At 35.0% G+C, this 279,070-nt stretch overlaps 35 protein-coding genes and 5 long non-coding RNA genes across 131 annotated transcripts in view; 19 read left to right on the top strand and 21 right to left on the bottom strand.

Annotated features, from left to right (window-relative positions):
- Positions 1 to 4,668, top strand: part of LOC105662040 (uncharacterized) — a 10,262-nt gene extending 5,594 nt beyond the window's left edge. For 18 of the 21 annotated variants that reach the window (XR_013040739.1, XR_013040732.1, XR_013040742.1 and 15 more), the window contains 2 exons: positions 1 to 546; positions 1,119 to 4,668. The exon at positions 1 to 546 is cut by the window's left edge. This is a non-coding gene — a long non-coding RNA (uncharacterized LOC105662040). The remainder of the gene's footprint in view (positions 547 to 1,118) is intronic. The other 3 variants (XR_013040733.1, XR_013040734.1, XR_013040740.1) reach the window with 3 other exon arrangements.
- An 808-nt stretch (positions 4,669 to 5,476) lies between these two features.
- LOC105662039 (uncharacterized) lies at positions 5,477 to 12,918 on the bottom strand. Of its 14 annotated transcripts, none has more exons than XR_013040766.1 (7): positions 12,625 to 12,918; positions 12,248 to 12,561; positions 12,045 to 12,148; positions 9,905 to 11,985; positions 9,727 to 9,812; positions 6,810 to 9,641; positions 5,477 to 6,711 (listed from the first exon to the last, which is right to left on the bottom strand). It is a non-coding gene; the product is annotated as an uncharacterized LOC105662039 (long non-coding RNA). The 14 variants fall into 14 exon arrangements; XR_013040764.1 differs by having other exon boundaries at positions 6,810 to 9,663; XR_013040758.1 differs by having other exon boundaries at positions 6,810 to 11,732; positions 11,813 to 11,985.
- A 7,988-nt stretch (positions 12,919 to 20,906) lies between these two features.
- Positions 20,907 to 37,670, top strand: LOC100882877 (pancreatic triacylglycerol lipase). Of its 2 annotated transcripts, none has more exons than XM_076541340.1 (9): positions 20,907 to 21,053; positions 22,339 to 22,854; positions 24,621 to 25,017; positions 27,615 to 27,883; positions 28,464 to 28,734; positions 33,809 to 34,048; positions 35,465 to 35,698; positions 36,352 to 36,679; positions 37,461 to 37,670. In XM_076541340.1, the coding sequence occupies exons 3-9, from the start codon at positions 24,849 to 24,851 to the stop codon at positions 37,564 to 37,566; spliced, it is 1,617 nt and encodes a 538-aa protein (XP_076397455.1). In that variant the 5' UTR covers positions 20,907 to 21,053; positions 22,339 to 22,854; positions 24,621 to 24,848; the 3' UTR covers positions 37,567 to 37,670. The 2 variants fall into 2 exon arrangements, with proteins under 2 accessions (XP_076397455.1, XP_003701803.1); XM_003701755.3 differs by having other exon boundaries at positions 24,688 to 25,017.
- A 2,157-nt stretch (positions 37,671 to 39,827) lies between these two features.
- Positions 39,828 to 66,844, top strand: LOC100882768 (pancreatic triacylglycerol lipase). 4 transcript variants are annotated; one of them, XM_076541338.1, is made up of 11 exons: positions 39,828 to 40,603; positions 50,337 to 50,615; positions 58,849 to 59,019; positions 59,826 to 59,980; positions 60,684 to 60,803; positions 61,091 to 61,237; positions 62,341 to 62,569; positions 63,382 to 63,813; positions 63,969 to 64,095; positions 64,552 to 64,767; positions 65,102 to 66,844. In XM_076541338.1, exons 2-11 carry the CDS (start codon positions 50,537 to 50,539, stop codon positions 65,202 to 65,204), a joined length of 1,779 nt encoding a protein of 592 aa, XP_076397453.1. In that variant the 5' UTR covers positions 39,828 to 40,603; positions 50,337 to 50,536; the 3' UTR covers positions 65,205 to 66,844. The 4 variants fall into 4 exon arrangements, with proteins under 4 accessions (XP_076397453.1, XP_012137142.1, XP_012137141.1 ...); XM_012281752.2 differs by lacking the exon at positions 50,337 to 50,615 and having other exon boundaries at positions 39,843 to 40,603; XM_012281751.2 differs by lacking the exon at positions 50,337 to 50,615 and having other exon boundaries at positions 39,845 to 40,603; positions 58,865 to 59,019.
- On the bottom strand, positions 66,424 to 74,265 carry RhoGAP93B (MyTH4 and RhoGAP_KIAA1688 domain-containing protein RhoGAP93B). 2 transcript variants are annotated; one of them, XM_012281755.2, is made up of 11 exons: positions 74,055 to 74,265; positions 72,799 to 72,903; positions 72,334 to 72,472; positions 71,593 to 71,757; positions 70,998 to 71,523; positions 70,219 to 70,887; positions 69,753 to 70,145; positions 69,482 to 69,670; positions 68,512 to 69,371; positions 67,992 to 68,435; positions 66,424 to 67,547 (listed from the first exon to the last, which is right to left on the bottom strand). In XM_012281755.2, the coding sequence occupies exons 1-11, from the start codon at positions 74,066 to 74,068 to the stop codon at positions 67,353 to 67,355; spliced, it is 3,699 nt and encodes a 1,232-aa protein (XP_012137145.2). In that variant the 5' UTR covers positions 74,069 to 74,265; the 3' UTR covers positions 66,424 to 67,352. The 2 variants fall into 2 exon arrangements, with proteins under 2 accessions (XP_012137145.2, XP_012137147.2); XM_012281757.2 differs by lacking the exon at positions 74,055 to 74,265 and adding an exon at positions 73,867 to 73,992.
- A 1,038-nt stretch (positions 74,266 to 75,303) lies between these two features.
- Positions 75,304 to 77,234, top strand: LOC100881596 (RAS oncogene family member Rab18). Its single transcript, XM_012281761.2, has 5 exons — positions 75,304 to 75,455; positions 75,634 to 75,781; positions 75,861 to 75,978; positions 76,053 to 76,370; positions 76,433 to 77,234. The coding sequence occupies exons 2-5, from the start codon at positions 75,708 to 75,710 to the stop codon at positions 76,592 to 76,594; spliced, it is 672 nt and encodes a 223-aa protein (XP_012137151.1). The 5' UTR covers positions 75,304 to 75,455; positions 75,634 to 75,707; the 3' UTR covers positions 76,595 to 77,234.
- A 128-nt stretch (positions 77,235 to 77,362) lies between these two features.
- On the top strand, positions 77,363 to 79,865 carry LOC105662038 (uncharacterized). Of its 2 annotated transcripts, XM_012281764.2 has the most exons (7): positions 77,363 to 77,482; positions 77,567 to 77,847; positions 77,918 to 78,375; positions 78,451 to 78,656; positions 78,745 to 78,925; positions 79,041 to 79,260; positions 79,339 to 79,865. In XM_012281764.2, the coding sequence occupies exons 1-6, from the start codon at positions 77,409 to 77,411 to the stop codon at positions 79,251 to 79,253; spliced, it is 1,413 nt and encodes a 470-aa protein (XP_012137154.2). In that variant the 5' UTR covers positions 77,363 to 77,408; the 3' UTR covers positions 79,254 to 79,260; positions 79,339 to 79,865. The 2 variants fall into 2 exon arrangements, with proteins under 2 accessions (XP_012137154.2, XP_076397456.1); XM_076541341.1 differs by having other exon boundaries at positions 79,041 to 79,865.
- On the bottom strand, positions 79,286 to 83,209 carry LOC100881379 (protein RCC2 homolog). Of its 2 annotated transcripts, none has more exons than XM_003701740.3 (4): positions 82,798 to 83,209; positions 81,827 to 82,067; positions 80,776 to 81,623; positions 79,286 to 80,697 (listed from the first exon to the last, which is right to left on the bottom strand). In XM_003701740.3, exons 1-4 carry the CDS (start codon positions 82,996 to 82,998, stop codon positions 80,527 to 80,529), a joined length of 1,461 nt encoding a protein of 486 aa, XP_003701788.1. In that variant the 5' UTR covers positions 82,999 to 83,209; the 3' UTR covers positions 79,286 to 80,526. The 2 variants fall into 2 exon arrangements, with proteins under 2 accessions (XP_003701788.1, XP_012137138.1); XM_012281748.2 differs by lacking the exon at positions 82,798 to 83,209 and adding an exon at positions 82,665 to 82,791.
- A 374-nt stretch (positions 83,210 to 83,583) lies between these two features.
- On the top strand, positions 83,584 to 88,266 carry LOC100881267 (AN1-type zinc finger protein 2A). Of its 3 annotated transcripts, none has more exons than XM_012281749.2 (4): positions 83,584 to 83,692; positions 84,250 to 84,561; positions 84,640 to 85,010; positions 87,271 to 88,266. In XM_012281749.2, the coding sequence occupies exons 1-3, from the start codon at positions 83,643 to 83,645 to the stop codon at positions 84,971 to 84,973; spliced, it is 696 nt and encodes a 231-aa protein (XP_012137139.1). In that variant the 5' UTR covers positions 83,584 to 83,642; the 3' UTR covers positions 84,974 to 85,010; positions 87,271 to 88,266. The 3 variants fall into 3 exon arrangements, with proteins under 3 accessions (XP_012137139.1, XP_003701787.2, XP_012137140.1); XM_003701739.3 differs by lacking the exon at positions 87,271 to 88,266 and adding an exon at positions 86,403 to 86,790; XM_012281750.2 differs by lacking the exon at positions 87,271 to 88,266 and having other exon boundaries at positions 83,594 to 83,954; positions 84,640 to 86,790.
- On the bottom strand, positions 87,160 to 88,961 carry LOC100882659 (RNA transcription, translation and transport factor protein). The gene is made up of 4 exons (XM_003701753.3): positions 88,566 to 88,961; positions 87,877 to 88,098; positions 87,665 to 87,766; positions 87,160 to 87,597 (listed from the first exon to the last, which is right to left on the bottom strand). The coding sequence occupies exons 1-4, from the start codon at positions 88,624 to 88,626 to the stop codon at positions 87,233 to 87,235; spliced, it is 750 nt and encodes a 249-aa protein (XP_003701801.1). The 5' UTR covers positions 88,627 to 88,961; the 3' UTR covers positions 87,160 to 87,232.
- Positions 88,962 to 89,287: 326 nt separating this feature from the next.
- Positions 89,288 to 100,198, top strand: RanBPM (Ran-binding protein M). 2 transcript variants are annotated; one of them, XR_013041021.1, is made up of 8 exons: positions 89,288 to 89,591; positions 91,879 to 92,234; positions 92,900 to 93,087; positions 93,942 to 94,054; positions 94,201 to 94,632; positions 94,764 to 95,084; positions 95,324 to 95,507; positions 98,442 to 100,198. XR_013041021.1 is itself a non-coding variant. In XM_076541337.1 (7 exons), exons 1-7 carry the CDS (start codon positions 89,303 to 89,305, stop codon positions 95,455 to 95,457), a joined length of 1,833 nt encoding a protein of 610 aa, XP_076397452.1. In that variant the 5' UTR covers positions 89,288 to 89,302; the 3' UTR covers positions 95,458 to 95,792. The 2 variants fall into 2 exon arrangements, 1 of the variants encoding a protein (XP_076397452.1); XM_076541337.1 differs by lacking the exon at positions 98,442 to 100,198 and having other exon boundaries at positions 95,324 to 95,792.
- Positions 91,034 to 91,883, bottom strand: LOC105662037 (uncharacterized). The gene is made up of 2 exons (XR_013041022.1): positions 91,435 to 91,883; positions 91,034 to 91,337 (listed from the first exon to the last, which is right to left on the bottom strand). It is a non-coding gene; the product is annotated as an uncharacterized LOC105662037 (long non-coding RNA).
- Positions 100,199 to 101,992: 1,794 nt separating the features above from the next.
- On the top strand, positions 101,993 to 132,526 carry Galphao (G protein alpha o subunit). The gene is made up of 9 exons (XM_003701736.3): positions 101,993 to 102,629; positions 108,835 to 109,314; positions 115,712 to 115,754; positions 116,412 to 116,553; positions 119,441 to 119,601; positions 122,872 to 123,000; positions 124,519 to 124,648; positions 126,288 to 126,441; positions 127,913 to 132,526. Exons 2-9 carry the CDS (start codon positions 109,197 to 109,199, stop codon positions 128,098 to 128,100), a joined length of 1,065 nt encoding a protein of 354 aa, XP_003701784.1. The 5' UTR covers positions 101,993 to 102,629; positions 108,835 to 109,196; the 3' UTR covers positions 128,101 to 132,526.
- A 2,649-nt stretch (positions 132,527 to 135,175) lies between these two features.
- On the bottom strand, positions 135,176 to 139,183 carry LOC100880805 (ectonucleoside triphosphate diphosphohydrolase 5). Of its 4 annotated transcripts, none has more exons than XM_003707484.3 (7): positions 139,047 to 139,183; positions 137,669 to 137,799; positions 137,191 to 137,599; positions 136,935 to 137,108; positions 136,431 to 136,859; positions 136,177 to 136,353; positions 135,176 to 136,103 (listed from the first exon to the last, which is right to left on the bottom strand). In XM_003707484.3, exons 1-7 carry the CDS (start codon positions 139,065 to 139,067, stop codon positions 136,026 to 136,028), a joined length of 1,419 nt encoding a protein of 472 aa, XP_003707532.1. In that variant the 5' UTR covers positions 139,068 to 139,183; the 3' UTR covers positions 135,176 to 136,025. The 4 variants fall into 4 exon arrangements, with proteins under 4 accessions (XP_003707532.1, XP_012150461.1, XP_012150465.1 ...); XM_012295071.2 differs by lacking the exon at positions 139,047 to 139,183 and adding an exon at positions 138,745 to 138,789; XM_012295075.2 differs by lacking the exon at positions 139,047 to 139,183 and adding an exon at positions 138,202 to 138,433.
- LOC100879469 (mitochondrial 2-oxodicarboxylate carrier) lies at positions 139,061 to 142,407 on the top strand. Of its 5 annotated transcripts, none has more exons than XM_076541356.1 (7): positions 139,061 to 139,196; positions 140,664 to 140,913; positions 141,080 to 141,186; positions 141,249 to 141,305; positions 141,386 to 141,685; positions 141,758 to 141,903; positions 142,013 to 142,407. In XM_076541356.1, exons 2-7 carry the CDS (start codon positions 140,739 to 140,741, stop codon positions 142,131 to 142,133), a joined length of 906 nt encoding a protein of 301 aa, XP_076397471.1. In that variant the 5' UTR covers positions 139,061 to 139,196; positions 140,664 to 140,738; the 3' UTR covers positions 142,134 to 142,407. The 5 variants fall into 5 exon arrangements, with proteins under 5 accessions (XP_076397471.1, XP_012150459.1, XP_003707520.1 ...); XM_012295069.2 differs by lacking the exon at positions 139,061 to 139,196 and adding an exon at positions 139,202 to 139,341; XM_003707472.3 differs by lacking the exon at positions 139,061 to 139,196 and adding an exon at positions 139,276 to 139,414.
- A 30-nt stretch (positions 142,408 to 142,437) lies between these two features.
- Positions 142,438 to 143,620, bottom strand: LOC100879578 (Apoptosis and caspase activation inhibitor). Its single transcript, XM_012295066.2, has 5 exons — positions 143,568 to 143,620; positions 143,354 to 143,441; positions 142,955 to 143,237; positions 142,656 to 142,881; positions 142,438 to 142,587 (listed from the first exon to the last, which is right to left on the bottom strand). Exons 2-5 carry the CDS (start codon positions 143,377 to 143,379, stop codon positions 142,505 to 142,507), a joined length of 618 nt encoding a protein of 205 aa, XP_012150456.1. The 5' UTR covers positions 143,380 to 143,441; positions 143,568 to 143,620; the 3' UTR covers positions 142,438 to 142,504.
- A 311-nt stretch (positions 143,621 to 143,931) lies between these two features.
- Positions 143,932 to 146,577, bottom strand: LOC100879691 (cilia- and flagella-associated protein 157). Its single transcript, XM_012295065.2, has 8 exons — positions 146,461 to 146,577; positions 146,087 to 146,384; positions 145,626 to 145,897; positions 145,395 to 145,548; positions 144,994 to 145,282; positions 144,531 to 144,794; positions 144,310 to 144,435; positions 143,932 to 144,204 (listed from the first exon to the last, which is right to left on the bottom strand). The coding sequence occupies exons 2-8, from the start codon at positions 146,212 to 146,214 to the stop codon at positions 143,998 to 144,000; spliced, it is 1,440 nt and encodes a 479-aa protein (XP_012150455.2). The 5' UTR covers positions 146,215 to 146,384; positions 146,461 to 146,577; the 3' UTR covers positions 143,932 to 143,997.
- On the top strand, positions 146,578 to 147,827 carry Psf3 (DNA replication complex GINS protein PSF3). Its single transcript, XM_003707475.3, has 4 exons — positions 146,578 to 146,811; positions 146,932 to 147,076; positions 147,217 to 147,346; positions 147,449 to 147,827. Exons 1-4 carry the CDS (start codon positions 146,706 to 146,708, stop codon positions 147,674 to 147,676), a joined length of 609 nt encoding a protein of 202 aa, XP_003707523.2. The 5' UTR covers positions 146,578 to 146,705; the 3' UTR covers positions 147,677 to 147,827.
- Positions 147,828 to 147,840: 13 nt separating this feature from the next.
- On the bottom strand, positions 147,841 to 185,096 carry Hnf4 (Hepatocyte nuclear factor 4). 4 transcript variants are annotated; one of them, XM_012295059.2, is made up of 8 exons: positions 184,912 to 185,096; positions 182,777 to 183,074; positions 155,451 to 155,652; positions 154,480 to 154,574; positions 154,164 to 154,300; positions 153,284 to 153,554; positions 151,881 to 152,033; positions 147,841 to 151,604 (listed from the first exon to the last, which is right to left on the bottom strand). In XM_012295059.2, the coding sequence occupies exons 2-8, from the start codon at positions 182,838 to 182,840 to the stop codon at positions 151,096 to 151,098; spliced, it is 1,431 nt and encodes a 476-aa protein (XP_012150449.1). In that variant the 5' UTR covers positions 182,841 to 183,074; positions 184,912 to 185,096; the 3' UTR covers positions 147,841 to 151,095. The 4 variants fall into 4 exon arrangements, with proteins under 4 accessions (XP_012150449.1, XP_012150450.1, XP_012150451.1 ...); XM_012295060.2 differs by having other exon boundaries at positions 151,881 to 152,015; positions 184,912 to 185,095; XM_012295061.2 differs by lacking the exons at positions 182,777 to 183,074; positions 184,912 to 185,096 and adding an exon at positions 176,195 to 176,395.
- A 2,273-nt stretch (positions 185,097 to 187,369) lies between these two features.
- On the top strand, positions 187,370 to 197,000 carry LOC100880020 (E3 ubiquitin-protein ligase AMFR). 5 transcript variants are annotated; one of them, XM_076541349.1, is made up of 9 exons: positions 188,822 to 188,871; positions 190,112 to 190,177; positions 190,334 to 190,613; positions 191,588 to 191,845; positions 193,567 to 193,722; positions 193,919 to 194,241; positions 194,305 to 194,692; positions 194,817 to 195,067; positions 195,147 to 197,000. In XM_076541349.1, exons 1-9 carry the CDS (start codon positions 188,837 to 188,839, stop codon positions 195,316 to 195,318), a joined length of 1,929 nt encoding a protein of 642 aa, XP_076397464.1. In that variant the 5' UTR covers positions 188,822 to 188,836; the 3' UTR covers positions 195,319 to 197,000. The 5 variants fall into 5 exon arrangements, with proteins under 5 accessions (XP_003707525.2, XP_076397464.1, XP_012150468.2 ...); XM_012295078.2 differs by lacking the exon at positions 188,822 to 188,871 and adding an exon at positions 189,311 to 190,011; XM_012295077.2 differs by lacking the exon at positions 188,822 to 188,871 and adding an exon at positions 189,346 to 190,011 and having other exon boundaries at positions 190,112 to 190,211.
- A 60-nt stretch (positions 197,001 to 197,060) lies between these two features.
- Dad1 (dolichyl-diphosphooligosaccharide--protein glycosyltransferase subunit) lies at positions 197,061 to 197,750 on the bottom strand. The gene is made up of 2 exons (XM_003707485.3): positions 197,438 to 197,750; positions 197,061 to 197,247 (listed from the first exon to the last, which is right to left on the bottom strand). The coding sequence occupies exons 1-2, from the start codon at positions 197,640 to 197,642 to the stop codon at positions 197,117 to 197,119; spliced, it is 336 nt and encodes a 111-aa protein (XP_003707533.1). The 5' UTR covers positions 197,643 to 197,750; the 3' UTR covers positions 197,061 to 197,116.
- A 185-nt stretch (positions 197,751 to 197,935) lies between these two features.
- Positions 197,936 to 199,495, bottom strand: cbc (protein CLP1 homolog). Its single transcript, XM_003707486.3, has 3 exons — positions 199,361 to 199,495; positions 198,185 to 199,242; positions 197,936 to 198,111 (listed from the first exon to the last, which is right to left on the bottom strand). The coding sequence occupies exons 1-3, from the start codon at positions 199,457 to 199,459 to the stop codon at positions 198,000 to 198,002; spliced, it is 1,269 nt and encodes a 422-aa protein (XP_003707534.1). The 5' UTR covers positions 199,460 to 199,495; the 3' UTR covers positions 197,936 to 197,999.
- A 171-nt stretch (positions 199,496 to 199,666) lies between these two features.
- LOC105663777 (uncharacterized) lies at positions 199,667 to 201,220 on the top strand. The gene is made up of 4 exons (XM_012295083.2): positions 199,667 to 199,831; positions 199,897 to 200,288; positions 200,378 to 200,612; positions 200,671 to 201,220. Exons 1-4 carry the CDS (start codon positions 199,667 to 199,669, stop codon positions 200,782 to 200,784), a joined length of 906 nt encoding a protein of 301 aa, XP_012150473.2. The 3' UTR covers positions 200,785 to 201,220.
- A 105-nt stretch (positions 201,221 to 201,325) lies between these two features.
- Positions 201,326 to 205,529, bottom strand: Rab8 (RAS oncogene family member Rab8). 2 transcript variants are annotated; one of them, XR_013041023.1, is made up of 5 exons: positions 205,397 to 205,529; positions 204,512 to 204,572; positions 203,895 to 204,240; positions 203,522 to 203,711; positions 201,326 to 202,845 (listed from the first exon to the last, which is right to left on the bottom strand). XR_013041023.1 is itself a non-coding variant. In XM_003707456.3 (4 exons), exons 1-4 carry the CDS (start codon positions 205,518 to 205,520, stop codon positions 202,747 to 202,749), a joined length of 630 nt encoding a protein of 209 aa, XP_003707504.1. In that variant the 5' UTR covers positions 205,521 to 205,529; the 3' UTR covers positions 201,326 to 202,746. The 2 variants fall into 2 exon arrangements, 1 of the variants encoding a protein (XP_003707504.1); XM_003707456.3 differs by lacking the exon at positions 203,522 to 203,711.
- A 785-nt stretch (positions 205,530 to 206,314) lies between these two features.
- Positions 206,315 to 210,518, bottom strand: LOC105663778 (cilia- and flagella-associated protein 157). 3 transcript variants are annotated; one of them, XM_012295088.2, is made up of 8 exons: positions 210,205 to 210,518; positions 209,803 to 210,074; positions 209,557 to 209,710; positions 209,289 to 209,468; positions 208,831 to 209,203; positions 208,610 to 208,722; positions 208,432 to 208,540; positions 206,315 to 208,346 (listed from the first exon to the last, which is right to left on the bottom strand). In XM_012295088.2, the coding sequence occupies exons 1-8, from the start codon at positions 210,360 to 210,362 to the stop codon at positions 208,143 to 208,145; spliced, it is 1,563 nt and encodes a 520-aa protein (XP_012150478.1). In that variant the 5' UTR covers positions 210,363 to 210,518; the 3' UTR covers positions 206,315 to 208,142. The 3 variants fall into 3 exon arrangements, with proteins under 3 accessions (XP_012150478.1, XP_076397467.1, XP_076397468.1); XM_076541352.1 differs by having other exon boundaries at positions 208,183 to 208,346; positions 208,491 to 208,540; positions 210,205 to 210,424; XM_076541353.1 differs by lacking the exon at positions 208,432 to 208,540 and having other exon boundaries at positions 208,228 to 208,346; positions 210,205 to 210,424.
- On the top strand, positions 206,374 to 207,976 carry LOC100877593 (ribosome biogenesis protein NOP53). The gene is made up of 3 exons (XM_003707455.3): positions 206,374 to 207,123; positions 207,192 to 207,691; positions 207,774 to 207,976. The coding sequence occupies exons 1-3, from the start codon at positions 206,374 to 206,376 to the stop codon at positions 207,862 to 207,864; spliced, it is 1,341 nt and encodes a 446-aa protein (XP_003707503.2). The 3' UTR covers positions 207,865 to 207,976.
- A 70-nt stretch (positions 210,519 to 210,588) lies between the features above and the next one.
- On the top strand, positions 210,589 to 214,444 carry Hrd3 (HMG-coA reductase degradation 3). 3 transcript variants are annotated; one of them, XM_012295085.2, is made up of 8 exons: positions 210,589 to 210,749; positions 210,909 to 211,226; positions 211,644 to 212,130; positions 212,220 to 212,467; positions 212,559 to 213,038; positions 213,116 to 213,344; positions 213,434 to 213,840; positions 213,921 to 214,444. In XM_012295085.2, exons 3-8 carry the CDS (start codon positions 211,686 to 211,688, stop codon positions 214,344 to 214,346), a joined length of 2,235 nt encoding a protein of 744 aa, XP_012150475.1. In that variant the 5' UTR covers positions 210,589 to 210,749; positions 210,909 to 211,226; positions 211,644 to 211,685; the 3' UTR covers positions 214,347 to 214,444. The 3 variants fall into 3 exon arrangements, with proteins under 3 accessions (XP_012150475.1, XP_012150476.1, XP_076397463.1); XM_012295086.2 differs by having other exon boundaries at positions 210,589 to 210,738; XM_076541348.1 differs by lacking the exon at positions 210,589 to 210,749 and having other exon boundaries at positions 210,911 to 211,226; positions 211,545 to 212,130.
- Positions 214,445 to 215,385: 941 nt separating this feature from the next.
- LOC105663780 (uncharacterized) lies at positions 215,386 to 220,796 on the top strand. 18 transcript variants are annotated; one of them, XR_013040803.1, is made up of 7 exons: positions 215,386 to 216,075; positions 216,162 to 216,251; positions 216,314 to 216,473; positions 216,784 to 217,030; positions 217,139 to 217,178; positions 217,266 to 218,564; positions 218,658 to 220,796. XR_013040803.1 is itself a non-coding variant. In XM_076540783.1 (5 exons), the coding sequence occupies exons 4-5, from the start codon at positions 217,796 to 217,798 to the stop codon at positions 218,664 to 218,666; spliced, it is 204 nt and encodes a 67-aa protein (XP_076396898.1). In that variant the 5' UTR covers positions 215,386 to 216,075; positions 216,162 to 216,251; positions 216,314 to 216,473; positions 216,784 to 217,795; the 3' UTR covers positions 218,667 to 220,796. The 18 variants fall into 18 exon arrangements, 1 of the variants encoding a protein (XP_076396898.1); XR_001097180.2 differs by having other exon boundaries at positions 216,784 to 218,564; positions 218,658 to 218,762; positions 218,887 to 220,796; XR_013040791.1 differs by having other exon boundaries at positions 216,784 to 217,990; positions 218,108 to 218,564.
- Positions 220,797 to 221,083: 287 nt separating this feature from the next.
- Positions 221,084 to 225,955, bottom strand: TwdlT (TweedleT). The gene is made up of 4 exons (XM_076540782.1): positions 225,815 to 225,955; positions 225,443 to 225,744; positions 222,112 to 222,729; positions 221,084 to 221,817 (listed from the first exon to the last, which is right to left on the bottom strand). Exons 2-4 carry the CDS (start codon positions 225,551 to 225,553, stop codon positions 221,548 to 221,550), a joined length of 999 nt encoding a protein of 332 aa, XP_076396897.1. The 5' UTR covers positions 225,554 to 225,744; positions 225,815 to 225,955; the 3' UTR covers positions 221,084 to 221,547.
- Positions 225,956 to 229,645: 3,690 nt separating this feature from the next.
- Positions 229,646 to 231,493, bottom strand: LOC143265970 (uncharacterized). Its single transcript, XR_013040807.1, has 4 exons — positions 231,319 to 231,493; positions 230,977 to 231,139; positions 230,610 to 230,905; positions 229,646 to 230,514 (listed from the first exon to the last, which is right to left on the bottom strand). It is a non-coding gene; the product is annotated as an uncharacterized LOC143265970 (long non-coding RNA).
- Positions 231,494 to 232,012: 519 nt separating this feature from the next.
- Positions 232,013 to 235,103, top strand: TyrRS-m (Tyrosine--tRNA ligase, mitochondrial). The gene is made up of 3 exons (XM_003707479.3): positions 232,013 to 232,391; positions 232,501 to 233,396; positions 233,477 to 235,103. Exons 1-3 carry the CDS (start codon positions 232,264 to 232,266, stop codon positions 233,824 to 233,826), a joined length of 1,374 nt encoding a protein of 457 aa, XP_003707527.2. The 5' UTR covers positions 232,013 to 232,263; the 3' UTR covers positions 233,827 to 235,103.
- On the bottom strand, positions 233,911 to 234,819 carry LOC100878017 (60S ribosome subunit biogenesis protein NIP7 homolog). The gene is made up of 4 exons (XM_003707459.3): positions 234,677 to 234,819; positions 234,381 to 234,606; positions 234,166 to 234,306; positions 233,911 to 234,104 (listed from the first exon to the last, which is right to left on the bottom strand). The coding sequence occupies exons 1-4, from the start codon at positions 234,730 to 234,732 to the stop codon at positions 233,985 to 233,987; spliced, it is 543 nt and encodes a 180-aa protein (XP_003707507.1). The 5' UTR covers positions 234,733 to 234,819; the 3' UTR covers positions 233,911 to 233,984.
- A 788-nt stretch (positions 235,104 to 235,891) lies between the features above and the next one.
- LOC100878128 (elongation of very long chain fatty acids protein baldspot) lies at positions 235,892 to 249,228 on the top strand. Of its 2 annotated transcripts, none has more exons than XM_003707460.3 (3): positions 235,892 to 236,179; positions 246,276 to 246,670; positions 246,745 to 249,228. In XM_003707460.3, the coding sequence occupies exons 2-3, from the start codon at positions 246,345 to 246,347 to the stop codon at positions 247,289 to 247,291; spliced, it is 873 nt and encodes a 290-aa protein (XP_003707508.1). In that variant the 5' UTR covers positions 235,892 to 236,179; positions 246,276 to 246,344; the 3' UTR covers positions 247,292 to 249,228. The 2 variants fall into 2 exon arrangements, with proteins under 2 accessions (XP_003707508.1, XP_076397099.1); XM_076540984.1 differs by lacking the exon at positions 235,892 to 236,179 and adding an exon at positions 245,331 to 245,488.
- Positions 237,846 to 242,650, bottom strand: LOC105663781 (uncharacterized). Of its 6 annotated transcripts, none has more exons than XR_013040834.1 (4): positions 239,434 to 242,646; positions 239,263 to 239,365; positions 238,416 to 238,993; positions 237,846 to 238,296 (listed from the first exon to the last, which is right to left on the bottom strand). It is a non-coding gene; the product is annotated as an uncharacterized LOC105663781 (long non-coding RNA). The 6 variants fall into 6 exon arrangements; XR_013040833.1 differs by lacking the exon at positions 237,846 to 238,296 and having other exon boundaries at positions 238,412 to 238,993; positions 239,434 to 240,987; positions 241,709 to 242,650; XR_013040836.1 differs by lacking the exon at positions 237,846 to 238,296 and having other exon boundaries at positions 238,412 to 238,678; positions 238,756 to 238,993; positions 239,434 to 242,648.
- A 1,940-nt stretch (positions 249,229 to 251,168) lies between the features above and the next one.
- On the bottom strand, positions 251,169 to 252,320 carry LOC100878242 (transmembrane protein 242). The gene is made up of 3 exons (XM_003707461.3): positions 252,180 to 252,320; positions 251,919 to 252,080; positions 251,169 to 251,803 (listed from the first exon to the last, which is right to left on the bottom strand). The coding sequence occupies exons 2-3, from the start codon at positions 251,962 to 251,964 to the stop codon at positions 251,427 to 251,429; spliced, it is 423 nt and encodes a 140-aa protein (XP_003707509.1). The 5' UTR covers positions 251,965 to 252,080; positions 252,180 to 252,320; the 3' UTR covers positions 251,169 to 251,426.
- A 153-nt stretch (positions 252,321 to 252,473) lies between these two features.
- On the top strand, positions 252,474 to 255,990 carry Plap (phospholipase A2 activator protein). Its single transcript, XM_012295091.2, has 7 exons — positions 252,474 to 252,802; positions 252,918 to 253,145; positions 253,267 to 254,136; positions 254,208 to 254,538; positions 254,614 to 254,851; positions 254,924 to 255,339; positions 255,419 to 255,990. Exons 2-7 carry the CDS (start codon positions 252,970 to 252,972, stop codon positions 255,743 to 255,745), a joined length of 2,358 nt encoding a protein of 785 aa, XP_012150481.1. The 5' UTR covers positions 252,474 to 252,802; positions 252,918 to 252,969; the 3' UTR covers positions 255,746 to 255,990.
- Positions 255,991 to 256,096: 106 nt separating this feature from the next.
- On the bottom strand, positions 256,097 to 263,237 carry Mkp3 (Mitogen-activated protein kinase phosphatase 3). Its single transcript, XM_076540979.1, has 8 exons — positions 262,813 to 263,237; positions 262,529 to 262,650; positions 262,029 to 262,165; positions 261,689 to 261,933; positions 259,467 to 261,426; positions 258,926 to 259,111; positions 258,602 to 258,844; positions 256,097 to 258,527 (listed from the first exon to the last, which is right to left on the bottom strand). The coding sequence occupies exons 5-8, from the start codon at positions 259,858 to 259,860 to the stop codon at positions 258,151 to 258,153; spliced, it is 1,200 nt and encodes a 399-aa protein (XP_076397094.1). The 5' UTR covers positions 259,861 to 261,426; positions 261,689 to 261,933; positions 262,029 to 262,165; positions 262,529 to 262,650; positions 262,813 to 263,237; the 3' UTR covers positions 256,097 to 258,150.
- A 4,418-nt stretch (positions 263,238 to 267,655) lies between these two features.
- LOC100878578 (ATP-binding cassette sub-family G member 5) lies at positions 267,656 to 270,938 on the bottom strand. The gene is made up of 6 exons (XM_003707464.3): positions 270,820 to 270,938; positions 270,255 to 270,754; positions 269,854 to 270,136; positions 269,283 to 269,788; positions 268,726 to 269,192; positions 267,656 to 268,666 (listed from the first exon to the last, which is right to left on the bottom strand). Exons 1-6 carry the CDS (start codon positions 270,930 to 270,932, stop codon positions 268,070 to 268,072), a joined length of 2,466 nt encoding a protein of 821 aa, XP_003707512.1. The 5' UTR covers positions 270,933 to 270,938; the 3' UTR covers positions 267,656 to 268,069.
- Positions 270,939 to 270,943: 5 nt separating this feature from the next.
- On the top strand, positions 270,944 to 278,474 carry LOC100878690 (ATP-binding cassette sub-family G member 5). Of its 5 annotated transcripts, none has more exons than XM_076540973.1 (12): positions 270,944 to 271,434; positions 271,496 to 272,276; positions 272,360 to 273,019; positions 273,319 to 273,611; positions 273,694 to 273,863; positions 273,968 to 274,087; positions 275,981 to 276,089; positions 276,197 to 276,490; positions 276,557 to 277,132; positions 277,191 to 277,413; positions 277,475 to 277,689; positions 277,757 to 278,474. In XM_076540973.1, exons 8-12 carry the CDS (start codon positions 276,295 to 276,297, stop codon positions 278,422 to 278,424), a joined length of 1,878 nt encoding a protein of 625 aa, XP_076397088.1. In that variant the 5' UTR covers positions 270,944 to 271,434; positions 271,496 to 272,276; positions 272,360 to 273,019; positions 273,319 to 273,611; positions 273,694 to 273,863; positions 273,968 to 274,087; positions 275,981 to 276,089; positions 276,197 to 276,294; the 3' UTR covers positions 278,425 to 278,474. The 5 variants fall into 5 exon arrangements, with proteins under 5 accessions (XP_076397088.1, XP_076397091.1, XP_076397087.1 ...); XM_076540976.1 differs by having other exon boundaries at positions 276,231 to 276,490; XM_076540972.1 differs by lacking the exon at positions 273,968 to 274,087 and having other exon boundaries at positions 275,981 to 276,490.
- Positions 277,475 to 279,070, bottom strand: part of SCOT (Succinyl-CoA:3-ketoacid CoA transferase) — a 3,671-nt gene continuing 2,075 nt past the window's right edge. For all 3 annotated transcript variants that reach the window (XM_076540977.1, XM_076540978.1, XM_003707466.3), the window contains 2 exons: positions 278,948 to 279,070; positions 277,475 to 278,874 (listed from right to left, as the gene is read on the bottom strand). The exon at positions 278,948 to 279,070 is cut by the window's right edge and continues 89 nt beyond it. In XM_076540977.1, the coding sequence (XP_076397092.1) occupies positions 278,684 to 278,874; positions 278,948 to 279,070 (314 nt within the window). In that variant the 3' untranslated portion in view covers positions 277,475 to 278,683. The remainder of the gene's footprint in view (positions 278,875 to 278,947) is intronic.

The raw sequence follows: 279,070 nt of genomic DNA on the forward strand, positions 1-279,070 counted from the left end.
TACACTTTTTATTTAACAATTAAGATTTATTGTAAAAATTGACATTGATCAAAATTAATGTCAGTACAATATGATACAGTATTCTTCACTATCATACTTAAGGTTAGTTAGCTTAAATATATTTAAGCTTAGTTTATGAATATTGAACATAAAATATTCATATGCACTTATGAAGTGATTTGCCTTTTTAAGTTATTCTAACATAACATTTCAGTAAGATTAAAAATTTATTAAGCAAGTACAATCCTTAAACATTATTTATAATTATATCAGAATAGTACCAATTCTGTATTATGCGAAAATCCTCAGAAAATGCGCCAGAGGATCATATACATATTCACCTTGCAACAGTTGCTGAAATCCTATTCAAAATGCGTAGGTGTATCTCGTTGAAGAAAAACCATGAAGACAAACACATATTTCCTTGTGACATACTCGTTACATAAAAATTTCATAAAGAACTGAAGTTTTAATCCACTATGGCTTGAATAAAAACTTCACTAAATATAGGAGGCAGTTTGTGGTCCAACAAAGGAACTGGATTAGGTTAGATTAGTTTATTGTTGGATTAAGGTCTAACCCTAACTTGTCTAAGATTAATTTAGATTAGCCTAAAGTTAGGATAGTTTGTATTAGGATTAAGTTAGATTAGACTAGCCTTGATTAACTAGTGGACTAGCTAGTGAACTAGGCTAGGTTAGATTAGCTTATTATTGGATTAAGGTCTAACCCTAACTTGTCTAAGATTAATTTAGATTAGCCTAAAGTTAGGATAGTTTGTATTAGGATTAAGTTAGATTAGACTAGCCTTGATTAGCTAGTGGACTAGGTTAGGTTAGATTAGCTTACTGTTGGATTAAGGTCTAACCCTAACTTATCTAAGATTAATTTAGATTAGTCTAAAATTAGAATAGTCTGTACTAGGATTAGGTTAGGTTAGACTAGCCTTAATTAGCTAGAGGAGATAGCAGTACAGTTTTTTTTAACTATGTACTAATTCCAGTTAGACCACTTGTCCTAACAATGTTAAAACATACATCGTGTGTATAAATCGTACGATCTGAATCGTAGACCGTCCAAAGACCCATTCGGGTACCTAACCAATCTCCGTTTTACAGCACCATAATCAAAGGGCCAAGTAATCTGGATTGGTCATAGCCCCCGGCACTCGGCTAAAAACTCGTTTCGCCCACTCCCTCGAGACTACTCGGTTCGCATGGTGGGGACTCCCTCGACCCTTGATGGCCCTTTCGAGGGATCAGACAACTCTCGCGGTGGAATGTCGGCGGGGAAGAGAAGTTTCAAGGCCATCGAGCTCCATCCGTCTGCTGCGATCCTGCTGAAAATGCGTGGGCGCGGTCTCCCCGAGGGCTGGCCTCGGCCAACGAAGGTCGCACCCTTTTTCGACTGGCGTGTGCCTGGCCCTTTCGTCCAACCTCGTGCGACTATCTGCCCCCTACCAGCTGTACCGTTGCTCCTCTTCGACCGTTGTCCTCCGACCTCTCCACCTTTCTTCGCTGGGATCCTTCAGGAACGATCTGTTCCTGGATAGGGTCGCGCGCATGCGCATCGCACGATCACGTGGCTGGCGGCTTGCCTGTCTGCCGCTCAATTGGGTCAATGCCGACACGCTGCAACTATTTTAGCCGCTTCGGATGAGTAACACGTGCGCTGTCGCGGTAAACTGATACTTTCTGTGCGGACGAAAGTAATTGATATACCAAACACTGGTGAAATTTCACTGAATAACGTAGTTGGGTTAAGTCCTTTACTACAGCTGCAGCATTTAGAACTGGGACTTTTTGAGATAAGAAATGAGCTGCATAGAAATTTTTGAAACTTGAAAGCTGGTCGACAGATATCTTTATTTATTAGAACATCAATGTATGTATAAACAAATGTGATCCATCTTGGAATTTATACTAATACTACCATGTAAATAAATAAGCATAGAGGCAATAGGAACAGTGTGGAAGATATTACTGTACAGTGAAACTCCTTTCACTGCAAGTCCACAAGTCCCACACCTCATAACAAAACAATAGAATCGTCACAAATGATATTTCTAACATTTATACATAAAAGTCAGGGGTCAAATAAAATTTGATGACCAAACTCCGTACACAGGTTGCACTTTGATGACCACTGACTTAGGAAATATTCCTAATTATATTTCGTACTCTCGTGGCATTCGTACAAATATCAGTCGAACACATGTTCGACCCTCACGCATGCTCCCGTACCCTGCCTACCCTATCAATGCAAAGAGGGGTAGCTCGAAAAGGAACACCGTTGCGCAATCTGCCATGCGCGATTCATTATAAGGTTCTCCTCCTCTCGGGGGTTCGAACCCCGTGTTTACGCATGCCAGGGTGTCGATTTGCCAGCCTACCGAGGCCCGCCTGTAGGGTTGATTCGAAATTCTCTATGTAGCCAATAATCTGAGTGACTGGGGGAGTCTGATGGCATGTGCAATGCTAACTTGACATATATTTTGTCGTTAAACATGTATAGGGACAAAAATGTCTGGGGGTTCTGTTATGAGCTGAGGAGCTACTGTTGTGAGATGAGAAGCTGATGAGCTATTGTATTAGATTATAAGCTGCTGTTGTGAGCTGAGACTCTACTGTGATGAGATGAGAAGCTTATGAGCTACTGTGTCACATCAGAAGCTAGTGTTGTGAGATGAGAAGCTTATGAGCTACTGTAGCACATTATAAGATAGTGTTGTGAGATGAGAAGCTTATGAGCTACTGTATTACAGTATAAGATAGTGTTGTGAGCTGAGAAGCTTATGAGCTACTGTATTACATTATAAGCTAGTGTTGTGAGCTGAGAAGCTGATGAGCTACTGTGTCACATCATAAGCTACTGTGTCACATCAGAAGCTACTGTATCACATCATAGGCCACTGCAGCACATCATAAGTCACTGTATCACACCATAAGCCACTACATCACATCAGAAGCTACTGTATCACATCATAGGCCACTGCAGCACATCATAAGTCACCTTATCACATCATAAGCCACTACATCACATCAGAAGCTACTGTATCACATCATAGGCCACTGCAGCACATCATAAGTCACTGTATCACATCATAAGCCACTACATCACATCAGAAGCTACTGTATCACATCATAGGCCACTGCAGCACATCATAAGTCACTGTATCACATCATAAGCCACTACATCACATCAGAAGCTACTGTATCACATCATAGGCCACTGCATCACATCATGAGTCACCTTATCACATCATAAGCCACTACATCACATCATAAGTCACTGTACCACATCATAAACCACTATATCACATCCATAAGCTACTGTATGACTTCATAAGCCACTGCATCACACTATAAACCACTGCATCACATCATAAACCACTATATCACATCCATAAGCCGCTGTATGACTTCATAAGCCACTGTACCACATCATAAGCAACTGTATCACATCATAAGCTACCATTGCACCTACATACAAAATAACAACGAATATGCTACCACATTCAGATACTTATGCACAAGTGACATAAATGTTAAGTGGATGGAGCAAGTTCCATACGCAGCTGGGGAGGCATCACTTGGGACGGCACAGTGACGAGGGGGTACTCCCTTCGCGCCGCCTTTGACTGGGCGGTGGCTGAAGCTCTCTCTTCAACATATACCATACCGCAGGCAAATGCCGTCAAACATCTCCCTGTGGAAAGATATGCCCCGTCACAATGGACTCTATGGAGCGGGCTGTGATCAAAAGACCTCTGTTGGACCACCATGAATTGCCGCTTTGCTCCTTGACTGTGTGTGGGATCAATACTGAAGCAAAACATGAAATATCATGTGGGACTGTGGTAGGATCCCTAGAACTACTATTTAGTTGGTAGGGGATGAGACATAGAGTGAATGTGTAAGAAATTATTTATTCTGAATACCATTACATTGAAACTCTGGCCTTAAATACAGACACTTCATCTCACAGACTTCAGATTCATATTTCTTCTAAGCTCCAACTTTCTCCCAAACAAGAAATATTAAGTGTTGCAATGTAGAGAAGGTATACGTTCATTTGTAAAGCGTGAAACGAAAGTAGGAAGAGTATAAAGCATTCGATTATAGCACAGCAAGGTGCCCGTATCCCCAAGGCCAAGTTCATCGAATTCTTGCAAGTTCCTGTGTTCCTGTTCGAAGAGCGGGGGCGGCTCCCGCGGAGGGCAGGCCGTCAAACTCGCGGGGCGGAACCACGACATGAAGAGGCGGTGCGGAATCGCGACCTCGCGCTGAAGAGCGTCGGGATACAAATTGAAACGATCGTTGGCCCCGGGGATCGGATTCCAAACCGCCGTGCCTTGTTTTCGCGGTCGGAGATACCCTCGTGGAACAGGTTCAGCATCCGCCTAGAGGACACCCGTTGATGGGAAGGTTGCTTCAGGACGGAAACGCCCAGACGTTTGCTCCTTCGGTGCTGATGTAATACGCCCAGATGTGTACTGGGTGCACCACCCATCGTGGTACAATTTCATGGGGTTGAAATCACGGGTAAAAATTTGTGGAACACTAGTTAAGTTCAACACTGATACACTTTAACACTTTTAAGGTCGTTCACGAGCAAACTTTGACTGTAGATCATCTTCGGAATAAAATTTGTTTATTTCAGAACAAACTATGTTTGAGTTTTTATTCTGAAAATGATCCTCTTTGACGAGATATTTTTTCAAGTACACAGTTTCGTGTATTTTATTTTTGACTATTCTTGGTCATTCTTAATTGCTTAATTCTTTCATACTGTTCCTTTTGACCGAGTTAAAGATGTTAGGTTAACACGTTAATTCCTATTTGCTGAACTGAAAGTATTTTCTATTTGGCGAACTTAAATTTTAAGGGAGATATCCATGAATTCTTATAAAGACATTAAATTGAACACGGTGTTAACATAAAAGAAACGTTCGTCAGTTAAAAGATGATAGAACGTGATTAGAAAGTTTAACCGTGTATTTCCTTTCGTGCCATGAAACTTCAATTACTTCCTCAATCTTCGCTTAACACTGAACCTCTCATTTCCTCCATTTATGTAACGATCTCTTCAAATCGTACTCTCTAAATCACAGGCTCCCCCTCCTTTCGCATAATCCCATTATCGGTAAACTCAAGGTTTACAGCATCCACACGTTAAGTGCATACTTTCTCTACCGATACGTTTAAAAACGTTTCGATACTTTGTAAAAATTCATAACTTTTATTTTGCACGCGTATCTATTACACCGATTGAGGTTATAATAGGTCACGTGTTCTCTAAACACAAATGGCGAAATTATGGCGGGAAAATTCAAATTTTGAGTATTAGAGTTTCAAACATTTTTTATTCATTTGCAGAATTGTTTATTAAAATTTGACAAATATTAAGGCATACCATATATCTTAAAGTATAATAATATCTAGTTATATTTTTCGCAGTGGATGTGGAAATAAAATACAAGATCAAAAATTAATTTTATTAACATCTACAGACGTCAGAAATAAGACAACTCTAAAATCGATACATAAATCCTACATTAAGACTCGGCAAATGGTATGAAACCCTCCCCTATCCGAACCCCGATGACACAATCCATTAACCCTCCGAACCGCCTCCTGGCGGAGAATGAACCGCAATTCGTGCCACCCCTAGTTTGTCGCACCCCAATTCGTCCGTCCATCCTCCTCGCCGTTCATCCTGTCCTGATCCCCTTGTTTACTCTTGTATTGTCCAGAATTGTCTCGTTCGTTGTTACATCCTTAATCCCCTTTCACGCGCAAGAAGCTTGGATTTATGTTGCCCTAACACTTTTGTGTGTCATCCAATAATCGGTTGGGACTTTCATGACACCCTGATACCTGCACAATCTACCGAATCTGTGTAGGATGAAACGAGTTCAAATCCTCCGGAGGATGTTTGGCATGGAGGCTCTGGATTAATCTGATTACAATTGTGCACGTGTCGTGTAGGATCATATTCATGAGGGTATACATGAATATTAATTACACCGCAGGTGACAATGTTCAGGCAGCCATCAGGACGTAGGAGGTTTGCAGGCGGAAGGTGAAGACGGAACCCTTTCATTTGGGGCAGCATGGGGTTAGGCTAACCTCCATAGGACTGCTTGCATAGTCCACTGTCTTGATGGATGACACATCTTGAACAAATGTGAATGGCAGACTGTGTACCTTGATAGCTCAGGGTAGGACGTCATAAATGACATAACACAGCATGTATGCACTTATGTGAACCACTATGTCATTTTAAAACACTGTCTCACTGTGTAACACTGTCTCACTTTGCAACACTGTCTCATTTTTGTTTAAACATCTCTCAAATCTCTCAAATGCTAAATTTTTGGTATGAGAGAAGATGGTGATAGTTTGACGCTAATCAAGTCCAAGTAATCGAAATCCTGGAACGCTAAGCAGCTCCGCGAGTCGAGGGGGTTCCTCGCGAGGATGCTATCCTGTGAAAAAAGCGTGGGTGGAATCCCGACGAGACGAACCCTTTCTCTCCCACACCAGTAACCCGAATCCTCTCCACCCATTAATTCTCCACCCGTTTCCCTTCCTGTGGTCCGAAGTGGAAACGACAGTTTCCGAAGAACAGGACGAGTCACCAGAGCACCATAACGCCCCAAAGGGCTTTGTCCAACCGTTGAGCCTCCTGGTGTCGCATACCAGCCTGCTACGAATATGTGAATATATTTTATTCAACCCTTTCCCTCGGGCACCGGATTAAATTATTCCTGTCACGGGGTAGTCCGCCTACGAGTACATACGTACCAATCCAGGTCCACTTCCGACCTGTCCGATCACGCTTTCGAAAGCGCGTCCAACGAACCTTGAAGAGCGCCACACTGACGGAGAGGTGTGTATGTACACGGTGGGACACAGATGAATTTCGTACGACCACCGGCGTGCTTCTGGTAGCCTGGGAACGAGGGATCAAACCAATAGACTGCCGATAGCCCTTCCAATTATCGGGACGATCGGAACTCGACCCTTTAACTGGGCGCATTTGAATGGGACTCCGGGATGTAGGGCTCGGATGGCTGGCCGTTAGAACGACTTAGCTGGATGCTGAGACCTCCTTAGGCTTCATTCTCTCCTTGTGCTTCAGCCAGTTATGATGCCATCGATCTGATGCGTTAATGGACAGTTTTGACAGGCGATTGTGGACTTTGAGTTTCATACTGTTTATCAAGCTTGTATTAGGTGTATGTATGTAGACTATCAGACATTGTATGACTTATGGATAATTGCGTTGCAAGGATGGATTAATTTTTATGGCAGCCATGTTACTCTAACGTCACTCTATGACTCTGTGTGAAATGGTCTGACATTCTTTGTCAATTTTATCCTTTAAGATATTTGGTTATTTCAGATATTTTATATTTGGTTTTTCAGATATTTTATACATATGATACTTCAGATTTTTGCAACGTATGAGGGGTGTTTGTTTGCAAGAAGCATTTTTATACGTCTGCTTATTTGGTTTGAATCATACATTTCGGTGCTTTTGTCGGTTTCAAGCTGTCAGACTAATGGGCGTCTAGTGCGAAGGAGCTACCAGACTGAAAGGCTTGGAAATCGAAGGGTGAAAGCGAGAGTCGCTGCAAGTGCGCAGGTTCGAACAGATATTGATCGAACCTTAACGAAAGGGAAAAGTAAGCCTGACGGGTTTTGATAATTAGAACCGTAAATTTTTTTGTTATACAATGATGTATTAATAAGTACATTGCAAATATAGTTTAACTATATTTAACTATATGTTACGCTTAAACTAGCAAATGAGTAATTTGCTATTTCACTGCCATGTATTTTCTTGCTTTATAAAAAATCAGATTACCTTAGACATAACCTCACTATTGTCAAATGAATCTTAACCTCTCTGAATATGTTTAGCATGAATTTCAAAAATATACAAAATATGTATAAATGTATACAAACTCAGTTTGAATCTAAAAGAATACCTTATACTAAACTTTCATATGTAACATATGCACCTACTTAAGGTGTTAAAGTTCAATATGAAACGCTACAGTTCAATATTTTCTTCTCCGAGAAATAAACTGTGAGGGAATTAAACAGTCTCCCTGAACCTCCTAATTACACAAACGAGAATCCAGCCACTAATTTATACCAAGTGCAATACAACGAATACCAAAACCGCAGCTAAAATTCAATCATCCAGAAAAAATCAATTGACGTCCACCACTCCCGTTCGAAATGTTTTTGGGGTGAACGACCCCACGAATATTAGGACACCTCCTGAACCCTCATAGCATCCCTGTCACGATGTGTGACTCGAAGCACTTGAGCGACTAAAACCCCTTTCCTTCGATTCCAATCGTCCAGACGTTCTCATATGTGAAAGCAATGAAGGACGGGGGTTGTCTCGAACCACCGACACCCCATGAATCTTCTTTTCTTACCACGATTTCTTTCGGGGCTCGTAAAAGTCTTGGTCGCGTCGCCGTTTATCAGGAGCGACGCATCGGGGGACACGCACGTTTTTCTTGCGAACGATAGGAAAGTTCGGTTTTCCCGCCGGACTTATGTTACTCTGATAACACCGGAAGGTACCGATTGATTGGAAACCCCACGAACGGCCCACCTGCCGTTGACGGGCTGACCACGGACGTTCTATGACCTCCTGGTATCGAAAAAAGTTGGTCCAGTTTTTTTTTTCTCGATATTCGATGTGATATGACTGACTGCGTCCTTCAGAAATGGAATGGTTTGGGTACTCGAGAAATGCGAGAGTATGCTGGCTACAATCTGAAATAGTAACACAATGAAATTCATTAGACTTTGAAAAGTAGTCATTTTTAAAAAACATGAGAAGTTGGAGAAAGTCAAAAGAGAACTCTAGGACCTAGGAAGCCAGGACAATCAAAGTCCTAGAACCTGGGGTACGATTAGCCTAGGCCCTAGGGTAAGCACAAGTTCCACATTCACAGATATCGAGCACCACTTATTTTCTCTACTCGGAAATCTACGGATCCAAAAGCAAGAATAGGGTTTCAAAACACCGCTTACCCAATTGCAAAGATAACGTTGCCACACCAGTAGCTTCCCATTGCATAAGACCCTTCTATCTATAAAACTCCGGGTCAAGGGCATAAATCAATCAGCGATGATCGGTGACAGTTGAGTACCATTAAGTATCAGGATTTCATGAGCGAAGAGTAATTTGCAGAAGCCGGGTGCAAGGAGTGAATGATCGCGGTGGAGTTAACATTCCAAAGGAGTCGAGAAGTGGTCCAACTGAATTTTTACCTGAGCCGGCCATTTTGTGTACGTCGGGAACACCGGGTCGCTCTGTTCCGTGCGGACAGAACGACGATGCAAGAAGAATGCTTTGCATGGATACGCGGAGATGCGGTGTCTTGAACGACCCAAGAAAGCTGAGGACAATGGAGCAACTCCTCCATGTGACAGGGTAATATGAGACCGAGAAATCTGTTGTTCGGATCACGGCCAAGGAAAATCATAACCTACGACAATTTGCGGAGAACAAAAGAATCTTGGGGTGCTGGAACAGGGTAGCATGTCGGGGGTCGCTTGTCACGATCGATCCGTCACGTTCGACGCCTACCCTTCGGTATAGCCCTTGAGACAGGTTCATATTTTGCTGCGGGGAATCGATATAATATAAATATCTGATAGAATAAAAGGAAGAAATTTTTATAATTACGATCGAATAGCAGAAGTCGTAAAGGGTCTAGTTTGTTAGGTTGCAAGGTTCAGTCCTAAGAAATATTCCTGCATTCACAAGTTGATCTGCATGTAGAAGTTGAATTTTTTAGCTGAGCACCTGATACAACCCCACATTACAGTGTCTTGGTAACCCATTCTATCCTATGTGAAAATACCTTTTGAAGGAATACCTCGTACTTCATATCTCACATCCCTAAAGTGCTTCATGCTATCAAGTAGTTGATAATATCTCCAAAGCATCTTAACAAGTCCAAATAAACCCTTGGTAATAGATGAATCGATAAAACCAGCTATCGTATGTACCAAGTATGTCCAAACCATATCCTGAAACCACAAAAGCAGATCATAAATAATACATAACCGTCGTCCTTAATCGCACGAAAGCAAAAGAAAGGTTTATTTAGACAGACTGACGACGATACAAATGGATTCTAATTCCGTCGTTTCGCTCGAGTGACTCCGCATAAAAGGAATGCGGTGACAGGGAGCAGGAAGTTATAACGTTCGAGAATCTCGAGCTTTCGTGGTCTTCTCTTCCTCCCTCGATTTAATCCATTTCCCGACCACTTGTCTCCAAGAGGATTCGAGTTGAACGCACGGGTGTTTATGAATGCTCGATCGTTCCACGCATTCCGCGGAAATCGTAGGAGACAAAATGCGAAGAAACGAGAAAGGGTTGTGGGCGGCGACGGAACATTCATAGAAACTCTATCCAGCTTGTAGGACGATGAGGAGGTCAATCGGCATTTGCTTCCCCTTTACGACTGTGCGCTGTTAATTCTAGCTGGCTTTGTGGCTTCGGCTTGGGGGAGCCGTTCAATAGGATATCCACTTCCACCGTTTCAGAAAGACACCCTTTTACAATTCAGGATTGAAATGTATGATCAATATTTAATCTTGCGTCCTAGCTTAGGCTTGGTCTTAGACATACTTCTCTCTAGATGTACACACCGCTGTTCATAATCACCATAAAATCCAATAGGCACTCGTGCCAATCACAGACTTAGGCCAATCAATACACATCCCCTCGGACATTACAATAAACATTCATATCTCTCCACTATTAATATTTATACAGTTGTCTTTGTAACAATTTACAAGAGGAAGTAGCTTAAAATAATGTAACGATATCCGCCACAATGTTTCACGTTCCTCATCACCGAAAAAATAAGTGGATTATACAAATGAGGAGGGGTAAATCGACCGACATTCCGAGCACTTTTTTTCTGACAATTCGGAATATTGTAGCATCAGGGAAGCATGGAAGCATCGAGGTCCACCAGGACCTGCCTTTCCGGTGCTTTCAGCGTTAACAGGAAACGGGCCTCGCCATTCGTCGGAGGCACATAAAACCCTGTCGTAAAACGCGATTGCCTGGTGGGGAAGCAAGACAAATCGCTTGGATGTCAATGGTATTAGGGAACCATGTCCTGAAGGACTTTGTGCTTTGAAGGCAATCGTCACTGTAAAATTGTGTAACTTAAAAAAACAGTTTAAATAAAAAATAAAAGGTGAAGAGAAATGACGGAAATTATAGGTTATGTCATTACCTGTTTCATAGGCTGAGACATACAGTTCATGAAAATAATTTGTCATACATTTATAATCACAATTATAATCATATGATCATAAGCATACTATGTAGTTTGCATGACACATTTTAAGTTATATGACAAGAATTTTTCATAAAAATAATTTGTCATACATTTATAATCACAATTATAGTATGCATAATCTATCATCATATGACCATAAGCATACTATGTAGTTTGTACGACACATTTTAGATTATGTGAAAATATATAATTTGAACTAAAAGAATTTTTGCTTATCAATTTCCTTGACTCCCAGAGATCCTCAATTATCCCTGGCCACAAAGAAAGCCAGTCTGCGTTATGATCTTCTGTTATCCAAGAACGCTTAATCCTCCTCCATTTCACGGCCGCATTCCTCGCTTCGGCTCGTCATTCCCCAACATCGGGGCTGCGAACGTGAGAGGTCGCGGACCTCGTAAATTATGTTTGCTTGTCGTACGGACAGAGACGAGTAGACACGAACATTACCAGGGTACCATGATCGCGTATACGTGGACGGATCGTGTGTCGACTTTCTGGTCTCCTGAAGGTAACTGGCATTCACCAACATCGACGTTGTTGTTTCATACACCACTACTGTCCGCAGTGCGTACCTCGCATATTGGCTGGCGCGCAGGGGACGGCGCGTGCCGCATTCGATTCTGAAAGGATATTATGGTTAGGTCAGCTGAGTAAATGATATGTGAAATAACTTACTTACATTTTTAACTGGAGAGACTGAAGAGAAGTCTATACATATAGTCTTGTATGAATTGCACTGATTTTTTTATGTAGCTTTATGGACTGTAAACAGTGCTAGTAGTACTGCAATATAAAATAGATAAAATTAATAATATTAATTCTTAATACATAAAATTAATCCTCGCTGAATTTGTAGATAAAACTTTATGAATGTTTTTGTACCTCTCATAGTTAAAGACTTGTCACTTAACCTATCAAGTTTTGCATAATGGGTTGTCACAGTGGGTTGTCCCTTAACCTATCATTTTTGTACAGTGGGTTGTCACTTAACCTATCACCTTTGCACAGTTATGTTGAAAAACACTATCACTATTTAAACAATACTACACTTTCATATTCATCCACAAAACATTTATGGAAAGCACTGTAAGCAATGTGCTTACAGAATGTTTACAAAATGGCGTCCCCAAATACACTAATTGCATACACCATCACTAATGCGTCATCAGTAATACGCTACCGGTAAAACGCCATCACTAATACAGAATCAACAATTAAATACTTAGGACAATGAATCTGTATGTACAATATGTATATACCTGTAAGCATACTTTCGTCGCGAATCAAAACACCTGTTGTCCGGTACACGCACGTGACACCCGCTTGTCCGTGTCACGTCAGACAGGTTTTGTTTTTATAGTGCGAGCATACGCGCAATCAGGACAGCAGGAAACGGACACGGTCGTCGTCTCGAGGATGACAGACGAGCCCTTCCTGTGGCGAGTAAATTCAATTTGTCCCGGCTGAAGAAAGATAAATCGCGCAGATGTCAACGGTACTAGGACATCATGAATGCGCAGGAGGATACTGCACAGACTGCGGCTTAATTCACGGCGTACCACTGACACAATGAAGACACGTGACTTCCTGCTTCTGTCAGGATGCCATCTACCAGGCGATGTGGGTGATCCACTAGATTTGACGTACTTGGTAAAGCAAATTGTAAAGACTGCGTGTGATTTATTTTGGTGCAGCGTTTTGGAACTTTTAAATATATAATAATGTATAAATAATTGATAAATAATTTTCTAATCTTCTATTAACAAATCTTCATATGTGACTTATTTTGTTATAGCGTTTTGTAACTTCCAAATGTATAATAATATGTGTATAAATAATTAATAAATAATTTCCAAATCTTCTATTAATGAATTTAAACATTTACACATTTTTGAACCTGCAAATGCACAGATTCTTAAATTCCTATATTCTCAAATCCCTAAGTCCTCAAATTTTTAACTCCCAAATTTTTTAATTTCTAATTTCTTAAATCCTCAAATCTTTCAGTACTTAAATTCCTATATTCTCAAATCTCTAAATCCTCAAATTTTTAACTCTCAAATTTTTTAATTTATAATTTCTTAAATCCTCAAATCTTTCAGTACTTAAATTCCTATATTCTCAAATCTCTAAATCCTCAAATTTTTAACTCTCAAATTTTTTAATTTCTAATTTCTTAAATCCTCAAATATTCCAGTACTTAAATTCCTATATTCTCAAATCCCTAAATCATCAAATCTTCAACTCCCAAATTTAAAAATTTCTAATTTCCCAAATCCTCAAATTTTGAAATCCTTAAATTCCTAAATCTGCAAATCCCTAAATTCTCAAATTTCCAACTCTCAAATTTAAAAATTTCTAATTTCCCAAATCCTCAAATTTTAAAATCCTTAAATTCCTAAATCTGCAAATCCCTAAATTCTCAAATTTCCAACTCTCAAATTTAAAAATTTCTAATTTCCCAAATCCTCAAATTTTGAAATCCTTGAATTCCTAAATCTGCAAATCCCTAAATTCTCAAATTTCCAACTCTCAAATTTAAAAATATCTAATTTCCCAAATCCTCAAATTTTGAAATCCTTAAATTCCTAAATCTGCAAATCCCTAAATTCTCAAATTTCCAACTCTCAAATTTTTTAATTTTTAAGTTTATAAATTGCTAAAGTCCTGTATCCCTAAATTCCTGTCTCCCTAAATCCCTAAATCTCTAAATCCCTAAATCCCTAAATCCCTAAATTCCTAAATTCCCAAAATATTCCCAAAATTCCCCAAACCCCTTAATTCCCAACTTCTACACCCCCAAATCATCATTACATAAAAACAAACCAGTGCATACCAAACTGACCCTACCTGGGGATGCAATATCGATTACCAGAATATGATATGTTAATGCGACCAATCCCGACGAACAACACAAGCTTATAATTTCCTGGTCAAAGCTTCCGGAAGTCGATGGAAAAAAAATTCCTGGTGGGTTGAGGAACTCACCCCTGCACCCTCATAATTAGCCACGATTCAATTACCCCATTCAGCAGAAATAAACTGGAGTTTTCTCTCGTTGCCTCTTTTTCTCTTTCAACCCTGTACTTCACTGAACACCACAAAAATTCATCTCCTGTATTTCTTTTGATAAATCAATTTTCCTCACAACAGATTTCCATGCATTTGCCTATAAATTATAACTAAGGACAATTTTAAATGAAAAATTTTATTTATGTATATAAATTTACTTTTTTATAAATTGTGAAATTTTTATGAAATATATAGAAAATTTGTATGAATAAATTTTTTATAAAATTCTAGTTTGTTAATGATGAGAGTGCTGACATATGAGAGTGCCTTCATTTGATAATTTAACAAACTTGAAATGTACAATCATTTTTAAAATAATTAATATTAGTCAAATTTTAATTTGATTAAATAATCTAAATTTATATAATAAGTCACAAAATTACTTTGAATATTTATTGCAAAATTTAGTGATACATTTAATACATTAAGTCTATATTTTGAGATAATAATATGTGAATTGTATTTGAAGAATAAAAGCATTTCAATAAACCTTATATCTTTAGTTTTCAACTCCATCATTTCCACATACAGACTGCTTAACAAATATATTTATAATAATTTAAATCACAAAATAAATTGTAAATATTATTAAGAGCACATAAATTGTGTTTATGCTCCAAATACAGTGCACTGAATTAAACACAAACTTTGGCAACAGGAGTGCATGAAGAGACAGGGTAAACGTATCGAAAATTGTATAGGACGCCCTTGAAGAACAAGGTAGCCCTTTTATGGGAAGAACGAGAATTGTTGGTTCCTAAAGGGCATACGCCTACGCACTTTTACTAGGAAACCATAAGGAAAGGACTGGTTGTATCCCGTGGCGGCCCTTTGAGAATCCTCCAAAAGGACTCGACGCACAACCCCCTTTTCCCTGAGAAATGACTACTTCTGCAAACGTTTCATATTTTTTAGATTCATTCTTTAGCACCCTCAAGATTCTTAAAGAGAATACGTAAGAGATTATGGGTAAGAGGGATGGTAATCACTGCAATATGAAGTTTTTAATAAAATTATGTGGAGAGGGAATTGTTATTTTTGTAAAAATTTTAGGAAAAAGAAAGTTGGGAAAATTTTAGTTTTGAGTGGCATTTGAAAGAGATTTTAAGGGAAGGTTTAGTAAGTGACTTAATATAATATTTAATTTACTGTAACTTAAAATATTACTTAACATAACCTAAAAGCTGAAGAGTCAAATAAAAGATAGGTACAGAAATATTAGTAAATCAGTAAAAATGTATTAAGAGGTCAGTTATAAATTATGACAAATGCAGTCAAGATTTTAAGTTACAATTAATTCCATACAATTCAACTAACCTAAAAACATAAATAAAAAAATTGACTAACGTTGTAATATTCCCATAACCTTTTCCGTCAAGAATTAAAAATTGAAAGTTGTAGAATATAAAATTGTAAGTTGCAGTAACTAGACATTGAACTTGAAGTCGAATATTATTAAAAATATTTAAAAATGAGTATTATGGCCATCAATTTTTTGAATATCTTTATTCTTGTAAGGCAACGACCCACCAGAGGACATGTTCTCCTAATCAGTGTCACCAAGCAGCTTCCCTTTCGCGATCGAACGACAATTTTCATAAAGGGCGAATATTAAGTCCTGGTTTTTAATTATTTAACCCTCTGGGACGTTTCTCAAAGGGCCACGTTCACAGGATGTTAGAAAGCGAGGACAAGTGTTTTAGGGATTCGGTGCGTGGTCAGTCCCTACCAAAAGGGCCACGCAGCAATGGCGTTGCATAAAATATGGCGCTCGTGTTCTTTCTCTCAATCTATTTTAATTCGCGTTTGAAATTCGGTTTTAATAGAAATATCGACAGATGCAAATTTAAGCTTCTTTGTAATATAATTTAGCAGACGCTGACACAGAGTCGTAGGTCGAAACGTTTATCTCGTAATTTCACATCCGATAACGGTTGTATCTTCGAACTTCTGCTGACGCGGCAGTGTATTTTATAATCAGAAAAAGTTGATATGCTTCTAGGAATCTTTGACTCGTAGATCGTTCTTTTAGTCTTTACGGAGCTACTATTTAAATCTTGCAGTAATTTCAATGTTCTTGAGGAAGTTGTTTGCAACGAATTTTTAATATTCTGTGTTTTGAGGATTGTATCTTTTGTGGACCTCGTTTAGAACTTGTATGATGGTTTTAAGTGCACTGATTGTTATATGCAATTTTTATTTGTAGGTTAGGGAAGATTAGGTTAGGTTAACAAAATTTGTCAAGTAAGGTTGGTTAGGTCAGGTTATTTATTTGCGGGCTTCTGAAGTTTTGGTACTTAAAGTATTTTAATATTTTTCTATTTTAATATTTTTCTATTTGAATATTTGTCAATTTTAATGTTTGTCAATTTTAATGTTTGTCAATTTTAATGTTTGTCAATTTTAATGTTTGTCAATTTTAATGTTTATCAACTTTTATGTTTGTCAATTTTTATGTTTATCAATTTTAATGTTTGTCAATTTTAATATTTGCCAATTTTAATATTTCTCAATTTTAATGTTTGTCAATATTAATGTTTGTTAATTTTAATATTTCTCAATTTTAATATTTGTCTATTTTAATGTTTGTCAATTTTAATGTTTGTCAATATTAATATTTGTCAATTTTAATGTTCGTCAATATTAATGTTTGTCAATTTTAATATTTCTCAATTTTAATATTTGTCAATATTAATGTTTGTTAATTTTAATATTTCTCAATTTTAATATTTGTCTATTTTAATGTTTGTCAATTTTAATGTTTGTCAATATTAATGTTTGTCAATTTTAATGTTTGTCAATTTTAATTTTTGTCAATTTTAATATTTCTCAATTTTAATATTTGTCTATTTTAAAGTTTGTCAATATTAATGTTTGTCAATATTAATGTTTGTCAATATTAATATTTGTCAATTTTAATATTTGTCAATTTTAATATTTGTCAATTTTAATATTTGTCAATATTAATGTTTGTCAATTTTAATATTTGTCAATTTTAATATTTATCAATTTTAATATTTGCCAATTTTAATATTTATCAATTTTAATGTTTGTCAATATCAATGTTTGTCAATTTTAATGTTTGTCAATTTTAATATTTGTCAATTTTAATATATGTCAATTTTAATATATGTCAATTTTAATATATGTCAATTTTAATATTTGTCAATTTTAATGTTGGTCAATATTAATGTTTGTCAATATTAATGTTTGTCAATTTTGATGTTTGTTAATTTTAATATTTGTCAATTTTAATATATGTCAATTTTAATATATATCAATTTTAAAGTTTGTCAATATTAATGTTTGTCAATTTTTATATTTGTCAATTTTAATGTTGGTCAATATTAATGTTTGTCAATATTAATGTTTGTCAATTTTAATGTTTGTCAATTTTAATATTTGTCAATTTTAATATATGTCAATTTTAATATATGTCAATTTTAATATCAGTCAATTTTAATATTTGTCAATTTGAATATTCCTCTATCTGAATATTTACCTAACTGAACATTTGAATTCCAAATACTTGAACAAACATCTCCAACTTAAAAAAATAAAAAATATCCCAAATGCAAAATTTGACCCATTCAAAAAGTAGAATAATAAATTTAAAATAGCAGCCTATAATATATCTCAAAGCTTTCGATTCTGACTTTGTGGATGAAGGGTTAGGTTAGGTCCTCCTCCATTTTCATTGACGCAGAAGGGACACCCGCAGGATATACCCTACCACGAATACTCATGTAAATGAATGGGGATCCGATAGGGCAACGTAACAGGATAACAGGGGTTAAAAGGAGTGTTTCAAGGGTCTTGGAGGCCCCTTCGTCGCTGAATGGAGCGGAATCAGCTGTCCGCCATATTTCTATCAACCCATACACGCGCACCTCCTTCCATTCACCTCCAAAGGGTATTTCGTGTTCAAGGATCAATACTGCGTTGTTCTTTCAAATTGTAGATATTTTATTTTTTTAACATACATTTTTATTAAAATATAGGTTGTAATAAACATATTTTACTGAACATATTAAACAATCATACTTTTATTAACATTTTAAACAATATTTTATTTTAAAGAATTAGAGTGACATTTAAAAAATGAACAATGTAATAATAAATTATAGACATACTTAAATTATAGTCATCGAAAAATTGTTGCATAAGTTCATTTTTAATGGCACAGTTATTAGAAACGCAGAAGTACATTATTTAATTAAAAAACAATAATTATTACAAAAATTATTGTTCAAAGTGGAGAATAAAGTCATAACAATAATCATCCCCTTAAACACTACTTCTTAAACTTCATCCCTTATCAACTTAAACACACAATCACTTCAACTAGGAAACTATAATAATTTATTGTAACAATAACTATTATGTTCAATAAACTTCAGTGAACATATAATGTATCTTCATGTTCCACAATAATGTACCTCTTCATTCCTCATAAAATACTTTTCAATCTTCTCCACCAATCGGTACATAAACACATCTTTCATTAAACAAACAATAATTATTAACTAACAATATATTGCATAATTCAAGTACCCTCAATCTTCACAACCTCAAACTTCCTTCCTCAACTCCCAATTCCTCAAACTTCATCCCTGCAAATCCACCACCCACAACAACAATAAAACAACAAATAATTATTTATAAAAAACAAATAATCCATTACACAAAACACCTTCAACTCCCTAAGAATCACAGTCTTAAAAAAGAATTTTCTTATCCCTAAAAAAAAAAGTTTCCCCAAATTAACCCTCCACATCAACCTCAGGGTAGCAACGTCCATTTTGACACCCTGTAACAGATGTCATTCATACTTCTCAGAGTAATCACGATGCAACCCTCGTACGATTCGATGACCAGGCCGCCAGAAATATTCAAGAGGTCCACGAACGATGTTTAGGGTGATTTTGCAACATCCCCCGAGCAAACACGAGAGACATCTCAAGGGTGTCCAGCGTCAGGAACGTATAACGAAATAGGAGGCAATTTTCACGGGGGTTGAATGGCAATAGGGGATGTTGGGTGCTCTGGTTTCAACTTGCCGTGTTGAAAGGAACCCCTATTGCGCCGTCTATTGATCCAGGACGCCTTGTTTGGACCTGGAGTATCGATCGGTCGGCTTTCACTGCGCTGGGAGTTGAATGGAACTCTGCTGAGAACCTTTCAATGAATTTGTAAACTTGATGTTTCTATGAAAATTGACAAAATGGTTGTTTCGGTGACTTTTGGGGTGAGGGATGAAGGAGGGAATTTTTGGGGGAGTTTTTAATTGAGTTTGGGATAACGTAGTGTTTCACGCCCCCAAATTTCCACGCATCCAAAATCCCACGTCCCCAAATCCCCATGTCCTCAAATTCCCCACGTCCCCAAATTCCCACGCCCCCAAATTTCCACGCATCCAAAATCCCACGTCCCCAAATCCCCACGTCCCCAAATTCCCACGCCCCCAAATTCCCACGCCCCCAAATTTCCACGCATCCAAAATCCCACGTTCCCAAATTCCCCACGTCCCCAAATTCCCACGCCCCCAAATTTCCACGTCCCCAAATTCCCACGCCCCCAAATTTCCACGCACCCAAAACCCCACGTCCCCAAATCCCCACGTCCCCAAATTCCCACGTCCCCAAATTTCCACGCACCCAAAATCCCACGTCCCCAAATCCCCACGTCCTCAAATTCCCACGCCCCCAAATTCCCACGCCCCCAAATTCCCACGCCCCCAAATTCCCGCGCCCCCAAATTTCCACGCATCCAAAATCCCACGTCCCCAAATCCCCACGTCCTCAAATTCTCCACGTCCCCAAATTCCCATGCTCCCAAATTCCCACGCCCCCAAATTTCCACGCACCCAAAATCCCATGTCCCCAAATCCCTACGTCTCCAAATCCTTACGTCCCTAAATCCTCACGTCCCCATATCTCCACGTCCCTAAAACTCCACATCCATTTCATCTCACCTCCTATTACCCACACTACAATCTCATAATTCTGACCTCCTACAAACTCGATAAATTCCCAAATTCTCAAGTTCCCAAAAAAGAACTACAAAAACTCAAAAACCATCATCCACATATTTCTTAACAAGTCCCCACCTTGCTATTACAGCATTACAGTACAACAATCTGAAATGAACATCCTTCCCCAAAACACACAGACATTTTAAACACTTCCATTTACAATGGAAGTCGCACCATCAAACGTCTTCCACGAAACGACAAAAAGGTCCCATGGCGCGGTACGATTCAACTAACCGAACAAAATCGGTCAACGAACGGACAGTTAAGGGTAAAGAAAGAAAAGATCGTGCCTTTTCAGTCGAGTGTAGCCTCATTAGAGAGACTGATCCGGTTTTTCTTTCTTTTTGCCGAGAATTCTGTCCGTTTGGAGGCCAGCTCATCCCGTGAACCGACGAGACGGCCAGAGAAACGACTGGAGTGGGGCTGAACGCGCGATAAAAGCTGACAGAGCTGTCCACACAATTTCGAGTGATTAGTACTTCATGCTTGCTCGGTCAGTGGTTAACTCTCCAATATTTCCGATTAAATACTTCGAATTTCTTTTGTTCGGCGAAATAACCTTTCTTCGCTTTTCGCCATTTTGTAAGTGTTACGTTGTGGTTTTTCTTGCTTCTATGCGACGACATTCTTTTTAGTTTTATTTTTTTGTTTTATTCGGTTTTTTACTTTTTTGGTTAGTTTGTTTTATACTGTTTATATTTTAGTTTTACTTGTATTTATATTTTAACTTGTATTTTAGTTTTGCTTATATTTTAACTTGTATTTTAGTTTTGCTTATATTTATATTTAACTTGTATTTTAGTTTTGCTTATATTTATATTTTAACTTGTATTTTAGTTTTGCTTGTATTTATATTTTAACTTGTATTCTAGTTTTGCTTGTATTTATATTTTAACTTGTATTCTAGTTTTGCTTGTATTTATATTTTAACTTGTATTTTAGTTTTGCTTATATTTATATTTTAACTCGTATTTTAGTTTTGCTTATATTTATATTTTAACTTGTATTTTAGTTTTGCTTATACTTATATTTTAACTTGTATTTTAGTTTTGCTTATATTTATATTTTAACTTGTATTCTAGTTTTGCTGAATTTACCAGCGGGGAGTTATAGAATGTGTGAGATAGAAATATTTCCTGGGAAATTATGTGGAAAAATAATTTTATGAGAATTTTTATTTTCACACAAATTTTTATTTTTTAAAGCTTCATTTCTTTACTATTCAATTACTTTATAATTTTTTTGTTGCAATATTTTGTTTTGTGGTCACTGTGCAATCAGTATACATCTCTAACTTCTGTAACATTAAATTAATTTCATAATGTTTTTTGTCTTGTGGTCACTATACAATCAGTGTATACATCTTCTGACTAGTTTCATAATTAAATTGTTGCTAAAATTATTAAATGCAAATAGTCGACATCTGTAAAAATAATCTTCAATTTTAAATTTTTATTTTTCAGTTTGAAACTAAGGTATGTGTCTACAAGTTTATTTGAAGACTTTTGATAAGAAACTTCAAAGAATTTATTTGATTGCATGAAATACATACATGCAATTTTATGAGTCATTTAAAAATAAATATGTAACACGTGATTCAGCAGTAAACAATAAATCAGAGGTTCCATAAAACAGAACATTTTGTCAACGATCAAATTTTAAAAATATTTATATAATTCTTTACAAACATATTTTTTGTGAAAAATATTTGAAAGAAAAATTTGTATATGAAGTTTGAAAGATATTTACATAATTCTGAGAAACATACTTTTCATTAAAAATATTTTGAAGAATTTATATGTAAATAAGCGTCATAAAATATTTGTTACGAGTGAATTAAAAAGTGAACGTATAATTTATTTTGCAGGAAGACAGACAAAACAAAGTAATTACGTCGGTGAACCTCTGAGAGTTAAAGTTTGTGTAACAAGATCAAGGACACAGAAGGAGAGACAAATATGGCGTAAAGGAGAAGTAGGTTCGACAAGCTTTTTATTTTGCAACGGAAGATGGCCTTTCGTCGATGCAGTTCCATCGTGTTATCGTCATTTGCGTCAATTGACTTTTTCTAACATCTCCCCGTTGCTCGGGTAATCGATACGCTTGGATCGAAATCGAATCGGGTGATCATTCGACGAAGACATCGCTGGAGAAACTGCACATAGGACAGTGACACGCTTTGTTACAGTTTTAAGATATAAAATATAATTGTGAAGCAGTTGTGTTTGGGAGTTCATTTTAGAAAATTAAGTAACAGTTAATAGTTTATTAATTATTATCAGGGAACTGTTTATACATTGTTATAAATACAGTTTGTTTGTTTAAAAATGTGAATGATCAGTGAGGAAGATTTGAAAGTTGTGAACTTTTTAATGGCAAGTTGGTAAGCAAGTTATCAGTTTCTGTATAAGTTACTGTACAGTATATGTAATATTAATAGAAGGATATATAAGTATAATACAAGTTACTGTATGATAGAAGTTAGTGTATGATACAAGTTACTGTATGATACAGGTTACTGTATGATACAAGTTAGTGTATGATGCAAGTTACTGTATGATGCAAGTTACTGAATGATACAAGTTACTGTATAATACAAGTTACTGTATGATACAAGTTACTGTGTAATACAAGTTACTGTATGATACAAGGCACTATATGATACAAGTTACTGTATGATACAAGTTACTGTATAATACAAGTTACTGTATGACACAAGCTACTGTATGATACAAGGTACTATATAATACAAGTTACTGTGTAATACAAGTTACTGTATGATACAAGGTACTATATAATACAAGTTACTGTGTAATACAAGTTACTGTATGATACAAGTTACTGTATGACACAAGCTACTGTATGATACAAGTTACTGTGTAATACAAGTTACTGTATGATACAAGTTACTGTGTAATACAAGTTACTGTATGATACAAGGCACTATATGATACAAGTTACTGTATGATACAAGTTACTGTATAATACAAGTTACTGTATGACACAAGCTACTGTATGATACAAGGTACTATATAATACAAGTTACTGTGTAATACAAGTTACTGTATGATACAAGGTACTATATAATACAAGTTACTGTGTAATACAAGTTACTGTATGATACAAGTTACTGTATGACACAAGCTACTGTATGATACAAGTTACTGTGTAATACAAGTTACTGTATGATACAAGGTACTATATAATACAGGTTACTGTATGATACAAGTTACTGTATGATAGAAGTTAGGGTATGATACAAGTCACTATATGATACAAGTTACTATATGATACAAATTACTGTATGATACAAGGTACTGTCTAATACAAGTTACTGTATGATACAAGGTACTATATAATACAGTTTACTGTATAATACAAGTTACTATATGATACAAGTTACTATATGATACAAATTACTATATGATACAAGTTACTGTACAATATAAATTACTGTAGTTTGTCAGTTATACATAAGTGACTATAAATAATCAATTATTGAACTGAAAATTGTTTTCCAATAATATACTTTCTAAAACACACCACAATAATAATCATCAAGTTTAATAATTCAAGTTTAATAATTCAAGCTTAGTAATTCAAGTTTAGTAATTCAAGTTTAATAGTTCAAGTTTAATAATTCAAGTTGAATAATTCAAGTTTAATAGTTCAAGTTTAATAATTCAAGTTTAATAATTCAAGTTTAATAATTCAAGTTTAATAATTCAAGTTTAATAATTCAGGTTTAATGATTCAAGTTTAATAATTCAAGTTTAATGATTCAAGTTTAATAATTCAAGTTTAATAATTCAAGTTTAATGATTCAAGTTTAATAATTCAAGTTTAATGATTCAAGTTTAATAATTCAAGTTTAATGATTCAAGTTTAATAATTCAAGTTTAATAATTCAAGTTTAATAATTCAAGTTTAATAATTCAAGTTTAATAATTCAAGTTTAATAATTCAGGTTTAATGATTCAAGTTTAATAATTCAAGTTTAATGATTCAAGTTTAATAATTCAAGTTTAATAATTCAAGTTTAATGATTCAAGTTTAATAATTCAAGTTTAATAGTTCAAGTTTAACAATTCAAGTTCAATAATTCAAGTTTAATAATAAATTGTGATAACCCCATGAAAATAACTATAGCACATCATACATAATTTCAAAAATAACTTTAATATTTAATAACTAATAATTTCTACGTTTCGAAAAGATCATGAAGAAGAGGAAAATCAGTGTGAAAGAATTAACCAAAAATGTGTTAAAACTAAATTAAAAACGTTGTATACTAGTGTATATTTAAGTGCAGTGATTTAAGAACCATCGACAACTTGTTTATTGAATTGTGACTAAGGTGTTTATTCATCCCGCAAAATGTTTGTCAACGAGACAATGCTAATACTTGCGTACACCGCAAATATGATGGCGACGCTACCCGAGAAAGTTGGGTCTCAAGCTATTGATACCAATATTGAGAAACAAAACGTGACTACCACCACGTTGTCGCCGGAGGAGAAGGAAAATCAGTTCGATTTGCAAGATCGTAAGTAAAGTACAAATTTTTGTTATTCAATATTTTTAAAATTTACAGAAAAGCTTTTGGAGAAATTTTTTTGAAGTAATGGTTTAATAAAAAATTGTGGAAAGTAGGTAGTTAGGCAAAAGCAAGCTAGAAATGTTATGAAAATTGTGGAGAATAAATGTTGAGACAAAAACAAGCATAAACTGATTAAATAATAATTAAATGATTAAATAAAAATTAAATAATAATTTTCATATAATTATGAAAATTATAAAAAATAGATACTTAAGTAAAAACAAACAAGAAATGTAAAAAATGTGAAAAATTGAACAAATTTAAAATTGCAATCAAACAATTTAAGTTCGAAGCTTTCACTACCGAAGCTTCGAGAAAACAAAATGGCGGAGAGGAAAATTCATCCAATAGTAAATATGAAAGTGTAACAAAGACAAATAAATAAATAAATAAATAAATATAATAAAGGTGAGAATTCGACCAATAATAAATATGAAAATATAACAAAAATAAATAAATAAATAAATATAATAAATATGAAAAGTCGTCCAACCATAAATGTGAAAACATAATAAAGATAAATAAATAAATAAATAAGTAAATATAATAAATAAATAAGAAAATAAGTAAATAAATAAAAAAATTCGTCCACCAATAAATATGAAAATTCGTCCAATAATAAATATGGAAGTATAACAAAGATAAATAAATAAATAAATATAATAAAGGTGAAAATTCGTCCAATAATAAATGTAAAAATATAATAAACATAAATAAATAAATAGATGAATATAATAAAGACGAAAATTCGACAAACAATAAATATGAAAATATAATAAAGAAAAATAAATAAATATAATAAATATGAAAATATAATAAAAATAAATAAATATAATAAAGATGAAAATTGGTTGAATAATTGGAAAATTAGTTTGTTGAGTCTGCCCTCGAAAGAGTAATGAAAGATCGGGAAACGTCAACAACATATTTCTCGGGAATTATCTGTATTGTCGTTAATAAATTCCGGTCCAAGATTTCCCTGTATCTTTTGCGTCAATTGGCGTCCATTACGAGATACAGCCGAAGAAAATACTCGAAAGTGCATTCTTTAAGATGAAAGTTAAAATGAGAATCGCCGTTAAGAAATTATTGATACGTGTATCTTGTATAAGTTAGAAACAAAGACGTATCAATAGAAGGAAGATAAATATAGAACGTGCATTCAATTGTAGTCACGTGCATACAAGTATAACCGTGCTAATCGTTAATCCAATTCGAAGACGAAAACAGTAGCAAAGCATTCGAGGAACTGATAATACCCGTCGTGCACTGATAACATTACAAACGTCAGATAACCCCTAGACGCGGTTAAATGTTTAAATGTTTGATTCATTGCAAGTAAATCATGATAGTACTACGGTGTTTATTACAACTGTTATCGATTAGCGAGGTTTTATTTCTGGTTTAAGAATCATTTTTGTGGTTATGGGTTATAGGTGAAGAGGTACGAGAGATTGGGTTTAGAGAGGTTAGGTTAGATTTGGCGGGAAATGATGGGAAACATGGAGTTGGCGCGTGAGGCGCTCTCTACCTCCACAAAGTTCTATATTTTCAAATTTCCAAACTCTCGAAGTTCTGAACTCTCAAATTTCTAAACTCTCAAATTTCCAAACTCTCAAATTTCTAAAGTCTCTAATTTCCATACTCTCAAATTCCCAAACTCTCAAATTTCCAAACTCTCAAATTTCCAAGCTCTCAAATTTCCAAACTCTCAAATTTCCAAACTCTCAAATTTCCAAACTCTCAAATTTCCAAGCTCTCAAATTTCCAAACTCTCAAATTTCCAAACTCTCAAATTCCCAATCTCCCAAATTCCCAAACTCTCAAATTCCCAATCTCCCAAATTCCCAAACTCTCAAATTCCCAAATTCTCAAATTTCCAAACTCCCAAATTCCAAATCTCTCAAATTCCCAAACTCTCAAATTCCCAAATTCTCAAATTTCCAAACTCCCAAATTCCAAATCTCCCAAATTCCCAAACTCTCAAATTCCCAATCTCCCAAATTTCCAAACTCTCAAATTTCCAAACTCTCAAATTCCCAAACTCTCAAATTCCCAAACTCCCAAATTCCCAAACTCTCAAATTTCCAATCTCCCAAATTCCCAAACTCTCAAATTCCCAAACTCTCAAATTCCCAATCTCCCAAATTCCCATACTCTCAAATTCCCAATCTCCCAAATTCCCAAACTCTCAAATTTCCAATCTCCCAAATTCCCATACTCTCAAATTCCCAATCTCCCAAATTCCCAAACTCTCAAATTCCCATACTCTCAAATTCCCAATCTCCCAAATTCCCAAACTCTCAAATTCCCAATCTCCCAAATTCCCAAACTCTCAAATTCCCAATCTCCCAAATTCCCAAACTCTCAAATTTCCAAACTCTCAAATTCCAAATCTCCCAAATTCCCAATCTCCCAAATTTCCAATCTCCCAAATTCCCAATCTCCCAAATTCCAAATCTCCCAAATTCCCAAACTCCCAAATTCCCAAACTCTCAAATTCCCAAAATTTCTAAAATTTCCCAAATTGCCTGTTTGCATAGAATGGTACATGTGGCGATGTTTCGAACCGTACGGTTGCTTCTACATCGGTGCGCCATGGTCAGGAGAAAATAGACCCGTGTCCACGTTTCCGGCACGACCGGATTCCATAAATCCTCGATACGTGCTTTACACACGCGGTCACACGGAACCTCAAGAATTGAAGATCGATAAATACGAAACTATCCAGCAGTCGCCATTCCGGAAGAAGGCTAATCTGTATCTCATCATTCATGGCTTCCTTGACAATGGCGATAAAACTTGGGTGATGGTATGTATACTGACATTATTAATTACGATAACAAAATTATCTCAAGGTTTCTCAATTTTTCTGATTTTTGAGTCTTCAACAGATTTTATATTTTTTAAATTTTTTAATTTGTCTCAGAGTTTTAATAAAATTATTCAATGTGTCTCAGGGTTTTAATAAAGTTCTTCAATGTGTCTCAGGGTTTTAATAAAATTGTCCAATGTGTCTCAAACTTTTCCTAAGTTCTCCAATGTGTCTCAGAATTTCAATAAAATTCTCTAACGTGTCTCAGACTTTTAATAAAATTATCCAATATGTCTCAGACTTTTAATAAAGTTTTCCAATATGTCTCAAACTTTTCCCAAGTTCTCCAATGTGTCTCAGACTCTTCCTAAATTCTCCTATGTGTCTCAAGCTTCCTATGTCAGCTCCAATGTCCAACTCCCGAAATCCTCAAACCCCCAAACTCACAAGCCCTCAAATCTTGACTCTCCCAAACTCCCAAATCCACAAATGCACAAATCCCCAACACTCCAACATATCTCAAACTTCCTATATCATCTCCGAGTTCTAAACTTCTCAAAACAATTAATTTGTCCAGAGAACAATGAAAGAGCTGCTCTTACGAGAAGACTGCAACGTGGTGGTCGTAAATTGGATCGGTGGAGCAGGTCCACCGTACACGCAGGCTGTCGCCAACACCAGACTCGTTGGCGCCATGACAGCACGTTTAGCTTATCAATTAATAGAAGTCGGAAGAATTGATCCAGCAAAGATGCACTGTATAGGACACAGCCTTGGTGCCCACACCTGTGGATACGTTGGATACACGTTGAGGCAGAGATATGATTATAAGCTTGGGCGTATCACTGGTGAGTCAATTTACTCGGATTCGTGTGTTGATATGACTAGGTTCTTGTTAAGACATCTTTAAACACTCTTCGATCAATATTCAAGTTGCAGTACCTGGTTATTGAACTACTGTTTTTAGAAGTTTCATGATTTTTGTGAAATTAAAGCTGTTCAAATTGTATTGTTGATTTGGTCACATGGTCACATGGTTATTGAACTACTGTTTTTTAGAATTTTCATGATTTTTGTGAAATTAAGCTTGTTCAAATTGTATTGTTGATTTGGTTATATGATCATGTGTTCACGTGTTCATTTGGTCTCATGGTTAATTGTTCATTTGGTCAGGTGATCACATGTTCACTTGGTCACGTGGTCACCTATTCATTTGGTCACGTGATCACATGTTCATTTGGTCACATGGTCACATGTTCATTTGGTCACATGGACACCTGTTCATTTGGTCACACGATCACGTGGCCACATGGTCACGTAGTCACGTGGTCCCTTAATCACGTGGTCACATGATCATCTGTTCATTTAATCACATGGTCACATGGTCACCTGTTCATGTAGTCACATGGTCAAATGGTCACCTGTTCATTTAGTCACATGGTCAAATGGTCACCTGTTCATTTAGTCACATGGTCAAATGGTCATCTATTCATGTAGTCATATGGTCAAATGGTCACCTGTTCATTTAGTCACATGGTCACATGGTCACCTGTTCATTTAGTCACATGGTCACATGGTCATCTATTCATTTAGTCACATGGTCAAATAGTCACCTGTTCATTTAGTCACATGGTCAAATGGTCATCTATTCATGTAGTCATATGGTCAAATGGTCACCTGTTCATGTAGTCACATGGTCAAATGGTCACCTGTTCATTTAGTCACATGGTCAAATGGTCACCTGTTCATTTAGTCACATGGTCAAATGGTCATCTATTCATTTAGTCACATGGTCACATGGTCACCTGTTCATTTAGTCACATGGTCAAATGGTCACCTGTTCATGTAGTCACATGGTCAAATAGTCACCTGTTCATTTAGTCACATGGTCACATGGTCATCTATTCATGTAGTCACATAGTCAAATGGTCACCTGTTCATTTAGTCACATGCTCACATGGTCACCTGTTCATTTAGTCACATGGTCAAATGGTCATCTATTCATGTAGTCACATGGTCACGTGGTCACCTGTTCATTTAGTCACATGGTCAAATAGTTACCTGTTCATTTAGTCACATAGTCAAATGGTCATCTATTCATTTAGCCACATGGTCACATGATCACCTGTTCATTTAGTCACATGGTCACATAGTCACAGCTTCTGACATGCTTATATGCATCATAAGCTTTATATCTTCACTACCTTCCCAAATATCTATAATTCTCCTCAACTCAGATAATGTTGGAGAGTAAACTAGTCTTTCAAGTGGAAAGACATTTTCTCTAGCATTCTTTCATTCCGACGCTATCGATACTCGAACATAAACGCACCTCAATGGTTCATCACAAAATTTATTATCGACAGTAACAAATAAGTTGCTATATAAACATATTCAATAATAATTCTGAAGGACCTAAGACAATTTTCTATATACACTCATAGTCATAAAAATGAAATTGGTTCTAATTCGTTGACTGTGTAATTGCGCGGCTAGGTTTGAATCAAGTATCTGAACATATCAGTTGCATTCAGTTGCATAACTTCGTATATATTTTATAAATTAAGAAGTAGGTAAAAGAGTAAATGTTTGTTATAATATAACACGATAGAATAACGCAAAAATGCAAGTGGAGAAGAAGGGGAACGATAAGTAACGGTCCGTCGGAAGGCCGGCAGTCGGGTGTTCCCGGTCTGAAATTCGTGCGTCTTCGAGAACGCGCGAACATCCGTCCGGCCACTTTCGTCTCTTTCCGCTTATTGACGCGTTTCGTGGAACGATCAATCGAGTCAAATACAATCAGCCCCACCAACGGTCAAGAAACGAGCGGAGACGCACGAAGATAGCCGATCGAATCAGAAACGATCAGGGTAGCAGTTGACGAAGGAGAGGCTCGGCCGAAAAAGGTGTCGTTCGACCATTTTGTTCTGGGAGATAATGCGGAAGAGATTCGATTAACATCAGAACCCTAAGGAAATATATTAAAATTACTGGAACATGTAGTTTTCTGTGCAGATAATTATGAAATACAAATTATGATGAAATACAAATGATGCTATGAAAATAATAATGCAATATAAATGGAAATAAATGCAAGGCTTGAAGCTGTTGATACGAAGAATTATTTTTATGGGATGTCTTTAATAGTACCATTTTAGTGGATCTATGAAACTTGTCAAAATGGCGGACCTTAGAGTTCTTATTTTAAATTGCAACAATTCTTAAGACAGTTTTTTAAGAAATTTGTTAAAACACTTTCGTCAAGATGAATTATTGTATCTTGCAATTATTTTTATGGTACGTCTTCAACAAATACCATTTTATTTCCAAGACAGTCGATCTACGAAACCCATAAAAATGGCGGACCTTAGATTTCTTATTTTACTTTGCAATAATTTTTATGAAATTATTTAAGAAATTCGTCAAAAGACTTTTGTCAAGATGAATTATTGTATCTTGCAATTATTTTTATGGTGCATCTTTAACAATACCATTCTATGTTCAAAACAAAAATGAATCTACAAAACTCATAAAAATGGCGGACCTTAGATTTCTTATTTTACTTAGCAACAATTTTTAAAAAATTATTTAAGAAATTCGTCAAAAGATTTTCATCAAGATGAATCATTGTATCGACTCTAACTTATTTTTCTATTTTTCAATTTGAAAATCAAGTCAGAAAATGTAGTATTAATATTCGAATACTTGAAGCATCGGTTACGTAAGGACGAATTTATGGGAGTCGAAGATGAGAACCGTTTCCTATTTCCGATCAATTCTCCCCTGGTAAAGGGTTCGACTGACCCAGCCCACTGTCACGTAAGCTATCGATCCCATCGGGAATTACTAGGATAACAGAAATGGACGAAAGCTCTCCTGGTAACGAATAAGGAAAACGAGGGTGGGTTTGAACCCTTGTAGGTTTCGAATGGCTCCAGAAATAATTTATGATTGTATCACCAAAACTGATTTGTTAATAAATTTAAACAACTGATAGCACAATTGTCAATGACCGTAATGTCACTAGCTATAAGTATGACACTAGTTGTAATATCACTAGCTGTAAGTAATGTCACTATTTGTAATGTCACTAGTTATACGTAATGTCATTAGCTCTAAGTAATGTCACTAGCCTTAATATCAGCAGCTGTAATGTCACTAACTATAAGCACTGCAATTATCCATAATATCACTAGCTGTAAGTAATGTCACTAGCTATAAGCAATGTCATTAGCTATAAGTAATGTCACTAACCTTAATATCACCAGCTGTAATGTCACTAACTATAAGCACTGCCACTATCCATAATATCACTAGCTGTAAGTAATGTCACTAGCTATAAGCAATGTCATTAGCTCTAAGTAATGTCACTAGTCTTAATATCACCAGCTGTAATGTCACTAACTATAAGCACTGTCACTATCCATAATATCACTAGCTATAAGTAATGTCACTAGCTATAAGCAATGTCATTAGCTATAAGTAATGTCACTAGCCTTAATATCAGCAGCTGTAATGTCACTAACTATAAGCACTGCAATTATCCATAATATCACTAGCTATAAGTAATATCACTAGCTATAAGCAATGTCATTAGCTCTAAGTAATGTCACTAACCTTAATATCACCAGCTGTAATGTTACTAACTATAAGCACTGCCACTATCCATAATATCACTAGCTGTAAGTAATGTCACTAGTTATAAGCAATGTCATTAGCTCTAAGTAATGTCACTAGCCTTAATATCAGCAGCTGTAATGTCACTAACTATAAGCACTGCAATTATCCATAATATCACTAGCTATAAGTAATATCACTAGCTATAAGCAATGTCATTAGCTATAAGTAATGTCACTAGCCTTAATATCACCAGCTGTAATGTCACTAACTATAAGCACTGCAATTATCCATAATATCACTAGCTATAAGTAATATCACTAGCTATAAGCAATGTCATTAGCTATAAGTAATGTCACTAACCTTAATATCACCAGCTGTAATGTCACTAACTATAAGCACTGTCACTATCCATAATATCACTAGCTATAAGTAATGTCACTAGCCTTAATATCACGAGCTGTAATGTCACTAACTATAAGCACTGTCACTATCCATAATATCACTAGCTATAAGTAATGTCACTAGCCTTAATATCACGAGCTGTAATGTCACTAACTATAAGCACTGTCACTATCCATAATATCACTAGCTATAAGTAATGTCACTATTCACAATGTCAGTAGCTGTAATGTTACTAGCTATAAGTAATGTCACTAGCCGTAATATCATCACCCATAACGTCACAACCCATAATGTCACCACCCATAATGTCACAACCCACAATGTCACCTATCATAACGTCACCACCCGTAATGTCACCAGCTATAATGTCACTAGTCGTAATGTCACTAGCTCTAAGTAATGACACTAGCTGTAATGTCACTACCCATAATGTCACAACCCATAACGTCACCACCCATAACATCGCCACCCATAACGTCAGCACTCATAACGTCACCACCCATAATGTCGCCTACCATAACGTCACCACCCGTAATATCACCAGCTATAATGTCACTAGTCGTAATGTCACTAGCTCTAAGTAATGACACTAGCTGTAATGTCACTAGTCGTAATGTCACTAGCTCTAAGTAATGTCACTAGCTGTAATGTCACCACCCATAACGTCACCACCCATAATGTCACCTACCATAACGTCACCACCCGTAATATCACCAGCTATAATGTCGCCACCCATAACATCACCACCCATAACATCACCAACCATAATGTCACCAGCTACAAGTAACGTCTAACCTTCAGATACAAGGAAGAGTCATAAACCGTGTAGAGAGTAAAGATTGCAACAACAATTCAGCGAACCTTCTCACGTCTCGCATCGTTTCTCTTGTCTGTTAAAAGGCCTCGATCCTGCCGAGCCTCATTTCAGCAACACTTCCACCATGGTCCGACTCGATCCAACGGACGCAACGTTCGTCACGGCGATTCACACCGATTGCAATCCTTTTATCAGCGGTGGCCTCGGTATCACACAACCTGTCGCGCATATCGATTTCTATCCAAACGGCGGCCGCAATCAGCCCGGTTGCAACGAGGGTGTTCTCAATTCCATCACCTTGGAACGTGGGAGTTTCTTTCGTGGTAGGCTTTCATGTTGCGTAATGTATCGAACCCTTACGATTATATTGAGTCACGATTGGCGGATCGTGTGAAAACCTGTTTTATCGGGTTACGTGTGGCTGTACTTTCTGATTACTTTGTGCCTTGTATGTTGATTAGTCTGTGCAAGTAGATAGTAAGACCCACAGATAATTTGAAATTAGACTTGCGAGTAATATAAGTACAAAGTACAAAGTGCAGGTACCTAGTACAAATTTCTAAGTGGCCATATTATTAAATACACGAGTCGTTAAATTTTTAAAGTCTTAGAATTCTTACGATCTTTACAATTATCTAGGTATGTATTGTCTGAAGTTTACTTTGTGATTAGTGCTCAGGGAAAGTGGGTCGTAAGTCACGTTGCAGATAATTTGAAACTGGAGTTAGTTACATTTTTGAATTTCCGAATCCTCAAATCTTCAAATCTGTAAGTCATCAAATCATCAAACTCACAAATACTCAAATACCCCAAATTCTCTAAATTCCCAAATTTCCAAACTCACAAATCCTCAAATCCACAAATCCACAAGTTCTAAAATTTTTAAATCACCAAATCCCCAGACTCACAAATTCTCAAATCCCTAAATCCCTAAACCCACAAATCCTTAAATTCTCAAACTCACAAATTCTCAAATCTTCAAATCCCCTAACTCCCCAAATCCCCAAGTCGCCAAATATCCCAAATCCTCCAAATCCCTCAAATCCCCCAAATCACACAAATCTCCTAAATCCCCAAATCCTCCAAATCTCTCAAATCCCCTAAATCCTCCAAATCTCTCAAATCCCCTAAATCCTCCAAATCCTCCAAATCCCTCGAATCTCCAAGTCCTCAAATATCCCAAATCCTCCAAATCCCTCAAATCCCCCAAATCACACAAATCTCCCAAATCCCCAAATCCCCAAATCCTCAAATCCCCAAATCTCTCAAATCCTCCAAATCTCTCAAATCTCCTAAATCTCCCAAATTCCCTAAATCCTCGAAATCCCTCAAATCCCCAAGTCCTCATATATCCCAAATCCTCCAAATCCCTCAAATCCCCCAAATCACCCAAATCCCCAAATCCTCAAAATCTCTCAAATCCCCTAAATATCTCAAATCTCCTAAATCTCCCAAATTCCCTAAATCCTCCAAATCCCCAAATTCCCCAAATCCCTCAAATCTCCAAGTCCTCAAATATCCCAAATCCTCCAAATCCCTCAAATCCCCAAATCCCCAAATCCCCAAATCCTCCAAATCTCTCAAATTCCCTAAATATCTCAAATCTCCTAAATCTCCCAAATTCCCTAAATCCCCCAAATCCTCAAATCCTCAATAGCATCACAGCCCCTTAATTTTAAAAATCTCCAAAATCCCAAAATCTTGCTCCAGCATGAAATGACAAATATTTGCTGTTTCAGGAATCAAAAGGTTCCTCGGATGCAACCACATACGCAGCTACGAGTACTTCATAGAAAGTATCAACACGAATTGTCCTTTCCTGGCGGTTCCATGCTCCTCGTGGGATAAATTTGAGGAAGGAAGCTGTTTCGATTGCGTGAATCAGTATTGTCCCAGATTTGGATTGGACGCTCAGCCTGGGAACTATCATGCTTCCGTCTACTTGCTTACTGGATCATCCAAACCATTCTGCAGTAAGCATCTTTCTCTATTCATCTAAATTACTGAAGCAAAAATAAAAAGGTATAAAAATATAAACTGTCGTAAAAATTAAAAATATCAAGGTGATATGAAATTTATCAGGAAAACATGAAATTTATTTCAGTCAAGTTCAATTAAGTTCAATTAAGTTCAGTTAAGTATCTTAGTATGTAGATCTACAATTATTTTATTGTGGGAATCTACCAACTTCAGCCAAACTTTCTTAAATATTTAAATAATATGTTACATTGTAAATTTTAAGTTGAAATTACCAAGTCAATCTTTTATTGCTATTAATTGTTCATTCGAATCACGTTTTCTGCGCATGCTTGGAATCCTTCGATTCTCTCATACTGTCCGAAAGATTGTCATATACTTAAAAAGTTCACTCATCCCGGAAACCATAATTGTAATTTTACTACGCTGCGATATTGTGGACCTAGCAAAGAATACAGAGAACTATTTTTATTTTCCTCAGTTTTATACTTTTCATAAGTTCTGTAAGTTTTCTACACTTTATCTATCTACAGTTTATACATTTACCATAGAAAGCACCGTCTTCAAGGTGTAAAAAACATCTTAAAACTTCAGCTGAATTTTTCATCAGTCCTCTCCATAATTCCATTTCTCTCACCATTGTCTTCAGAGGGCCACTACAAGGTGACAATCAACATATCAAAGACAGACGAGAGCGTAAATCACGGTGGAGAGGTAGGCACCTTCGTGATCCGCATCTTCGGCGAAAAGGATAAGAAGTCCGAAAGAATCCATCTGAGTCCGCACTCGAAGTACTATGAACCCGGGAGCACCCACACGGTGGTACTAGCCGGTGACGTTGTTGGTAAACCAGAAGCTATCGAGATCTCCTGGGAGTACCAGGCTTCCGTTTTCAATCCCCTCACTTGGAGACTGCTGCACACTCCTCGGGTCTACATTGACTCGTTGACTATTTACAGTTTGGAGTCCTCTCATGGGTACGTTAGTCTTGTATGAGAGATTTGAGGCCTGGTGTCAGACAGGTATTACTGTTGAGACTTTCAGGTGTAAGCTTCATTGATAGTTATTGTGAGACAGAGACGGAGAGACGGGGAGATAGAGAGACAGAGAGATAGAGAGACAGAGAGACAGAGAGACAGAGAGGCAGAGAGACAGAGAGACAGAGAGATAGAGACAGAGAGACAGAGAGACACAGAGACAGAGAGACAGAGAGACAGAGAGACAAAGAGACAGAGAGACAGAGAGACAGAGAGACAGAGACAGAGAGACAGAGATACAGAGACAGAGAGACAGAGAGACAGAGAGACAGAGAGACAGAGAGATAGAGACAGAGAGACAGAGAGATAGAGACAGAGAGACAGAGAGACAGAGAGACAGAGAGACAGAGAGACAGAGAGATAGAGACAGAGAGACAGAGAGATAGAGACAGAGAGACAGAGAGACAGAGACACAGAGACAGAGACATAGACACAGAGACAGAGACACAGAGACAGAGACACAGAGACAGAGACACAGAGACAGAGACACAGAAACAGAGACAGAGAAACAGAAACACAGAGACACAGAGACAGAGACACAGAAACAGAGACAGAGAAACAGAAACACAGAGACACAGAGACAGAGACACAGGAGGCTAGTTACAATGCTGTCGAAACACTAGGAACCTTCCTCCTTTAGAACATGGCTAACACCCGAAAGCTTCAACAGCAATAATCTTGTAGTTTTTAATTACAACATATTTTGTTTATTTTATTATAGAATAACTGTGTGTCCTGACGCAACGAAAACGCTGATCGCCAACGAGCCAAAGATTTTGACCATGAAGAACTGTCGGAACGCTGAATCTAACCTGGTCTCTGCTTAAGTGACGACTTAACATTCTTCCTTGTTGAAAGCACCATCCACGACCAACGAAAAGTTACTGTTTTATGCTCTCAAATATTAATAAAGACCAAATTTTCTACTGTATGTTATTCACTTTACAAGAGCTCTTTTTAGAATTCTCCTAAAATCTTTATAAAATGTGGTCTTTGTAGAGCTGGAAGTCTCAGTGCCACTGTGAAATTTTTCTTAGGTATTTCTCTCAAGTCTCCCTTCAATTTTTCTAGTTTATATAGTATCTCCAATAAAGACTACATAGTGTATATAGAACGTGTATATAAAGTATATAGAGACTACATATAGACTACATACTGTAGAATATAGAGTATACATATAGAGACTACAAGAATTATGATTCGTAACACAACTTGCAGCTAAACTTCGAAAGCAGCAGTTAAATTGAAGTAGGACAAATATAAATGTTCAGGAAGGATTCACAAGGGTGTTCAAACGGTGATTTACGTTTGGTAACGAAAGCGGCCACCACGGTGAAAGAAGCGCGCGTGCATAATGACAGTGAAAGGAAATGGTCGCTTCGCGGCGTTATTATGCTCTAACAGAGACAGAAAGCGGAAAGCAACCGTTCCACACGGGAAGGTCGCGTTTTTCCGCCCGAGAAAATTACCGGCCTCTTCTAATTACACGCTGATATCCGAAAAGACGCTATTTCTCGTTCGATCGTTCAACACGAAACCATTTGGAATTCTTAATGGAACTTTCAGTACGAGGCCTTGACATTTATTCGCTTCTTAAGAAATCTAACGCTTCGAGAATTTTCTTAGAATCGAAACTGTTCTTGTTCGCAAAAATACAATTTAAAGATGTATGATGTTAGTGTATTATACTTTTACATAAAGGGGAACATGGGTATTTTAATTAATTGCAAAAATGGACCCAGAGGGCGCCACTAGCGCTTGCAGCAAATAAAAATGTAACCTCAAAAGTTTCTTTTATATATTCTTTGTTATCGAACAGATTTTTTTATTATGACTGACAGATTGTACAATTAAATTGTTGATAACAAATGAAGATGGACATTCAACTATCTTAAGTTAAACTTATTTTCAAATTATTTACTGTAAACATCTAATGCTTCCCTTAAGGTCAACAGAAAAGACCTTATTGACAAATAAACTTTTTCAATATTATTAAAAATAAATTACCTCCTTTCAATATTATTAAAAATAAAGTATTTCCTGACTACAGTAATCAAAAGCATTGAACCATAAACATTTACCAACAAATTAAATTGAGTGCATAATACATAAATGACGTCATAAGTGACAAAAAATTGCAGCGTCCCAAACTTCTATTTTCAGCTGTAATTCAAACCGTACTAAAGAGTAGATACAAGTTGAAAATCTTGCGTTTGAAGACGCCATTCAGCTCGTTCGAAAGTGACATTAATTAACGTGACACGCGGCCGCTTAACCCCTTACAGCAAAAAGAAAATGTAAGAAGAAAAGAATTTGCAGATGACATAACATCGTACGGATAATATTTCGGGGTTATTACGTGAACGGTGCGGGAGAAAGTTCGACTTTGTCCATATCTGGTTCAACTACGAAATTTTCTCGAATTATTCCTAAAAAATTGCGGATAATTTTGCGGAGATTGGCCAACATTTTCAGCAGTGTCTAAAAACAGGTATACGTTAATAAAGCTAGAAAAAGTTAAAAATTGAACACCGTTCTAAGGAGTTTTGCAACGAAGAGTGAATAAATTGGTCGTAAAACGGGAGCAAAAATCTCTTGGAGCAATTTCGATGGAATTTTGCTGCAACTCTTTCGGTTTTACGAGTGAAAAACTTTCGACGATTGTTCGCTTCCAAGAAAACTGTTGTTAGAGTGAAGCATGAGCTCCGTATCTACGCATTGTGCAAATTGAAAGAACACGTATTTATATCCTTTCTCTGACCATGTCTGGAATCACAAAGAGCGATGACGAATGTTTTGGTGCATTTTCAAGATGAAAGACTTTCCAATGGGTGTGTAGCACAGAAATGACAAATCGGGTGTGAAACAATTGTATTAAGGATGGAATATTGTATTTAAAACGACAACTCAGAAAAAGTTTGCTGTTGGCAGGGGCTGTTTCCAAAAATTTTTTAACAAATCATTTTTGCGAAAATCTGTTTGCACCAATGGATTTGTCGCTCGAAAACAAGCAATTTATGTTGGTCTACTTTTTCTGTACGACTAATAGTTTCTGAGATATTGTAGAGAACGTTGCTAAATATGGGAAAATAGCTTCAAGGGCAGCGGTGATCTTCCGTGTGCCTCAAAAGGAAAGAAAACAAGTCTAATATTTTTTAGAATCACTGAAGAATGCTATGAATAATGCAATTATAATTTATGAATTTACCATCCTAAATTATACCCACGGTATAAACTGTAACCCATTTATCTCCACGATAAACGGCAGTATACAGTTCTATTAGTAATCTTAATAGTCTATCTGCACGAGCTGGCAATAAAAGTAGAAGTATAAATATCAAGAACCGGTTATATCCGGACTACCACCGAGGACTTGGAACATCGAGAACTCTCTGCCAGGTTTTTAACCGAACTTCGCCAAAATCCAAAACAAGGGACATTTGCATAAAGGAAAAAACAGGAAAATTTTGCAAGAAAGTCAAAGGCAAACTCTCCGAGGCTTACGAAATTCCGACAAGGATATCGGAAAGGAAAATCGAGCAGGACCCCCACCCCCGCCAGGAAAGGAAAACAACACACCTGGTCAGGTGGTGGGCGAAAGATTTCGAGCGAAACGGAATGCGCTTCGTTCGAACGGTTCAGTCGAGTGTCGGCCTCTCACCGAGTCGCATCTGCTCCTCGATCCGCGTCCTCGATTAGTGTCCACAGGAAAACGGAAGCCGTGCCTAGTGAAGAACAGCTCCGGTGCCTGTGATGTGCGACTACCGTCGTTGACAGGATCAAGAGTGTCGCGTGCCTTGAGAATCATGAGAGATCGGTCGAGGGAGACATGAGGCAGTGACATGAACGACAGACTTCGAAAATGTGAGTACTGGAAACCACGTGTGCTTGGGCGATGGAGTCGCACTGCCACTGTCACGGACGAACCGTTGCGGGAGATCGAGACTGCGTCCTTGCGTTGCGAATTCAGATTTTTAGGTGGCGTCGTTGGGAATTCAGATTTTTGGGTAGTGTCGCGGGTGTGACATTGTAATTTTCGAAGATTAAAATGTTGTAAGGCACAAATTACTGAGTCTCAAATGACACAAGACCCAAAATCAATGAATTTCAAATTTAACGAGTGTCAACTTGTACAAGATATACATTCCAGAAGACCCAAATTATACAAGTCCCAAACTTCATACGAATTGAACTCCATAAGTCCCACATTTGATAAATCTACAAGTCTCAAACTTCATAAGAACCGAACTCCATAAGTCCCAAATTCCACAAGACACACAATCAATAAGTTTCAAGTTCAACAAGTCCCAACTTCTACAAGGTACACATTCCACAAGTTCTAAAGTCTACAAGTCCCAAACTTCATAAAAACCGAACTCCGTAAGTCCCAAATTCGATATGTCTACAAGTCCCAAACTTCATAAGAACCGAACACTATAAGTCCCAAATTCGATAAGTCTACAAGTCCCAAACTTCATAAGAACCGAACTCCATAAGTCCCAAATTCTACAAGTCCCAAATTCTATAAGTCCCAAAGTCAATAAGTCCCAAACACCATAAGTCCCAAATTGCATAAGTCTCAAATTCGACAAGTCCCATATTTCATAAGTCCCAAACTCTATAAGTCCCAAATTCCACAAATCCCAACTTCTACCTTCCCCCAAATTCCACAAATCCCAAACACCTCAAGTCCCAAATTCCACAAGTCCCAAATTCTATAAGTCCCAAACTCCATAAGTCCCAAATTGCATAAGTCCCAAATTCCACAAATCCCAACTTCTACCTTCCCCCAAATTCCACAAATCCCAAACACCTCAAATCCCAAATTCCACAAGTCCCAAATTCTATAAGTCCCAAATTCTATAAGTCCCAAACTCCATAAGTCCCAAATTGCATAAGTCCCAAACTCAATAAGTCTCAAATTCGACAAGTCCCATATTTTATAAGTCCCAAACTCCATAAGTCCCAAATTCCACAAATTCCAACTTCTACCTTCCCCCAAATTCCACAAGTCCCAAACACCTCAATTCCCAAATTCCACAATATCCAAACACCTCAAGTCCCAAATTCTGCATACTCAAAATTCTAGGGAACCCCAGAACATAACAATACTTAAAGAACCCTAGTATCCCAGGAATAATTTCTTCTTCTAATAACCCAGATCAATCTTCTCTCGGGATACGAAGACCCTAGAATACTGTATTTTAATAAAGTCCCTAAAAAACTCAAGTCCCTAAATAACCGTCTTCCTTTTTTAAACTTGCTCAACCCCCTGTTATATTGCATAATTCGATGCAAATAAAAACAATAATTGTATTGTTGAACTGTATCGAACAGCGAATCGATAAAAAGGCGTAGCACGATCTCGATCGCAATTTTCATTGAAACGTGATTCGAATTCGCGACACGTGCTCGACAAGCGCAGCTTGAAATGGCGCGCCGGTTTTTTTAAACGGTCCGTGCAGATTTTTCGACAAGGATTGACCAACAGGATATTTCGAAGCGAGACAACTTGTGCTGTAAAAGTAACGATGATTCATTTTTAAGGTCTTCGGATCTTTAAGGTTAGAAATTATATATTTCATAGGTTATGTTAGGTTTAGTTAGGTTAGGTTAATATTGAAAGAGAGATTAGTTGGCTGTTAGATGCAACTGTAGCAAAAATCATGGATTAAGGTTAGAAATTATATATGTAATAGGTTAGGTTAGATTAAGTTAGGTTAGGTTAATGTTGCAAGAGTGATTGGTTGACTCTATCGCAACCGTAAAAGAATGTAAAAATTATAAATTCAAGTTAGAAATTATAAATGTAACAGGTTAATAATTACACAAGAACCTTTTCCAATAATAAAATATTTTTTATCAAGTATACTAGTTGAAACTTTCAAATTGGTAGCTGAATAAGTTGCAAACAGGTTATGTTTGCATCATGCACCTAACTTTTACACACCGTTGCTTGCATTTTAATTCAAAGCGACAGTACAAATTATCGTTCCACTTTTATATATAAAATATTATAGACGTTAATTAAAATTCATGATTTAATGTGCATCGAGTTTGCATGCAATTAGTAACACTAACACGCCATGCTCTAAACGATTTTATCGCTGTATCGTTAGAGAAAAATTAGTTGCAAAAAAGCAGGGCAACTGTGTTACAGGGTAGCAGATAAATCTACGTATGTTAATTATACTTGATGCGGTTGCTGCATTCTATTAACATGGTTTCGATGAAACTATGTCGCAATCAGTATTTTCATCGTGTCATACTTGTTGGTACAATAGTGGAAATTTAATTTTGGATTCGTTTATTTTTTTTTTTTTTTAATTCGTGCACGGTTTGCATTTCAAAATTGTCAAGTTATTGTCAAATTGTCAAATTCCCCAATTCCACTTTCTTCAATTAACACATTTCCCAATTCCCACATTCCCCAATTCCACTTTCTTCAATTAACACATTTTCCAATTCCCACATTCCCCAATTCCACTTTCTTCAATTAACACATTTCCCAATTCCCACATTCCCCAATTCCACTTTCCCCAAATCCCACATTTCCCAATTCCACATTCCCCAATTCCCACATTTCCCAATTCCCACATTCTCCAATTCCCACATTCCCCAATTCCACATTCCCCAATTCCACTTTCCCCAATTCCCACCTTCCCCAATTTCACATTTCCCAATTCCCACATTCCCCAATTCCACAATCTCCAATTCCCACCTTCCCCAATTCCACTTTCCCCAATTCCCACATTCCCCAATTCCAACATTTCCCAATTTCCACCTTCCCCAATTTCACATTCCCCAATTCCCACATTCCCCAATTCCCACCTTCCCCTATTTCACATTCCCCAATTCCCACATTCCCCAATTCCACTTTCCCCCATTTCCACATTCCCCAATTCTCACATTCCCCAATTCCAACATTCCCCAATTCTCACCTTCCCTAATTCCCACATTCCCCAATTCCCACATTCCCCAATTCCCACCTTTCCCAATTCCAAAATTTCCACATTCCCCACATTCCCCAACGGATTTGGCAGTTTAGGGCTTGATGTGTTAGAAATTTAGAAAGTATTCTGATTATAACCTCGTCCAGTCGGCCATTTTGGAAAAAGAGATCTTCAAAATGGCGGACGGCAGTGTTCGACAAATCCTGCTGAAATCTTCACGTTTGAAAGTTCACATACCCCTAATTCCACATTCTTCAATTCCCATATTCCCCAATTCCCACATCACTGAACCAAAGAAAATATAACAAAACTAACAACTATTATAATAGAATTATGAAATCTCGTGTGTCATCAGTTCCCTAATATCCACAGTGTCCCTAGAATCCTCAGTCCATTACTCCCTACAATCCAGTCTCCCTAAAATTATTAATTTTAAGAATCCCGAATATCAACGTGGATCCCAAAGATGCTGCGTCCTCCACATCCGCACATCTCCCTTACGAATCCATTTTGTTTGTACCTTCAACAAGTAGTACGTAAGTTCGAGAGTAACCCGTTCGCAGAAAATGGACGTAGATTTTCCAAAGTATTCGCGATGAGAGAACTGACGAGTCGAAAGGCAGATACGAAGTTGCGGACTTTCTCCAGAGGCATGCCTCTATCCACGTAAGCGTGCACACAAGCTTCTGTGTCTACCAAACGATTCTAGACTCTTCGTCTGGCCATTCAAAATTCGCCGTATAATGTTTGCACAAGATCAATTGAGATTTCGAAGTCAGGTTTCGTAAATTGATGAAAGTTGCCGACGTTGGAGATCGATCTGTGCGAGTATTCCTCAAATCACCTCCATTTTGCTTCTAAATAAATTTCTAAATAAATTTCTAAATAAATTTTCTGCATATTTTGGATTTTTTAATTCTCCTTCAGCGGGGAAGTTTTATTGTATCGTGATATTTTAATGGAAATTTGCGGAACATTAATGGACAAGTTATGTTAGGTTATGTCATATCAAATGCCGATTTCAAAACGTGAAAGTCTAACATGATTTAATAATATAGATATCGGCGAATGGCGCTTACATTTTTGTTACAGGCAACAAGTTTACACGTAACCTTTTGTTTTTTATGAAGTTAGTTAATTCTTAAAATGGCCGGTTACGTGAAACAATGAGCGGTTCGTAAACATGTCTGACTCTATAAAATGTGTTTCTGTCTGTTTAAAAACAAAAACTCCTTTGAAACAAACAATGGCGCGAATTTTCAGCCGTAAACATCAGTGAATAGGTTACGAAACAACGTAATTGTTTATTCGAAGAAATCATGTGCTACGAAGCAAATTATTCCGTAAATTCAAAGTAAATTGTATTTTAATAAACACTTGTTTACCGTGATGTATCGCCATTCGTGAGAAAATGAGGAAAAAAGAATAACAGACTGAAGTTTTTTAACGATGTAATTAAAGAGAATTATGGATATTTTCTTACGTTTAATTATAATATGAACAAGTAGAAAGAAGTTATGTAGGTAATTCAATTATGAATTTTTCAATGAATGTGAAGAAATGAAAGAATGAAATAGTTGCAAGAAAGACTGTGTTTACCGATGTGTAACAAAAGAAATTTAACAAGTACGTTCGCGTAACTGGAATGCTCGTTGGAGAATAGACGGTGTATCGCCTTGTGGTGCGTTACGACACGTAAGGAAGAAACTTAGAGTTCATGCTTTGGGTTTTGAAGTTATAGGTAAACTTCAGATTTAGGAATTTTTAGATATTACATTTCTTAATTCCCACATTTCACAGTTCCTACATTCACCAATTTCATATTCCCCAATTCCCACATTCACCAATTTCACATTCCCCAATTCCCACATTCTTCAATTCCCACATTCCCCAATTCCCACATTTATTAATTTCACATTCCCCAATTCCACATTCCCCAATTCCCACATTTCCCAATTCCCACATTCCCCAATTCCACATTCCCCAATTCCACATTCCCCAATTCCACATTCCCCAATTCCCACATTCCCCGGTTCCCATATTTCCCAATTCCCACATTTCCCAATTCCCACATTCCCCAATTCCCACATTCCCCAATTCCCACATTCCCCAATTCCACATTCCCCAATTCCCACATTTCCCAATTCCCACATTCCCCAATTCCCACATTCCCACATTCCCACATTCCCACATTCCCCAATTCCCACATTCCCCAATTCCCACCTTCCCCAATTCCACATTCCCCAATTCCCACATTCTCCAAACTCCTTAACTCCCAAATTTCACAAGACCCAAATTCCACAAGTCCCAAACTCCCATCACCTAAAAGTCTCAAAAATTCCAAACCCGATCATCCGGTACACAGACCATTGTTCACATAAATGCAAGAGTACTGAATACAAGAGTGCCGAACCAACCAAAAGTTGAACCGTAATTACGCCAACGACCTCACATCAAATGGCCCGATTCGCAAGAGGTGGGGCAAGAGCACCGTCTGCCCCCAACTCGATTTGTACCAACGATCACGTACCGGAAAATTACATCGATCAAGGTTAATAAATGCGATTACCTAAATTCCTACTTCCTCGACTTAAAGCAATTGCAAACCGATTGCGACACCGATCGTTTCACGATTTCTATCGAACTAGGAAACAAGCACCGACTGTGACTCACGGAATTCAACACATTTCTTCGCGATTACGTGAATTGCATCTTTTCCAGTGCTCGCTCGAAAGAATAATGATTTTCGAATTACCGTTCACACTTCCGTGAACTAACGGATTTGAACATCAGGCGACTTTGGTGACGAGAAAATGGCCGACTGGCAAGCATTTTCTTGTTGATTATTTCCTGTATTTGCTAGTTTGTAAAGTGTAACTAATAAATTAATGTTAATAAATTAATCAATTTAATTTCAATAACGTTTAGTCTCATTTCAATCAGAAAAATATCACAAATATATTCATAAAAATTTTATAAAAAAATTACTCCACTGAAATTCATACTTCAATCAATACAGAAACTACACGATATAAGCGAAAGTTCAACCTCTATCCATAAAAAAAAAATAAAAATGTTATGCAAAAGTCCTGCATTAAAATCACTCCAGTGATGTTCATACTTCAATGTTCAACAACTACACGATATAAGCGAAAGGTCAAACCTCTACCCACAACAATAAAATAAAAAATAAAAATGTTATGCAAAAGTCCTACATTAAAGTCACTCCACCTATGTTCATACTTCAATGTTCAACAACTACACGATACAAGCGAAAGTTCAGACCAGACAAATTATCCTGCACACATCGAGACTTTATCGAATTCGACGTTTCCTCCGCGACTGATTACAAGCCACACATCATCCGTACATCTCAAGCATTTTCTTCTCTTCAGAATCGTTTGATTACTTTCTAGTTCAAAAGATCATCGAGATATCACGTTTGCATGCCGGTGCATAGGTCGAACCGTTGAAAAAATTTCATGCAAACTTGTTGCATCCATGATTTACGACTGATATGCACGTCGTGAAACTCTTTTCGCTTTCTTCTTTGTCTGCGATCCGAATCGGATTCTACGTAGAATTTGTTGATGTATGATATATCAATTATAATCTCTTCCTCGTTTTTCTTTTTAATGTTATTCAGGAACGTAATCTGTGCAGTCAATGGGATCGCTGTAATTATATGGCTGGGGACTAGAATGTATTTATTTTATATTTCCATTCTTTTATGATGCTAAATTATAAGTTTACAGAATTATAAGCTCGCAAGTTCCTAACTTTTTAACAAGTAACGTTTCGAAACTGTCAAATTTGCAGATTTGTGAATTTTCAAACGTGAAGATTTCAGCAGGATTTGACGAACACTGCTGTCCACCATTTTGAAGGTGTTGTTCTTCCAAAATGGCCGACTAGACAAGGTTATAATTAGGATACTTCCAAAATTTCTGACACATCAAACTCTAAACTGCCAAATCCGTTTGGGGAATGTGGGGAATGTGGGGAATGTGAGAATTGGAGAATGTGGGATTTGGGGATGTAGGAATTGGGGAGTGTGGGAATTGGGGAATATGGAATTGGGGAATGTGGGAATTGGGAAAGGTGGGAATTGGGGAATATGGGAAATGGAGGATGTGGGAATTGGGGAATGTTGGAATTGGGGGATGTGGGAATTGAGGAATGTGGGAATTGGAGAGGGTGGGAATTGGAGAATATGGGAAATGGGTGATGTGGGAATTGGAGGATGTGGAAATTGGGGAATGTTGGAATTGGGAAATGTGGTAGTTGGGGAATGTTGGAATTGGGGAATGTGGGAATTGGGGAAAGTGGAATTGGGGAATGTGGGAATTGGGGAATGTTGGAATTGGGGGATGTGGGAATTGGGGAATGTGGGAATTGGAGAGGGTGGGAATTGGAGAATATGGGAAATGGGGGATGTGGGAATTGGAGGATGTGGAAATTGGGGAATGTTGGAATTGGGAAATGTGGTAGTTGGGGAATGTTGGAATTGGGGAATGTGGGAATTGAGGAAAGTGGAATTGGGGAATGTGGGAATTGGGGAATGTTGGAATTGGGAAATGTGGTAGTTGGGGAATGTGGGAATTGAGGAAAGTGGAATTGGGGAATGTGGGAATTGGGGAATTATGGAATTGGGGAATGTGAAATTGGGTAATGTGGGATTTGGAGAATGTAGGAATTAGGGAGTGTGGGAATTGGGGAATATGGGAACTGGGAAATGTGGAAATTGGGAAATATGGGAATTGGGGAAAATGGAATTGGGGAGTGTGGAATTGGGGAGTGTGCGAATTGGGGAATGTGGAATTGAAGAATATGGAATTGGTGAACGTGGAATTGAAAAATGTAGGAATTCAAATCTTCTACCATGAAGATTTCATCAGAATCTTCCCAACACTACCGTCCACCATTTTCCATTTCCCCGTTTTCAAAATGGCGGCCCAAACAAGGTTACACTCAAGATCCTCACATCTGGGCCTTGCACAAGTTACTCGACCCTGACGATTGTCCCACAAATGTCAAAGCCATCAAAAGCAACCTTACTTTCCCCCTAAAAAATCACATTAAACACGACAAAACAGAAAACCATTATTACCTCCGTTTCACGTATATTTATTAAACTCATTCTGTCCGCGAGTGCGTGATCAAACTACCGACATTTTATCACGTTTCCGTCTGAGTGAGAACAGTCCGTCTCTTTAAGCGAAACGATTATTCGGTTTCCAAGTTCACGTAGCTGACATACTAATCACGGTGTACCGATATGTCTATTTAGAATGATCAAACGGAGAAAAAGGGTGAGAGAGAGGTAGACCGGAAACAAGGAGGGAGTCTAACCTCAACGCTGAACGAACTTTCTCAAGAATTTCACGTCCGCTTAATCAACGATCATTGTACGGTAGTTCTTTTATTTAGATTCATACTGGCCTTCCACTTCGTTAACTTTACGATAACATCGATACAAATGCTTTCTCATTTTCCGCTAATTTCGAAATATCGGAAATAAGTCGATCTGTTTGATCTGGCGGACTAATTACGTTCTAACTCAATTATGTAACTTGAAGTTTTCGAATCAACTCGATAATTACTGTAAACAGTGTTTAACTTTTTATTTATATAAACTAAACATATAATCTTTGAACTAAACATATAGTCTTTGAAAAGAAAATTCTTAAAAATGTGAAAGGTGTCTATACAGTACATTGGGTTAGGTTAGGTTAGGTCCTGTATCACTGATCAATTATTTTGAACATCTGAATATTCACATCGATGACTTACACGAATTAAAAACATCTATAATCGTCTTTGAAAAGAAAATTCTTAAAAATGTGAAAGGATGTCTATACAGTAAATTGAGTTAGGTTAGGTTAGGTCCTGCATCACTGATCAATTATTCTGAACATCTGAATATTCACATCGATTACTTACACGAATTAAAAACATTTATAATCATCTTTGAAAAGAAAATTCTTCAAAATGTGAAAGGATGTCTATACAGTACACTGGGTTAGGTTAGGTTAGGTCCTGTTTCACTGATCAATTGTTTTGAACATCTGAATATTCACATCGATTACTTACACGAATTAAAAACATCTATAATCGTCTTTGAAAAGAAAATTCTTACAAATGTGAAAGGACGTCTATGCACTACATTGAGTTAGGTTAGGTTAGGTCCTGTTTCACTGATCAATTATTTTGAACATCTGAATATTCACATCGATGACTTACACGAATTAAAAACATCTATAATCGTCTTTGAAAAGAAAATTCTTAAAAATGTGAAAGGATATCTATGAAGTACATTGGGTTAGGTTAGGTCCAGTTAACCTATTCCGCCATGATTTATTTTGGCGCCAAAAATGAGCTAACCTCCAACAAAAGATTAACGAGCAAATGAAACCTGAAACGAAGAGAAAGACGAGAAAATGAACCGTTTAGTCATTCCGGTGACCTAATCCACTAGTCTGACAGAAGGAGAAATGCTTTCGATTTTTATTTACCGCTAACGTAATCGCGGCTTTCTCTCTCTTTCTGTTTCTGTGCGTTACGCAATGCGAGTCGCCGCAGAAATTCGCGGAGCATGGAATAAATTGCACCCGACGACATCTTTCTTCTTGTTTTGTTCTCAGGCAGGAAGACGTAACGAGGAAAGTTATTCGCATGTTAACGAGTTAACTGCCAAGTTAATGAATTATTATAATTGCTTAACGGCAAAATTTAACGGCGATGTTGCTTTCGGAGGAACCCGAGATGAACGTCGAGAAAATATTTCGTGGAATCGATAAATGGTCGAACTTGGACTAAATAGCGGTTTGTTTACCTCGGCTGAATGAGACCGGGGAATCCATTGTCGAGTACAATGGTCACTTTCACTGGTTTCAAAACCGACAGGCGTCGATTCATGCACGGTACGTGAAATTACGTCCGCGGAGAATTTCAATGACTTTCCGTGCCTCAAATGTTATTCTCCCAACATTAAATATTATTTTATCAAGGTAAAGCAAATTTATCGTCTCAACAAGTATTTAATATTTGTCAGATAATTATAAAAATAACAAAACGATTAAAAATAACTAGCTTTGACTATCGTCCTTCGTTTTCCCGCCAAATTTCGTTGAGGTTAGGCACAGTAAAATTGACTTTCCATGCCTCAAATATTATTCTCCCAACATTAAACATTATTTTATTAAGATAAAACAAGTTCCTCATCTCAACAAATATTTAATATTTCACAGAGAATTATAAAAATAACAAAACGATTAAAAATAACTAGCTTTGACTATCGTCCTTTGTTTTCCCGCCAAATTTCGTTGAGGTTAGGTACAATAAAACTGACCAAGTACAAAAAGTAAAAGTGTTTAAATATTTATATGACTACAAAATAAAATCCAATTGTCGGGTGTTTTAATTGAGCCAGGATTATCGTGAAGATCAGAAGATCGAAACCGAATCTGCTTACCTGGTCATAGAAACTTACTTCCGGCGTTCGTGTTTCCGGCACAATTAGTCACGGCAGCAGCGTGAATGATTAGAATCAATTTACCGTGAATTTGCAACGTAAAAATAAACGGAGAGGGAAAACGTGGGGTGTGCAGAAAACAAACGTGGGCTTGCTATTAAGATACTTTTCTTGCACAAACAATGCACCTTGACTTTATATGTAGTTTACGAGCTATAACGAAGCGTCCATTTTGTTTTTGTTAGGCTTGACTATATGATATGTAGCATATTGGTTGTTTGTAGTCGTCATAGTTTTATAGCCACTATAGTTATTGTAGTTGTTATAGTTATTATGGTCTTATAGTCACTGTAGTCTTATAGTCATTGTGGTCTTATAGTCACTGTAGTCTTATAGTCACTGTAGTCTTATAGTCATTGTGGTCTTGTAGTCACTATAGTCTTATAGTCAGTATGGCCCTATAGTCGCTATAGTCTTATAGTCTTATAGCCACTGTAGTCTTATAGCCATCATGACATTGTAGTCACTATAGTCATATAGTTATTATAGTCTTATAGCCACTGTAGTCTTATAGCCATCATGACATTGTAGTCACTATAGTCATATAGTTATTATAGTCTTATAGCCATTATGGTCTTATAGCCACTATGGTTTTATAGCCACTATGGTCTTATAATAATAGTAGTCATATAATCATTATAATGCCATAGTTGCTATAGTCATTACAGTCTTGTTGTCACTATAGTCTTATAGTCAGTATTGCCCTATGGTCGCTATGGTCTTATAGTCTTACAGTCACTATAGTCTTATAGTCACTGTGGTCTTATAGCCATCATGACATTGTAGTCACTATAGTCATATAGTTATTATAGTCTTATAGTCACTATGGTCTTATAGTAATTGTAGTCATATAATCATTATAATCCCATAGTTGCTATAGTCAATTACAGTCATATAGTCAATATTGTTGTCATAGAAACTGTAGTCATATAGTCCTTATAGTCACTATGGTTCTGTAGCAATGATAATCCTATAGCAACTATAGCCATTCTGGTCATATAGTCACTATAGTTGCTATAACCAGTGTAGTCACACAGTCCCTATAATTACTATGGTGCTATAGCAATTTTAGTCCTGTAGCAACCATAACCACTATAGTCCTATAGTCTAGCCACCGTAGTTATTATTCATAGTCACTATAGTTGCTATATTTATAATTTATTTATAGTCACTATAGTTACTATGTTCCTATAACAATTATAGTCTTGTAGCAACTATAGCCACTATAGTCCTATAGTCTAGCCACCGTAGTTATTATTCATAGTCACTATAGTTGCTATATTTATAATTTATTTATAGTCACTATAGTTACTATGTTCCTATAACAATTATAGTCTTGTAGCAACTATAGCCACTATAGTCCTATAGTCTAGCCACCGTAGTTATTATTCATAGTCACTATAGTTACTATATTTATAATTTATTTATAGTCACTATAGTTACTATTGTCCTACAACAATTACAGTCCTACAGCAACTACCTATAGAACTCAAAAATGCATTTCTGCCCCTCGAATGTCCGAGAACGACGCTAAATAACGAGTAAACACAATAAATCGGCCTGTCCGCCCTACGTCATGTCTACTTTCGCCACGGGTATACACCGTTTAGACGACTTTCATCCCGGACCAAAGCATTCCCCGGGTGACGGAAACAAGAAAGAGGAAAGCCAAACCGAGGAAGCAAAGAAAGGAAGAAAAAAGGCAACGATTCGGAAGAGAAGAGAGAGGTGTGGTGTAGGAAGCGGTACAGCATTGCCGGAGGGAAGGACGTCGAATCTAGGTTACGATCGTGTTCCTCTCCTTGTGGCTCCGGCGATATGTAGGCATGTCAGTGGTGCTCACCCTCTTGCAATTTACTGTCACTTTTATTATGTATTTTGTTTCAAGTAAAACTACTTCAAATTAATTTTAGGTGATTCTAAAGAAGCCATAGGTCACATTTAACTAACATAATTTTAAACAGAAGTCAAACTCTTTTCAAGCTTCGACTCTAGCTAGACTTAAGAAAATTTAAGGGGCATACATGAATAGTTAGGTTAGGTCAAATTCTTTGTCTGTAACCTTACTTAACATAACGTAACTGATAAGCATGAATAGTAAGGTTAGGTCTAACTCTTCGTCTGTAACCTTACTTAACATAACGTAACTGATAAGCATGAATAGTAAGGTTAGGTCAAACGCTTCGTCTCTAAGCTTCCTTAACATAACCTAACTGACATACATGAATAGTTAGGTTAGGTCAAACTCTTCGTCTCTAAGCTTACTTAACATAACCTAACAGACATACATGAATAGTTAGGTTAGGTCAAACTCTTCGTCTCCAACCTTACTTAACATAACCTAACTGACAAGCATGAATAGTTAGGTTAAGTCAAACTCTTCGTCTCCAACCTTACTTAACCTAACTTGACTGACATACATGAATAGTTAGGTTAGGTCAAACTCTTCGTCTCCAACCTTACTTAACATAACCTAACTGACATACATGAATAGTTAGGTTAGGTCAAACTCTTCGTCTCTAACCTTACTTAACCTAACTCGACTGACATACATGAATAGTTAGGTTACGTCAAACTCTTCGTCTGTAACCTTACTTAACCTAACTTAATTGACACACATGAATAGTTAGGTTAGGTCAGACTCATCGTCTCTATCCTTACTTATCCTAACATAACTGACACACATGAACAATTAGCTTGAATGATGCATGTAAAGTAATCTTGTTAATGCAAGCAGTTAACAAGATGGCGCTAAATACAAAATGGCGTCCCTTGTAGTTTCGCGAAATATTTTGAAACCCTGTCGCCCAATGGGCATCACTGGACCACAGGATCGCAGCAATGCTGGCGCCGCTGTTACACTCTCGCTTTCGAAATAATAATTATTTAATACCCCAAGCCACGGTGAAATGCGAGCGACACGATACCGGTTCTCGCCCATCGCGGGCCATCGCGTCCCTTTTCTCGTTGATCCCGAAGACCTGCTTTCGCAGAACCACTCGGTAACGAAAGCATTTTCGAAAATGCGATCCTCGGTCAATGGGTATTGAAACTGGATTTTACGTAACGGCACCTCCAGTACTTCGATAAACAACCAACGTGTAATCTCTAGCGGTTTTTACCAGTTTACCAAATTATGCAACTCTGTCGATCACCTTTCAATCGAGATTTAAACCAGTGGGAAATTATCGAGACTGCTGATCACGAGGAGCATTGTTCGAGATCTAATGAAGCTTCTAGACAAGTTTGAATAGTTTGAAAATAAAATTAGATTCGCTTGATTTGAATTTCCCGCCAAGTTACATTACATAGCGGGAAGTTATCGGGACTGCTGAGCACAGGGCGCATTGTCCGAGATGTAATGAAAATTCTAGACACGTTTGAATAGTTTGAAAACAAAATTAGAGTTGCTTGATTTGAATTTCCCGCCAAGTTACATTACATAGCGGGAAGTTATCGGGACTGCTGAGCACAGGACACATTGTACGAGACCAAACGAAGATTCTAGACAATTTTGACATACAAAATAGTTTAAAAACAAAATTAGAGTTGCTTGATTTGAATTTCCCGCCAAGTTATATTACATAACGGGACGTTATCGAGACTGCTGAGCACAGGGCGCATTGTACGAGACCAAACGAAGATTCTAGACAAGTTTGACATACAAAATAACTTAAAAACAAAATTAGAGTTGCTTGATTTGAATTTCCCGCCAAGTTACATTACATAGCGGGACGTTATCGGGACTGCTGAGCGCAGGGCGCATTGTACGAGCCCAAACGAAGATTCTAGACAAGTTTAACATATAGAATAGTTTAAAATCTAAATTAAATTTGCTTGATTTGAATTTCCCGCCAATTTACATAACCTAGTTAAAGGGTCAGAATTTTCGAAAGATCAAAGGTGCCTACAGACCTGTGTCCTACTGTTTGATACAGCTTTAAGAAATGTCCAGTGATGACCAAGAAGAATATAGAACCTCAGATCCTACTGGAAACTAGAGAAAGCGCAGATGCCAAAGAGAAAATCTAACCCGTCATCTTCCACGTTATAAAAATTAATTAAATAAAGAAGTTTCGTATGATTAATGATTAGTAAAACCTAGAAAGAAGATTAGTAATGATCGGTTAAAAATGTACAGTTTGGAAAGTAGCGAATAGGTTAAGTAATAACACAGGTGACACGAGGGTTCACAACTTTTATCGCGGATGATTTCCAGCGATTTGATATGCAGCTGCCGGCGAGAAATGCAGAAGAACAGGTTATCGTGCAACATTCCATGCGAACACCGACCTTATTTATCGTCCGCTACCGTGATACAGGTTCCCAAGCAACCGTTACTTTTTTCCCCTGAAATTCCTCTTTGTTCCGCATTTTTCGACCCGCTTGCGACGCGTCATTCGCGCGAGGCTAATAATGAAACCTCTCACGAACCGATAGAAAGTAACGATCCATCGTTGTAAACAATAATTTCCTTGTAATTTTCTAATGATAGCGATTCGAAAGTGCGTTTTCACATTATCCGGCAGTTGTTCGATTAAACGTTTCGTTGGGGTAGCAGTGACATCGCTGGACGTGGGAAACATTTGCTACTTTCATATTTGAAGGCGAATCGAAGATACTAGTATCGAATAAAATGGCCTTGAATATATTCCGTGAATTAATAACACCTAACCAAGGCTAGGAACTGGTCGGCCATCACCCCTCCATGGAACTTGGATTCACTCGCTTTTTGCCAACATTTAGTTACAATTTGAGGTTCTTTCGAGTAACCAGGTCCTCTGGACTCAGTTAGGTTGGGTCTACCAGTTAGGTTAGGTCTGACAGTCAGATTCGGTATATCAGTTAGGTTAGGTTGTTTTTTCTGTGATACGTGCATTGTGGTTCAAATGTTCAATTTAATTCCATGAAACTTTATTTGCAGCTAGTTTATACTTCTACAGCCGAAGAGTGACACTTTGTCGGCACTTTTGATCTCTCGAAGATTGCGCGGGAAATTTAAATCGAGTGAATGTCATTTTATTTATTGGTCCTCTCTCTTTAGGATGTGGGTCTCCTTCAGTGTTGCATTCCTTTTTAAATGACTCTCATATTTATCTAATCTTTGTTTATACCGCGAACTACCTGTGATCAGTAAGTGTCTGCCTGATAATTTCCCGTTGGGTTACTGTGCATCATACTGGCAGTAAAAGATCCCTCTGACAGTGCGAAAGGTGATCGACAGCCGTCTTGTAATATATATGTAGTCACGACCAAACCTTAAAGCCCTTAAGCCCTCCAAAACTTTCTAAATCCCGTACCTCTAAATTCCCATATTCCTACATTCCCGTACTCCTAAATTTCCATACCTCTAAATTCCCGTACTCCTAAATTCCCATACCTCTAAATTCCCATACTCCTAAGTTCCCATACCTCTAAATTCCCATACTCCTAAATTCCCATACTCCTAAATTCCCATACTCCTAAATTCCCATACTCCTAAATCCCCATACCCCTAAATTCCCGTACTCCTAAATTCCCATACTCCTAAATCCCCATATCTCTAAATTCCCATACCTCTAATTTCCCATACTCCTAAATTCCCATACTCCTAAATTCCCATACCCCTAATTTCCCATACTCCTAAATTCCCATACCCCTAATTTCCCATACCTCTAAATTCCCATACTCCTAAATTCCTATACTCCTAAATTCCCATACTCCTAAGTTCCCATACCTCTAAATTCCCATACTCCTAAGTTCCCATACCTCTAAATTCCCATACTCCTAAATCCCCATATCTCTAAATTCCCATACCTCTAAATTCCCATACTCCTAAATTCCCATACCTCTAAATTCCCATACTCCTAAATTCCCGTACCCCTAAATTCCCATACTCCTAAATTCCCATACTCCTAAATTCCCATACCCCTAAATTCCCATATCTCTAAATTCCCGAACCCCTAAATTCCCATACCCCTAAGTTCCCATACCTCTAAATTCCTATACCCCTAAATTCCCGTACTCCTAAATTCCCATACCCCTAATTTCCCATACCCCTAAATTCCCATATCTCTAATTTCCCATACCCCTAAATTCCCATATCCCTAATTTCCCGTACCCCTAAATCCCCGTACCGCAAATTTTCCACGTCCCCAACTCGTAAACAGCGAATGCACAAAAACAAGTTTACATAACCGAATGTCAATTAATAGCAGGATGAGAAATGTCTGACACATGACGTCGCTTTCTACTTAAAAGTGCGATCACGCTCGTAATTATCAGCAATAATTGTTGCAGCGGAAAAAAGGGGACGAGAGAAAGAAGGCTTTCGTTTTTATTGCGATACCCTTTTGGTTTTGATAAACATTAACACCTCAATGTAAAAGAAAAAAAAAAAGAAACATTTTAACGGTGGATATTTACGAGTTGCATACTACGCTTTATTATTACTGTTACGTTAGTAGTGCACGGCGAAAACTTGACAACTCGAATTTCTCCGTTCGCTTTCTTTATCACGTGATGCTGGGTGATCTAATCACTCGACGTGACCACTTCGGGCAGTAACCAGAATACGGCGTTTATCCCTAGACTAAATTGTATTACTCACGAACATAAGGATAGAGAGATCCATTCAGAGATATTCGTTACTTTATTTTGCAAATTGTTAAATTAATTCAAGTGATAATTAGCAAGTGGCAAATATCTGCTAAGAAATCATTTATGTGAGGTCCTCATGTGATTAGATACTGAAAAGTTTTAGATGCTGCAAGAGTTGGCATAGCATTATTAGAAATATTATGGATAAAATTCTTTAATGAGGTGAACTAGCACTTGTTTGTTCACGGCCGTCTTGTTTATGTACGGCCATCTTGTTTATGTACGGCCATCTTGTTAATGCACGGCCATCTTGTTAATGCATCGCCATCTTGTTCATGTACGGCCATCTTGTTTATGTAGGACCATCTTGTTAATGCACGGCCATCTTGTTAATGCATCGCCATCTTGTTCATGTACGGCCATCTTGTTTATGTAGGACCATCTTGTTAATGCACGGCCATCTTATTAATGCATCGCCATCTTGTTAATGCATCGCCATCTTGTTCATGTACGACCATCTTGTTTATGTACTACCATCTTGTTCATTGATATTAGTATCAAATTCATGAAATCGAACATGAGGCTCAATAAAATTATGCAGAAATGACATTTTTACGAGTACAGCACTCACCAATAGACTTCACCACAGCTAGTCAAATATTATGAAACAGTTTAATATTATTAAACTCATGTTATTTAATAAAGTCGAATTTTTGAAGATGCAAGCTTGAGACAGATACTAATGTAAACAAGATGGCCGTCATCAAACAAAATGGCCGTCATCAAACAAGATGGCTGTCAACAAACAAGATGGCCGTCATCAAACAAGATGGCTGTCAACAAACTAGATGGCTGTCATCAAACAAGATGGCCGTCAACAAACAAGATGGCCGTCAATAAACAAGATGGCTGTAAACGAACAAGTGCAAGTTGTACACAAGTTACAATATAAAAGTTACAATATACAAGTTACATTATAAAATTCTTTACAAAACAAGTAGAGAATATTGTCTAGAAGATTTCATGCGTTATAATTTTTGCAGAAACGATTGATTTCAGGATGAGGTGGAAGAAGCAAGGAGTCACCGAGGGCGAAGGAGCATCGATCCTGCTACTCGTCGCATTGGCTCCTGTTATCTGCTCCGCTGGAATCCTGGACCCTTGGCAGTGGGCACGTAGCGATCGTATCGAGGTCAACATTCCTTGGTTGCCATGTAATTACACTCCCAGATCATTATCTTTACAATTGACTTTACACTTGCTGCTCCGTCATCCATGAAGATGCAATTTCTATCCGGGAACTGGCATTTATTACGATCGCCATTTTTCTTCTTCTTCTAATGTCTCCATTTAATCTAATTATTCAAATGAGTGTTGAATAGTGGTCATAAAAGAGATTTAGACTGTAACGTTGCTTATTTATTACTAGTTTGAGACCAATTTTAATAAACATGGTGTCTTTATTAATATTTGAGAGCATAAAAACTTCTCGTTGGTCGTGGATGGTTACACTAATATTTTATAGAAAAGAATTTGTAATTTTTTAAGATTCTATTGCTCCTCTTAAGGCATGACAGCAGTAAGAGTCATTATTCCAGATGCTCAAATATTAGTGAATGAGAGTTTGCTTTACTAGTACCAAAAGTGGCAATATAACGAGAGTCTATATCAGGGGTGGCCAACCTGCGGCTCTTTGAAGGATTATTTGTGGCTCTCGATAAATGTACCCAAGTTCCCTTTTCATTTTTGTGCTATTATATTTTAAAAAATTATTATCGTTCCATATGTGTTTCAAAATGTCGTTGAAATTACTGACGACAAATATGAAAGACTAAGTGCAACGTTGTAACAAATTTCATTTCCGTCCAAGTTAAGAATAATATGACTTATCGAAAACTGCGCCATCGAAAATTGCGGCTCGCGAAACATTTCAAACTTTGAAAAATGGCTTGGACTATCAAGGAACTTGGCCACCCCTGGTCTATATTAAACGTGTTGTAACAATGATTTTGATTATCAGTCGAAAACGAGACACGTTGCTACGACGAGCTAGGCTGTTTGAACATAACCAGGAGCTGGTACCACCTCATCCATAGGCCACTGAACGTCTTTCCTTTACCTCGAGAAGTCATCAATACAAGATTTATCTTGTACACGAAAGAGAACCCCACCGAAGTACGTATTCTCTAATACACTAAATAATAGTACACTATAATTATAATTCCACAATACGCAGGATACACTTTTCAATTCGAGTGAAAATGGTGAAAATTGCTTAAATTAACTTCGGTTAGAAACGTTGTTAGAAAATATTTGTTGGAAATAAATCATGCATTATTAATTTTAGTTTTATATAGAAACTGTAATTCAAGAAAACAGTTCTATAATTATTAATTATATTCTCTATATTAATAAAAACTAATTTCTATCATTTCTATATTAATATATAGAATTCTATAGCTTCTATAGTTTCTGTATTAAACTTTATATTGTAACTGTTTAAGCTATAATTAAACCATATAACTGTTTTTGAAATTAAAAAGCGTATTGTGGGGTCGATAAACTTTGTGATTCAGTCTAGTAGTTTATGAGCATGACAGTCGAGAATTTTAATCGATCGTAGTTGTTTCTTCCTGCCTCTCGATCCACGCGTCATAAATTCACGAAAATTGAATTGATTACATTAACTAGAGAGGACGTGTATGCAAAATTATTTCCTTGTACGTGATATCATTTTGAATATTTATGAAAGGACTCGTCTTAAATGCTAAAACTTCTGAAACCCTCAAAAGAGTTTGTAAAAACAATGTTGTGCTTTGGAATTATTTTATATCGTCTTATTAATTATTGCATAAAGAGAGTGGAATTTCTGTTTCAGGGTCAAGTGCTGACAGTCGCTAGAGACAAGTCCATTAAGCGATCGCACTTCAATGCAAAGAAGAAAACGAAATTTATCATACACGGTTTCATAGACACTCCGCTCAGCAATTGGGTCAAGGTAAAATTCTTCGAAAAAATTGCTTACCGATACACAATTTTTCACGACGTATTACCTTCAATAAATATTGCTTTAATTTCGAGCCACAAATCATTCTAAATTATTTTAAAAAATTAATTTTAATATCTTAGCATTTTGATGGTCGATAAAGTGAATAATTTGTTTGCGATGTAGTAAATAAGTTTAAGATGAACGTTGACGTAATAAGTGGCCATCAAAGCGTTAAGTACTTTACTATCTCTTTTTCATCTTGACCCAAGACATTTTTATTCAAATGTTCACCGTAGGAGATGAGGTACGAATTACTGAAACATGACGATTATAATGTCATCGTCGTCGACTGGGCCGGAGGTAGCCTGCCATTGTACACTCAGGCAACTGCCAATACGAGACTAGTGGGCCTTGAAATAGCTCATCTCATCAAACATTTAGAGGTAAAGCGAATTTCTGTGTTGAGGAGTTGTTTTACAAAATCCTAAAATAGATAATGAGCAGAGGCTTATGAAACTTGGTCATAAATTTTACTCCTGATATGCTTAAGTCTTTTAAATTTTGGGGAAAAGATAGAAAGAAATGTCCAGAAAGAAAATTGTAGCCAAGGGATGTAAATAATTAAAGATATCGTAGACTCTCGTTATATTGCCGCGGACGAAACCGTGTGAATAGACTTATAATATGTGGTCATAGACTGCGTCGAAGTGCTATGTCCATCTAACAGTAAAGAACTGAAAGTATCGTACACTCTCGTTATATTGCCGCGAACAAAACTTATGCATTCATATATCTGTATATGAATATGTGGTCATAGAATGCGTCAAAATGCAATGTCCATCTAACAGTAAAGAACTGAAAGTATCGTACACTCTCGTTATATTGCCGCGAACAAAATTTATGCGATCATATATCTGTATATGAATATGTGGTCATAGACTGCGTCGAAGTGCTATGTCCATCTAACAGTAAAGAACTGAAAGTATCGTACACTCTCGTTATATTGCCGCGAACAGGACTTATGCGATCATATATCTGTATACGAATATGTCGTCATAGAATGCGTCAAAATGCAATGTCCATCTGACAGTAAAGAACTGAAAGTATCGTACACTCTCGTTATATTGCCGCGAACAAAACCTATGTGGTCATATATCTGTATATGAATATGTGGTCATAGAATGCGTCAAAATGTAATGTCCATCTGACAGTAAAGAATTGAAAGTATCGTACACTCTCGTTATATTGCCGCGAACAAAACTTATGCATTCATATATCTGTATATGAATATGTGATCATAGAATGCGTCAAAATGCAATGTCCATCTAACAGTAAAGAATTGAAAGTATCGTGCACTCTCGTTATATTGCCGCGAACAAAACCTATGCGGTCATATATCTATATACAAATATGTAGTAACAGAATGCGTCAAAATGCAATGTTAACACTCAAAGATCAAAACTTGACCCTCAATATAAATGCAATATAACGAGAGTTTATTTAATAAGCATAAAAAGTCATAAATGTAGAATTGGTTGGAACGCAGACAAATTACGGGCTGGATCCGAACGACGTACATCTGATTGGCCACAGCCTGGGTGCCCACACAGCGGGATACGCAGGTGAAAAATTAGGTGGAAATATAGGTCGTATAACGGGGTTGGATCCCGCGGAACCTTATTTCCAAGGAATGCCTAGTCACCTAAGACTCGATTACACGGATGCTAAACTGGTCGATGTTATTCACACCGATGGCAAAAGCATCTTTCTTTTAGGTAAGGCATCACTGTGATACTAAATTTCAAACTTTAATATTCAACGAGTCTCTTTACTCCATTTTCCTTAACAAAATCATTATAAATGTTACTCATTATAATCATTATTAATGTTACTTGTTATAATCATTATAAATGTTACTCATTATAATCATTACCAATGTTACTTGTTATAATCATTACCAATGTTACTTGTTATAATCATTATAAATGTTACTCGTCATAATCATTATAAATGCTATTCGTCATAATCATTATAAATGTTACCCAGTTCATGTTTTAATCCTCTATAAATCTAATTATAAAGAAGGAAATCCATCATTCCAAGCCTTCAGAGAAACCTTCAGAAACACTAAAGATGAGTATTTCATATTTCCCCGTAACACCACAGAGTCGTGGACCTATACTCGTTAATACATTAATGTTCTTACAGTGCGATGGCACAGTGCTGTGGGACCGCAGGGCGGTACTTCCCACATCTGCCACCAGATGGACCATCCACCATACTTTCTCGCAAGTCCTCATCTAACAATCCGTCCACTCATAACCCTATCCTCGAATTTTAGAGTTTGACTGCTTTACATCGTTAAAGCAGATCCCATTCTTATCTCTGCCTCCTATCGCATGAGAATTAACTACCCTTCATCACTCTAGTTACCCAAAATAATGAATATCCCACATACGTAAACATCCCAAATATGCGAACATCCCAAACCGTGTTATCAAATGAAGTAACGTGTTAACAAAGTTTGCAAACCTTTCGTTTGCTTCCATAAACCTTTTTGTTGCAAACTAACTTATTACCCGATAAGGACTTCCAGGATACGGGATGAGTCAGCCGTGCGGTCACCTGGACTTCTACCCGAACAACGGCAAAGAGCAGCCAGGCTGCACGGATCTGAGCGAAACGACCCCGTCCTTACCGCTGACGCTTATAAAAGAGGGCTTGGAGGAGGCTTCACGAGTGCTGGTGGCCTGCAATCACGTGCGTGCCATAAAACTGTTCATCGAGAGCATCAACTCGAAGTGCCAATACGTGGCACACGAGTGCTCCAGCTACGCAAGCTTCCTGAAGGGCGAGTGCTTCTCCTGCAAGAGCAACAACAGCCTCAGCTGTGGTGTCATGGGCTACCATGCGGACACCAGCCCTGCTTTGGTCAGGCGACAGGCTATGGGTCAGGATGTTCTGTCGCTTCTGGGGTCTAAATTCTTCTTCTCTACTGGCAAGGACGACCCTTATTGCAGTGAGTAATAAATGTGGATGAGGCATCAACATTATGTCTATGTCTCATGGAGCGAGACTTCAATGAGATCATGTGATGTTTTAAGAATTTTGGACAATATTCATTTTAAGGTTTTTATTAAAAATTATTTATTTAAAGAGTATTATTAATTTTAGGGAGGCATTACAGAATTACCATCAACCTTGCACGCCCACCAACTGCAGAGAGCTGGGTGCAAGGCTTCATGAAGGTCACCCTGTACGCTGAGAATGGCATAATGAGGGACGTTGACCTTACTCCTAGGTAAATTTCATCCAGCAATTCTTAAACTGAGATTAAGCTAAAGAAACATAAGGAAAAATATCAAAATCCCACCCACAATATATTTATAAAGAAATGAGTTTATATCAGAAGTTACATATATCAAACCATCAGTCACACATATCAAAGTTACCTTCCAAAATTTTTTAAATTAAAATATCTTAATAATTAAGTTTTAAATTCTATTATACATTTACCTCACTATATCACACCAAGAATACAATTACATTAATAATTTACAAAAACATAAAATTATAATTCTGACATTTATTTTTGTTAAATCATTAAACGACTGAAGTTTAAAATGTTGCTTCATATTTGAAAGTGGCAGCATGTTCTTGTGCTGGAGAAAGAGTAAAACTTCTATTAACCCATATCGAAGGAATATGCAACTTTCGAAAAGATAAATTTTACTGCTTCTTTCACCCGCAACTGCAGTGGATACATGAAACTGGAACACGGTTCGACGGTGCGAATGGTAGTCGCACATCCTGCCGGGGCATTTGGTGAAATTGGAAAAATCAAACGAGTCGAACTTTCATGGGTTTACGATATGGACGTGCTACAACCGCGATCGTTGTGTTTCTTTTGGTGCAACGATCGCCTTTACGTGAACAGCGTCACTGTAGATGTTATGGAACTTCCTGGCAGAGGGTAAGTTAATTGATACACTTTATTGATTCCTATATTCATTTTCCTTATAAGATCTTCAAGTTAGAAAGTCAACTTAATACTTTTAAAAAGAATTAAAATTTAAAACATTAATTAGACATTAAACATTAAAGTTAAAGTTAACACTGTTTTATGTACAGAAATACATATTTTATTTGTTAACGTACCATTGATTCTCCAAAAAGTTACATACGTTTCAAATACAAAGTTTACAAAGTACTATATTACTTAATATTAGGTTTTATTTGATAGTTTACAAAATACGTAGAAAAGTATTCAGTCATTTATGAATATAATTACTTACCCTTGTGCACAGAAAAAGAGAAGCAGACTTCACTAGTAAACTTTGCTCAGCCAGCAGGCAGGAATACGCAGAAATTGCTAGTGGATCTACAGCAGCTTTCGTAGACAACTGCTGACATTTTCTTCAATATAATTGGAGCGTTACTGATTACGCTGTGATCAGCCTGAGGTTTGTGATAGTGTTCCTGTGAAAAATATGACAATTAAAATAGAACTTACTTTCTCATCATTAATAGTAACTTATAAGTAATGGAAGTCGTAATAAGTTTGTTGATACATTACATACATGTTCATAAACCATTTTTATAAAAAAAAAACACATTGTATTTTGGTAATAGTTTATTTAAAAAAAAAAAAGAAAAAACATTTATACAACATAAACGTTTGCTAATTTCAAAGAACAAAATGCACAAATTACAGGTAAAAAAAATCATAAACTGCAATACTTATCTTTTAAAAGCAAAATATCGATGGAATTGTTTTCACGTATCACAAAAAACTGTTTGTACAAAAATGATATAAAAAAAAAGTGTTTACAAAGAAATTTTTCTTACAAAAAGTCGCAAACAATCACTGCTTCGAAAGGAATATACACTTTTTTCCTGTAAAGTGCATTGAAAAATATTGTTAGTCAAGTTGCTTTGAAAATATGTAATGTATGAAATCAGTGCGTACTTGTAGCAGTATTAATGCGATTATTTTGTACATCTTGTATATATATATATATCTATAAAATTGGATAGTGTAACTAGTTAATGCTAGTGTTAGTACAAAGCAGGTATTTTTGCGAGTGATCATCGACGGTTTCTGGTAGAAATTGTTAACGCAAAAACTTTTGGTTCAATTGTGAACTGTGTGTATACTACGTCCATCTTTTATACAATATTTACATTACAATTACTAAGTCCACTGTGACATGATATAGCGAGAATCGTTTGTGATATTTTTTTTTCTCTTCTTTATAATTTAAATAATTACGTTTAACACATACTTTACTGGTAACTTTCGATTATTAGTAATTGTACAAACCGAGGATAAGTGGGCAACTATAAATGTTACGAACATATCTCGTACTGTGTACCGTTAATGTTTCTAACATTAGAAACAAGTTTTTATAAATATCTCCATGTAAAATATAAACTTGTTATGCCATACAAAGACAAACGTGTTGTGTGATTAACAATTGCTCGAATCAGTGATGGACAATTGTACCAGTAAGGTCATAGTCTACCATCACTGATTTATACCACTTTCGAAAATATGTAATCTCTAACATTTATCTCGAAGGTATGTTTTCAAAGGCTGCAGGAAAAGAAACACACTTGTACAGCTTGCTAATCTTTTGCAATGTTTACTCCTCGATAAACCTTATACACGTCAATTCGTCGCTTATACAAAAAGATGATCGCGGAGTGCAGCTATACACGGTAACACATGATCCTTTTTTTTATCTTACACGAGATTCAACAATGACCGAGTAAAAAAGCCGTCCGCGTTTAGTCAACGCGGTAACAAGGGTTGGTAAAATATATAATATGAATATATAGCGATGTACATAATATAATCTAATAATCTCTATCTTCATAACATATAATCTGCGTATAAATAATAAATAGAAAACGAGGAGTGAGACTGGTTGATTAGCTTTGTTAAAGACTTCAGCACTAAAGTTACCGTTACGAACATTCACTGGTCTATGGGGAACTTCGTGATAATAATAAAATATATATATATATAAAAGAAAGGTGAAAGATAATAGAGAACAGTGAAATAACTAACAATACAGTAATTCTTCTCACAGTGCAACGCGGACATGAACGAAAACTGGCGCCTCTTCTTTGCCTGCGGCGGCATCGAGTAAAAAAAGGAAGAGAGACATTTAAATGCTGCCAATGTTACAGTGTTTATGAAGCAATATAAAAATTGAATCTGTGTCTCACGGTTCCCAAGTCAATTTGGAGCAACCCAAATTATATTGTGATTCATTTTAATGGGAAAAACCTGACAAACATATAAAAAAGTTTACAGTAAAAAAAATTATATTGCTATTAAAAACTGGATCTGTTGGCACCAAAATAACCGCGCTGAGTATAATGTTTTTTGAACGGTTCGAGACTAACATAGGCGCAGGAAGAGACGTCTTTCACTGTGGGAAGGAAACTAGAGCTGCACTGTGAGAAGAATTACTGTACATGTGAATATACAGCTGATTCATTTGGCATAGTAGTCTAGAGCGTTCTTTCTTCTAGCGCGCAATAGAATGGTCAGTGAAGATCATCGACCCAAGCGGTTTCTAATGACTCGATAAGAGTACGAACGAAAGCCATTTCTTTTCGTGCATTATCCAAGATCACGCGGGGATCTTGCGAGGTACACCGTAATATATTTGGTGCCATCACCATTGCTAAATTGTTCGCGTCCATTTTAGTACGGGCGACCACTTCCGGTCTAGCAAATATCTGAAACAAATATTTTATACCCCTCAATAAACGTGATAAATGAAAATGTATACATTAAAATTCTAGATCATTTTTCTTTTTCAACTCAAGATAACCTATATCATTGAATAGAATCATTTACATGTTCCCGAGTTCTTAAATCTTTATATCCCTAGATTCCTAAATCTCAAGATCCCTAAACTCGCTGAATTCCTGAAGTCTGTAAATTCTGATGTCTTTAGTTGATTATTTGAAGCACAAAACTTTTGCAAAAGCTTTAATGTTAAATTTTTTGTAGTGCACAGCTTCTGGGAAGTCCCTTCAGAAATATGAATATACGAGTACCAACCTTGTATTTTTATAAAAGTTCGCCAAAAACTGTACAATACCAAATATTTTTTTTTTAGAAAAAAAAAAATGCATGGTTAAATTTATATGAACTTGTGAATAACAAAAAACATTTACCTGAAGAAAACGTATTAGATGACACAGAACTCGCCGATTTAAATCAGGCAGTCGATCTACAAGCGCGGCAACATTAACTGCAGAAGCTTCAACGTCGTCGTGCCTCATCGATACGCACTCCGTATAAAAGGAATCAGGTATTAACGGTTCATAAAGCTCTCGAACCCATAATTTCAATAAAGAAGCAGGTGCATGAGCGTCTTGTGAAGCTACCAAACTTGTACAATCCTCGAACCTATCTAAGTACGACTTTAAAGCACTAACTTCATCCGCGTCCGCGGATACCCTAAAAATACCCTCAGTCAGGATACCACCTCGCGCCAACACTTGACGGGTCAACGTAGTTTGTATCCATGGTAACTCTCGGTTAGGAAATCTGTCTCTTTGCAGAGCCATCACTTCGGGAAGCGTAGCTCCGAACATGGATGCTCGGAAAATTTGTATCTGTGAATAAAACAGACAGTGATGAAATGAAAGAAAGTAAAAGAATAATGTCACTCTAATAAAATGAAGAACGTACCCTTGCTTGATCGATATCTTCTATGGTAGCCTTGCGAGGTTGCCGTTTGCCATGAGCTCCAATTCGTTGTAAACGACGACAGGCTACAGTTGCATAATGACTAACTTGTACGTGAATCGGCCATTTGGCCACTTCGGAGAATTGAAAATTGGAATCACGATGCCTGTTCATGTAGCCTTCGAGGTAAGGCTCGAAAGTAGCACTGGGCGGCACGAAAGCCAAACATACAGCCATCAATTCCCAGCCTCTACGCAAACTTTCTTTCCTTGGATTCTCTGTAGTCTGTCTACAAATCTGAACATACAATTCATCCCGCAATGGAGGCTTTGAAAATGCAGTATTCACAATGTCCATAGCTACACTGTCTAAAGTCATTCCTACGTTAGCTTTCCGATCACCCATGTACACTTGCACCAACCTAAACAAATTACAGGCCTCCCGTTTCAGTAACTTTTCACCGTCTACTACCACTAGCATCGGCTGCGGTATCGGATCTTTAGACCAGCTAAGAATGTCTCGGACGCTGAACTTCTTCCGGAACAACAATCTCAGCCCCTTCGGCCTTCCGCAATTCAAGTTGAGATTGTCTTGTGCGTATTTCTCTATATCACCGCCACCCGCGCTATCGTCTCGTCTTGCTTCGTCAGTGTCGGTGTTATCAACGCCGGTACCAACACTAGGAACAGAACTTATAGTAGTGGGTGCTGGAAGTGGCGGTTGTCTCGCAGTTGTCACGCTCTCTCGTATTTCCGCTTGCGAAGCGATAATTGGTGGCGATGGCGGTCGTACTTGCGGCCTTGTCAGCGTGTCCGCGGTGTTGTAATATGTAGCTAATCCTGTGGTATCGTAGTTACCTAAATCTGCGATAACAACGTGAATGTTATATCAACGCGTGATAGTGCATACCCAGTTACGAGTAGTTATACAACTGCAGAATGAGTCGTTCAATTTTTTAGGTTATTCTGAATACCTGCGTAATGATCTTCAAGGTACTCTTGACTAGAAGAGTCACCTTGATTACTCGCTGCTTCATCGTCTGCAAACTGATCGTCCGAATCATCGTCGGCCCTACCACCAATTCCTTCGCCCCTCCCACCTTCCTCGTCTAAGGAATCGTCACCTTCCTCTACTAACAAAGGGTCTCCGAACTTGTAACAACCTGAAAATTTAGAAAAGGATCTCCTTAATATTACAGGGAGTCTTACAAACTTAGAAAGCCTTAAAAAATATTAGCAATATACCTGAGAGTTTTGCTTGTTGAATAATATAATGCTGAAGTGGCAACAAGTGATCAGGGTCAGATAACAGATTTCCATAAAACGGAGACGGAGGCGGACTCGGATTACCATTACTTCTCTTCTTTTTACTGTCATCCCCTTCCGTAAGTCCTTCCGTTTCCTCGCCTACGGCGCTATTACTACTACTGTTACTGCCATTGCTACTGCTAGTATTACTGCTAAGCCTTTGTCTAGGTTGCTCATGACTTTGACTTATCAGATAACGTTCGTGCATGGAATCATCATCCCTGTCCCTTCTTCTTGATTGCTGCTGTTGTTGATGAAGTTGCTGTAACTTCTGCTGTTGCTTTTGTTGCTGAACGAAACTGTAACTGCGAGCCAGTGGTTGTGACACACCTTAACAAGAAAGGTACAATGTAATTAAAAGCAGGGATTAATTATTTCTTTTAATAATTAAGAATTTACTTACAATCCAACGAATTATTGCACGCAGTATTTCTCCTGTATTCTTTCTCTCTATCACGTTCTCGTTCGCGTTCTCGTTCACGTTCGCGTTCACGTTCGCGTTCACGTTCTCGTTCTCGTTCGCGTTCACGTTCGCGTTCACGTTCACGTTCTCGCTCGCGTTCACGTTCACGTTCACGTTCTCTTTCACGTTCTACAACATCAATACTTCTTTGCTTCGATGCATTACTTAGGACTCCCCTTCCTCTTGCAAGGCTTTTAGACGGTTCGTTTCTTTCGGCCAACATTGCACCGTACATATCTCTAACATTTGCTTCTGAAAGTGATACTGAGCATCCATGATGCCTCCTTCCTATACTACCAGTATTATCCTGCTTATTCATATTACGTGGATGCATGGAACTTGGATAAAAGGCTGAAGTGTTTGTTTTGTCCAAACTATTTACTCTTTCCCTATGATGAATCTCCCTTTCTCTATCTCTATGATAACGATTACTACTTTCCACCAACGAGCCATACTTTTCACCCTGTGATTTATAACTATGACTCAACTGAACTTCTGGCGGACGGTACGGAGGCATTTCTTGTCTAAATATTCTAGATTCCATCAACGAATCACGATATGGCGAAGTGCTAGGTTCAGGACCATAAGAACCTCTACTGCTTTCTCTACCTACGATAATAATATCAAAAAATTCAGCTAACATCTTGAAAACTTATTCGATACAAAAATAAGAATACGGGGAAACTTAAGTTTATACGAAATTTAACTCACATTCTTACCATTTTTATTCTTTTCCAACTCTAAGTTTCCTGTCCTACTTTCACGTTGCGTGTCAATAAACGTTTTCTTCTTAAAAAGAGGGGTACTAGTCGAGAGCGACAAACCTAAAGGTGGTGGTTCGCCCAACGGTACCGATTTCTGATTTTTCACACTTTCCAAAGTTCCACTTTTGTGCCCCCTAGCTTCTAAGGTACCACTGTGTTGTCTGGGCGAAGACTGTGCTTGACTCGGTACCTGGGCAGCAGGTCGATGATGATGTCGGTGGGGAGAGTCCAATAACCGATATCCAGTTGATTCCAAGGACGTTCGGCTATGAGAAACAGAACTGTCACTAGAACGTCCTGAATCCTGGGAATGATTGTGCTGACGTCGTGCTGTAGGCACTTCATGATGCCTATGATGCCTGTTATTATGATGATGGTGATGATGGTGATGTCGTCTTGAAGATGGAGATGGTGATGGAGGAGATGTCTGGAGATCCACACCACCACTGGATGTTCTTGTTTTATTTACACTACCACTTTGCTACAACAAAAACTCTGTTATCATGTTTGTCCTCCAATAAATATCACATCTTTAAAGTAGGTCACTTACCAACGAAGAAGATAAATTGGAACTTTCTTGATGATTAAATCTTGTTAACCGACTAACAGAAGGAGTTTGTGTCTGTGTTGATACAGATTCTTTTTTTCTTGGCTCGGCTGACTTTTGTGTATCTACTCCACTACTACTTGCTGGCTCTGTGTTTTGTTTCAGTGTCTACAATACATACAATATAAAAAGATTTTTAACTTTTAATATGAATGATATTAAAACAGCTATGCTTATAATGTGACAATTTTAACAAAAAGAAATTTTATATGAAGCAAGATAAATGTAAATACTGTTGTTATCATACATAAAAATAAAACATTCGTAATCATGCAAACCTACTATATATATATCACAATTCTTAAGTAATTTTCATGCTTCTGCTATGGTATAATGTAAACCAGAGTTTTTTCTCCTAGCTACAAACGTCTATTTATAGCCATAAGGAGAGCAGACAGCTTGCACACTTATATCTCCAACATTCTATAGAGTGGCTATATTAATGTGATGATAGTGCAGAAAAATTTGCAAATTATTATGTTGTGTTTGTATGTATAATTGAAGAAATCACTTTAATAAGTGAAACATTCTGTTGAGTAAATAAGCATGTATAAGAGATTTCATAATTATCTGAAATTTCAAATACTTATATGACCCACCCATCTTTAATGCTATATCATAAATACTTTTAATGTGATATACTTGCCCTACCAAATCTTTTATCAGATTAAATGAGTCACTCACCTGAAGCTTTGCTAAAGGTATGATGTCACAATCGCTTGGACGGTGCCATACAGTTTTTTGGGATGTCGCGTTATAATAGTAAAACCGTGAAGTATTTTGATCGAATAATTCCCACCATTGATTGTTATCTGTTTTCTTCCTATAATTATAAACAACACAGTGAATTATATGCCTAAGCACATATCATTACAAAAAGTTTTAAGTTAACAGAAAAATTGAAATAATAAAAAACTTTTAATAAGGAAGAGAAAATATAACATATTTAAATTCGAAACATGTACTGAAATAGAAATCTTGCTAATTATTAATGCTTCCTATGCCATGAAATGAAAACCTTATACGTTGATAACTTTCACCACACTAATTAGATCAGAAAGACAACCTAATTCTATATAAGTAATTATCCCTCTTTATGTGAAAGTTCACTTTATATTATTTAATTTGAAATAAAGAAATATATCTTACACTGGTACACCAGGTGGAGGATCCCACACGCATTCTCCAGTCGTAAGATTAGCATACATGTGCTCCTTGGTACGTGGTTCTATAATTTCCACCCATTCCATTCTACTGTAATGATATATATTTTGTTAAGAAAATATATAATTAATAATACGTGTTAGAATATGAGGAATTGTAACAGAACTAATTAGGTTTATTCATATCAAAATTATTATTCCTGATGACTTTTGACAATTTTAACAGAAACACTAAAAGCATTCAATACATTATAAGTAGAATAGTTTCATCATCTATTGGTACTTTGAACAAAAATTTCCATCAATGTTTGCTTGAAAATAGAAACCAGATAAAACATCAATAACAACGTTAAAATTAACTGCCAAGGAATAACGATATTTAAATTTAATAAAGTACCCTGTATATACGTATTTAATCGTTAAAGCATGTAGGGTGCATATATGATAAATTTGTTGCTCCTTTATATTACTATAATTAAAAATTCTAAAAATACTATGGTGAAATGAATAAAATGTTCCTGGTAGCAAAATGTTTAACACAGGACTTAAAATAACAAATAATTTGAAACTGAGGATGACAACAGGTTCGATTTCTGTAAAAAAAGATACGAAAACGAATCGACTATAAGTTATAAATAATTAATCAATAGCATTCTGCCAAAACCGCGACGAAAGCGCTTTATCGAAAATGTTGAAATTTCGATGGTACATTGTAAAACTGAAAACGAAGCGAAATCATTGCAAGAAAAACATTGCAGAGAGGCAAGAGGAAGAACATTGAACGAAATTTCGTCATAATAAAGGGTGTTCGCCCCCGCCCCCATATAACCATAAATTGATAGGAATGCTGGCTGCAATACGAGCAACTGTCTGATGTCATGCTATCCGTTTAATTGACTGAAATAGGCAGTGGAAATCCATTCGTGCATAGTTGTATACAACGGGGGAGAAAAAAACGAAAGTAATGAACGACAAGAGAGGAAAAGGAGGGACATGACTTCGATAATGTACACCAAGTGTAAATAAGAACAGAATTTCAGCAAACAAGACCCACCCAGTTTAAACGATAAGCAGTGAAAATAAGAGAAACATAATAGTATTTGTGGAAATATGACGAGCCTCTCTCCCGAGAAAACTGGGACGGGTCACTGGGAAAAAATTCACTATCGATCCGCGAAACATAGCCACTATACACTGTGCCGTATTTCCTATTTCCCTAGAATCGACGAATTTCGCTCTTACCCGTCGGATGCCATCGTAGAGAATTAATCCGTAATACGAATGGAACAAAAACACTTCACGTCACTTGGTGAACACTTTGTGACACTTGACGAGCACGACGGTGACACTTGGTTGTCGCCAACGTCCCATTTTCACGAGCACGAGCGACGCAGCCTCTTCATGGCAGCCTACCGGCAGCCATCTTTTTTTCTTCTGTTCGTTTTATCGTACTACCACTACAGAGAACGAAAATTTACTTTATCCTAGATTTCGAGTACTATATCGATACACTCCGTTCGAAGAGAGATCGTACTCGATCCGCGCAACGCCGATAACTTCAGTAAACCCCTACCAAGCGGGGATGCTCCACTATGGTGCGCTCTGTAATCCTATCGAACATATACACCGTGAACAAAATATGGGAATAGGGAAGAAAAGCGATGTAGGAAAGGACCGTATCTGTCCACAAATTATAAGATCACTAAGTATATACGTTTAACATCAGAAAAGTCCCAAACGCGAATGCGTGTTGCTCTTGGTTACAAAGCACACTTGAACCAATCAGAGATAACATGCGTAGAATGAATAAAAATTTGTCAAACGATGAGTATGATCTCTCGTTGAGTGAATGATATATATATGTTTATTTATATGCATATGCACTTGCATACTCACTTGTGTATTGTTCCCTCGTTGGTAAGTTTTTTCGATGTGTATCATAACCGAATTTGACAAATAAATGTTCGATGCATTCTAAATTTGTTTTGGGGTTACGATCATCTTTCGAAATTAAAACTGAAGCGAGTATCGATTGATTTTTCGGATAGTCTGTTTCGTGTAAAATATATTCTTCAGTACTGACTGTATGAATTCATTATGTTTAATAGCTGACAACTTTGATTAGTGTTTTCTTGGTATATAACGCATATATTGAAGCTTTGAGGTTAGGAATATTGATGATCGGATCTCCTGGAAATTGCGTTTGAAATAAATTCTTGAAATTTAATTTGAACATGCAATACGATTTTGTTGTGGCTAATAATATATTTCGCATAAATATGCAAATTATAGAAGTAATTAGTTATCTGATAAATGACTACTTATACTCCTAGATGAATAGTTCTATTTCGTTTCTTGATATTAAAGTTATTAATATTTATCGCAATTATTATACTAAAATTTGTACATCGCTTATCTTTCTTCCCCTTTAAATAACAGTAAATACAAATTTTATTGTATATAATTACTAAAAACAAATGGAAGCGACATCTGTACGATTTTATGATAACTACTAATTGTTTTGACATTTTTATCTTATTGCTTAGGTCACTCGTAGAATAATACTATTGTATTATAATTTACGTTTCAGGAATTATAAAAAGTATGAGATCATTCGTTAGACTTGAATGACGTTTTACTTTGGTAAGAGTTATAAAATCATTTATTTAAAAATCTAACTAAATAATAGCAATAACGTTTTGTAACCTTTTCATGAATAAATACTTTCTACTATTTTACATATAAAATTTGTAAAATTTCTTTTAACTTTTGTCTCTCAAATTATTCTATACTGTTACAAAGATTTATGTTTAAATTTTAGTTGCAATAGTAACATAAAGTGGCTGTTAGAAATTACACAATACACACAGTGAATCCTATAATAATATAACAAAAATGGATATGGATCAGGATGTATTAACAGTGCTGAAGCTGTTAATGATAGGAGAATCTAATGTTGGAAAATCGAGGTATCTATCATAATTATTAAAATATGCATTTAAAGCATAACACCAATTTGTTTATTTATATTATAATCTTTGTTATCAGCATTATTCTCAGATTCACGGAAGATGAATTCTATGAAAACATGCAGAGTACAGTGGGTATGGACTACAAAACTAAACAAATTACAATTGATGGCAATATGGTAAAATTAGCAATTTGGGTTAGTTACTTTATTTCATTAGTGATATGGAAATTTTATTTACATGATGCAAGTATATCATAAATTTCTTATAGGACACTGCTGGCCAAGAACGTTTTCGTACCCTAACACCTAGTTATTATAGAGATGGTCAAGGTGCTATATTAGTATATGATGTTACAGATAGGGTAACATTTGTGAAGTTAGAAACATGGCTTAATGAATTGAATACATATTGCAATAAAACAGATATTGTTAAAATGGTAGTAGGTAACAAAATAGACTTACCGAATAGAGAAGTAAGTACAGAGGAGGGCCTGCAATTTGCAAGAAGACATCAAACTCTGTATATTGAGAGTAGTGCCAAAACAGCAGATGGAATTAAATGTTGTTTTGAAGAGCTTGTACAAAAGGTATAACTATCTTATTGGTTTCTTTGAAATTACTGTTTGCTATGAGTTAATATTATTTGCAGATAATACAAACACCAGGACTCTGGGACAGACAGCCTTTTCTTAAAGCATATGGTAATGGAAGTATGGGAGGAGTAAGACACAGAGGCCAGAGAGGAATACAATTGGCAAATGATTCTCAACCGCATGAACCATACTCAAACTGTTATTGCAGTCTGGTTTAGCTGATATGAAATTCAGATGGTGATAATTGCAAGGAAGCCATACCTCAAATATGGTCTAAACTCTACTTGAAAACTAGATTCTTAAGTGTGAGAATTTTTATGACAGATGTGTTTAATAATACAGCACACTATTATTTTGTGCATGTTGTGAGAAGAAATGTTTCGTACATGTACTAAAGATACATAAATATGAGTTTGCTTGTAACTTCTAATTCTTTGTTAAATAGTTGAATTTTATATAGGTATTTGTAATACCAATTTATATTCGTGTAAATATATTTATGCATATCTACAAAATTTAATGATTAATAAATATTGATAGAACTATAATAACATCGCAAGCAAACATAGTATCTTTAACTCCTGCAAAACAGTTTTGATTCAATTTCAGAATTAGACATTTTTATTCTTAGACTATTAATTCATTTAAATGATTTGCACAAATAATGTAATACATATTGCTACGTGTAGATGTACTTAGATGTATCATAATGTAACATCTATACATTTATTTAATCTTTTATTTTTACGTATATTTATATGTTAAAAAATTGCTTGGATAAACACAAAGTAATTTTATCGAACAAAGTTATTTTAATGTATCCATTTGTAAATAAAATACTTTTCAGTATTTAAATTATTTTTTCTCTAGTCGAGATTTTTATTAGAGCAATGTACACTAATGTATTTATATGTAACATTAACGTTCGATAAGAAACAGTTGCTTGTTGCCAAATTTGACAATGAATAATTTATTTGATACGAATTTCATTTTAAAAATAAATTGTATTTATTCTTAAAAAGGAACAGCAAAATGCAATTTATATCAATGCCCCAATATTTTGTTTTGAATAATGAAAAAATTAATAAATGTCCTGGAAATGAAAGGTAATATCAATATTATTAAAATTAACCTTTAGACTATCACATTTTAAATGTGACCTTTATTTACAAGTAGTTTGATGTCCATAGACTTTCTTCTACATCATCATCATCAACATCCTCGTCAGAAGAAACAGGAAAAGCACCCAAATTAGATATAACTTTCACAAACAGAGGTTTTCAATTGTATGGAACATTAAGCAAAAGAGAATTATTAAAATTGCTTAAACATAAACTTGAACGATGTATTCGTGTACAGATATATTCGCCCGAAAAAATTATTTATGATACTACAAGCAATGAACGATTATGGATCACTATTTCTAGCGGTTTATACAATACTAATGTTTTAAAGAAATTACAGAAAAATGGTATTTTCATTCATAAGTCTGGAAACTTAGGCTACTACTTTGTATAATAAAATTTGTTATTAATTTTTAGGAATATCTATACACACTATCATAAAAGCAATGAAACTTGGACTCATCAGTCTCAGTTATTGTGAACTTAGTTATTTTAAAGATTTCAATGTGGATCCATACATAATGGAATTCAAAGAAATGTGGTCAACTAAACTAGATGATGAATTAATTTTAAATTTAACACCTACTGGTTTAACTGAATTGGAATGTTGGAACGTTATTATATATGGAGTAGCAATTCAAAAATCACGCATTCTATGCCATTTAATGTTAAGTGGCATTGATATTCCTGGGATTTTAACTTGGCAATCCCCTATTAAAATTGTATTGCCTGAAATAATACAGTTCTTGAAATACCTTGGAATAGATGAAGGTATCATACAAGTAGTAGAACAATTTGGAATTGATGAAGAAACTGAACAAATGTTGATTGATATAGGATTTCATGAGATGAAAGAACAATTTTCAAATATGGAGGTTTCAATATACTTATTAATAATTTCTTTTATTAATCATATTTACTTTTACATAATATTTATATTTGACATGTAGGAAGTAGTATGTGGAACTAAATTAACAGTGGAATCAGATACTTCTAGTTCAAGAGAAACACAAGACATTTGTAAAACAAATAATTTAAAAGCTATTTCTAGTTCTACAGATACGTCCAGTGATTTTCAACTAAATTCTTGCCAATGTCATTTAGCAAAAAATAAAACAGCAGCTGAATTGACTGCACAGAGAAACGATTATTTGAGGTATATAATCTTATATATAATTCATTGTGTTCCCTGAAAGTGATACTACTGTTATATAAATATGGAATATCACTTTATATAAATGCAGACAAAATATTATGGTGCCATTAGCATGGGCAATGGCTAGAACCCTAAGTTACAACCCAACGGATCCAATTCATTATACAGCATATCAATTGCTGCGCTGGCCACATATTAGTGAGACCGAAAAGGATTCTCTTCAAGAATTAATTGCATTAGATACTATAAAAATGGACCGTAAACTTATAGTTAGCGCTATTCATAATACTTTTCAATACTTAAAAAATAATATTTTATTTTTAAAAAAGATAATACAACTTTTAATACGACATATAGATATAAAATATTATTATATCCAAATAGGAAAATAAATGTTTAGAAGAACTAATTAGAAATTCGAACGAAAAAAATGTGCAAAATACTGTATGCAAAAGTCCTCAACAGTTCAAACAGAAACATTGTAAATGTAAAAGGGAGCCAGTAGAAAAATATGAAACTTGTGAATTCCCTGAAGTATGTAGTTCTTGTAAAATCAACGTATCAAATAGCAGCGGGTTTTCACATTTACAGCATTAATTAAAACGTAAGTATTCATTTTGTAATAAAGATTATTTAAAAAATTTCTTTTATTTTATAATTTGTCTTATACATTTATTTCAAGTTTATGAAAATGGTGCAATAATTTCACAAGAGTATTGCATGGAACAAAATAAAATGAACAAACATTAGTTTTCTCGCAATAAAAAAAAAGAAATCCAAGTATATTATGGCAGTGATTCTAATTATAGTTCTTCTTAAAAATATGACATTATTGTTAATTTTACAGATACTTTTGTAACTTTATCAATAATTCTAAAATAAAGTATATAAAATTTCGATTATATTCGCTACTGAGGTGTGAATAGCCTTAAATATAATGCGTATACATGAGTCTGATAGCATACGTTGCCCAAACCACATTTAAATTCGTGATAAGTTTTTGATCAATATATAATACAATGAACTATGCATTTGTTTCGTCGAAATTTTGTTCGTTCTGCATAACTGTGAAACTTTTATTTTAAAAGTATAATAAATAATTATCATTTTCGTAAAAAATTCTTTTCTATTGTAAACTAAAAGAATGCCATATTAAAACAAAAGTGTAATGGATTCACTAACTATTCATGTTGATTCTCTATATGTGTATAATAAAAACGTAGATCGTTAAAACATAGGATCTGTTTGTTCTTTGTATAATTGCTTCTAAACTGTTTCTGTACATAGAATATAAAAATGATTTCTGCAAATGTAATGATTCAGGTACTACTGTTATGAATCAATGATATAGACTATTTCGCACGTAATAGAGTAAAAACAAAAATAAAATTAAAGGCAGTACTTGATAAATTCCATGTTCTTTCCAGCTTCTAACACTCTTTACCATACATATTAACTATGTTTGTTTTTTGTCAAAGACACAGAGAGTACTTCAATAAAACAGCAACGTATCAAAATATATTTTTGTATCTATTCGTTTGGTCTATATCCTGAGCTATTAACAGAATGGGGTTCCCTATTATGGTAAACTTTCTTTCATACATTAAGTAAAATTGGAAGTACAAAGAGAGATAATTAAGTCTATATTTTATATGGACGTTTTTCACAGTCTATTAATAACCATTCACAGATCTCTTAATCCTTTCTTAATGTTGCCTAACTTATTCATCAAATCGGTGATGTATCTTTGTTTATGACCTAACTTCAATATAGTAATAATTACGACAAATACAGAAAAGTTTCTGAGTACGCCTACGCGATAATTCGGTAGCATTTCCTTTTTAAGTGAGTAAAATGCAAATCAAGTAACTTAAACTGAATATACTTGAAGTTTGTTAATCTTAGCTTTTTCATCCTCAGATTCATCTCGGCAAATCATAAGTGTATGAGAGAGACCACAGGTAACAGCAGTAATATACAAACCTTCCAGCGCTTTCACTTCCATAGGAGTGGTCGAGGACTTACGCATTTCACCGAAACCCTGTTGATAATAAAAAAAACTTGAATTAACATCTTATACGATTCGATCAATGTACTTATATCGTATGAAATTATTTACCAATTCACCAAAAGTAGGACTAGCACCCCAAGCAATAACTGAATCGTCGGCTGCAACTACTACACTAGTTTGTGAACATCCAACGCATCTAATCTCCCAACCAGACAAATCTTGAATTGGTTTTGGATACATATTCGCTTCTCCTGTACGTTTTGTTTGTCCAAACATTAAGGCTGATCCATGAACATTAATGGCAATACTATAAGTGCTACCGCAGTATACAGCTCTTACACCTCTATTTGGTGGCTCTAAGAATTTAATTAAACGTGGCACTAATTCGTCTCGTTGCTCATTATGGCCTAGACGGCCAATACCACCGAATCCCCAGGAGAATGCACGATTTTTGCTATCAATTGCAACGGTGTGATGGTGTCCACAACTGAAATCTGTAATCTCGACACGATCTAAAGGTGTAACGTGACCATCCTTTGCTCTCTCGACGTATAAAACAATTCTTTTAGGCACTTTCTCAAAATGAAACGCCATTTTCGTATTCGTTATGAAATATTTTCCATCCGTATTGTGGCCCAGTGCTCCGTATTCCGGGCTACCGAATGAGTGCAGACCACCTTTAATATCCAAAATCATAGAAAATTCGGCTCCACATCCTACTTTAACTATGGGAGGACCAGAGTATTTTACTTTAGTAGCAGAAACAATGCAGGCATCGGATTTCCCAACCCCGCATTGACCTAATTTATTGTCTCCAGCAGCAAAAACTATACCGCGACTCGTTAAAAATAAAGTGTGATTACGACCACAAGATGCTGCTATAACCGTATGTCCCTTTAACGCTGTAACTTCAGTAGGTTCATCCCGACGTTTCATATCACCGACACCTAGTTGACCTTTAAACATTATCATATAAGAATTTAAATATGAGTCAATATGTTCTCACATTGTTAATATCACACTAAAAATTTGTTAAGCCACATTAATACATGTAATGTGGCTTAAAAAATTTCTAACTTTTTAATTAATTTCAATTATATTTACTTACATCACAACATTTATTATAAAGATAAGTCTTGTTTACCTTTTATTCATTTACCTTTATCATTTCTACCGAAAGCTAAGCATCTATTATCTTCCGTAACGATAATACTATGAGAAGCAGCTGGGCCAGAGGCAATTAATCTGACACGAGCGCCATTTAAATTTTTAAAGGTATGCGGTGTCCACAAACTACGTCCAACATTAACTTTTACTCCTTTTGGTGGAGCTTTGCGACCTGCCATGTCCCAATTTGTGAGGCCACACATGAGCAATGTTCCAGGCTTTCCCCATCCTCCCTATAATAAATGTTTATGAACAAATCGTTGAATAAAAAAACAAGATGAAATTTTATTAATTGTGTAATCATTTATTAAGAACTTGAGAAGTATATACATCTAAATTGAACATATTTGAACAACTTAAAGTCGATTGAAAAATATTTATGACTGAGCTTATCTCATTATTTTACAATGTTATTTTCTTATTTATAAGCAAATTCAAGCAACAATTATGCATTAACACTTCCGCTGCTAGAAACGCATTATTATATACAGTCAGTTGTTTTTATAGTATCATAATGTAACTATTATGTTATTTCTATCAGTACTGACTATTACAGTAGATTCTATTTTATTTTTAATAACTCGTGTGCTCAAGTAATAACAAAGCTGAGTATTTCAAAGTTAGTTCAGTTCCTTTTCATGAAGGAAATGAAATTTCAGCCAACAGTGAAAGTGTTGTATCTTATTAAGCAAATTATACAGCAAAAGACTTATTCAAAACATGTACAAGGAGTTCATGATACTGTTTTGCAATTACAGTGCAATATAATAGAGTATATTAATAATTGAAATAACGGTACACAATCTTCCCTCTTCTGAAATGACTATTACCAGCGTAGGAAATGCATGACTGAGAGGCCCATCAGCGTCGTAAATACCAACGTTGCTGTTTCATCCCTTCAGACATCAACATACCCTCTACCTGGGATAAATAAGCATGTGAAAAAGATGAAAATAATATCACCTCAGGTGGCGGCAATTCCGGGATAGTGGAGACATCGGTAAGATCATCTTCGGCAGCGTCCTCACCGTCGGCATTCGAGCCGGTCTCGGCGTCATCGACATCTGAATCGTGTTCACTAGAAATGTCCTCTTCGTCATATTCAACTTTTCTTGATTTTCCACGACCTTTTTTGGTGGTCGGATTTTTCCGTTTAGCCGACATATCAATTAGTTTTATATTTTTAATTTATTTATTGCTTGGAAAATCAATTAAGTAGGACGCGCGAACACAATGACATTTATCGATGTAATGGCGCTGAGACCTGTACTCTTCGACAAACGGACAACAAAAACGCGGCCACCTGGCGCTCAAAAATCATAATAAAACCATGCTCCAGTGATAAGTACAAAGCAAACTCAAGTTTATGATTGTAAATCGCCGAGTGCGCGTTCCGTGTTCCGTTCATTTCAAATCTCTGAAACGCGGGAATCGAACTGCGGTCTTCTCGGTATGCGCCACATTCGGTTTATTTTCTAACAAAAGATGAAACATCTATTTGCAATTTATGATTATCATTTGTAACTGACATAAAACGATACTTTTTTTTATAAATCAATGTTGACTAAGTCTCATTCATAACTTTTACACGCCTACAACCCCATTTCGGGTCATATAACAAGTTCATTTTGTGTAAATTATGAAAGCATGTCATGTTATATCGGAACATGTGTTTCTAGGTTTGCTAGATCCCTATACCCCTAGATTTCTAGATCCTTATATCCCTAGATCTCTACATTACTAGAGTACAGATTCCTATATCCCTAACGACTAGAGTCGCCACTTTCGACTTTCTTGAAAGCAATGTCATGATTAATTTGCGTTATTCTTTAAATGACGCGATTATTCCGTCCGTTTCGTAAGTTTGCAAGTTTTATATTCAGCTGAAATTTTACAAGTCAGTCATTCGTGCCAAGTTGAAGCATGCTTTAAAGTCGCTAAGCTTCGAAAAGGAATATACACTTGAAGTACAAATTTTGTTCATTAGTAGAATTTTCCGAACATTAGTAATGCAATAACAAATTGAACGTGATGTTTATTGTACTGTGATACGTGTAAATGAAATGTTAATATTTATCCATCACGAACATTTTGATAAATTTGGTTCAGCGTGACTTAAGGTATGCAGTTATTTGGAATTTTATTACTGTACGCACTTTCTCTTTTTAATTCCTTTATCTTGTCCGACTATCTAATTTTGATCTGTAATTTTCTGAGAACCATATTTCAGGTTATGATTTGCAATTTTTGATTATCATTATATATGATAATAATATATAATGTTAAACGTCTTATATCTTATATTTTTTTTAAGACGCAATTACTTTGTGTATAATATTTGTTATATAAATATAGATCAAAATTTAAATTTATTCTATTGGTACATATAACTTCCACTTCTAATTTTTGTTGTAGATTCTTCTTATCAAAGATGGAATTCCCAAATTTAGGAGAACATTGTTCAGAAAATAGCTGTAATCGTTTAGACTTTTTACCTTTAAAATGTGATGCTTGTTCAGCAATATTTTGTGCAGAACATATATCATATAGCAATCATAGCTGCCCAAGTGCTTATAAAAAAGATATCCAAGTTCCAGTATGTCCTCTTTGCAATGCACCAGTACCTACAAAGCGTGGTGATCCGCCAGATATTGCAGTTGGACAACATATGGATAATGAATGCCAGTCTGATTTAAGAAAACCCAGGCAGAAAATTTTCTCCAATAGGTAAAATATTGCATATTTACCATATGAGGAACAGTTAGATTACTTTTACTATGTTGTGTTAATTTTTTTTTATTTCAGATGTTCTTCAAAGGGTTGCAAAATCAAAGAAATTGTTCAAATACGATGTTCTGACTGTGGGAAAAATTTTTGTCTGAAGCATAGACATCCTACAGATCACGAATGTATAAGTCAAGAAGAGGCTATTCGAAGAAAAAGATTGGAAACATTTGGTAACAATGTGAAAGTAAATAGAAGAAACAATGAAAATTTCAAGAACTATCAAGGCAGTATGAGCGAAGATGAAGCTCTTGCTAGAGCACTTCAAGCTTCTATGCTGGAAGAAAATACAGCTAGGCGACGAACACTTGAAACTGTTCCTTCTGAAAATAGAGATAGGTGTAGACTTTCATAAGATCTTTACTCTGCACAAATTTTTATAAACATTCAAGGTACGTTTTTCAACCGCACAAACATAGATAAATGATTATATCTTTTAGAATTTTGATCTACTGCTTGGCATAAAATCAATTTAATGATATTTAAAATATATTGAAAAATCATACCTTGTAACTTCAGCTTTCTATTTCATGATCTAGTTCAGGTGGACTTTTACGAATTTTATTATGTACTACTAAAAAATCTACAGGTTCATATTTAATAGATAAGAACTGAACTATATAAATACATATGATGCTAATTATTTAAAAGCACTTTTAAAAGTTCAGAATTGTGCTATATTCTTTCTTTCACACTATCATTTTAAATTGACTTTTAGAATTTAGTAGTCTTCAAGAATTTAAGACTCATAAGACTCACTTTAATTCATAAGATGTTACTGAAAGTGCTACACTTTATTTATAAAAGAAAGCTCCAAGGATTTTAAACTTTGTGCTTACACAAATGAGAATGGTTTTATAAAAAAAAAAAAATCACTTTGAAGTTTGAATCATAGTCTGATTAATAAAATAATCTGTTATTAAAAAAAAATTGTTAACGAAGTTTATAAAATACTTGTAGAAGATTATTAAGCATTTACTAAAGTTTACATTATAGTAAGTAATTTTAAGTAGGAAGAAAGTATAGAAAAGTAACGTAATGTAGAAATAATTGTAGTTATCAAATTTATAAACATACACTACACTTACTCTATAGTTTATTATATTTAATATTGATACTGAAAATAATGTACAATATAGCTGACATATCGACGTAATAAGCAATTCACATCTTTTATACTTTTTTAACAAATATGTATAGTAACACTGACAGCCTTTCTTGTTTCATAAATATTTTCTTTCAATTTCTTGTATACTTTTAGTAAGACAGATGCTTCAAATATAAGTACTGTTGAAATTATAAATTATTCCATATGTATATAGTATTAGATTTCATTCAATTGTATATTCTCTATTTCTCTAATTATTTAATTTAAAAGAAATATCCGAATATTGGAATAACATTTTGTTATCCAATCAATGGAGGTTTAAAAATCATTATTATCTATTTTTAAAATCATATATTTATTAAATTCTCTTTACATTAATAATATTTGTAAATGTTTCAGGATTAATTTCAGTAAATTCAACTTACATATTTTTGATTACATTTTTATAAGAAATCGTCTCGAGTATTAATTATTTTTTAGCAGTTTAAAAAAATTATTCAGAAATATATATAATTTGGTTTACTGAATATATCTTGGAATATAACAATAGGACTTCTTTTAAAGAAATATGTAGTTTTATTATAAAAACAAAAGTGAACTTTATGATTAAAGTTAAAAATAAAATTTAAGTCTATTATGACATTTCTTTTGCTAACACAAATTTCGTTATTTTCAGCTTCACTTCTAAGTAATTTAATATTATATCGATTCGACTATGTATTAGCAACATTATCTGCCAAACTCGCGTGAAGATTTAAAAAGATATTAAAAGGCAGCCTCAAAGAAGAGTGCCTTAATAGATAAAACTTAGTTTTTACTAAAACGTAAATTCTTCATAAAACAATATTTGTCACTGTTATTTAAAATTTATATGTTTATCTGCTTCGAGAAATTAATAACAATTACATTTATATAAATATATATATTAGATGCAAAATTTCCTATTTCTTATCACAAATACAGTTTCTATTTGTATTTAAAAAAACGATAGAGTTGTAATTAATGTAATAATAATTTTAACTGTTCAAAGATTTATAAATAAATTTGTATATTTATCTGATAAATATACGACTCATTTAGTCCTAAAGCATTACTTTTTATCTAATCAGAATAAATGTGAACTTAATTAACAGGTTGGCTAAACATAAAAAAATCCTAAAAGTTTTATCTTTGTTACACTTTATTGTAAATACTAAACATTGAAAAATACACAACTACATTTTTTCGGTTTTCCGATATTCTTTGAATAATTGCTTCAATTGAATATTAAAATATTCAAGAATTGCTTAAATAATATATATATTTCTAAATTATTTACAAATTTTCATTAACGAATAAATGAATTAATAAATTATTACAATTTATAGAACATCTTGATAAGATGCATGAATCCGAGACTCAGAAAATCATGTATTACTTCACTATACTTCGTATTTCTGAGACTTTAATATCCTATATATTTATAAAAAATCAATTCTGAGAACACAGTATATAGCAATCGTATACTTATTTTCCAACTTTTCCTAACTTGGTATCTGTTTTAGGATTAGCTGTGATACTTTGTACACGGACGATTGCCTCATTAATCTTTGTTTGAAGATTTCTAATGTCTTGAATGTAAAGAAGGGCAAGAATTTTAGCCGCATTCTCTAACGCGGGTTTGTTCAGTTGGAAACCAGCAGCAATGTCCATTATAGGAAATGGTTTACCACGAATAATTTTGGAATTTGGATTCCGTAAACACTCAGAATTTAATCTCCTTTGCACTAGTTTACTACAGGCTTTTAACGTAATCAAATGATTTGGATGGTGTGGAATTCGAAGTAACTTTGCCAGTGAATATGTTCCAGTTTTAAATTCAGTGCTGTAAACTAACAATAATAAAATAATTAAAATAAGAATAAAGCAACTTAACAGTATTTTGTAATATGTACGTACAGTCTAGATTGTCAAGTGGATTCTTTGATCTAAGCTGAGGCACCTTTGCTTCCTGTTTCATTTTAAGTTTCATTTCTTTCACATTTTGTGAATACTCTTCAGCTGAAATAAGATAAAAAATTTATCTATATATAAAATTGTTTAAAACAATTTCCACCATTTTTTATAGCTATATAGTTAATTAAATATAAATTTGATTTGCAAGTACATACTATTATGTTCTGCTTCTAACCAGATGGCATGTCCAAGCAGCCACTCCAGCTGATCTAATGGTTTATTCAAAACTGGACATTTAACATCTTCACAGTATTTAGCAAAAACTTTAGGCCAGCTTTCATTTTTCAAATTTCGTAATTCTTTTCGATCCTCTATGGAGTACTGACGTATTTTTTGATCTTCCAACCAGATTACTACTTTACGAAAGTGTTGAGAATCTGTAATAGATTTATGACATAATCAACAATATATTAATACTGATAAGTGATAAGAAAAGAATGCTAGTAATAAAATTAATTTTATTTGCCACACATATTTCATACATTTAATATTATATAGGTTAACTCAGAATATAAAACAAATAAAAATCATAATCTTAGAAGTAATAGTTGTAGGAATTCTTCGCTGATAATAAAATTAGAATATAAAAACTGCCATACTGTGAATTTTAAGTGGATGTCTTAAACATAGAATTATATATCTGTTAAACGTTGCCGGTCGTTCTAACCTATAACGATGAAGTCATCTTGTCAAAAAAGTTGACTTCCAGTATTTACCACACATAGAAATTAAAAATAATATAAAATAATATTATTTAAATCTGAATACACTCAAGATTTCTAATGTAATCTTAATATATCATTAACATTTCGTCTTAATATATATAAACTTCAGTGAAACAGACCATTCACATTAACCTTGTCCCATTCCACGTAACCGAGAGCTTTCAATCTTCTTTTAAACATTTTCAGTTTCAAAAATAAATACAAATGTTATAAATTAAGTGCATAAGCTTTCTTAGTGTCGTCAACCGTATTAACCGGTGACAGAACTACATTAACCACGGACAGAGGATATAGGGATAGAGTGTAAGCTTGTGTTACACCTGAGGAAAGCAGTCAGAAAAGGAGACAAGTCCTAACAGCTGGTACCCTATTTTGGTAATGAAAAATTTACAGATATATAAATTTTCAAATTCAAGAATTTAGAAATTCCAAAGTAACAAATTTTTTAATTTATATAGCAATTTATTATCCATTCCGCGAGAAAGTATCCCCCTGAACGAATGCGCTGCGCATGAAGTATGCGCAGTAACTGAAAAGGCGAGCTTTATGTACGGCAAATTTACATGTAGTAGTTAGTACAAAATTAACAAAGAATTTAAATAAATTGCCAAGCATCGGCCAACAAAAAAGAAGTGAGAGCATAATTAAATTTTTATAAATTTTCTAAGTGTGTGATATGAGGAAAATTAAGCGTAAATTGACTCTAAATATTGACCAATTTGCAATAAAGCATTCAATTTGATTACACTGATTGTTTATGTGTGTTTGACATAGCGTTATATTTAAGACTAGATGGCGATACAAGTAGTATAGAATTTTTAAGAAGTATGTTATCTATATTTTAAATGTTTAATGGATGGACGGTAAACCTGAGTTGCGCAGGACTGTTGCGCAGTCAGTTAAGCACAGTCCACTGGCAAAAGTAGTGGGGCTGCCCAGGAGAAAGATGGCCGCCACCAGCGAAGAATCGAGTGTTATGGAGCCTTCTCAGACGAATTCCGGGCAAAATCAACCCGTTGATCCTCTTAAGATGCTCTATCCAATGGTAAACGAAGAGGAAACACCGCTGCCACGGTCATGGAGTCCTAAGGACAAGTACAATTACATCGGCCTCTCCCAAAACAATCTTCGTGTTCACTACAAAGGTACGTTTGATCACTCTCGATCTTTCTCAGCGATTTCTTTGCATCTCTGACTATCCTTGTGGAAGATTTTTAATGTTCTCCGTATCAAAGGATCAAGGAACGATCTTGGCCAATAGGATTTGATTCTTGCTCGATATGGACGAATCGTTGACGGGGCTGTAATATCGATTGAAAATGGCAGGGCTCCGTTTCGCGTGTGTCAGCGACCTAAACAAAGGAATCAGCTGATCGGTCATGGTCTCTATTCGACTTTCTCTCGATTGCCTGTATTTTTCGATCGTATATCAACATTTCCCGAAAATATTTTTTATCGATCGTGATTTCTTGTTGATTCCCGTCGGTCCTAGCGTAACTTTTTATAAAATTCGTGGAAAAAATGAATCTGCGTAGAGAAGACGCAATGGCAATGACAGCTGCGATGTTTGAACAGTTACATTTCTATCTCCCTTGTTTTCTCTCTCTTATTCTCTTTCTCTTTCCTTTCTTCCTTCTTCGTTTATCCTTGACCAGTTTTAGAGTGAACACACATTTTATAGTTAAATATTCAAATTTGTTCTTTCAAATTTAATGAAATGACAAAAATTATAATACTGTCAAGGACAATATTATTGTTATTGTTATTATATTTTCACTTTCAAAAGTAATCAATATTTGGGTTTGAAAACATAATACAATTTTTTATGTGTTTGAGAGAAAACTTTTTTGAACAGCAAAATCTTTACTAAAATAAACTAATATATTTTAGTAAAATCATTTATTATAACCTTGATATGATATCATATAACTTTTTGCTAATATTATTATAAAATATGATTTTTTAGAGTTATTGTATTTGTTGCAAATTATTTACTTCTGTTAACATATTTAATTAATATAAACATTTTGTGTTACAGGGAAGATTATAATTTTATAACCTAAGTTTGCATTTTTTATTACAGAGATTGTGTGTTAAGATTATTACTTTAATAAATGTACATTTAACATGTTTTCATTGTCTAATTAATTTAAAATTTATTAATACCAGCAATAATATGTTTGTATACTTTTAAACATTTCATAAATTGCACTTGTTAGTTCATGCATGTTGGTAACAAATGTTTATAAAGTAACATGAACAATTATTTTTTTGTAAATTTAATATATATTATGATAATAAATGTTATTTTACATGAATGATTAACACATTTGATTTATGATCAAAATCATTGTATTTGTTTAATAGTAAATATGATTTTTAAATAGGAATGAACTGTTGCAAAATTTCAGTGATTTCATATTTCATTGAAATGTGCAGACTAATTATTCTTTTTTTTAATAATGATACACTATCATGCTTATAATATTCCTTTATCATTATGATAAAGCTTGTATCTTCTGATATATCAGACATTGTAACTGTATTAGATTGTTTTAACCAGAAGTTAAATAAAAATGAACAAGAATAAATTTATACAAGATTATTCCTTCTTTATTTCTTTCAATGTTCTTTCAGAGCCTAAAAGTTCTCCCAAAATTTTTTGTTATTTGCAAGTATTATATAATTACATAAAATTGCAAGTTTTCTTAGTTTTCTTCTTTTCACCTAAAAAATTTTAGAATAAAAATTTTCATAATTATTAATAATTCGTTTAAATTAGATACCCAAATGTATTCAATAAATAAAATCACCAGATCGTTTTGTAATCTATTATATAATAATTATTAATAATTTATTATATAAATATTCGTTCATTCGTTTCTTACCATCTGAAAACAATGACATAAAGTATGTTGCTAAATAGGAACACGAATTGCAACACGTTTACCGGTGTGCTTACAAGATCCGTTAATAATTCATTTATACCTAATTAAATGTGAAATGGCTAACTCTGGGTTACTAGGTCGACAAACTGCATCACTGCATTGAAAGTGCATCCAAGATTAGCGATTAGATTGCGACGAACGATCACTTCTGTTCTCGAATTTCTTTCCTTCAAATTTTATTGAACGATCGAACTTTCGTTATCTTCGTCATCTTCCACTTCTCTCCGTTTATACGCAGAGAAATTATATTGAAATGACTTTTTACTACTGAAATGAATTATTTTTGTTAAACTTATTACAATTTTATTATTTCAACATATAGATATGACAATATACGGCTATATACGTCGTGGCAATATATGAGGCGACATAACATGAGGTCCGTGTCTTAACACTTGTGCAGTTGGAAATTTAACGTTATTCGACCAACTGATTCACCTCAATTCAACTGCAAGACTAATAAACAATGGTAATTGTATTTCAGGTTATGGAAAAACCCATAAGGATGCCGCAAGTGTACGTACAACGCACCCAATACCAGCGGCCTGTGGTCTCTATTATTTTGAAGTGAAGATCGTCAGTAAAGGCAGAGATGGGTACATGGGAATTGGGTTGTCTGCTCATGGGGTTAACGTGAACAGGCTGCCAGGCTGGGACAAGCACTCCTATGGTTACCACGGAGACGACGGTCACAGTTTCTGTTCCTCGGGAACTGGACAGCCTTATGGTCCCACATTCACCACGGGAGACGTAATTGGCTGTGGCGTAAATCTCGTCGATAACACTGCCTTCTACACGAAGAATGGACACCACCTTGGTATCGCATTCACTGATCTTCCGGTACGTGACCACATCAGGACCATTTGTGTATTGTGTACAAAATGTTTCAAGACTGAAGGCATCAGAAAGTCCTCTTCCATTTTGTAACTCGATACCTATGTTTTCATTGCATTATAAGTATGGTCACAAGCAAGTTTTACTCTACAGAAATTTTGATGTCTGCGAATTTGCATCATTAAATTAATTGTGCAATTATTTTAAATCGTCTATATGTACATCAGAAACAAATGCACAGTGGACATTTTTTAGGCATCTTGTACATTAACCCTTTGTCTTACGACGTACGAAAATATTGACCTCGAAATCGGTGCTCTTTTGATTATTAAATGAATCGGATTTTTAGGATAAAACTACAGGATTGAATGTATTAATATTCCTTTTTGAAAAGAATTGTACATAAATGTATTATCATGCATTCAATGCATGAGTAACACAAATTAATCTGTGTTTGTGTTTTTAAACTTTGTATATGATATATAGTATTCATTCTAATCACATCCTTAAGTACTCAACTTTCTTAGTAGATTGAAATATGTAATTGTATTTTATGCATAATAATCATTATCAGCTCATTATAATACTTTAAACATTAAGTTGTAATAAGAATGTTAGTGTTACTACTTGATAATGGTAAATATTTTGAATAATATATTGTTTTCTTATAGCCAAATTTATATCCTACGGTGGGTCTTCAAACGCCAGGAGAGGTAGTAGATGCAAACTTTGGACAGGAACCTTTTGTCTTCGACATAGATGACATGCTTAATGAGCTTCGTGTCAAAACAAGATTGCAAATTATAAATTATCCAACACCAGATCATGGACAGGGTCAGTGGCAAGCAGTTCTTCATAAGTAAGTTCAGCATTTTCTTCAAATAATTTCTGTTGCATTATTTCATGTCATAATTGCTGTTTTAATGAATTTTAAAGTTATAAAGTGTTGAATTTTAAAGTGTTGTATAGCACAACAAAAGAATGAAAATACTCTGCACTGTAAACTGAAATGACCCTGTTAATAAGTGTCCTCTATCATATATAATAATACATGCATGTTAAAAATACATGTATGTTGAAGTTTAATGATCAAATTATGGTTCAAATGCAATTTTGTGTACATCTTGTGTCATCAAAACAGGAACATTTCAATATAATTTGTTTGAAGATCCTGAAAATATTGTCAGAGATAAGGCTGTATAGTTCAAAAGGACACACACATGCCAATATAAAAATTATTTTTCTTTTCTTTTTAGGAGTTTAAAGTCATCGAAATCTTTTTTTGTCAGGATTACATATTATTATGAATACTCAGTGCTGCTTCACAGTTCCACGACCCACAGGCAATATGATCTTCACAGAATTTTAAAGATGAAAGTGTCTTGAGACATGAGTAAGCCTCTAAATCTTGAGTTTGTGATACAAAATAAGTTTTAACCATTACTACAAGCATACACACTACAAAGTTTGCAAGGCATATATGATTTTCAAACTGCATAACTTAAATACTTGACAATATTTTCATGTTTTCATAATTGTAAAAAGGGAATTATCTGACAGATATTATTTTAATTTTGTTTGTTTATGATCACTTCAATATTTTATAGCAGTTAAAATGCAATACAAAACCAAACAAATTATTTTGCTTCATGAGAAATTTTTGTACCAGTTTGTATATATTTTATTTCTAGCGATTGTTGTTCGTTTTTGCAGAATGGTTTCAACATATTTAGTCCATCATGGTTATTGCGCTACTGCCGAGGCGTTTGCTAATAGTACTGGCCAAGGATTTGAAGAAGATCTTAACTCTATTAAAAATAGACAAAGTAAGTTATTTTTTAAATCATTGCCTTTCACTGTTTCCTGTAATTAACTATTTATAATTGTCAACTGCTCTGCACCATTGATAGCAAGAATTGAGTCTTTTTTGTAAATGAAAGTGTTAAGAAAAGTTCATATTTCTGTGTTTCAGAGATTCTAAAATTAGTACTGGCAGGCAGAATGGGAGAAGCCATAGAATTAACCAGTCGATTGTACCCGGGTCTCCTGGAACGGGATCCGAATCTTCTTTTCGCTCTGAAGTGTCGGCAATTTGTTGAGATGGTGAATGGCAGCGATTCCGAGATCACTCAAAACTCTAACATTAATCAAACTAGTGTTATACAGTCCACGAAGGCTTATACAAAGTCCTCAGCAAACGGTAACGTTGAGGAGATGAATCTGAACAACGCGATGAACGGTTCCACCGAACAACAATTGCTGGTCAACGGACAAATTGAGAATGATGTAGATATGGAAGAGAATGTTATGAACGGTATGAAAAATAATACCGAAAATGGCTATCAGAATGGTGACCTAAACACCAATGGGTACAAGTGTCAGAATGGAGAAGATGTCGATATGGGTGAGACGTTATGTTGCTTTCTTTACTCGATCAGGATAAAATATATTTATTGTCGAAAATTATAATTAGTTACCATTCTTACTTTTACAATAACAATAATTTAAAACGAAAAAACGTTAACTTGTTCTCAGAGACCAACAGTCTTAATCAAACTCAGCAGCAGCAAAATGGCGGTTGTATTCTAGAGAACACATTGAATAAAAGTAATAAGAAACAACTTTGTGGCGGGGACAAACAGGCGATCGAGAAGATGCTAGAGTTCGGCAGGCAACTGTATTCACAGTCGATACATCTGCGACAGCAGCACGGAAAAAATGAAAGCAATAAAAAGATGCTCCAAGATGCGTTCAGTCTTCTAGCTTATGCAAATCCGTGGAACTCGCCGGTTGGGTGGCAATTAGATCCTCAACAAAGGGAAACAGTCTGTGCGAGACTCAACTCTGCCATACTCGGTAAGATTTTCTATATGCATATGTGAGACTGTATGATCACTTGTGATATCCATGCATTCTATTTTTTGAGATACATCTACCCCAAGGTACATCCTCACTAATAATGTTTAGCAATGTACTTCTACATCATGTAATATGATGGGTGACTTGCATGCATGATAGCTTTAAGCATCCAATTTATTTTGAAGTAGTAGTGTAAGTTCTCTGTTACTAATTTTGCAACGAAAATGTGACTTCAGAATCGAGTAATTTGCCACGACGACCGCCATTGGAAGTAGCCGCGTCACATGCGAGAGAATTGGTACGGCTGATGTCTCACGCAGGTCTTGGGGCATGCGGCTTCGCGGTCGTAGACAATATCATCCAATATTGACGGTGCCTACCCCTGCTACCACGTCTGCTTCTTCTGCCGGCTCGAGTTTGGTTAGTAATTCTATTATGCGTACATTACGCATCGATTAGAAGAAGCTGGGGATAGTTGATACACACACGTACACATACACACACATAAGAATTGTCGTGTGGGAATGCGAATTATTCGTTATGCCAATGAGGAGGATTGTTACGAGAAGTTCGTCGTTTGTCTTTAAATTAAGCTATATTTTGTGATACGAAGAGAATATCGCGCATATTTGATTTTGTTTATTTTGCTGATAATAAAATGTCCCTTCTATGTGGAATGAATAAAGCATTTTAATTTTCGTTCAATCATCCATCTTTCATGTAGAAAACAGGCTTCAACGTGTGTTGTTTCTCTATGTGTCGTTCATCTTACCCTCATTTCATATAATGAACGTCTAACTTTTCCCATCTTGTTATGCGTAATTGTTTTACCTTTTATCCGTTTGATCTTCTTAATCATCGAAAGATTATCGATGTTGTTTCATGTTATGAATACATAGTGAGGAAGGGTAGCGTGTTTTTATTTTTTAATTCTTATAATCGAGTTTTTGAACGACAATAAATTATGTCTAAGTTATTGTTGCAAAATATTATTAAATAGTGTTTTAACATAAGGAGGCTGGTAGCGATATGTAAATCATACCATTCAATTATGGATGACAGTTTTTGGAATTCTGGAAATCTATGTATCAATTATCCCTGGACTCTACAGAAACATTTTACATATTTGTACATTTTTACCTCTAATGTAGATAGTAATTCAATTAGCCTTTATATAATTTATGACCATTACAATTTTGTAAAGAGAAACCTTACAAGAAAGTATGTACACACCCAGTACACGATCCCTTTTTGTTGAAATTATTTGTAAACTAGTTCATAATCCTCTCGTGTAACTGTTAAGTACTTGACTTTATATATTTTTCTAAAATTATATAAGGTTTTTAAAATACGTATCATTATAAATAGTTTTTATACCCATACACTATCTTTTGTGTTTGATGTAATAAATTCAAAATTAAGTATATTTTACTTATCGATTCATGTTAATTTTTGTTGTCTTTATACAGTTTTGCCAAATACATGGTGCTGTAATTAGGAATTAAGATACAAATGTTATGAATTTTTTTACATAAAATGAATTTTCATATTTCTAAATCATATATTTGTGTCAAAAATAAAATAATGCATAAAATAGTGAACGTCAACATTTTTTTTATTGACATGAGTCCTAGATAAAATTTGCTGATTTATGAAGGAATAGTAATTGTTATGATATTGAATATCAATGATGAAGTTTTTAATGGATATTTATAAATATTTCTTTTTACTTGCAAATTGTTTACTTTCTTATTATCATTCGGACGAAGTAGACGTATTTTATAAATCTAATCATACAAAACATATATTATTATAAAACTTGTTTCTAAAATACTCATTATATAGATCGCATTATAGCTTATTAATTTAGTTGTAAGTTGAGTTAATCTTTTTATACTTTTTCAGTTTTAGCATCTTCTCATTTGTGATGCTTTCTAAATTTGTATAGACATTTGTGATCAAAAATGAAATTATCAAAACATAATATTACATTTTTCTTTCTTTCAGAAAATTTATTTTATGTACAAATAATGATAAGCAACTAATGAATTGAAATTTTTATTGAATTTTAAACGAAACATTTATTTCTGGCTGTTTTTCTGAATCAAGAATATAAAGATTAATTTTTTATGAATTCTGTACTTTAATGTAATTTCTTAATATTACTATATATCCATTTTGTCAATTAAAAAAAAAATGTTTAAAATACTATATATTTTATTATTCTTTATTAATTTGTAAGTAAAAACAGAACGAAATCGCAATACAAAATAAATATGATATAACTAAATTGGCAATCATGTGTGTATATTCTTATAGATTTAATAAAATATTGTGTGCAAATATACAATCAAGTATGTTTATCAATTACTAAAGTACACAATCCATTGTTCCTTCTTTTCAAATTTGATAAGTAAAAGATACTAATACTTTAATCTTTTTATATATTAATATTTGAATAATCTTAATTTATTTGTAATAGTCTTATACTGCTTATTAGACTGCTCATACATACTGCTTATTATACAGACTTCCTTTGAAAATAAGTTAATATGAGAAGGATTTGTATTTGCTTCAAAGTTAAGAATTTAAACTTTCAAAGTTTGTTATACTTTGCATCTTAGGAAATTCCTTTTCATTCAACGAATAATGTTTTATTTTCAATATTTCTGGCAAAATCACTTAATGCTTTTTATTCTATTTCCTTCAACTACAGAGGAACCTAGAACCCATTCTTTCCATTTATTCCATCTCCTTCAATAGTCTTGCGCTCATATATTTTTTTGGTTGGAAGCATCCTTAAACTGAAAAGGGGAATCATCAAAAATTGTGTTATAACCAAGAACTCTACATACATAAAGTTAATATTTTGAATTTGTGGGTTCAGGATCTTCTCTAGTAAGTATTAATGCATCTTCTGATCCTTGATCACGTTAATAATTATAATTCTGTTAAAATATTGTGAATATCTTCTTTCAGAGTATGGTTTAGTAGTCTCAAATATTATTGACTGTGATGATGGATGCAACGTAGACTTTTCTTGGTTAAGTACAAGAAGAACACTAAGTTTAGCAGTGCTTTTATCGGAGTTCTCAAAACTGAAAACATGTAGTGGCTATGACATAACAAGATTGTAATATTCAACATAAGGCAGAAGAAATGAAATTTAATCACTGAAACAGCAATTTAATAAGAAGTGTAATGCACATTGTGTTTCTAGAATGTGTAATATGATTCAGTTGAGTCTGAATTAACCAAGAAAAGTCTATGATTTTCAAAATATTTATAAAATAGGGGAGGGGTTAAGTGTTTGATATCTTGTTACAATACTGATCATAGCAATGTTTGTTTCAGGATGTGGAGACGGAACGTGGAGCAGATAATACTTTTGCAACAACAACTTCGCGACATCGCGTGCCTCTTCAGCTAGAGTCCGCTCTACCGGCAGTTGGCTCTCTGGCTCGATCTCACGTATACACCCCGACAACAGTAACAAAATGAAACACACACACACACAAGCGAAATATACATACATGTACACACACGCCCGCAGCGAGCAAGAATAAAACCCACCAAATGTATGTTACACGATATGCCACGGGGACGAGGATGATTTTCAACGTTTTGACTGTGATCATCGAGGATCATTGTTGCGATTAACAGCCCCAGACCGTCTGGGAACTCAAAGGAGAAGGAGAGCAAGGATGTTGATAAAAACGAGAAACTAGGTTGTTGATCTGATTAACACGGTTGTGAAACCAGGAAGAGACGAAGAGGATGGTGACGAAGGACAACGGATGCGAATAAAAAGTTAAGGATCACGTTTTAAAGAAAAGAAAGAAACACCTGCCAAGACGACCCTTTTCTCGTTTCCTCTTTTTAGCCCCGTTATTCATCATCGTCATCTCGAAGTTGTTCCTTCGTTCCCAATTAATTATGACCGACTGTGTTACCCGTCATTTGTCGCCGAGGAGTATGCTTTTATATTCGTCTCGTTTCGAGCAGGTAGGTTCTTATTGACCTTATTCGATTACTCTCCTCGTGACTCATTTCAAAATTCTAGTTTTACTGTCGGTTCTATTTTTTTTAAGTTTGTTGAATGTAACCGTTTGCTTCCAGTGCGATTAAAAATTTTAATTTTGTTTTATCGTTGGCGTAATTACACTGCGATGGAGGGTGTCAGAATGAGAGGTTTCTTAAAACTGGAGATCTAGAAAATGCAGTGAAAGTGGCAATATAACGAGAAGCGTCAGACCCAGTCCAGTGGTGGTTACGCCAATCATTGTAACGAATATATTGTTAAATTGAATTGTATTAACAGGTTGTTTCATCCTCTGTGTATTTTAACAACTCCTCTTGATTGTTATATATTTTTTTCAGAATATATTTTAAATCTCTCATCCCTTCATTGTCACCCTTTTTAACGAGAAAATTAACGAGAAAAGAGCCTCGTCGATACTACTACGATTAATTAATCCCTCGTCGATTATCCTGATAGCCTTTCTAATCGTATCGTCAACGAGTCGATTTTTGTATCAATTGTTAGCTCTTAAAGAAAGAAAGAAAAAAATAATGAAAAAAAGGAACACGCGATAAAAATGATGAAATAAAGATGATATTTTTCGATTAAGTTTCGTTATTGTAATTTAAGGGTTTAGAACGTTTGGCCAACGCGTCAAACGACGGTAACAATAACGAAAGCAATAATTTTTGATTTTGTAACGATATATTTCTTTTTGCTACTCGTTTTTTTTCTCTTTCTCTTTCCTTGTTATTATTATCTTTCTTTTAATGTCACACGAATATTCGATGCAACCATTTTACGGTCGTTAAGTTGAACTTCCTTTGATTTTACTCGCTCTAGGTTTGCGACTAAACGATTTAAAAGAAAAAAAATTGTGTACTAGTGATACGAAAAATAAGGAGCGTGAGGAACTTTGTAAAAAATTAGAGGAAACCAAAAAAATATTCAAAAATCGAGCGATCAATTCGACGGAAACTAATATACTATATATGATCCTGAATGATTGTAAAGATCGAAAATTATGACAAGTTATATAAAGTGCAAAATGAATAAAAAGTTGTATAATTAAAGAGAACGTTGTAAAATATGCGATGGTATCTTTCTTCCACAATGACAATTCGTTTAACTATAAGTTTCGCGCGATCGATCGAGGGAAATTCAAAAGTTTGTTCGATTCACGGTTTATTTTTTTTCAAATTTAGGATTTGTACATTGAAGAAAATTTCGATTAAAAATTAAGGAAACTTTAGATTAAGTTAGGCGATACGAATTGTCTCTATTCTAGCGGACGAATTTTTGATACTTAAAATTATGCAGTCGAAATTAAAATCGTTCTCTCGATTTCATCGAGATTGTATGTTTCAATTAATTACGCAGTTAATCGGAAATTTAATAAAGGTCAATTTTTCTACTAAAAAGAAATTTCAATTTTTTTCTAATACATTTCAAATATTTCAGTTTTTTCATTTCCAATAAAAAATAACGAGAGAACCATTAAAATATTTACAGAGTGGCAAACTAACGGTGAAAGAACTAACATTCGAATCGAGAATAAAACACAATATGAAACGAATCAATAATTAACAAACAAATATATGTATAAATATATATATATATATAAATATACAAAAAAATATATAAATATATATATATATATTTATATTTAAGATTGAAACAATCTTGTATTCTATAATAAGTAATTGTTTTTTATATGCGAAATAGTATATATACATATTATTATTATTAATATTATTATTATAATACGTATATACATGTATATGTATGGATACGTGTAAAGGTATATATAAACATGTATATGTGTATAAATGAAGAACAACAAAACGAAAGAAATTAACAGTATGATTAATAGCGTACGCGTGAATTAATTATTTTATATGTATGTGTATATGTATAGAGGCACACATATCAGTATGATTCATATGTGTGAGCGTTTTGCGTACATATATGCAGACATAACGAATGTGTGTATTCTTGTGATAGAGAGGGAGAGATTGTGCAATAGAGAGAAAGGGAGAGCATGAGAATTCATTGATTGCAAACGAAGATCAATGAACAAGATAAAATTTGACAATTTTTAGTGTTTAACGTTTTCTGTACTATAGGTAGAGCCATGAGTATCTTGCGAAATAATACAGTATGATTTGGAGACACTGTTCGTTGAATTCTGTTTCTATCATTAACAGAAATCCCCAAATTTTTTTTCTTTTATTAGCATTTCTCTTAAAATTTTTTTGAATTTCCCGCCACTTTTGTCTAAGGATCATCTTGGACATTTTTTATGAATTTACTGACAGTTTTTTTAATCAAGGTTTCTTTCTAAAATATTCTCAGAAACTTACAGTAATTTTTTTTACTGGAGACATTTTAGTCTAATTAGTTTTATCGACTTGGAACGCTTTTTTTTTAAAAATGGCGCTACAGATTTAAATATAGAAAGTTATCGACCGAGTACCAGTTACCGATAGAGGATACGTCGGTACGTATTACGTTTCAACGTTTTACCGTCAGATGGCGATAAACTGTATTCTATATAATACGTCACCACGTTACATTGCCTACTTATTATAATGACACATTATCACGAGTTATAGCGACATATATATCACACATTATCACGTGTAGTTATACTACTATAACCACTATGTGACATTGGATGGTACTAGAGATGCTACGACAGATTCATAATATTCATACAAAGTGAAAAAAGTTCCAATTCGAAAGAACCACCGAGTTTGAAATTCAAATATTTGAATAGGCGGTTCGATTTGGCGCGGCGAGCTTTCGATTGCCGAGAATCGAGAACGGGGTCCCGCGCATGCGCGCGTGTCGATTTCTGGTGACCAACCCGTAAGCTCGAGTGGTGGGGCCAGTCGGTGGATCGATCGACGTCCCGTCGAACCTCGCGGTGGTGAGCGCCGCTGCGCCTGTGGGGCGGGGCGAGAGGGCGCCTCAGTCGTGTACCGGAGCCCATCAGGGACGCGTCCAGCTCCTCGAACGCTTCGAGTTGCTCGTTCGCTCGGATCTCTCTCTTTTTCTCTCGATCAACGTTGCCAAAAAATCGGAAACTCGGTTTTAAACAAACCGAGAGAAGCTCGCGTAATTGTCCAGGGAGAGAGAGAGAGAGCAAACGTGATCGTTCAGTGTTAAACGAAGTAGAAGAATTATCCTTCTCGCAGTATCCTGTTCGAACGCTGTCCGGGATAAGTAATTCGGGTCAGTTTCGCGTGAAACAGTGAGATCGGATCGAATCGACACGGTCCGTTCGGGATTTTTCGGAGCCGGTTCGCGTTACACTCGATCCCTGCCGGTTCATATCGATTCGAGAGGTGATACGCAGAGATACACGCACGTCCCTAGTGAGACAAGTGAGATATACGTGGAGTAGGTGCGTAAAAAGGGTTTCGAAAGTATCCACGGGGTAAAGGCGTCTATGTGCGCGCCCGGAGACACGGAGAGCTACCCTGGCACCTAGCGGACGACGCGGGGTGGCTTCACCAGTGAGTCTCAATTTTACGCCCTTCTTTTTCACCCCCGATTTAACCGAATTATCCTGCGTTTCGCGTTTACAAATTTTATTCGTAATATCCGATACTGTAAATGTGATTCGCACGAGCAACAACTCGTATAATTTGTTGCGCACGCCGGATAATTCGATCTATCGTAAATATCAATTTTCGATATATTAATTATTTGTGGGTGTTACGAATTCGATTTTGACGTGTAACCCTCCATATTTATTTTAATTTTGCGTACCTTGACTGATTAAAATTGGAAGACACAAGGTCCCACCCCTGCTAGTATTACTATGGATACCTCAAGTTGTCTTGTCTCTACGATACAAATGAGTTGCAATTATTAGATATATCGATTATAAATAATTTCTTTATATATTTTATTACTGTGGTATTGTTGCAACTCATTTAGTATGTGCTACACATATTTTTATTTTTAAATATATTCTAACCCCATATTGTTTAATAACGTCTCAAATTTATTATTACAAAAAATATACGAATATAGTGCAGCACCCTAATGCAAATCCACCCTAGTACCTAATAATAATTTTACAAAGATAACCAAACTAATATAGGTATAAATTAACATCTATCATGACATGTCTTATTAGGTTAGGCTAGGGTGAGGTCCAGATTATGTTAGTCCATTCACGTTACGTTAGGGTTAGGTTAGATCCAGGTTAAATCAAGTTGTATAAAGTTAAATCGGATTGATAAATTGTTATATTAGCAACATTTAAATTTTCAATGTTATATAAACGTTGTCTCGTAAAACTGTCTCGGCGTTTATTAAGTGACAATGAACGTGACTCGATGTTTTACGAGCCAAAGGGTTAATCGTGACACAGTGATTTTTAAAATGTTCGAGATTGTGCGTAGGAGTGACAGCGGTGTCCTTTTCTGTTCTTTGTTTAATCGAAGCTGGGGTAGTGGTCGGTTCAACGATGAAATTTAATATCTCTGTGGTGTTTCTCGAACGTTTACTTCGTTTACCGATCAGACGTTACGTTCGAAAGAAAATTCGAATCTTTGTATTCCAAGAAATTGACTCAAATTTCATAAACCATATTGACCTGTATTCTCCATAGGACCCCACGATGTACGAGTAATTAATTGCTAATTAGAATAAGTTATTGATGGTAACGTTTATTTTAACTGCTTAAAATTAATATGTTTATTAATTACGAACATTTTATAAATTAATTTAAATTAAAAGATTAACTGATAAATTTTGAAATAGATATGTAATATTTTGAAATACGTTTCGAAATGTGTCATAATACTATTATCATTGAGTGTGCCGACTCGCCCTAATGTCAAAATAGATTTTATTTTTGAGACCATGGAAACCTTCGAATATTTTTATCTTTTTTTGTTGTTCCGTACTGTACTGTTCGTCGACCCGAGCTCTAAACACCGTTGATAGATCGTGAGGTTTAATTGATATCGAATTGCGCTCACAGTGGTTCTCATTCTACAGACTTCCATCTTTGCTATAATTTCCAACCATTTTGTAACTTAATCATTTTCTAGAATAAGTATGAAAGGTTTACGTAGACATTTTTGTTAAACATCAAGCTTTAAATTAATGTACCATATGTGGCATTTTATGACTGTGTCATAATCATGTTTGACTTTGTTTTGAAATTGTACATTGTTTACTATTGGCGTCCATTTTGTTTTGGCGTTAAGCGATAACTTGTAGGACTACTTTCTTTGAGTCTCAACCTTTAAATTTACGTGACAATTGATACTTTGTGTTATTTTTATGTGAACTTGTTAAACAATTCATTGTATGTCGAACATTATTTGTTATAATTCACCATTTATTATTTTACACCAAAAACAATAATGAGGCACTTAAGCAGCCATTTTCTTTGGTCTTCAAATTGATGTGTCATGAATAAAATTTTGCAATACTTCCATTAAATTATATATTACAAAAAATTGTTATTGCAACAAATTATAATAATTTAATTTAAAACAAATTATATATAAAATTATAAAAATTATCAGCAGCATAATAGTAAATTTCACTAAATTATGATCTCAATAAATATTTAAAACAGAAACAAGCAACTTACCAGAAATTAACTCATTGTTTATTTACAGCCTCCATTTGGTTTTTGTCAAAAGGTAGTTTTAAAAGGCTGTTCAATTTTAAGGGATTCAAACGCTTTCTTTAGTTCGAAAATAGCAGATGTTTTGCGTTCATGTTAAAAATTCTGCCAACGCTAACAAGTGTTAAGAAATAGTCCGATTTTAACACTAGTAGCTCGTGACGCATTGATGGTACTTCGGCACTGCTTCGCGCAAGTTTTATTTTTCTTCTGGATATTTTCGAAGTCGTTCCATCTCTGAAATATCGCTTTTATAGAGCTGGGTTCGAGGATTAGGACAATATTTTTTTCTTTGGAACTAGGTCTGTGTTACGTTCAATTTTATCTTCTTTCTTTAATTGGAATTTTGGGATTTGGGGGATTTAGGGAATTTAGGGATTTAATTTTGGAATTTGGGGAATTTAGGGATTTGATCTTGGGATTAGGTGAATTTAGGGATTTGGTGATTTTGGGGTTTGGGGAGTTTAGGGATTTAATCTTGGGATTTGGGCAGTTTGGGGATTTGGTGATTTTGGGGTTTGGGGAATTTAGGGATTTAATCTTGGGATTTGGGGAATTTAGGGATTTGGTGATTTGGGATTAGGTGAATTTAGGGATTTGGTGATTTTGGGGTTTAAGGAATTTAGGGATTTAATCTTGGGATTTGGGCAATTTAGGGATTTGGTGATTTTGGGGTTTGGGGAATTTAGGGATTTAATCTTGGGATTTGGAGAATTTAGGGATTTGGTGATTTGAGATTTGGGGGATTTAGGGATTTGGTGATTTGGGAATTCTGGAAATTTAGGGATTTAATTTTGGAATTTGTGGAATTTAGGGATTTGATCTTGGGATTTGGGGAATTTGGGGAATTTGGGGATTTGGAGTTTGGAGAATTTAGGGATTTGGTGATTTGGAATTTGGGGGATTTAGGGATTTGGTGATTTGGGAATTCTGGAAATTTAGGGATTTGGTGATTTGGGATTAGGTGAATTTAGGGATTAGGTGATTTTGGGGTTTAAGGAATTTAGGGATTTAATCTTGGGATTTGGGCAATTTAGGGATTTGGTGATTTTGGGGTTTGGGGAATTTAGGGATTTAATCTTGGGATTTGGAGAATTTAGGGATTTGGTGATTTGAGATTTGGGGGATTTAGGGATTTGGTGATTTGGGAATTCTGGAAATTTAGGGATTTAATTTTGGAATTTGTGGAATTTAGGGATTTGATCTTGGGATTTGGGGAATTTGGGGATTTGGTGATTTGGGGTTTGGAGAATTTGAGGATTTGGTGATTTGGAATTTGGGGGATTTAGGGATTTGGTGATTTGGGAATTCTGGAAATTTAGGGATTTGCTTTTGGAATTTGGGGAATTTAGGGATTTGGTAATTTGGTATTTTGGGAATTTAGGGGTTTGGTGATTTTGGGATTTAGGGATTCTGGGAATTTGGGGATTTGGAGATTTGAGGATTCTGAGAATTTAGGGATTTGCTTTTGGGATTTGGTGAATTTATGGATTTGCTTTTGAAATTTAGGGAATTTTGGAATTTAGTGAATTTATGGATTTGCTTCTGAGATTTGGTGAATTTATGGATTTGCTTTTGAGATTTGGAGAATTTAGGGAGTTGGTGATATCGGGATTCTGGGGAATAGAGTAATTTTATGATTCTGGGAATTTAGGGATTTAGTAACTTTGGGATTTTGGGAATTTGAGCATTTAATTTTAAGATTCTGGGAATTTAGGAATCAACTTGTAAACTTAGAATTTTACAAATTAAGCAATTTATGAATTCAGAATTTACAAAATCTGTTTCAATAAAAAAGAGGTGGTAAAATTGTCGAAAGAGTGGTTTTCTCGTTATTTCCAGCACGAGATTTTCGCCAATCGCAAAAAGGAAAGCTCTTCCGAACGGATCGTTAAGGCGTAACAAACAAATTACTCATCGCGATGTAAAGCTATCGAGTGTGTAAACGAACTCTCGTCTGATAAAAGTCGTTTGCAATTAGCGGCGTTACATTGTTTGCACGTATTGATGCGTCCTCCCTGTGCGAGCAACCCGTCCTTTCCTCTTCATTTTATATTTCTAACATTTCTTTTCTTATATTTATACATACTTTATTCTTCAAATCTCTGTCTAACTTTCAGTCTAACTTTCAGTCGAAATTAATTCTGAAACATAACTTGACACGTTTGAGTCGTTGACATAAAGCGTCACAAAATGGCAGGTATACTTGTCAGGTATCCACTTAAAGCTAAAGTCCTTCAATCATTTTCAAGTCAGTGAAAATATTTGTGCAAACGTAAATGCTTCTAACAGAAAATTATTTCCTGCAAATAAGTTGTAAATAATGATTTAAGAACAGTTCGATAAAAGTACCACAAAATGGCACTCGCGAACTTCAAGTCTTACCTAGAACATTTATTAAATAATCATTAAATTGCAATAATCCTTAAATTTCAAGCTGTAATACGAAAGAAATTTATCACATTTTTATGCGACGAAATCACGTTCGATCATTTGATATGCATCACCTTGTATCGTTCGCTACCGAGTAGCCATTTTGTGCAAAGTAAATCGACCTTCGTGTGCTCTTACATCGTGCAACCAGGTTTAATTTGATATGCAGTAAGTACTATTTTGCGATACTTTTATGTCATGAAATCGTGTCAGACTTTTTCGAAAGCCAGCTGATACGCAACAATCTAGAATTACCAACTGTTAAACTGTTAACCGCAAAGTAACGACACAGAGGTTTGTGGCGCGCTCTTAACCCCGTGTTGATATCACCGGTTCTTCGAAGCCTTCGAGCACGCACTCAATATCGAAAGGTTGGGTCGAGATAGGAGGTCTTCTTATCAGAGAAACATGTTCCCTGACCGGTCAAAAATAATCAACAGCTTTATTAATACTCTCTTTTCACTTCGGTTATTATACATTTCCATCTCATTGATCGTTAATTGAACACGTCGTTATCGATTACGAGCATCTGAGCAAATAATTCGTGGAAGATATAAAAATTGATAACCGATTGCAAGAGCCAGAATTTCGAAATGCGATGTAGTGCTATTTTATATACGCTATTTCTTTTTGGAACGTGAGATAAAAAGGGATACATCGTGTTCATAAAAATTAAGTCGTTTAGTTATGGGAATAAAAAGTTATGCACCTATGTGCATAGTCTGGCAATTAAAAATGGCCCAAGTCTGATCGCATTATCAAACTGCGCATACGTACTCTTAACGATTGCGCATGTTTTACGTTCAAGGTCATCAAACATACTTCTTTAAATTTCCATCGTCCTACACCCTCTCCTACATACAATTTTTATTAAATTAAGATATGATCCTAAAATAGATATTACCTCTGCAAAAATTTCTAGGTCCAAATATCCTTGCGTCCTTATATTCTAGATCAAGTTCCTATCTCAAGATTCAGATAACATGGATTCAAATTGTCGAATGATCTCCCTAGATCCAAATATCCTTGTGTCCCTACAGGGTGTCTCACAACTAGTGTAGGTCCATAGGGTAGCTGATTCTGAACAAGATTTCCCTTTGCGAAAATGTGATACGAAGCTTCGTTTTTGAATTATTAAGGAGAAACACCGGACCAATCAGAGCGCAAGGATTGCGCGCGCTCAGCCGCTGGGCGGTCCGCGTCTTCGCGCTCTGATTGGTCCGGTGTTTTTCCTTAATAACTCACAAACGGAGCTTTGGATCACATTTCTGCAAAGGGAAATCTTGTTCAGAATCAACTACCCCTCATTTCTAGAACACTAGTTATGACACATCCTGTATACACCGTATGCCCTAAGCCCTATGCCCTACACCCATCCATTGTAATTCAAAATGAAGCCTCTTCCTACGCAATTATCTGAAACGAATAAAACTTTGAAAGTGATTATACGGCAATTCCTACGCGATTATCTTAAATTAAAACTCTGAAAGAGGATGTACAGCAAAAGCCTATCTAAAATAGTGATGCGAATCCATTTCCACGATCCCGAGGCGTGCCTTCGGCTCTCCGAAGGCGCCTTCTAACCCTTAAAGCGTTATCGAACACAAGAATGCACTGTACGCGTTCTGTTACAGAGGTGGTGCTCACGAGAGGTTTGAACTCGTCCCAGGGTGGCGGTCTCCATCGGTAGGAAACGGGAAGGCAGGTGAACCGCGTCCAGGAGGGGGTTGACGAGCCAGGACCAAGAACACGAAGACGAAGACGACGCCGTCGAGGAGGAAGAGCAGTCCGAGGGTGGCGGTGAAGGAGCTGAGGAGGTGGTGGAGGAGGAGGAGGGTGGCGACGACGACGACGAGGACGGAGAAAATCTCGGGACGACTGTTGCGACGTGGGTCGCGAGCGGTGGTCAGGAAGAGGGTAGAGTAACGGTTTCGGTTCCGAGGCAGGGGAGATTTCGAGGTTGGTGGTGGCGTTTGTGAAGGCAACCTGTAGCAAGATGGGCTGTGCCATGTCCGCGGAAGAGCGGGCCGCCTTGGCCCGCAGCAAGCAGATCGAGAAGAACCTGAAGGAGGATGGGATCCAGGCTGCCAAGGACATCAAGCTGTTGCTGCTTGGTGAGTGCGTTCACCTTCACCCTTTTGGCAATCTTCTTTCTTAAACTTTACGGTTTTAAGGAAGACTAGTAGACAATTTTGGGAAGTATTTGTTAAGGTGATGTGGGGAATTTGTTAAGGGGAATGTGATGTAGGGAAGACTTTTTTGGTGCATTGATAACTGAAACAACTTAGTCTAAATGAAAAGCTTGGTAGTTGATAACTAAGTATTGTTACTATATGGTTTGTTACTATGTGTACTGCTATTATGGACATAGTACTGCAGATAGGGGGACATAGTACTCTAGATAGAGGGACATAGTACTACAGATAGAGGGTCATAGTACTCCAGATAGAGGGACACAGTACTATAAGTATGTAGAGCCACAGCGATGTGGGTGCATATGGATTTTGAGACATCAGAGATATCACCAAGAGACTACATCTAAGACAATAGAAGTCCAAAGACATTTTAGCCTAAGTATATCTCATCTAGATACTTCAAAACCAAAAATAGTCAGATTCAGAGATATTGAGAACCAGATATATTTTAATTTAGCAATATATATAGGTGTACAGATTATGGCTCTACATATGTGAGAATGTAGCTACATGTGTGAAAATGTACATGTCTGCCTAACATGTACATGTCTATGTAATTAATACTCAACCAATCAAGATGTAATGTACATTACAGATAGTGTGTTACTAAAATGAAACGATTAAGTAGATAAAAATATTTAGGGATCCAGAATGTGAGTGAAATACTTGAACGCGAAAAAGTAGCTGTTATATAAGTAGGATGAGGCTTAATGGGTTAGATTGATCATAATATAAACAACGAATATAAAACCGTAAGGAGGCGAGTGTTTATTATGTAATACTGACCATATGTACCCATTCAAGGTTTGTAATTATGACCATGAAGAAAATTAGATTCTTTAACCCTTTGCACTCGAAGATAATTTTACTGTTTGCAAACAGCAACTTTAAAATATTAATTAAAATGTTAAATGACTTTTTTTGAAGTTATTATTTCTCTACTAATAATTTCCACTATTGTCTATTTCACTATGTTTATACATCACGTAAGCACTGTTATAGAATTAATTAAATAATGCTTGTTTTAAATTATTGTATTAAATCGAATGGCGCCTAAGAGGCGCCTCTCGAGCGCAAAGGGTTAATATGGAAAGAACTTTTCATGAATTATTTTTGTTGTCTTCTTTTGTTTCTTCCGGATTATTCATAACTGGGCCTGGATAATTCTAGTTAAATATTAAAATTGTAACAAAGGAGACGTTTTTCTGAGCAGTTTACTCAACGAGTAATTAAAATAATATAAAAAGAGCATTACAGATGGATAATTAATTGGCTCGTTGTTCCGTGTAACTCGTGTTCAACGTACTGTTTGCTTTTAATGACTCTCTTGAACCGATGTCGACGATCATGACTTCAAATTAACGAAGTCGATTTTAATTAGCGTGAAATTTTCAATTATCAACGCGATCGTGCGTCCGCAAATCGACGACTTTGCTCCTATTGTGATGTCATTACTTTCGCACGGTTCAGATGTCAATTTTGCTGTGACCTACAGTTGAGTCTCGTTATATTGCCGCCTGTAAGGAGACACTCGAAGTTTAAAGTGATAATTGTAGTTTAATATTACTAATGTAACGTAGCTTTAATATTATTCTTACAGAACCTCATTTTAACATGAATCTAACTAATTCAATTTAATAATGTAGCCTTTTAACCTAACCTAACTTTAACGTATAACAGAACCTGACTGTGACATGAGTCTAACTTAATTTAATTAACATTTTAACAAAACTTAACATTCACATTAGTTTCATTTATAAGAGAAGTAACTTTAACATGAATCTAACTAATTCAATTTAATAATGTAGCCTTTTAACCTAACCTAACCTTAACGTATAACAGAACCTGACTTTGACATGAGTCTAACTTAATTTAATTAACATTTTAACAAAACTTAACATTCACATTAATTTCATTTATAAGAGAAGTAACTTTAGCATAATCTAACTAATTCAATTTAGTAATGTAGCTTTTTAACCTAACCTAACCTTAACGTATAACAGAACCTGACTTTGACATGAGTCTAACTTAATTTAATTTAACATTTCAACAAAAATTAACACTCACATTAATTTCATTTATAAGAGAAGTAATTTTAACATGAATCTAATTAATTTAATTTAATAATGTAGCCTTTTAACCTAACCTAACCTTAACGTATAACAGAACCTGACTTTGACATGAGTCTAACTTAATTTAATTTAACATTTCAACAACACTTAACATTACATTAATTTTATTTATAACAGGACTAACTTTATCATGAATCTAACTATATTTATTTATTAATTTAATCTTTTAAGAAAACCTAACCTTAACATATAACAAAACCTAACATCAACAGGAGTCTAACCTAATTTAATTTAACCTTTCAACATAAGGTTACCATTAATTTAATTTGTAACATAACCAAACTTTAACATGAATCTACCTTTTAACAACTTAACCTTTCAACGAAATCTAATCTTACCATTAACTTAATTTATAACACAACCTAACTTTAACACGAACCTAACCTTTAATAATTTAACCTATCAACGAAACATAACGTTACCATTAATTTAATTTGTAACACAACCAAACTTTAACATGAATCTACCTTTTAACAACTTAACCTTTCAACGAAATCTAATCTTACCATTAACTTAATTTATAACACAACCTAACTTTAACACGAACCTAACCTTTAATAATTTAACCTATCAACGAAACATAACGTTACCATTAATTTAATTTGTAACACAACCAAACTTTAACATGAATCTACCTTTTAACAACTTAACCTTTCAACGAAATCTAATCTTACCATTAATTTAATTTATAACACAACCTAACTTTAACACGAACCTAACCTTCAAAAATTTAACCTTCCAACGAAACATAACCTCAACACGTGACTCAATAATCTGATACATTGTTATCGAAATCTGATTACGCTTATTTGAAATAAGATTGAATTACATCCAAAGAGAACAAACACGAATAATCAAACTATACTAAGCTTAGGTTAGTTCGACTAAAGTTAAGAATCAAAGCATTATCAATAACTATAAAAAATCCATAGCATCTCAAATATCCACTTTCATGAAATAATAAAGCATCTAAAAAATGTCCACAATAATCAGATCAGTACAACGTAAACGAAACGCGATACGAAGTTATCGTATGACCCAATAAAGCATCGACTAAAAAAAAAACGAAGCGGATAAATTATAATTTGGTCGCGTGATTATCGAGAAGACACGGGCGAAAAAGATGCGCGAAACGGAAAAAGCTGTGCTCTCGAGGCCGGAAGCATGGGACCGGAAATGACGTGGCGCACTGTGCCAGCGGAACTTGTTTTCCTGCTTATGGGTGGCGGGTCTCCCCCTCTTTTAAAAAGCTCTTTCATCCCGAACCGTGTGCCTACCACGTTCTACTTCTATCGATCTGTTGGAACGCTCCGATTCTACTTCGTCAAGTTGGCCGTTACACTCGACTTCCGTCGCGTTTTTTTTTATCGCGTGTCACTTATATGCCACATAGGTTAACTTTTGTCTAATAAATTCATGAGAATCGATTGTCTATCCTTCGTGCCCGTTTCTGTCGTAATCGTTGATGCTCTCGCGTGCTCGTTATAGGATTAAACATTGCGGGAAAAATTATTCTTTACGCTGATACAGTTTTGTGGAATGTATCACAAAATGGCGGATGTAATACGTCAAACTTAAAGTTTGGATAAAAATGAATTAATATAATGTTTTTTAATATTTTCAATTGTAATTAACTGCAAATTATGACAAACAGTACAAACATCATTTTACATGTCTAACCATGTTGTTACATATCTAACCATACTATTAAATGTCTAACTATTTGTTACATATATAACCATACTATTAAATGTCTAACCATGTTGTTACATATAATAACCATTTTATTACATGTCTAACCATATTGTTACACATCTAACCATACTATTAAATGTCTAACCATGTTGTTTCATATCTAACCATACTATTAAATGTCTAACCATGTTGTTACATATGTAACCATACTATTAAATGTCTAACCATGTTGTTACATATATAACCATTTTATTACATGTCTAACCATGTTGTTACACATCTAATCATACTATTAAATGTCTAACCATGTTGTTACATATCTAACCATACTATTAAATGTCTAACCATGTTGTTTCATATCTAACCATACTATTAAATGTCTAACCATGTTGTTACATATCTAACCACACTATTAAATGTCTAACCATGTTGTTACATATCTAACCATACTATTAAATGTCTAACCATGTTGTTACATATCTAACCATACTATTAAATGTCTAACCATGTTGTTTCATATCTAACCATACTATTAAATGTCTAACCATGTTGTTACATATCTAACCATACTATTAAATGTCTAACCATGTTGTTACATATCTAACCATTTTATTACATGTCTAACCATGTTGTTACATATCTAACCATACTATTAAATGTCTAACCATGTTGTTACATATCTAACAATATTATCAAATGTCTACCCATGTTGTTACATATCTAACCATTTTATTAAATGTCTAACCATGTTGTTACATATCTAACCACACTATTAAATGTCTAACCATGTTATTACATATCTAACCATACTATTAAATGTCTAACCATGTTGTTACATATCTAACCATTTAATTACAAGTCTAACCATGTTGTTACACATCTAACCATGTTGCTACATGTCTGACCCTGTTGTTACATATTTAATTGCAAATTAAAACAAGCAAACAGTAGTATCATATTGCTACCCGTTTAATTATGTTGTCACATACCTAATCATATAGTCACATACCTAATTGCAAATCATGTCATATAAAATCATATTACACATCAGATTTTGAAACTCATAAAAAGTCGAATGAATAACAGAAGCAATTAATTATAAAAATTGTTAAATACCGATTAATTCAATCAGTACCATAGGATCGTACAATGTTACATCGATAGATCGATTTAACAGCCATTCAAATTAGCGAATGATATACGGGTTAAAGTAAAGAACGACCGTTTGCGTTTCCTGCGGCATAAATGGGATGAAAATACTCGTAGAAGACGCAAGCAAAAGGGATGACGTCATTGGTAACACCAATAAACAGAGCCCAGATTTCCCTCGAATAATCTCGAGTTTGAATGCCGACCAGAAAACCAGAAATTCTTTGTCTCTGCTTCAATTGGACGCGAGATTTTCGGAAAAAACGACGCTTCGTGCCTTTCGACGTCCTTTTTAGTTTAATCGGGGAAATCTTGCAAAGCGAGAAATGAAGAAATGGTTTGCATCTTTTTTTCTTATTATTTCGATATCGTTATTGATACATTTATTATGATTTACTGTTATTATTGACGTATACGTGAATCATTGTGGTGTTGAGATAAGCAAATGTTTAATCTTGTCAAAAAGAAAAATTGATACAGGTTACTTTAAAAAAAATGCTCAGGTATACTTTCAATTTTTAGTTACAATTTTGTTACAATTTTTAGGTTGTACATTTTCATCAAATTAGGATACGGTACTAAAATAGAAATTACCTTTGGAAAAATTACTAGGTCCAAATATCCTTGCGTTCCTATATTCTAGATGTTCACATTCCTGTCTCAAAATTCAAATAACATGGATTCCAATATCGATTAATCTCCCTAGATCCAAATATTCTTGTGTCCCTACAGGGTGTCCCACAACTAGTGTAGGTCCATGGAGCAGCTGATTCTGAATAAAATTTCCCTTTGCAAAAATGTGATCCGAAGCTTTATTTTTGAATTATTAAGCAAAAACGCCGGGGACCAATCAGAGCGCGAGGATTGCGCGTGCTCGGCCGCTGGGCGGTCCGCGTCTGCGCGCGCATCGCGTTCTGATTGGTCTGTGTTTTTCCTTAATAATTCAAAAACGGAGCTTCGGATCACATTTTCGCAAAGGGAAATCTTGTTCAGAATCAGCTACCCCATGGACCTATACTACTTTTGAGGCACCCTGTCTATTTCTAGATATTCACATTCCTATCTCAAGATTTAAATGTCCATCTCCCTAGATCCAAATATTCTTGGGTTTCTATATTCCTAATTATCCACGTTCCTATCTAAAATTAAAAGGCTCTCAGTTAAAATAAAACTGTATCTTCAGTCAAAATAAAATAATAACACTTCTAACTTAAATAATTAAACTAAATAAGTTATGTAAATTGTTACAAATGACAGTCTGCATGATAGAATTATTTAACTGAATTATAGCAAGTCAATAGAATTATTTAATAACATTTTCTTAATTATTTGTGCTTCAGGTGCTGGTGAGTCTGGGAAAAGTACCATCGTTAAACAAATGAAGTGAGTCCACAAATACAGTATTGTTGCTAGACGTTTCACTGGTGCCCGATCACGTAATTTAACAGAAACGTTAAAGTGACATGATCATCGCTTGAATTAGATTGTTCGGTAATAATCATCGGCTAGAATAAAGAGACACGCCATTGTCTCTTGACATCCTAAGGGTTGTTCACCTCGAAAAATCGATAGTTTCCATGTTGAAAGACCGGTTGCCAGTGAAACATGTTTGAAATCTTGTTTTCTCGTCAATGGACCCATTCATGGTGTGCCGTGAACAAAGCGTCGCGTGTTCGGTCGCAGACATCATTCTTGGACCATTCATTTACCATTAACAAACAAACAGGAAATTTTTTAATAAATTGTACGTGTACAAATTCCACGACGGGTTCGATATTTCAAGACGGGACAGGGATTGATGAAATTGTCGGTTTTAACCCCTTGCACTATGATTTGTCAGGTGCGGCTGTCAGAATCAGTACGTACATACCTACATCATTCAAATTGACATGTATACAATTTTATTGTATCATTACTGATCTATTTCACTATGTCATCATTTACCTATTTGACCCCTTAATAAATTTTAGTGCAAGGGGTTGAAGAAATCATATTCAGCTTTGCGAGTGTAACTGATGAGTGTTTCATTTATTTTTACAGAATTATCCATGAAAGTGGATTTACACCCGAAGACTTCAAGCAGTACAAGCCCGTAGTATATAGCAACACGATACAATCTCTAGTCGCTATTCTAAGAGCGATGCCCACTTTGGGCATCAGCTTTTCGACCAATGAACGAGAGGTAAGTTCAACCAGTAAAATAAGAGATGTGACGGAAAGAAGGGCATTAGTTTGCCAAATAGGCGGTGCGAGAATTAGATGGGCTAATTTGGATGTTGAGAAATTAGGAGGTGGGAAATTAGGAAGTTGGGGCATTGGAAGGTGGGTAATTAGGAAGCTGGGGCATTGGAAGGTGGGAAATTAGGAAGTTGGGGCATTAGGAGGTGGGTAATTAGGAAGTTGGGGCATTAGGAGGTGGGTAATTAGGAAGTTGGGGCATTGGAAGGTGGGAAACTAGGAAGTTGGGGCATTAGGAGGTGGATAATTAGGAAGTTGGGGCATTAGAAGGTGGGAAACTAGGAAGTTGGGGCATTGGAAGGTGGGAAACTAGGAAGTTGGGGCATTAGGAGGTGGATAATTAGGAAGTTGGGGCATTGGAAGGAGGGAAATTAGGAAGTTGGGGCATTATAAGGTGGGAAACTAGGAAGTTGGGGCATTGGAAGGTGGGAAACTAGGAAGTTGGGGCATTAGAAGATGGGAAACTAGGAAGTTGGGGCATTAGACGGTGGTTAATTAGGAAGTTGGGGCATTATAAGGTGGGAAACTAGGAAGTTGGGGCATTGGAAGGTGGGAAACTAGGAAGTTGGGGCATTAGAAGATGGGAAACTAGGAAGTTGGGGCATTAGACGGTGGTTAATTAGGAAGTTGGGGCATTGGAAGGTGGAAAACTAGGAAGTTGGGGCATTATAAGGTGGGAAACTAGGAAGTTGGGGCATTAGAAGGTGGGAAATTAGGAAGTTGGGGCATTGGAAGGTGGGAAATTAGGAAGTTGGGGCATTAGAAGGTGGGAAATTAGGAAGTTGGGGCATTAGTAGATGGGAAACTAGGAAGTTGGGGCATTAGAGGGTGGGAAATTAGGAAGGTGGAGAATTAGGAAGTTGGGAAATAAGAAGATGGGGAATTAGAAATTTGGGAAATTAGAAAGTTGGGAAATTGCACAATTGGGAAATTAGGAAGTTAGGAAATTACAGAATTGGTAAATTAGGAAGTTAGGGAATTAGGAAGTTATGAAACTAGGAAGTTAGGAAATTACAGAATTGGGAAATTAGGAAGTTAGGGAATTAGGAAATTAGGAAGATGTGAACTTAAAAAATTAGAAATTTCAAAACCCCCCCATTTTCGACTTAACTTCCCATCCCAAATAACAAGTCACATGTTACACAATTTGCTTTATTATTATCGATGCGCCATTCCCGATAAAAAATATTCGGAAACAGTGATCGGATTGAGAGACACTGATTCAAGAACTCGGATCAATCAACACTCGAGGCAACCCCTTGTGTTCGTTGTTTTCAAGACAGGGGCTCGTTATTGGTTCTAAGGTAAACGATGAAGCCACGATCGGTAAATATACCGATGAGGGTGCTTCAGAAATTGTCTTCAGAGATACTCATCGATCGCTTCACTGCATGGCTTATCAATAATTTTTGGTGCGCCGTGACAGTTCACTTTTAAGCACACTAAAACAACTTAAGAAATATTTCCTTTAGAACCTTCTCAAGTCTAGTACCCTCACAATTCTAACATCGTACATTTCTTGTACATTTCGTAATTAGTTTCGTTACAAGCATACAGATAAATCTTTCAAGTCGAAATTAATGTGTAATAATCTTTCTTTTGCTACAGAAATTTGAAAGACCTTTAATACACTGAGATTTAATACTTCCATCCTTTATTGTCCACTGGGTATTCTTATCGAGAGCTTCAATGGCTATCACGTCTCATAAGAAAGGCTTAATTTCTTCTCTAATATCATAAAGTACATATAATTTAAAAACTTGAGGCTTTGTTAGAATTAATTAAAGGAATCACTGCTTGAGATTTCTTATACTCTAGGAACATTATTGTGTCAAAAAATTATTCATAATTGCAGAATTGTAGGGTTTGGGTTAACTAGGGCGGTAGGCACAGCTAGATGTAAGTTTTGTGTATCGTTGAGAGTATGGGAGAATTTTTGGTATCTTACGCGCAGTGTAAAGTAATTTTCCACTTTCTAATTTCCCACCTTCTAATTTCCCAACTTTCCAATTCCCACCTTCTAATTTTCAAAACTTTCTAATTCTCCACCTTCTAATTTTCCAACTTTCCAATTCTCCGCCTTCTAATTTTCCAACTTTCCAATTCCCCGCCTTCTAATTTCCCAACTTCCTAATTTCCCAACTTTCCAATTCCCCACCTTCTAATTTTCCAACTTCCTAATTTCCCAACTTTCCAGTTCCCCACCTTCTAATTTCCCAACTTCCTAATTTCCCAACTTTCCAATTCCCCACCTTCTAATTTCCCAACTTTCCAATTCCCCACCTTCTAATTTCCCAACTTCCTAATTCCCCACCTTCTAATTTTCCAACTTTCCAATTCCCCGCCTTCCAATTTCCCAACTTTCCAATTCCCCGCCTTCCAATTTCCCAACTTTCTAATTCCCCACCTTCCCAATTCCCCACCTTCTAATTTCCCAACTTCCTAATTCCCCACCTTCTAATTTCCCAAATTTCTAATTCCCCACCTTCTAATTTCCCAACTTCCTAATTCCCCACCTTCTAATTTTCCAACTTTCCAATTCCCGCCTTCTAATTTCCCAACTTTCCAATTCCCCACCTTCTAATTTCCCATCTTCTAAGTCCCCAATTTCCTAATTTTCCACCTTCTAGTTTCCCAACTTCCTAATTCCCCATCTTCTAATTCCCCAATTTCCTAATTTCCCACCTTTTAATTTCCCAACTTCCTAGTTTCCCACCTTCTAGTTTCCCAACTTCCTAATTTCCAAAGAATTTCATCTGAACCAAGAACACACCAAAGAAAATCGTGCCACCATTAATAAACTATAAATGTATCGAAAATTATTGTTCCAGACGGACGCAAAAATGGTGTTCGACGTGATTCAAAGAATGGAGGACACGGAACCATTTAGCGAGGAACTTTTAGTCGCAATGAAGAGGCTCTGGTCTGACAATGGTGTTCAGGAATGCTTTGGAAGGAGCAACGAGTACCAGCTCAACGACTCTGCAAAATAGTAAGTCATATCAAGATTTTATCACAAACTCCTACTATCTATGAGCTCCACCTACTATAACAGTAAAGTGTAACCATGGACGTAGTCGGAAAATAAATTTTGTAAATCTCCGCAAAGACACTTTCTTCTCGATGAAATGTCTCGAAAGATCGTCTAGCTCGAAGGCAATCCAAACATCAGGTCTCATTAAACTTCTAAAGAAATCGATCTGTCATTTTCACCTTCAAGCAGCCTCGTACTTTTTCTGTTTCAAATTCTTCAAGCAACTCGTTTGCCAAAAATCTGAAAAATAGCTCTACCCTTGAACGTCGCGGGTGGTCAGTTTACGGTTAACGAAATTTTTATTTAAAGGCAATATTTTTATTTGAGATGTATTTTATAGTTGCAGAGTTTAAAATGGGGCTGTCTTGAAATTTATAATTTTTCAAGTCTTTATGTCTTCTTAATTTCCTAATTTTTCAACTTCTTAATTTCGTGATTCCCTACTTTCTTTATTTTCCAAGTTTCTAATTCCCTGACTTCCTAATTTCCCATGTTTCTAATTTCCCAAGTTTCTAATTCCCTAATTTCTTAATTTCCCATCTTCCTAATTTCCCAACTTTCTAATTTCCAAACTTTCTAATTTCCCATCTTTCTATAGTCTCAACTTTCTAATTTCCCATCTTTCTAATTTCCCAACTTTCTAATTTCCTAACTTTCTAATTTCCCATCTTTTTAGCTTCTCAACTTTCTAGTTTGCCTGCTTCCTAATTTTCCATCTTCCTAATTTCCCATCTTTTTAATTTCCCAGCTTTCTAATTTCCCATCTTTCTAGTTTCCCAACTTTCTAATTTCCCATCTTTCTAATTTCCTAGCTTCCTAATTTCCCAACTTCCTAATTTCACCCCTTCTAATTTCCCAATTTCCTAATTTCGCACCTTCTAATTTCCCAACTTCCTAATTTCCCAACTTCCTTAGTGTCATTCGTTGCTGGTTATTGATTTTATTATTTATAATTACGTTAAAAAATATTATAATTAAGAATACTTCGAAGATACGGTCGTTGACACGATTTATTATATACAGAATATTTACAAATAAACTTAACCCAGAAGAGAGCTGCCAAAGCCCTTGGCTCCTTCGCCGAATTTGGAATAGCTCCAAATCTAGTAGAAACTCGACCTTTCGAACCTTCATTCATATTCAGTGGCCAAGGTCTGCTAAGAAATTAATTGTACCCAAATATTTACAATTTACCTTCAGCTTTCATGCATAAAATATCCAAAACTATAATTTACAAATGTAGCAAATAACTTACAAAGTTGTACAAGTTCAAAGAGACCGGTTTCTTAAGACTTGACGAATTTAATTATTTCGTGAAAGTTAACCTAACCTAACCTAACTCGGTCTAATTTAATTAAACGGCGCGTACAGACGACAAAACAGGGAGAGAAAAGAGGGACAGCAGAATTTCCAGGGATTTTGAGCATTCCTTCCCGGTTTTCCCCCGGTTTCCTTTTCTCTTATTTAGGTTTAGCCGCGTATTGATCGGCGATGACGTCACGCCACGCCCCTGTCACGTGGCCTAAAATGGCTGCCGACACGGACCCCCCACCAGCTCGCTCGTTTTCACCCTACTCTAACCCCCAATTGTTTCTTTTTTTTCATTCTGTTAACGCTTTTTCGGTACGCCGAGAAGAACAACAAAATATAGGGATACACAGGAGGGTTGAGAGAAACCGGTAGGGATAATGGAAAGAAAACCCCGCTCGTTGGGAAATTCTTAATAATTGGACACTTTATAATTAGCAAGAGAAAGGAAGTGGGTCTCAGAAGTGCCTGAAGTAGCGAAATTAAGAGCGGAAATTCTGACAGATTCACTGGGGATTTTTTTTCAAAAAAACATGATTTTAACTTCTTGTGTTCTTGTAATTATTATTGAATTGTTTTAATTGTTCGCATTTTTTTGTATTGGGAAGTAAGGGTAGGCAATTGTTCGTAATGGTAGAAGTAATTATTATTTTATTTTAACAAATTTCTTGCGTAAGGAACGTTTAACGCGTTCTGACCTAATGTGGTAATATTACCTCATGGAAACAGATCTTTATAATCTTTGCGAATTTTAGGATATTCAATTTTATTTTTATATTAAAGCAAATCATTATAGATAACTTTGCGTTCACATAAGTTTGTAAGGAATTTTTAACGCGTTCAGACCCAGTATGGTAATATTACCTCATGCAAACAGATCTTTATCTTCATAAATTTTACGATACTCAATTTTATTTTTATATTGAGACAAATAATCACAGATAATTTTGAGCTTGCATAAGTTTGTAAGGAATTTTTAACACGTTCAGACAGAACCCGGTAATATTACCTCATGTATCTTCATAATTTTACGAGTTTCTTTGAGTTTAAAATAATCGAGTACACTGAGTCACCCGATATATTTGACCAGAATAAAGAACAATCGGAAACTGAGAAGCGTATGATATACGACGCTTTCGGGAAGCAACTGGTGATAAAGGCAAGCTACAGTTCACACGTAAAGGGTGTGCCTCGTGGCCGTAAGAAATTTCTGAGAAACGTGAAATTTGATTTCCGGTGATTGCTTATCGGTGTTTGCAATTATCGATAACGAAGATGTTTGCAAATCTGAAGTCGATATAATCTGCACATATTGCATGTGCATCGTGGGTTCTACAGGGTGTCTTAGAAATAATGGTTTTAATGAACTGATTGTAGAACATGTAAAAAGAATATTAGTTAATATTTTTTTGGATCGAGTATTGTTGTCTCACCCGTTAACGATTGTTTTGTAATCTATATGGAGTGAAGAGTAAAACCCACGCATTGCGATAAGACAAGTGTGTGGCAGCTACAGGTGCATGCAACTTTGGCAATGAATGGCGAATCACGAGTGGAAGATCGATATACCGGCCTTGATTAACGACTCAATCTAAAATGTCATTTACCTTCTGTGTCCCTAGATACTTTGTCTACCGGGTGTACTAAAGCTACCTCCTCAAATATTTAATAAACAAAACTTGCAAAATATTCTGCTTGTTAAAATATTGTATCGAACGACATTAAATAAAATTAAAGAAGGAAAGGATAATTATATATACATGAATAAAATTATTATTTTGAAAGGAATTTTATAATTTTTCACTTAACTGTTTAGGACAATAATTTTAAAATTACCTAGAATGTTACAAAAGTATTCTTTTCATTCCCACGTTGGTAGTTAAACGAACAATTGAATTTCATGTCCGTTTGAAATTTCAGTTTCCTGGACGATCTAGAGCGATTAGGAGCAAGGGATTATCAGCCTACGGAGCAGGATATTTTAAGGACTCGTGTTAAAACAACGGGCATAGTCGAAGTCCACTTTTCCTTCAAGAATCTTAATTTCAAGTAAGTTCAAATTTATTTTATGTATAGTTCAATTCGCTTTAAACTAATGACGCAACAGGTGCGTCGACAATCATTGACACACGCTGTACATCCTAGAGTCTCTTTTAATGCAAACTTGATTTGGCTATTGATAAGACCAGTGACGCACCGGGTGCGTCTCGAACATTTACATTAAGTTCAATTCACTTTAAACTAATGACGCAACAGGTGCGTCGTCAATCATTGACACACGCTGTACATCCTAGAGTCTCTTTTAATGCAAACTTGATTTGGCTATTGATAAGACCAGTGACACACCGAGTGCGTCTCGAACATTTACATTAAGTTCAATTCACTTTAAACTAAGGACGCAACAGGTGCGTCGTCAATGATTGACACACGCTGTACATCCTAGAGTCTCTTTTAATGCAAACTTGATTTGGCTATTGATAAGACCAGTGACGCACCGAGTGCGTCTCGAACATTTACATTAAGTTCAATTCACTTTGAACTAATGACGCAACAGGTGCGTCGTCAATCATTGACACACGCTGTACATCCTCGAGTCTCTTTTAATGCAAACTTGATTTGGCTATTGATAAGACCAGTGACGCACCGAGTGCGTCTCGAACATTTACATTAAGTTCAATTCACTTTAAACTAAGGACGCAACAGGTGCGTCGTCAATCATTGACACATGGTGTACACTCCTGTTAACCAGTGACGCACCTGGCGCGTCACGAAAATTTCTATTAGTTTATGTTAATTTATAATTTCTTCAGATGAATTTATATTAAATTTTTGGTCAACGACCACCACTTGTTCACCTCGATAATTTGAACTATCTTGAATGAAGTATTTTAAAGAAATCTTGAATTTTGTCAGAAAAGACAGATACGAAAGAATCAAATGCAGGTGTGATTTTATCAAACTTTATCGTTTCAGACACATTAGGATATCTCGACGGGAAACTGTTTTCCATTTTCTTTTTATCTTGCACTCCAGTGATATGGTTTCGTGTTAACATCCTGTAACGAAATATGTAGACAACAAAGATTATAGAAAATTTGATCACCTGTTTCTTTATTCATTCTTTCATTAAGTGTACGTTATTAATCATTACATTATCAACATATATTGAAATCATAAATATTTTAGTAAAAGAAGATCTTGTTACAAAAGTAGCTTTAGTAAAATTTTTGTCTTAAAAAGTACATCATTAAATAATAAAATTATGTTAATGGCTCCAAGTTAATGGCCCTTAAACTAAATTAATCATACGAAACTACAGTAGTGCACTTTGATAATTCTCTCATTGTTAAATCGCAAATTATGAATGAGATTGAGTGCTCGTAGCGAATCAACTCAGCACGTAGCCTGAAATAAATCATTTCTATTCAGAGAACATCCATTAGTTCTGTCAGCGAGAACTCAAGATATTAATCACTGTAGAGCGGTGATGGGCAGATCAAGTGGCCACCGAAGAACTTATCGTGCATTTCAAGTTTTCAAATTTCGAACTTTCGTATTGTTTCGCAGATTGTTCGACGTGGGTGGTCAGAGAAGCGAGCGTAAAAAATGGATCCACTGCTTCGAGGACGTCACCGCGATTATATTTTGCGTTGCGATGTCCGAATACGATCAAGTTCTGCACGAAGATGAAACGACGGTAAGCATCGATGTGTTTAGAAATATTCCTAATTTCCAGATTTGTAATTTCCCAATTAATTAATTTTCTAACTTTTGAATTTTCTAACTTTTGAATTTTCCACCTTCTAATTTCCCAGCTTTCTAATTTACAAATCTCCTAATTTCCCAGCTTGCTAATTTCCAAATATCCTAATTTCCCAACTTTCTAATTTCCATATCTCCTAATTTCCCAACTTGCTAATTTCCAAATCTCCTAATTTCCCAACTTTCCAATTCCCCACCTTCTAATTTCCCAGCTTCCTAATTTCCCACCTTCCAGTACCCCAACTTCCTAATTTTCCACCTTTCAATGCCCCAACTTGTTAATTTCCAAATCTCCAAAATTTCCCACCTTCCAATGCCCCAACTTGCTAATTTCCAAATCTCCTAATTTCCCAACTTTCTAATTTCCAAATCTCCTAATTTCCCAACCTTCTAATTTTCCAACTTTCCAATGCCCCAACTTGCTAATTTCCCACCTTCCAATGCCCCAACTTTCTAATTTCCAAATCTCCTAATTTCCCAACTTTCTAATTTCCAAATCTCCTAATTTTCCAACCTTCTAATTTTCCAACTTTCCAATGCCCCAACTTGCTAATCTCCCACCTTCCAATGCCCCAACTTTCTAATTTCCAAATCTCCTAATTTCCCAACTTTCTAATTCCCCACCTTCCAATGCCCCAACTTGCTAATTTCCCACCTTCCATTGCCCCAACTTGCTAATTTCCAAATCTCCTAATTTCCCAACTTGCTAATTTCCAAATCTCCTAATTTCCCAACCTTCTAATTTTCCAAATTTCCAATTCCCCACCTTCCAATGCCCCAACTTCCTAATTTCCCACCTTCCAATGCCCCAACTTGCTAATTTCCCACTATCCATTGCCCCAACTTGCTAATTTCCAAATCTCCTAATTTCCCAACTTGCTAATTTCCAAATCTCCTAATTTCCCAACCTTCTAATTTTCCAAATTTCCAATTTCCCACTTTCCAATGCCCCAACTTCCTAATTTCCCACCTTCTAATGTCCCACCTCCCTAATTTCCCAACTTCCTAATTTAAAAAAATACTCTTCCTACAGTTCTCAATTCACCAAAATAATTTCCCCTATTAAAACTGACAAAAATATGACAATGTAATTTACGACCTCACTATACCACAAGCTCTGAATACAATTAAAACCGGATAGTTCTCGTATTATATTAAATTAAATCCTCTTGTAAAGATACTTGATCCGTCACGGTAATGACACTCGTGACAATAGTAATTGAAACCAGTGAAATCTCTGTTTCACTTTCGTTACCTTACGATGAATATTATTATAAGAAGGTTAATTTTGATTAAATTGGTTTGCAAAAATTTTCTGTTCAATTATTTATTTATCATTGTACAGAGCCAAGTGGATAATACGTGGGAAGGAAACATGACAGACTGCAATTGTTGAAAATTAACGAGTTCTCTCGGTAGAACGACCTCATCGATTAACCCCTCGCATTCTTCACTGAACAACGATTTACTCATTCTCTTTCCTTTTCACCCGGAGGGATTTGATTTTTAAATTTTACATTCTTCTTTAAGTTTCTAAGTTTTCTACGATACTAATTTTAATGTGTTTGTTACAGAATCGAATGCAAGAGAGCTTGAAACTGTTCGACTCAATTTGCAATAACAAATGGTTCACCGATACCGCCATCATCCTCTTCCTGAACAAGAAGGATCTTTTCGAGGAGAAAATTCGCAAGTCTCCGCTCACTATTTGTTTCCCTGAGTATGCTGGTAAGAATCGAGTCCTCAAAAAACCAAACTGTTTTTGAAAAACGAAATCACTTGAAAATCCGTTAAAAAAAAAATTTGGAAACTGTAAAAGATTTCGATAGTTCATTTCCCAAAATTTATAATTTCACAATTTGTCATAGAAAACCATACAATAATTTCATGGAGAATGCTCCATTCAGTCACGTTAATTTAGGATGGAACTCAATGAACTATCATTCATCTTTTGTATATTTGTTCAACCGCGAACAGAATTCAAACTATCGAATCTTTAAATAACGAGCCACGGTAAATTGGAAGCGTCATCTGTTAATAACGATCGAAAGTTACGGGGTAAAAATAGACGCGGAAAGTTCTCATTGTTATAAAAAGTTCGTAGTCTGTTGCCGTCCTTGGAATTCCTTCACGACCCACAAGAAAACTACCTCTTGTTTGAGATACACCATGATCTAAATGCGTATTGCTCATCGCGTGTCATGTATCCAGCTTCTATGCTGGTCATTGTTTAAATTTCACTCATTTTGTCTCCTCAAATTGTTCTATTATTTATCTTCCGTTCATTGTTATTCTGCTTATATTATTATTCTATTCATTGTTACTCTGTTCATTTTGTTATTCTACTCATTAGTATTTAGTCTATTTGCATTTTATGGTAGGTTCTTCATTGAACTCTTTCTTGAGATTGTATCCACCTTCTATCCCAGTCGTTGTTTAAATTTCACTCACTTTGTCCCTTGAAATTATTCTGTTGTTATCTTCTGTTCATTGTTATCTACTTTTTTACATCACTATTTAGTCTATTTGCACTTCATGATAGGTTCTTCGTTAAACTTTTTCTTGAGATTGCATCCAGCTTCTATCCTAGTCATTGTTTAAATTTCACTCATTTTGCCTCCACAACATCAGTATTTAGTCTATTTGCACTTCATGACAGGTTCTTCATTGAACTCTTCCTTAAGATTAAAAGCAATTGGGTTACGTTCACTCATACTTATTTTTATCCAGAATTACTACATCAAAAGAATTAGTTCACATAAGCTATAGCGTAGCCTGATTTACATCTTCTAGTTCCATATTCCTAATTAAGGGCAAGTGGTCAAGTTCCTTATAGTTAATCAAGGGGAGCCTGCTACGAGTCTGATTTACAAAATCATCTCATGTGTTGGCATAGAGTTCCATATTAATATGTAGGGTGACATACTTGAATTAAAACATTCATCCATATGCTATCATCAATGACATCCACATTGAAATTGTGCTATATTCAAACTTGTATACATTGAACTGTTGTTATATTCAAATATGTTCACATTAAAATGTGAAGATTTAGTAATGTGACTAAATATGTTAAGTAAATATGAAGTTTAATTAAATGATTTAGTAATATGTTAAATGATTTTATGTAATATGTTAAGTAAATATGAAGTGTAACTAAATATGAAGATGTAGTAATGTAAGAAAATATGTTAAACAGGGGCGCAAGAATACGGTGAGGCCGCCGCATACATCCAGGCGCAGTTCGAAGCGAAGAACAAGTCAACCACTAAAGAGATCTACTGCCACATGACTTGCGCCACTGATACAAACAACATTCAATTCGTGTTCGACGCAGTCACAGATGTCATTATCGCCAATAATCTTCGTGGCTGCGGTCTCTATTAGAATAAATATTCCCGTCGCGGAGCCGATCGACCGACACACATTCACACTCACACTCACACATATGAACACGACAGGCATGTATTGCGAGAGCGAGGGAGCGTGTGAGAACGAGAGACTGCGAGAAAGAGTGCCAGAGGGGGAGAGACAGAGTGAAAGATAGTGAGCGAAAGAGAGAGAGCAAGATATACACCTATGTACCACCGCTAGCTACTACTACCGACCACCTGCGGACTTTCTTGGTTCTTTTTCTTCTTTTTTTTATCACCCTTACGTGCAACCCTTTCGATTTTTCCCTTAAGTGAGAACTAAGTGGAACTCAATACTTGCAGAATTACAGAAATAGTGAAATCTGAGTTTCAGTTGTGGACAGCAAGGATGTTTGTCAACATATTGCAACTCACTCAAAGAAGAATTTAAAGCTTAGAAATAAATACTCGTACAGAATCTATAATAGATCCATGTTTGATCTAATTTGCAAGATTCACAAGCTGAAGTTTATAGGTTATGTCACTGTGTCCATCTGCTGGACATTTAAGACATTTAATCCTAAAACTTTTAGAGATCCGACTATAATGGAATCGGCTCTGATAGTTAATAATAGAAATATCTGGAGATTGAGATCAAACTGAAACGAGTCACATTTATTATTTTAAGCGGCGAATTCGGTTCTCAGAGTGATTCATTATTAAAGAAACATCCTATGTGTATGCTGTATATTGATCGAGGTGTTTCCACTTTTCAAATAATCCGACGAATTTAATCTGTAAGATTCAATTGGTTGTGACTTATAGAATTAACCTGTCGATTAACGTGTTTATGAACAACTCACTAGAATCTCATCCATTTGGATTCAGTGAATTAGAATAATATTCAATGACAATCAGCTTTTGTTTTAACTATGGTTTCAAGTTGCTTCAGGACTGAACCTATAATTTAACAAACTGAAAATTTGATGTGTATTTTGTTCGATGAAGAAGAAATGGATTACAAACTTGATCCTCTAAGTAAGGAAAATAATCGAAAGGGTCACGATGGTTGACTTTTCTGAAGTTCAGCAATGAATTGCACAAAGACCAATCACACAACACACTCGGATCCTCTGGTTTTATTATAAATTAAGGAGAAGAGATTGAAACGTGATACCTCTTCACCCAGGTAGAAAATTGGACCATCATGGGATGAAAAACTTGTGTTATTTTTATTCAAATAACTCCCAAGTAACATTCGAGTGAATAAATTTTGAAACAATGGAGAGAGAAGTGAAAAAAGAAAAGATGAGTGGAATTAAAGCACACATATCTAGCACAAAACGCTGCCTTCTACTAGTTTAATCCATTTGTTTTATTCTTCCATTTTTAAGACTTGTTTCAACCGAATGTACCAATTAAAATTCGCCATATCACGATACTTTGCACAATCAATTTTCTACCTGGGAATATCATACGGACAATTTACAATATTTCCTTTCCTTATACTAATAATAATATCATTCAACGTATTAGCTTTATTTAACGTACAATATGTTTTATTGCCATACCAGTCACGCACAAAACGATAAAGAGCTATATTTTTACTTGTTACATTTATGTTTTCTAAAGATAAATTCGACGGTTGTTAAGTTCAGCTCCCTTTAAATTGGAAGACTGAAGAAATCTGAAAATCGACGCAATCCAAGATTCATGGAACGAACCAGACAAGTTTAGAGCGCCCAAAGGTCTCATGAAATTTTAATTCGGGCTATTTCGAACATTTCTGTTCAATCGAAGTCTCTTTAACTGAGACACTTTTAAGACGAAGATTACTTTCTGTAATATTGTTCCAATTCATGAAACGCACGTTCACTGTACGCACATAATCGCACAGTAATACAAAATTACACGAGTGTACATATACGGTACGGCGCAGTCTCGTTATATGGCCGTGAAGATTTGAAAAATTGTTATAATTTGAAATGCAAATTTGAGATTGTAAAATTTACAAGTTGTAAGATGGACAATTTGTAAAGTGTTACAAGTGGGCCATATAGCGGGACTCCTCTGTATATAGGACATCCTTTGGAGTTTTTATATCATGAAAGGATGAGGTTCCACTGTGAATACACTAGGATCCTTGAATTTCCATATTTCGGATAATTTAGTTGACTTTAAAAATTATGTTTACGTTCTCGGACAAGTTAGGAAAACTTTTGTTTTCGAGTTGGCTCTAAAATCGGTACGATTGAAACATTCCATATCGAAGTGAAATGTTCCCTCTTATATTAACGCACACCGCAATTTTCGTATTCAGTTTTTTCTAAGGAGCTTGCTCTCTACTGGGATTGCAATTGTGGTTAGAAAATGCATGATACAATAGTAAACGTGTTAATTTTATTAAGCGACTTTACCAAAGGTATCCAACTTTTTTAACTAACTTCTCTTAGAATACAAAACTATAATTCACTTTTATATCGTGTGTAGTGTGGTTTATTGAAGCATTCTTTTCCCCTCTCGAATAATTGCAGTTGCAATTCCAACGCCGCTGTAATATAAAAATGAAATACAGAGTGATCGACCAAAAAGAACCAAAGAATCGTAGAACAATAATTACAATGTAAAGAAAAAAAAAGATCTTCGAATTAATCCGAATTATAAAAGATAGGAATTTCCCGTTGGAAAAGGCAAAATTTCACCGTTTTCCTTTTTTAATCCTAGAAAGATTTTTCGTTTGTGTTTCCGTTTTTTACATATTTTGTGAATTATTTTTATATCGTTAGTTGAATCTAGGGGATAAATGAAAAATAGTATTACCGTCACCGCCGTTGCCATATTACTGTAAAAGTTAATATATATAAATCTTAGGGGTATCGATTATAATTAATTAAGTATTCCTATATGTAGTAGCCGTAATTATGTATAAATTAAGTACGGATATAGAATTTCTAGTCAAAATAGAAGAAACGTACTAATTCGTACGAAACAGTTTCGGGGAATTTCGTTTTTTTTTTCTGCTAAATTGAGTTCAACTCGATTCAGCCAAAAAGTTTTGTATTTATACCAATGTTCAGTAAGTTAAAATATAATAATTTTCAGAGCGTTCAATTTATTTTCAGACGGTTGAAAATCGGTTTCATTTGACCAAAGAAAAGGCAGCGACTAAATTTCTAAATTTGCCAACTGCCCATCGATTAAGCTCTGTAAATTGATTGAACTAAAAATTGTAACAGGAAGTTGTGCAATTTCGAGGCTGGAAATTGTATTCGAATAATTATAATCGACTAGGATAATGAATTAAAGTGTTATAGCAGTGATTCTGTTGACATTTGTTTCTTCTCGGCTCTTTTCCCTAATCTTTATCGGAAGTTTCCCTAGTTTCTCGAGAATGTTTCGGAGAGCCATTTATCGACGTTTATAATTTTAATTATCCTTCTTTTCGTTATATATTTCCTTTTTTAATAAATTTCATTTGTCGAACGAGAAATTCAGGGATTTGTAAAAAGATCTTTGAAAATTTGTGCACAATTGAGAAAAACACGTTTCTTGCCTTACGACGAAAGACACATACGACACCGAACGATTGCTTGATCATCATAGAAGAGAAACAGTATAGTCGAAGGAAAAGATAAATAACAAAAGCGAAATAATATTTTTCACGAAGACGAAGAATAAAAATTACGAGTACGTAAATAGGAGAAAGAATGAAAAGGAGAGATAACAGAAAAAAAGAAAGAAACTAATAGAAAATGTGTTCGCACGGAGGTCGATAAATATTTGTATCGATAGAGAGAAAATAGTAGGAGAAAGAAATGAACAGCTTACGTACGCTTAAATTAATTGTAATTCGATATTTGAATTTGGCGCCAAAGTTCCTGGCTGGGAGTAGGTGGCCGCGTGGTGGGGGTAGATGAGTGGGCGGAACAAATGCGAGACTAACTAAAAAACACTAGTGTTATTATCGTAATTGTAACTGATTAAATGGTAACGATCATAATCTTATCGATAAACACTAAATGATAATAAGAAGACGTTGATGAAAGGCGGAAAGAAAATGAGGGAAACACAATGGGAGTCAAGGTTGTGCAATCATCGTTGAATGATTGTTTACAAATAATACACCCAACAAAAAAAAAAGAACAAATAAATCGTTTCGTAAAATCATTCGTAGATTCGACGAACCAACGCCGTTTCTTTCTTACTTTTACCTTTTCATTCTTTTATCGTGAAGGAAACAAACGAGACAGAAAGGGATGAAAGAAAGAGAAAACGTAAGCAAGGAAGAATGAGTGTGAGAGAGGGAGAGAAAGAAACAAGGAAGGGGGATTTTTTTGGGGACGAGTAAGGAAACGTTGCGAGAGGAGAATGCTCTCTCATTATACATATATAAATATATATAATTATTATGTAATAATTGTCCATACATCTTGAAATGTCGAAATAAACGAACAAATAAAGATGAGCAGTTATTATTGCTACTCCGTACAGATTTATCACAAGAACTGATTGAAAAAGAATAATTTTTTTGTGTAACATATACATGACATCCAAATTCCTATCAACAAGCGGTCAAGACAGGAATTTGTCAAGAAAAAGCTATTGACAAGTGTAGTAATAAGACCCCACAATATTTTGGAACGACTATATAAAATAATCTAATAGCATCATCTAGCACCTCAGCGCAGAAACATGTCAGGATTCTAGGTAACTATCGTTAAAAAGTCAGTTTCGTCAAAAATTGATAATCAAAACATTCCAAAGTTAATTACTTTTGCTCTCCGCTGTAATTTAATACATATTGAAGATAATTAAGACAATAAAATAAATTATAATTGAATTGATGCGAAACGATACACGTGGCGCCGCCTAGTTATGTAGGAACTAATCAAAGAAGAGTTTCAAAAGTGTGTAGTTCAACCTGTTCGCCGAAGAGATGGCGCCACTAGTGCCATATTTTAAAAATTCGATTTTACGGCTTAATTTACTATAATATGCATCAAATTACATCGGAGTGCAAGTCTAATTAACTTCGAAATGCATATTATAGTAAATTAAGCCGTAAAATAGAATTCTAAAAAAAATTAGACTGGTGGCGCCATCTCTCCGGCGAACAGGGTGAACTACACGGTTTTGAAACAGTAGTTTCCTTCGTTCCCATACACTACCGCTAGATGGCGCCACGTGTGTCATGTACGGGGTCATATTGAATAATTAATTACACGTTTTGTGGATATATTTTGTGCACTTTTATGATTGAAGAATGGTCAACAATGCATTATTTACATGGTTCGATCATAAAAGTTCATGAACAATGTTCGGGTAACGAGTAATTAATTATTTTGTGCCAGCATTCCGATACGTACATGAGCCACCGGTGTTAATTCCACAGCGCATGCAAAGTGCAATATTTCGGCACTTTAACGACGTAGTATGGTTCCTGAGGCATTTAGAAACAAATTTCTATTAGGGTTTGATGCGTTTTGATGTCTAATAAAGCCAGAAAATCAATTTTTGTCGAATTCGGCCCAAAACGGTACAGGTGGCGCCATCTAGCGGCGAGCGGCGGAACTACGAAAAAATAAAATCTCGATTTTCTCGAAAACTAGGAACTTTCTCGAAATTCTGAGATATACAAATTGTTCCTTGTTGCCTACGGAATCGAACGAATGTAATTATAGCCCGCTAGGACAATTATTAAGGAAAATAGAAAAATAGCCCATTTCATGGACTAAAAAATTGGCGTCCATCTAGCGGCGAAAGTTGGAACTACAAAAATAGAAAATCTCGATTTTCTCGAAAACTAGGGACTTTCTCGAAATTCTGAGATATACAAATTGTTCCTTGCCGCCTACGGAATCGAACGAATGTAATTATAGCCCGCGAGGACAATTATTAAGGAAAATAGAAAAATAGCACATTTCATGGACTAAAAAATTGGCGTCCATCTAGCGGCGAAAGTTGGAACTACAATATTACAAAATATGCTATTTTCTCGAAAATTAGCAAACTTTGAGTACTTCTGAGGCTCAGAAAGTGTTATGTAATTGCACTAGAAGCAAAATAATGCGATAAAAGCTTCCTAAAGGCTTTAATAAAGAAATTAAGAAAAATGTCATTTTATGGAGAAAATTTTTGTCATTTTTCTTAATTTCTTTATTAAAGCCTTTAGGAAGCTTTTATCGCATTATTTTGCTTCTAGTGCAATTACATAACACTTTCTGAGCCTCAGAAGTACTCAAAGTTTGCTAACTTTCGAGAAAATCGCATTTTTATAATTTTGTAGTTCCAACTTTCGCCGCTAGATGGACGCCAATTTTTTAGTCCATGAAATGGGCTATTTTTCTATTTTCCTTAATAATTGTCCTAGCGGGCTATAATTACATTCATTCGATTCCGTGGGCGATAAGGAACAATTTGTATATCTCAGAATTTCGAGAAAGTCCCTAGTTTTCGAGAAAATCGAGATTTTCTATTTTTGTAGTTCCAACTTTCGCCGCTAGATGGACGCCAATTTTTTAGTCCATGAAATGGGCTATTTTTCTATTTTCCTTAATAATTGTCCTAGCGGGCTATAATTACATTCATTCGATTCCGTGGGCGATAAGGAACAGTTTGTATATCTCAGAATTTCGAGAAAGTCCCTAGTTTTCGAGAAAATCGAGATTTTCTATTTTTGTAGTTCCAACTTTCGCCGCTAGATGGACGCCAATTTTTTAGTCCATGAAATGGGCTATTTTTCTATTTTCCTTAATAATTGTCCTAGCGGGCTATAATTATATTCGTTCGATTCCGTAGGCGACAAGGAACAATTTGTATATCTCAGAATTTCGAGAAAGTTCCTAGTTTTCGAGAAAATCGAGATTTTATTTTTTCGTAGTTCCGCCGCTCGCCGCTAGATGGCGCCACCTGTATCGTTTTCGACCGAATTCGACAAAAATTGATTTTCTGGCTTTATTAGACATCAAAACGCATCAAACCCTAATAGAAATTTGTTTCTAAATGCCTCAGGAACCATACTACGCCGTTAAAGTGTCGAAATTTTCATTTTTTTATTTTCCTTATATGCGTGTTGGGACCAATGAAAACAATTAAAATGTAACACATCATATATTTCAATGATATTTTAATGTAAAAATATTTACATCTAATAATATCTTACAAATACATTTAGAGAAACTTCTAGTAAAAACAATCCAAAATTATAATATTTTATAATGATGAAATATGCTAGTCGCTATTGTATTTGTTACGTTTGCAGATATCTTTTAAAGAATTGCAGATCTTACATTGTAAGCTACACTTTAAAATCCGAAAAATGTTACATCAAAAAAATATATTTTTATAGTTATCTTCGATGTAAAACATTAAAAATGATTGTAAACATTAAATACACATATTTTAAAAAATAAAATTAGTGAATTTGTACCATTTACAAAATAACGAAGTCAATTACATTGAGCTAAAATATTACATTAGAAAGTGTCAAAAATTAAGATTACAAAATTTCCAATGTAATTGATAATTATACTAACTTGGTTCTTACCGAAAATTCTTAAGAAAATGTAGTAACATATTCTTAATACAGGAAAGTACTTTGCATTGTACAAGATTAATTGTATTCAAAAATACTAAAACAAATAAGTTAACAAGTATGTTCCTAGAAATTATGTACATGTCTTGTATGTACACGTCTGATATTAAAATTTAACACACTCGTTTTCATTAATATTTCAATTGGTTAGAACACGATGCCTAAAGAAATCATAAAATTTGTTCTATAGAATACTATTACCTTATTAGATATACAATAAGCAATTGAATGTGAAATGAAATCAGTAAACGAGTTTCTACCTAAATCACATGATCAATTAAATAATTGTATAACAATTAATACGTCCTAATTTTTTAATTTTGTGCAAAAATATTTGTAATTCCTTTATCTAGGTTTCAGGTGCGTTAAAGACCATTTTGAATTATATTAAAGGCAGCACCAAGAGCCCAGCTTAACTCATGTCCGTTGATTTTCTTGTAAAGCTGTTTGACAGATATAAAAAATCAATAATCCAATTGAAAAGTTTGAGAAACAAATTTGTATCAAGACCCTTACATAAAGTTTTGTAGTAGGTTCCAATCCAAATCCATCACGCAGGAGAATATAAATAAATGTTAAATCAAGGCAAATAAAAGGTTGATCGGTATTTGGATAATCACAGGCTTCCCTTGCTTGCTTCAAAAACGCACTCACTGGAATAATTCCTCCAGCGAAGGGATCAACTAGAGCAACCTGAAATAATAATAAATTAAAATTCAATACTTTTATAGTTTTTTGCTAACATATAAATTCCATTCAAAATTGCTTACCTCCGTGGCACGGTCAAAATAATAGGAGAAAGCGTAAATTTCATGATCTTTTAAACCTATAGGTTTATTTTTAATCCTACCAACATATTTTTCAATGTTTTTCAAACATTCAGAAAAATTAACGATTGGCCTGTCCTCTTCCCCTCCCGCAAAATTTTGTGTTTTAACTAATTTATGAGTACCATTAACAGGCCCTTTAATAAGATAATTAAGTCCTCCATAGTTCCATTTAGTGGACACTATGGGATTTATGCATTCTGACCGTACTTCTATCACAGTTTTTGGATTTGCATTCTCCAAATTCATTCCATGAGTTAGTATCTCTTTTCTGGCAGCCATAAGACCCATACCCAAATAACTGTGCGTATAAACACTCATGTTATGATTGAAGATATTAACAGAATATACATGTCCGTCCAGTTTCTTTTCCTGAATATATTGTAATATGTCAATATTTATTTAACATGTTATTTTTCTGTATTTTTTCTTTTTTTTTCATTGTACCTGTTTGGCATCAGGTGAAAAAGTCACTTGTGTTGAACCTCCACCAAGATCCAATGCAGCAACCGTGCTGCCAGGACTGTGCGTATTAAATCTTTCTAATAGGAAATTGACAGTGAACCATGAGAAGATACCCTCGTCTGTTCCTTCCATTATAGAAATTGAATTTTTGGAAACCTACATACACAATGGAATAAATGCACTTGATAGATGTTTGTACAGATATTTGAATAGCAAAAAGTGTATCTTCCATCTATACCTGAAAACCACTGTCTTCAAATAGTTTCCTACACTCTTGAAGTATCTCTTGAGCTTTATGTCCTGGAAGAAGTCTCAAACCAGCAGTAGCTCTCATTGTGAGAGGTGTATGCTGCCATTCAGGTTGAGGGATAACTTCTCTGACCTTATCAAGCAATACAATAAGTGATTTAGCAGCATCTTTAGGCTTGTCTGCATAAGCACTGACTCCAGGCTTTGTTTCTGTGTACAATTCACTGTCTAAAATTAAATTACCACCCAAAATTGATTCATGAAAACTAAAGGCCAAGGCTCGACTACCAGTGGAGCCTGCATCAATTACCACTACATAAAATGGTTTTTGCAAATTGAAAGAGAATGCCAATGTATCAATTGCTTTGCTACCAAGACGTACTGGCTTCAAGTCATATCTGAAAGGATAAGAAAATGTTTATAATTGACATTAATTGTGATTTAATAAAAAAAGATTTAAACCATACGCTATCGCAATGTATCCCAGGAAGAGAATTCCCAACAAAGCCACAACCATAAAATATCTTCTACCTGGATGTCCTTTCTTAGAACGTGGTTTTGGTTTTGTTTCAAAAGTATCTTCATTTTCTGTTCTTAACTGGAAATATAATTATATGTTAGTGTTTCAATTATTTTTGATGAGTATAAAGGTTAAATGAAATGAGATATTTTGTTCCAAATTTGTAAGCAATTCCATGCTAAAATGTGGCCTGTGCCAATACTTCTGTCCAGCACTGTAAGTAAAAATGTATAATAAATTGTAGTAGGTTATAACAATCTTTGCAAATGTGTAGTTCCATAAGAATGAAAATTACATTAATTCATTTTGGAATTAAACTAATAGAAAAGGATTTAAAAATAAGAGAACTAAAATAATTAATACAGGAAATAACTGTACATAAACATAAACAAAGATATAACCTCAAATATAAAAAAATTCATATTATAACACTTACAGTACCTAATTTAATATAAAAGATACATTGTATTTTATACTTACTGGAATATATTGCATTTAAAATGCAATACAAGTGGTAATACAAGCAACAACGGCAGTTTTAGTTTTTTTTACGCAAAGTACTTGAGAGGTAAATAAAAGCATCACGCATCACGTGAACCGCGAAGCTTTTAAAACTGGTGCGTCAAAACCACTCGTAATTAAATTAAATTAACATTTTATAATCAAGACAAATTTTTAAATTAACGTACACAATAAGCGTGATATATTTTATTCAAATACATAAATAACAAGAAATCGAATACAAATTTATTATATTTAAATCCAATATTATAATAAAGATACACGAAAAAGTCGTAGAATTAAATTAATTTTTAACAAAATGTATTATATAAAATTTTAGTGTAAGCGAAAGAATTAATTGGAAACAGAATTTTATTGCATCATAGCATATTAATGAGGATTACGAAAAGATTGGTTATAAAATTTATATGAATTATACAAAGTTAAAAAGTTAAAACAAAACCGCCAAAAAGTTAATTTTCAAATCTTTAAATATTCGAATGATTTTACTTAAGAACTTACGTAACTAAGTTGCTGACTGTTAAAACACATAATTTAATTTCTTCTTTTTTAGGTTTATTACAAGATCATGAATCTTGTTCGTATAAAGAATTAAAAATAATATATTTATTTATTGAGTTACATACAATATTTAAGTTTCCTTTACAATTATTATTGGCGTGTTCTTATATAGATATTTTATGCTCCATACAAATACAGGTTATGCTAATTATTCATTTTTAATGAAATAGTAATATTCTAATGCATGTTGTACTAAAATACCCTACATAGTTTGTAACAAAAATAAAATACTGAAAACGAACCTTTCTACGTCTAACCTCCATGTCACAGAACTATGCCCGTCAAACACTAGAACGGAAAGAAAAAAAAGACGATTGAACTTAACAGCTACTATCGAACATGACGCTTCACTTAACTATGACTAGTATTCTCTGCGATGAGACTCGAAATCAGTAAGATTACTTGAATATATAATAACAAAATGGCGGCGATAATAAATCTCAAGGTTTCAAGTACGATTCACTTCAAAGAAGCAGATTATCACAAGGTGGACAAAGAAAACCGTTGTTATCTGCAGTACTTCAACGACTGATACAAGTCTGTTTAAGTTGATTAAATCAATTGGACAAACTTCATATAATGGATGCAATTCAATGGAAAAGTGTTCTATGTATACTGCCATGTATTAAGCAATTAATATCATTAACCCTGAGTTTGAATTTGTTTAATAACAATACTAAATATCTGTTTTTGTCATGGTCTTGTTATGCTTTTCTACTCTAATTATTGAAACAAATGAAATGCAATGCTTTAATCCTGTAACAGAGTAATATAAATGTTTATTCAAATAGAAAAATTAAATTGATATGTTGTAACTTAAATTTTCAATAGTAGGAAAAAGAAATGATTAGTCTGTAACTTATTTGTTATAATACTTACCAGGAGGAGACAAACTATACGGAATCTGTGATATATTAAAGTCTCCTATATAAATAAGCTATATTACAATACCTTGTTCCTTACAGACTTTTATATATCATAAATACATAGTTGTAGCCTAGTCACAATTATATACAGTATAGAAAGGGAGAATAAATATTTTAAATTTATTGTGAACATTTATTATGTTCAAAATCACTTAAGGGCATATATTAATTAAAATGAATTATATACTTGAGGCATTAAGCTTAAGGAATTAAGTATAATTGTAACTAATTAAAAATGTGATGTATGAAATTCAAATAAATTTTTAGTAAAAATTTGAAGTTTTTAAAATCAATTAGTCGTAATTATTTAATGCAAGTATTTAATTATTTTAACAGAATATGTTAAATAATAATTATGAACGCTGTTCACTTAAAACTGTGTAAATTAGATTTGAACGGTAATTAACGCGACAATCTTAATGACGCAATATTCTATAAGATAATATGCGGATATTGCTGCATCATTTCATACATATAGTCACACGTAATTCTATTTTGATACTTTTTACAAAATCATCGTAGAACTATATATCGGAAAAACGTCATTTTTATTAGAATAATTCTACTTCTATTTAAAATTTGTACACAATATACTTTACACAATTACTAACTTACTATTTTTAGTTTTAAGTTTTGTTTTTTTTGCAGTAATACTAATTTTAAACTAAGTATTTTACTTAAAATTTGTAGATTAAAGGCTTCTTTTATATTTATATATATGTACATCATTTGTAAATACATAACATGTACTGCTAATCTATTTAAGTAACAATTTTTACCTTAGTAGGTCCTAAATTGAAATGTACCATAGAATACATACTAGTAAAATATACAAAAAAGTGTTATATAAATTGAATAGACTAATTAATAACATAGTTTTATTATAGACAAAAAATCTGTTATCCATTATAATAGGACTTATATTTATTTTAGGAAGTTTAGTGAAAACAGAAGGAAAGTAGATTTTCCTTCAAATATTGTAATGATTTTTTATTAACTAATTGAAATATGGCCCACAAAGAAACTATGCAACCAAGCCTTTTTAAGGAAGCTGCTATACAGATTGGAGCAGGAGGCTTTGCAGGTTTTGTAGAAGCTTCCATAATGCATCCTATGGATCTGATTAAAACACGCTTCCAACTGCAGGTCAAAATCAGTCAACATGATACTGTGTATTATACAGGCAGTGTATCATTACATTTAAACATATTTTTATTTTGATGATTTTGTCATTGACATAACTAGATAGGGACTAGGGTATACCTGGCCCTCGTAACATAGTTATGCCAATGATTTCAGTATTTGATTTTTATTGTTCGTATAATTTTTTGATCTTACATTATATATAGGAATTGGGGATTGTATGAAAAAAATGTATAAAAATGAGGGACTTGCAGCTTTTTGGAAAGGTATATTACCACCAGTTATCATGGAAACCCCCAAAAGAGCTGTAAAAGTATGTAATCTAAAATTTTTGTATGAAAACATAAATGAAGAAATTTTTATTTTTTTTTTTAGTTTTTTTCCTATGAACAATATAAGAAGGTTTTAAGCAATAAGACATCAAAACAAATGGTATGTATATTACTTATAATTTTTTTAACTGAATTCTTCTAAATCAAACAAATTTTAATTATTCGATTGCCCTTATTTAGGTGCATTATTATGCAGGCCTTTTAACTGGTATAACTGAGGGTATTTTGGTTAATCCATTTGAAGTAGTTAAAGTACAAATGCAGTCTAATCGTAAACGTATCAGTGACATGCCATCTACTTTTGCTGTGACTCGACAAATTATTTCTCAACATGGCTTAGGGTTGAATGGGCTTAATAAAGGATTATCTGCCACAATAATGAGAAATGGTGTTTTTAATGCATTTTACTTTGGAATATACAATTCCATTGTTCCTAAATTACAGAAACAAACAGATTCTATTTCAGACTTCTTTATTAAGGTGAGTGTGTTGCCTCTATGTTATACAGAATCATCTATCTAATCATTGATTTAATCAACAAATATCTTTTAGTTCTTTGCTGGTTTCGCGTCAGGTACATTAGCATCTTGCATGAATATACCTTTTGATGTTGCAAAAAGTCGTATTCAAGGTCCTCAAGGTGATATAGTATACAAGGGTACCTTACAAACTATTTACATAGTTTATCATAGAGAAGGGTAAGAAACAACATTTATACATTTTATAATTTTCATGACTATAATTAATACTTTTGTATTAAATAATCAAATTAGTAATATTAAAAATTTTTAATTATTTTTATTTCAGATTTAAAGCTTTATATAAAGGGTTATTACCGAAAGTTTTACGATTAGGACCAGGTGGTGCCATTATGCTTATAGTATATGAAAAAATGAAAGTATATCTTACTATGCACTTTGGCGATTAGTTCGAATTTTAGCCTACCATATAGACTAAATGATGCATTTTTTATTAACTTTATCAGAAAAGTTATACAGGAATAATGTTCCTGACATTTGAGATTCAATTTTAAATTAGCACTATACACCAGTTGTATTTGCAACATTTAATAGTATGTTTAATTAGTCTTTTTTACTTTTAAACAAGTTTATATGATAAATAAGTAATTATAAGAAGTGCATATAATAATCATTTTTACATAATTTGGAAAACTTGTATAAAAATAGAATCTATTAAAGTTACCTTTTCCTTGTGAAAATAATTTTATGAACTAAAATTATAATAATTTTTATTCATTATTATTAGCAATAATGTGACCAATTATAAAGATAATTAGATTTAATCATCTAACACAGAATCCAACCACTTTTCTAAATCCATAGGCTTAGTGGAGGTACTAGGTTTAGTTGCAAGTTTGGTATCTGCAAGAAAATATTCCCTAAACAAATGTTCAAGTAAAGATTATATTACAAATTCTATCTATTTATACCAGCATTGTAAGATCCAGGCAAAGATTTTAAAATAGTTGAAGGTTCATCCACAGGTTCTTCTAACGACAGTAAAAAATCTAACTCTTCAGTTGTGTCTTCTACAGAACCCTGACCAGTTTCATTTTTTGAATCACTTGTAACATGTGTTTCTAAATTGCTTAAAATTTTATTATACTTCTCTTTACCCTGTTCTGCGATATTATAAATATTTGTTAACTGATCATTCTAAAATAATTAATATTATAATATAAACTTAAACAGATATGATAGATCAGTTTAAAAATATTCTTAAACTTACAGTAAAATACTTTGTGTCGATATCAACATTTTCATTGAATGGTATTGATTCTATTGCTGCAGATAACATGTTTAAATCAAGTGTAAAATATTCTGAGTATTTAGAAACATCAACATCCCACTTTTTTTCTGATTCAAAAACGAAATGATCATCTTCAGAAACAGGAGCATTTACCAAGAAATTAAAATCTTTTGTAACATTTTCTACAATATCTATAATATCTTCAAGATATTGATCATCCTTTTTACTTTCTTTTTTCTCCTTTTCTTTTACCTTTTTGCCTCTAAGTCAATATTATTATTATGCATGTAATAAACATAAATTTGCATAAATTTGATACAAAGGACTATTGCAAATACAAACAAAAAACTTGAACATAATACAAATAACCTTACCAACCTTCCTTGATTTCTTTTAGGGGGCATGTCTATTTTTTCTCTTTATTTAGTAATATTCTTTTTTACTTCAAGAAATGATTGTTTATAACCTGCACCAAGAGTAAGAATTGAACAGAAAATCCATTTAAATTAATGGTTACTTTAAGTAACCTGTTTACTTGTACCGAAAATGTCTGGAGACTTATATATTTATACTGTAGTACTTAAGTACTTACATGTATATTAATTCATTAATAAATAAATACTGCTGATTCAATATGACATTAGCGCATAGAACGTACACGATAGATCATTATGCCATTTCTGTTCATATTGCACGATCGGAAGTACAAACATAATCAAAAACCTTACTCTTTATATCTACTGGATATTCTATGTTCCAAAAAAATAATTTTATAAACAACATTAGCATAGTAATTATTTTCATTTATAATTAAATAATAAAACAACTAATTAAAAGGGTTAACAGTACTCTAGAAGCTATATTCTTAGATAATTTTGAAGAGTTATATTTACGCGCGCTTATTCCGAAAATACTACTAAATGTAAATTTCCAAAATTAGAATGAGGCTTTCGAAATACTTCCACATTTCTAAATTTATTATGATACAATAAATAATTGTGTTCTCATTTCATTTTTATAAATTAAGTTTCTTCTTTAGGGGATGCAATACTGGAACTAATAATACTTAATACACAGGATGGTACCCTTAGTTCCAAATCCTCCAGAGACATTTGTGACACTGTCTCTTCAATGCTTTCTTCCTTGTCTTTTTTATCGCAGCTACAAGGATCTAAAGGTTCAATAAGTCCTAAGCAACCTGTTTTGTATTGACAATCAATGTTTTCAACCTATAAAATAAAATTAGATCATTCTTGCAATCCATAATTTTTTCCTCATTTTCCTTACTGCTAATATGACTTTTTATTAATTAAATTCGTCCATTAAATACGTACCTCCGATGGAGAGTATTCTATTATATCAATAAGATTTTCAGTTTGTAATATTTCATTAAGAGAATGTAACAATTTTTCACCTATACAGTCAATGAGTTGTTCTTTATTAATAGCATCTTGTGTAATCTGCAAAGGTACCATTTTACAAGTAAAGATATGAATCAAAATTAAGATTAGCAATTGATTATAATTAACATGTAAGTCAATTCATTTATATTTACTTGTGAAGCTTCATCAAAAAGACTTTTAACACGGTTTATAATACCCTTCAATGCTTTCAATTGTTTTTCCTTTTCCTGAACTTCTTCTAACAACTTTTGCTTATCATTCAGAGCTATTAAAATCTCTTTTTTGAGAGCTGGAATTTGTTTATCTTCTTTCTCTTTAGCTCTTTCAACAATACTATCCAAAATCTTTTGTAATTCAGAATATCTTTTATTGTACTTCTCTGCTTGTGCATAATACAGCAACAATTCTTCAAAATCCTACAACATTTTCCTACATTTACTAACTCCAGCTATGCATGTAGAAAGACAGAATCTTGTCAATATATCTTATAATAAACCTAAAGACCGAACTTACTTAAGGCATAGCTAAAGCATGTACTATCATTCATCTTCTTTATTAATAAAAAAAAGTTTTCTAAGAAACTGAAATAATTGTAAGCATAAATATTAGTCTCACATTGGCCATTTTGTGAATAATGTCTCTCTGCTTCAACACTGTTTTCAATGTCATTTTTGACTCAGTTTCAAATAGTTGACTCTTCAGTCTTAATGTTTCTTCAGCTTTCTTGCATTCAATGTTAACGCTTTCAAGTTCATTGTTGATCTCCAACATGTTATCAAGTTCTCTGTTTAATGCCACATTTTCCTGAACCACACGATGCATGATTTCTGCCATTTGTAGAGTTGTTGATTTGCGAAGTTCTTCAGATAGAACATGTAAACGTTCAGTCATTTCCTTCTGCATCCTATTATGCATATGATTTCCAGTGAGGGGAATGAACTACTACTACTGCTAATAGTATAATTAGAAGGCTAAGGATTGTGATATATCTGAAGTTTTAACAAGGTACAACATACAATGCTTTCCCAATGACAGCATTTTTCTCAGCTTCATAAAGTGTTTCTCTGTGACGCTTATCTTGCTCAGCCATTTCTAATTCCTGCTTTTCATATTTCTGCATCAAATCAAGACGTGCTAGTCTCCAATCTTCTAGCGCATTTAATTTACCGGCTAACGATAATACAAGATTGATGAATTCACGAGAAAATAAGAAATTTTCGAATGTTGATTTAGAAGATATAACACACCAGTCAATTTAACTTCGGCGCTCAAATTGCTCTCCATAAGGCGATATTCCATTTCCATTGCATCCTCCTTTTTCTTGTAAGCTTCCAATTCCTCCTTTCGTAATTCTTCCAAGATTGAGAGCCGTTCATTGTGCTCTTTCGTTTCTAGTCCCTTCTCTTCCAAGTTTCTCTTTAGATACGCTATCACATCCGCGCGATCCTCTTCCAATTGTCGGAGTTTCTCCTTCGCAATTTCTGCTTGCTCTTCTAATTCTTCGTTTCGACTTCTCAATCTAACAGAAGAAAAATGAATTTATAAGAATTAGGTATTACTTGTTTTTAAACTCTTCTTCGGATCTCCCTGGAATCCCATTTCTTCAGATTCGAATTATATCGTCGATCACTACTAATCGATATATTGCGACTCGCAATATTTATTTCATTTTTGTACGCACATGCACACATACGCATGTAGTACTCACCGTGCCAACTGTCTGTTGTTTTCTAATATTTCCTGTTCGTATGACAAGGTCTCCCTTTCGTTTAAACACCTCTTTTTTACTTTCTTCGCTCTTTTACCTTTACCCTTTTTTTTTCTTGCTCGTTGCATTTTTATCAACTAAAATTACGAATCGTTGCACGAATAATTTGAATTCTTCAACGTTACATCAAAAACGGCTGGGGATCTCTCTTGTTAAATCGATAAGTTGCTAGTTTCACGGTAACAGAAGTAACCAATTTACTTGACCAGTGATATCCAGTTTATTTGAAATTGATTTTCTGAAGAATTCAATAATAATTTTATTACTTAAGTACTTTGTGTACAATGAATATGAAGTAATTCTGATTGTCATACATTCTGAGAATACAATTATGTAATGCATTAATTATTATTATCTAAAGAAATAAACAATACACCATACAAAATTTTAAGTTGCAAGATTATAACTTTCTTACGACATAGCATAAAAATTTAAAAGCTCTTCAGTAACGTAATGCAAAAATTCAAAAAATTGTTTCACGCTACCTAGCGGCGTTTTATAAAATCAATGTTTTATTACATCGCACGTTGACCGTTTAAAATTTTGTTATTGTTACAAAATGGCCTGCAGTCAAAGTTACATGCCAAACTATTTTGCTATAAATGATATTTTGTGTACTGAAGAACGATTAACATGCACGATTGAAGTTGAGTTACCTGGATTAGGTAATATTTTATTTCAAAATGATGTGAAATATGCATTATTTTATTTTGTAGTTACTACTAATATTTACGAATTGTATAAATATCAGTTTACTTAAGATATGTGCAATCTGCGTTTTTAAGGTTGTTTGGATTCCTCATCCCAATCTGAAAATTTAAAAGTAGCATCAAAAGTGGAGTTTCCATTATGGTTAGCAGTGTCATTGAAAAATTTAAGAAATCCTGTAGTTAGCGTTGATATACCAAAAATATACAAGGAAGGATATAGGTTTGATTTTTTATATTTTTTTAATCTTATTAATTAAATCATTGTTCACACCTTGGCCTTTCTGGTACATAAATATTCATATTTTTTCACAATAATTTTTCACGTAGTAAATTCATTTATGTTTAATTATATTTTGTTAGAGAAATCTTAAAAGCGGATGCTGATGCTGTTGTTTTAAGCAAGTGGAACCCATTCTTTTATGAATTAGGAATGCATGTACGGAAATTAAATGACAGAGATTCTGAACAAATCACGGATAGTTTATTACAGGTAAAAAATTGATGAACTTATTAGACTATGTGAAAGAGTGGGTTTTTTAATCTTGAACTCATTTATTTAAGAATGTTAGAAATTTTGTTATATTTTTTTCAGACATTTAAAGCTCGTTTTCGTTTAGTTATGGATTGGGCCCAAAATCCAATATCTGACCCTACATTAGGGAATCAACTTCCTAGACTCGAAAGAGAACTATTTTTCAGTGGTAGGAAAGCTAAGGTTAGGCTTTTAGAGTGGCTAAAAATGGGTACTAATAGTATACTTCCTTCAGAAGTTACTGCAAATTTGAAAAAAAGGAAACGTGCAAATTATGAATTCCAGTAGTATTCTTATTTTACAAAATATAAGACTTAAAGAGGAATGTTTTACATTTTGATCAAGTAATTTATAACATAGATTTCTAATTTAATGATAGTTTAAATAATTTATAATATATGTGAATTGATAGTGAAATATAGAAAGTGTTATTTTTTAATTAAGGAGACTAATTAGATGTTTACTGCCTTTATTATATGTATAATACAAATTTTCTTATAACTAAATAACAATCAATTAAGGAAAAAAAATTATTTACAATTCAAATAATGTTTATATGTTGTGAATGATTTGTCACAAAAGCTTACCTATGAATTGACTTATTAATGAACTGTTTATCTTGGTAACTTTTAGCTCACAACCCATATAAAAATAATCATTTTTCAAATATTAAATCTTATACACAATAAACATAGAACAAATAAAGGAATTAGTTACATAAGTTTGAATAAAAATTTTTCAATTTCATTACAATTTATGATTGGTTTACTATGATCCTTACATCTATGTTAAAATATTCTATAATGAAGTTGAAATAATCTAACAATAAATGTTGCAAAAATCATGAGACTCGTGATGACAATTTTTGGAGTTAAAATTCTGCATAAAGAACTACTAAAAATTTTAAGACCTGCGATAACAATGATATAAATATGATAATTGTATGAAGAAAATTGATAATTTCATCATTAAAATGTTGTTTTATATATTGGTTGCATTGTAAATTATTTTAAGCATAACTCAAGATGAAAATGTATTATATTCAGAAAAATTATATTATAGTACAAAATAAATATCAAAAGAAAAAATTGTGCAGAAACTTGTTATAGGTTCTCCTATTATTTAACTAGTTTCTTTGTTTGTTAATATATTTAACTAGTTTCTTTAGTAATATTATCACTTTCACTAATTCATTTACATTCTGCATGCATGCACACATGCATACTAGATCAAAAATTATTTATATATTTATATACTAAATTCCACATTACTTATTAACAATATATAAATTTTTATCTTAAAATCTTATCCTACTTCTTGCTATCCATTCATAGATTTAATATTTAACAGAAGTTGCTATAAACATTTGGAACTAGCAATTTGTTTAATTGAATTACATCTTATATTGAAACTTTGTAAAAAATATTTTAATAATGCAAGTGCATATAAAATATTAGTATGAATATTTCTTTATTTATTTCTGTTCTAATGCAGTATTTCAGATAGAAAAAATAAACAAATTGTACTCCAAATGTATAAAAAATTAACAAAAGTATGTATACTCCTTTCCTTAAAAAAAAATTGCATTGCAATGGCGTGTGCTCCTCTCTTTGTAGAGAGAGGCGTTAATTATTTTCTAACGATTTTTGATTTTTTACATGGAATGTCATCCGGTGCATATATAGCACAAAACTGTTGTAGTGAATAACATGAAACTTTGCAAAAATTTTTTGTGTATTTTTTTAAGTGGATGATTTGGTGATATCCTCTATGATATTATGCATTTTCTTTTCAGTTCATACTAAAAAAATATTCCAAAATGTTCTGTACTTTTTAAAAAATAAATTTTGGAGCCTCATTTTAACTTTCTTTCATTTCAATAAACATTCGTATGTATATATTTGCTACTATATGTGCAAGCAAAAATTTGTAGACGACTAGTATTTTAAAATCAGCAAATATACACGGTAACTTTCATGTACTACTTTTTAGACAAGAATATAAGTATTTCTGCAAATGAGTAAGCATAGTTGAAAACAGTAAAGAATAATGCAATGTTGTGTTAACTATTGTTGCAAACTAAATGTAAATATTTTTTTGTACTGTTCGAGGATAGTAAATAAACTGCTTGTAAAAAATCAATGTTCATTAAATATAACTTATGCTTAAAAATACTATATACAGCATTTAATTAAAAACTTGTTTATTCAGATGAATATTTGCTGAAATGATTGGAAAGTGCTTGATATTGCACATCGGCTATTTGGAATATTTAAAGTATCTTTAATTTATAAAGGCAGCTAAAAAAATATTTCATTATTATAATTATTACTTGTTTTGTATGTATAATGCATACAATGCATATACAGTATAGTAGGGATAACAAAATATTTATTGCATTAACAAAAATATTCTCTGTAGAAATATATATTATAAATAATTAATAAACCCTTTGTATAAATAACACTTTACTTATATCTTAGAAACGTAACAATTAAACTTACTTAATATTATTATTATATTCAGAGGTCGGTCGTTTATATTTTATTGCGATCGTATAAAACTAAATCGAATTAAAATGTATTCTTGACAAAGATGAATATTAAAATAGGAAACGTTGTATGTTTATTAAATATGTTACGATAGAAAATATAATTCATATGAAAGCGATGAGTTTAAAAAATCGTCAAAAGATTGCTCCTTTGATTTTTATAAAATTTCTTATCAATGATTTCATGTTTGCGTGAAAGTATTATTGCTGAATATATGTTACACAGAAAAGTAGAACATTAACATAGTTAAGTTGACTTTTTAGTGACAATGTCACTTAATCGACCGATTTTGATTGAACCTTATGATTAAGGTAATTAAGAATTAATTGAGCAATTGATTGAGCATGATTTTTAACCAGAAATTCGAAATTTCATATTGCGTTTTATAATTTTAACATATCAAATTCAAACATATATTTTGAATATGCAAGAAATGTTTGGAAGCTACTTTTTAAGAAATCTTAAAAAATAACCGAAATATGCTTGTAAAAATTTACAAATAAAAAAGGAGTTTAATTTATAAATATTTTAATGAAAGTTATTATTTAAAAACTGCTTAGAATATCGTGAGAGATCGCTAAAGTCAGTTTCTTGTCACAAATGTCTAAATGTATTAAAAGAACTCATTCTTACTTTGGGATCTTATAAGATCTTGTATGATTATTTTGCATCTGTCGTTGCATAAAGCATTTTAACCAACCGCGAATTCTTCGATTTGGCTCTTAAGAATCTCGACATTTTGAAATGATTCAATCTTCGCTACTTCTGACATTCAGAGTCTTTTCATTTTTTCAAAACGTATTTTAACATATCGTTAAAATTCGGATTCTTAATTCAACAATTACAAATCGTTATCTAAAGATCCTGATTCTCTCGTGGCACATAAGTGAAAGTCTTGTACATTTCTTAACAGTAATCTTCGTGTAATCGAAAGCCTTGTGCAATCTTTAACACCATAAGTTTTACAATTAGAAAATTTAAGAGGATTGTGACCCTGGAATCTACAATGCTGCTGCATAGGTTAGGTTAAGCTACTTCCTAGCTCTTTTACATTTTGAAGGTTCCTTAAAAATCTCCCAGTTTTGTATCAAATTATAAGTTTAACTGATCAGCGTTGCAGAATCTTTCCACTGTTTCCCACTCGTCCAAATATCCTTAAAAGGTGGATTCACTTTCGAGACTGGGTTCTTGCTTGAACATTCTAAATCCAGTTACACTAGTCACATCTTCTTGGCCCTGTATAGGCGTAAGATCCCTCAGAATCATAACAGGACTTCCGCCAGTCAGCATGTGATCTTGAGGACTCAACGGCGGTGCATTGGCCGGCGTTAAAGGACTGCTAGGACTTTCGTTGCTGCTCACGTAACTTTCCGGTGCGTTTGAGATCGGTATAGGTGTCGTAGCACCATTTATTTCTGCCGTCGCACCACCCAGCAGCATCTCCTGCAGCAAATTATCAATATGCGCAACTCCGAACAGCCTCACAAACTGTATCTGTTCGATCATTTGCCAGGAGATCGATTGCAGAGCTGGTAAAGTCAAAAGTATCTCGCCGAATCGACCACGACTATCGTACTGTCGATCGCTGATATAATCTTCCAAATTAATCTGGATCTGGTAGCGCAGTTGCTTGATTCGCTGTGGTTCGCTTAAGCCCTTCGCATCTGTTAACAGAGGATACTGTTTTAACGAAACGAATGTAGGGTTTTTACAAATTTAAACGATGATATTAAGAATGCGTGAGTTAAGATGAGATGAAAAAGCAGAGCAAGCCTGCGATTGTTTGCAATTTGTTTCAGCGTGACGGCGATGACCGCGCCGATGATCAATTAAATCTCATTGAGACAATCGTTCTCGCGTGCCGGCAAATCTTGGCCGAATGACACGCAAATTCTACGTCATCTTCGGTCGATCATACGCCCCGAAATGGCGATACTTACTGGGGTCGAAAAAGACAATGGCTTTCAAACAAGCGAATTCCGTGTCGTCGATTTGCACTTCGTTCAAAGGCTTCACCAGCTCGTCCATTACCCTGATGCCGACCTTGCTGATGTCCAGGTCCTGATTGCGGCCCTCTGTGGACAAAGATATGACTGATAACCACGGTTAAACTGTTCCTATCGGCTTCTGTTACCAATCGACTGAGCCCGGATACAGTGTGAAGTATTAAAAGCATGGAGGACCAATAACCAAGTCGAATCCCGTTTGCAGTCATGCTACTGCGATTGCGACGTGAAGGCCGGACTCAGTCTACTAGCTACTCCCCAATATGCGATCATGCAATTCTTATAACGAGATTATCGGTTCTCTACTAATTAACATAACGTGGAGAAACTTCTGTTTCTGCATAGACGTCAGTCGGTGACGCGCATCGATTTAAAACCGAACTCTCGTTACGTACTTAATATTCGTAGAGTAGTTCATCACGAAATAGCCAAATTAATAAAGGAGACACAGTGTTAGTCAAGTTTTTAATGAACTTGCATGCAGTGTTATTTACTCACCCACTTCCCTAACAATTATGTCAGACCTACAAGCAAAACGTCTAATAAAATATATTTATAGAAACGTTGTACCGAATTTAGTAAGAGAACATTCGGTTCGCGATTTTCGTTGCAATCTTATCTGTCGATGACATCGAGAGATGAAGTAATACGATGTAATCTTTATTGCGCCGGTAATACTTTCAGCTGTTTCATTCGACCCTATCTATCAGAAAAATATTTTGACGCGATAATCGCCGATAAGGATAAAGAGTAATTGTTTTTTCGCTTCCTCAGAATTTGACGTTCATTCAAACAGAATGTAAGAATAAGGAAGACTAAACATTCGGTCGTCCTTCGATTCTTCTTTGAAATTAGTTCATCTAAGCCTAATCGCTTGCTGGGTCTGAAAACAATTTATCGTGTCATTGAATGCGACAGAAACGTTCAAGGTGATCGAGATAAATCCTTATTCTTGAATTCTGCTCAAGATAATGAATATTATTATTGCTGTTGCTATGTTATACTCTACTATAATTACTGTTATAAATCTTTACAATATTACTGTCATAACTTGGCTATTATTATGACTATTACTTTTACTGCAACTTTTATCTTATTTAATCCTAAAACATGTGTCAAAAGATGCAGTGTTAGATGAATATTAGTCTCAGTGCTAACAATGTCGGTTAGTATTTAAACGATTCGAAAACTATCCAATGCCTCGATAACGGATTTAATTAATACACAAAGAACGATGAAAGTCACAGAGATATTAATATCCGTTATCAAGGAATTAATCGGAACAAACAGACGTTAAACCAGCACCTAAATATTGAATGAAGTTCAGAATAGCGTACCAGGACAGTTCTTAGTGATGATGCAGTTGTTACCCAGAAGAAGAACGTCCTTCAGTTGCATGCTGCGCCTGGCGACACCCAGGAGAAGGTGTTCTCCAGCGTGTGCCCTTAGGAGGGCGACCTGATCGTCCAGAGTTAACTCGCTGAACGCGGGTATGTACTTAGCCCATTCGACAAGGATCAGAAGCTGCTGTTTCATGCTGTCGCAGACGTCGTTTATGTTGGCGATCTGCTTGGTGCTCAGGTCGATATCGTTACCCGGACTGCCTAGCTGTTGAAACAGAAAACGGAATTAGCCAACGTATTTACGGCTATTAAATAATTATGTTGAGGATATAGGATAGGAGGATAGGACATTAGGACTTTTGAGATAGCTTCTGTGATTTAGGAACTGTATTCAAATTTCACTGGTTAAGAAATTATACCATTTCAAAGGCATTAATTTTATGAACTGGAGATAGTTATAGTAAGAATTAACGTACTGCTTGCGTATGCTCGAATTTAAATATTTTTGACTTCGTTTAAGGTAGAAAATTACAATTCATTCCCCAAGAAAATGACCGGATGTCTGTCCGGCTTGGCATTTACATTAAGAACCTTGGTATTATTCTCAGGGTCCTCATTAATTCTTCGTCTCATAATTATTGCTGCCATTAAATTCGCTTCATTAAACGAATACACAAAGCGAACCATAAATTTGCATACCTAAGTTTGAAAAATTCTATGTATGTCTTGTATAATTTCTAAATGTCTACCCCTATCCCTATGCTTTTATATCTTTTATATCTCTATGATTTCAGATTTCCAGATTTCAACATCTGCAACTCAGTTTGGGTCTCAGAATTCCTCTTGTTCTTCAACAAAATGAATTTAAACTGACCTCGAGAGCGGCGCCAACTTGCCTGCTGAGCATTTCAGCCTGCAAAAGGGAAACAACCGAGAGTCCGCTTCCGTTGTTCGTCTGCTCCTCGTAGCTCGGCCTTCTACAACTTATCCGGTCCCTTTCGTTCTGTACGGCTGCGTAAAAATCGAAAGCAGAAGAAAGATCATTATACAGTAATGTTTTCGTCGCGATGACTTATAGGTTGATTCACTTTCGTTATTCTCTCTTTTATTTCAATTCTTATGCGCTGCAGTTGCTAAGTTTGCATTGAATCACCGATTAATCGCCGGGGAAACAATATGAAGATCCTCACCTTCCTTCTTCATGCCGGCTTTGAAGCATTTTCTTAATCTGCAGTACCTGCACTGGTTTCTTTTGTCTTTGTCCACTACGCAGTTTCTACTAAATCTGTAACAGAATATTTGTGGTTGAATAGGTTTCTTTTTTAGTTTATTGAGGAAGTGTGGAATAAAATTGTTAGGGTTATAAGTAGTAGTAAGGGATGTGTCTATAATACATAGATTTTAGAATACAAGTCGAGTATGTGGATGTGGAGTACACTAGTCTAGAGATGTAGACTACCTGAGAATATTAAGGTTTCTATCCATAAACATCTAGAGATGGTTCTAAGAATATAGACTTAAAGAAAGACCTAGGTATAAGCATTTGGAGATGTAATGTAGGGATGTGCCTATAATAGACCCCTTTAGGATACAAGTCTAGTATGTGGACGTGGAGTACACTAGTCTAGAGATGTAGACTACCTGAGAGTATTAAGGTTTCTACCCATAAACATCTAGAGATGGGTCTAAGAATATAGACTTAAAGAAAGACCTAAGTATAAGCATGTGGAGATGCAATGTAGGGATGTGCCTATAATAGACACCTTTAGGATACAAGTCCAGTATGTGGATGTGGAGTACACTAGTCTAGAGATGTAGACTACCTGAGAATATTAAGATTTCTACTCATGAACATCTAGAGATGGGTCTAGGAATATAGATTTAAAGAAAGACCTAGGTATAAGCATGTGGAGATGTAATGTAGGAATGTGTCTATAATAGACACCTTTAGGATACAAGCCCAGTATGTGGATGTGGAGTACACTAGTCTAGAGACTTAGAATACCTGAGAATATTAAGATTTCTACCCATGAACATCTAGAGATGGTTCTAAGAATATAGACTTAAAGAAAGACTTAGGTATAAGCATGTGAAGATGTGGATTTGGACATACAAGCTTCTATGGAACAATAGAACTAAGGATATAGGAAATCAAACCAACCTGCAAGTATAAAGATGGTTTTTCCTGACCGACCGTCGAAAGAAACCCTTGCATCCATCACAGGAAGCGGCGCCATAGTGTTTTCCAGTGGCGCGGTCTCCACAAATGGCGCAGTGTTGGGAGAGCACGCCACCCACACCCGATCCTGGCAGACCGAGGACCGAACCCCCAGCTGCGCCTGCACCCATGCTCAGATCGGCATCTATAACAGGAAGAATATAATTTACTTAGTTTCGTATGAGAGATTTTATTGGAGTGGACATTTTGTTCGAGTGGACTTTTAGGTTTAGGAGTCGTGTCTTGAGGTGATACGGCAACTCTTTGCACTCGAAAGGCTGCATTCTACTTAGTACAATAGTAGATATTTTTTGTAGATATTGTAGGTATTTTTTACTTAAATCTATAATGTTATGAGTATAATGTAGACAATAGTAATAATTAATATTAGGAAGATAACTTCAGAAGAATTTATTGAACTTATCAGCTAAAAAGTTTCAAGACTTGGTCTACCAACAACAGATATACCTTCAATTGCAAACTTCTCTTAAATTTCCTTTAAACTACCCTTAAATTTCTCCATCTCTCCCAGATTTCTCCCAGTAAAATTTCATTTAATCTAAAAATTCGGTAGAAACTCAAGAGCATAACAAATTAAGAACCTTCTAATACAATTTGGTGTAGGTATTTTTTACTTAAATCTATAATGTTATGAGTATAACGTAGACAATAGTAATAATTAATATTAGGAAGATAACTTCAGAAGAATTTATTGAACTTATCAGCTAAAAAGTTTCAAGACTTGGTCTGCCAACAACAGATATACCTTCAATTGCAAACTTCTCTTAAATTTCCTTTAAACATCCCTTAAATTTCTCCATCTCTCCCAAATCTCTCCCAGTAAAATTTCATTTAATCTAAAAATTCGCTAAAAACTCAAGAGTATAACAAATTAAAAACCTCCTAATTACAAATAGATATCGAGCAGATTTATTCGCCGATATATATCAACGTCAATCCGATACGTATCTCCCAAAACGAGAGCGAAAAATGAGTTTTATCTGTTCCCCTGGAAATTTCGGATAATCGTATGTTTTAACAAGAATCATCCTCAGTTGAGATAAAGCTACGTTCAATATTAATTCAGTTTGATCTCGGCAATAAACATACTATGAAACTAACAGGATAAACGGGACACTATCCGAAATCTCGTTTCGAGAACAAGAATCATTTCCTTATCGCTCAGAGACGTATAAATAATGATATTTCAGAGATAAAGAACAGCGATACGTCGATCTCTTTCCTAGCGTGTTTTCTTTACGAAACTTCTGCTGGTAATAAGCCTACTGATAAATGAGCTCTTTATCAATCACGCACACCAGCACGCGCATCGTAGTCTTTGTTGTCTTCTCGGACATTTTCCTGAACAAATATAATTTAAAACCGTCGAATTTTCACGTCCTCAATTAGGTAATTCTTACGAAAGCGTTATTCTTCGTACGCGTTTTCGTGTTGGAAATTATCGGGAAATTGACGTTTTGAGATACGATCGTTCTGAGTTATCGTCATTTGCATTTTGCATATTTTTGCATAATGGCGAGGTAAGGAGACATTTATTGAATGCTGCAGTTTCAAGTACAATTTGTGAGCCTACCATCGGTCGTATCTTGTCATAATTTCGAGTCTCATAACTCCGAATCTAATTACGATATTTTTTAAAATTGCTAACTAAACAACGCTCAGCCTCGCGATTTGCAAATTTCAGAAATTCAAATTTATCCAAACAAATTCTCATCCTGAACGTTTGCAAAGCAGCGTTTAAAGACGCGTAAACACTTCAGCACGAATTTGTCTGAAAATACCGATAGCATCATAAAATTCTTCACTCTTTTTATCTTCGGCATTATTTACGACATTCTGACCGTTTCGATCGTTTTATAGCACGGCTTTTCGAGTTTGTTCTCCCAAATATTACATAACGTTTCTCAAATTACGAGTCTCTGGAAATTGCAGAAAGTTTCAGTTTTATTGTTACTAACTGAAAATTACTTTAACAAACAATTCAAATGTACGATATACCATTTAAATTTAAATGTATACATTTATGCAAATGCTTCCGTATTTACGGAGGTATTGAAAAGCTTTTTGGAATAAATATTAATTCCCTGAACATTTATGAAACGTCACAAAAATACGTCGCGTTTGGTCAAAAAATTTTCACGACTTTAAGCTTTCTTCTATCGTGAAAATTTTTCAGTAATGTTACAGCTTATGTTCACAGACTAACTGAGTTTATAAAACGTCACGTTTGGTTAGAAATTTTTCACGATTTTATGATTTCTTCTATCGTGAAACATTTTCAAAAATGTCACAGCTTAACAAAATATATTTTTATAAAAAAAAATTGAGATAGAAAAAGGAATGTGTGTACAGATTTACAATGTTCGTGTTTCAGAAATTCCAGTAATGTATGCAGTTTAGCAACGAGTTAATAATATTTTATTCAAATAGCTGCAACTACAATATGTATCTTAAGAATTATGCACGTTCGCCGTGCATACATAAAAAAAAGGTCGTAAGTAATAAATGTAAGTTGAATTTAAATTAATTCCAGATGCGAAATAATTTAAACACGATTACTTGCTGTTTCTTTGACATCGCATATCTAAAAGTGCATGTAACTCAGTTTACGAGGAAGACAGTTTTACAATTATATTTTGTTGATGGTAATAGGTAAATAATTTTCTATTCTAAGTGGAAGTTCGAGTTATGCAGGGCCGCGGGTGCGCTTCGGAGTGTTCGGTAGACTTCGTGCGTCTTCGCGGAGCTTCGTGCGCTGTGATGACGGTGCTATCGTAATTCGGAAGTTTAGAAATTTGGAAAGTTGAGGATTGGGGGATTTGGAAATTCCAGAAGTAGGGATTTGGAGATTTAATGATTGAGAGATTTGGAAATTCCAGAAGTTGGGAATTTGATAATTTGGAAATTTCAGAAATGGACGATTGACAGATTTTAGTCTTCGTGCGTCTTCGTGGATGTTCGTGGATCTTCGTGAATTATAATGGTGGAGCTGCTACTGTAATTCGGAAGTTTAGAAATTTGGAAATTTGAGGATTGGAGGATTAAGAGATTTGGAAATTTCAGAAGTAGAGATTTAGAGATTTGATAATTTGAAGATTTGACGATTGAAAGATTTGGGAATTCCAGGAGTTGATAATTCGATAAATTGTAAATTTCAGAATTTGACGATTGACAGATTCCAGTCTTCGCGGATCTTCGCGTACCTTCGCGCGCTATGATGGCGATGCTATCGTAATTTGGAAATTTAGAAATTTGGAAATTTGAGGATTGGGAGATTTGGAAATTCCAGAAGTAGGGATTTGGAGATTTGATAATCTGAAGATTTGACGATTGAGAGATTTGGAAATTCCAGGAGTTGATAATTTGGTAAATTGCAAATTTTAGAATTTGACGATTGACAGATTCCACTCTTCGCGCGTCTTCGCACATCTTCGCGGACCTTCGTGCGCTATGATGACGGAGCTATCGTAATTTGGAAGTTTAGAAATGTGGAAATTTGAGGATTGAGAGATTTGGAAATTCCAGAAGTAGAGATTTGGAGATTTGATAATTTGAAGCTCTGACGATTGAAAGATTTGGAAATTCCAGGAGTTGATAATTTGGTAAATTGTAAATTTTAGAATTTGACGATTGACAGATTCCACTCTTCGCGCGTCTTCGCACATCTTCGCGGACCTTCGTGCGTTACAATGGCGGATCTGCTCCCACAATTCGAAAGTTCAAAAATTGTTGAAATTAAATATTTATAAACTTGAAAACTTGAAAATTCCACAATTAAAAAATACAGAAATTACAAAAATTTAGTATCTGCAAATTCGGTAATTCATAAATGTGAAAATTTGAAAATCCAAGAACACAAAAATAAAAAGACTTCTACAGCTTTAAACTTGCAAAAATTGGAAACTTGAAAGTTGAAATAAATGCATAATGCCACACACGCTGGACCACCTATCTTTTGTACGAAGTAAAAGGTGAACAGCTGACTTAATGTTATTTCGCTACATCGAAACTACGTGTTATTTCAACACCGTTTCGCCTATTTTTACGAAGATGTGCGATTTCTAAACGACTATCGCGAACAGTGTTCGGAATAAAGCAAAAATAAAGTGGATAAATATTTGAACGGCTGGTTCTGTTTCGAGAGATCATCGATACTTACCACTTGAAACAACAGAGTGGATACAGTTTGATCCGAAGTTTACATATTTCGGATTTTCAAGATTTTTTGCGACTATTAGATATTTTCCGAGATGTAACTTTCTTACTCCGTACAAAGTTTGCTTTGATTTCAATATTATTGTTTATTGAAGGATAGTGCAGAAATATAGTTTCTACGAGGTGAAAACATCGAGTTAGGTCAACAATCGGGTCAAGTATGTAAAATACTCGAGGGCATCGAGATAAATTCGAATGTTTCTGATAAACTACTTGCAAAATGTCTATTGACTACGAAACAACTGATAATGCGGAATGTTTATTAATATCGTTGGCCGATTTAATTGCAAATTTCTGTTCCGCTCATTTTTTATTCTTGCTTCGTTTAATTAAGTGGACGTCGATTTACCATCTCTATCATTAATAACGGATACGAAGTGCGTTTATTTTGAGGAGTACATATAACAAAAGGCGACACTAGACAAGGAAACCTAGAGAGAGGACAAATGCCCAAATCAAAAGAATGATGCGCATGTGCACAGTGTAGAAGTATGGCGGTCGAAAAGAATAGTTCAAACCCGCATATTCACCAGTAATTTATTTGTAATAAATATTTTGTCACATCTCTGTAACACATTCATCCGTAATTTCTTGTGATATATAGTTTTTCATTTTCTTACAAGTTATTCGTAATAATCATTTCCGTAATACATATTCTTCAAATATATTTTGTAGAGCAATCATTTTGGTATATTCTTTTCTTTTCAACTTTTCAACGCCGTAAAATTGATAAAATACCTCGAAAGACAATATTAGTAATATACAGAAAATTTATTACAAATATATTCCAAATTATTGGAGATTGACATGAAAGTAGATTTGCTCGATTTAAATTTCCCGCTCGTTTGTAGAAGCAATTTAAAGGGACAGTTTTGGAGAGATTATAGAGTGTCGCCTCTAGTTTACTGCAAATCTGCAAATGTTGTTATTTACCAAGTATTTAGTCGAGCACAGGGAGGAGCTCGTGGCAAAAACGTTTCGTAATGCGTGCAAGATAGGAAAAAGAATGCCTATTGAACGTCTGGGAAAATGTTATAGCGATAAAGTTGAATAAATGTCACGTTTTAAATTATTTCAAGGCCTGTCAACTTTTTTTTTTCCTCCTTTTTTTCACTGCGTACCGTCGGTATATCTGTCGTTGATTACGCATAATTATCGATATTACTCGATCGAATATCGGCAGTCCACAATAGAGGCATTTTTTTTCTTCTCTTTCGTTTTTCGAATAATTGAATCATTCGAATAATGAATCGGCGAAGGTCTCTTTAGGAATAACGAGGTCATTAATCATTTACCGCGATATCGCGGTTGTTTTGTCTTTCTTTCAGATTTTTTACCGTGACTTCTTCGTGTATTGCGTGTCTAATATTTCAGGTGATAAAAATCGTTGCATTAATAAAATCTTAATCAAATAATAACGAAGAGAGGAAATAGGATAGTAAGAACTTAGGAATAATTTTAAGGAGGTCATAGGGGATTTTATGAAGGCTTCAGAGAAACAGGGAGGTATACTATAGGTACTAGGTACACTAGGGAAATTTTGGAAATATCTTCTGAACCTTAATGGAAGTTTGTTGCAACCCTAGGGAAATCTTAGAGAGTTTTTGAGGATCTTGGAAAATTTTAGAGGTACTCTAGGGTGGTCTTAGGGAAATTTGAGAGAGTTTCTGTGAACCTTAGGAAATTTTAGAAGAACTCTAGGGTGGTCCTAGGAAAATTTTAGAGAGTTTCTATGGACCTTGGGAAATTTTAGAAGAACTCTAGGGTGGTCCTAGGGAAATTTGAGAGAGTTTCTGTGAACCTTGAGAAATTCTAGAGAAACTCTAGGGTGGTCCTAGGGAAATTTGAGAGAATTTCTGTGGACCTTGGGAAATTCTAGAGAAACCCTAGATTGGTTCCAGGGAAATTTTAGAGTTTCTATGGATCCTGAGAAATTCTAGAGAAATCGTAGAGTGGTCCTAGGGAAATTTTAGAGAATTTTTGTGGACCTTGAGAAATTCTAGAGAAACCCTAGAGTGGTCCTAGGGAAATTTTAGAGAGTTTCTGTGGACCTTGGAAATTTCTAGAGAAACCCTAGAGTGGTCCTAGGGAAATTTGAGAGTTTCTATAGAAATTCCTTGGGAAATTCTAGAAGAACCCTAGAGTGGTCCTAGGGAAATTTTAGAGAGTTTCTGTGGACCTTGGAAAATTCTAGAGGAACCCTAGAGTGGTCCTAGGGAAATTTGGGAGCTTCTGTGGACCTTGGAAATTTCTAGAGAAACCCTAGAGTGGTCCTAGGGAAATTTTAGAAAGTTTCTGTGGACCTTGAGAAATTCTAGAGTGGTCCTAGGGAAATTTTAGAGAGTTTCTGTGAACCTTGAGAAATTCTAGAGAAACCCTAGGTAGTCCTAGAGAAATTTTAGAGAGTTTCAGTAGATCTTACAAAATAGTATAGAACCCCTAAGGTGGTCCTAGGGGAATTTTAAAGAGTTTCTATGGATCTTCGAAAATCCTAGAGAAACCTTGAAGCTATCCTAGGGAAATTCCCAAGAAATTTTGTGAAGAAAGAAAATCTTGAAATTCCAATAAGGTCCTAGTAACATGAGAATACACTAACCAGGACAATAAATATTACAACTAAAAATTGTCAAATAAAAAAAATACCCTTAAAACAAAGTAAAATTTATTACTCAGTATTTCACCAAAATTTGCAGGACATCACAAGAATAAAATGCAACATGATCCATATACACAAACGTCCACAAATCGAATACGCAAAGTCGTCATCGACGCGTGCGATTATGCAAAATGTAATATTGATTTTATTTAGCGACGTACACCGAAGTAAAATGAACGTGACCTGCCTTAACCGAAGCCAAAGTCTAGTTCCTGACCCTATTTGCTGGTATCTTTTAACGAGCCGTCTTCGATGATGCGTCTCGATACGCAGCGAGTCGATAGTTTCGTCGAATCGACACTTCCGTTCGTTCACTAATAAATACAAAAATAAAACCTTTCGAACTTTCTCTGTTAAGGGAATTTTTATCGGACTACGCAAATATCGACTATAGACGTTAAGGCTGTCTTCTCATGAGAGAATTCGCCGGGCTATTTTGCTGACGCGCGATGACAAGCAGAACTGACCCTCGTGACGTAATCATTGCGATTCACTAGCTACCTCCTCCGTTCTCGTATAATGCGTTTACACTGACGGACAAATGTGTTCGTTAAAAAAGAATATGTCGTTAAATACGGCATCTAGTATTACTATACTTTTCGTGATTAAATTTGTTACGGAAACTAAATTAATAAGGTTCTCAAACTTTACGATCATTCGGAGTTAACCGGTTTCATGGGCCTTCACGATATCTAAAATTACTGGTACTAGGATTTCAGGGCTTGAAACATCTTTTGAAAATCTTATGGAGCTCTTACAGTCGCTTGGAACCTCTAGGCACTTTCTAGAATCGAACACTCTCTACTCAAGGTTTTCTTACGATTTCTCGAGGATCTTGTAATTGTGGAATCTCCAAATCTTTCTAGTTGGATTATTGTGGAACATTGGAACCTTAGAATTCCCTAAGATGTTCCAGAATTCTAAGCACCCTTAATCTGAACACTGAGTCCAAACCCTAAGTCCAAATTCTGAGTCTAAACCCTAAGACCAAACCCTGAGTCCAGATGTCCCAAAAGTCTAATCACTTTGAACCTGAACCTAAACACTTTTAATCAGAATTCTGAGTCCAAACCCTGAGTTCAAACCCTAAGTCCAAACTCTGAGTCCAAACCCTAAGTTCAGATGTCCTAAAAATCTGATTACTCTGAACCTGAATCCTAAGTCTAAACCCTAACTCCAAACCCTGAGTCCAGATGTTCCAAAAGTCTAATCATTCTGAATCCTAAGTCCAAACCCCAAGTCCAAACCTTGAGTCCAAACCCTAAGTCCAGATGTTCTAAAAATCTGATCACTCTGAACCTGAACCCTAAGTCTAAACCCTAACTCCAAACCCTGAGTCCAGATGTCCCAAAAGTCTAATCATTCTAAACCCTAAGTCCAAACCCTAAGTCCAAACCTTAAGTCCAAACTCTAAGTCCAGATGTCCTAAAAATCTGATCACTCTGAACCTGAACCCTAAGTCTAAACCCTAACTCCAAACCCTGAGTCCAGATGTCCCAAAAGTCTAATCATTCTGAACCCTAAGTCCAAACCCTAAGTCTTTGAATCTCCCTCCAGAATCTCCCCAACTATTCCTTCCCTATTTACCCAAACTAATGCCTACAATTAAATTATAATTCCAATTATAACCCTCGACGTTCAACCAACATTCACATAAAGTTTAATATCAGAAGTTCAGCAAATCGACTCCCTTTTCGCGTCACCACATTTTTCCTACTCTCCTTCCTTTTTGTACACAACTTGATTTTGCGACCACAATTTAGATTTGCAGTTACAGGAACAAAACGGCAATATCGATGCTAAGCATCTCCCATCGAAGAGATCAAGGCTCTGGGTCACTAGTCAATCATTCTTGTTTCTTTTTCTCTCCACGTTTTTTTTTTTCATTACCTTTGAATACGTCGTTACAACACCGCTCGCTCGGTGTCAAGGCGTTGCTCAATAATTCTCATCGAGAGTTACGAAAAAAAGGAGACTGCCACGTGTTTTTGCACCAGGGACACCATTATTTATCGCGCTGTTCTAATTTCTTTTCTGTAACATCATCTATATTCATCGATGTAACCCCTTATGCGCTAATCACTTGCGTCGTCAATTAATTTTTTGTGAGATCTGCGTGGCTTTTGCAACGGTGTCGTGAACTCTGCAACCCCCTTCGTAAATGAGCATCGGGTTCTTCGACGGGTTCTCATAAGTGATGTGACTATGCGCTGAAGAGGCATACTGATAGAATGGCTTCGTAAAATATATTTATTTACTTTTCAACATCACTTTAAAATCTTAGAATACAAAATGTTTAAATTCCCTTTAGAACCTAACCTTGACTCGATAGAAGGATCCTTAAGGTAGCAACCTTCGGGTCTGACACGAATCCAACGCAAACCCGCTTCAGAAATATTTACACGCGTGTGACACTAGACAAATTTTACGTAACACTCGAGCCTGTATAAAGGCTAAAATTAGTCGTGTGGATTCGAAGTTGATCGAGCGCAATGAACAACTACAACGCGTACTACACCGTGTTTTCTTCCAGTGAATTGCGTTACCAATTAAGTGACGGATCGTTATACGAATTCGGTCGAATTCTTTGAGAGACTGAGTGAGCTTGTGGTACAAACTGGAACTAAATCAGCTTCCAATATCCCTTAGATAATTTCATGTTATTTAATAGACATAGACGATAAGTTGATAAAAAGAATACTCGAGGAGAACTTCACATCATGCTCATATATTAATTTTATAATTAAAATGTAATACTTGTAAAATTTTTCATATGTGTCGATAAAAGAGAGAAGCTGTGAGAAATGTGAATCAGTGATGAAGGATCTTGGATTTTGTGTATTGAAAAATTGTCAGTCGCAGTGTTATGCTTGTATATTAATTTTATAACTAAAATATAATTCTTGTAGAATTTTTTACATGCGTTGTAAAAAGAGAGAAGCTGTGGAAAATGTGAATCAGTGACGAAGGACCTTGAATTTCGTGTTTGAAAAATTGTCAGTCACTATATCATACTTGTATATTAATTTTATAATAAAAGTGCAATACTTATAGTACTTAAAATGTAACACTTAATAATTACAATATAATACTTATAAAATTTTTCAAATGCGTCCTAAAAAAATCTATAAAAAACCCTGAAATGACCTTCACTCCCTTGGAATAATTTTATGGTTGTATTTTTTTGTGAATCCGCAAAAATGTAATTAGGGATGACAGAGAGAGAGAATGGTGCTCGAGCGCCAACAAAGAAGCGTTTAACGGACAATTAAAATTAATCTTGAATCGACGGGAAAACACAGATGGAACGGCTTCACGACTCGCGCGCGTGGAAAACTTTCCACGTTTCTTGCGAACCAAGAAGTCGACGACGCCTTTTATCTCGGACTTGTAAAGATCTCTTTCGCGACGAACAAAAAACGTAACTTTTTTTTGTCTTTCGTTATTTTTCCTTTCCTCGGTTAGCTAAGCTTCATTTTCATAATTACTTTCATGGGTTGCTTCTTTCTTATTTTAGCGCGAGGATGCGCTTGGGCGCGAAATTTGAATTTCGAAAGGAAATCACGGTGTACCTTGTACTTGTCAGAATCACTACAATATTGGAACAGATATATATACTAACACTGTTCTAGTTTAAACTAATTTTACCAGTGTTTTATTTTACTATATAATTCGCTATATAATTTATATATTTAACGCTTTAATAATTTTTTAGATAGCCACGTCACAGCAGTCTAATTATTGCCACAATGTTAAAACAACTAAAGAGAATTAAAATGTTAAGTACATTTTGTACATTTTCCGGTGATCCTTGATTATACAGATTATTAGAATTGAAACAAAAACTGAAATGCAGTGAAAATACGGGTCTCACGTTTCAACTGTAGTGCGTCACGAGTGCGTCGCGATATTGCAAGGGGTTCTAATATACAACTGTTCTATCTGACACTACTATTTCACTGTACTCTTCCACTATTCCTCGACAAAAAATTTCATCTACCTTTTCTTGAGCAACCTCACAAATTTGACTGCAACCCCTTGTATGACTTATGACGTGCGTCAGAACTGATTATAATATTAAAACAGAAAGAGTTAAAATGTTATGTGAAGTATCTATAAATATGCAAATAATTGGACTTGCAAATTGAAGTATAATAAATTGATCCTGAACGAGTGCGTCACGAGTGCGTCGCTCGTGAAAATAGTGCAAGGGGTTGAAAACTCAAATATGTTCCAATGACGTATTGTTCTATGTTATGTGAAATATTTATGACCATGCAAATACTTGCAAATTGAAGTATAATAAATTGATCCTGAACGAGTGCGTCACGAGTGCGTCGCTCGTGAAAACAGTGCAAGGGGTTGAAAACACAAATATGTTCCAGTGACGTATTGTTCTATGTTATGTGAAATATCTATGACCATGCAAAGCCTTGCAAATTGAAGTATAATAAATTGATCCTGAACGAGTGAGTCACTCGTAAAAAATCGCAAGGGGTTGAAAACAAATATGTTCCAGTATCGTTCCATATTACGTAAAATATCTATAACCATGCAAATTGTACTTAAACTCAAAGAATAAAAATTCGTGAAATCGATCGAAGAGCAAAATTGCGCGAGGGATTAAAATCGATTGGTTTGAACGAATCGATACGACGTCTCGTTCTTGAGAAGGCTGCGAACGCTGGTCTAGCAATTTTTCCGCGAAGAATCGTGACCGTGGGCCAAAGTAATTATTTGCACGCTAAGCGACGTGTGTTTGCTCTGGGACATCTTTGAGCGTGACATTCTTGCTGGACATTCAATGACGACTGCATGACGGATCGAAACCGCGTTCCTTGATGAAAAATCCTTCCCGTTTAAAAAAAGCGTGGAACAAAAAGATTTCGAGTAACGATCACCTGACGTCGGTTACAAAAAATTAGCGCGCTTCGTTTGAATATTAACAAGTGTTGTAAAAAATATTTCAAATGCAAATTTTATAGCACAATAAACACCGGGATAAAATAGATCGTAAAATATAGTGAAAAAGATGTTTTAAAATTGAAATTAAGAGTGTCGAATGCTCGTGCAATTTGTAATTGGTTCAGAAAAAAAAGAACAAAGATAACATTTGCGAGGAAAAAGATACTGGAATTCAGAAATAGCCGAGGACGTTTTATAATTATTTGAAAATATTTGTTGTTCGAGAAGCATTTTGAAATCGTTATCGGAGACAAATCGATAAGACTGAAAGACAATTCTTGTTAATTAGAATAATCGAAATAAAATTTTTAACCTATTGCATAATGGAACGTCAACTTTTTCATGGAAACGGAAACATATTACACCGTTCGTTGTTTTAGAAAGTATAAATAACTGCAACCGGTAAGAGTAAAAAGAAACAGAAAATAGTAGTCTATTGAATACTGGTTAATTTATTATATAACCATCTGTTCCGACATCGAACACTTAATATTTCCAAGTTAAATGAGGTTTCCCTACTTTCATTTTCGGCCTACGAAATATTCTCTATTCTTTCGTTCCACCTATTAACATTCCACGTTCTCGAAACTATGCTGAACAATTAACGCACACGCATTAAATAAATGTAGACGCTTTTAGAACGGGCAATTTTAAAATATTATTTTGTCTCATATTAAATTTACCATCTCTGTATTTTAGCGAATACTTCTTTCTCTTACATCATCGAATAACAGTGCAGTTGTCAACGTAACAGTTTTCTGATTGGCAGAAAAAAATATATTTCAATGGTAGACATTCTTAATAATAAGGTAACCTAACCTTTGTAATTTCAATAGTAAATAGTTTCGCAGATAATAATTTTAGTAATGTCCCAACTATATAAAATATTTCCAAGTTTCACAACTTTACATTTCGTCTAAGCAGCAACTATTACAAACTCATTACCATCGAATTAAACGATACATAATTTCCACACGCTTATCGCTCTGCAGTAAGGCACTATACTTCCGCTTTACTTAAATTCTATTAAAAGAAGTCAATTCGTAAACAATGGTTGATTCATTTTTTAGGTGTGTCTCCACCTTACGAATTTCATTAACGATCCTCCAGTTCCTCCAGAAAGATGCTTCCTCCAGAGACATCCTCAGAAGGGATTTTTTAACCTACGTTATGCACAATTAGCTAATTATAGCCACAACGTAACTAAAGAGAATTAAAATGTTAAGTACATTTTGTCTTCTACAATCCTTGACTACACAGATTATTAAAATTGAAGCAAAAACTGATGCAGTGAAAAGAGTCTGATCATGGTTCAACTGCAGTGCGTCAAGAGTGCGTCGTGATATTGCAAGGGGTTCTTACAACTGTTCTAACACTATTTCACTGTGAAATATTATGTCAATATATCTATGATTATGTATATAATCGAACTTGTAAACTGAAGTGTATTAAATTAATCATGAACAAGTGCGTCATGATATTGCAAGGGGTTCTTACAACTGTTCTAACACTATTTCACTGTGAAATATTATGTCAATATATCTATGATTATGTATATAATCGAACTAGTAAACTGAAGTGTATTAAATTAATCATGAACAAGTGCGTCAAGAGTGCGTCATGATATTGCAAGGGGTTCTTACAACTGTTCTGACACTATTTCACTGTGAAATATTATGTCAATATATCTATGATTATGTATATAATTGAACTTGTAAACTGAAGTGTATTAAATTAATCGTGAACAAGTGCGTCACGAGTGCGTCGCCTTGAAACCAAATAATTTTGACCTGACTCTTCCTATCAGCAATAAGATAGGGGTGGTTTTAAGCTTCACCCTGGAAGAAATAAATGAAAAGCACTGACTGCATATTGTACTCCTGTGAATCGTTTTCAAATAAAAATTATAAATAGTGACAAAAATTATAAATAGTGAACATCTTCTGTAGACAAAATGGCGCCCTGAAAGAGGCGTCACTTAGAACAACTTCGACTTGAACAACTTCCATGAATCCTAATTTACCAAAATTCTGACTAAATAGAAATTTCATCAAGATTCAACTAATTTAAACCTCAGTTGAAAATGTGAAGGAAAGCTTGAAACTGTTAATTAATTTTCAAAAATCATTTCCACGGAATCTAAAGCGTTTCGAGTGTACTGCTTCGTTGCGAAAGAACGATCAGCACTTCGCTTAATTTCCCATTTAGCAACAGTTTCCTATTTAGCAAACAGCTTTCCAGTCCTCGAGATTTTGACTGTTAGGTTAGCTGACATCTCGATCGTTCAGGTGACCAATTGGTGCATCTGCGAAGTTAATACGAATTATGAAAGCCACTGTGAGAAAGACGATAACCTGTCCGATGAAGAAAGAGAGAGAAAGAGAGTCGCGTGCGTGTCCTATTATATTACGTAAGCGAATGAACCACTGGATTCCAGCTTGCTCGGACCTCAGTGTTTTCCGATCGAATTCTACGAAATTTAACTGATTCGAGTGGAATGAGGATGAAGTTTGTGTAGCAAGAGTTTCAGGGGATTTGAGTTGGGTGCAGTTTGCTAATTTCCTGAATTTGGGGCTGGGGTTTGGAGAATTGGGAATTTGGGGGTTTGGAAGTTGGGGTTTTGAGAATTTGGAGAATTGGGGGTTTGAGAATTTGGGGAATTTAGAAATTGGGGTTTTGAGAGTTTGGGGAATTGGGAAATTGGGACATTGAGAGTTTGGGGAATTGGGAAATTGGGGATTTGAGAATTTGGGGATTTGGGAAATTGGGGATTTGAGAATTTGGGGATTTGGGAAATTGGGGGTTTGAGAATTTGGGGAATTTGAAAATTGGGATATTGAGAGTTTGGGGAATTGGGAAATTGGCACTTTGAGAATTTGGGGATTTGGGAAATTGGGGGTTTGAGAATTTGGGGAATTTGAAAATTGGGATATTGAGAGTTTGGGGAATTGGGAAATTGGCACTTTGAGAGTTTGGGGAATTGGGAAATTGGCACTTTGAGAGTTTGGGGAATTGGGAAATTGGCACTTTGAGAATTTGGGGATTTGGGAAATTGGGGGTTTGAGAATTTGGGGAATTTGAAAATTGGGATATTGAGAGTTTGGGGAATTGGGAAATTGGCACTTTGAGAATTTGGGAAATTGGGAAATTGGGGGTTTGAGAATTTGGGGAATTTGGAAATTGGGGTTTTGAGAATTTGGAGAATTGAGAAGTTGTGGTTTTGAGAATTTAGGGAATTGGGAAATTGACGCTTTGAGAATTTGGGGAATTGGGGAATTGGGAAATTGGGGGTTTGAGAATTTGGAAAATTGGGGATTTGAGAATTTGGGAAATTTGGAAAAAGGGGGATTTTGAGAATTTGAGGAATTTGGAAATTGGGACATTGAGAGTTTGGGGAATTTGGAAATTAGGGTTTTGTGAATTTGGGGAATTGAGAAGCTGGGGTTTTGAAAATTTGGGGAATTGAGAAATTGTAGTTTTGAGAATTTAGGGATTTGAGAAATTGAAATTTTGAGGATTTGGGGAATTTGAAGTTGGAAAATTTAGAATCTGGAGATTTGGAAGTTTAGAAGTTTGGGAAGTTGGAATTTTGAGGATTTGGGTAATTTGAAGTTGGAAAATTTAGAATCTGGAGATTTGGAAGTTTAGAAGTTTGGGAAGTTAGAATTTTAAGAATTTGGAGAATTGGAAGTTGGGAAATTTAGAATCTGGAGATTTGGAAGTTTAGAAGTTTGGGAAGTTAGAATTTTGAGAATTTGGGGAATTGGAAGTTAAGTAATTTAGAATTCTAAGATCATCAAAATTTGAAGATTTGGAAACTTGAAGTCTTAACAATTTACAAAAGTGCAACTTTATAAATCAAAAAACATAAAGAATTAAAAGACAGCCAATCTGAAAACGAACTCAATGCTTCCCAAAAAATGTACAATAAAGAATCTACAGGTTTTCAAACTAAAAATCCTATTTTCCCCAGTATCTTACAAGTTTACACAATACACCAGTATTGACAATTAATGCGTGCTCTTCTAGCTAAAAGCTTCTTTTTACTTGTTGATTCTCCGTTCCCCTTCCGAGTTGTCGTCTGAAAACAGCATTACCATAAACAAATAGAACGCTCAAAAATAGTCCCCGAAACGTTATCTTGATTCGTGCAAGCACACTTAACAGTGATTCCTTTTGTGTTTTGCGTCCACAAACTTGTGTCACTGCCAGATAACAGCTCGTCGTAATTTTTAGCGTGACGCGATGAAGTCATATTAAACAATCAGAAATTGAGAAACAAGTACTTATACATAATATTGAAACACACTGTTTATGTCGAACTAAAATATCGGATGAAATAACAAATTTCAATTAAAAATAAATCGGTACACTTATTTGGACTTGGACTTTTTTATGTCATTTTCTTGTAAAAAATTTTTTTATAAAAAATAGAAGGTGTATATACGTAAGATTATATTGTAAAAAAATTATAAGATTATATGCAAAAATATTTGATCATTGCTTTTAGTAAAAGTCCGATCACGCGATATCGCGTGTGAAATACATGGTGTTCCAACGCTGCGGCACCCGTCGTGTAAATTGCGGCGTCGAGCGGCAGCCATCACCGAACGCGTAAATTTAGCGGTGAGTATCAGGCATCGATCACTATAAGTTTATTAATTATCTACCTAAATATATTTTACATTTAAAAAGAACCTAACATTGTAAAATAAATTTTATATTTAATTTTATAACCTCAAAAATTAATAGGTCAATTTCAAATAATAAAAAATGCACGAAATTCGATTTCTATTGAAACTCCCTTGAGAACTCTTAAATTCCTGTTACTGTCAATCCACCATTCGCAGAAAAGTTATAAACATTATGGAAATCAGTGAATATTTGACATTAACGTATTTAAATAAATTATCCGAATAATAAATTATCTGCCGCTTGTCTTGTACTGAATCGTTAACGAGGTTTTCACTTAAAAAATTATAAATCGACGCGTCTTGCCAACAATTAAAGGTGACATGAAAAATTGTGTGTTAAGCTTGGATGTTCTGCAGGTTAAAAAAGTTCCTCAAGTTTTTTTACACCGAGATTGACAAATTTGAACAAGTCTTTCTTCGTGTGGGATTTAGAAACGTTCTATAAAAAATAAACTGTTACTCTTACGTAATCTGAACACATCTCTGTAATCCTGCTTCGTGTGTTAACTGTTACCACCCGTATTTACGTAAATCGTATCTCTCTTTTACACGCGAAAAATATTTTTTTCGAAACCGGTCTTAAAACGAGCATTTTGTGCTTTTTCTCGGAAATTAGATACAATGAGGAATTGTTCCACGCTCGAGTCTCGGACAGTTATTTTATTATGGTTATGCAAAGATTTTATCTCCTTATTAATTAATTATTATATAATCTGCAACGTGTAATTCGACAGAGTGCTTTTTATTTTCTACGATTGTGCCTAACCTTTTCGACGGTCAAAAAGGCGGGAATATATTTGAATTCAAATTAACTTCGATTACTGTTAAATGTTTCATAATAAACAATCGAATATCTGTCATTGTTAGAAAATAAAGTTTCTCAGGCAAAGAATTCCGGGAAGTTCAGGATGGTCAACAATATTTTTCCATGACGCATCGCTCAATAAAGTTACTAAAAAATGCTCGAAATAAATCGCCGAATATTAGTGGGCGTACTGGGTTTAATTGTGTATCGCAAACTGACCTACTAACCGGGTGTTCTTAAAAGTTTCCATTTTTCACGCGGCAATTATTGTAAACATAAACGCGATTGCATAACAAATAATCCATTATTTTAAACACTACCGCCAAATAAGATTACGTACTTGTAAATAGTTAGCTTAAGAATTATATGCATTGTACTGAATTGTGTTTATAATTCTGTAAACAATGAATCAGCGCTTTGGTACGATTTTATAAACACCTCATTAACGCCTAATTATATGGGTAATCATTCACAAATGAACTATTATTTAAAATTGATCAAGTTGAAAAGCAATTTATTTAACAAAATTTTATAATTCGATACAATAATTACATAGTAAATATATGTAGCGCGAATAAATGATATTAATTAGTTCCACAATTTTTGTACTGACCGCCATTTTGTTTTAGCAGTCCAAATTTGCATATGTAAACGTAAATTGCAAGAATAACGAAAAAGGGAATTTAAGAAACTTTGTCACTCAAAACTACAGTGACGAATTATGACATAATATGGAAACCTACCAAATATTTAATTAACAAATTCTTAACTCGAAATTTGTTTAATTTGTGTACCGTGTGTGTGTAAATGCATGTTACGTCACGGCCAACAAACATCAACTCGCACTACTTTTTTAAATTTTCGAATTAATTTCATTTGTTTCTAATAATAAATTGCTGTGTTATAAAAAAAGTGCAAGGAAGCTACTAACGATCGAACTATCGAAAATTCCGGAACTGATCGAAAATATCGGACGAAAACGTTTACCTGCCAGTCCCATTTTCGAAAGGCACGCGAATGACAGCTTCGAATCAAACTCGAAGATCCTTGATCGATCGTTCGCCGATCCTCCCGATCAGTTTCCTCGGAAAAAGCTCGTTGCAGGTAGCCTCCATTATCGTTCTTATCACCAAGACAGTCGCTTGACGAATTACGTTACAACGCGGTCGCGGTTAATGGCGTAATTGATCGATCGCCGGCGCACGATCTATCGTTCTTCGATCACGACACACATACGGACTTGTTCGATCGTTAGAGCGATAAGACGGGTTGACACGCATAGAACCGTGATATAGATACCGCGAAAACTAGTATCGTAAACAATTTCGATAGTTTCTTACGAACGTCACGGAGAAGACTGGCGAGCAGCTGACGGGTTTTGCGCTCAGCTCGCGAGCTAAGAGTGGGGGCGACTCGAGTCTACCATACAGAATGAATATAACTCCGAGTCTAGAGATAATTATGGGTGGGGGAAACGCGCCGCTCCATTGGACTAGGAGTAGAGGTATTGGAAAATACATACGTAATTAACCGCTACCTAAGGTGATTTGAATTTCCCGCGCTGACTAAGGGTTGATTCTAACTTTATAATTCTATCTATAATTTTACAGACGTTCTATAAATTCATAACTATGACCTGATATTTTTATTTATTAACTTGAAACAAAAATATGCGTAAAATTTTTATCGACCATTTCACGTTATAAATCAGTGTTACTAAGCTCGAATTTCTTTGCCTCGCGAATCCCTTGGGACAGAAACGCGAGCAATTTAAAATGTCATTCGTGTACTCGGTGACATAATATCCTGTGATTTTCGTTTTACATGATCGTCCAACAGACTCATTCCCTGAATCACTGTATAACTTGATAAGCATTTTAAGGTTGGATATGAATTTTATTTGTACGTAATGCACGGAGGTCTTCAAGGGGGGCAATATAACGGGAGTCTACTGTAACGCTGAAAACTCCAGCGATTCATAGAAACTTTCCGCAATGAAATGCGAATTAAAGTTAATTATAACCAGTGAACGATTCGTGCACGTGCGAAAAATTTTCAAGAAAGCATTCCAGACTCGTCATTTCTCTACAAAGGATAACAATTAATTTAGCACCGTGTATTTCCATCTATGGGGCAGCTCAAAGAGGGAGTAACAAACGTAACAAAGCCAGTGGCTTGCAAAATGAGTCAGTTTGCGATAAAACGGAAAGGAACGAAACTGATTCTACTAAGAGAGACACAATGGGACAGCCGTAAATGAATCATTTTATGTGCTGGCCAACTATTTATCGACGGGACGATAATTGTGCTCGTATAAGAATCTGTGAACCTGCCTTAATGAATTTAATGGTATGAATATTTGTCACTAGTACTATTTTCCTTCGAGTAGTTCTTTATACTTAACGCATACCTTTTATCTCTGAATCTGAAAAATATTATCTAAATTTTTATATCTGAACATTTTTAAGGTCTTGATAAAATTGGAGTAAATATCTGTAGGCAATCTTGTGACATAAATCAATGTTTTTAGATTGTATAATTGTTATAAAGGGATGATTCTTTACCTGCTTGAAATAAAAGAACGCAAAATGCTACTATTGTTTTTAAATCACCATGCATATCCAAGATAACTGTATTCGACGAAAGGTTATTTTAATTCGCCGAGAGATTAACGTATTTATCTGAATTTTTTCACGAGAAATTTGTTTGCAAGGGAAGAAAATTACGTTCCCGTTTTTCGAAAGAAAACTTTATCTGCGTCCGAGTGAACGTGCTTAATCACGATTGTTACAAAATCCCCTTACAGATAATGACCGTAATTAGCACTAATTAACTTCGAACTATAAGCTAATTATAATTACTGGAAGCAATAATTAAACAAAAATTTAAACATGTTTTATTGTTTGATATCGATTGTTAAATCAAATTTACACAATTTGAATAGCTTGGAAACTTTTCGGTTCATGATAACTGCATTAATTAATTTGTTAAATCTGCTTCCAATTTTTAACTTGCAAATGAAACTTATTTTTTAAATCATTCATTCACTTATTCTGATTATAAATCCTTTCATTATAATTATAATTGCAACCTAAAAACCTAGCCATAATTAGTTTAATTTAATTCATTTTATAAAACAGGTTGCTAATTTTTATATAAGAAAATATTTGCATGTAATATTTTTCTTTCAAGCTTCACACTTCAACTTTATCATAGCATATATCAGTTTTATCTTCCTTATTTTGTTTGTTTTTTATGCTGTTTTTTAAACAGCTCCCTCAGTAATCATAGAAATATGCTGAGAATGTATACAACAATTGATTAGACTTACCAAAAACTTCAAAAAGCTGATCGTCGAACCGCATTGTCGCGATGACGTTGACTTCGAACAGCTCAATAATGTTTATAGTAGTGCACAGAAATAACACAGACACGCACGAAGTCTTTCTTCACGTGGCTGTCATGCTTCTATCACCGTGCAGGCGATCGCGAACGATAACCTTACGAGACTATTCGACCATCGCGCACGGAGGTCGCTGTGCGACTAAATGTCAAAACATTACTTCGGTCGTTAGCTACTGTACGCGTGGAGGGAGTGACGTGTGCCGGTGGTGGGGGGAGCGCTTGACCAATGGTGGGGGTTAGTGCCACACGCTTAACCGAAAGCATACAGTGCGTGTCATAAACATAAGTACCAACCCCTTAAAATTTCAATGATTTCGCCTTTAGAATATCAATTACTGTTCTTCAATTACTGCTACAGCATCAGGAATTTTAAAGACTTTTTTAATTCGATATGTTCTAATCAGTTCTGCTTCCGTAATATATCGGGTGACAATTACGTAACAAAATTAGTAAAAATTTGCTGCAATTGACATTTCAAATGTGACGAAGATACAAAATGAACAGATAAGTTACATATAATAAACAGACTTCTCTGGAATCATACTACTTACAAAAATAAAGTTACTGCAGAATTATTTAATCAGCTTAATGTAAAAATTTGTCCAACATAGAAAAACTTCGTCAATTATCGTAGCTGTAATATTCAGCTATCGAAATTATGAAACCTTAACATGCAAATACGCGAAAAATAATTGAATAATCTTTGTCACATTTATGTACAATGTTTATACAGATAGAACAATGGGTCAACGTGTCAAAGTTGCTGAATGTTACGTACGATTAGATACCTTTCCACTAATTGATCGTGGAAATTTTACAAGAAAGTGTCAACTTTGCAACAATGAAATTAAATATTCCTTAAAATTCAAATGAAAGTAGATCTGGCGGATACATAAATGCAAGATAACGCAACCTTTTATCGATCCGATAAAATCAATATGATTTCAGCAAAACACGATAAAAATTATGAAATAACAGCTGGTTTCGTACATTTATTAAGTACAGGCTTTTTCGAAAGCCTTTATCGCGCTCGATTTATCGATTTGTATCCTGTTCAATAATTTTATATACAAACACAAGTATAAATAATAATCATGCAAAGATAATGCGGACAAATATAGCGAGTGCAGAAATTTTTTGCAAAATTCGAGCATTGCATTATCTGGAACCGTTCGATCGAACTTATTTATTAGTTGCTATCACGTTAAGATAGTTTACGATTAGATGACATAAAACTATCGTAAAAAAATAATTGACAAATCGCGACACGTTTCGAGCACATGGCGAACTGAAGGTTGTAAGAAAGTTTATAAACGAAGGGGTCACTAGATAACCCCGAAGAGTACCCGTCGCATTTACTGTTTAAACGTTCGTTACCGATTTTCCACCTTCGAGACAATTATAAATCGATCATGGATGCTATCAGACCTTATCTGAAAAACAGAAAAAGCTGCAAAATCCTATCTATCGGATATTAATCCGTATTTCTCGGAGGACAATACATCTGCCACATTGTATCGCTATTTTTCTTTCCACAGCTTCTCAGGTGGGTATTAAACTTGATAAGCCTTATCGATAATTGACCGATACTCCTCTATCGAAACAAGTAAAACCTAATCGTTATCGCTCTTAATTGTGGAATAACACAAAATTTATTACACTTAGAGATTTTTAATTTATGTAAAAATACTGTGGAAGTTTCAGATTATGTTCTTAAAGAATTAGGGTGCTCACCCCTTCCACATTTTTTTAAGCAATTTTTCTATATTTTCATGCAATTCTAAAGTATTTTAAGCACCGTCATAGAACTTCCAAGTACTCCCATCCTTAAAATATTCTACACATCCCAAATTCTTGGTATTCTAATTGCTATTATAAGAATGACTGGTATACACTCATCCCTTATATCACAAAAATGTTTCCTTCTCTCCTTCTTAAATTCCTTCATATAATAAAAGTGTGTAAACAGTGTGAATAAGTAATCTCTAAAAGAGAATTGAATGAGTCAGAAAACAATCGAAGCCCGTTCATAGAATCATCCCTCGTAAACAAACGTTTACTGTTTCAGTAGATTCGAACCGGAAAAGCGATTTCTTTTCAGCAAAGAATGAGTCAAGGTTGACCCTATATCCGCAGTCGTGTAATCTGAAAAATTGATGACACATATCGGTCACGATAAGAAGATTATGTAAATGATAATCTTGCAAGAAAAACAGCATGGTCCGAGCACGCACGGCTCTTCCTCCGAGCACTATTAGATTGAGCAACGAAACGTTCCAATTCCGAGTTATCTACACTGAAAAATCTACGACTGAACACGTTCGTTTCCTGCATTTTCATTCGGATATTCTGTAAAATAAAATATCGTTAAATATCTAATGAAATATCGTTTATTTTGAAAGTGGTGTAAATCCATGAATATACATTATTTTAGTTAAATGACCTAAAACAAGTATAATCAAATTTTATTATTGATGAATGAATAAAAACATTGCTGAATTACCAGCCTTGATATAACTAATATTTTTTATTGACATACATAGCCTTTAATTTTCTCTAAACAAAATGGAGTTACATCTTCAAAATAAATGATCAACATCTATCAGATCAGATTAATTTTCGAAACGGGAACAGAGGTATGAATGCAAGCTTCAGCACAGAAAAACAAAAGTTACGAAAGCGCCATTTAGCAGACTAAATGAAAAGGATCTCAAAATGTATTCGTAAGAGCAGAAGCTTGAAGACGCACAAAAGTGGCTGTCCAATTGAGTCGAGAGAATGACGAATGGCTAGAGAAAAGAAGCGAATGTTAATGTTTCTCTGTAACGTGGAAAGAAGTGTTTACAGCGTTACATTCAATAACAGAATTTGTGAGGACATTTTTGCATACATTATTACAAGGTGTTCCGTTACGAAATTGTCAGTGGCCTAACCGTATTGGCTATTAATAATAACGTGCGAGGAAAAAGAAACCCTAATAAATATGCGTCCTTCGCATCAAGTGTTTAAAAGTCAAGTAATGGTGAAATACGTATTAGCTGGAATCCTTGATATATCATTTTTGCAATTACAATATCCTTCGTTTGCTAATGTACAATATGGACGTATATATCATATAGGACATTTAAAAATTAAATTAATATTGTGTTGAATGATAGAATTATTTTTATGTGTTTTGGCTTAGGAGAGAAGATGTCGAGTTTTTAGGAAACCGTAGAGTACTATGGCATCTAGGCACCTTGGAGACCTTACATCTTCCAAGTTTCTACTTTAGGAGCTACTTAACTTAACGTCACAACTAACCCAAGTTTGTATCTAACCTAAATTCGTAGGTTACGTAGGTTCCTCGATTAGAGCTTAGACTTTAGGGTACTGAAACTTTTAGGTATTAACAAACTTTCTATGATCATCAGCTTTCTTAGGATCCTCCACATCCTCTACATCCTCCACTGGGTCCTCCATATCCTCCACTGGATCCTCCACATCCTCTACATCCTCCACTGGGTCCTCCATATCCTCCACTGGATCCTCCACATCCTCTACATCCTCCACTGGGTCCTCTGGATCCTCCACATCCTCCACTGGATCCTCCACATCCTCTACATCCTCCACTGGGTCCTCTGGATCCTCCACATCCTCCACTGGATCCTCCACATCCTCTACATCCTCCACTGGGTCCTCCATATCCTCCACTGGATCCTCCACATCCTCTACATCCTCCACTGGGTCCTCTGGATCCTCCACATCCTCCACTGGATCCTCCACATCCTCCACTGGATCCTCCACATTCTCCACTGGATCCTCCACATCCTCCACTGGATCCTCCACATTCTCCACTGGATCCTCCACATCCTCCACTGGATCCTCCACATCCTCTACATCTTCCACTAGGTCCTCCATATCCTCCACTGGATCCTCCACATCCTCTACATCCTCCACTGGGTCCTCCACATCCTCCACATCCTCCACATCCTCCACTGGGTCCTCCACATCCTCAGAATCAGTCCTCTCAAGCTTTCAAATCATCTACATTCCCCAAATATCAAGATCTATGATCTCAAGATCGTATATCCTAAGGACATAACCTATGAGCTCCCCAGATCTTCAACATTCCTCCATTATTTCTATATCTAGGTTCATATGTTTCCTAAGGATCGTATATTTCTCAGACCTCTTCTAGAATGTGGAGTTTCTAAGCTCAGTTGCTGTGGACGTCCTCCAGTCTTTCTATATCTAGGTTCCTATGTTTCCTAAAGATCCTATATTTCTCAGACTACCTCTCCTAGAATGTGGAGTCTCTAAGCTCATTTGCTGTGGACGTCCAGTGTTTCTATATCCAGGTTCCTATTTTTCCTAAGATTCCTAGACTTCTCAAACTGCCTCTTCTAAAATCTGGAATTTCTAAAATCCTCAGTCGCTGTGGAACGTCCAGACTACGTCACAAACTGAAAACTCTGAAATATTACGTCCTCCCCATCGTTCCCACAGAATTTCGCTCGCCAGCGTCCGATAAGCGACTTAGACATCCATAGATAGTTGAAAGATTAATTTCTGGAACATCCTGTACTCCTCTAAGGCACAGCTCGCGAACCGGCACGAACCGCATACGCTATGATGTATTAATAGCTATTAACAAGATCCATTAATTATGAAAATGTTCGCCGTGCGAATCGATACGGTTACGCAATTAATACATAGAAACACGTGTCCGCGTGTGTACACGTACGTGTGTGTCTTGGTGGCGTGTGTCTCGCAAAAATCCAGGGTGAAACGGAGCGAAACTCGGGACGATAAAGCTTCATCGCGTCGGTTCGCGAAGATAACCCGAGGACCTTCGGCTGCGCAGCAACAAAATGGAATTCACTTGCGCTTGTCTTCACCCTCTTTATATTTTCACGAATCGAAGATCGGTGCGCGATTCTGTATCGATGTACGCGATCTGATTCACTCGGAGACGTTACGGGAGTTAGGAGTCGTTGGAGTTAGGATAACGTTGGAATGGATTAGTTCGGAGATTAGGTTGGGTCGAAGTTAGGTTGGATTGGAGTTAGGTTAGGTTGAAATCAGATTGGGCTAAGTTAGGTTGGGTCGAAGTTAGGTTGGGTTGAAATCAGATTAAGCTAAGTTAGGTTGGGTCGAAGTTAGGTTGAGTCGAAGTCAGGTTGGGTTGAAATCAGATTAAGCTAAGTTAGGTTGGGTCGAATTCAGATTGGGTTGAAATCAGATTGGATCGAAGTTAGGTTGGGTCGAAATCAAATTGGATTGAAGTCAGGTTAGGTCGAAGTCAGATTGGGTCGAAGTTAGGTTGGGTTGAAATCAGATTAAGCTAAGTTAGGTTGGGTCGAATTCAGATTGAGTTGAAATCAGATTGGATCGAATTCAGATTGGGTTGAAATCAGATCGGATCGAAGTCAGGTTGGGTCGAAATCAAATTGGGTTGAAGTCAGGTTAGGTCGAAGTCAGGTTGAGTCAAAGTCAGGTTGAGTCAAAGTCAGGTTGGGTCAAAGTCAGGTTAGGTCGAAGTCAAATTGGGTCGACGCCATGTTGATTCATCGAATCAACCAACATCCCGGTAATAACCCTGAAGTTAGGTTAGATCAGTACCATGTCAATAGATCAATACCACTCCAGATTAACATCATCATAGCTTAATATCATTTACACATTAATGACATTAATAAGTAATTTCTATACTCGTAAACTGTATAATGCTAAGATATCGAGGTTACATCCGAAGGGTGTAAGATGCCGTTAGATCAAGGTTAGGTTACCAGACGAACGTCTGAAACCACAGTAGCGTAGAAATTTTCTGACTCCATGTAAATTAAGCGATAAACGTAACACACATAGTTTTTTCATCATCGGGCATTGTCAGCTTGTTCCAAAATGCTAAACATAAAAGCGTCTCGAATCACTTCAAAATCTCCGCGTATTCATCGACTGGGACACCATTTTTTCACGTCGACCGACGACGGATGAATGCATTAGAGTTTCAATGGCGATACCGTAGCTCCGAATAATAGACACGAATATTACATAAGGAGAAATGTACCCGTTCGGGAAACTCCTTTCAGTTACATAAATATTATCGACGATGACTTGTCACGGGATACGAAATCGAATCTTATCTTTGTTAGAAGCTTGTATGTTAAAATTGTCGATCAGAGACAATGACTAATATAATTTTCGTATAATAGCCTTAGGCTTCCTTAAACAAAATTTCCGTATAGGGAAATTTGTGAGTTGGAGATCTTTTAGGAAGTTGGCTGAAAGTCTGCGATTTTAGAAATTTAAAAATGAGGAAATTTAAGTTGGTAGATTTATAAACTTGAGATTTTGAAATTTCTTTAGAATCATCACTTGCATAGATGTAAAATATAATTCGCGAAATCGGCAATATAACGAGACTCTAATGCACAATAGCACGTAGACAGGAACTTCCTGCCACCGTCTTCTCAAGATATATATCTATTTATCGAATAATGTTTAACAAAAAAGAAATACTCACCATCCGTCGAAGAAGAGGAAGAATTAACCGACGGCCCTTCGGCGTTCTCTAGCCGCTCTTCCATTTCAAAATGGCCAGGTGCGCATGCGCACAGGACAATCCGCCGAAATACGATTTACCTTCAAGCCACGAATCGAGCAACAAATATTTCGGAAATATGGCCGTCACGATAGATACTTTTTTGCCTTTGTTATCTTTAAGCGACGCGTTGATATTTTCTCTCTTTCTATCTTCCTCTTTTTTTTCGCTGGAGATTAGGCAACCGCCATCTTGACCAAGAGTGGGAAGAGTTTGTTATCTGGTACAGAACGATTAAACGGGTGGTTAGAATGAAACGAACTTTTCGTCATATTACATCGATTCATTAAATATAAATATAACTCGACAAGCACCGTAAACTTTCTGAACAAAAATTATGCGATTTGAATTCTTTATACACTTTGACATTTTATCGGTTCCGAAGTTTTGAGTATGGAAAGGTTTGCTGGGAAATTTTTTAAACATGGCGGCTGTTCGAGAGTTACGAACTTCAATACTGTAATCACTTGTGATGAGACGAGTGTAAGGTTTAACACTCTTAGAGTTGAATGTAAATTATGTTTCGATATTTGTCAAGTTTCATGCTGAAGTACCAAAAAGTATGAACTCGTCATTTACAATGAAATTGTGACAATTTGGAAAATTCGTAGAACCCCAAAGTCTCGTTTACCGACCACTGACAGTAATAGTAATCGTGAACATTAATTCGAGATATTGAGATCAAATACAATCGATAAGAAATCCCCCAGCTAACCGTGGAATCGATAAGCTTCCGCTTTCAAGCACTTCGAGAAGTGAGAAAGTTCTTTCGAATGAAAGATTTTAACGATGAGTATAACATAGTAAACAGGATGTCTGAAGAACTATAAAAAGAATGTTGGATCACTGACCGGGTCAATGTTTTGAACAAAACTCCATCAACAGTAAAAAAGGAATGAAATTAAAAAGTTTTCGATACACGTTCCTCGATCCGGATCCTCCGCAATCTCCCGAGTATCTTTCAATATTCTAGACCAAACAATTTCTTCGTTTTTTCTTACCCGAACGGAATATTTCGTATGAATAAAATAATTGTTATCTGAACACGCTGATAACGTAATTATGCGAGTACATATTTTTCCGTATGTTAGAACAATCGATTCGTTAATAGGTCCACGCGATATCGCGTACGTTCGTGAGGAAATTGAAAATCGTTTAAAATCACTTATAGCTTTGAGTGTTCAAACGACATTGATTTAATTACGTTATCGACAAAAAACTAATACGGTCATTTGTTACCAATCGGAAGTGTTTCATTAGGATTTTAAAGTAAGTCAGATGTTCATTAGTTTATGAAAAGATTTCTCTTACGCAACGGAAAAAAGTGTAAACGTAGTAACGTGCGTCGTTTTAAATTATTATTACCCCTCGTCGACCATCATTCTTTTATGAAACCAAAATTTATGTAATTTACTAATGCCGTTCCACGGTCAGACTTAATGCACGCGGTGCCCTAAGGCGAATGTGTCGGCTATGACTTTCGAAACGATAGAAATTTACATTTGAGTGTTGTACCTTCTCCCTTCAGTATTTTTAAAATACTCTAACAAAAAGAAATTCATTAAATTTTGTTAGAATATTTATAAACCTTCGCGAATAATTTTCAAATTACATTAAAGTTTTTAATACCAAGTATTAAAAAACAAAAAATATAATGATTATAAACAAAAAATAATAATGAAAAAGCTGGTTGCATCAATTTCTTTTTTATCATGGTGCAATTTCCTCGAACGATAATTATCTTAATGCATTCTACCATATAGTCATAGTGCATTTGTAGGTTAATTAAAAACAAAAAAAAAGAAACATAAAAACCAGTTCGAAATTGCAGCATAGAAATTGAAATTATAGGAGTTACAACAACAACAAATTATTATTAAAGTTTAATAGTTAATAGTTTTGAATTAACAAAGTCGAACAGCAATGTATTCCGTCGATTTGAATTTCGTTATCAAAACAGCCCGACAGAGTTAATGCACGTACACGTGACCGGATCGAAAAGCTTTGATCGAGTGTTAACGAACAAATGTAAAGCAACGTATATTGATAATAAGTACCATTGGCGGCGACCGGTTGTTCCACGTAAGAAGAATTAAATCGTTTCCACTGGTTCGCGTATTTTTAAACGCATTACGTCGATTATTTAACAAATCCACTGGTCGAACGCCATTTGCGTGTGACACGCGCAGGCGGGCAAAACAGAGTTGCGCACGCGCATGCGCAACGTCAGCGCACGCCGGTAAGTCTGAACAGCGAGGAAGCAATCGCGGTACTGTCGCGCCGACCGTTGCCGAGTCTCGACGTGCCTTTGAACGTCGCATGTGTGGGAACGATGCCACTCTGTTTTCCGTCTATACTGTCCGTATACATGACAGATCGACGTACGAGTGTGTTAAAAAACCACCACAAGTGTGTCGTTGCGTGTGCACAGCAGAGGACGTCACGTACGTCATGTGTAAATGTCAATTGAGCAGGTTCTAATATTGAACTCATGTATTTGTGTATGGATTTGTATGTCGCTTCGAGAGTAATGTTTACGTTTGTACCTGTTTGCATTTAAGGTTATGTCAGCCCGCTTATGAATTAAATGCACGTAATCGCCCAAACCTAATCCTCTTAACTATTACAACAGCCTCGCACATTTGCGTTATTTATGTATTTTTAATTTGTACAAATATATTTTTATACTTATGTGCATATCGAGAAGATTGCAGGAAATAAAAAATAAATTATGTAAAACATGCATGTCAAATAGTTTATCTGTTAAAAATATTTTTACATTTAATATTAACCCCACTTAACCTAACCCCGTCATATACAATGTCTATAACATTCGTTTTAAATAAATTTTTTATGTCTACAATATGTATTTTCTTAAAGAAAGACCTATTTTCCATTTTAATTCTCTATCTAATTACTTGTCATTCATTTGCATGTAATTTTACTGCTATACGTATTTTTGCCACCCTGCTTTCGACGACTATACATAAGTGTTGAAAAAAATCGAGCAAAAACTAGAGTCGTCTACCTTGAGTTAAATGGATGATTATTCACTTTTTTCTGCTTCTCACACTCAGAACGACAAAACATATTGCATTGTATAATATTTCTTAAGATAGAATAATTAAATTAATTTTTATTTTTTTTCCTACAATTTTTATATAACCTTGTAAACTTCAAGCAAATAAATGTACAGACAGTTAATATACACAGCTCCATATATATATTCTTAATAAAATGGCTTTTTAAATTCTTGTTTATAGAAATAAGAAACAACGTATGTTTCAGCTTAAATAAACAGAAACTATTCTAAGATGTTCGCGCGTTTTTACACTCGGCGTCTGCGCAATCACTGAACGTGACATGTGATTACAAATAATATAAAGATTATAGCATTTTTTTCTAGTAAAAGAAAATAAATTCACATCATCGCAGAGAAATTAACCGAAGGTTACATAAACTAAAAACAAGCTTTACTTTTGTACGTCCTTTTAACATCAACTTTTGAAAAACAGTACTCTTTGCGCCATCTAGTGGTGGTTGGTGGAACTAACCGGTATTGACAAGTTCTGAAGTATGTCACATGCGGCATCATCGGTTGAGAGAATAAAACAATAGCGCTATTGAGGAATAAGAATTTAGAAAAAAGAAAATTTAATGTTTCGTTAGTTTGGTAATTTGCTACAAGAGGACGTTAGTTGTGCAGTTTTCCATGAAAGCGGTAACATGAAACTTTTGTACAGCATACGTTTTGTCATATTTATTACACAATAACCTAATATTCCCATTATAAAACTTTAATTGCAATAAAATTTAAATGGAAAGAAAATGTGTTCTTAATTTTCCAAATTTTTCTCTAATTAAAGTTTGATTATTTCAGGAAGCTGCAACGGAAAGATTATCCCCAAAATAATTGAAAAATATATTTTAGTGAAAATGGTGTGAAATTTTCACTCAAAATTATTTAACACTTGAACCGATCTATTTCAGGAAGCATCAGGGTCTGTATTACTTCAGCGACTAAAATATACATTTGTGCGTAAACTTGCTATAATCTAACGTATTAAATAGTTTCTTCGTTTTTTAACGTCTTGAACGTTTCCTGTATGACGCATGGTTTTAATGAAAACAAGCAGCACGTGAACTAATGAATATTTAAATTCAAAGTTGACTCAGGATGCAATTGTGGTTCATTGACTTCATTTTTCTTTTAAAATACTGTGCAAACGAAATGACGTGGTTAGAAAAATTATTTTATAATTTTAACAATTGAGTTTATTTTAAAAATTAAATTCGAAAATTATTATCACCCTGTTTTTCTTTACAATTATTACTATCACGAAGAAAAAGTTGGACAGAACAATTTTTTAAGCTTCACGTTAAGAATTTAAGCTCATAATAGAAAATGAAAATAGAGAATTCAAATTGCGCGCGTAAAATCGATAAAATCGAGGAACCTAACCTACTCTCTCCCCACTCCTCGACTCTAACAAGAATCGATGCTTCCTTATCGACTGTACGCTCAGTCTCCTAAGCGGTCTCAAGCACTGCAGTTTTCGTGTTACATTGTGACGCGTTGTGTCGCAATAACATCCCGAATCCTCCTCCTGATTAAAAGAGTGTGAAGGAAGTAGTTTTTTAGCTCGAAATCTTTCCGAACACGATCTATTCGTCGGTACGTTCGCACCTGTGCCATGTAAAACCACAAAAAACGCGTGTGCTGTTAACTGATGGACGATTTCGACCGAGAAAGTCTTTAACTTTCAGTAGCCTTCCGGTTTCTCTTCCCGTAGCGGTATTCGTGCCTTTTTCTTGAATTCAGTGCAGATATGCGTTAAGTGCGATCTGTTAAGCTGTCGGGAGTTTTATTTGAAAGAAACTATCCTCTTTCGATGATGGATTAAAGGCAACGTGTTCCAATTGTCAATCTCAGGTGAGTCCACTTGTTCCGTATCGATAAAGCGTCTTTTTATAGGCGAGTGATATCGAGTGTGACTGATTATATGCAATATTTAATTAATTATGTATAATATTCATGTATCGAATTTACTGTCAATGATCAGGATCGGCAATTAGAAAATGGGAATAAATGGAACCGGTAATCCTCGCAGAAAAGAAAGTACAATACATTTAAGAAGTGATCACGTAAATATTCACAAGAAGGATAATACTAGTTATGTTACATAAACCTATACAGGTATCGTCAAATTATATTCACGACGATGTCATTTTTTTAAGTAATATATTTTAACAAGTGTTTTGAAAGTGAATAACGAAAGTGAACTGATAAAGACATTGATAAAATTAAGAAAAGGTTAAGCTTGTAAATGGACCTTCATTATAAATGATTGAAACGTGGTTCACTAATGAAGGGAAACTATCAGTAGGAAACTATCAAGTGGAAATGGTACATGGACCAATCTGTTCCTGAAATTATAAAAATTAAAAATATATATTTACTGCCTGAAATAGATTTATCAGGTGCAGATACCGCTTGTCAAAAAACGAAAACATTTCGAGAGGTCTTATAAATAAAGGCCTTGAAAGTATCGCAATATGGAAACATGAAAAATGTTTTAACATATCTAATCAATTGCTAACAATAATTAACACGTACATTTTCCTTATTTTATGAAACAAAATTTCCGCAAAGAATAGTACGTAAATTTGAACATTTCGTGTTTAATATTGAATTTAAATAATTGAATGTTGTTTAATATAAGAGGAATAACAGATGGTCACGTGAATAGCGTAAACACGTGAAACGTCAATGCAGTATTCGTTTACCACCCCTTGAATTGATGAGCGTTCAATCGCTTCACTGACAGCTATTTATCATTAGAAATATTCAAAATAAATGACAAACGTAAAATTGTCCTTGGATCTTGCAACACGCGTCACTGATTTGTTTAAAACTTTAATGGCCGATGTCACGTATTCTTGATTTTGTTACGTGAATTTTTATATTGTTATTCGCCGCGTATGAATTATGCTTCGAAAGAAGATAATTTCGTGAGGTATGGTACAGAAACTGTCAAATATAAATCTTCGTATCGATAGTCTCGCTTTAGCACGTAAGATTACGGGAGTCGTAAATCCTCGTAAATAATGCAATCGTCAAGTTTTTTGCGTGGAAAGCTCCAGGTTGGTACGCATGGAAACTTGCAAGTTTCCATTGGACTGCGTTAACACGTGGTCAAAGTAACGGTTAGACACGTAGAACTCGTGCTTCGTATATTACATCAGCATCGAGGCGTTTGATAACACAACTGTAGCCTTGACATTATTTGACAGAAAATATTTATTTAAATTATCTAACATTTTATATGTCAGTTCTTTCAAAATATTATTTTTATAACTGTTCTTATATGAGTGACAATATTTTAATTTGATTATAACTCTTAGTACTTTATTCATTCATAGGTACATTTTCTTGCAAATTGACTGATGCGTTACTTCAGTGGAAAATCATTTTATCTGAACAATAATGATAAGACGTAATCAATTTGATCAAAATGTAAACTTTAATATACTGTAAGTGACATTTTGAGATATTTCTATCAAATATATTCTGCAATATAGAAGTGTTTACTACAACAGCAATCTTGCACTGAGAATGGCAATGAAACGTTTATGTAATCAATTTCAAATTGATATGTGATAAATGTTTTATGTTATGAAATCATGTCAGGCTTTCTAAGTTTCTATATTTGATATGTATCAAACGTTTATGCAATAATTTTCATTGAGTTCCAGCTTCGAATTGACGTGACACAATATATTATGACAAGTCTATGTCACAAAATCATAATTCAAAATTGATCTGATATGATATAATCGAACGTTGAATCATCGAGTTCACTTCTGTTGACTTGGTACCACGTGCTACACGTTATAGTCATTTTCAAGTTACTGAATACATAAATCGGTTGGTATTACAGCAGTGTAACGGAAATGTCGATGTCCGTTGGTGGCGCTAACGGAAAATTACGATTACCGATAGCCGGCATACCAATGAACGCATTAACCCTTTCAGTAACCAAATATCCCATTGAACTTGTTTGCCCTTCATAAAAATTCAATTCTTGATAGTTTCCTTTTTAACACGAGAGCCATTTTGACTCGACAACAGATCAAATGTAAACTGTTAAGAAAAGGTGAGCAACTATATATTTAACCCTGCAAACTTGCAAGTTCTTGACCAACCTCACACGTTTCTGCGTTATTTATAACTTATTTACTTTTCTCCAATTATAGCCGTCTCCGGCAACCATACTCTAATAATAGGTTGAAAAGGTTAACGAAATACCATCATAAGAAGCAGTATGTATTTTAGTGAAAACTAGTCATAAATTAGGTATAAAAATTTAAATTTATTTTACCATAAAAAGTGTGCAGTCTTTTTGAATGTCCCTGTAGGATTGCAGGTATCAGTTCGCGTTCTCGAATGATCGATTTATGTACGTATTATGTTTCCAGGAGCAGGAACAAGGCCAAGGCAAAGATGCCGATGGAATTTTTGGATCGACTTCCAATCCCGAATCTTCGGGTTTACACGGCAATCAGTTTCGCCGTGCTTTCATGTTCGGTTTACTATGCGGCCGAAATCATCAAGGACCCAGCGTGGAAAAGTAATCACACGTATGTGGAGACCGAAAATGAATCGCCCGCGGGCGACGTCGAATCGAATCCAAGAAATTTCGTGATACATTTCAAGGAGCTACTCGAATGCATGCTCGACGAACCCATATGCATCTGGGTAAGCGATACGAATTATGTGGATCGTTCTTGCGGCGTGAACCAGTAATAGGCCAGACTTTCCCTGGGCTCTCTCTTCTACGATAAATCAAGATTAAACGTACCATCGTCATGCATATATTATCTACCATGATGTTACAGTAAATCTCGAAACTTATGCAACGCGAAACGTTGCAAAATTACATAGTTGCTTTTTGAGTCATTATTTTTTACTATTCGAACAACATGTCTTATTACGTCATGACAATGTTTTAGGATGACTTCGTAACCTACCCTAACCTTGATTTTAAAATGACCGCGAAATCTCGATTTACATTTTAAAAACGTTTTACAAAAAAAATATAAACACGAGCTACGACTTTTGGAACGACCCAAGTATTTTTGCATACTGTCAGTATTGTTTAAGGAACGGGACTGTTCAAACGTTAGCTTGAACTAAAATTAACTTTCTTTCGGGACGTTTGGCAGTCGTTAACATTGTTGGTGCACGATTTAACATTGCTCGACATCTATTACTTCCTACTTCGTCTGCCAAAGAGGAAAAGTGTCTGTTTTGTAGTGTGTTCAAGGTGACTGATAAACGGCTGAGACAAATGCTTGACTCTTTGAATAAATTCCATTTGTTTCATTGGGTATGGTTTATACTTAAACGGATAAAATAATGAAAACACTTGTATCTTGTGTTGCATATTCGGGGCGATACAGCGCGGTTCAAACTTGGAACGAGAGTGTCCTTAAATGTCCCTAGGTCTTTAATAAATTTCCAGTAATTTTCCTAGACTAAATTATTTTTTTGGAGACATTTTTTTAAATTTATATTTTAAAAAATATAAATAAATTTATATTTTAAATTATTTCCTCAAAAAACTTTCAACCAGATTTAATGTATTTCAAGTTCAGATGAATTTCATGACCTAAGACCTCAGATTTGTTTATTTAACTTCGTGATAATTAATAATGTTCTTTTTTTTATAGACTCTGATCAACATGGCGTATTGCGTGTTGATCTTGCTAGGCAAAACGATCCAGAAGCTGGTGTTTGGAGAATTGCGTGCTTCCGAGAGACAGCATCTGAAGGACAAATTTTGGAATTTCGTCTTTTACAAATTTATCTTCGTATTCGGTGTGCTGAACGTACAGTACATGGACGAGGTGGTTCTATGGTGGGCTTGGTTCACTGTGCTTGGCTTCCTAAGTCTGCTCAGCCAGCTTTGCAAGGATCGATTTGAATACGTAAGTAGCATCATTATGCAATCGTTAATCCATGATTAGTCGATAAAACGATGGTCACGAAATTTTTAGTGATCGCATTTGAAACGGACGGATCAGGGATTCATATCATAAACTTATGCTCTTTGTTCATTTATCATCGGCTCTTCATTTGCCTGGTTGTGTCAGCTACAAAATATGCAAACCGGAGCTGAAAACGAGGAAACTTGCCGGATAAACCTATGGAACACGCTTACAGGAACTGATTAGGTGTTCAATGATTTTTTACATATTGACGGATTGAGTCAATAACATTAATTATTTCCGTTATTTATAGAAACGTGAAAAGGTACTCACGGCAGTTACATAAGTTGCACGCAAGATTAAAAAATCTTATTATGTACCATTAAACGGCGGGAAGTGGTATATCATGCAATCCACATGTCAGTTCTGCAAATGCTGGTGTTTTGTCAAGATCATTTATTAAATGAAACTGCATATATTTTTCTGCACGAATCTGCTTTAAAAAATATTAGTTCAAAAGTCCCGCCAGGCGGGTGTCTTCAAATTTGAAACACCCTGTAGAATATACTTTCACTCTGCTTTCACTCGTAGAACATTTTTACCCGTAAACTGTGGGAAAAAAAATTGAACTTCTGACACCTGACATGAACTTGACCAAGAAACATACTTTCCTAATATAAATAATTCCACGTGTATCCGCCTACATCTATCAAACACTCGCACGGCAGACCTTGCGTTTGATACATTCGCACTGATGGACATTATCGAATATCTTAACATATTTTATAATCTCGAATTTGGGACGGATGAGTCGCCGCAGTTGGCACGGCTCCTCGTACAGAACAGGAACGAAGAAGCGTTACGAAATCGCTAGCTTTTTTATTGTCTCGTCAAACATGCGGCAACGCACATTATCTTTTATTCACGATTGTCGCATACCCCTGAATCGATGGCGCTTATTTATTTAACTAAGTTGAACATAGACCGTCTTCGATCCACGCTAAGTTCTGAACACGTTAAATTCCTTTAGCCAATGACCAACACACAATGTGGTATTCTGGCAATCTAACTCGGCAGCACCGTGTTGACTTATCCTTCTGAAATCAACGTCTTCTCAACAAACTGTTTATGTTACAACTTAAACATAGTAACAAGATCGTGATCTTGACATTTTGCCAATATTGTAGGTGGTTTCATAAAGAATTGAAAAATACTTTAATACTGTAAATCGTAAAGCATTGATTTGATGTTATAAAATCTTAAAACCTGTAAGCTATAAAGCCTCAAACCTTGTAGACTTAAACCGTGAGTCAATACTAGTCGTGAGTGAAGTTATACAATAATAAATTTATTGCGCAGACTAAAAAAAATGACATACAAGAGCTAAGCTAAAGAAAATCGAGCGTCGTGTAACTCAGAGAGACGTAACCTGGTTACCTTTATTCAATTACACTAAAGGGATTCATGCGAATTCATTGCATAACAACGTCACGAAATACTTTGTTTTTATTTTAAAGACATTATGCATTTAGATCTGAAAAATCAAATTAAAAATTGTATGTATTCTGTTTCTGGAATCACATGCCTAATGACTTGATCTACTTTTGGAAAGATTTATGATATGAATCTTGCAACCAAGGGAATTTTCCTCTTTTTAGAAGTTAAGATCTAACAATTTCATGCTGATGTTTCATTGTAACATTGACTTCATTATTTTGTAGTTATCTTTCTCACCGACAACCCCTGGATGGAGTCATGCAAGACTTTTGGGACTTCTTGCTACAATTCTTGCGTTGTCCTCCTTTATGTTGCTACTGTGCACAGCTGCAGCATTCTTCTTCGTCTCATTCAATACTTTTGTCTTTACTGCAGCTGAGGTAATTTATGTCCTTATTAATTAAACAATTTAAATTCTAGTTGTTACTTTTTTTGTCTCAGTATGTTACTGAACAATAAGTACAATGCTTTACATAAAGTCTTTTTAATTTGAATGCAATTACATACATACTTTAAATATAAATACTAACTAAATATTGTACAAAGATGGTTTTAATCTTGTTGTATTATTCACAGTGCATCCTGCTAGGTGTCAGAACAGTTCATGTCATGGTGAGATACATAATTCATTTGTATGACACTAGAGGAGCAGGTACTTCTTCACAACGTTCTTGGGATAAGAGAGGCCCTTTGACATACTATACAGACTTAGCTGCAGAGCTAGTAGTTCTTGCTATAGATTTCTTCCATCACGTTCATATGTTGCTTTGGAGTAACATCTTCTTAAGTATGGCCTCCCTTGTAATTTGTATGCAACTTAGGTACCTTTTCTACGAAATACAACGCAAAATTACGAAACACAGGAACTATCTAGCTGTGCTAAACCACATGGAACAAAAGTAAGCATTTATTTTTTATTTGTGTGATTGAAGTAAACGAATACCATATAATATTTTTTACAGTTATCCAATGGCAACGCAAGAAGAGTTAGCAGATAATTCTGACAACTGCGCAATTTGTTGGGAGAAAATGGAAACTGCTCGAAAATTACCTTGTGGTCATCTATTCCACAATTCTTGTCTACAATCCTGGCTGGAGCAAGACACATCTTGCCCAACTTGTAGACTTGCTCTGAATATGCAACCGAATCACCGTGAGAGTACACAAGAGTTACCGACTGAACCACAAACACCAGTCAGGAGAAATGAAAACCATTTCTTTCATTTCGATGGTTCACGTTATGTTTCTTGGTTGCCGAGCTTTTCTGTCGAAGTCTCTCACAATAGGCTGCGCGGGAATATTTCTACCATTGCACATAACAACTCACAAATGGATACCATGATTAGACAGGTAATAATAATAATAAAAAAACATTACAGTCTTTTATACGTAATGTACCCTATAAATGAAAGGTTAAGCTCAAACAAGTAGAATTACGCAAGAAAATAATTACTATTGTTTGTCATTGAAATAGGTACAACAGTTATTTCCACATTTCCCACGTAATCTAATCGTAGAAGACCTCAGGATGACAAGATCAGTAGAATGGACTGTTGAGAACATTCTTGATGGAGTGCTAATATCGCCTCATCATTTAATCGAAGAACCACAATCAGAATCCGTCCCACAAATCCATACCAATATCACTGAGATTAGTGCATCTTTAAATACCGCCTCGACACCGCTACCATCGGATCCAAGATTCGACATTCCTCTTGCCGATAGGTAATTCTTTATTTTTCTTATAATTCTGAGTTTATACGATTCATGTAATCTACATTGATTCCATAATAAATTATTACAGCGGTGAAGAGCCTTCCAACATAGGAGGACGATTTTCAAAATCTTCATCTGAAAGAGAACAAATATTGCAGCGTCGCAAAGCACATATGATATTCGCTGCAAGGAAGAGATATTTTGAAAAACGTCGAAAAAAACAAGAAACCGAGAAACGCGTTTCTGATGTCACCTCTTAAAATAGGAAAACAGAAAAATACATGTCGATAAAAATTTTGATTTTTCATGCTTCGTAGCGGCCATCTTCTTTAAAGAAGAATATACGACTGATTTTTGTTGGGGTGGGAGGGGGGGATTATACACGTTCACCAACAACCACTTATTACATTTTTTTTTTTCTTTTATTTTACTTTTGTATCCTACTTCTTCATGTTGCTTTTGAGAAAAGTATGTTCTTTATTATGTGTGTTTGTTCCTAAGAATTTTTCAGTGATCTTAATCTTCATCCCACTTAAAGAAGGTAATTTTTGGATATATAATTTTTTTAAAATCCTTTCTTGATTTTCATAGAAGTTATTTCACTTTGTATTCTCATAGATATCTGTCTTTTTAATTGTAATGTTAACTCGTTTAAGATCCTCTTTTGTTCAATTTTTAGAAACAGTTTTCTTGAATATTTTCATTTCTTTTTTATTATTTTCTTTTGGATAAATATTTTTCTTAAGAATACATATACACATTTTATTCTTAAGAAAATTAAGGACAATTAACTTAAAAAGTATTAACAGTATAATTCCTTATTAAAAATAATAAGAAGAATTAACTTAAAAGTATTACTCGCTTAATTATTCTTTATTTATTAAAATAATTATTAAGAAACACGATCTTTGAAAGTCTTGTGTTTCATGCAAAATACGTTTTCCTATTATTCAATTTTAGGTTGCAAAACAAAGTCCTTGGATATTTGTTAAAACATAATCTTTTTAACAAAGTTGTACTAATTTCAAGGAAGAGTTACTTAGCAATTTTTTTATTTTCATTTTCTTTAAAAAATAGGTTTTCTTGGAAATCTTGATTTTCTATTCGTAAGAAAATGAATTTTTCTTAAGAATAGAAGATTCTTGCAATTAATATTGACTGGTTGTGAATCATATACTCATTGGTGGATTAGAGGACTGCTATAATAATAAGAATTTATTGTTGAATATAATATCTCCTTTTTCATTTTTTTCCAATTAAATAAAGAATGAAAACATTTAGCATTTGAATAGTGAACGATTACTACAGTTTTTGTTATTAATTTTATTTTAATGTTTAATTTTAGAGGTAATATATATAATTGTGAGTAAATATTGAAATTGTTGGAGAAAGTAATGTTTAAAATACGAACATCTACAAATTAAATATTCTTTAATAGAACCTAATCAGTAAAGTTTTGCCCTTTTTTCTTAATTAGTATTTTAACATTTATTACAAGTTCTGCCAGAATATTTCTTAGGAATGTTTATTTGCCACGAAAAGCACTATTTTTGATTATGTCTAAATGTTAATAAAATATAAAATTAAGTGATGTTTCGCATATAAAAAATACTCAAAATAGAATATGTAAAATAAAAAAATTCCTTTCATGGAGTATTTTTTTCTTAAATACCCTTTGCTATCTTTTGCTTGGAACCATATAACTGAAAAGGATATACATTATTATATGAACATAAAGTTTCAAATTTAGTATTCGCAAACATTTGATATAGAATATTTTAATACAAAACTTGTAATTTATGAACATTCTTTATTAAAGATAATATTTTAACAACGCATAGAACGATAGAGATGAGAAAAACATCATAGTTATAATTTATTTGACTGTATTATATCCATTGTAAAATTGTACTTTGCATAAATAAAAGTAAAATTTGTTTTATTCCTTGACAGATTTCTTATCACATTCTGACAGTCGTGTTAATAACAGGTTTGAATGTAATAATGTTATAGTTGCAATATTTTATTAAACATTTGTACAAATAAAATATTATCAATTCAACCAATGAAGTTCATTACGACAAGATGTAGTATCACGTGAGCAAAAATAAAATCTGCAAATCCTCTCTCAGGGCTTATTCCGTAAAACTGATTTTTGTTTTGAGGGTTCACTTGTAGTCGCAAGCAAACTGAAACAAACACATTAACAATATTGTATAGAATGCATAATAATAAAGTTCTAAACTGAGAAGAATAAATGCAGTAAATAATACAATTGTCTAACATATTGATAAAAATGTTAAGATTATAATATTACGATACATGAAATATTAGATATATCATAAGACAAAAATGAATAAAGATAATTATTTACAATACCTCCAAGAACGAAGCACGAAACACAAGAAATAAATCCGCTAAGAAAACTGTTAAAAGGAAACGTGCCGACAAGACAACAATATATGAATTGTATAACACCGGTGAGAAACACATAAAGTAGATAAGCATCTATTATTTTAAGCCTCTTCGGTGTAACTTTCGTGTACTCTTGCCAAAACTTTCCTATAACCGTTAATGCAGTCATTTTTCAACTCTTATTGACGTTTCTTTTTAGGTTAAATTAAGTTTCGATGCTAGTACGCGTGGCACCGGCAGCGTTCTGATCAACATCATCGATACGTAAATATACTAATCGATATATGTCGGTAATTCGCAGTAATCGATAGTATCGAACAATCGCGTTTGTTCGAATCGATAAATGGATCATTGGGATTTTGAAAATTCAAAAATGCAGGAATCTCATAATTTGATAATTTGTAGAAGAATTAAGTTAAGGATATGGTTAGAAATAATTAATAACTTATAACCACTTATAAATATATATAATAATGTGTAATTTATTTATTAATTATTTTAAATAATAATAATTTGTATAAAAACATTAATGACTATCCATAAATTGAATATCTGAAAGTAATAAAACTGTATTTGGCAGTGGCCTAGGTTGCGGACTTAGCACTGTAAATGTTTGTCTCTCTACATCAACATTGGTTCTGTAAAAAATAAATATTTTTCATTAAATGGTTATCATCAAACAAGTTTGTCTTAAAATTTTATTTTACATACACGCAAACAAATCCAGCCACATTAGTTTGTACTACATCATCTTCTGGTGAATCAGCAAATGAGACTGACAGTAAATGATGCAAAAGATTTGGTCCCGGTGTAACAGCTACCAGTTTTGTTAAATTATCTTCTGCTTTCATTCCAAGTGGCATACAGGATGCGGGTAATACTGGAGCACCAATTTTATACAATCTAGCTTCACTCCATTTCACTTCAAAACTATGAGGATATAATGGTGTTCTGGATCCATAAAAATATTCCCTAACACCTTGATCTCTAGCTTCTACTCTCTGTGCTTGACTCCTTTCTACAACTCCACCACTTTTTGGTAGAAAAACAACTTTAACAAAGTCTGGCATATCTCGAACAAGTTCATTATAAAGTCTTTCTTGATCTAATACTAAAATAGCATCTACTTCAAAAGCTTGAGCAGCATGAGTCAATAATTTGTAACCATCTCCTTTGACCCAACCACAAGTGTTTATTACAATTCCTGAAACTCTGGCTTTCTTATTAGCTTGAAGTCTATCAGAACAGACCTCTGCAAGGCGTGTCACAAGGAGATTATAAAGAGCAACATTAGCCTGTGGAGATTTATGTCCAAAGTGAAAGACTAATGGTGCTTGTTGACTGAAACCTTCAACTATATTAGATGGACGTTCCACTAATAATGCTCCAACAGTACCAGGTATCGCTATATGTCCTTGGCCAACATCTAAATCTACAAATATGGGCCTGCGACCCATTCTAACTGCATAGTTCAATAATAACCTACAAAGTGTAGATTTTCCAACATCACAAGGACCTACAACCATAGTTATTGGACCCCTGGTATCATCTTTCTCTGCAGTTTCTCTAAGTCTTTCCATTGCTGCATGACAATTTAAGTAAAGACCCATTGGAGTCTCTTTGGCTACATAACTAACATCTGTTTTTCCAACCAACTCTACCGTACAACCCTGCCAAGTAAAGACTGCAACCTTAGCTCCAGCGCTAAATTCATATTTCTTTCCTTTTACTAATTCAGTGCCAAATACTTCTGCTAAACCAGTTTTCAACTGCAAGAAAATGAGTAGATGATTATACACTACAAAACAAGTAAATAGTTATTAAGATACAGAAAGAATAAAACGAATGTAAATTATATGAGATTAAAAAAGTCATTTTAATACTTGCCTCAACTGTAACCTTTTCATTTTTTGTTTCAACTTCGAATCTTAATTCACAATCTGGATCTAATTTAAACTCTTGCGTTTGTGTTTTCTCGTCTGTCATTTTAAGAATATTATATATTCTTGTCACATGCCTGTTTAAAAAATATACTAACAGTATGTTTACTCTGTTTATATAGCGAATTTTAACCTCTCTTAGTCATTCGACGAGAGGGTTACGCATCAAATGACAAATTCTTGTTTATTCTGCGCATATCAGCTATGATTGGTCGAGCAGTGTCGAGCTTGCTCGTAACCAAGAGTAACACACATGCGCTATTCGGACATTCTTTATTCAAAATTTTGTACGATCATACAAAAAAGTACTGTAAAACATTACGATAAAAAAATGGATAACTTTTTATCTAACACACCAGAGATACTTCACTTCGAGAAAAAGTTTTGCGAAATAATTTACGAGATTCAACGGTGCAGGGTAGAATATTTGCAAATTTTTGAATTCATCTTTAAGATAAATGTGATACCACAATATTTTTCCAGAGAGAGTTAGATAAATTAGAGAAGGACCATTTGTTAGTACGCGAAGAGCTATGCTCGAAGGACGCACTTTTGCAGAATGAACGAAAAACATCGAACGAATTACGAATTCGATTGAAATCAGCAGCAGAGACGATCAGTTCTTTAGAAGAAGAGAAAATGCGTGATAAAATTTATTATTCGAATCTGTCGATGAATCACGACAGCTTGCTGAAAGAACGTGACATTTTGTCTAAGGAAATTCTGTCAAGTCAAACGGAAGCTGCGAAGTCCAAAATTAAAATAGAGAGTTTAGAGAATACGCTTCAGCGGGAAACACATCGGAAAGAGGTGTTAGAAAAGGCGTTAATAGAATTGAAGAATGACAATGAAAAAATTATAGCAAGCATTGATATGTAAAAAAATTTATATATTTTTTTAAGACGCTTTGAAAATTGACATGTTTTAATATTAAATATTCGTAATCACTTTTTATTTGTTTTAGAAATATCACTAAACTTTCGAAAGAACAGAAATACTTGACAGAGAGTGCAAAGGTTGTAATTCAGTTAAATAAACGATTGCAAACGTTCGGTCTCTGCTTTCATGCGATTCATGAAAAAAACAGAAACGAGATAAAGGATTTACAGCATAAATTAGCAGCGTTTTCAATGAACGATTCAATGCAATCAGCTAATCACACCAAATTACATCCAGAATTAGATAATTTATGCTTCAAGGTACAGTATTGAGATTATGTTAATTACAAAATTGTTATGTATGGATTATTTCTTGTAGTTGAAAGATACATTGATGGAGCTAAAATCAAGAATGCAGGATTCCGTAACATTTGAAGAAAAATTGAACAAGTTCTTTGAAGAATTTTTTTGCAGATACAACAACGAATATTAAAAATCGACAGTAATCAATAATTAATTGAAGCAGTTCGATGATTGTTATCAACATTTATTTTTATTTTCGATACATCTAACAAATATTTCGACTCGACGAAATAAAATTACATTGTTTATAAAATGTTTAAAAAAATTATTAATAATTTTGTATATACAGCATCATCCAGTTTTTGCGACAAGATTATAGGAAAGTAACAACTATTATTTCGTTGCATTTTTCTTGAATTTATTTTTCTATAAATTAAAGTCGACAGTTTAATCGTATGCGATTTATAGCTTCAGCTTAAATGTAAAAAACATTCGTTTAAAAAAATTACGCATCTTCTTCAGGCGCATATTTACCTAGTTTAAAAGATCATTAATCAGTTGCTAATATTGGCGTTAGTAGTTATAAATAATATATGAATAAAACATTAATAGAATTATAACATTAATTGAGTCTAACTGATAACATGTATGATGACGATAATGAAAATCACAATACAACTTGGTCGTTCGACATTAAGGAAAGGCGGGTTTCAACAATAAAAATAGACGAATAGGATTAATATAAAATGTATTATAATAATCATATAATTAAGTGTAAGTGGAAACGGATCGGAATCCCTTTTCCTCGTTCACAAAAAAAGAGAACCCTCCGTTTCTTAAAAAAAAAAAAAAAAAAAATGAACTATTACAACAAGCGTTTCAAACGAAGACGAAGTCCGCTTTCCATCTCTTTACTTGAATTACTTCAACTTCATAAAAAGAAAAAGAAGTTAGAGAAAATTCGAAAGAGTCTTTTCTTCAAGTCCTGAATTTGCGCTAATTAATCGATGAATTAATTAATGAAGAATTCCTCTTCGATCCGGTGAAAAAGCTAACTTGACGATGTGTATATATATATTTATATATTTATTTATATATTTATATATAAAAAATGACCGCCCATTGTTTACCTATCCGCACCCCCCTTCTTTTTTTTCTTATAAACAAATACCTCTGAAATGCTCGAAGAAAGGAGAAACTTCTCGTTTGACGATCGGAGAAATTTTTTCTTTCTTTTCGTTTCATTCGTGTGTTTAAATAAAGTGGATGTAAACTCGTGTTAAAAATCGATCGTACCCCTTGATTAACTGAAACATGGAGGAGAAACTTCATGCGTGATATACGAAATAAATAAATTCTGCGTTTCTTAATTTGCTGCACTACAATGCTTAATTAAAATACTTAACATACGAATTTCTAAAATATATATGAAATCCGGGATGGTTTTCTGAATACGTTAAACAAATGGAACCAAATTTTATATATAACTCATGCATAGAACAATTTAGTTATTGCTTTTATAAGTATTCAACTTTAAGTCAATTATTGCTTTATTCTTGTCTTGTTTATTTTACGAACGAAATAATAATACAGCAAAGACTACAATAATGTTTCGCTAAGAATCGCACATTTATTGGATGTACAATTCCCAATTGATTTTACGAAGAAATCGTTCAAAGTCAGTGATTTAAATTCTATATTGCTTGTCAATTATTGAAGAGAAAAACAAAAGAATTAAAATCACCTTCAACTCATATAAGATAAGCGTTCTAAAAACAGCTCAGTACATTGCACTCCGGTACTTTAACAAGTGAAACTTGTAAGGAAACGACATTACGATGATATCTTCGAGGCAGCGTGTTGAAATTGCTCGAAAATTGTTAAAAAATTATCAAAAATTATCACAATTCGTAATCGTTTCCTTCAAGAACTCTTAAATGTCTTTTTAAGAGAGGAAAGAGAGTTTCTCCTCCAAGATAAAAAGAGTTCCTATGAATGATCAGTAAAAAAGAGAGACCGGCAGCGATGAAGGGAAACGAAGGTGGCCGTCAAGGAGTAAAATCACAGAAGTACTCGCATCATGAAGCGAGCCAAGGAGACCGAAGGTAAAGTAGAGTAGAGGGTGACGGTCGAGGATATGCTGACTGAGGGGTCAGAGTATAGAGCATCGTGCGAGCCAACTTGGTGGCTTCCTCTGTGGTTCGGATGCTTTCAACTGATGTCCTCCTCCCTTCGGTGGATTCGACGCCTCCTGTTTCAAAATACAATAATTGTCAATAATTGTTTTTACATATATATTTATATATATCAACTAATACACCCAAACTAAGATTCATACTCTTTCAATAATCTTAACAATATTGATTATGATAATAATTTTCATTATTTATCACCCTTCAAACATTTGAACGTTTTATATTAATAAGATTTTTTGAGAAAACATGCAATGCAATTTAACATTTTATATATAAGAAAGAATTTATTTAATGGGAGCTGAATGTTAGTGATAGTAAATTTGTTAATACAAGGTCAAAAGCATACACAAATGTTAAAAAACACTTGTGGTACATTCATGGGACAAATGTGTGCACGAATACATACATGTGCAAGCTATTACACATACAAGACAAACGAAAACAGTTAGTACAATATTATTTCAGCTAACAAGAAAAAAGGAAACACTAATACAAATGCTGTATTAAGTTTGTTTAATCAATCATGATATTTTAAAATATTTTTAACCTTAAACTTGGTTACAAATTGAAATGCAATTACCGTTTATTACATTTCTTTAGAAGATATCTTTCACTGATTGATAATAAAGTAACAATTGATCACAATGGAGAAATTGTTTAACATTAAGGTAAAAATAATTAAGATATGTGTTCATGCAAAAAAAGTACATATATAGAGAGAGGAGGAGTTACCTTCTGCCGAGACAGACCCGCACCAAACACAGAGAAACAGATACAGGAAACAGAGAAATCATGGTTAATTGACATGAAACTATTTACTAAAATAAATTTGTGAAAGCAACTAAGTTATGTCTAAACAAATATCAGTCCTAATTCCTTTGACAAATTATGAAATAAAATTCCAGAGCACCACTGAAAAAGACTAATATTACAGTATAATTTTTGGTGTTTTATAAATATTAACTAAAATGTGTATTAAATTTTTCCATTGAAGTAAAATTGAAGTAGTAAATACACAGCTGCAATTTAAAAGCATTTTTGTTTTTCTTTATGAACAATAATTAAGTAAAAATGAAAGAACAACATACTGAAAAGCAATATTTACCAGTTTCTTTTCCATTTTGGCCTTAATGTCTCTTGCAAGAGTATAAAATGCCTCCTCAACATTGATGCTAGACTTAGCTGAAGTTTCCATGAATTTGATTCCATATTCAACAGCAAGTTGCTCTCCCCGTTCTTTTGAAACTTGCCGCTTTTCTGTGAGCTCACACTTATTGCCCAATAGCATTTTCTCAACATCCGCCGAAGCATTTTCTTCAATGTTTCTAATCCAATTTTTTATATTCTCGAAACTCTTTTCGTTGGTTACATCATAAACTAACATTATACCCATTGCACCACGATAATATGCTGTAGTTATTGTACGAAACCTTTCTTGTCCTGCTGTATCCCTTTAAAATATAATAAACCAATTTTGTTCAAACAAATGTGTCAAAAATACATTTCATTTGGAAAAAAGAGAAGAAGGTACTAAAAGGAAACTGAAATTATCTATGTATAAATGATTTTTATTATTCATCATTTACCATTTTATATTTGTTTCAAAGCTACAAGGACTAAAATTAAAATGTATTTCTCATAAATAGCTGATTAAAAATTATAAAATTGCTCAAAAGTGCTTAATTTTGTTAAAAATAATTAAATTGATTTTTTGATACTTACCATATTTGTAGTTTTATTTTCTTGCCATCTAATTCTATTGTTCTTATCTTAAAATCAATTCCTGGAAATAATAAATGAGTTTACAGTATATATATTTCTGTAATGTGTTCTCTATGTGATAAAATCATTATATGTTTCCACTCCGTACAGTTTATTAAGAATCTATTACAATTGTTTGATTAAACAATTCTGTGAAAAGCTAACACTTAATATTAGACCTTTGACATTTGCAAGTTTTGCAGTATATAAGTCAGATGATGATTAATGTTATTTATTCAATGTACGGTAAAAAAATGTCTTATATAACATGTAGTGATTTTTACACGATTCTTTTTATATAAAAAAAAAACAGACAGGTGTTTATAGTATAATATTCTTCATTACTCTGTACTTGTAATGTACGAATACATACAAACATAATATTTTTTAACAAGAATGATAGGTATTTGTTTATTGACATGTTTCAATAAATAAGAAAGAATACTATAACATAAATACTGAAATCATTGCAATGTAATACATATTTATTAATTTACAGAAATTGTACTATATTTCATAACAATTTAATGGTTCAATTATTTAAATATACTCGAGTAATCTTCGTGTATGAACCAATTAAATTTTTTCTTTCTAAGAGAAGATTGGTCGAGATATAATTGCTCCATATTTTTCAAATCAAAGGTCTCATTCAAAGACATACCATTAATATGTAATTAGTCTTTCATTCCTGTATTATGATTACATAAATAATCTAAGATTACATTAAAAGTATTATTATGCAGCTTCAAAATGTTCCTTAAGCAGCTCCTAATCAAGGATAAGTGAGTAAAGGGATAAAAAGGAAGAAAATCGGTGGAAAAAAGGAAATAAAAAGGAAATACTTACCAATGGTCGAGATGAAGGTCGTATTGAAAGCATCCTCAGAGAACCTGAAGAGGACGCACGTCTTGCCGACCCCTGAGTCACCAATCAGCAACAACTTGAACAAATAATCATATGTCTTCGCCATGCCCTTTGTTTTCAGTCTCTCTCTCTATTTCACGTGATTCCCTTTGCACTTCTATTTTTTATATTTCTTTATCCTTCTAGCTCTCTTCCACGATCTTTTTCAAGTGATCGTGATCCTTGGAATTCCGATGACGCACCCTTTGAACTTAAACAAGCACGCTTCGTTCTACGCTTTTCAATTATCGAAACGAGATTGAATTCGCAGAAAGCTCGAGGAAAGGCTTAATTGCTGAAATCTGTTCGGATAGGACAAAACTCACGTAATAGATCACGTAAAAACATCTGTCAGAAAAAGCGATGACAGCCATCGGTAAGTACAACTTTTTCTCTGGTGTTGTGGCCAGCCTTCTGACCGCACCACAGGTGATGCGCGCGTGTGTATACGCATACGCAACACGTGTGTCAAGAATATGGTGCATTTTCACACGAAGAAATATATTACGGCGTATTCGTATTAACTTAATAATCATTGCGATGATAAAACAAATTTTGATGATGGAATTGTATCTATACAATAATATTACTTCTTCTTAAGTCCATTCAATACATTAATTATATCCCAATACAAATTTTGATCATTGTGCATAAAAAGACTCGACCCTTGCAATGTTTTCTTACATATATCTTATATTTTATTATCCATAATCATTTTTTAATATTTTTTCCTATTAATATTCTGTCGCATCAAATTTATATCATAATGATTCATCTTTGTAGATGAGATAATTCGCCTGTAGGAAAACACCAATACAAATACAAGTTTTCAATTCTAGTCCACGTGTGACGCCACATGCATTTGACTTAAAGCTGTGAGTATATAGGATTGCAAATAATATCATAACATTTTGGATAAAATGCCTGCGATTAAAAGTAAAAAGCGTAAAGTATCAAAAAAGACAAAAAAGGCATGGCGAAAACATGTTGACACAAAGGATATTGACAAATTTTTGGAGGACTCGAGATTAGAGGAGAGGTTAGGTGGTTCGTTTGCTGCACGCAAAGATTCTGAACTGTTTGTAATCTCTACAGAACCGGAGGTTCTTCCTAAAAAAACACGCCGAGAATTATTGAAATCAAAGGAACCACGATGTTTCAATATTTTGAAACCTCATACAGCTGTACCAGATCCAATAACAAAAAGAAATCGTGTAAGAACGAAAGAAGAAAGAAAAAATGCACTGGTTCTACGAAAGGAAGCCTATAGGAAGGCGCAAGGAATAGTAAAATTGAAAGACAGAATAAGGTTGAAGAATCAGATGTTAGCTATGAAGAAAAGATTAAGCAAACCTAAAAGAGGTGAGTTTAACGTTGATGTTTGGAAAGACAAGTTGGAGAAACAACTTGGAATTGATACCGAATGGATGTCTCCGGATACTCTCAGGCATACATTGACTCATTTTGGGATGAAGAAAAAGAGAATACCAACTTCTTTACGCAAAAAACCATCTGTATTACCAGCAATTGAACCACCTCATCCAGGAACTTCTTATAATCCTTCGTATGAAGATCATCAAAATTTGTTACAAGAAGTAGCACAGAAGGAAATGGAATTAATAAAGCAAGAAGAACATTTAGACAGAGTGACTACAAAAATGTTTAGAAAGGTATTTCATTTATAAATTTGTATATGGTTTACATATGGAATTTTTGATATATTAAAATTTTGATATAGGTTTCACCTGAAGAAAGAGAAGAAAATGCGCTAAAAGACATGTTGGAAGGTTTGAAACCAGAAGAAAATAATGATTCTGACAAAGATGATGACCCAACAGTAAAATCTGTAAATCCACCTGTTAGAAATGAAAAAAAGACACGTGTTCAGAGACGTAAACAGAAAGAGCAAAAAGCACTAGCATATAAGAAACAGCAAGAAAAATTAGAAAAGAAGAAAGTTTCAGATATATATAAATTAAGATTATTTAACAAACAGTTAGCTTCAAAAGAAAGAAAGGAAAAAGTACAAAAGGAACGGAAATTAAAAAAGAAAGCACTAAAGGCACTGGGTCCAAAAACTCTTAGCAAAGTTAAATTTGAACCCTTGGAAACTGATTTCAAACTGGCTACTGAATTAACTGGAAATTTACGTAATGCTGAACCAATAACTAATCTTTTGCAAGATAGATTTAAGTCTCTTCAACAGAGAAATATTATTGCTCCTGCTAAGCTTAAACTGTAAGTATAATTACATAAATTTATATATTTCATTTATCTAGTTATAAACTGTATTGGTAATATTGTTTATTTAATATTGTAGGAACCGAGATAAGGCGAAAGTAAAACGCTATATTAAACCAGATCACAAAATCGATATGTCTAAAATCAAGTTGGGAGATAATAAAGTATAAGTTGAGTGTAATTAACTCAAAGTCATGTACAGAACATTAATTCTATTACAAAATATGTAGTACTTACATATATATGCATTATGTTAATAAATACTAAGAATTTTTTGCAGAATTTAGTATATTACATATTTATAAAAAATAAAATTTGTTAAGACAAAATGTATATTATAAGTATGTTAAGAAATGAAATATGTTTTATCAGTAAATAATAGAATTAAAAATATATATTTAGATAAGTTTGTAAGGCCAGCTGTTTTAAAATAAAATTTGCATATAACTTATTCTTCAATACTAGATATAGATTCAGCTTCTATATATTCTTCACTTTCAGATGATTTGTAATCTTTTAAATCATCTTTTAAATCGTCTTGTAAATCAAAAGATAATGTACGTTCTGAAATATGTTTTGATAGCTGTTCTTCAATGTCAATACTTTCAATCGATATTTCTTTTGGTTCATCCAAATCCATAGTAAATTTCATCTGATAATTAAACATATAAAAATTTTAAACATAATTATAAAACCTTTGTATCTTAATGATACAACGAAATTATTTATGCATGTACTTTATCTGAAATTTCATCTTTCTCTTCAGATTCCGTAATTACATCAAAATCAGTAATACCTTCCAGATCTTTTGTAAGAAATCCCATAACTCCTGGTATGGTCTCAACCCTTGTTTTATTACACATACGAAGTTAAAAATATTTCTGAACAAGTTAGGTACTTTTTACTAATACTTACGATTTAATAATGTTACATTGAACTTTAGAATGCCCTGTGATGAATATATTTCTTAGGAACAAAAGTAACTGAACACAATTCAACTGTGCTATATCAGGATACTTATCAGGACACTATAAGATAATTGTTTATATTTATATTACTATCTGATTTGAAATAGTTCTTAGAATTGAAACCTTTGTATAACTTGTTCTTCTTAAAATATAATGGTCTAAAAATACCTTGAGTAAACATTTTACAATATACTTCAGATCATAAAGTGTCTCAATGATTGCCTTTATCTTACAATTTAATTTTCTGTTTAAATATTTTGCAGTGCCTATTCTTGCTCTCTCTTTTTCAAGCATAACAGTTAATTTTGATAATCGAAGATTTACTATATCTTCTTCGTAACGGGCATTTTCAATTGATGTAAGATATTTGTTTTCCATTGCAAGATCAGGGATAGTGACTGATGAAAAATGCTCTTTTGTGTTCTCAAATTTTTTTTTTAAACATTTCAATACAGCATTCTGTATTTTTGCAGTCACTATGTTTTGTCTTACATATGAAGACTTTTTAACACTTTTTTTCTTGTGGTCTACAGACGAACTTCTACATAATTTTGTTAAAAGTAATTTTATATTGAATAAAATTAATATGATTAAAAATATAAAATATGAAACACGTAAAATATTACTTGAGAAAAGATTCAATGTTTTTTTGCAATGAAACTTGTTTTGAAATTTGCCATAATTCATTTTTCAACATGATATTTTCTCGCATTAATCTCTTGTTTGGTAAACTTATATGTTTATCAGTTTGTACTTGAAATTGTGCTGCTAAATCAAGAAGGCAATTGTACATTTCATTTCTGAGCCTGAATTAGAAAAATTTATAAATAATCTTTTTTATAGTCAGTATAAATAAACTTTTAATTAAACACATAGTGAGTAACAATTTAATACATTTCTTTATCAAATTCAAACTTTCGACTAACTATCTCAAGTAATTCTTTCACCCTTTCCTCATTCTCTATCATTTGTTTTTCATTTAATTCAAATTTGTCTTCTAAACCATGTTGTGTCTTTTTAAAATCTTCTAAACCATTAATTTTAGCAGCTAGAATAGTAATTAATCTTCATGAAATTAAAACAGAAGAAAATGAAAGGAGACTAGAGATCAAATGATACAAAAAAAGAGATATACATTACTTAAAACTTTGTTCTGAGAAGTTAATTCAATCTTCTTCTTTTCATATCGCTCATTTAATGATTCTACTCTATCATTATGTAATTGTTTCTCTTTTATTCTGCTATCTTCCACATTATGGATCTTGGCTTTTAAATCTTCTACTCTAGCATCTTGAGCATAAAATTGTTTGCTTAGATTTGTAATTTCATCAGCTGTTTCTGCATCTACAGTGGCTGAAGATTCCTCTGTAACTTCAATTTCTTCTAATAATTCTTCATTTCGATCTTCTAATCTAAATATCAACTTAAAGATTTTTAAAAATTTCACAGAAAAGATGTTTTCAAATTCATATAGACTAAAATAAATTAAAATGGATCATTTTTATTGATAGTTCACTGCTACAATGTAATTTTATTTTTAACCTCTTTATTCTATTTTCAATGTCTTCAATTTTAATTTCATAGAAGGCTCTTTGCGTATTGATAATTGTAGGTTTACTCTGCTCTTTATCATCATCCCATGACTGTAGATTGACTGACAACGATATATTTCCCTTATCCTTCCCTAACAAATCGACCATGTTTTTGCTTATGCAAACAATTAATACAGGAAATAAAAATATTCTAATTTTTTTATACCGACGTCACTATATTCCCTAATATCTGTAATGTCTAAATGACATTCAATTATTTTTGTTCTAACTTTAAATCTAATCTAACCTAACCTAACTTCAAACAAGAGTAATTGAATTTCAATGATAAAATTACATATCAATTAGGTTAGGTTAGACTGGTTTGAAGTTTAAACGAGTCTAATCCAAATAATAAGTTTACGTGTTATGTTCTACATTAATTAATCTTTTTAAATAATGAGATTGATAAGATATTATTGATAACATTTCAATGTTATCGATATTTCTCGATAATGTTATCAATATCGGCGCCTTCAAATACAAAGTAATTCATATGTAGGTTATGTTACCGAGCGATAATAAATTCATAGGCATAAATTTTTAAATTACCATTTAATATTATTGATTGAGTTTAACCTATTTAAATTTGCGGTATCGACTATTTAATTTTAAAGGAATATAACCAATATTTCTATAATTTGAAGCTAACTTCAGTTACAGAACACACAAGTTCAACACGCAAGTTCTTTGGAGCAAACATAATCGTGAAACAGCTGATCTGTCGATTGTTAAATGTGTAGTGTACTTTGCTGTTTGGCAGTTACAGAAAATTACAGAACATTATCCATTTGGCATGTAAAAATTAATATTTCCAAAAATAATTATAAGGAATCATTTGCGTGATAACTGAAGATGTACGTTGACGTGTCTCAATGACGTAATTTTGTCTTTATGGCACGAAAAGCCAAATTCTTTGGAAATATACTTTAAGATGAATTCAAGAACATTCTTATCGAGCTGTTCAAGCTAAAAGTAAGAAAACGTGTATTTTTTCCTTTTGATATCATTCTTTTTTGTGTATAGTGTCTGTAGAAATTTAGGTTAGAAGCGGAACATCGTAGCGTTTTCCTTACGTTGTTGTAAGTTCGGGATATTCATACGTTAAACATATTTTTAAAGTTATTTTGTTTCGTCGGTGCATTTATGTGATTAACATTTTAATTTATACAGTAAGAAATCGAGTTTATAATACAGCTTCTTTGTAATGTATTTTCAGTCCTTATAAACAAAAATTTGTTGTACATTGAGAGTGTAAATATTATTATAGAATTTTGTTTTTGTTTTCAACAGTAGGACCACTGATTTTATGAGTTTATTAAAAATATATGGTTTATTTATTAAAAGCAAACAATAAAGGACTAAAGACACTAAAATAATATTTTTGTTTAGTCAGTTCATAAAGAGACGTACAGTCAAAGTACAGATTAAAACATGAAGCTAAGAAAGGAGCTGGTTTTACTTTTCCTTGTTATGTCCGTTTCTTCTCAATCAGAAGTTTCTAAAAAACAATCTGATACTTCTGATGATGAAGCTGAAGAAGATGTTAGTTTGGAAGAGAAAGCATTTGAACGGTTGCAAGAATTAAAGGCTCTACATGATACTATTTTAAAGATGGTACCAGCTTCTGAATTATATCTTAATGATAAAATTACAAAGAAAAAAGAAGAAACAGAAAGTGAACCAAAAACAAAAGAGGAAAGTTCTGCAATGAGAAATGTTTGGATGAAAGCAATGATAACTCAAATAAAAAATATTGATTTGCCAAATAATAATTTAAGAATTGAAGAAGATGATGCAGAAGTGTGGAGTGAAGAAGAACAGCTTGAACCACTTAATGAAGAGACTGAAGAACCACTTACTCCGGAGCAACAAGAAGGTATTTTGAATGAATCATTTTATAATTATAAGTATGGGTACTTAAATTGGTTTTATAAGTAAATAACACAAACTCTATAATAATTTTAGCGGAACAAATATTTAGAAAGGCACAGAGTCTCTTAAATGCTACACGTTCTAATAAGGCAGAAGCTTATGAACTATTAGCATCTGCTGCAATTCTTGGGCATCGTGAATCTAGGTCAATGTTGGCATGGGCACAACTATTAGGAACTCAATTTGCTCCAACTTTTTCATGGATATCCAGTCCAGATATTCCAGCAGCTTATCAAACATTTAAAGAACTTGCTGAAACTGGTCTACCATCTGCTCATATGGTGCATGATTTTGAAATTATTTTGGAATAAAAAATAATTCCTTAATTTTATTTATTATCATGCAAACATAAACTAATTATAACGTTTGCAGGGTATGGGCTTTTTGTATGCAACAGGATTAGGTGGTGTGAATGCCTCACAACCAAAGGCACTCCTGCATTACACGGTAGCAGCTCTCGGTGGAGACACGCGGGCACAAATGGCTTTGGGTTATCGTCATTGGGCCGGAGTCACAACACCAGCTTCTTGTGAAAGAGCATTAGATTTTTATCGCGAAGTAGCAAACAAGGTTGCGGAAGAAGTTTCCCTTAGCGGAGGACCAGTTGTTCAAAGAGTCAGACTCTTAGATGAACAGGAGAATCCAGGATACAGCTCAGGAATCTTTGATCAAGATCTAATAGAATATTATCAATTGTTAGCAAAGAAAGGAGATACTCAAGCTCAAGTTGGATTGGGACAGTTACACTATCAGGGTGGAAGAGGTGTTCCTTTGGATCATGAAAGAGCATTGCAATATTTTCAGCATGCTGCTGATGCTGGAAATGCTATTGCCATGGCTTTTCTAGGAAAGGTGATTAAACTCCTAGATTTAAAACTTAAGAATTAATTCGAAACGAATGTAAACTTAGTATTACATTTTTTCCATAGATTTACTTAGAAGGTAGTGATATAGTGAAGCAAGATAACGAAACAGCATATAAGTACTTCAAAAAAGCTGCAGAATTAGGAAATCCTGTCGGACAAAGTGGTTTAGGTCTTATGTATCTTTATGGGAGAGGGGTTGAAAGAGATACTGCAAAAGCTCTTCAATATTTTAATGAAGCTGCGGAGCAGGGATGGGTGGATGGACAACTGCAACTTGGCAATATGTATTTTAGTAAGATTGACAATTACTTGAATCACTAAATAATTGTACAACAAATTCGGTAATTTAGAAAATGTTGTAATGAAATAATTACTTTGTAGGTGGAACTGGAGTAAGGCGTGATTACAAGTTAGCTAACAAGTACTTCAACTTAGCCAGCCAGTCTGGTCATGTTCTAGCATTTTATAACTTGGCGCAGATGCACGCTACTGGTACAGGCATGATGCGCAGCTGTCCAACCGCTGTTGAACTTTTAAAAAATGTTGCTGAAAGGGGCAAATGGAGTGATCAACTAATGGTTGCTCATACAGATTATCGGGAAGGTAGAATTAATGAGGCTTTTGTCAAGTATGCTCTCCTTGCAGAAATGGGTTACGAAGTAGCACAGAGCAACGCTGCTTTTATATTAGATAAAGGAGAGACCACAATATTATCAGAAGAAGAAGGATTGGTTAGAGCACTTGCTTTGTGGGCTAGAGCTGCTGCACAAGGATATTCTGCTGCTCAGGTATGGTTAATAATTATACTTATTGAAAATATACTACGTTAAATATTAATGGTTTCTAATAAAAATTGTTTGGGTAACAGGTGAAATTAGGAGATGCTCATTATTATGGTCGTGGAACAAAAGTTGATTACGAAGCTGCAGCTAGTCATTATCGATCAGCTTTTAGTCAACAACATAATGCACAAGCAATGTTTAATTTGGGATACATGCATGAACGTGGTTTAGGTCTAGCAAGAGATCGACATCTGGCCAAACGATGCTATGATCTTGCAGCAGAAACTAGCGCGGACGCAAGAATTCCTGTAGCGTTGGCTCTCATTAAACTCTCTTTCCTGTTCGGTTTGGATTATCTTCAAGAGTTTAGCCTTATTGACCATTTAAATAAATGGGACCAGCTTTTTGGCCAGAACTGGGACTTATACCTCATCGGACTGCTCACTGGCATGCTCAGTTTAATTATTTACTTCCGCAGGCCCCAACCACCACCTCCGCCTAGGATTAATTAGTTCTTTACCATTTTTGTTTGAATATTTTTTTCTTCTTTCAAGTGAAGTCAAGTTTGTTACTGATGGTTCATAAATACATGCACCTGTGTGCATATTGATACGTTGTTTTCATTGAACCACCTTATTTGCACAAAGTCATCGAAAACTCTAAGAACATTGAAACTTTTGTAGTTTTCAAATTCCTGTGGTGTCTAAGCGCGGACGCTTACGCACAACGTATAGTTCACTTAATTAACTGTTTATTTATGGAATTCGAAATTGTCCAATTTATTAATATTTAAGTTACATTTTAGAATTGTACATAATATATTAAATTATAAATCTTTCTAAAAATCTTAAGCGTATTACACTAATGAAAATATTCACATTCCACGGAATTAAAACTGCTGAATCCTTTATACCTATCATTTCTTTCATTTGCAGAAACTGCTACAGTTTATGTATTATGAAATATTTATACTTTAATTTGTGATAGATTTTTAAGTTTGATGTGTATATGTATGTATACTTTGAAAAAATATATTAATGTAATACAGAATTATGAGAAGACATTTTTGGTGCTTAACATAAAATTTAGGAGGAAAATCTCCTTTTTTCAAATGATTTTGAAAAAACCATTTGTGGGTTTTTGGCCAATGTTTTCTATATTACCGACAAGACACAGTATAGTGTGCAGACAGTTCTGAACACATGATTCACATCTTCGGACCCACGGAATATATTGTAAACAGCATAAAATCAATATTAATAAATATATAGCGTTTTAATCAATAAAACCAATATTAATTGAACTTCTAAAAAAAAAAAGAAAGGAACAAGTGGCGCCATCTCTCCTGCGAACAGGGTGAACTACACACTTTTGAAACCGCACTTTAATTAGTTCCCTTTTTCTACCGCTAGATGGCGGCACAAGCACCATAAAACCTTAGGTTGATTAGAATTAGCCTAAGATAAAAAAGAATAATTTTCAATGCTAGTAGTTTCGCTGTTCACTACTAGATGGAGTGAACATTGTAGTTTTCAAATTGCGCGTTCTTTTAAGCCGAATGTCGCACATTATTTTCTGCTTTGATTAACTTTTACACAACATGATTAATTGATTGATAAATGGGTTTATAAATTACTTAATACAACAATTAAACAATTTGAAACGCAGTGAGCATGTAGTGCTTTCTAAGTGACATAATTGCTTCAAGTTAATTGTGCAAATAACGTGATCTTAATGCTAAATACGAAAATGGAAATATAGCTGGATGCAACGCGTGTACGCGAATAGTGAAACAAGGAAGAGGAGGACCTAATCGAGTGAAAGCTAAGGTCATAAGGCCAATAAACGTTCCCGGACGAGCCGATAAGCTGCATAATAGCAAAATACCAATTGCGTTTCACTACTTTCCTTTTTCTTACCTAGTATCTGAATACTACGTACACCGTGGTATCACGTGTAACCGATCGTGCATGGACGTCGAACGGTTCAATTGAATTAAAGAGTCAATTATGTAGTCTATGACGCTGGTTTCCGACGGAAGTCATCAGTTCAATGCAAATTACAACCATCACACAAAGTATCAAAAACATCTGTAACTTGAATAAAAAAATTTCCTTGTACAATTGCACATTTAATTGGAATAATTTATTCCCGATGTTTGAATCGATGTTAGAGAAACTTAGATGTACAACGAAGATAACTGTCAATTAAATCTGATGGAAGAGCAAATTCATTTAAGGAGTTCAGTAATTATTACTCATTGTATTTAATCATCATTAGTAACCGAGATATACTTGTTAACGAATAAAATGATTCCTTAATTTTAGTAACACACTTCCCACGGATATTTGTAGTCGGCTCGCCGTTATAATTAATGTTATACATTGTACGGCCATTTTGAACTATACAAATTAAAGGTTATATCAATTTTACAATTTCATGTTTTTACAATTTAATAATTTAATAAAACTGTGTTTAGACAAAAGAAGAAAATTATGTAACGAATAAACGATGGATAATGGAACAAAAGTGGTGACTGAAGGAATTGACGTTCGACAATAAAGGTTTCTGATACACACTTTTACTTGCGCAAGCGGCTGTTAAAATTTTAATACCCGTATTACGGAATAATGAGCACGGTAAGGTAATGAAGATAAAGTGTAACATTATCGTTTCGACATTACTCTCCATTACTTACTTCATTAACCAAAGATAAAAGATATAAACGCATGCAATTTAAAATGTAAATTGCATGCTAAAGAAAGTTGATCGAATTTTTTTAGCAAATTGATGCAGAGGTTTATTAATCAACCGTAACGTTCACTGTCCACAAGTTTTTACGTCTGTTTTATACCAAAAATAATCGACAGACTCCTTAGCAGTTACGAGTTTGTCTTTAGATACTTTCACTAGAAAAGATGTTCGTCTACAATTTTCGAATATTTTCAGCCGTAATTCGATTGCGTACGCGGTGTGTGACTTACGGTCACTCCCCACACGAGTCGTATTTCAAAACAAGAACGAGTGCAAGACGAGTTCGCGGAATGTGTATTATCTACAAGTATCTTCTAGAAGCAATCCTGGATGCGGCAGGAATTTCCTTCATCGACCTCGTCACACTGATTTTGCGAAATTTGGAGAGAAACAAGCGTGAAGGGAACGAGACGTAGAAGGCAACGATTCACTTCAAATTACGGTAGAACGATAAACTACAGAAATAAATTATCAACATCGAAATTTGTACAAGCAATTTCTATACAATACAAATGTGAATATTCCGCAATAATCGTCGAGTCATTTACAGAACACAATACTGTTTATCTGCAAAATTTATCGAATTTGAGGTTACGTATTTACTGGACGCTCAAAATTACCTGTTATTAAATCTTTTTTCTAACGGCTGAAGAAAGTATGTGCGCATCATTTGACAGGGAAAGGAAACTGCAGGAACTTTCAACATTTTTTGCTATGGATGTCTTAAACTTCAGCTTAGATTCTGCTGTGTTTCATAAACTGCAACATGAGCTGCGATAGTTGCGGAAAATTAGAACGCTACGACATTTAACATTAAGATATTGGATTTGCATAATAAACTGGTAACATTTCACGTATTCGTGCTGCTAATGGAATTGAAATTAATCGTACATTAATATAAATTAATGTATAAATATATGCAAGCTTCTGGATCCTTGTATCCTTAGGCTACTATCAATATTCCTATGTGTAGATACTTATATCTCAATTCCTCTATACTCTGTATATATCTATACCTCTGTACTTGACATAACCTCAGGTTCCTACATACAGAGATGTATCTGCATACATGTATATGCATATGTATATGTATATATCTCTATACCTAGGTTTTCTCTATATCCTAAGTGTGCTATACTCCCCTATATATTCTAGATATCTCATAAATACCCCTAGTTAATACTCCTGTTAATAAATAAGAAGGCAAATGTACAGGATTTCGCAGTGGAAAAAGAAGATCCCTAATGAATCACCAGCTTATCGAGTACAAGATAAAAAGGCGGGAACGAATCTGAATAAGAACAAGCAAGATCGAGTCCCGACATGCATACAACGAATTAATGAAATCGAAGATAAAACAGGAGAAATAAGAGTAAGAAGAAGAAGAGTAGGAGGTCGAGAGGTGAGTAAGAGTGCGTCAGACAGTATGAATCGAGGGGAAAGCGGGCACGAGTGCGTTAGCGTCGTGAAAGGAAGAAGGAGTAAACGAAAGCGGGCTCTCTCTCACGTTCTTACGCAGCTGAGAAGATGCTCTCGTAAGAAATCGTGTGTACGTAAATACGTGCGTGTGTGGCTGAGAAACCCTGGAAAACACATCGCGAAAGAGCGTAGAGGGGAGAGTTCGACGCGGGATACACCAACATCGAGGAGGGAGGAGGAAGGGAGTCGTCTGCCAGCAGGCAACTTTCACATGGTCATTGCACCACGTGAGCCTCTTTTCGGCTTCCTGTAACTCCCGAGGATCTGTACGTATCAGCGAAAAAGAAGTAAAAAGTGAGACACGAGGCGACCGGCTTCATTCAAAGGTCATTCCTCGACCTCCTTCGAAAAAATCAGAACAAATTTCGAACTGCTCTCCTTGTTCCTTCACGTTGCTTTCTCCTTTTGCTTGCGACCGATGGGAATCGGTTCCTTGATTAGATGCAGGATATTAGAGCATCGGTGAAATCGTTATTGGAGCTAACTCCATTTGGAAGGTTCGGTATCAAACCTTGTCTATTACATTATTATACTTTCCAATGTTTTTTATATTATTATAATATCATTCTAATGCAAAAATAATTTTTTAGGTTATGTAGCAGAACTCTACCTTCATTATTCTCACTAGGGAACATCTAAACACCTAGGATCTGGAGATATAGAAGGATACACTGAGGCTATATGGATCCAAGGATGTACGCATTTGAACTTACAATCCATCGCTCCTCGAAGTTCATTTACCTCGACCCATCTTGCGCCTTTTGTTCCTCTTTTTTATTATCGATTATACCTTTCACCGAAGTTTTTGCGTATCGGCAGATGACCACAAATTTAAAAGACGAGAAAAATGGGCTGGAAAGGCGGGCCCATTTATCAAATGTGCACCATCATCTTTTTTAATTGGTACACCGCAGAAGATGTTCAATCGATTCGTACATGATTTTCCGTATTACAACGAAATGGAATAATGTTAACCACTAGACTATTCGACTATTGTAACCATTTCTTTCTGAAAATGTGCACCGAATGAATCCTGTTCATATCGTACCCCAAAAAGACACGTGACCTCGAAAGTTTCTTCCGTGTATCAATAAGATAGCATGCAACTCATCTCGTGAAACTCTCTATATAACATCGGTTGTAGATTTATCGGTGAACAGGTGCACTTTCTCTTTCACAAAGGATATCTAAGGCATCGATTACACGCCCTTAATTGGTTATCGGCTAAAGAAGGCGAACGAAAAAAGAGAAGTAACACCAGTCAGAAATATAAATTGCGAGCGTTCGGTGGCGTGGAACATGGCGTTAGAATAGTAAACTTGTTAGAGAGACGATAGTCGCGGAAAAGATTGATCGTCCGTGTAAGAGGAAGGCGTCGATTTCCGCGTCTTCTTCGGGAAAGGCGTCGTGACGCAAGCCAGAGAAACTTTCACTATTCTTTAAACAGCTACTAATCAAGATGAAGAGTCTTCCCTCTCTGTCACCGAGAAGCCACTCTCCATGAACGTCCGAGGTCGGGCTTCGTCGTCGAATCTTCGCGATTTACTTTCGTGAAAATAAGAGTTTGCCGCCGCTCCGGAAAGCAAACAAGCCTAGCCTAGTTTCAAAATTTGAAGTTTTACACAACTATTTGCGTTGTTTATTTGAGGGTATTCGATTGCACTGTTGAATTAAAAGCTTTGCCCCATATTTTCAACTTTGTATTATAACTGTAAAAATGTAGTTAGGTAGAAATGTAGTTGTATGAGAATATAGGAGTCTGAGAGTGTGAGAATGTGGAGATGTGGGAACGTTTCAGTATGAGAATAGCGATATGAAAATATTGAAACACAATGATATACAAAAAGCTAGAAAACTTAAATCTTTCGTCAGCTTTGAATGCTTGAACCGTGGAAGTTTGAACGCGTTTGATACAAATCTTTCAGCAAGGTGATGCAAGCCAACATTTCGCGTAGGTGGACCTCGCAGCGGGGTTTCCCACAGGGTGGTGGGTCACAACGCTTCCTAGCTTGGTAGACAGCTCCTTGCACAATAAATCGCTTACACGGTTTATCTCATCATATACAGAACTGTATGATACGAAACCATGTCCTCGGTTTCTCTTTGTTCGCGCAAATAAGCGAGTAACGCAAGGCTTGAATTGAAATGGAAATTGTTTACCCTGCTCTTAACGACATCTTGTTTTGCTCGACAAATACTTTCGAAACAACGTTTAGACCCTAACTTTGCATTCGCCGTCTGGTGAAATTTAAGTGTTTGTTGCTCTTTGCTTTCTATGTTTGTATTTTTGTATTCTCTGATTCTCACATTCCCATATTTTTTGCATTCCTACTTTCTCACATTATATTTTCATATTCTCACACTCAGTCATATTTCTACGAACCTTTTGTGATTGTCTACTTTTACTCACGAAGAAAGTATTACCTAAATCCTTATCCAATAGATGTCTCCCTATTAATTTGCATAATGGAATACCAGTGTAATACAAAATGAAAGTAACTTCTCAAGACGTCTAATTAGAGATCCTGTCACATGCGATAAAGTTTGTCTACGATCATTAACGCAGACAACTAAACTAAAACCTCAATCACAAATTTATGTGCTCTATTGTATTCCAATTTTATACTCACTTTACATTCTGACACTTTCCATAACTCGAATCGACATTTATGTTTACGAAACACTGTATTAAGCAAAAATATAACCTAACCTATTCGAAGTTATACAAATCCTAACCTTACCTACTTTCTAACCTACCTAACCTTCTAACCTATTCGTGAACTCAACAAAAATTCTTTGCCTGGTCATAATTGCATAAGTGTATATGTGTATGTGTACATAAATACTATGTATAAATATATAGATATAAATATAACTATATATAAACATATAGTATTTGTTGTACATATTGTTATAATATATAAATAGTATTATATACATAATGTATAAAGAAGGTTATTGTACATAAGATGTGTAGAATGTGAGAGGAAGGTAGATGATAGAACGACAGACGGTATTTATGTAAAAATACATAAAAAAAGCTTTATTTCGCCACCGTTTTCTTGCAAAAAGTAACGTATAAAAAAACTTGTAATCCTAATCGTCGTCGTCGTCGTCTTGGTCATCGTTCTTCTAACCATCGTTAGAATCGCCATCATCATCATCATGATCGTGGTTATCATCGTGGTCGTCACGGTCATCCATATGATCGTGGTCGTTCTCACATAATTCTTGCTAATCGTGTAACTCCGAATCGCGAGCAGGATCCATGTCTTGCCATCGATTGGTCCCTCGATCGTGTTCCTGCTCGTCGCCGCGGTCGTCCACGTGGGATCACAGAGAGTCGCGTCCAAAAGGGACGCTGTTGAGCCGTGGCTGAAGCCGTGGCCGAAGCCGTGAATGCGTGCGTGTCGCAGAGCGTTAAGATGGGTCCGATTGTGAATGGAGGAGGAGCTGCGGGGGTTCAACGGGCATTTGTGACTAGTAAGGCCCTCCTGAAGCGCTGGGAGCACCGTACGACGAGCTCGGTCCGCTTGGCCCGCTGCCACCGTGACCGTCCAACCCACCGCCGACGCCGCCGCCGATTCCTCCACCGATTCCTCCGCCGATTCCGCCTCCGATTCCTCCGCCGATTCCACCGCCGATGCCACCGCCGATTCCGCCGCCGATGCCGCCGCCTCCGCCGATTCCACCGCCGATTCCGCCACCGATTCCACCGCCACCACCACCGCCTCCGGACGTGACTTCCTTCTGCAATTTTGATCAACAATATTAATTCATGTTCATAAAACTTGCATATTTACGTCATAAACCGAAAAAGTAGTCCTCCCACGATAAGATGTAATCTATTTCCTAAAGGACGAGTTGTCACGCGTTCTGCACATGTTGTGATTAGTAGCACACGTAACCAACGCGCTATGGCCACGCGTATAAGACTCAAGCGCGTTCACTGAACTATTTTCTAAGTTCTCAGTGAAAAGTGAGAATCAGAGATCCTCAGATCGCATCGAGCATGTACCAACCCATAAAAGAAAGTGCACCCACCTGAGTCTTGTACTTGATGAAGTAAACTTCCGGTTTGCTCGGTTGGGTAGGCGCAATGGTAGGCAGAGAGATCTCGGGCGCTTCTTCCGGTTTCTTAACCAACACGTAGATCAGCGTCTTCTGTTCGTCTTGCTGAGGCAGAGCAGGGATAACAGGAGCAGTAGGCGTCGGAGGAGTGGGCGCCTTGATGAAGATGATCTTGTAGTGCTTCTGTGGTGGTGGTGGAGGAGCGATGGGTCTGGAAGGTCGGTCTTCCGGTGCTTCTGGTGGTGGTACGTGAACGTAGATGTGTTTCTGGATGAGGGTGCCGCCGCCGAAGCCGCCGCCACCGCCACCACCGCCGCCGCCTCCGAAACCTCCTCCTACACCGCCTCCGAAACCACCTCCGAAACCGCCTCCACCGCCGCCACCGAATCCTCCGCCGAGTCCACCTCCGAAACCGCCTCCACCGCCGCCACCTCCGAGACCTCCACCGAGTCCACCTCCGAGACCTCCGCCGAGTCCACCTCCGAACCCGGTGGATCCACCACCTCCGGGTGCTCCGTAGCTAGAGCTGGGTTGGGAGTAAGAGTAGCCTGCTTCCGGTCGCGCCATCGCCGATGCGGCGAGAACCACGATCTGTAAACGATTAGTGGAAGGTTAGGTGATTAGGGTGGCTGAGCTTTTGGTCTGAGGCTTTTCTTTGCTAGGCGGTAACTAATATTAGATGGGGCATTTTGAAATTTTGGGATTTGGGAATGCAATAAGGATCGATACAGTGGACTCGCGTGTTATGGCTTCGTGTTGTAGTCTCGCGTTGTATAGTCGCACAGTCGTTAATATGGTGACATAGTCACATAGTCATATAGTTATATAGTCATACAGTAATACAGTAATACAGTAATACAGTAATACAGTCATATAGTCATATAGTCATATAGCAATGTAATCATATAGTTATGTAGTCATATAGTCATATAGTGATACAGTAATACAGTAATACAGTTATACAGTTATACAGTTATACAGTTATACAGTAATACAGTCATACAGTCATATAGTCATATATTCATATAGCAATGTAATCATATAGTTATGTAGTCATGTAGTCATACAGTTATACAGTAATACAGTCATACAGTCATATAATCATATATTCATATAGCAATGTAATCATATAGTTATGTAGTCATATAGTCATACAGTTATACAGTTATACAGTTATACAGTTATACAGTAATATAGTCATATAGTCATATAGCAATGTAATCATATAGTTATGTAGTCATATAGTCATATAGCAATGTAATCATATAGTTATGTAGTCATATAGTCATACAGTTATACAGTTATACAGTCATACAGTCATATAGTCATGTAGTCATGTAGTCATATAGTCATATAGTCATATAGCAATGTAATCATATAGTTATGTAGTCATATAGTCATATAGTGATACAGTAATACAGTAATACAGTTATACAGTTATACAGTTATACAGTTATACAGTAATACAGTCATACAGTCATATAGTCATATATTCATATAGCAATGTAATCATATAGTTATGTAGTCATGTAGTCATACAGTTATACAGTAATACAGTCATACAGTCATATAATCATATATTCATATAGCAATGTAATCATATAGTTATGTAGTCATATAGTCATACAGTTATACAGTTATACAGTTATACAGTTATACAGTAATATAGTCATATAGTCATATAGCAATGTAATCATATAGTTATGTAGTCATATAGTCATATAGCAATGTAATCATATAGTTATGTAGTCATATAGTCATACAGTTATACAGTTATACAGTCATACAGTCATATAGTCATGTAGTCATGTAGTCATGTAGTCATATAGTCATATAGTCATGTAGTCATAGTCATGTAGTCATAAAGTCATGTAGTCATAAAGTCATGTAGTCATACAGTCATGTAGTCATATAGTCATATAGTCATATAGTCATATAGTCATATAGTCATATAGTCATATAGTCATATAGTCATGTAGTCATATAGTCATATAGTCATGTAGTCATGTAGTCATGTAGTCATACAGTCATATAGTCATATAGTCATATGTTGACTAAACTTGCATTCTTATATATAAATTTGTACATCTTCCTGTATGGTCTCCTGTTATAGTCTCACACAGTATAATTTTGCGTTGTATAGTCTTCAGTGTATCGTATTACAGTATTACGTCATAGTCCCGCGAAATATTACCGCACGTTGTATAATTTTGGGTAGCACCACGATCTCGCGTTATATCACTACGGTTTGTACAATTTCGCGTTGTATCACTATTCGTATCTAACCGCGTGACCTCGCGTTATATCGCCCCAAAGTAAGAAACGAAAGCGGAAGAGTTTCGTGCTGAACGGAATAATGGAATTACATGGGATTGGAAAGTTTTTCTAGCAAGTTCATAATTGCTACTCTTGATCGAAGAATCGGAATCGAATACAATTGCATCTATGTCGCGTTCTGGGTCGACATCGACCCCTCTACTCTCCCTACTTTCTCCGTATCCTCTCCCTTTCGACGCCTCCCCACGAATTCTCCTTTTCTCTTTCTTTCTATGTCATCTTCTCACACGGATACTTTCTCGAAGGAACAATTACCGACGATTTGCTGTGTGACTTTTCGAAATTTCTTTTTTGTCCTGAATCAGTGGACGGTCGTCTCAGTATACGCGATACAATTCCAAGTTAAACGCAAGCGGATTAATAATTATACTTCTGGCTATTTCAAAATTGTTTCCTTATGTTTGTAAAGTGTTTATGAATCCCGGATGAACTTGCAATGAGTTAATTTTGAAATTTAGAAGCCGAGTTTCATAAATATTATAAAATAGTTTAAAACCCCTTGAAGAAAGTGAGAAAGGAAGAGTGTACAAAATCGTGACATTGCTTTTCAAGATGGAGAAAGGAAACTAGAAAAAATGTAGCAATAACCTTATAATCATCACCGAGCACAATGTAGGCTTACACAAGTCTATTAACTACAGATTTACTATTTTAATATAAGATAATAATTTCAAAACAGTAGAATAAATTTTGAGTGAAAAGTATCCACAGTTCCAAAATGAAATATTTTCCTACAAAACCATTATTTTAGAATAATAATGATTATTAACCCTAGTCTTTTAAAAGCTCCCAGAAGAAAAATTCACTATTTGTTAAAATTCTATGAAAAATTTCCGTATAGACACTCAAATCACTGGAGAATAGTGAAAGAAGAAAAAGGATAAAAATGGCGGGAGGTCGCAGGGGACAAGCAGGGTCCCCCGCAAGGAAGAAAGGGGTCAGTGAGAAGCTCGAAAGTTCGACTCACCATGAATGCCCTCATGGTTGCTGCTGTTCCTTGGATTAGAGGACTGATGCTCCACAGATGCCACGGTGCCCCTTTTATACCAGCCCTGGCCCCACTCGCATCTCGACCCATCACCTATGCTGATGAGACCGTCTGACGAATCTCTTTCTCTCTTTCTCCACTGTCACCGATACCGTTTGCAATCTTTTTCTTTCCTTCCTATTCGTTTAGTGCCATAAACTTCGACTAGATACCCCCGATCCTCCACAGGAGCAATCGTCCGTGAACACCGGACACGAGATCCTCCGTGGATCCTGATGATTCTATAGGACCAGGATATCCTTTTTGACAAAGGAAGTTAGGGATTTGATAACTTTCTAAAACATTCGATACCTGTTCGCATCGATTTCTCGGACTAGGGACACCAATTTATGTATCTAGTTACATAACGCGTTGCTTTTCTGTTGGGATGGTCAACTGGGAAGACGATTTTGGTGATGTTCATGTAGATGATACTATTGCCTGTGAATAATAAAATTATTAGATTATTTAGAAATGTCAATAGAGTAGGTGTATGTTAGAGTAAGGTAAATTCTAGTATGATTAGAGTGAATTAGGTTAGGTTCTACTGTAATTAAGATGACTTAGGTTAGGTCATAGGACCTAGTCCTATGATTAGGTTAATCATAGGATTATCAGGGTGCATCAGGTTAATTATAGTTCTTGATGCAACGGTCAATTTTATTATTAAATGAAATCTTAGGCGATGTGTGAGTATCAGATTACTTTAGAATCACATTACATTGTATAGCTACATATTCCTGTGCATTATATCGCCGTTCACCGCTATTTCTGTGCGTTACATTGTCAAATACTGTCATTTCCACGCGTTGCATTGTCATATATTATTTCCACGCACTGTTTCTACGTGCTGTAGTGCCACCCACTGCTATTTTAACGCATTGTGTCATACATTGTTATTTCTATGCACTGTCATTTCCATGCGTTGTATTGCCATGTATTGCTATTTCCATGCACTGTTATTTCTACGTGCTGCATCGCCACGCGCTGCTATTTTAACGCATTGTATTGTCATACATTGTTATTTCTACGTACTGTTATTTCCACGCGTCGTATTGTCACGTATTGTTATATTCACGCGTTATATTGCCACGCATTATTGTTTCTATGCACTGTTATTTGTACGTGCTGTGTAGCCACACGCTGCTATTTTAACGCATTGTATTGTCATACATTGTTATTTCTACGTACTGTTATTTCCACGCGTCGTATTGTCACGTATTGTTATATCCACGCGTTATATTGCCATGCATTATTATTTCTATGCACTGTTATTTGTACGTGCTGTATCGCCACGCCCTGTTACTTTAACGCATTGTATTGTCACGCATTGTTATTTCTGATTCCTATATCGCCATTATTTCCACGTATTATACTGTAATATATTGTAACTTCGGCGAGCTATATCGCCATGTGCAGCATTATGATATATCGTCACGTGTAGCATCACTGTATCATCATTCATAGTATCTAAAACATATGTCAGAGCGTTGCATTATACTTTCATACATTACTTGTATGTATTACTTGTATCACATCGCGTTATATTGCCACGACTCGTACTAATGCAATCAATCGTACAAATAAATTTGTACAAATAAATCAATCGCCAAAGTGAATTTGTAAGTTCGATACAAAAGAGTCCCTACGCATTCTTACTCTGTCCATGGCCATATAACGCGAGTCTCACGAAATTGAAAGGAATAAGCAAACCTGCTAATTACTCGATAAATCATTGTGCAAGGAAGTTTAACAAAAACGTGTTTGCATTAGCAAGTCGATGTTAAACGGTGAAAATCGTGATCGCGTTGATCGATGACGCGTAAAATACATGATTCAATGACACTAACGGTCCTGTCGGTTCGCAAAGAGAAGGGTATCGCATGCATCTTAGCCTTACGAAACCGTAAGTCTTCCACTTCCTGCGAGGAAGTCTCGTCCTCGAACAGAGAAAGGGAACCTCGAAAATGAATTTGACCTAAATCATTTTTTCGTGAGTACGCGTACCTACTTTCTTTTTTCAATTCTTCTTTCGCCGTCAAATCTAAGGGATTATCAAATCATGGATCCTTACGCGTTCTTCATCAGCTTCTGTTTCGGTTTCATTAACTCTGTCAGACTGTAAATTTGTCCTGCAAGTTTCATTGAACTTAAAAACCTTGGTTATTGACCTTTTGAAGGTTTAGAAAATAGTTGTTTGCAACTGGTAATGAGAGATGTTTCCTGGATGTACTTACGTTGGGATGAAAGTTCACTTGCATGATTCATGCTCATCAAACTTACATTTTCTCCGGCAATTAATATTGACTGGCTGTGGATCTTGGAATTTGGGGAGCTTCTACAATTTGGAGATGGGTTTGAGGGATTCTGGGAGTTTGGATGTTGACAAAATTGAAAATTTAGAACTTGACGCATTTTTGAATTTGCAGATTTGAAGAATTTTTAAATTCAACAACATAGAAGTTAAAAGATTTGAGAATTTCGACTACGTCCAAGAATTTAAGGTATTTGATTTAAAAATAAAGAAGTTGGGAACAGAAGATTGAAAGCGAATTCTTTGGTGCCATCAGGGTGCACAATAGACATTTATAAAAACTTAATGATCCAAATAGTTTAATGAGACTCTAATGTACGGTATCGCTAATGGTGTTCATAGTTGCATGAGAACCGCTGGGAACAGAGAATCACAAGGAAGAGTGGACGATTTAATCGCGGCTTCAGGATGGGTCGCGATGCCACCAAGGAGCACGTAACCAACCTCGTAAGTCTGGTGAATGGGAAAAGGAGAAGTGTCGTTTGTATCTAAACGTATAGGGTGCTCCACATTTTGCCATCTTTGTCTATCTCACTTGTTTGTATCTGAACGTATAGGCTGCTCCACATTTTACCATCTTTGTTTCACATCTGTAATAAACAAGCTGTTAAAACATGGGTCAGATTATGCTACTGATAACATATTTAATAAACTGTGCATACAATCTTTACTACCACAATAAATAATTTAAGTCTCTCCATTAAAAGAAAGTATATCTTTAAAAAATTACTCTGTACCAGGACCGCTGTACGTAGAGTATAATATCTGACAAAGTTTTATTGATAAAATCTAGGACACCATGTATGAGCGTATAGGTGTGTGTGTATCACTCAACGCCGGACGTCCCACCAGAAGAACGAACCGCTCGGAGGTAGAAAGGTTCGCGGATTCTTTCGTCCGATCGAAATGCGGAACGGCCATGGGAACATGGAGTAGAATCCTAAACAGAGTAAAAAGCGACAGTGCGTTAGAAAGGGAATTTTCAACAAATCGAAATTCAGCCGGGTGTCGTCTGTTGCATCGATTCGTTGTCTAGCATAGTAGAAATAGCGATGCCGTATATGGTATTTCTGATACATGACAGTGCAAAGTAGGTTGCACTGGCGATGGTACACTTCAGTAGAAAAAGTGGCAATTAGAAGCAATTTTGAATTTTACTTTGAGAATTTTTCATCAGGTAGCATTTTCAAAATGAAGAGTAAAATGGTGTGACTCATTTTGTTCTGAAGCATTTCATGATATATAATCCTAGTGAAGCCTGTGGAGTTATGGATGTGCGTGAAAATTAATTATGTCGTTCCCCGACCCAGAATCACTCTCCTCGACTTACAACGATCACGCAATCTGCAGTTGCTCGAAGCAGTACGCAAGGATCTATTTGTCCTTTAATGGATAGAGCAATCCCCGCATGTGAAAGACACCTCTCTAACGATGAAAATAAATACTCCTTAGTTACTGTCAATCTTCGCCGATTAAACCATATTTTTGCTGACATCAATAAAATCCTTAGATTTCTCACATTCTTCAATCTGTCACCCTTATATGTAGACATCTATGAGGCCATATTCTAGATTTCCAATAAATATCTTGCATATCTGAAATTAAAGATGAAGTTGAAAAATAAACTTAATAAAGTACACACAGTAATCTTGATGAAAATCAATGCATTCTGACCAGTTTGTTTTAGTATTAAAATAAATTTTTCCTCCTTGGACAGCTTAACAATACCTGCAACCATTACATCAGCAGTGGAACTCCCTAAGAACCGGAAATAGTGTCACGTGTTGAGCATTAAGGGTCTAGCACCTGAGACAATAAGACAATAAAGTAGTACTTGTAAAAAATATATTTCCATTTATGCTCACTACTTGAGGACTCTATTATGCCAGCTAAGATACGGATAATTAAGTTCAATTAAATAGAACTAAACTTGGTAAAATTGCATTCCACGGGGCAAAAAAAACTGAAGAACGAGAAGTACTTTTCAATAGATAAACGACGCAGGACACTTTTACGTAATCGTGACATAATACGGTGTACTAATACTCTTCGGAAACTGAAATTCGACATCCAGTAACGATCTTCTATTTTGTAATTATACGTCAATCATTTAGGCGTCCTTCGAAACATTCGAGTGACTCGGAACGAAAAAATTCAAAGGATTTAGGTCAAAAGGCTTCAAAAATTGTGGTCCTCGTATTATTGTAGTTACCTTTCAGATATCCCCGTCAAAACGATTCTGACATTGATGAAACAATCTCTTTAGTAAAATAAATAAAAAAGCCTAATCTTATTCAAAAGTTGCAGAGTAACAGTTTGTATTATAAAGCAACGTTGCTTTCACTAGTATCTTAATTTTATGTAATTCTAATATTTTTTATATCAAATTACTCAAATAATTTTATATCAAATTACTCATCTCCTAAATCCTAAGACATTTACACAGTTTCACGAGCCCTCGAATGTTAGTCAAACATTTTCGTCAAATCATGCAATCATGTAATAGAAGGTCATCTGATGATCTCATTGATCAAATAATTAAACTTTCATTTCTAATATAATCGTTTTAAGCGGCCTTCAGCTACCTGGCAGTCTCCATTTATTTTCGTATATTTGCCGCTCATACAGAGAAAAATTTATGATCACGCTAATTAATTATGGACATAGTGCCTTTTGCGTCCATTTTAAAATAGCATAACTGCAAAAAAATGTATGTTTTATTAAAACCAATAAGGACCACATTTAAGCCTCTCTCTATAATTATTTGAAACGTAAAATAAATTTGTTTCGTACATTTCGCAATAGCTTGTTAGTGAGATTCGTTTAACAGCGAACGTGCAACAACTTTTTACGCCAGGAATACGTGTTTCTAATAATACAGGAATGAGTATAAAAAACACATGGTGATTGCCTTAATATGGACGCGCAGTTTCCCGCCATTTTTGTCATGCTACGATGCGTTCTTCTCTTCCCTCTGGAATTAGGCTTATTTTCCTTTAAAGTAACTTTAATTGGCCGAGGAGCTGTATCCTATCATCTGTCTGTAATTTTAAGAGAATCTTTCCTTACATTCTCTTAAAATTATAAATCTGAAAAAAATTTAACCTAAACTTGCGAATTTGACAACTTGGAACTTTCAATATAATAGTTATTCTTTTACCTTTTGAAAGGTTATACTTAATTATCCTAATCAAATTTGATTGAAAAATAATTCTTCAGTCGCCCATCAATTGAATCTTTGATACAATTAATTGACTGAACAGAAACATTCTCTCGTATCCAACTGATTGCTGTAGTTTCAACATTCTTCTATTAAACTCTTCCTGAAACATCAAGAAACCGATTCAACTTGCAATTATAATTTTATTTCTTTCACTAGTGCATTATGTAATGGCTTTTTGCTAAAGGTATGCCCTATTTTACGACTTGAGCAATCTAGGAGGCCGGCTTCTTTTCTCTCGCAAGACAGTAACCATAAAATCAACAAAAAGAGGATATTTACTCTGCTACTGAAACCGTGATGAGAAAGACCTCTTGATTTCGGCAATTTTTCTAAGTAACGATAATTGTTGGGGATAATATTGACAAACTCAGAGAATGTCAGATATCACTAAATTTTTAGACATATATTTGCTAATGCATGTCTCGATGATCTCTAATTATCTACTGTAATTTACTGTTACCTATTGTTAGGTACTATCATCTATTGACATCTATTCGAATGAAGTATGTTCCCTATATTATCGATTGCTTTATGAACATATACTCTTGAAATATGCTTTTCACTCATAATGTCAATTTAACTATTTTTAATCAAAGTAAATACTTGTATATATATTAATAATACCCGAAGTAAAAAAAATTAAAAATCTAATTTAACAAACGTATAATAAGAAATCTGGGTGAAACTGCGAAAAAACCGTCACGTATCGCCGTCTAGCGGCAGTGTGTGGGAATTAATGAAACTACAGTTTCAAAACTGTGTAGTTCACCCTGTTCGCCGGAGAGATGGCGCCAGTCGTTTCATTTTCGTAAAAAAATTAAATTAATATTTATTTTATTGATTAATATGCTATATATTTATTAATATTGATTTTACGTTGTCTTCAATATACTTCGTGGGTCCGAAAATGCAGATTATGTGTTCGGAACAGTTCGCACATTATACTGTATCTCGTCGATGATATAGGGATTGTGTCGAAGTTCCCCGAAATCTGTTTTATCTTACTTAAAAATCATATTCTCAGTGTAGCCATCTATCGACTCATAACAAAAGATTAATTTAAGGTTACCTTAATTTAAGGTTATGTTCTTTAGAGTAAACATTTCATCAATTAGAAAAGATTTACATAAAATAGCACTAAAAGTAAATGCTCCAATATTGGTTGGATGAATAATATTACAATTTATTTATATCCTGTCTAAATAAATAAAACAGTAATTAAAAATGAATAACTTGTTGAGGTTACGTTTGTTTAGTAAGTTTTTCAACAACCGGTGTTATCATAATACAAAACATATACTAGACATTGAACATAGACAAATATATGCAGATATTTTTCCTGATATTTATGAGTAAGTATTACTGTTTATACTTGAACAGTGTCAGGAACATGTCAAACATATTCTTTATCAGTAGTCATTGTACATTAAATTGACTATTTGACACAAAATAAATTTGTAGATCTCAAATAAAGCAGTTAATGAAGAGTTCACCACAATGCATTTATGCTGGATTTGATCCAACCGCAGAGAGTTTGCATGTAGGAAATTTGTTAATTCTTATTAATCTTTTACATTGGCAACGCTGCAAACATGAAGTAATCATTTTATTAGGAGGAGCAACAGGTTTAATTGGAGATCCAAGCTACAGAAAATCTGAACGTGTTGAAATAGAACAAGTTGTACTTGAACAAAATATAGAGGGTATTAAAAGGGATATTATAAATATTATTAGAAATCATGAACAGTATTTTAATAAGGGTCGAAAGAAATTGATTCCTATAAGAATACTTAACAACATAGAATGGTACAAAAGTCAAAATATTCTCTCTTTCATTAAGGAAGTTGGGAAATATTTTAGAATGGGTACAATGCTAGGCCGTGCTTCTGTACAATCCAGATTACAATCTGAAAGTGGAATGAGCTTCACAGAATTTACTTATCCAATTTTTCAAGCATATGATTGGCTACATTTACATCGCACATATAATTGTAATTTTCAAATTGGGGGTCAAGATCAAATGGGTAACATAGTATCTGGATATGATCTAGTAACCAGGTACACTAAAAAACAAGTTTATGGAATGACACTACCTCTAATCACAGCTGAAGGTGGTGAGAAGTTAGGAAAATCAACTGGCAATGTTGTTTGGCTTTCTCCATCAAAATCTTCCAGTTTTCAGTTGTATCAATATTTTATTAGAACTACAGATGCTGATGTAGAAAAATTCCTTTATTTTTTGACATTTTTGCCTACAAAGGATATTAAAGAAATTGTACAGGAACATTTTAAGCAGCCAGGACATAGAACAGCACAAAAACTTCTTGCAGAGAAAGTTACATTATTAGTACATGGAGGTAAGTAACAATTATTTATAAGTAGATTCAGTAATTTATAAATAGAAGAACTACTGTTAAGTGTAACTACCTTATCGTAGAAGAAGGACTAGTGGCAGCAAAAAGAGCAAGTGCTGTTCTTTATGATAATTCAATTGAATCATTGCAAAGAATGAATGCAAATGATTTAGTTCAGACACTGGAAGGTGCTACTGTGGTAGAGCTTCTCTCTGAACCAGGTCTCAGTGTTTATGAGTTAGCTATGAAAGCTAACTGCTTTAAAACCAATAATGATGCAAGGAGAATTATAGAAGCTGGTGGTTTTTATATTAATTATCAAAAAATTACAAATACCGAAGAAATCATTGTACGCGGTATACATATATTAAGTAACAATATATCACTTCTTAGGGTTGGAAAAAAGAATTATCATATTGTACGATGGTTGTAAAATAAAAAATAACAACATAACTTTATTCATTATTCAAATGTGTAAATTTATAAAATCTTCTGTATAATAAGAAACTTCAATATATATCTATCAAAGTAATAATAATTTATTAATGATATTTTTTGTTAAAATACATTAAAGGTGTCTTCATAAGTTTATTAAATTAAGGAGTCTTCTGACCGAATATATTCTCCTATGTCAGCTTGATGAAAACACACTGTTGCTGTTGGATCTGCATATTTACAATCCATTGTACTTTTTGCTGTGACACCAAAACCCTAAAATAATAATTATTGGTAATTATGGGAAACTTATATTCCAGTTGAATTCGTTAATTACCAGTGGTATGTTGTTTGTAGAAAATATAACTACTCCTTGATACTGAGGTGTATTTTCTGTAATTCTACTTAAGCCACCTTTAGAAACATGATGCCCATATAGAAACTGCTGTTCAGCAGATGGCTTCAGCCATATTTTAAACTAGGAAGGAAAATCCACAGACATTAGGTTTATGTACAACTTATTAAAAGAAGCATAATAAAAAGTTAAAGTACTTGTGCATATGGTGCTAGATGATACAATGCCGTAATATGCAATCTGAATTTTCCTGATTTTGTAAATTTTCCAAAACATGTTCCAAAGCTTATTAGGTGATCTGGATTTACCATACTTGCCAATGGCAGAATCTTCTCAGAAACATAATATACCCTGTCTTTTCTTAAGCGAAAACAATAAATTCCATCTGGACGGTCAATCAACAATTTCACATTTCCCCCAATACTAAAAATTAAATGTTATATATTTGGTCAGTTCTAATCATACTGAAAAGTAGCAGTTACTCATTACTTACTATTTTGTTAATTTTTCCAAGACAAGCTTTGTTTGTTCTTCAGTCAAACGCTTCATTGTGTCTTTTAATTAAGAACTAAATAAACAAATTCTTATGCATAAAACAGAGGTATATTATCATATAAAAAGTTAAACAAATTGTTTATCAAATTCGAGTTGTTATTACATCTTTTAAATTACACATGAGGTTAAGAACCACGTGATACAGACATATACACAATGTTAGGTTAATATATAAACATATCAGATTTTATTCATAATATATATTACATATCAATAAAAATTCTTTGAATACGAATCAATAATAGTATCTATTTTTATCGGTATAAATAAAATAATAAATATTTTGTTATCTACTTATTTCTGAAAAGAAATAAAATTTTGTTTACATGTGCATTCAAATGTAAATCAACCTTTCCTAGGGAAAATGACGGCCAAAAAGAAATTCCCCACCATTAATTTCAAATTGAATTTTAGTTTTCGCCTTCCACCGCTAGATGGCTAAACGCTTTGATATACAAAAAAGAAATTTGTATTAATTTTGTTCCTAATACTATGGAGGAATTATAACAGTATTATTTTAATTCCTTTACAATTAGAGATCTTTGTAATATCCCTAAAGGAGCGCAAAGATCGTTATTTTTAAGGAAAAAACGTAATTTTTCATTTGGTTAATACTGCAATTCGTCTTCAGATGGCGCCAATAGTACTGTGTCCTGAAAAAACGCGCGCAAATATCGATTTTGAAAAACATGTAATATTAATGCCTCTTAATACCTTCAACATTTTTAAACTAATTATTCTCGAACAAATTATTGTTCATTTTTTATTACAAAATGAACCAGCTTGCTTTCGTATGTAAGTATTTATTCGGTACAGTTTTATTATTTATTGATTTTTGTAAATTAGACATAATCTATGTTAATGCTAATAAAGCTAAATTATGTTTGTCTTTTTAAATGTAAGTTAGTTATCCATGTATACGTCAATCAGTTTTGAATATTCACGTAATAAGCTCACAATTTATGTATTATAATAATATTCTAGGGTTTATTTAAAATTTCGTGCGGTTTCCTTTGCACTAGATTGGTTAAATTAATAAAGACTAGACCAATCAGGGATCTTCATGCTCTATCTATATATTTTTACATTCGTGCCGAGTTGATTTATTTAGGAACTTCTTGAACCATTATATTGTCTCTACTTTTGGCAGCCGCTATAGTTTGCGCACTATTCGACTAAAGATGGCGCCTTGCGGTGTTCTACCATTTGCATCTTGCTGGGCCGGCGGCGTGTGTGAAAACTACTAGGACTGAAAGTCAACCTTGTTTTATTATATTCAACGAATATGCCCACTTAAGTCAGGACTGTCCACTTATAAGTGCGAGTCTTTATCTTTCCGTGTGCACAAACAAATTGTATCAACGATCCTCTGTGATCCAACTTCTGTCCTCTTCCCCCATCAACTCGCTCTCAAACCATTGCTAACTCGGCCCACTTTAAGGTATGTATCCTTAATTTTTATCGTTTATATGATATTTTTTCTCTTTATCCTATAACGCCGTGCATTATTGTGAATTTTATGTCATTACTTCGTTTTCGATCGTATAGGTAACTTTCATTCTTGATTTTCGATTTGGCGAATCGAAATCGTTCGTGAAAGTTAATACCTGTCCGGTATTATATAGTTTAGCATTTGTCAGGTGATTTTCACATAATTTTCTGATTTCAACTTTCATTGAAAGTATTCGTTATTTTGTACGCGACGATTTCTACTTATACCATATTAAAATTTCTGACAATAACTGTAATCGTTTTATTAAATATTTTATCTTATCTCACGATTTCTTTTTATCTTACACATTTTCTTATAATTGCGTTTGTGTTTATTTTCGCACGTGTTCACTGCCGCATTTAGTCTAGGCTAAATTTAAGGATCTATCCAATTTTTATAGTCACCGGTCACCTGAGCAGATAATAATTCCTTTAAAATTTATTTCACCATCTTTTTACACATTGAATTACATCGATATAAGAGGTTTAATGTTCTCTACAGAGTATTACGAATAAATTCTACGAAACCGTGATTTATTCATTCTAGCGAATTAATAAGTTTAGTGTTCAGCGACTGTGAAAATCTTAAAAACGAACGTGAAGTTAATTATCAGTCTTCGTTTAATGCTACGGTTCACCATGCGATCACGTGCGTGATACCTAGATGATTTCTTGAAAATATAATTGCATATCATCGTTGCTATATGCCAGAGCGAAGGTAATATAGTTTCGAACGAAATATGTCTCTCAATAGGAATATTTTAATTATTAATTGACAACAGACACCGATTTGAATACTTTATGAATTCATAAAGTAATTTGACGCTACAACAGCGGCATTCGTTCGGGCTCAGTCGCCCTTTAAGGGTGTGAAAACGCTAAGGTTAAAATTACACATTTCTGCGATTAATTCTTAAAGCACAACACATACAGAAAAATGTTTGTAATAGAAGTTTGATGTCCCGTTAAGTGCTATAAATTTGCATTAACAAAGTTAGTTAAAAATTTTTTACGAGGAAATTTTGTTAATAAATAAATTAAATTTTTATGGTCACATTTCTTATATGTGAAGTCCGCGCGAAAGATTGTCCTCCGACTTTAAGGTTAATTTTTATTCACTTGAAATGCAGTTAAACTACAATTAGATTATTCTATCATTTTTACCGTGAATCATTTTGTATGTTCTCAAAATTCTATTTAAATTCATGAATCAAAAGTTCGCAGTACGTGACCTTTACAATAGTGTAAAATTTGAAATTTTTACCTCGAGTCAATTCATTTATAAGTATTTATACTGTGTGTCAAAAGATAGTTCAATTGAACTTACTATTACCCATTGTCTTCTAACTGTTTTAATTAAAATGCTTTAGAAATTGTTTTCTTTATAGCACGCGTGAATTTTCATTAGTCATTTTCCTTAGTTCACTAATCCCTTAATACTTTTATCTATAGCCATTTAAGCGTTAGCAATTCTTAATATAATATTATTTTTAATATTTTTTAAATATAATTTTTAATATTTTTTTTATATAATTTTTAATATTTTTTTTATATAATTTCCAATATTTTTTATTAATACAATTTTTAATATTTTTTCAATATAAAATTATTGTAATATTATCTTAACATAATTTTGTTTATATAACAGTTTCTTAACGAAGTTTGCAAGTTCGTGTAGAATTCTTCAATCAATGTCGTAAATTACACACTGTCAAATTTCTTATGCATACTTAATTAAAGTATTGAACTGTAACCCAATGTAAATGATACATTACAAATCTATAATAATTATACATACGTACATTATTCATAGCGTACATTGAATGTTAAACTTAACAATCGTGTTTATCGGGTTCTATCCACGATATTGATCGTAAAGATAGCGTTAGAAAACAGATCGTATAAAAAACTTTAAAATACCTCAATTTAATTAGAATAAAAATAGTTATGTGAACTGGTGAAATCGAGATATATAATTAGAATTTACGTTCCTTCAACTTGACCTTTCAATTAACTGCTATGTAGACTGAAGAGTCGCAAGGAAATTGAAACCAATTTTTGTTTTATCTAAAAAAAAATTTATTTGCCATTTTTTTACAAGTTTAATACTTTGTATTTTAAACATGTATGCACATTAAAACAAGGTTACTTAATGTGTGCTTTAATGTATGAGTTAATTAACTTACTTTTTGTTATTTTATAACTGTAACCGGTTTTCTAGTCGTATTATCTATTTATGACGTTTCAATTTTATACATTTGACGTAAAAGAGAATATAGACATAGTCATACACGTATACGGCGTTGCACTCATTTATGCTGGTCTTGTTATTCTTTTAAATATTAAAAGCACTAGAGGTTTGTTTACACGAAACTTTTACGACACGTATTGTACTCACATAGTCTCTAGTACATCTTACAAAAAATATATTATCGTTAATATGAGTAATCTATAAAAAAGTATTTCTGATTAATTAGATCATGTGCATAAATATTCATTAGAAAAACCGATCATAACAGGAAGTACCGATGGTGGTCGACTTTTGAGTCACTGTTCCGGTTGCAGACCCTCCGTGTCTTTTCAAGAGGTTATGTTTTACACGTGTCACTTCAGGCGCGAACTAGACCTCCATCAATACTTCCGGTTCCTGCTAATTTTTTGCCATCAGTTTTGTAAACACAATACCTTAGAAAGTACTCGGTAAAAGTTATATGTAACATATTTCAGATTGTTAAACTTTCCATGAAACGCGTTACGAAATAATCTGAAAGAAAAATGCAAATTAATACACTTTGTATACACATAGAAGCATATTATGTATAATTACGATCCATTGAATTTCAAATTTGAAACTTTTTATGTGTACAACATAAACGGCGCCTAAAAAATTAAACTAGTTTAATTATACAGCTTAATTATTTTCTTTTGGTATACATTATTCTAAGATCCGAATAATGTTTTCTAATTCGTATTTAATGTTTTTTTCCCGAAATTAACATATCATACGACTTGGAATTTTCATACATTTTTTACCTTTCTATTAATTCGTTTCGTTATTTTATCGAACATCAGAGAACTTGAAACGCAGTCGTTTTTTTAAACTCGGGTTGAATTTAATCGGAAGAAATAATCTTGTCTGCAAAGAAGGTGACGATAGACTGAAATAAGCGAGTTTAAATTGCATTCACAATAGACGGTTCATACCTCATCTTGTTTTCTTTGGTCATCTACCTAAATAAGAGCTCCTCATCCGTTACTCCGTCAAATGATGAGCTGTTCCTGCGCGCGCATCGATTTCTGGTAGCAGCCGGAAATTCTAACGAATCGCCATATGCTTCGGCTAGGTGTCAGTAATATTAACAAGGGAACGCGCCATCGTCAATTGAACGATTTAATTTAAACTTTGTTCGTTCACAGAATATTTAAAAATTAATTTATCTACTCGTAAGAAAGAATAAAATATTGTTCGGGAATGCATCAAGCCGTTAGGTAGTCAACAAACCGCGAAATCCTTACGGCATATTCTTTCACTAACAAGATGTACGTTCGCAATAATAATTCGATCATTTTCTGATACCCCCGTCGCTCGAATATTCGAGAATTATTCAAAAACCCACATTACTGCCGGCGTTTTCACCTTGTGGTAAGCAACAAAGTTTATCGGACAGGTCACGCGCGTCCAAGCGTATTTCGTTGTTTTTTTGTTATCGAGTTGAAAGTTTTTGCTTCCAAATTTCTACTCGCGATACTCTCGCGACAATATATGTCATCGCAGCCAATATATTATTTAAATTAACAAAGATAAAGTTGTACCAACGCGTGTGTAATTATCGCGTTACTTAATCGTTTTTCAAACGCGATTCACACGACTTCCAATACCCAAAATAAAATCACGTTTATCATTCTTTTCAACTTATCTCCATTGACATTTATCGATCTGCGGAAAATCATTTATACATATGATTTATGAAATGTTTTTCTACGGCTTTTGAATTCTAATGTTTTATTTTCCTTTCATGTTCGTCGTAGAAGGATGATTGTTTAATATTGACCTATAGCTCCTCTCATGACGTATATGCGTATACGTAATCAGCGTATCCTAATATACTGAAATAAGTATTCAGCATGGAAATGTTTAGGAAACCAACTATTCATTTTTTCTTTCTCGGTACAGCATTAATAAATTAATTTGCAAATTGAATGACTAAAAAAAATTGATCACTATGTATTCTTTTGCCATCATTGATACATTGAATCGTTATTATCTTAAATAAGGCAATTTTTTTCCTTTTAATTATCACTTTTGAAAGATTAAATTCATCTCGAAATGCGCAATAAACTGCCTATGTGAAGAAACAGTAATATTTATACACCTCAACCGGATATGCTGTGTACTGACATGCAAATTCCTTGTTTAACCTTTGGGAAACGAATGTTCAAAGGTTGAATTGTGTAGAAAATTGTAAAATTCATTACCATCCAAATGTTATATTTATTTGTTATAAACCTTGGCACATAAAAGATATGCGGTTATGGGATGATGTTGACGCGTGACGTAAGGTGATACGTCATGAAAAAAAATGGGATAAAACAGTACAATGTTTTTACGTCTGAAGCTTACGACTGAACGTGATTTTTCATCCAAAGTGTGAGAAATAATACTGTTTTTGTTATCCTGTGGACCGTTTTCATGTCAGAAATGGGAAGTTTTGTCGGACACTGACATTTTTGAACCGAATCGAAAGTTCAATTAACTCGCTGAAAAATGTTGATAAAATTGGATACTATTCTTGATAATATTCTCGCGTAGCAAGAGCGGTTAAGAAGAAATGAACTGGTCAAACTTGTATGTAGATTAATCAAATTTATGTAAAATAACTGGAAATGACTTAAATCCGTATTTCGCGCGAGGACGCGAAAACATATTAAACTTGCTAAAGAGCGAGCGAAATCTTCCGATAGCAATTAATGTATTAAACATCTTATGGGATACTATTAGAATCGAAAAAAATCCAGGTGTATTTGTGTCAAAGAAATAGAAAAAATAAAATGTAAATGTCGAGTTAGGCGACACAGAAAAATGAAGCTGACTTGAGTGCAAATAACCAGAATATGTAATGCTAATTATAGATTGGGCGATGCCCCACTGTTTTGTCGATTCGACTTGGTTCTTTTTTTCAAGATTATTATTAAAATTAAACATATCGGTTACTACCAAAGTAATAACTCAGATACATGATAGTCTCCGGTACGTGCGATTACGGGTTCATTAAACTGTTAATCAAAGAAACATACGATCCAACTTCTGGCTTATGCAGAATACTTTATTATCGATTCCTATACCGTAATATTAATGAAGTACACTCGTCCGAGCAATATCTCTTTTCGATAAATGCTCTCTTGTTACACGAAATTTCACGAACGTCTTTTACGAAACGCACTTTGCACTTATCATGCTTGAACTTCATTTAATATTTACTTTTAATTTCATTCTCATATAATTATACGGTCACGGAGTTATCTTCAAATCGTCTTTTTTACGAACATTTATATATATATATCTGAAGATCGTTATTAAATCACGTGTTTGTATCGTTGTTTGACGGCTGATAAATACGACCGCTGATTCTTTGTTGAATACTCGACGGGTATATTGACACAGTACGATTACATGATGCATGGTCACGCGTTTAAACCCTACATGTTGTATCGCTATACGTTATAACGTGACAAGTTCAAGTTCCACATGTTTAGCAATATGTTGGATGACATGTGTTGCGTCGTCAACAGTTAACGCTGTCATGCGATCAATTAACAACCCTTTGCAGATAAGTTACATTTACATAATCCACTTAATTACGCGTTGACAACGCAACACATCGAATTGCTGTGAAGCTTGACGTATCAAATTATGGCACAATGACAACGCAACTCTTGTTACGAATTCACAGCGTGACGCATTAACAGTGCAACGAGTTGAATTATAACATCGAATTACGATGTACCGACAGCACATCGAATTGAAGCCATGAACGCAACGTGGCGCAAGGACAGCGCAACACATTGAGTTACAGCGCATTTACAGCGCAACATATAGAATTATGACGCATTTACAGTATAACGCACTGACAGCGCAACTCGCGTAATTACAACACATCGACAGCGCAACCCATTGAATCACAATCTATAGACAGCGCATCGCACCGAATTGCAATGCATAGGCAATATAACGCATTGACAGCGCAACCCACCGAATTACAATGTATAAACAGCGCAGCGCACCGAATTGCTATGCATAGACAACACAACGCATCGACAGTGCTACGCATCGAATTGCTATGAATTCATAACGCAATGTATCGACAGCGCAGCGCACCGAATTGCTATGCATAGACAACACAACGCATCGACAGTGCAACGACTGAATTACAACGCATCGAATTGCTATGCATTCACAACGCAACGCGTCGACAGCGCAGCGCACCTAATTACAACGCATAGACAGCGCAGCTCCTCAAATTACGACGCGCTGACAGCACAACCGAATTACAACGCATCGACAGTTCAACGTACCGAATAACGACGCATTGACAGCGCTATGAATTACAACGTATCGACAGTTCAGTGCAATTTACAACACATAGACAGCACAACGCGTCAAAGTTTAACGAATTCACTATACAACGCATTGCACCGTTATGAATTAACAGTGCAACGCACTATCGTATTTACAACGCAATTCATTGCACTTGTATAAAGTTTTGAAAATAGAAAAGTAGAGAAATGTTAGGTTCAAACGTTAAATGATACTCGAGATCATATCCATGACAAGAAAATAGTTTTCGCAAATACAGAGGTTATCAAACCGATACCCTTAGTTTTTAATATTTTTTAAAGCGTTGTGACATCCACCTCGTGTTACTAGAATCACACAGTTTCTTTTCGGTTATCACGGAGAAAATATAACGCACCGAGTCAAAGAATCGTTTATCGAATATTCAACAGATCGATCTTCATTTTTGTGTAGATGCGGTGATAATTACGATTTTCTGGCAAGGGTAAAGTCCGTGGAAAGTTAATATCTGCCACGCACGAAAATGTTATCGCGATCCGTATCTTAATTAAAGAATTTATTTAATTATGATAGCGATATAAATTGTTGTACAACAATAGAAATTTCTTCCCACTTTCCATCTGAAATACTTTCAGCGATCTTTAAATAGAAATTCGATAATTATATGTAGCGTGCCAGTGGTTAAGTATGAGGTCGTTTGCCATTGACCACGTACCGAGTTCATGATATAACTAGATAAATTGATATGCGGTTGTAATTTATAGGGGTCGAGACATCTGGAGATATGTAGGAATCCAGAGATACCTGGATGTCTAGGAACCTCCAAAAATCTAGGGATAGGGATTATTATTAATCTCATTAATATTATTAATAACATAATAACATCACAGAACAAAAAATATGAATTAAGCATAATGCTCGCAACGAAGATGATGCAAGAAAAAATTCTTCAAATGGCGTGATCGATTATAGTATCTCTTGCGCGAGATATGGAGAGATAAGGTAATAAGAATCAATCATCGATTGTTATGAAATTTCGTAGTCTCGTATGGAGAATCGTATGTGTAACGTGGTTACTTAATGCAGGATTAATAATATCTCTATGGCAGTGACCGTAAATTTGATATCTCGAGTCAACTTCTTTAGCACATGTATTTGAATAAAGCTCTGCTAGATAAGTTTTTTGTATAATAGTAAAACTTGCTAGAATTATTTTTAATTAAATAATAATTTAGTGAGTGTTCATATTTATTCATCCAAATTTTTACGACGGTAATTTTTCTTTTATTAAACTGAGAAGCCCTTCTTTCGGAGAAGAATGGGCGTAGGTAGTCGGCGACGCATGTGAATTTACAATATTTGCATAGATTTACAATTGAAATGTTATTTAACCTATTTAATTATAACTTCACTTTTAAAAGCGTGTGAATGTACTGTAAATATATATACAACAGGAATTAAGTTAATTATTCGACTTAATTCTAATTTTGACCTCTTATTTTTCATAACTTTCTTCTTTTTGCTCGTTGTTCTTACAAAATTTCAAGATACGGTTTGAACGATCTCAATACGTTGATTGCCATGACAGAAAATGTGGTGCCACAATTGCGATTACGATCATTTTGCAATAGTTTATCGTCAAATTATGTAAGACTTGTTATACAATAATAATCACTTAATATGCAAGACACTCGGCGCACTACATATTTTATGTTACTTTTAGTATAAGTATTCGCGACCTACCGTACAAAATAATTGAAAATATTTTCCGATAACAATACTGTTGAACAGGTGATAAGGATACGAATGTTAACAACAGATATAGCCTTTTAGTTTAAATTTAATTTTCGTAATTTTCATGATAATAATAATTTATGATAATTTATTTAGAATCAGTTATATAAGTTTATCATTTATCATAGCTGCCCTCCACGACTTTTCTATTCGTTTGAATGACCCGCGCTTTTTGCTATTAACGTACTCATCTGTCAAACGTCTACTATTTAAATAATCCGAGTCTCCGAATTGCCGCACATAATGCAGTGACAGTAATTATGAGACAAATTAGTTTGTCAATGAATGATTAATACTTCATTAACAACGCCCGATAAAAAGTACAGTCATCATCCGATCGTGTAATGATCTGCCGACGACATATCGACCAATCGTGCGATGATAAATTGTTTTTTACGAGGAAACTGGTTTTGCATCGTACGTAAAAAAATTTTTGTTTATCAATCTCTCTGAATCCTTCAATCTCTCTGATGACGTACTAATAATTCGCATTTATTTCCGCATTTCAGACAAGGTTCGCGCCAACATCACGATGTAATTGCATGGACGTGACCTTTCTTCTTACGTGACCTTTGCGTACGATCACGTTATATTGCATTTTTATTTTTCGTATTAGAACGTCCGATCGACCGGACGTTTAGATTCTTTTTTGCCGAAGACGAAAATAAACGCGATGCGTTTGACGAAAACGAATAAATGCTTGAATATTTGACGAGGATAAGCTGAGTGAAAAAGAGAAAGGAGGTAGAGAGTGATTAGGAAAAGTCGGTCATCAGTGTAGGAGAGTGAATGACATGAAACACGTAGTAAAATAATTAAAAGTAATTATGAATCGTGACTTTCGTTTTATCTGAACGTAACTGTAACTACGAACGTAACTGTAACTACGGGGTACGCCAAAAAACACTACAATTATATTCAAATTAATGTATGATTAGTCGATTATTACTTTATGTCGTATTTGATTTGGTTTGCATTGAATGCATTCAATGACTTGTTAGATGGCTCAGTAAAAAGTCAATTTACATTCAGTTAATAATTACTGATACGAAACTATAATTATGCGTTACCGAAAAACAAAATGCTGCAATTGAATTTTGCGCAATTAACAATAATCATTCTTGGAACGAGAGAAAGTATGTCACAAAATCGGATATTGCTTAACGTACACGTGGTTTATTTTGTTTATAGTCAGTGACACATTCGAGCGCAACATATGCGCTGGATTAATATGTTCTGTCCATGATAATTATGAGCAGGTGTTAGGAAGGAATCTTGAAAGAATTCCAGCATACTAGGAATCTATTATAAAAACTTTGAGGAATATAAAAGAAATCTTAACAAGAATCTAAAGAAATCTGGGGGTCATGATGTAACAAAATTATTTTCATATTTTATATCAACCTACATAACTTATGTAACATCTCTTTGATTTGATTAAATGAAACCAACAATAAAATAACAATATATTCTTACGCAACGGTATTTGCGGATGGTGCACAAAAGAATTGTGCAAACGAAATGCGAAGTATTCAATGATTGTTAGCATGGCGATTTCATAATATTTTTCAAAATTCAAGGATATCATGAAATTCCATTTTATGACAGAGAATGAATTACAATCCCAAATCACTTATTCGTGAACATTTTTTAATAATGCTATCTTTTCTGTTTTCAGTAAATAAAAGACTGGTGAAGAAGTGGTGCTTTCAACTGTTACTTGGACACAGGAACAAAATAGTCCAAGATGAATAAAGTGGATTACATGGAGGTCACTTTACCAAATTATTCATACGTCTTCAATTTTGAAGAGACTTTCAGTCCTGCAGAGACTCAATTATGGATGAGAAAGAATTGGACGAATGGTTTCTATTATTGCGGCATTTACATGATTTTGATTTTTGGTGGACAACATTACATGTCAAACAGACCAAAATTTGAGCTAAGAGGTTTACTTACTATATGGAATACGATGCTTGCTATGTTCTCCATTATTGGATTCACTAGAACAGCACCAGAGTTAATCTATGTGCTAAGAAATTATGGATTCCAATATAGTATTTGTGTGCCCAGGTAATTCTATCTTTTTGTTTCTACTTTACAAATCAGTGCAAAACATTCGTGCTAACAATATCATTCTCTTGTAGCTACATCAAAGCTGACTGCGTGTCCGGATTTTGGACGTGGATGTTCGTCCTGTCGAAGCTTCCAGAACTTGGTGATACAATCTTTATTGTGCTACGAAAACAACGCTTGATATTTTTACATTGGTACCATCATATAACAGTTCTTCTGTATGCATGGTTCTCGTATACAGAATACGCGTCAACTGCCAGGTGGTACGTTGTAATGAACTACTTTGTTCACTCTATAATGTACTCGTACTATGCTCTTAAAGCGATGCGCTACAGACCACCAAAGAATATTGCCATGTTGATTACTACGCTTCAACTCATGCAAATGGTATTAGGTTGCATTATAAATATTAGAGCTTTCCAGATATTGCAAAATGGCAAGTACGATTGTCACATTTCACGTATCAATCTGATGCTTGGCCTGCTTATATACTTCAGCTATTTTATCCTCTTTGCTAAATTTTTCCAAAACTCTTATCTAAATAGAAGGCATGGTACCAAAGTGGAGAAAAAGAGTTATGTTAATGGAACAGAGTATGATAAGCTCAAGGCTAACTAAAGCACACCAAATTTTTTGAAACTTTTTCTGAAGATGCTTTCCAAAAGTAATTCTTCAAAGTGCTCTCAGAGTGTGTTTTTGGAAAACATACTTTTGAAAATGGCTTTCAAAAAATACCCTTTGGAAATAGTTTTTTTTTTAGAAGTCTTTGTTAACTCAAAGTCATGTAACTTGTGGTAGGGTGAAAGTGACACTGCGTTATTCAAACATATAGCACACTGAATTTTATAATATTAAAATGTTGCACACTAAATTTAGTAATAAATTTTGTGATAAAGTATTTAACATGTTTGATGTTAAATACTTTATCAATGAATAAAGAGCTTCTTAGAGGTACTTCTTAAGAAATATTTTGTTCCTAAGAACAACTTCTGAAGAAATTTCTTTATATCTTTTTTTTAATACTTCTGTGTGAAGTTAATATGTTATAGAAGCTTAGGTAGAACGAGGATGGAGATAATGTTTGAAGGCTGTATTAGCGTCTAATTTCATATAAAATTATTTAGTATCAAAAAGTATGTGCGTTAAATACTTTCATAAAAAACAGGATATATATTTACTGAATCACAAAAAACATGTTTAATATATTTACTGTTATACATAGGGAATCTATAAATTTGTTAAAACATTATCTATTAGACATTCTACAGTTTGTTTTAAATTCAGTCATTTTCTTGACGTGTGGTAACAAGCGCATAATACCGCGCTGATAAAACAAACGCGCAAAAAAGATTATTCCCAAATCTCGTTCTGCCACAATAAGGATAAAATATTTGCCTTTGAAAGAGACAGAAAAATGGAAAACTCCAATGTGAAATTTCATTAAGTGTACCTCCGAAACGAGCTAAAAATATTCTTCGTAGAAAATAGTAAAATAATAGATAACAATCAGAGAGTGAAATCGTAATATTTTGGATTGTTCCATTCGAGCGTTCACGATCGTTAATAAAAAAGAGAAACGGAGAAATTATATTTACTATTTTCTATTACGACTATTTTATGCTGCTAAGAATAACGAAATGGGCTCCTTACTCGTATTTGTTACCAGGGTGCAGCCAACCTTGCAGAGACGTTTATTTTTGTAAAATTTGTAATATTTTGTATAACATAATTTCTTTCCAAACAAGTTTCTTTTGTACAAATTATGTTATTTATATTTATTTACTTAAATTACTGAAATTCATAAAATAATGCAACCTCAATTAATTTTTTAAATGTTTCCAATGAATATATAAGTATGTACAGATGAAGCTATGATGTTAAACAAATTTTAGAAAGCTGTAATTATAAAAAACGATCATTTTTAAAGAGACAACTTCTTACTGAGGATAAAACGAATAGCTTCAGAGAAGAAAAAAAAAAGTTTAAACAATAGTGGTCCCTTTTTTGTAATTTTATATAATTAAATAGACATCTTTGTAGGGATGCTTGTTCTCTGAAACATAAACTGACCGATTCTAGTCGCATGGTCAGGATAAAAGCATCTGTTAAGGGAAATGGGAGTGTATTAAATGGTATCAATATTTAAAACAATTGTTCATGCCGCTGATCGACGCGCAGTTTCATACGCGAAATTGTTTAACTACGTTTTTTTTTTTAAGATTGTATAAGACTTTTGATTGGATACAGTTCTGTATTTGTTTTCTTCTTTTGTTTTTATAAATTATCAATTTGTTTCTAATTCGCACAAATATTATTACCAATAGAAGCATGAGTACAGCTAATACATATATTAACAGTATCATTTACAAATTGTCCCATTGACTGTTTAATTTAGAAATGATTACCAGATAGTTTTAATTATTATACAGCTCTTCAATAGGTAGCGAATTTGTACAAAACAGTAGTGACTATCGCAGGCTGCGCATGAGCTCTTTTTTGTTCAACTGAAATTCATTGATAATATTGAAATAAAAGAAAAAATTAGTCCAATGAAAGGCACAACAGTTGATTTATTAATAAATATCACCAAAGTACTACTATGCTCGATATAATTAATTTAAATAGTTCAATTGCCTATTTATTTAATTAAATAATAACTACGGTAATGATACTAATTATTCAAAATGCGCATTTCATTTGGTGGATAAGAATTGAATTGTTCGTATGAAATATTTATGTACCTAAGTTATCTGTAAGAGAAAAAGTCTTTAGATTAAAATGAAAGTTTATGAGTTGATAGGAAATCCTTTCTATGAATGCATCAGTAATTCTTATTGTAAAAGCAAGTAAGATACAAAAATATATAATGTAACGTGAGTCGTATAGGAACAAATACGTAAATTAGTATGTAAAAGGTATTTGCAATAAGCTGAAATGCATTTCTTTTTATTTTAATTCCATTAAACGTGTTACTTGATAATCTGTCAACAACAAACAAAATATAGTGAATTCCTTTTGTTTTTATTTTCTTGCCTTTAGTGTTGGCATTATATATCAATAATACACCTAATACACAGTTAGCATTTATAGATATAAAATAGTATAATAAATACCGTAAATATAACATTGATGTGTGATGCATTCTCAGTTACAATTATATATTTATGAAATTTATTATATGACCGTTGAGTATTGTGACATAACACGTGTCACTTCTACTGTAAAAATTATATTCACTGTTAATAATATTGACGCTTCCAGTATTGCGTTTAGCCATGGGTTTGAAATTTATAGTTATTTAACATAGTGCCATTAAATTAAAGCAATTATTGCAAATACTTGTTCCTTTTTTTTTTAAGAGAGAAAGAGAGGATTTTCCTACATAAGTAACTGATCGCTGCTCTTTTCGATGCTATTTAATAAGTAATTATTAGTCAGTTGAGTGCTGCTCTGTTAATTGATAGAGGTGCAATTGGATTAATTATAGTGTGACCACCGTTTGATCCTAAGCTGCATGCGTTTCTCCGATAAAGATAAAACAAAGTCTGTTTTCATAGAAGAAGACAGACTAAAAAATATTGAGTTCTTATTGATACAGATATAGCTATTAAGTACTACCTTCACTGTGTCATTGAAAATGTTATACTTGCTAAATTGTCACTGTGATGATAATTGTGTAACAATTTCAAATAGGATACATTTTTTTAAAAGAGAAACGACAAATAGTTTTTTAGGAGACAGCCGAATAAAATGAGTTAGGAATTAACACGTTGTTTAATTAAGTGGAACATGAATTTTCGAATAGGAATTCTTAATTTTTAAGTTACACAAGAAGTAATGTTTGCAGTATGTCAAAATATTCGATGACTATCGGAAAACTCCAAATAAAAAAAAGGATGCGAAATATATATATATAAAAAAATTCTGCCTACTATTATATCTGGCCATTTAATAATGAATTCTATATAGCATACATTTATCTTCTGTAATTAGAGATAAGTACAACCCAATGAAAGAAAAACAATGTTAAGATAAATTAAGATTAATGGTTCGATTTTTTGGTGACAGTGTGTGTGATCAGTCAGCGTACATAAGCGTGGACAAATAACATAACAACACAAAAAAGAAAAACGGAAAAAGAGGGCGGTATGTTTTGTGTGTGTATAATAGGAATAAAACAAGCGTACAACAAAAACTAGCGATATAATTTGTTACTATAATTTCTTACGTTATTATCTGTGCTTTTTTCTTTATTATACATGAGCATTGTATATTAATAATAATAATTTATAACGGGAGGTATAAAAACAAAACTTGTTTTAATTTCCATACATTACCCACACAAATTCCTATGTTCTCCTTTGAGTATAAATGCTTTCCCCAATTTCTGAGGAATTTAATTATTTTCAAAGAGGGAAACAAGATATAATTTTCAATTTTTAAAATATTCATACCAGATGAAATTAAAATGTGACATTTATTGTAATATACAATATTTACAAATTAAAATCTTTATTTTATTCAGTAATAACTACATGTACATATAAAAACACGAAGTAAAATATACAAAAAGCATTATACTAATTATAATGCAATAGTTATTTTTCTACTTTGTTTGAACACCTGAAAAGAGCATAAATCTCTATAATTACAGTTTCTTACAGATGACTGATCTTTAAAATTTATCTCTGACTGTTCTGACCACTCAAAAAAACTATTCATTGCTGTTAAACTTCAAATGATTTAGGAAATATTACTTTTCTTTACCCCAGTCTTCTGAAACATATCTAAGAAAGTCAGTAAGGTTTTCAAATTCAGTCCTACTCTGGGGTGGATCATTCTTTGGTATTCTTGGCAAAATGCTTCCAGCCTTTAATCGAAACTCTTCGGCAGTCTTAGCTCCTGACAGCTTCCAAATACCATAGAAAAGAACTCCACAACCTCCAATTGCCCATAGAGAGCCTATAAAAAGGGCCCTGGTTGCTAATGCAGCTCCAGATTCATACAGACCTTTCTGTCCTACTAATCCAGCTTCAAAACTTTTTGTATCTTGTTTTCTAGTTGATGCTAGGGCACTGCCAAATCCAATCATAGCAGAAATTCCTGCTAATCCACTCAAGAATAATGCCCCTAAGAAACAAGTTTGTAGATAACTAATAATATTATTAGAAGAAAAATATTTTATTTCAAATTTTCTTACTAAACTATGTTAGCTATAGCCTTCATTTATATAATGTATACCTACCATACAATTTTTCTTTTTTCTTTTGTGCATCTTTATCAGACGTCATTGTTACTTTTCATTATATTGTTCTATAAATATTATTGTAGTATATTTATGTTCTTATCCAAAGTACAATAATTCAAGTCTTCACAACGAGTTGATGATTTTCACATGCTTCATAATCTATACATAAATAAGTGGACACATAACCTTAGTTGTTATGTACAATCGTAACAACATCATAGTTGAATTACGTTTAAACATTGTAGTTGTAAAGCTTACCTTGGTCTTTTATGTAATTAAATTATTAAAACCGCTTAAATATTCTATCATATAATTAATATTAATAATTTTTAAATTAGTGAACGTTTTTTCTTAAAACAGTAGTGCCAATATGACAAATTTGCTATATGTGAAAACGAGCAATGAAAATCTGAGATAGAGTCTCGAGATAAAGTGTACTCAGATTTCAGAAATCTATGCCACAAATTTGGGAAAAAAAAAACAATCAACAACATAATTAATATTTGTATATTTTATTCACCATATATATAATTAACAGAGAAGAAAGTATATAATGGTAGGGATAGAATTAATGGTGGAGAGAGAGTATTGAAGTTAGCTGTGGTGCGCTAGTTGAATACGATTTCCTATGGAACAAATAATAACAATATTACGGAAAGCTGAAAGTGGAAAATCGAATTTTAATCAGTGATACGTCTAAATTTTAATCACGAATGTGCAAAAATAATTAGATATTTGAAACTGTAGTCGCATTTAGAAAACAGAGCTCTTTCATATACGCGTTACCAACTTTTTTGCGAAATTGTGGACAGCAATTTGAAACATGTGTACCAGACATTCGCTAATGACGTTAGCAAGAAATTAGCGAAAATTTTGTTTACGTATGTAATGTGTTTTAACTACGAAAATGCATGTAATGCTGTACGAATACAGTGATAAGTGTCACGCATGCTCGAATGCATTTTAAATGTCAAATATAAAAGCATTTATTCGTAGTTACACGTTTTGGTTGGAGAGATTTTCATACGACATAGAATTTGCATAAGTTATGTCCTTGTTGCGTGCTTCGCACGATTATCAGAATACTATGGCTAAACCGTGTTATAAACTAAGAACATCTCTTTTTGGACATGCATCGGACGTAAGAGCTGTGGCTGCGTTTACTGACGGAACTATCGTGTCAACTTCTTGGGACGAAACAGCCCGTGTATGGAAACCGTCAGGGTATTTAACCTTTAATTACTGTTGTACAAACTAGAGCCTATATTTTATTTAAATGAAATAAAATATTTGTTTCCTTTTCTAATATATTTTACTGAATAAATGTTAACCAAATATTTTACAGGAATGGGAAAGATTATGAACATACTACTACACTGAAAGGACACACTAATTTTGTTACTTCCGTATGCGTTATAGACCCATCGGAACATAATCCTACAGGTTTTATTATAACTGGCAGCCATGATAAAACCATACGTATTTATTTACCAGATCAAACAGAACCTATAAACATCATAAAGAATCATCAAGATACAGTATGTAAATTGAGAGCAGGTAAAAAGGAAGGGACATTCCTTTCAAGCTCCTGGGATATGAGCGCCAAAGTCTGGAACCTCAATGATTTAAGCAAACCATTACTAGATCTGTTAGGTCATACTGCTGCTGTATGGTGTGTAGCAGATTTATCAAGTGGGTTTTATGTGACTGGATCAGCAGATAAGTTAGTTATAATATGGACAAGTGATGGGTCCATACAACATAAATTAACTGGCCATACTGATTGTGTTCGTGATATTTCTACAATAAATAACAATGAATTTTTAACCTGTGCCAATGATGCCACTGTACGTCATTGGAATGTATCACTTGGAACTTGTTTAGGAACATACTGTGGACACGAGAACTATATTTACAGTATTGTAGCCTTTGAAAATGGAACAAGTATATTTACTGCTGGTGAAGATCGAACACTTAGGATATGGAATAACAGTGAACTAAGTCAAACTATTACTCTGCCAACTCAATCTGTATGGTGTATTGCTTTACTTCCTGATGGTGATGTAGTTACTGGAAGTTCTGATGGTATTGTCAGGATATTTAGTTGCAATCCAGAACATTATGCAGATCCAGAGATACTAGAAAAATTTGAGCAGGAAGTAGCTAATGTTAAGCTTAATGCTCAACAAGAGTTAGGTGGGATCAAAGTTAAGGAGTAAGTTAAGAATCTGAGAACAAAATCAGATTATAAATAATAAACTGGTATGTTAATTTTTACACTAACAGTTTACCAGATGCAAAAGCATTGCTACAACCTGGTCAGAGAGATGGACAAACTAAAATTATTAACGACGGCGATGCGATAAGAGCATACAGTTGGTCACAAAATGAACAGAGGTGGATAAAGATTGGAGATGTTATGGGGGCTAGTGGTGGCAGTGCAGCTACATCTGGAAAGCAGCTATATAATGGAAAGGAGTATGATTATGTATTTTCGGTCGATATACAAGATGGCATTCCCCCCTTAAAACTACCATATAACAATGATCAAGATCCATGGCATGTTGCTCAGAAATTCCTTCACGACAATGGTCTTAGTCAGTTATTTTTAGATCAGGTATAAAGTTTGAGATATCTATTATCTTTTCCTTAATAACAGACAATTTATATAGTAATTTATTTCCATTTACAGGTTGCAAATTTTATAATAAAAAATTCCCAACCTGCACCAGTTGTAAAAGCTGATGCTCAATATGCTGATCCTTTCACAGGAGGTAGTAGATATATTCCTCAAGCAACAACAGATACAGTTCCTCAGGAATGTACAAAATCAACGACGCTCAACTCTTCTGACACATCTTTAACTCCTTCTTATATCCCTCACATTAAATACTTGAGATCAGAACAAGCTAATCTTCCTGCTATTTTGGGTATTTAAATTATGTACCGTGTTTATATTTGTCATTAATGTAAATATGAGAAACATTTTTATTTTCTTGCAGAAAAACTACGAGAATTAAATTCTAAACAAATTGATGCTCTCAAAGTAACGAACGAGCAGTTGGAATGTTTAGTGAAATTAGCAGGAAATCAGTCACCCGAACTGAGAACCGATGCTTTGAATACTTTAATGACCCTTTTAAACTGGTCAGACGACGTATTGTTTCCTGTCCTCGATATAACAAGACTCATAGTATTGTGTAAAGAAATTAACGACGTTCTCTGTACAGATGAATTGTTGCAAATCGTGAAAAATCATATCAGACGCGATGCACTTCCTTCTAATCAAATGCTCGCGTTTCGTTTATTGGCAAATATGTTCGCTCACGAAACAGGTGAAAAGTTATGCATTAATTACAAAGATGAGATATTAAAATCAATATTGGGCTTAGAATCTCTTGGAAGTAAAAACAATCAGGTACGAATAGTAAAATAAAATTAAATTGATCTCGAATATTGCGATTAATCGCTAAAACTGATTCGATGTGTATTTTCAGGTTGCAATTTCAACTTACATATTAAACTTAACCGTGGCTTTGAACAAATATGGCGATACTGTTGGTAAAACACAATGCTTAAACGTAATATTCTCTGTTTTACCTCTTTTGAATGAATCCGAAGCGGTGTTCAGAACTCTTGTAGCGCTAGGAACACTTTTATGCACGGCAACAAATCAACAGGACCGTGATGATTTAATTAAAGCAGTTCGACAATCTGAAGCTGCATTAAATATACTTAAAACTATGTCAGAAACAAAAATCTCGACAAGTACACCGAACAAACTGGCGAACTGTTCAAAACAGATTATCAGCTTGATTATTTAAACGTTGCAAGATATAGAAAATTAAAAAGAAAACAATGAAATGATGAACTCAAGACTAATGATTAATGTTGTAATTAACAAGTATACTTGCCGAAATTGCGTTAAATAGGCTTCTTATATTTTTTGCAATTTGATATTTAAAACATTATAGTTATCTATTACTAATAAAAGTACATTTTGCCATAACAAAAAGATAATCTTCATTTGTACAAAAAGGAAACCGATATTAAAACTTCGTGAAACATACACTTTTTTCTTTTTCTTTTTCTCATAAAGATGAGTTGTTTAGCACGATTCAGGTAAGACAAGTTGTATTTCCAAATGAAAATTAATTAAAATATATGTACAACGATGAATATAAAATAATAATTTATGTAATATACATAATATTTGATTAAATCTTTCGAGCATCATGCTCGATAAACATACAACAGACAACAGTGTAATAGTAGAATATTGTTATTACATTAACGTCAAATATATATTTCCTTAGTTGTATATCAATTTACTCTTGCAACAGTCAAGAGTCGATTACCACAACTTTTTTTTAGTTAATTACATGAAAAATAACATTCACTGTGTACACTCATATTAACTTCAATTATGCTCGATGAACAATACATATAGTACACGAAAGATAGTTACAGTATCAGGTCATTGTGGCTTATGGGAATGTGAATACGCGATTTCATTTTTCATTTTTACAAAAATAATTTTAAATATATATCTGAGATCTGCAAGACAATAGAAACAGTGCTGATCATACAATTCAAAATTTAGCATTCAAATTGTCATACATCATATATAGTTATTATTTAATTCTTACTCTTGTATTAACGCACATAGAATCAAGATCGTCGTTGAACAAAATTTATTTCAAGAACTTAGACTTCCCTTAGGTACAGGAAGATATTCTTTACACGTGACGGTAATAGGTTCTAGATTAAGTTCTTTCTCCCCTTCCTGAGTTCTCCCAGGACTCGTAAGAGCAAATGTAAGTGACAGAAGGTTCCCCTTTCTACTCTTGAAACAGTGATCTCTCATTGATTGTATTTTGTGCAGAAGAACCTTGTAAGAATTTAAGAAGAGCTCAATGCACAACCTTTTACCTTCACAGATCCCTACACTTCCCTTTAATTAATGGGAACCTAAGTTGCATGAGACTGAATGAATCTTCAGATTTTAAAATTTTTTTTCTACGACAATCCTGACTGTTTTATCGTTTTGGAAGTAGAAGAGATTCGGAATGCCCTATAGAAATGCACTGATCCATAAAGATGTACTCCTTCATTTATTTAACCGAGATTATTTCGAGAGAATGTGCACACAACATTGCATCTTAAAAGTCAGAATGCATCAAGAATACCCTTCTCAATATAAGTCACTTTTGTGTATTGAAAAACTATGTCAAAAATTACGACGCTCGAGTTTCGAATTACCTCGTGTATACTTTATCATAATCTATACTGCTGAGTACGAGAAAGATTTCTCAATTTTGTACCTCTGAACTTAAACTTAGTGTGTTTTTAAGCAGTTATCCGTTACTTCAACTACTCGTGATTGCCTGGTGTTGACGACTTATTTTCATCGGAGAACGTATCGCTTCGAATAAGCATCGTCTGCGATAAAACAAACACAGCCTCGTTAATTGAAGGGTTCAGGGAATAAGTATTAAAAATATAGATTTTGTCTTTCAGGATATAGTGTACGTATAAAATTGTATCCTAGAAATGTTCGAGGATAACATAGTGCTGAATAAATTCAACGTATTTCAGACACTACTACGATTCAGATAAAAGAAGTTTGAAATTGATATCTGATAATACCAATATACAATGACAATCGCGATACATTGTAAGAAAGTACAGATTTTAATTATAAAATACTTTCAATATTTAACGCTATCGTAATAACTTAGAAAAATGTTATAGAACCCTTGATAGTCCTACTTATTTTTTCTAAATTTGTAAAGTGACTTACGTAGTATAATAATTTGACTATATACGAAAAATTCCAGAAACACGGTAAGAATATATTTTATCAAATAAAATATTTTTTATGTTTTGGAAAAACAAATCCTCATTTATTTAGTAGTCGTTTAACTTCCTTTTATGCGGCAATAGAATTGTGGCTTGCAAAGCCTAGAGAAACAATGTACATAGAAAAATACTAGAAAGGCTCAGCCATTTAACAACTTGACGAGTTAGTTCTCTTCAGGAGTTAGTACTCAACAAACATACCTAATTATCTACTTTTACACTGCGTTTCAATTGTCCTAGGATATTTTCCTAGCAGAATGTAAACTTCGTTTCCTGCACCCTTCAATTATGGCTTTTCATTTTCTACAATGGCATGCAGCGCACTAGGAGGGACCTAAAATTTATATTGGGTCCCTCCTTGCCCGTCTCATTCAGCCGGCGTACTCGACGCCCACCTGTCAAATTCTATTCCCGAATCTGGACTAAGTCCTAGATCGATAGGACTAAGGAAACTGGGCGCTGGACAATTACAAGGTCCTCCAGGTCGACAAGCTCCTATACATCTCTGATCGTTCCCTCTATTCCTATCACCTCGATCCCTCAATTCCTTTTCAAAACTATGTAATTGTTCCATAAAATGGAAATTTGGAGCAACGTTCGATTTTCGACTACGTACTAGATTAAAAGCGTCGTTCAAACTGAGACTACACTTGTGCATAAGGTAAGCTACAGTAATCGTAACAGACCGAGATACTCCAGCTAAACAGTGAACCAGCACTCCTTTATCTGAGCTCCGAGCTTCCTCTAAAGTAAAGAAAAAGTCATATTTAATTCTCTTCACAAATTTCAAATCACTGATAACAGATATTTATGCTTACCAATGAACTGAATTGCTTGTGGAAAGAAACTAGCTAAGTTCTGGCTCCAATGATCGCTTATAGGTATTTGCATGTATTTTATGGAACCCGCGCTTTCAAATACATTTGGCAAATCTGGAGTTACGTTGAGAATGTACTGTATCCTGTGACGCGCTAGAGCTTCTCTATCTCCACTATTGGCCGCGTTTCCAAGATACAAATGGGGTAAGATTTCGACTGGAAAGTCTTTATCTTCTTCAGGTCCTGTAAAAGAAATTGTAGTAGTTTGTTTTCTTTCCACATATTTTATTAAAAAGAACTTCAACTATATATAAATATACTAACCAACGGAATCACAAGTACTATCACTATCAGAGTCAGAGTATGACCTTGTCGGTGGAGTAGATATCCGAAGAGATCTGAGACCCATCAATTCCCCTTCATTAGAATCCTGACCAGGAGGACCTTCTCCTGTAGTTTGACTACCTTCGCACCATTCAGGATATCTATTTCTGAATGCTTCAAAGCCATCTGTAAAAAAAAAATAAATTTATAATGACATACAGCATAAAAGGAAAATAATTAGTAAGATGTACTATATTTCTCTGTGTAAATCAATATTTCATTCACTCTTGGTGTACTGACTGATATGTACTCTAGTCTTCAGGTCTATACTACAAACAGTACAGTAATTGAAATTCCGTACACTGTTTTGGATGATTTAATTATGGTAAACAACATTTATAATTTGTATCCAAGTTAAAGTTTGATACAAACTCAAAATATATTTAAATCACACATTGTTGACACATTTTTGATGATTTAACATTATTTATAACATATACATTTAAAGCATACATAAATATCATGCACAGTTTACACTTACTCATTAAAATAGCTACACATCCACCGCAACTCCTAAGTCTCCGACTTAAAACTTGAATTGTTTCACCCTGATGTCCTGCAGGGTCCGTAGAGTCACCGATCAATACAAATGTCCCTCTGCTGTTCTCATCACCACACAAAAACACTTCGACTCGGTTTCTTAGATCTAAGCACCTTATTGTCGACAACAGATCAACTTTACCTGCTGCCAATCTTCTCAGCATGATACTAGGTATGGCTAAAGGAACTGAACCTCTTATATGAGCTTCAGAGAAATCAGAATGCGCTCTACAGTCTAAGATTAAAAGCTTGCTCGGACCATCCTGCGATCTAAGTTCTCTGAAAAGCCACTCAGGGTCCACGAACTCCTCTTCCATAACATTTCCTCCTGGCATGTTGTACGTTTTACTTAAATCCAACGCTTCTTTGGCTTATGACTTTAAACACGCTTGTTTCTATTCATCAATGTATTAATCTCCATAGACTCCACCGTGTTCAGAGAAGCAGAAACCTGAGTTTTTGCAGCGTCGAAAGAATCTCTTTCTCCGTATGGCACTTCCAAGTAACGTGTTATCAATGATAGTCGAAGTGCACGCGTGACATTTGTGTCGCATCGTAGTTCACAAGAACAGAACTGGTTACATGTTGTTTACGATCAACGAGAGACAAGTGTGCGTGCATTTAAGTGCAAGTAATAATTCATATATACATCTATTATTAATATTAATCGAATACGATGAAATGGCACTTAGAGTGGTATAGTAGTACGTATTCTTCAGAGGCATCTAAACGCACGTTGTCGTTCCCGAGCGTTATTCTCACGTGTTGCCATCACCTCCTGCGGCACTTCAATGCCGTTTTTACTCCTCCTCCTCCTCCTTCGCCGCGAACTCGTCCCGATTATCGATCCTTTTGTAAATAAAGACGGCAAGCCCAATTAACGCCACGTCCACGGAATGTTGTTGCTCGTTCGAGAAATGCATGATCCACCGTAGATTTACCTGGAACCACGATCAACGTGTTTCGCGCGAACTGACGTGAGTGGTGGCATTATCCTCGTGACGGACAGAGACGCGGGTATCCCTCGCCGTGTTACCGCGCACTCGACATTCGATCAGTGAATCGAGTCGGCTTCGATTCTTCTCGCGTCACTATCCAGAAAGGGGATGCTGCGCGCACAACGCTCGATTCGAACGAGTCAGTTTGGGAGATCGGTCGCGTATCTCGGCGCTGCGCGACTCGAGACCGTCGCCCTCACCTCACGAATCCCTCCAACATTGCTCGACGCGTCTTCCCTCGGTTGCCGTACCGACTTCCTGTTCTTTTTTCCCTTCTCTCCCTCCGCGCGGCAGCCTCTTCTGTCTTACCTTCCGTCTTCCTTTCCCTTTCTTTTCTTGCTCCTTCTACTCTGTCACCGTCTCTCTCTTCCGTGGCCTTCTAGCCAGCCTGCTGCAGGCCACACCTTACCTCGATCGTTCTTCCGTCCAGAATGGGCAAATGGCGCTCGGATCTTCAAGCGTACGGGAGATCTATCCAGGCAAGGATTGGTCCACGATCACGTGGTACCCGATGCTCGACCAATCAGATAGCGGACTGACGTCAGTTCATTGACAAAAGATGTTTTCATTAACAAGGCGTGGGTAGATGGGTCGGGGGTCGGTACTGACCGAACTGTTGGTAAAATGGAGGGTAGGAAACGTGAGGGGAACCAGTATACTACACGCTCACTCTCTCACGCGTGCGTGGGCGCATATTATTACGATCCACACGAGAAAGACCGCACCGTCTACCGAAGTCTACTTCGTATCGACGTGCACGCACACTCGCGTCCACGTGCTGCTTCCAGGCTCGGCATTACGATTGATGGCGCCCCACGGATGTCTGTGAATTATTCATTCTTGATGCGATCCATCAGCCAATATTAGTCTGTGATCAGCCTTGTTGTATCGTTACAGATGCACCTAAAGATAATTAATTTAGATAAGGAAATTAATTGGGTTAGTCTATGTAAGACTATAGTTCTACAAACATAGGCATACCATTCGTGAGATCGACCGAATCATGAATTAGAATGGAAAGGATGAATGAAATGTTTGGAAACGAATTGAATAACAATGATTTGCGTAACTAAACTGATACTTAGTTTAGAAAAATCAAATGAACTAGGAACAATTATAATCGCTAATTCAATTAAAAGATGTAGTACAACAGTTTTAAACTTACACATTTATTTTTCCAACATGTGAAATTAGTTATCAGAGACCTCTCCAATGTCACTCCTTATCTGAAAAAAGTCTACAATGAATCCAAATATGCCTACTTGATGAATAATAGTAATAATTTATTATACAAAAACAATAAATGAATCAACATTTATCTTCCTCCTTAAAAATCATTGAAAGAAAAATTCTTTTGTCGATGACTTAAGTTTAATACATATCCTGAATTGCTAGGCATAGCATTTGAATCTGAAAGACAAAAATTAGTACACAGTTTTTACTACAATGCCTTTAAAACTATATATACGTTCCTGAAGTTTGTAGTACTGTAGGTGAAGCCTCACCTCGAATCGAGCAGCCTATCAGGCGGCTCTCAAGCGTGGGCTGGCATTCCATTCATTTGGGTAGCTGTCGTTGAAGATTTTCACGTTCGATCACGCGGACGGCGCAGGGCCACTTTATCGCGACCCCTAGAACATTGCTAAGAGAAAGAACGTAGGTAGAGAAAGATAGATAGTCGAGAGGTGAAGGCAAAAAGGGCTGGTCGGTGTCGGTGGCCTTCGACGAGTCACGGACATTCGTGCGCTGAGACGAATTTCGATTCGATTGCGTGGGAGTATGATAAGGTGAGCGTACTATACCGTCCTTGATACTACGCTCGATTCGATCAATGGTCACGAACAGATTTACGTGAGAATTTACGTTGCTTCCTCTGTTCAACATCGACACCCTCACTAACATTTTGGATACACGTTCTGGACGTGAATCATTGATAGCAAGATCGTGATTAATGGAAGGTTGATTCGATGGATAATAATGTTTGATTAGGATCTAACATACTCACATAAGATACTAATGTAGGGCTTAGAAGCTGCTTTCAAAGAGTAGCAACATTTAAGATCCACACTTCGGAAATCTCTGCATCAATGAATAATTACTGATATATCCATATAGATAGCGACCTTTCTGAAAATAAAAATATCGTTTTTATCCATGATGTTCGACATTAAAACCCGAGCAAACTATCCTAGTAACTAATCCATATTTGTAAAGTGTGGGTTGCATTCTATATCTAGCGCAAAATCTATGCATTGTAATCCTAAAATGAAAATGTAAAACTGAACTTACAAAACCAGCCAACGTTGACCAATAAAAATGCAAGTCTGTTCATTCTCCGCGCATCGTTAACTATGTTCCATTAAAACGATTACTAATCGCACGTTAATGAGGAAGCGTGTGTGTAACCAAAGAAAGTTGTATCGCGGTATCACTATGGCAGTCACACCGGTAATGTGTACGTTAAGATGACGTAAGTGATACCTGTTGATGACCTTAACAGGTGTGCATACTTAATGGAACTGCCATTACGTATTTCGTGATGCAGTCGGAAGTCACACAGGCGCGCGTTACTCAATCACAATTCTATAGTATGCCTCAGAGGCTAGGCAGTTTTTTCTCACGAGGTCGCATCCGATCGATATGAAAATCGTTGCAATTCAATGTACGTTTGTTCCTCTGGCACGTACATTATTTTACATGCTATCTTAAACAGGAAACTGTATAATTGTAAACTCGTTATTTAAAAGGTTACATTTTGCAAAATACAGTTCTTACTTATCACACGTACGTGTAAACAGTAAGAACTGTATTATAAAGAAAGACAACATGACGCTAATCCTGGCAAAGATGCTATGCTTCATGCATAGGAGAAAGATGTGCGATTTCTTAAATTGATCGGCTAACGATACAAGCTAAAAAGAAACATCCGCAAGACGGACACAGAGCCGGTACAGTTTCTACGAATCGAAAACAGCGTGGCTCGTGCTGTGCGCCGTTTATTTGCGTCTGGTTTCTGCAGGCTACCGGAGGAGGAAACCGATTATCGGGTTCACAGTGCTTTGCCAGATGTAACGTCGAACGTGCGGACACACGCGCGCGCGCACGCACGTACGCTAATACTGAGACAAACGGGTGTACGCACCGGAAGCAATACTCCCTAGCACTTGGCCGGGCATTAGTGCACGCACTTCGCTACGTGTGCGTGAGCCTTGCGTGTACGTGCACACGCGCGTGGGCGTGTGCGTGTGATTACCACGAAAAGCGGCCCCAGGTTGACAGGAAATGGTTCGAGATAAGATAATGACGTCCCTCGCCTCTCCTGCATCCGGCAGCTTTCTTTGCCGTGGCCGCTCGAACATTATAAAAGATCCCTTTGTACGTCACTTGAGGACAGGTACACTCGGCTGCAACGTAGGCTTCCTTTAGATAAGCATGAGTGTAGGGGAACCACCCCACCACTAGTATCCGATTGAAGGAATCAAATGATTTATAAATCTCCAAATCTTCAGCTTCTCAAATTTGTAATTGTAACTTTATCAATCAAATATTAAAAGGTGATGGGACCACCTCTCATTAGTTCACAATCTTTTCTCCTATGTATGGACAGGATTGCCAATTATTAAATCGAATGGTACCTGTAAATTTGGTTACATATAAATAAAGATTCTGTGAACGTTCGAGAACTAGAATGAAGATGGTACCTCGAATCCTTGAGGAGGAAGCTAGCCCGCCTCCTAGCAAACGAAAATAGCGTTCGAGCGTTTCCTTTGCGAGGATTTTTCAAAATATACAAATCCACCGCCGACAGTCGCGTAAATTAAACCAGGGGCCTCTGTTTTAACCAAGAAATCAACCTCCTACGTCTGCTAATATTCGTCGGCGTGTCGCACCGTGAATAATCGTATCCTGTCGTGGTCGATAAATAACGGAGAAAGAAATATACGAACATAAAATATGCGTTTCAGATTGTGTCTAAAGATTCTTTGAGCGTATACCTTCAACATAAGCGGTCAAACTGCATCGTTTTACGATGATGTCAAAGGATTGTACGATGATGCGATCGCCTGTCACTGTCAAAGTCATCCATGCGTATTGTATATAGGTTAGAATTGTTTATTTCTTCCCGCGCTTTCGTTCATTGTGGAAATATGAATATGGGCGGACGCTTCTTTGAATGACTCTCGAAACTGGTGCGCCCACATTCCTTTAGTCACGTAAGATCTAAGCCTTAGATCTAAAGTCTTGGCACATTCACTAGCCTCGATTATAAAACTGCCTACAGGATTTCAGCCTGTCCCTTTCTTACCTCTTTGGTATCGAATAGATGATACTTGACTAACAAAGGATGGTAAGTATGTGCTTCAATAGTATCTATTATACTTTCGATTATGGATCAACGAAGTATTAGTAGTAGATCATACCTGTTATATTTATTGCTTATTATATTTGTTTATGTATTCTGATTTGTGCGTAAACATTTCTTGAACTTAGGCATTTTTAACCATAACGAACCTACTTACCTATTGACAAGTGTAAACAATAGGAGATGGCGCTAATTACCTCATTCGCAACATTGTTTCGCGCGCTTTTTACCGTTTTATGCATAACACTATTTAATATTGCGAATGATAGTTATTAAATGTTTATACATTTTAAAATATAATTTTTTAATTTTTATTGTTTGATATTCCGTTAATTATTTATAAGCTACATTTAAAAAAAGGAACTTATTTTTTTAACAATTTATTGCGTACTTTGAATTCCTTTCCATTTCCGGTTCTACATGTGCAAACATTTATTAAGGTGATCCGGCTTTTTGTGAAATCCAGGAATAAAATGTTAATCGTAAGTATAATTATAAAGTTATACTAATTTTTTAATATTATCACGAATTTTCTTTAATTGAGCTGCAAGATCGTGTTCTCCCATTCTCGATTCCCTCAATAAACTCTCGCAGAATCTTTGATCTTCACCGCAGTTCAGTATCACGATCCCATCACGTGATATCGCGTGTTTTATCTAAAGTTCCAAAGTTCTAAAATTCAAAAATATCAAAGTCCTGAAATTCGGAAAGTCCAGACCTTACTAAATATTGAATGACTCATCAACAATGAATGAATTTTTCTGTTATCTTCTAGGTCGCCAAGCTCTCGACAAAGCTAAGTATATCAGACACACCTGATTACAGCTATGAAACATAATTTTCAAGGTTAAACATTACGGTGAGTAACCACCTAATTTCCTGGAAAATGTATAAAAAGAAAAGTTGCAACATTCTTTCCGATTTTAATCTTTTCCAGTGTCTATTGGAATGAAATTGGTCGTTGAATAGAGTGCACCACGGACGCGATAAACGGTGCAATTAATGTTTCTCGTTAGAGGACACTTTTCCAGCAAGGATCCGGAAATATGCTTGCATGTGGACGCTTGTATACAACACGTATAAGTTACGCACTAATATAGACTGCTAGCACATGGCGGTATAGGTAGAAAAGCGGTGGCGAAGTAAAATAATCAATGAAGAGGCGAACGGGATCAGGAGGGAGAAAGCGAAAGAGCTTTATACGTTCGCGCCCACGCGGACCTACGAGCTCGTTATCCCATGTTGTTTTTTATTCTTCCTGTCGTATACATTACCAAGACCTTGCTAAGAATTGTGCCGAATGTGCTGGTATTTTTTACAGAAAAAGGTAGTCGAGTAATGTTAATTTAAATGAAAATTAATTATACAAGTAAGCTTGTTATGTAAAATGTATGTGCTTCTGATCGGTTAAACATTTTCAGGTAAAATACCGCAATGAAATTGGGTAGAAACTGACATGACGTCGCATGATTCTCTTTCTCTTTCAATGAAGACCTCGCATGCTTCTCAATGAACCGACCTTTAATGCACGCGCACGGAATACAAGACAGTAGTTCATTGATTTTAGAGAGGTGTAAGGACGCCGGTCAGAGAAGTTTAACGTTCGCACCCAGCCACAAGAACGTGATTCCGCTCGTTCTGGTCTGACGAACGGATAGCTTGCAAGTCTGCGCTTTTTCCACGAATTCTGTGCGCCCCGTCGTGCAACCTACACGACCAGTTAATTACTTTCATCGACGGAAGTCGGCATTTACGACGGCTGCTCGTCGCCAATTTATACTAATTCGGTGAACGAACGAGCCGAACCAGCGTGATAAGTTCGAAAACTTGGATGAAAGGGAAAAAGAAATCTTTAATTCTTTAATGAAGCTCGAAGGATTAAAATGAAATGTTTTGAACACGGTCTTTAAAAGATAGTACATTTCCATTATCAAAAAAAAATGCTCAAGCGTGATGCTCGTAACGAGGTAAAAATTGCAACGTAACGCGTATCTGGCTTTTGAAGATAAACGATTGCTGTCTGTTCGAGGTTTACGATCTCCAGAACCGATTGTAAAAGTTGAATGCCTGCATTTCATATCGCTCTTGATATATCTTTGTCCAGATATAATAAAAGAAAAATAAATTATTGCGATAGTTCTTCAAGGTGAATGAGAAATCATCGATTTACCGTGTTTGAGACAGATTCTTATCGATCAAAAAATACAACAGTTATTGGCTAAAGTTAGTCGGTTCCTTTTAATTAGCGAACGTAGACGGTCTATTTTCATTGGCAATTGCCGCTAAAATATTCATTTCGCTATTGACTATAATAGTACATCGAAGTGTTTCCATTATTAATACTAAATTGTGAAGCTGCTTTTAGACGGACGAAAATTACTTCTGAAACGTACACCATTGATTTTCTAAGATTCGGTAAATTATTCACTTTCTGTTGTAGTAGTGAGTACTTGGAGCGAAAGAGTAATAATAGCGATTATAATTTTTACAAATTTTACAAACTCAATGATAAAGTTGTTCTTATCAACTAAGGATCAAAGTCGAGGACATACTTCTTTATCGACAAGTTTACAATCGTAGGTGGAGCTGTTGATCAAGTTATCATTCGTTACCGATTGAGTTGACGCTGATTTTTAATGTCGGTATGAAATTTGAAAAAAGATTTAAAAATGAAGCTTCTATATTTATTATGTATAAATGTTTGGGGATTTGGAAATGATTAAATAGCTTGAAAATAAGGGATAAAGTTGGAAAGTAAATTTGTTCCTATTTGACAAAAACATTTTTCTTTCAGTTTGATTATAGCATTACAGATACAAGTTATTTTGAAGCGTTCAAGAGGACCACTAGTTCATTGTTCATTGAATTTTGGAACTTCATTTTACAAGTCTATTTTGCAAGTTTCTGAAGCTTCTCGCTTTAAAAAGTCACAAATAATATAGACAAGAATCAAAATCAATGAACATGATGTAGTACAAAAGTAACATACTTTATAACAAAGCGATGAAGTACATTTCTTATTAATACCTATACTTGTACTTACAAAATTGTAACGTTAAAGGAATACTTTGTTACTCGTTTACAATAATGAAGAACAGATATATTCTGTCAATCTTGAGCAGATTAACATTTTTATACTAATTCAGGAGCATACTCCTTTAATCATTGAAAAATTATTGCACATTATGGCTTATTGGGTGCACTTCTAAGTCTTTTAGGAGTGGTGTACCTAATGCATAGGAATACCAGTATAATTAATACACTGACAATGGCTATTCCTATTCCTAGCCAAAGTTCTCCTCGCACATTGAGTCTGTCTAGGGTAATTTCATATAATGCCAAAGCACCATCCGGTGGTTCACAAGCTGCTTGAACAATAATATCTTGCCTCTGAATTTGTTTTGGCTTGCAATTAGTTAATTTGTTCATTGCATCTGACTGATGTAGCGCAGGCAACAGCAGAGACAAGGACCATTGCATCGGACTAATCTTCTGATACCAGCCTGGTAAGTTTTCTAAGTGCAAAGTCACTCCTCCGGCTAAAGTCATCTCACCAATCACAATTCCAGCAAACAGAGAAGCCAAATATGTCCACTTGCAAGTATGAGCAAACAAAGTACAGATCAGGTGTTGCAGAATTAAATACAGTAATCCGATGCCAAGATAGTTCCAGAGGGATGTTAGATTCTCATCCGGTACCAAATGCAGTCCTGACATTGCATAGCCTGGTGCCAAGTATATTAAATAAACTATGCACCAGGATAATATTCCACAAATTAGCTGAAAGTAAGAATGGTAAGTATGGATTTTAACACATTAATTTTTCAAGAGAAACTTACTTCCATTAAAATGTATATAAATCTTCCATAGAGGCCATCTTTGATATCTCTTTCAACGTTTGGTCTGCAATCAGCTACCTCGCAGATCGCTATTAAGGTTAGTGGCCAGAAGAAGATACCTAAGCTAGCGTAATGGAAACCTACTCTATCTCTTAAATGTAAATTCGAGTCCCCAGCAACGTCCCAAAATATTGCACCAAGTAAAATACTAAGCGATGCAGAGATGACTATTCTGCGGAGAAGTCTAGTTAGCGTCCATGGCTGACTGTAGATCAGCGTTCTTAAGAGTAACGCATAGATCTGAGTAAATATATTAGGACTGGAAATGGAGGGTGGCAGTGCACCAGGTGGTCCAGGATCGCATAACGGCGGCAGTCTTGTCCTTGCTAATTCAGCCAGATGATCTATCCTTTGTGATGATTCAAGCATTGCCTCTGCAGATAGGTCATCCAGGGTTACCAAGTCAACTGAAAGAATGGACATTTGTCAAAAGATATTTTGAGTATCTCTGTTATTACTTCTGTTTCACTTATACTGAACAGTAGGATGATACGTACGATAATAATCAGAAGGATTCTTGAAAGGAGGGCAGGGGAATTCGGCGAGCGCAAAATATGGCAACATATCCCTCCTAGGACCGGAGTACATGATCCTGCCACCGGAAGTCAGTGCAACCCTCGACACCATGGTCAATATTTCATACGTAGGTGGATGCAGCGTCAGCACAACTAGTCTTTGGCCCCTATTGGCCCACTGCCTTAAATAATCCACTAGGAAAAAGGCATCAAAAATGTCCAACCCATGCGTAGGTCTGTCCAACGCCAGAATGTGAGAGTCTTGCAACAATCGACACGCTAAAGCCAGTCTTCTTGCCTCGGAAGTGGTCAGAGAATTCACCAGGCAGTGTTTAGTAGCTTCCAGGCCAAGTTCCTGCAGAATTGCTTCAGCCTCAAGCTTGGAAGTGTTTGGACCACCTCTGAGCAACATATAGAAACTGAGAGTCTGTTGAGCAGTTAAACCTGGGCTCAGGCTGCATTCCGTAGATAAATAAGCTACTCGAGACCTGTAAAAGAAAACGATGCAAGAAAAGGTGGACGGATGCTTCAGAAAAAGATCAGAAAATGGTACCTCAAGGATCGTGAGGACACTGATCTTCCATTCAGCAGGATGTCGCCCCGCTTGATGCGTTTCCTGCCAGCAATGGTTTCCACGATCAGCTTACCCTCCTTCTCCGTGGTCGCCATGATAGCCAGGACCTCGGTGGCTCCAGCCTCCAGAGTGATTCCACGAAGCAAAGGTAGTCCATCTGACCCTGCGGCTTCGACGCCTCGCAGTTGGAGATGAGGGTGCTGAAGACACGGCACTGGTCTGATGGGCAACGTGTAACTCTCTGGACCCAGGATACCGTGGCCTGAAAAAGGTGTTCGATTTAAAACGAAGTTAAGGAATCTAGCATTTCTCTATGTTTATTCTAAGTCTCGAGTTTATTTCTCCAGAAAAGCACCTTTTCTTACAGGTGCAGAAGATACCTCTAGGTTCATGGACCCCGTAGCCAGGATCTATTGGCGCTATGCTGTGCCTCCGATTATTCTTTGCTCCTCCTTGAAGAAGATTCGCCTCGCTCGCGCTCCTCAGCCGCGGATTCTCTCTGGAAACCGTTAGCTGCGAATGCGCGTGTTCTCTTGGCACCGCGTGAACGTGTCTGAAATCGGGATCGCTTCTCGCGGAGCGCATCGCCGAGGTCGTCCCGTGGGCAGAGGTGCCAGCATGGGACACTCGACGGCCTTCCTCGCTGGAGTCGTAACCGCTGGAGCCATCGCGATTCCTTGAACTGGGAGGCAGAACTCGCGGCAAGCCAAATTTCAGATAGGTATACGAGTTGCTAGCCAGAGGACTCTTTGGCCCGTATCTGGGATGCCTGAGAATGCTCTGCACCGTCGAATCGCGAAGCTGAAAGTTCCCGTAGGGAAGCGGAGACTTCTCTGCGGATCCCAGAGCGGAATCCGTGAAATCGGAGTTTAGATTTTGCCTGGAAGAATAGGAAGTTGAGCAAGTTTTTTTTTGCAGGTCTCGAAGCTCGAGAAAAAGAAGCACCTGTAGATGGACCAGGCATGCAAGTCCTCGCTGGCAGGTGGTTCTAGTCCTCTGGTGTCCAAGGCTCCCGGAACCGAATATCTTCGTTCCAGCTCCCACGCTTCCGAACCCATGCTTTGCGGTATCTGAACAGTTCATGCGAGACTGAATTGAACGTTCCGCGAATTACCGTTTCATAAATGAATATATCTAAAGTCTATTATGCCACATTTGCAACTGCGCCGAACCACTACTTCGACTTGAATGCCTCATTGATAAAGAGAAAGGTATAGCAGGCGAACGAAGTTCGTATATTATTTCATCAAATGCGTACGATGTGGAAAGTTGATATTCATTAGTTCAGAAAAAAACATCCTAATATATCTCGGTAAGAATAAAACGAGCGATTCCACGTTTACAATAGCAAATGGTATTCGAATACGCATCGCTGAAATCACCATAGCATTCCAACACCATGAGTACGCACCGTGCGAATAATCGGCGCGCCTTTGAAATTACTCGCCGCTGGCTCGAAATTGTTGGGCCTTGGATTATGGTGGTGGAGTGTTGTGAAAGGAAAACGTGTAACTGGAATACCGTTCCAAAATAGATGAAAGGAATTCCATTAATCTCATTGTACGTTTTCTATGATCGAAATTCAAATATCTTTTAACTAATATTGTAATATTCCTTCCAGAATGCTGTACGCTCGCGACCTCGAAACATTGTTAAATAAAGAAGAGAGGACGAAAGTTGGTTTCATAAGTTCTCGCGGATGGTTGTGCCAGTAAATATACACAGCCTGTATGCACATTATTATGCTCGTTGTACACGGATACGAGGTTGAGACACGCCGTTTAACGGTGATACTCGCGATGAACTTGGAATTGCATACGTGACGCTTGCGAGACTGCAATTTGCTTGGAGGAATTATTGCGATTTGTTTCGCTCGATCAACCCTTTGACTGTTACTGAATTTCATTTACAATTATATCTCAAGGACGTGAGGTGAATCCTGTTACAGAATTATTTATAACAATTTTTAATGTATTTTGCAGCGAAACTCTGGAAGTTTAGATAACAAGGAAATATGAAGGAAACTGACAACTATGCAAATCTACGTGAAATACCATGAGGATTTTTTTCATGGTGTCACAACTGCTTTCCCGTTAGATGTTGACTCACTGACTGTTTGACAAAAAAATTGTTCGTGACTGTCGGAGACTCTCTCTGAGGATTTTGTTTTCCAACAAGGCTAGTTCTCGTTGAATTGTCGCCGTTGATTATTCGGTAATGGATTGTCCGTTTTCCTGGAACCGTTCACTGCTCTTTCACCATCAGCTGATATTTTTACTCGTCACGAAGTAACGGTATATGTTGGTCGTCACTTCAGAGCTAGTCAAGATTCTGTATTATTTGTTACACTGTAGCTCTTAATTGTGATCTAGCTACTTTGTTAACTACTTCTGTATAACAAGGTACTGCTATTTTTATGAAGTAATTTCTCTTACACTTGTTTAATTAACTAAAAATTTAACTACATTCTTTCATTTTATTGTAGGTGCCATATTAAAGGATTGTTGAACAAAGGTTGTAATGCTAATGCTGCTCCAAATAGTATTCAGAATTCTTATTCGAGAGCTATTCGATACATTGTACCCGCATGAACGTCTGCGGGTTGCGGCTTTCATTATCAACTGAAATGAAACTGCAGATAGAACGCGTGACGATGCAAATAGATATCGTACTATTTATATCATCGAACCCAACTGATATGCAACCACTTAACCCCAAGAATGCCAGCTTATCAGGGGCACAGAAAACAACAGGGAAAGCATTGACCGACCCAGAACTATCACTTTCCAATAGGGTCTAAACTTCATTGAACTGCGAATTTGCATATCGACGAGCCTTATTCGTCCACGACGAAAATCACCGAACCGGCACGCCTTGGAACGAGACATATTAATTAAATATCAACTTGCACGGGTTCGGGGCACGGTTCACTGAACGCTAGACACGTTTTTCAGAAAACAACGAGGACTTTTACGGAGGCGCTCAAGTTTCTCAGGCATTAAGATCTGGAGAGGGATCGAGAAATAAAAATATAGCGTATAATGACAAGCTGGTGCGTAACGCGAATTCGCAGCCAGCCGATACAACTGTTGCAGAAACGGGATATGCAAATGAACAGTTAACTCGAATCTGAGATAGTTATCAGGTAAAAAAAGTTTTACGCGGAGTTACGTAAATTGGAGAAACATTTGCGGTCGATGATTGCGGTTACGCGAGTTATTACGTGTATCAGCGTCCTATGGGAACACCACGGCCAATGTACAAGTTACAAACATTTGGATTCTGTTTTTTTACATTGACACTTTCACTCGTTAATATTCTTAACACAAATAGATACTTTGTATAAATCAGTTACTGAATTTGTTTCTAGTATTTTATGTAATTAGTGAAAGCTTTTAAAGGTGGTTTTTACATTTTGTATACCAAGTATTTTTTAACTTTCAGGGAAGAATGGAGCCTGATCGTTTGAAGGAAGCGATGCTGCGATTTCGAAATTACTTCCGGTGGCTGTGAGACTGTCCCACGCACCAATTTCTACGCGTGCCTCTCAATCGTACTCACGTGACAGTGTATCTTAATAAAGCACTACGTGGCCTGGATACCACGTGTGTTCGCAATTCTTATGCAGAAATTGTGGAAAGTTACCCAAATTATTTAACTAAGTGGCACGTTCATCAGAAGTGTAATCTAATTTTTTTTGAAAGCTCGTTGATTTTCATTTATTTCTTCTTCTTATGGTAAATATTTTAATACTACAATATTGTAGTAACTAAAAATATTTGTTTTATATCTCATTTATCTTTGTATCATAATTTAAAGAAGGTGTCATGGGGAAGTACGAGGTCAGTGCTGCCCTTTTCATTATTCCATTGAAGTACCCATGGTGAGGAGAAGTCAATTAACATTGCAAATTACTCGGAGCAGCGTCCATGGCACGTGGAAAGGTGTCTTATGCGCTCATTGAAGTCTCCCAACGTATCCTCCACCCGGTAAACTGTGTAGCTGTTTTCAACGCGATGACACCGTCAAATTATCTTTAATTTATCCATATACACATTTTCAAGACACGTTACCGATCCTCCATATTTTTCAGATTGCGAAACAAGTCAAAAAAATTGTTTGACTAAGAAACGGACTCATTTCAAGTTTCCATCAGCGTGTTTGTCAGTTACTCAGAGCCACGGAATCACTATTTTTAGCCGGTTATATGTGGGTACGAGAAATTATGAGTCCTAATGAGTCCTAAAGCTAATGATTAGGCTATAAAATTTGCATGGCTTAATATTCAAATGATTATGATTCCATTATCGAGTCGGTGAAAGTATCATGAAATTAAAAGCATCCGAAGAAAGTAACGCCACGGAATATTAAGCACGCGCGTTTCATTGCTCTCCGCGTTCTGTTAACTCGTACCCAACGATGCAGTCAGACATGCTTTTTAAAAGAAAAAGAATTCCCTGCCCGCCCAAGGAATTGATCAAGTGATAAACTGTATTCCATACTCAAAACAAAATACCGGAACGTTTCTAATCACCTGTTGCTTTCACCGTGTAACAGGTAAACCTTTCTCATTATGCAAAATCAGGTTTGCCAGTCGTTGAAGCATGACTGGCGGCGCGGAATTAAAGCGGTGCGCACGCGGTGTGTTAACCGTTCCGTCGTATTTTTCTTTCTGTTTCTCGTGAACGAGAACATAGCGCAACAATTCGGGTTCCCGATTCTTAGAATGCCGAATAACTCTCCCTTTAGCTGTTTCTCTGTACCGCTAATTGGCTGCTGCTTCAATAAACTCGCGTTACAAATGGCTTCTAGTCATAAACACAATGTTGCAACTTTCATGAATCATAAGTTCGTCAGCGTGTATACAGAGAAACAGAGCGAAATTGGTCAGCATTTTTGGCTACGTAGCGAATTGTATATCTTGTTTAAATATATGTACTTTTTACTTGTATGTAAACTGAGATGCAATGTAGGATACTTTTGGTTAAAGGTAAAGCCCACCAGAGAAACCTAGGTTTTTTAGAGAAACCTAGATAATTTAACTTATGAGTTTTCTCTAAAAAAATGGCGATGGAAGAACTGAACCCTACCAATTAGTTTTTGTGCTTCAGTCATTTTCAAATTTAAAACTTCAGATAGTGACAACTGTTTCTATGCCCTCCTTAAATCTTCCCTAGGCAGTCCCTAGATTTTACAAAGTAATAAGAGATCTCCTTTGCCTAAAGTATGCCTACGTTGCATCCAAGTGTACAAAGCACGCGGGAGAACCCAGTCAGGAATCACGCTTGTCACGGGAGAGCTCGCGAGTAAAACGTGATACATTGCTGAAGAATCTTAGCGACAGTGACTCACCGCCGGTATTCAGGATGAGCTTTCAAACGAGCCTCGTCGAGTCAAGGTAATGGTGCTCCTCCATTCCGGCGACTCTTCTTTCCAGTTTCCTCCGTGATACCCAGACACTGTTATCCTGAACACTGGCTTTGTCACCTCAGAAATTGTAGGATGCGTTCTGTGAACGCATCACTCGATCCGCGATCGCGATACTGCAATGGCATCGGTATGTCCAACGCCAAGTGTACCTTTTCTAAACGCTGCCTTCTGACAGACGTGCCTTCCGAGTCTCTCCTGCGGACCCCTTCTCGGCTCTCCTTCCTTCCCTGTTGGTCTTTCAAGTTCGTACTGACGTAGCCTCTTACGGGTGGTACCCCGGTCTTCTCGATTCAAACGTAATGAAACTTTCATTCTGTTACATGACTGCAACTCTTTTTGGACTCAGCTTAATATTACTTTCCGCTCTTCTTACAATTTTACGTAAATCTCATAGTACCTGCTAGGGCCTCTTTTATATTCTTTAAATTTCTGTAAATTTTGCTGAGGATTATTGTAAGTTCTTTTTAGGCTTTGTTTAGGATTTTCTTGACCTCTCCTTACAATTTCCAACACTTCACTTAAAGATTACTCTAAGTCCCTCTTTTGTACGCTCTGCAAGGTTCCCTAGACACCTAAGTTTTTCTTATATGTACATGTACTGTTATCTTTAAAAAATAGTTAATGTATTCATCACTATTGTAGAGTATGTGAATTAATAATAATTTGTTTGTTCCAGGGAGCTGGGCTGAGCAGGTACAGCCTTGTTACTACCGATGCTACCTTCGACCTCCCACCAGTTTCCTCTCAGAGAAGACATTCACCTCGTGAAGCCAACTCCCAACCAGGTATCGCTACCAATAGCTGCGTTTTACATGCGATGTTCGCTTCTACGGCCACGCTGCTTGTTTGCCGATCGTCCTGTTCAAACGTTTTTCGACAACCTATGTACCAGCTCCATCGGTTCACCGACTCTTTGTTCTATCAAGATTGTGACTGAGAGACGGCAAATCTAGATCCGTTATCGAGGAATGTGACTTAGAAAGATCCAAGATGATTCCGTCGGACTGCACCTTAGACATCTCGAACGTGTTCCACTCTACCGCTGTGGTGATCGAGGGAAGCTGCTTGAACAAATCAGAGCCCACTGCGGTGTTGAGAGACGTGTCTGCTCGAGTACACGGTGGAGAAGTACTGGCCATTCTGGGATCAAAAGGATCTGGCAAGAGGGCATTGCTCGATGTCATTGGTGAGACAGTGTTTCAAATATGTGTATCATTAATGATACGAGTCTAACGGTTATTGTTTTTTTTAGCTGGACGAGCGGAGGGAGAGACCAGAGGCAGGGTGACTCTCAACAACAATTTACTGACTCCAGAATTGTTCAGGCGTCATGGTGGATATGTTGCCCATAGATGCCACTTGTTGCCCAGTCTAACTGTTCGTCAGACCCTGACCTATGCTACATGGCTAGCCAATCTGAGCAACAGGGAAGCTAGAGTACGTCAAACGCTGGCTGATTTGGCGTTGTCTCAGGTCGCGAACAGACCAGTGAACGATTTGACCAAACCAGAATACAGGAGGTTGATGCTGGGCGTACAACTTGCCAAAGATCCCACTCTACTGCTCCTAGATGAGCCTACGTGGGACACTGATCCCCTGAACACATATTTGATTGTTTCCATGCTTTGGTCCTATGCAACCAGAAGGGGGTCCATCGTTGTTTTGACGATGGAAACTCCGAGATCTGATGTTTTACCGTTTGTGAGTCGAGTGACCCTTCTGTGTTTGGGCGCAGTGGTCTACTCTGGACCGACTAGGAGTATGTTGGATTACTTTACCTACATCGGCTTTCCCTGCCCAGAACTTGAAAACCCTTTGATGTATTATTGTAAGTATTTTTTATGGAAAACGAGTATCTCGGACGTAACTTAAAATCATCGCTTTAGTGTGTCTATCGACTGTCGATCGTCGCTCCAGGGATCGTTTTTTGGAGTCCAATCAACAAATATCCGTATTAGTTGAAAAGTTTAAGGCTGAGGGAGCTGTGTATATGAAGGAGGCTCCACAAGTACCACCGAATATCAAGGACATGCCTCTTGGCATCATGCACAAAGGTTTAGGTCGTGGAATTAAACCGGGATGCTTTTCCACCCTTCTTGCTCTTTATTTGTACGTATCTGAACTGTATTTATGTAGGCATATTCTTTCAATGATTGTGTGTGCGTTTTAGGCGTAGTATGGCAGCAACTTTTGGCTTCAACAAATCTGGTTTGGGACATTTCACCTCTCGGCTATTACTGTTACCATTCTCTGTAGCCTTAATGAGCATTTTATATTCGCATTCGACCCCGGTACAGTCTAGAATATTTTTACAAACTGGAGGCCTGATGTTCAACGTGTTGACCTTGTTTTATGTTGCTGGTATAGCGTCGACGGCTCTCCTGTGTGAGTTATCACCTCTTTCGCTTAATCCATTAACGATACCAGTAAAAAGTAACGTTAGTTAATCCAGTTCCAGGTTACCGTGCGAGATATTATCAAGAGAAAAGGGAAGGTCTGTACGGTGGTGCGATGTTCCTAACCGCGTACGCGTTACTGAGTTTACCGTTGAGTTTCATCTCGACCATGATAACCATTGGAATTCTAACACCAATTTTGGAACTAGATTTGTCTTCGTGGGCATATGCGTGCGGTGTTCTATGGGCCAGTTACGTCGCAGCCGAGCAAGTAACCGTGGCTGTGCTGATGGTAGTTGGTAGACCCATAACAGGTGCAATAACAGTGCTGTATATGACATTAGTATCTCTGGTAATCGCGTCTGGAGCTATCAGGAGCCTGAAAGGTTTACCTTATTGGCTTGCCGCAGCTTCCACCGCATTACCAACAAGATACGCTTCGTTAGCTCTAAATCAATTGGCCATAGATGTGCCTACATTCTTGAATTTGCATTATAACGAGAGCTTCGCCTGTCCTGGTGTACCTGAGCTGTGCAGGTATCCGGACGGAAGATCTTACTTAATAGAACGCTTCACACGAGAAGGTGAAAATATTTCGGAAGTGTTGAATGTTGACTTAAATTTGTTAATTTCGTTGGCGTTCGCTGTTGGTTTAAGCATATTGAACAGTGTTCTGTATCTATTACCACTTCCAGCAAGAGTGAAAGCTAAATTTAGAGAATGAACAGCTGTGGAAATTATTCTCTTCGAAATAAACTATATTTTATTTGCGTATATTACAAAATTATATTAAAACCTAGCTACCGCTTGCAGGAAATTGATTTACAGTAAACTATACAGCCCTTAAAGATACGTATTCATGAGTAATTAAGTATGTATAAATTCCCTCTTGCTGCGTGTTGTAAACTTATTAACGAAGCAAGCTTATTAAATTGTTCGTGGATGTTATCCATAATTGAGAATATTTGTAGTTAAGAATCTCCTTATTGGCAATCGTCTTTTTCTACTTGAGCCATTTCTTTAAGGTCATCGGCTACTGAAAATTCGCAGCCAGTAGAGCTAACAATTTCGCTTATGTCGACATTAGGCGCAATTTCAGTTAATCTCAGTCCTTCTCCTTTGATCACTTCAAACACGGCCATATCCGTAATTATTAAGTCTACGCATTGTTGACCTGAAACGAAATACCAAAACGCGAATAAAATATATTTCTTTTAAAGAATGTTTTGGTATAAGGTAAAAAATACCTGTTACGGGCAACGTGCAATTCTTCACAATCTTAGGGCTTCCGTTTCTAGCTTTATGTTCCATGGTGACTACTACTTTTGTACTTGCTGCAGAAACTAAATCCATAGCTCCGCCCATTCCCT

Source organism: Megachile rotundata, chromosome 16, assembly GCF_050947335.1.
Source record: "Megachile rotundata isolate GNS110a chromosome 16, iyMegRotu1, whole genome shotgun sequence".
NCBI classification, from domain to species: domain Eukaryota; kingdom Metazoa; phylum Arthropoda; class Insecta; order Hymenoptera; family Megachilidae; genus Megachile; species Megachile rotundata.

Bases quoted from the DNA above. Each gene is read 5' to 3' on its own strand.
- LOC100882768 (XM_076541338.1), top strand. From the start codon at position 50,537: ATGAGACCGGGGAATCCATTGTCGAGTACAATGGTCACTTTCACTGGT. The intron at 59,981-60,683 runs GTACGTATTCTC...TTTCTGTTTCAG, and splicing joins CGAAAGAGAACCCCACCGAA to GGTCAAGTGCTGACAGTCGC. The intron at 63,814-63,968 runs GTGAGTAATAAA...TATTAATTTTAG, and splicing joins CAAGGACGACCCTTATTGCA to GGAGGCATTACAGAATTACC.
- LOC100882877 (XM_076541340.1), top strand. From the start codon at position 24,849: ATGTTTGTCAACGAGACAATGCTAATACTTGCGTACACCGCAAATATG. The intron at 25,018-27,614 runs GTAAGTAAAGTA...CTGTTTGCATAG, and splicing joins TCAGTTCGATTTGCAAGATC to AATGGTACATGTGGCGATGT. The intron at 28,735-33,808 runs GTGAGTCAATTT...GTCTGTTAAAAG, and splicing joins TAAGCTTGGGCGTATCACTG to GCCTCGATCCTGCCGAGCCT.
- LOC100878578 (XM_003707464.3), bottom strand. From the start codon at position 270,932: ATGGGTTCGGAAGCGTGGGAGCTGGAACGAAGATATTCGGTTCCGGGA. The intron at 270,755-270,819 runs GTGCTTCTTTTT...CTATTCTTCCAG, and splicing joins CATGCCTGGTCCATCTACAG to GCAAAATCTAAACTCCGATT. The intron at 269,789-269,853 runs GTACCATTTTCT...TTTCTTTTACAG, and splicing joins GTGTCCTCACGATCCTTGAG to GTCTCGAGTAGCTTATTTAT.
- LOC100881596 (XM_012281761.2), top strand. From the start codon at position 75,708: ATGGATATGGATCAGGATGTATTAACAGTGCTGAAGCTGTTAATGATA. The intron at 75,979-76,052 runs GTTAGTTACTTT...AATTTCTTATAG, and splicing joins TGGTAAAATTAGCAATTTGG to GACACTGCTGGCCAAGAACG. The intron at 76,371-76,432 runs GTATAACTATCT...TATTATTTGCAG, and splicing joins TTGAAGAGCTTGTACAAAAG to ATAATACAAACACCAGGACT.
- LOC100878017 (XM_003707459.3), bottom strand. From the start codon at position 234,732: ATGAAGCGTTTGACTGAAGAACAAACAAAGCTTGTCTTGGAAAAATTA. The intron at 234,607-234,676 runs GTAAGTAATGAG...TTTAATTTTTAG, and splicing joins TTGGAAAAATTAACAAAATA to TATTGGGGGAAATGTGAAAT. The intron at 234,307-234,380 runs GTACTTTAACTT...TTTCCTTCCTAG, and splicing joins ATCTAGCACCATATGCACAA to TTTAAAATATGGCTGAAGCC.
- Hnf4 (XM_012295059.2), bottom strand. From the start codon at position 182,840: ATGGAAGAGCGGCTAGAGAACGCCGAAGGGCCGTCGGTTAATTCTTCC. The intron at 153,555-154,163 runs GTCAGTTTAAAT...CTGTTTCAACAG, and splicing joins AAGTTGGCGCCGCTCTCGAG to CTAGGCAGTCCGGGTAACGA. The intron at 151,605-151,880 runs GTAAGTATCGCC...CTCTGTTAACAG, and splicing joins CATTGTCTTTTTCGACCCCA to ATGCGAAGGGCTTAAGCGAA.
- LOC105662038 (XM_076541341.1), top strand. From the start codon at position 77,409: ATGCAATTTATATCAATGCCCCAATATTTTGTTTTGAATAATGAAAAA. The intron at 77,848-77,917 runs GTATTTTCATTC...ATTAATTTTTAG, and splicing joins AAAGAAATTACAGAAAAATG to GAATATCTATACACACTATC. The intron at 78,926-79,040 runs GTTAGCGCTATT...ATATCCAAATAG, and splicing joins AAATGGACCGTAAACTTATA to GAAAATAAATGTTTAGAAGA.
- RhoGAP93B (XM_012281755.2), bottom strand. The intron at 72,473-72,798 runs GTAAGATATATT...TTATAATTATAG, and splicing joins CCTCCACCTGGTGTACCAGT to GAAGAAAACAGATAACAATC. The intron at 71,758-72,333 runs GTGAGTGACTCA...TATGTATTGTAG, and splicing joins TACCTTTAGCAAAGCTTCAG to ACACTGAAACAAAACACAGA.
- TwdlT (XM_076540782.1), bottom strand. From the start codon at position 225,553: ATGGGTCGAGATGCGAGTGGGGCCAGGGCTGGTATAAAAGGGGCACCG. The intron at 222,730-225,442 runs GTGAGTCGAACT...AATCGTTTACAG, and splicing joins CAACCATGAGGGCATTCATG to ATCGTGGTTCTCGCCGCATC. The intron at 221,818-222,111 runs GTGGGTGCACTT...TCAAAATTGCAG, and splicing joins TCATCAAGTACAAGACTCAG to AAGGAAGTCACGTCCGGAGG.
- LOC100879691 (XM_012295065.2), bottom strand. From the start codon at position 146,214: ATGCAACGAGCAAGAAAAAAAAAGGGTAAAGGTAAAAGAGCGAAGAAA. The intron at 145,898-146,086 runs GTGAGTACTACA...TTCTTCTGTTAG, and splicing joins AACAACAGACAGTTGGCACG to ATTGAGAAGTCGAAACGAAG. The intron at 144,795-144,993 runs GTGAGACTAATA...AAAATGTTGTAG, and splicing joins TTATTCACAAAATGGCCAAT to GATTTTGAAGAATTGTTGCT.
- LOC100882659 (XM_003701753.3), bottom strand. From the start codon at position 88,626: ATGTTTAAAAGAAGATTGAAAGCTCTCGGTTACGTGGAATGGGACAAG. The intron at 88,099-88,565 runs GTCTGTTTCACT...AATCTATTACAG, and splicing joins GGACAAGGTTAATGTGAATG to ATTCTCAACACTTTCGTAAA. The intron at 87,598-87,664 runs GTACGTACATAT...TATTATTGTTAG, and splicing joins TCCACTTGACAATCTAGACT to TTTACAGCACTGAATTTAAA.
- Dad1 (XM_003707485.3), bottom strand. From the start codon at position 197,642: ATGACTGCATTAACGGTTATAGGAAAGTTTTGGCAAGAGTACACGAAA. The intron at 197,248-197,437 runs GTATTGTAAATA...TGTTTGTTTCAG, and splicing joins TTCGTGCTTCGTTCTTGGAG to TTTGCTTGCGACTACAAGTG.
- Mkp3 (XM_076540979.1), bottom strand. From the start codon at position 259,860: ATGCCAGGAGGAAATGTTATGGAAGAGGAGTTCGTGGACCCTGAGTGG. The intron at 259,112-259,466 runs GTAAGTGTAAAC...TTTTTTTTACAG, and splicing joins ATGTGTAGCTATTTTAATGA to ATGGCTTTGAAGCATTCAGA. The intron at 258,528-258,601 runs GTAAGCATAAAT...TCTTTACTTTAG, and splicing joins ACAAGCAATTCAGTTCATTG to AGGAAGCTCGGAGCTCAGAT.
- cbc (XM_003707486.3), bottom strand. From the start codon at position 199,459: ATGACAGACGAGAAAACACAAACGCAAGAGTTTAAATTAGATCCAGAT. The intron at 199,243-199,360 runs GCAAGTATTAAA...ATTTTCTTGCAG, and splicing joins ATGAAAAGGTTACAGTTGAG to TTGAAAACTGGTTTAGCAGA. The intron at 198,112-198,184 runs GTATGTAAAATA...TATTTTTTACAG, and splicing joins GTGGCTGGATTTGTTTGCGT to AACCAATGTTGATGTAGAGA.
- LOC105663778 (XM_012295088.2), bottom strand. From the start codon at position 210,362: ATGGTCGATTTGTTAGGGAAGGATAAGGGAAATATATCGTTGTCAGTC. The intron at 209,204-209,288 runs GTAATATTTTAC...AAAATTATGTAG, and splicing joins AACATTGAATCTTTTCTCAA to AAGTTCGTCTGTAGACCACA. The intron at 208,541-208,609 runs GTAAGTATTAGT...TAATAAAACAAG, and splicing joins CAATGTAACATTATTAAATC to GGTTGAGACCATACCAGGAG.
- LOC100881379 (XM_003701740.3), bottom strand. From the start codon at position 82,998: ATGTCGGCTAAACGGAAAAATCCGACCACCAAAAAAGGTCGTGGAAAA. The intron at 81,624-81,826 runs GTAAATGAATAA...TAATGTTTAAAG, and splicing joins TTTCGGTAGAAATGATAAAG to GTCAACTAGGTGTCGGTGAT. The intron at 80,698-80,775 runs GTAAATAATTTC...TATTATCAACAG, and splicing joins GTCCTACTTTTGGTGAATTG to GGTTTCGGTGAAATGCGTAA.
- Hrd3 (XM_012295085.2), top strand. From the start codon at position 211,686: ATGAAGCTAAGAAAGGAGCTGGTTTTACTTTTCCTTGTTATGTCCGTT. The intron at 212,131-212,219 runs GTATTTTGAATG...TAATAATTTTAG, and splicing joins TACTCCGGAGCAACAAGAAG to CGGAACAAATATTTAGAAAG. The intron at 213,345-213,433 runs GTAAGATTGACA...ATTACTTTGTAG, and splicing joins ACTTGGCAATATGTATTTTA to GTGGAACTGGAGTAAGGCGT.
- Plap (XM_012295091.2), top strand. From the start codon at position 252,970: ATGTCCTTGTTGCGTGCTTCGCACGATTATCAGAATACTATGGCTAAA. The intron at 254,539-254,613 runs GTATAAAGTTTG...TTCCATTTACAG, and splicing joins GTCAGTTATTTTTAGATCAG to GTTGCAAATTTTATAATAAA. The intron at 255,340-255,418 runs GTACGAATAGTA...GTGTATTTTCAG, and splicing joins TTGGAAGTAAAAACAATCAG to GTTGCAATTTCAACTTACAT.
- LOC100878690 (XM_076540973.1), top strand. From the start codon at position 276,295: ATGATTCCGTCGGACTGCACCTTAGACATCTCGAACGTGTTCCACTCT. The intron at 277,133-277,190 runs GTAAGTATTTTT...TCATCGCTTTAG, and splicing joins AAACCCTTTGATGTATTATT to TGTGTCTATCGACTGTCGAT. The intron at 277,414-277,474 runs GTACGTATCTGA...TGTGCGTTTTAG, and splicing joins ACCCTTCTTGCTCTTTATTT to GCGTAGTATGGCAGCAACTT.
- LOC105663780 (XM_076540783.1), top strand. From the start codon at position 217,796: ATGTACAGGATTTCGCAGTGGAAAAAGAAGATCCCTAATGAATCACCA.
- LOC105663777 (XM_012295083.2), top strand. From the start codon at position 199,667: ATGCGCTATTCGGACATTCTTTATTCAAAATTTTGTACGATCATACAA. The intron at 199,832-199,896 runs GTAGAATATTTG...ATATTTTTCCAG, and splicing joins ACGAGATTCAACGGTGCAGG to AGAGAGTTAGATAAATTAGA. The intron at 200,289-200,377 runs GTAAAAAAATTT...TATTTGTTTTAG, and splicing joins ATTATAGCAAGCATTGATAT to AAATATCACTAAACTTTCGA.
- LOC100879578 (XM_012295066.2), bottom strand. From the start codon at position 143,379: ATGCCCCCTAAAAGAAATCAAGGAAG. The intron at 142,882-142,954 runs GTAAGTTTAAGA...TAATTATTTTAG, and splicing joins TCGACACAAAGTATTTTACT to AATGATCAGTTAACAAATAT. The intron at 142,588-142,655 runs GTATAAATAGAT...ATTTTCTTGCAG, and splicing joins GCCTGGATCTTACAATGCTG to ATACCAAACTTGCAACTAAA.
- TyrRS-m (XM_003707479.3), top strand. From the start codon at position 232,264: ATGAATAACTTGTTGAGGTTACGTTTGTTTAGTAAGTTTTTCAACAAC. The intron at 232,392-232,500 runs GTAAGTATTACT...ATAAATTTGTAG, and splicing joins ATTTTTCCTGATATTTATGA to ATCTCAAATAAAGCAGTTAA. The intron at 233,397-233,476 runs GTAAGTAACAAT...ACCTTATCGTAG, and splicing joins TACATTATTAGTACATGGAG to AAGAAGGACTAGTGGCAGCA.
- LOC100879469 (XM_076541356.1), top strand. From the start codon at position 140,739: ATGGCCCACAAAGAAACTATGCAACCAAGCCTTTTTAAGGAAGCTGCT. The intron at 141,306-141,385 runs GTATGTATATTA...GCCCTTATTTAG, and splicing joins ATAAGACATCAAAACAAATG to GTGCATTATTATGCAGGCCT. The intron at 141,686-141,757 runs GTGAGTGTGTTG...AATATCTTTTAG, and splicing joins TTTCAGACTTCTTTATTAAG to TTCTTTGCTGGTTTCGCGTC.
- RanBPM (XM_076541337.1), top strand. From the start codon at position 89,303: ATGGACGGTAAACCTGAGTTGCGCAGGACTGTTGCGCAGTCAGTTAAG. The intron at 94,055-94,200 runs GTAAGTTATTTT...TCTGTGTTTCAG, and splicing joins CTCTATTAAAAATAGACAAA to AGATTCTAAAATTAGTACTG. The intron at 94,633-94,763 runs GTGAGACGTTAT...ACTTGTTCTCAG, and splicing joins TGGAGAAGATGTCGATATGG to AGACCAACAGTCTTAATCAA.
- Rab8 (XM_003707456.3), bottom strand. From the start codon at position 205,520: ATGGCGAAGACATATGATTATTTGTTCAAGTTGTTGCTGATTGGTGAC. The intron at 204,241-204,511 runs GTAAGTATCAAA...TATATTTTAAAG, and splicing joins AAAATAAAACTACAAATATG to GGATACAGCAGGACAAGAAA. The intron at 202,846-203,894 runs GTAAATATTGCT...ATTTTGAAACAG, and splicing joins CCAAAATGGAAAAGAAACTG to GAGGCGTCGAATCCACCGAA.
- LOC100878242 (XM_003707461.3), bottom strand. From the start codon at position 251,964: ATGACGTCTGATAAAGATGCACAAAAGAAAAAAGAAAAATTGTATG. The intron at 251,804-251,918 runs GTAGGTATACAT...CTTGTTTCTTAG, and splicing joins GAAAAAAGAAAAATTGTATG to GGGCATTATTCTTGAGTGGA.
- LOC100878128 (XM_003707460.3), top strand. From the start codon at position 246,345: ATGAATAAAGTGGATTACATGGAGGTCACTTTACCAAATTATTCATAC. The intron at 246,671-246,744 runs GTAATTCTATCT...ATTCTCTTGTAG, and splicing joins TATAGTATTTGTGTGCCCAG to CTACATCAAAGCTGACTGCG.
- LOC100881267 (XM_012281749.2), top strand. From the start codon at position 83,643: ATGATTAATTTGCGTTATTCTTTAAATGACGCGATTATTCCGTCCGTT. The intron at 83,693-84,249 runs GTAAGTTTGCAA...TTTTTGTTGTAG, and splicing joins GCGATTATTCCGTCCGTTTC to ATTCTTCTTATCAAAGATGG. The intron at 84,562-84,639 runs GTAAAATATTGC...TTTTTATTTCAG, and splicing joins CAGAAAATTTTCTCCAATAG to ATGTTCTTCAAAGGGTTGCA.
- LOC100880805 (XM_012295071.2), bottom strand. From the start codon at position 138,774: ATGTGTTTTAACAGTCAGCAACTTAGTTAC. The intron at 137,109-137,190 runs GTATAGATGGAA...TTGTGTATGTAG, and splicing joins TTGAAGACAGTGGTTTTCAG to GTTTCCAAAAATTCAATTTC. The intron at 136,860-136,934 runs GTACAATGAAAA...CAATATATTCAG, and splicing joins TTTCACCTGATGCCAAACAG to GAAAAGAAACTGGACGGACA.
- Galphao (XM_003701736.3), top strand. From the start codon at position 109,197: ATGGGCTGTGCCATGTCCGCGGAAGAGCGGGCCGCCTTGGCCCGCAGC. The intron at 123,001-124,518 runs GTAAGTTCAAAT...ATTGTTTCGCAG, and splicing joins TTCAAGAATCTTAATTTCAA to ATTGTTCGACGTGGGTGGTC. The intron at 124,649-126,287 runs GTAAGCATCGAT...TGTTTGTTACAG, and splicing joins TGCACGAAGATGAAACGACG to AATCGAATGCAAGAGAGCTT.
- LOC100880020 (XM_076541349.1), top strand. From the start codon at position 188,837: ATGAATTATGCTTCGAAAGAAGATAATTTCGTGAG. The intron at 190,178-190,333 runs GTATGTATTTTA...TTATGTTTCCAG, and splicing joins AAATACCATCATAAGAAGCA to GAGCAGGAACAAGGCCAAGG. The intron at 194,693-194,816 runs GTAATAATAATA...TCATTGAAATAG, and splicing joins TGGATACCATGATTAGACAG to GTACAACAGTTATTTCCACA.
- Psf3 (XM_003707475.3), top strand. From the start codon at position 146,706: ATGGCCTGCAGTCAAAGTTACATGCCAAACTATTTTGCTATAAATGAT. The intron at 146,812-146,931 runs GTAATATTTTAT...TGCGTTTTTAAG, and splicing joins AGTTGAGTTACCTGGATTAG to GTTGTTTGGATTCCTCATCC. The intron at 147,347-147,448 runs GTAAAAAATTGA...TATTTTTTTCAG, and splicing joins TCACGGATAGTTTATTACAG to ACATTTAAAGCTCGTTTTCG.
- LOC100877593 (XM_003707455.3), top strand. From the start codon at position 206,374: ATGCCTGCGATTAAAAGTAAAAAGCGTAAAGTATCAAAAAAGACAAAA. The intron at 207,124-207,191 runs GTATTTCATTTA...ATTTTGATATAG, and splicing joins CTACAAAAATGTTTAGAAAG to GTTTCACCTGAAGAAAGAGA. The intron at 207,692-207,773 runs GTAAGTATAATT...TTAATATTGTAG, and splicing joins GCTCCTGCTAAGCTTAAACT to GAACCGAGATAAGGCGAAAG.